We start from the raw sequence: 288,358 nt of genomic DNA, 5'->3' as shown, positions 1-288,358 counted from the left end.
ACTCACCATAATATAGCATGTACATTTTTAATTGCAAGAATTTGGCCATGTTCACATACATTTCATGAGATCAAGCCAGGAGAAGTCCTTATTTATGCTAGCGCCAACTTTGATTTTTTTAATGGGAATTACAACGAGGCTGTGAGGGATAGACTTACAGTCTCTTCAGTAGTCTGTACTGCAGTTTAAAGTGTTTTTGGATCATTCCAAGGACAAAACATTGATAAAATATCTGAACAAGAACATTTAGTATACAAAGAACTCCAGACAACATGAGCTGTGGAAAATCAGATGCAATCTAGGAGCTATATATATATATATATAGCTTTATACCGTTCGTGCCATTGAAGAGATGGCCTATCCATCACAGCATTGCTGTCATTCCCACTAAAAATCAAAGATGGCACTAGCATGAATAAGGTCTATAGCACGGCTGGAGGGTCCATGGAGGAACACCCAGCTGAACACAGAGTGGGATAAGCTACCAGCTAAAGTTTCCCCTTGTGATCAAGCCAGACTAATGGTACCACCATTAGAGAGTTATGTGCAAGCAATGTGTATAGAGCAGCGATGCTTGGTTTCTGACATAAACCTCAGACTAACCGTTCTGGAGATTTTTGTGTACACTTATTTATTTTTAGAAAAATCTATATTTCATAAGTGTGCTGTGTAGCTACAGCATCCAATTATCAGCAGATAAGACAGAGGGAAGCCCTGGTGCGCCAGGCCAGATATTTAGACCGAGGGAAGGAGACATGAAGGAACCAAAACCCCAGGGGCACTACAGCATCATCTGCGCTTTTTTTTTTTTACAGGCTTTCTGCTTCCTTCGACTGCCTCCCTCCATCCTTACTTCACCTACAGGGTTCAATTAGCACTGGCAGCAGCTCGCACCATGAGCCTGTAGCAGGGAACCAGGTGAGTCTAAATCACCTCACCATACTAGAGGTCTGTTGCTGCTGAACACACACAAGAACACACTATCATTAGAAACACTCATCTGTTAACAAATGAGCACCATGGCTTGCGCGAATTCTACTTTATACTAGTCGTTTTAAAAAAGTAGTCAACTAGTTGCTGTCAATGTTTACCATATGTAAATGACTCAACAACATACACAGTTTTAGCTGTCTTTGCTGTTTCTGGCAAGAGTGTGTGTGAGTGGAGAGAATGTCTGCGCCGCTGAGATGATGCGAGTGAGAAAGGAAAGCAAGGATTTCTTAAATGACATATTTAGGCTGCTGTTTTGGTGTGGTTTGCAAAAACTTTGTCTTGTGTGTGAACACTTTAAATTAACATCCGATAGATAGGGAACAGATAGGGAACCAGATGTTTGGCATGACTTTCAGAGTTTCAGTGGCAACCAGGGTCAGATTGGAAGACCAAATTCTACTGGGAATTTGACACTGATCATAGATTTCACCAAAATATCTAATATATTCATTATTATTATTACTTATAGTAGAAGTTGTATTTATTATTGATTTATACATGGGTGTTGCACATGAATTGAATAGACCGATCCATGCTATTACCCATGCACTGACTGATGTAAACAAGGTGGATTTGAAGCGTGTCTGGAGGACATGGAAAACCATAGCCGGTGGAATAACATCTGTATCGTAGGAGTCCCGAAGGGAGTAGAGGGACAGGATATGGTGAAATTCCTGGATGGGCTCTTTCCGAATGCCCACAGCAATGTCCTTCATAAAGTCAATGGAGTAAGTCATCTTGTTGTACTCATATTGTACTTACTTTTGAACTCACTTTTACTTCTTTACAATGGGTGGCGTTCCTGTTGTTACATTACTGGGTTTAATTTTAATTAACGTGTAATTTATTGAGAGATTATTGAATGGGACTTTTACGAGAGCGGACGTTCACACAGCTGCGCGCGCTTCTGTCACAGACTGTCACTCAATCACTGCTGCAGCATCAAGCTCTTCGAAGTGAAACACTTTCTTCACTCTGCACAGTGAAAAGAATTATAGTTTCATCATGCAATGCCTTCATTTAACACAAATAATGAGTGAGCAAAAGTAATGAATGAGTAGCTCACTCAGAATTCAGACACTCCAACAAAATGGCAGACACCCGAAATAGTGCACTATATAGTGGATAGGGGGCAGTTTCAGACACAGCAAGTGTTCCACACTACACACTAGGCTGCGTATATAAATTTAGAGAGCATTGGTACTGCTGTACAGAACTAATAATCTAAATACTTATGACACTGAAAACTGTAACTACCTTGAAATAAGAATCAACACAGGAATCTAAAAGCTATGAAATAGCGAAAGAAGGCATTATTAGAGCATGATCTTGCTTTGGTTTATATTTCAGCATTATATATAATGTCCTTGTGGGAAATTTTCACTGTAATAATTACTAGAAATGTTTCCAAACCTCTCTTGTTGACAAATTTATCCAGATCTGACAAGAGCCTTTAAATGGATTGTTCACCTAAAAATTGCAATTCTCATTATTTACTCATCCTCATGCCACCCCAGATGTGTATGACTTTCGTTTATCTACTGAACTCAAACGAAGATTTTTAGAAGAATTTATCTGCTCTGTGGGCCCATACAATGCAAGTGAATGGGTGGCAACATTTTAAAGATAAACAAAATCACATAAGTCAGCATAAAAGTAATCCATAAGACTCCAGTGGTTAAATCAATATCTTCAGAATTGATGTGATAGGTGTGGATGAGAAATAGAGAAACAGATTACATTCTTCTCCTTGTGTTTTTGGTGATTCACATTCTTCTCTGCATATCGCCCCATGCTGTCTAGCAAAAAATGACAAATATTGATCTGTTTCTCACCCACACCTATCATATCACTTCTGAAGACATGGATTAAACCACTGGAGTCTTATGGATTACTTTTATACTGTCTTTATGTGCTTTTTGGAGCATCAACATTTTGGCCAACAGAGCTAAAATATAATTAAAAAAAAAAAAAATCTTAATTTGTGTTCTGCAGAAGAAAGGAAGTCATACACATCTGGTATGGCATGAGGGTGAGTAAATGATGAAAGAATTAAACATTTTTGGTAAACTATATCTTTAAAGTGATAGCTCAGCCATAATTTAATATTCTGTCATAATTTCCCTACCCAAATTTAACACGCCTTGTGTTTGATATAAAACAATATCGGAATGATTAACTTAAACAAAAAGATGGCAAAATGTATACACAATACCTATTGCAGATACGTCCTCTCGTCATTAACTTAAACAAAAGACAAACACACGCACACGACAGACATGTCCCTCTCGTCGCACCACCGTCCGCAATCGGCCTTTATCCCTCTCGGATCCTTAATTAGCCTGATAAGGGACCGGGTGTGTATAATCACAACCCGGCCCCGCCCTCCACCCTGTCACAATCTCCTTATTGTGTTGCATGGAAGAAAGAAAGTCACACAGGTTTGGAACAACATGATGGTGAATGACGACAGAATTTCCATTAATAATAATAATAATTCTGTAGTACATGTTCAATGTGTATTATGTAATGGAATATAGGGGAGTAAATGTATATTACGTCATTTGTGAAAGTAACAAGTTACTCACTACTTGAGTACTCTTTTATTTGGATACTTTCGTACTCTTACTCAAGTAATAATTTATGTCAGTATTTTTAATTCTATAATTTATTTGCATAGTAATTTAATTTTTACTTGAGTATAGCTTTTGTCTACTCTACCCACCTGTGGTTAATATGCTCAGTGACATATTTAAGATTTGAGTGTTGAGATCCTTTGAAAACATTGTTCGACATTTTGGGATTCCCAGGTCTCAATTCTTCAGGTATTTACAGCTGTGGCACCTGCTCTGTACTATTTTTGGGAGTAGCATACAACCCCCTAGAGCGGCAGATACTCTGGGAGGGGTGAGAACTGCATTTGGAAAAGGTCACGAGGCATCAGTGTATTACTCCCTGCTATTCAGTGTCTGGGGGACAGAGCTTCAACTTAACTCAAGAGATTATGTGAGAAAGATCTAAACTTGGTATTGGAGTGTGGGCTAGGATTAAAAAAACGTCAAGTCTACATCGAGAGATGCAAGGGTGTGCCTCATGCAATTAAAGGTATTACATCGATTCTATTGGACTGCTTCTAGATTGTACAGGCTTGGTCTTAAACACACCCATCTGCTTGCGATGCCAATCAGAAGATGGGGACACAACCCCTGTTTTTGGAGGTGTGATGTGTTAAGATCCAATTCTGAGGGTTCATGTGTGACGTATTGGGCACTCAAATTTTATTTTGCCCCAAACTCTGTATTTTAGACAATGGGGTGGTCATTAATATAGGGGATAAATACATAAAAATAAGGGTCCTAGCCAGTGTTATGATCGGCAGACAGGTTATTCTTAGGGGATGGAAGTTGACTGGAGAGCCCTCATTTCAAGAGTAGTAAACAGAAATGGGCAGGGTAGCGGCAATCGAAGGAATGTTATATAGAAGGCTGGGAAACTAGCATTTGTTTAATAGGAAGTGGGGCAGCTATTGGGCCTTTTTGGAAGGCTCTCGGGGAGGGGGAGTGGAGAGAGTGGTGTAGTATTACACCCTATGCTTTGACAAGTGCTGTTTCTGCTATCCTTTAAACAAAGTAAATCTCAAATAGCCACAAAGTCATTTTGCATTATTCAGCAAGCTTCTGCGGTATTAATAAATTATGCAAATGACTATGTACTGATCATAGCTTTACTGTTGCAGATTTGATATATACTGCTGTTATTGTATTGTAACTTGCAGTTATTTGTCATTTTGTGATTGTAACAGGTTTAGGATGAGCAAGGAGGAAGCGGGAACCATTTTAGGAAAGTTATAATGATGTAAAGAGAAAAGAAAATAGATTTTACAGGTGTACTTTTAGTCTAATACTTTATTTTAATTATATATTAATATAATTATACATATTATATACTCTGCACTCATCTACTGAGGTACTTCAACTTGGGAATTAACATTCCTTGCATTTGAACAACATACATTTATGGGCAAATTGGCGTAATTGTTTTAGACATTTCCGTTGAAGCAAAGAATTGTGGGTTATGAGTGCCCACGAAAGATACACCTCATGCATCCTCTGAATTCCCGTGAAAGAATGTCGCATTCGAAGGCTGCATTCAGAGTGTTCTACTTGCTTTTCTGAAAGAGACAGCCTCGATGATGTATGCGGCCGACAAATGCAACACAGCCATGGTGTTATTGTGCGCATGCAGAAATACGCTGCGATGTACAAGTAGTTTCAAAATAAAAAGAGTCTTTTGAATATTCACTCAGTAATTGGGTTCGCACAGCCCTATTAGAGCCCAGGGCGGCCTTCTATATTGCCTGTAGGATGGGCCGGTACTAGCGCAGCAACGGGCTGGCCCAAATTACCCAGCAGCCCACTGGGAAAATGCCTGGTGCTCATGACGGCCAGTCCGCCCCTGTTAAAAACAAATAAAATAACTATTACACTGGGACGCAGTGGACAAGAGCAATTTTCCTCCTTCTGTCACCATAGTACAAGCGAAACTGAGAATCATATGACCCATGACTAGTCAACACAGACCAATTTTGTCAACTAGTGGAAGAACTAATTGACTAATCAAATAATTATCTACCAAATAAACACACAGACGCAAAACAATATTGAACATCAAAGTGTCTAAATATTTTTCTTTTGTCCCTGCCTTGACACCATATCTCTTCTCTTACTTGCTAATTTATACAGCTTTGAACAGTGATTATCATCTGATTATTCCAAACCCAGGGAGATGAATCATAATAGCCCCATTTTATCATTGTTACATTTGGCTACCTGTTAAATTTTTTTATTAAATCTAAAAATGTGTAAACTACATACAACACTTTTAATGGTCTAGCTCCACGTACATAAATGAATAACTACTATGCTAAATTCCATCACATTCATAACGATCCCAAAATTCTTGCCTGTATATAGTTCCTAGAATACCACAAAAGGAAGTAGATAATTTTCCTATTTGGCTCCTAAACTATGGAATAGTCTCCCTAGCATGGCTCTGGATGCAGACACACTCACTCAGTTTAAATCTAGACTAAGGACTCATCTATTTAGCCAGGCATACATCTAATTTATACATCAACTCACGATTAGGCTACTTTAGTTAGGTCTGCCGGAACCAGAAAGTTTTCTCATAATCTATAACTGCAAAAAATTTAATGGCATCTGCACTAATATTATTCTGTTTCCCTGTCTCCAACCTCAGGATGCATATACGGATCCAGCTCCGTTCCTGCTTGGTGTTGAACTCCTCTGCTATATGTCTCTGAGTGATGATGACTAAATGATTCCGGTGCCAGCCAGACAACACTCAGGGGATGAACTGATGCCAACTACAACCATAGGACATGGGATACTTAATATGCCACTGCCTGAACCTTGGACTAAGGATAGACCTCATCGAAATGAACTGCGGGTTGAACTGCAATGCACCTCACTGATGTCTGCCTGCAGCACATTGGTATAATGATGGACTACACTCTTAAAATGGAATACATAGACTATCAATTAATTGTCAAAAAAGGCATTGATCAGTCAAATAATAGTGGACAATGCATCTATATGAACTTCTGCAGTTAATCCAGGATGAACATCAAAGACAATTGTCATTAATCTTCCAGTTCATAAAAAATCTTTGTTTAAACACTGGCCTTTAACACCTAATTAGTTTACTAATTTTAAATCATGACTTGCACTACACACACACACAAAAACTAATATTGGCATTATATTTATGCTGTTTAGTGAGAAATGGCCACCACAGTGAGCCTGGTTTCTCTCAAGGTTATTTTTCTCCATTAAGCAACATTTTATGTTCCTTGCCACAGTCTCCTTCAGCCTGCTCACTGGGGTTCTAAATACAATTATTATTAAATTATTTATTTTTATACACAATTTACAGATATTTATGACTTTATAGATATTATGGTTTCATTTTCTGTTAATGCATGCTTTTCTGAAAAGCTGCTTTGAAACAATGTGTGTTGTGAAAAGCGCTATACAAACAAAAATGACTTGACTTTACTTGAAGAATTGTTGGATTTAGCTGCAGGTCTGGTGCAGGGTGATACAGTCTGTATCACCACAGTAGCTACATACTGTACCACCCCATAAACCCCTCCTTCTCCTCCTCTTCTCTATCATTGGTGCTTGGCCCAGCCAAATGCCCCTGAACTGCCAGAACAATGTAAATTTGTTTCCAAAAGTTTGCTCAATTCCACTTGGCTTAGTAAAATAACATGCCGCCTGCTCTGGACAACCATGCTCACCACACTCCACCAGCCAGAACTGATGCACTTTAACACACACAAACACAAACATGTAATTTTACTTTGACCTGTAAACAGACCAAGCCAACCAAGAAAGTTCCCAATGTTCTGCTCCATAAATGTAATGAATCCAGCTCCAACACACAGGAAGGTCATTTACAGGTCAGCCATAGCTCATGGTAGGCAGATGAATATCGATCTGGAGGGACCAGGGACTGAAGCGTTCCACAGGGTAGTCGGCCCACAGATCAGCCTTGGGCAGAGGAAAAAGGAGACAGAGGTCATGGAGCACTTGTCTGAAAGAGTGGGGCCAGAGAGAGCATACACTGATTCATACACTGAACTTTTAACACCTCAAGAAACTCTACAGGGGTTAACTCTCTGACAAAACCTATACTATAAATTTTAATACATTATGTTTTGCAAAGCACACACCACCCACAATCACAACGTCAAGGTCACAAACAGTACAATAATTAAAAGAATTCAGTCCATAGGAACCCTCACAAAAATAGATTCTGCCAGTTACTGTATTCCTTCTATGTAAAAACAAAATACATTAAAACGAGCCTCCTTCAAACCAAGTGTCCAAGTGTTTCAAGACCTGCTTTTAAAAGTTGACCTTTTTTTCCCTGGCAAAGAGTCTAAAACAACAACAACAAAAAAAAAACAACAACAACTGGACAGGACCAGTGTTAATCTCATCAATGTAATTACTAATGAAAAAGTTAATTGACGAAGAGTTTTTTTATTTCGTCAATGATAATAAATACAAGATGTAAAAAGTCTGTGTGCATCATCAGTGCATGTGTCTCTTTTGGCTGAACTAAAAGAGTATCACAATGCAGTTGTAGTGGGCATGAATCGAATGCATTTGTATTAGCTCGTGGTAAGAAGATTATACTTTAAAGGTAATGCGGTCAAACAAACTCGATCTGATCTGGAACACGGGCCTTTAAGCCAAAAGTATATGCAAATGTATTCATCAATAACACTAAATGCATCAAGGGCAATTTTTTTAACAGTGAGTACTTTTAACACGCAGAATGCGCATGCACCTGGAACTGTTTACATGATTTACTGGGTCCACAAAGTGGCAACACTCACAACTGAGCTGTTGCTTTCACAAACAAGTGCAAGAAGATGTAATCGCCGGAAAACAACAGGAGACAAAGGTAAACGTGCAACAACAGTGGATGTGCACACCAGGTCAGGACTGGGAAGAGAAATTGGCCCAGTATTTTACATAGCAACTGTCCTAAAATTTGTGTTCTCCCGATGGCCAGTCCGCCCCTGATTGGCCCCCAAAGTGCGTCGGCCCACCAGAAAAATGCCCAGAATGCCAGATTACCAGTCCAGCCCTGAGTGCATGTAAAGAGCAAGTGTGAGAAGTTAAGTAGTCTGGTATCTCATAGCAGTCCTAGTGCGCATGTGCCAACTGTCTGTGTATGCGCAAATTAAGTCTACATTGAAAGGCTGAAAGTTTGACTGTACGCAGACACTTAGGTTTCACGTAAAAACTTTGGGCTTTACACAGATGTGCTTTTATGCTTAATGACAGGTTTAAAAGACACTTTTTGTATTGTCTAAATGCTTTCCTTGTCTATTGCCACAATATATATATATATATATATATATATATATATATATATATATATATATATATATTAGGGCTGTCGATTTAACGTGTAATTCAGTGCAATTAATTGTACAAAAAAATAACGCGTTAAAAACATTTACTCAAATAATCGCATACCCACAGACCATAATAAGGAAGATTCCTGAAAAATGCAAGCTTGTAGTACCACCTGTTTACTCCAGAGGGCAGTAAGTGAGATTTCAGCTGTATGAGCAATGCGCAGTTTATACAGTGATGAAAACACTTCAGTAGGCAGAACAACAAACATGCATTACGTTCTTGCATTCAAAACACTTGAAGGAGTGCAAATGCGAACCAAGTTATATTTAAAGATAACTATGTATAATTATATATTGATATAAATATGTATAATCATTATATACTGAGTTATTGTTATATGTGGGGCTTTCTCAGCAAATATTTGTATATGCGATTAATCATGATTAATTAATCGGGACACCATGTAATTACCCCCGCGACCCTGTACACAGGATAAGCGGTTGACGATGGATGGATGGACCATGTAATTACTTTGATTAAAAATGTTAATCGATTGACAGCCCTATTATATATGATGTAAACAGTTGCGGCCTATGACAGAACTTTCCAGGGCAAATACATAAATCAGCATTGAAAGTTCAAATCAATAAAAGATTGCAGTGGGATTAAATATCATGTTTTATGATATGTTTTTTGCTTGTAATTATGCTCCCTTCCACAGATGATCTCCTCATGATAGCTAGGCTACTGTCTGGTTATATATTATAATTCTGCTATATGTCCCATTACTTGTATGTCTATTTATACTCTTAATTGTGACGAAGAGGAGGGTGTGGCCAGGCCGTGATGGTGCATGGCCGACGCTGAATCAGCTGATAAGCGGGAGAGCGAGATAAAGGGGAGCAGGAGGCACCAGTTCAAGGGAGAGAGAGACGCATGTGGACACGTTGCATGTTTGTCAGTTTATGTTTGTTTTAAGTTAAGTTTGACATAAATCTTTGTTTAATGTTGAGCCGGTTCCCACCTCTTCTTTGCCCATCCTTTACCTGTTACACTTGTTTTATATTCTGTGTCTCACTGTAATGTTCTGTGTGCAACTGTTTCTCCTATCACCAAAAAACATTCCTTGTGTACATGAGAACAATTGGCAATAAAGCTCATTCTGATTCTGAAATAATCTTTCCGAACACCAACTCAACACTAGTCGATACAACAAATGAATGGAACAAATGACAGCACCAGTTATAGACTATGATCAATGCAAATATTTATAAACTAATGGATGGCCCCATTCTATAGAGTAGCTAACATCTACTCACCTAATACAGCATGTGTAAATGAACTCCGCCCTCCACAGCTTCATTGAGTAGAATTTATATATAATCCTGTTCAGTCTTTCACATGTTTATAGATCTTCCAATAACTTTTATTCCATCTATATTTTGGCATATTTTAAAATGTTTCTCTTCACCTGTCGCATTAACCACAGGCAGGCTTGATGAAGCATAAACGTGATACTGAAAGCTGATTGGCTTGAACGGTTTCTTTTGATAATGGTTGGTAATGAACATAGGAGGCAAATTTCATTTAGCCTCTTCTTGGCCTTTTTTGGACATTGGCTGAGCTGGAATTTCATACTAATAGCACTCCTACAACTTCTGCCAAATCAGTCTATGGCAGGAATAGTAAGAGTTGTATGTTAGTATGCAATTCCGATCTCAGCCGCTGTTTCAATGGAACCAGATGATGTTTTGATTGGTCAGATAACTAATGACAGGAGGCTTTATGCCGTCAACCTCCTCTGGCATCCATACCAAATCATACAGTCATTTAAACTCACCTGGCTACTGTGCATAAAAGATGGCCGACATGCTAGCCCGGGCTGCTGTGAGCGTGGTCTTGGACTGAAACGCTCCGTCCTCCCCACAGCCTTCTCAGCTCGACGACTGGTACTTCGGCTCAGGGCGCTGCTCCCAGCCACGCCCCCCCCCCGACAGGTGTTGTGTATTGATTTACATCATTTTTAATTTTATCACGTTTGTTACCTTATTTTTACTTAAGTTTTGAGGAGGCTCAGCCTTCTCTGCCACCTATGACGAGCATGAATGTAATACATTTAATTGTTTGAATTATAATACTTACAGTTTATAATTGTAATTATTATATTCTAAATTACCTTTATTTAGGAGCATTTTGCAGTAAGTATTGATGTAATTATCATGTAAATAATTTGATTATAATGTTACATCGTTTGACAGCACTAGTTTTAATTATTAAATAATTATACATTTGTCTGAATATTTCTTGAATATTTCATTAAAGTTCAGTCTGCTATAGTTTGATACATATTTGTCGTCATTTTGTACATTATCATTAACTAAAATGTGTTATTTTCATTGACTAAAATGATATGCCATTTTTGTCAGATGCAAAATATCACTAAAAGGAAACTAATCTCGCACCCATTGTTTTTGACAGGGGTCAAGGTTTGGCTGGTTAGTATGGGCACTTAGCCCTTGCTGGTAGATGCCGTAACAACACTATTTTGTGGGCAAAATTAATTTATGGTTCAAGTGGGTACCTGAGCAATTGTTATTGACAATTAATGAATTGTGACAAAATGATGTGATGTGACAACATTTTTATAAAAATATTAAAACAATGACTAAAGTAAAAAACTGTAAACATTAACACTGGACATGGCACAACGGTCAAAGACATCCATATAGCACATTTTTATACTGAAAAACAATGGAAAAAGAGTGCAGATGGACAATGCTGACAATGATGACATCCTGACAATAAGCCTAATTGGCTTAAGGCACCACAAGAAGTCACGCACACAGTCCCAGGCCCTTCACGAGTAACTGTTCTACCAGTGCATGCACTGTGAAGTCAAAGCCAGCAGACAGGGAAAAATCAATTTCACGCTTTTAAGAGCCCTCCAAAAAAATTTGTCACCGGTAACATGTCTGCTGTAATATAATGAAATCTTTGCGATATACATGCTGTTTGCATGATGTTATTTCATCAGAATACAGAGTTATTTTAAAAATGCCAGTCAACAGATAAACATGCTTATTGCCCACAAAATGGTGTTGTTAAGGCATCTACCAGCAAGGGCTAAGTGCCCATACTAACCAGCCAAACCTTGACCCCTGGCAAAAACTATGGTGCAAGATTTGGTTCCTTTTATTAATATTTTGCTTCTACACATTATTTTGAGGACACAAGATGTATAATATGTAAAATATTCACAGATAACAATCTTTGTGACGAGATGCAAATTTTCCTGGTGGCCTTAATTCTGGTAAACGAGCATTAGAGAAGCTAAGGGAGGTTGGCAGCATGTTGATGCTGAAACCCAGGACACAGTTGGCAGCATGCCTGCGTGCGGCCGTGTATGCAGTCAGGCGGAGTGGAGGCAGGGCATGCCTTGGGGCATTGAAAGGAGGCCAATTCACTGCTTGACTAGCTAGCCCCACAGAGAGACAGCAATTGAGAAATTAAAACTCGAAGAAAACCTCCAAACGTCTAAAAATGCAAGGGAAATGACATAATGTGGAGTGACTGAGTACAGAAAGTAAAGACAAAAACATAATCATTAAAAAAAATCAATCATGTCTGATCTATTCCTCTAGTCGTCCTCTCTTACACTCTCTAGTTGGGTGTGTCATCAAATTACTCAGGATAAATAATTTAAATCAAGTTCCAGGTCCTTGGTGCCTATGGTCCATCACTGAGAAGACTGAGAATGTTCCTTGTTTTTTTCAAGTTCCCTAGATTCCAGGGGAACAAAGTTTCAGTCTGTCCTTCAACTGACAGTTCCTGCATGGTTTCATTCTCCCTTACTCAATCCAAGGAAGTCTATAAGCGTTTTTCCATCATTGGGTTGAACAGTTCTGGGCATGGCGAGTAACCAGTAGCATTTCCTCTTGAACACAGTTCGGTATGGTACGATTACAAACCGTTCCTGGCCCGGATGTCTCAACGCGGTTAGCCAACCGTACTCAGTATAGAGAACCATGCTGGTGGAATGGTGATATTTAGTTATATATGTGGCGACTCATGATTGGCCACTTGCTCAGTCAGTCCATTTTAATCCAGATTTTTTAGTACCACAGTGACAAAAAGACACAATAGCCAAGCCAACGAGCCTGGAATGAGAACTGTTCTGTCGGATGGTGGAAAAGTGTCTAATATTTAATTAGTAATAATTACTGGAGAAAGCCATGTTTTAACTTTTCCATTCATCTCAAGAACAATTGCTCAGGTCCCCACTTGAACCATAAATGCTATATGACTAATTACTCTGGAAATAAATAAACGTTAAATATAGAGCCCTTAAAACATGATCACACAAGTAAAACATCTATCATAATATACTGAAAGATTAATGATATTTGTTGCTTGCAATTACTAATAAATAGACTGGTCATTTTGAATGGAGAAAGCTGATTTTGCCCACATAATGGTGTAGTTATGACATTGAGCTGGACTAAGCTAAATGGACCAGCTAAACCTTCACCCCTTTATTCCATCTTGCTTCATCTCTCTCCCTATCATCAAATCTAGATTGTGGTGGTGACAGTAAAGCTTCTAGTGATCAGTCAGCACCCAAACAAGCAGGGTCTTTGATTCTTACAAAGAAAAAGAAAAAGAGAGCGAGCGAGGAGGAGAGAGAAGTTTCCTTTTGACGAGCATGTTCCATTGTGAGAATCCCCAGCAGCCACTGACATCTGGTTCCAGTTAGCACTATGACGCGCTTCCTGTCTGCCAGGGCCACGGTTCACAAGTCAAACGGCACTCAAGAAAGATTGAAGAGAAAAACACAAACACACAAAACACATGCGACATATCATCTGCATGTGTGTGTGTGGTTAAGAGGTCTGAACCACCTGTGAAGATCGCTCTTGTTTATTCCTAAGACTACTACAAAATGTAATCACAGCAGAAAGGCCTTACCATAAACATTGGACTGCAGAACATCTCACTTTAGAATGGCACATAGAAAATCACTTATAATACTTTAAGAAAAAAAAATAGATTCCCTTACAAGGTATAGTTCACCCAAAAATTAAAATTAGGTCATAATTTACTCACCCTGTTCCAAACCCATTTCACTTTTCTTTTTTTTTTACTTATGTGGAACCATTCACTTTTCACTTCACTTTTTTTCATACACTGAAAGTGAACAGTGACTGAGGCTAACATTCTGACTAACAACCCCTTTTGTGCTCCAAGGGATACATAAAGTCATATGGGTTTGGGACAACATAACTTTATTTACAGCACTTGTTAATATCACATTACATTTTATTTTTAGTACTATAGTATTTTAAAATGTGTTATGGTAGCACTATTTGTATTGTGCTCTCCGTTGGTTCATCACCTCTGCTTGTATTATTCTAACTTGTAAGTCACTTTGGATAAAAGTATCTACAGTACTACCTGAATAAATGTAACAAAAATAAACAAAAAAAATATATTTTTAAAAAGAGGACTTCACTGGTCTGTCTCTTAAGAGTAGTGAATGTAAAAGCCACGTTTAACACCTCTCTTTATTTTTGAGCAAAGAGCATTTGCACTAGGTGGATGTCGCAATCACAGTTGTTGTAATTGAGCAATCGCACTTCTGCGCAAAGAGTTACCCAGGCGATAAGCAGTGGAAAAGTGTGACCCTCGAGAATGTGGAGCGTGCAATGCAAAATGTGCGCTGCATCTACACACACTCTGGAGGGAAACCCTACAGTCTGTGGGTGCGTTTACAGACACACACACACACACACACACGTTATAAACATGTACCATGACTGAGGCTTGTGGGTAACGAAAGTGAGAATGAGGAGGAGAGATGAGCGTAAAAGTGAAAATGTCAGGAGTGTGAATATAGGCCACAGAAGGGCTTGCCTGCGTTGGTGGCAATGTTTAAACACTCCCACGTATGCATTGCACTCTCCTTTGATCGCTTAGGAGCCAGTTTGTCTGCCCCACAGCTTGCTGAAGCGAGGAGTCGTTTTATCATACACACACACAGAGATCTTCATCGGTGCATGGAAAATCAGCTTGCAACCCACACCAACATCAGCACTGCAATAAAAGGACAAAACAAAGAATAAAACACTCACAAATAACACAATGACTACATAGACCATTCTCATACACCTCCACGTGATTTCCACCACAATCAATATTTTAGAGATATTAGTACATAGAAAGCTGACTTAAAGTCTACTTAAAGTCAAATTGAAGGAAGGTTCGTTAGTGTTTTTAAAATTATGTTAACCAAAAATAAAAAGTTCAGACAAGAATGGACTGGCAAGTACAAACCCAATTCTGAAAAAGTTTGGACAGTATGGAAAATACAAAAAAAAACTGAAAAGTGATTGTAAATTCAGTTTACCCTCTGCAATTTGAAAGCACTACAAAACACATTATATGGGGGGCCAAGAACCAAAGATATTTGAACTGATTTTCAGGTTTTTCCTATATTATTTTTCTGCCCTTAAAGTATCTAGGCTGCAAAAAAACGTAAGTCCTAGAGAACTCAAACTTGGCTGGATGGTTCCAAATGCGCACCACTACTCAGGCATACGCACACACCTTAGGTGGGACTATAAAATACTTTGCTAATAACTCATGAACCATATGGGCTAGAATCAAAATTCTATTTTTCACTGATTCCTTGTGTCAAGCCATACAAACACGTATAACTCTGTATACATTTATAGTACACTTTTTCTAACTCCTCCAAGGCCGTTAGTCCAATTTGCTTGCAAATCTGTATACATGATCTACAGACCCTTCTGGCTGCACCTACTCAACAGAACATGTTACAAAATAATTATGATTCGTTTAGTCTTTCTAAAGATAAAAGCGATCACATTTTTGGGTGTGGCCTTTACTTATTAATTGGCCTCTATCTTGTGAGTGAAAACTTCAAACTTAACAAAACTTCAAAGAGAACATTCTGAGGTCACATGCAAAATGTATGTAATTTTTGATGCTAGGGGGACGCTACAACTACATTTTATTTGAATTTTTCCATAAGTGATTGGCCCCCAATAATTGCCGCTTGCGACTTGAGTTTAGTGAGCAGAATTTTCCACATTCATCCATTATGTAGGTATTCAGCTGCGCAATTGTACATTGTTGTATTGTGCGCCACACATTCTCGACTGGAGACAGGTTAGGGGGCCAGGCAGGCAGGCAGGCCAAACTAGCACCTGCACTCAGTTTACACAGCCATGCACTTGTAATCTGGGCAGTATGTGGTTTGGCGTTATCCTGCTGGAAAAAGCAGGGACGTCCCTGGAAAAGATGATGTCTGGATGGCAGTTTATGTTGCTTAAATCTTTATGCATAAATGTTGCTCTCACAGATGGGCACTTACACACCCCCATACAGTATAAAAAAAGTTATACATTTTAAGTGCTGTAACTGTACTTTTACTGAATTATTTTCCCACCGTCTTTGTTCGCTACTTCCCTGTCCTAATCTTATTTTTATCTATCAACATGATTGGCTAGGGAGTTTCGTGACTCCCGTCAAATCAAATCACAAGTAAAAAACTTCTGGCGCCAACTGTGGAGAATGCCTCAAGCACAGTTTACAGCTGAAAATAACCGGCCGCACCTGAAAGGGATTTTCACAGTGAAAAAGGCCAATTGCTTGACTGTGTCAAGGTATATATCAGCATTAATCCTGCTTCTAATTTTAAGAAACATATCAAGGTAAATTTCATATTTCTGCTTACTAGATTCTGTGTAGTAGTATAATGTAGCCTGTAATTTAACCATTTATCACTGAGGTTATTGGGCTGCTGAGAGAGATTAATGCATTGTTATCAATAGGGCTGGGCAATCAAATGATCTAGATGTTTATCTGTAAAAAGAGAGATGTCCTCGATCAAACATTTGAGAATTTTTCTATATTTAGCCTATGTTCTACATCTAGAACAGGGGTGTTCATTACATCAATCGCGATAGCAAGAGCACCACTGGTTGGTTGATCTAGATAAAATATAAAAGATTTAATTTTTATTTGCAGGCCAGGGCTCCTTCCACAAGGCAGCTGTATACCCTGAAGTGGCATGTATTCGCTAAGTGGCGTTCTCCCCAGCGCTAAGACCCCCAGAGTTATGCAGTCGGATCAGTGCTTTCCTTCCTGCAGGAGAGGCTGAGGAGGCGTCTGTCCCCCTCCACCTTGAAGGTGTTTGTAGCAGTTATATCAGCACACCACGATGCAGTAGAGGGTAAGTATTTGGGGAAGCACGACTTAATCATCAGGTTCCTGAGAGGCACGAGAAGGCTGAATCATCCTAGGACACACCTCTTCCCTCATGGGACAACTCCATGGTCCTCTGAGCCTGTGGAGAGCCCCATTCGAGCCCTAGATTCAGTTGAGTTGAAGGCAGCCCTGTGACCGCGCTCACTTCCGTCAAGAGGGTTGGGGACCTACAAGCATTCTCTGTCAGTGAAACGTGCCTGGAATTCAGTCCGGAGGACTCTCAAGTGATCCTGTGACCCTGACCAAGCTATGTGCCCAATGTTCCCACGACCCCTTTAGTGGCCAGGGGGTGAGCCTGTAAGCGAAGCTGTCCCTGGACCCAGCCCTTTCGCACAAGCTTTAGATGCTCTAAGCAGCTCTTTGCCTGCTTTGGCGGACAGCAGAAAGGGAACGCTGTCTCCAAACAGAGGCTTGCCCACAGGGTTATGAACGCCATCGTGCTGGCTTACCAGGCCGTGCCCACCCCTTTGGGAATACGGGCACACTCTATAAGGAGTCTGGCATCCTCGTGGGCACTGGCCAATGGAACCTCTCTAGCAGAAATTTGCAGAGCAGCGGGCTGGGCAACACACAATACTTTCGTGAGATTTTACAATCTTCGGGTTGAGCCGGTTTCGTCCCGTGTTCTATCAGGTACAAACAGGTACGTTTTGTAATACGGGGCAGCTGGCCGGGTGTACCGCTTGCGTATAGTGCCTTTCCCCTCCGGGAGGTGAAGTTGTGTGCTCTTTTCTCCCATGCCAGTTCACAAACCATATTTTCCATGGCATGGTCTCCCTGCCCTCTCTGCCCCGGTCGCGGTGTTTGTTGAGCTCCTCCCCTTCGAGGCAGGACCTACCACTGCGCCCCTTCCATGTGAAGCCCATGTGACGTATTTGCCACATGTCAACCCCCCCTCGGGGCAGAGTGTTGTCTCCGCGGGGTCTTTTCCCCCTGAAAGAATAGGAAAGGCAAAAAACTACAATACTCACAACTCATGAGTGCTTTTAAATGAACTACTCTTTCACTCTTACTTGAGTAGTTTTTTAGGACCGCTACTTTTACTCTACTCGCACTACATTTTTGGGAATTAACAGTACTTCTACTTGAGTATGATTTTTCAAATCTCTTTCCACCCCTGCCCCCATACCGTGACAGACACTGGCTTTTGGAACTGATGCCGACAACAGCTTAGATGGTCCTTTTCCTCTTTTTTTTGCCTGAAGAACAAGCTGGCTTTTCTTTTTTTCCAAAAAACAATTTGAAATGTGGACTACAAAACACAATTCCACTGTTCTACTTTCGATCTCAGATGTGACAAAGCCCAGTAAGGTCGGTGGCACTTCTGGACAGTGTTGATGTAGAGCTTCAGCTTTGCATAGTGAAGCCTTAACTTGTATCTGTGGATGCAGTGGCAAATGGTTTTGACTGAGAAAGGTTTACAAAAATATTCCTGCACCCATGTCATGATATCAGACTAATGAAGACTTGCACTGTAATTGAGACAGCGACGTGACGTGAGGTGACGTGTGGTATCAGAGAACACGTGCATTCAGAAGTGGTTTTCCAGCAGGATAGCACCAAACCACATACTATACTACCTGGATTACAAGTGCATGGCTGTGTTAGCAGAGAGTGCGGATGCTGCCTGCAGTACTGGTCTGTCTGCAATTGAGACTGTTCAGAACATTATGAAATGCACAAAATGCCAATGAAGGCCTGTACAATGCAATTAAACAATTACTTCTATATCTGTTCTCTTCTATTTAGTCAAAAATAGAACTGAAAACAAACTGACTAGGAAAACTAAATCAAACTGGAAACAAAAACTCACTAGGGAGAAAAACTAAACAAGACAAAAGGAACTGAGAATGAACCAACTGGATAACAGGACAGGATAAAAACAACATGACCGGAACTGGAGGCTGAACATAACACAATGATCTAATGGGGAAGAAAAGACAAAAGGAGAGAATATGAAGAGGAAGGGAAGATCGAACATATGAGCTGCCAATAATCACAAGCAGCGTGAATCAGCATTGCCATGACAGTGCTGCTGAGCAGCACTTGTGGGAAACATAAGGGAATGAGGAAAACAAAAGCACATGGACAACCTGAGAGAGCGGTGAAGGAGCCTGTCACAATCCTGCCACATCACAAATTGAAACCATACACCCCCCACCCAAAGGGCAACTCCCAGGTGTCCCATGAACAAGACAAAACTATACAAAAGACCAGACAATGGGAAGGGAGGTGGACGGCACTACAACACACAGAACAGGCATGGAAAAGAAACAAAATTCCAAACAAACAGAAAAATAAGGTAAGGCCCAGGGCAGAAATGACGGGAGAGACCAGGGTAGTGCCGGCAAGACAGATAAAAGAGTGGAACCTAGAGGCCAGAGAAGTGAGTCCAGGTAGGGAGCAGGGTACTACAAACACAGAACAAACAAGAAAGACAAGCAAAAGTCCAAACAATCAGAAAACAAAGGTAAGGACCAGTGAAGAACAGACCAGGATGACACCAGTGGGACAGACCAGGGTGGCACCAGCAGGAGGGACCAAGGAGCGGGATCTAGCAGCCAAGGAGGAGTCCCAAGATCAGGCAGCCACAGGACAGGAACGAGGTCAGCGGCTTCCAGAAGGAGAAGGGCAGGTTAGTCTTTTGTGGCAGCAGGAAGCTGGGCAGACTTGGGAGTGGCCGCTGAGTACTGAACAGATTTGTCGATAGCCACGGGAAACAGGACAGGCAGTTTCAGGACAGGAGCGAGGACAGGGGGCTCCAGGACAGGAGCAAGGACAGGCCTCCTGGCAGTCTGCAGAGGGAACAGCCACCTTCTCCGGCCGGTCGGCACCATGCTTGGGCAGTGGTGGCTCAGTGGTTGTGGCTCAGGGTTACTGACCAGAAGTTTGGGGGTTCAAGCCCCAGCACCACCAAGATGCCACTGTTGGGCCCTTGAGCAAGGCACTTAACTCCAGGTTGCTCTGGGGGGATTGTCCCTGTAATAACTGCACTGTAAGTCGCTTTGGATAAAAGCGTCTGCCAAATGCATAAATGTAAATGTAAATATAAATGCTTCCTCTAGCAACGGTGTTGCCCGAGAGGCACCTGAAGGAGACACCAACAGAGGGGGATTTTTGGTCTTAGTGTTCCACCCTCACAGCAGATGTTCCATCTCTGCCAACTGGTGGTCCACCAAATCCCAAAAGGAAAAACGAAAAATAAAACTCAGCTTCTCTGGATGGATGGGTTTGTCCAGACCTGCCAAAACAAATTTGCTTGAGGATGGTCTCAAGATAAAAAAAAAAAAAAAAACTACAAATAAAACTCTCATGAGGGAGAAATAAAAGATACGAAAAAAAATAAAACTGAAAGCAAACTGACTAGGAAAACTAAATCAAACAGGAAACAAAAACTCTCACTATGGAGAAAAAACAAGACAAAAGGAACTGGGAATGAACTGACTGGATAACAGGACAGGTTACAAACAACACAACCAGAACTGGAGACTGACCATAACACAACAATTTGATAAGGAAGACAAGACAAAGGAGAGAATATAAAGAGGACGGAAATATCGAACACAGGTGCTGCCAATAATCACAAGCAGCGCTAATCAGCATTGCCATAACAATGCTGACTGCACTGCTGAGCAGCAACTGTGGGAAATATGAGGGAAAGAGGAAAACTGTTTATCAAAATCAATTTGATATTTTTTTCTGAGGACAGTAAAACTTTTTTTTTTTTTTTTAATAAATAAATAAAAGTCTCATTAAAAGCTTTAATTCTTTAAAAAAAGAAATGTTGGCATGAGTGGTGAAAAATAATCTTTTATTATTATTTCTTCAGAAAAATAAACATTATTCCTATTTGAAAAACTTTTCTTCACCAAATAAAAGTAATGTGTTGTAACAAAGTTGTATGTATCCATTTTGTTTTCATGTGAAAAAGAAAACAGAGGACCCTTTAGGCCTGTTGTTGAAGTTGTAAAATTATTATCATTAAATATCTTCTTTTTTTTTTTTTTTGTGAAGTTCTTTCTGATTTGTATCACCCCAGACAATCATATTTGTCAATGAACTTTATAATATTAGAATTGTTATCTGTAGATAGCAGCTTTCTAGCTTTTGCTGTTGACAAATTTTCAGGCTTGGCCCGCACACCTGATGAATTTTTCCATTTGGCCCAGTTGTTGAGTTGAATAGCCCTGCTGCATAATATATTTAATTAATAACAATAACTTATATAATTATGCTTAACTAGCATTACTTATTATGTCAAACTAGTGTTGACCGAGTTTTACAATTTAATCTGAACTGCAAAAATAGTTACTGTTTTGAAATATGTGTCCAAGATACTTCGCCCACCTTCCATAGAACAAATCAACCATGTTTAAAAATAATTTATGAAATACAGACAATTTATTTTTTTTGAAATTTCAATAGTTCACAGACCTCCTTCAGTACATACATGGGCCCCTAAGGGTCCGCTGACCTCCAGTTGAAAAACCTTGTCAAAGACAAAGATTTTTAGACACAGACACAAAGTTCCAAAAATGCCTTGCACAAATATGTACCAATTATGGTGGTAAACGTCTCAGAGGAGAAACAAACATCCACAAAAAAAATTCAGTCTGTGTTCATGTTTTTGCCATTATCAGTTACAATTGTGAAAATAAGTCAAGGAACATTATATTTATGCTTTCCATCCTCTCCCAAACAGAGGAAGCATGAAATTTTAAGCTGAGGTTATTGATCGGTGAGGGGAGTCAGGGAAAGGTCAACCCCATCTGAACATCAACAAGCACAACTGTGCAATCTGCTCAACACTACCAATCCTCATCCAACCTGCAGCCCCACGGTGCTCTGTCTGATCCATGGCGGTACCACCTCTCTCTGTCAAGTAGCCTGCTCAAACACATTACCATCGAAAAATCCAAATATAATGTGTCAGGCATCAAGTTAACCGCACAGGCCTTGCCTTCCTCTGCCTGTTTCTCTAGCTCTTTTTCCCTTACCCCAATGCATGTACACACACACTAGAATAGTTCATGGTCATACACCCCCCACCCCCCCCCCATAAAGGGGGGCTTTATTCCCCTTAGGAGATCAGTTCACCTCCTCACTGGGCTGGGACAGCACTGCAACTCCTACCCTATGTGCACACGACCTTCATGAGTTAAATGATCTCTATAGTATATTTAAGCAATATCACACATGCAAGAGAAAATTATGCAATTCATCATGTCCCCGGATCGTAATAAATTTAAGTATTCCTACCATCGGAACAATTCAAGCTTTAACCACATATTTTCAGCAGGGGGCAGTAAGCAAAACTCCAGCTATTTGGCATTTATTTGTTGGTTTTCTCATTCTCAGCTACGCAGGCCACTTCTTGATTTATTGAGTCATATGTTGTGTGTATACTGTAGTGATGATTGAATGCCTTAAAGGATACGTGAGAGAGTGTGTGTGAATTTCACACATGCCCGTGTTTGAGACGATGACTGTGTATACTTATATCTTGGTTTCTTGTGTGTTTGCATTTGGTGGACTATATTATGTCCCTCCAGCAGCTGAGGTATCATGTTGCTGCTGCTGCTTTATGGCTGGTGCTGGAGCAGACTGGCGGTGAGAAACAGCAGCATTATCTCCATGCTGAGGAATGTCTCTGCCCCCACCAAACCCCACTAGCAACCTCAGGTACAGCAGCATTTAAAAACACAGCAAGGTGCAGAATCACCTGGGAAACACACCTTTAGGCCAATCACGACTCATTACTGGTCTGGTTTGTCTTCTGCTAGCAGCACCTCTCATGCCTTATTCCTCACCTCATCAATTTGTTTCAAGCTATAATCATGGTCAAGACAACATGGCTTTACTTATAACAGAAAGTTTTACCAAAAAAAAAAAAAAATCAGACTCCCATGTGTTACAGGTACAAAATACTGCTTGTTGCTTCATTATAAAACTCAATGTATCCTGCATGTAAAGTTCACAAGTTCACACATGTAAACATATTTGGCACACTGTATGCCAACGAGACTCAACGTGACCCCACTGAGCAATTTGAGCAAGTTAACTAATATAATAGAGAGATTAAAAATAAAGGTGGTGCTGGGCTTTAATAGTGTTGTGATCAATTTTGGGAAGCTATTAAAAACTTTAGGCTAGCTAGCTAAGCTACTATGACTACTATGCAACAGAAACGTTAGCTAAATTTACAGCAATCCTTCAGAGACAGTAACTCGTTATATACTACAAGCTACATGAAAAAAAAGCAGCTTGCTATGTTCATGCTGCTTCATATTTATTTATATAAAATGTAAAAATAGTTAGCAGGAGAGAATGTGAGTGGTTAAAAAACAAACCAGATACTAGGTCACATGACATAGCACAAGTTGATCTCAAAATTACAGTGGAAGTTCCGTGGTACAGTGATGGTATACCATAATACTGCATGATTAGCATGATACAGCATACCGTATTAAAAAATGTTATGCATTTGGCAGGAGCTTTTAACCAAAAGCAACTTACAGTGTATTCAAGTTGTACATTTGATCAGTTTCCTTAGAATTGAACCTAGCCGTTGCTAGCGCCATGCTCTACCAGTTGAGCTACAGGAACTACATCTGTCTGAATGGCCCCTTAGGGAAGTCTTAACTATCATAACTCTTTCAAACAATAATCAAATTAATTTGTAAAGGTTTCTGTTCATTAAATGAACAGTAATTAAGTTACAAAAAAAACACGTCCTGTCATATATATTTAAAGGTCAAAAATGGATATTTGATTTAACCAAGAAAAAGAGGACAGCTAAACGGTAGCCTCTGAATATACAGTATGCTCTCTTCTCATTTTAGACCAATTTGGCAAACCCTGCTCTTGTAGTTTGTAGTTCCAGCTAAGTGTGTGGAGAACAGCCTCACCAGGGACCAGTTTGATCTCAGTTTTACTTCAGAGGATTAGCTTCTTATCAAGCTCCTAAAAGCTGCTGTAAGAACTGTTACTAATTACTCTATCTTTAATTAACCAACACTTCAGCCCAGCCACCAAGGAGCGGCAAGCTCCTTTCAGATACAGTGCCTGATTTCAGGAAGAGGCCTTGAGATCACTGGATATATTTGAAAGTGTTTTTTCTGTATTTATTCAAGGTAATGCAGTCAGGTAAGGCAGCAAGACCAGAACTAAGAATATCCCCCACACACGCACACAACCACATCAGGTCTCAGAGGGATCCCTCCCACTACCTCTACACTGTCCACACCTACTGCTTTTCCATGCCCTTACTTACTGCTGATAATCTTCTGCGATGTAAAATGTGTGGGGGCTTGCAGGAAACCCTTCAACTATTTTGATAGGTAATCTAAACCTAAATCACACATACACACAACCTGCTCAAAGCAATTATTCAGTGCTTAAAGGTGAGGTGTGCAATTTGATGTATGACAAAATACATTCTCTATCCTATCCCAGTTATTCTATCACAGTCAAAAGTACAGTAAAGACTGTGGCTCTATGGTTTGCGCGTATACTAACCAACCTGACAATAATATTGGCTCAACCAATGGCTTAAGTTTGTGGTGGGACATTCTTTTTTTCTACCAATGGCAGAAAGGAGACTTTAAAGAATTGCAATAAAAAAATATATATATATATATATATTTGCTGCATTCGAATATGTGTATTTCCCTATGGACTGTATTATGCCAAAACAGTATACCAATTGAGAAGTAAATCTGAATCCTCAGTATTCATAAAGACACTTTACTGGACATTTTACTATCCCATAATGCCTGGAGAGCTGAGGAGACGTCACAATAAAAACGCTGGATTAAGAAATAATAATAAAAAAAAATTAAAAATTAATGGTAGAGTAGTCAGGTGGCTCTTTTCAATGCAAGCGCTGTGTATACCAAGAAAGTTGTTGCTCATCTTATTAAACAAAACCACAGTAAATTAGTTCTGAGGTTTTTATTCAAATATATACTTCAAATAACAAAGGACACTGAATCTACGTGCACTTCCGAAGTCAGTTTGTGATGGACTTAAAAGACACTTAATCATTAAACTTGCAGGTCAATCAATACCCTTTAGATTTTAATAGATTTAATCATTGCCCACCAAAAATCTACTCAGTTTACTCAATTAACCTTGTGCGACCCCGCGACCTCATGCACATACATTGTTTTGGCTTCACTACATGCTATGCATAAATTTATTTGATTTAATTTTCAGAACACTGTGGGCTGTCATTCAAGGGTTAAACTTTTAACGCACCGAGTCATGGAGTAAAATTTTTACAATGAAACCTGTTTGTCAAAAGATAAACATTTCTAGATTCATCAGATATGCCATTTTGTAAATTTCAGTGATATATCGCAAACCAGTACACTGTTTAACACAATGACCTTGTACGAGGACATTTAGCCAGACTTACCATAGAAATATAATATCTACTGTATGTTAACACAATTGAAAAGCTATGGGTGCTTTCAAAATCTGGAAAATGTTGCTTTCAGCTGCTGCCTACTGGATGAAATTAAGATGTCCAGTGCAGTCAGCAGTCAAAAGTGCAGTTTCAGGCTGCAGATTATGTTTGCACCAATCAACATTGTTAGCAGTCATGGGGCAGTGGTAATCAGTACATAGATTCAGAATTTATTAAGCAAAATTTTATTGTAACATGGTTGGCAGTGATTGGACAATGCGAACCATTTATTTGAATTCATTATTTTAAATTATGTTTGGTAAAATGGTACAGCACTGGATATCACTATAAGAGAGAATATTAAGGATGCATATCGCTCTGTCCCAAGTGCAGCTTTGGGACTCTCTGATCACAGTCTGGTTCATCTTCTTCTGACCTACAAGCAGAAATTAAAATCAACAAAGCCAGTAGTAAGGACATGTCAATGAAGCAGAGCTGGAACTAAAAGCCTGCTTTGATTGCACTGATTGGAGTGGTTTTGAAGCTGCAGCTACAGACCTGGACGAGCTCACACATACTGTTACATCATACATCAGTTTCTGTGAGGACATGTGCATCCCTACTAGGACATTTTTATCATTCAGCAATGATAAACCATGTTTTACAGGAAAACTCAGACAGCTTTGTCATGCCAAAGAGGAGGCTTACAGGGGTGGGGATAAAGTTTTGTACAATCAGGCCAGGAACACAATGAATAAGGAAATCAGAGTGGCTAAAAGAAGTTATTCTGAGAAGCTGAAAAACAAGTTTTCAGCTAACGACCCATCATCAGTGTGGAGTGGCCTGAAACAATTTACTAATTACAGGACTCCTACCCCCAACCCTGTGGTGGACCAACGACTGGCTGACGACCTGAATGTGTTCTACTGTAGATTAAAAAGGCCCAATCTCACACCCCCACACGCACGCTGACCTTCACTTCACACAAACATTAACACCTCCTGCAACCCCCTCCTCCCCTCCTGCTACTCAACCTGCACTCAAGATCTGTGAAGACGATGTGTGCCGTGTCTTTCGGAAGCAAAGGTCAAGGAAGGCTTCAGGCCCAGATGGCGTCTCACCAGCGTGCCTTCGTTCCTGTGCTAACCAACTGGCCCCCATCTTCACTCAGATCTTCAATAGATCACTGGAGTAGTGTGAAGTCCCATGCTGCTTCAAAAGCTTAATTATTGTCCCTGTCCCTAAGAAACCAAAAATCATAGGACTTAATGACTACAGACCTGTCGCCCTGGTGTCTGTGGTCATGAAGTCATTTGAGGGACTGGTGTTGGCCCACCTGAAGGACATCACTAGACCCTTTCTAGATCCCCTTCAATTTGCTTATCGAGCAAACAGGTCTGTGGATGATGCAGTCAACATCATTTTTGTGGACTTCAGCTCGGCTTTCAACACTATCATCCCAGCTATTCTCCGGACTAAGTTAAACCAACTCCTTGTTCCCACGTCTATCTGTCAGTGGATCACCAGCTTTCTGACGGACAGGCAGCAGCTTGATGGCAGGGAAAATTCACTACCAGCACCTGTACCATCAGCATTGGTGCCCCCCAGGGATGTGTACTCTCCCCACTAGTCTTCTCCCTCTACACCAATGACTGCACCACCAAGGATCCCTCTGTCAAGCTCCTGAAGTTTGCAGACGACACCACTGTCATCGGCCTCATCCGAGATGATGAGGAGTCTGCATACAGAAAGGAGTTTGAACGGCTGGCTGTCTGGTGCAATCATAACAATCTGGAACTGAACACGCTCAAAACGGTGGAGATGATAGTGGACTTTAGGAGGAACACCCCAACATTGTCCCCCCTCACCATTCTGAACAGCACTGTGGGAGCAGTGGAGTCATTCAGGTTCCTGGGCACTACCATCTCACAGGACCTGAAGTGGGAGACACACATTGACTCCATTGTGAAAAAGGCCCAGCATACGTTGTACTTCCCTCGCCAGCTGAGGAAGTTCAACCTGCCACAGGCCCACAGGTGCTGCTGAAACAGTTCTACTCAGCAGTTATTGAGTCTGTCCTGTGCGCTTCATTAACTGTCTGGTTTGGTGCAGCTACGAAATCAGACATCAGAAGACTACAGAGGACAGTTCGGACTGTTGAGCAGATTATTGGTTGCCCCCTGCCCCCCCTTCAAGAACTATACACTTCCAGAGTGAGGAAAAAGGCTGTAAAAATCACTCTGGACCCCGCTCACCCAGCCCATTACCTTTTTGAACTGTTGCCTTCTGGCCAACACTTCAGAGCTCTGAGCACCAGAACCGTCGGGCACAGGAACAGTTTTTTCCCTCAGGCTATCCATCTCATTAACAGTTAAAGCCGCCCCATTGAGCAATAATTATGTGCAATACACAGTTTAAGTCTATTTATATTATCTAACATATCCACTTCTGCCATTACATACATTGCACTGTACATAATACACATATTTTTGTTCTTTATATAACAGATTTTTATTAGATTTGCACTACGTGTGTGTATGTTGGTATGTATGTAGGTGTGTGTCTTAGTGTATGTACGTATATGTATAATTATTTATTTTTATTATTTATTTATTTTTTTTCATTATCTGTTTCTTGCTGCTGTTTTTGAATTGTTTTTGTATTGTTGTGCACTGGAAGCTCCTGTCACCAAGACAAATTCCTTTTATGTGCAAGCATACTTGGCAATAAAGCTGATTCTGATCAAGCTTTTGTCACCAAAGTAGAGAAAACATTGTAACATAAAAGTCAAATCAAGTCAAGCTATTTTTAATTGAAGTTTTTTTATTTTTCAATATACATTGTTCCAAAGCAGCTTTACAAAAAAATCAGCTGTAATCTCTGTATCATCTGAAAACCATGATCAACCAATACTCCTGGTAACACAAATATTTTTTTCTCCACTTTTTTAAGTTTTGGGTTCCTTGCCACAGTCACCTTTTGCTTGCTCTCTGTGGACCTAAAGACACAATAGTTTTTAAAGGGGTCTTTACACGAGCAATACAATTTTCCTTGATCTTTTAATATATAAGAGGTAATTGTACTATAAAAAAAACTTACTCTTCACTGCAAAAAGTGCATTTGTTGAAACCAGACCGCCAAAACGAAAAGTTCTCTAATTTTTCCACATTGTGATGTCACACTGTGGTAGACGTGGTAGACATTTGCATCTGATCACCTCCACAACATCTAGAGATTGGTGGAGTAGCCAAAAACTGTGCTCAAGTAAAATGCAATTACTTAAAAAAAAATTTACTGAAGTAGAAGTAAAAGTACTAACATAAATAATTACTTGAGTAAGCATAAGAAAGTATCCAATTAAAAGATACTGAAGTAGTGAGTAACTTGTTACTTTCACAAATGACATAATGGACGTTATCTACCCTATATTCCATTACATAATACACATTTAACATGTATTACAGAATTATTATTATTTCTATTAATGGAAATTCTGTCATCATTCACCATCTTGTTGTTCCAAACCCGCATGACTTTCTTACTTCTATGCAACACAATAAGGACATTTTAGACAGAATGTTAGCCTTGGTCACCATTTACTTTCAGTGAAAGTGTTTTTTTCTCTCCATATTTTGAAAGTGAATGATGACCGAGACTGTCAGTCTCTAACATTCTGTCTAACATCTTTTGTGTTCCACAGAAATCAGAAGATAACACAGGTTTGGGAATATGAGGGTTGGGAAATGATGACGGAATATTAAATATGGCCGAGCTATTACTTTAAAGGGATAGTTCACCTAAACACGAAAATGATCTCATCACTTCTGCACTTTTCTTCTGCAGAATACAAATTATGATTTTAGAAGAATATTTCAGCTCTGTAGGTCAGTACAATACAAGTGAATGGGTGGCAACATTTATGTGGACTGAATGCTAGACATTCTTCTCCCTGCCATGCAGGGGGCGATATAGAGAGGAGAATGTGAATCACCAAAAATACAAGAAGAGTGTGAATGTGATCCGTTTCTCATCCACACCTATCACATCGCTTCTGAAGATATTGATTTAACAACTGGAGTCTTATGGATTACTTTTATGCTGATTCATGTGGGGGGGTTTAGCTTTAAAATGTTGGCACCCATTCACTTTCATTATATGGACCAAAAGAGCTGAGAAATTCTTCTAAAAATCTTCATTTCAGTTCAGCAAAAGAAAGTAAGTCATACACATCTGGGATGGCATAAGTAAATAGTGAGAGAATTTTCCTTTTTGGATGAACTGCTCAAATAATACAAGAATGGAATATGAGACACAAAAACACTTCATGGTAATCATGGTATATCTATATTCACATAAAATTCCCATATGTGGACAGTAAATTGTAATTTGTGTACGTAATGCAGCCAGTGGCGATTTCTCAGGGCCAGCAAGCCTTCTCTGCTGGCGTAACATAATAAATAAATATTTTTTACCTTTTTGCCTATGTATTTCAATCACTTTCCACTCCTAATTCATCTACAAATGAATAGCAAAGAACAAAAAGTTCATCCAGTCAGAATATATTCCTCGATGTTTACAAGCATTTGACATCTGTTTCACAAATCGCATGCACCTTAGCTGAAGCAGCACGTGAATCTGAGCTCCACACCGTCAGGCTTTCAGAATTTCCACAGAATCCCTCAACATTGCAAATGAATGGGCATCTTAAGTCAGATTGTCAGATTCATCAGCCAATCAGATTGATTTATTTGTTCTTGGTGGGTGGGTGTAACGGTATTAATGGGAAGGAGGCGAGAACCGGCTTGACAATATAAATAATATTTTTAATAAAGAACTTAAACGAAAAGAAACAAACACATATGACGGACAGCTGCCTGAAAACACTCTCTCTCTGTCGCACCACCTTCCGCAGTCTGCCTTTATCCCTCTCGGAGGCTTGATTAGCCTGATAAGGGGCCGGGTGTGTAGAATCATGAATTGGCCCTGCCCTCCGCCCTGTCACAGTGTGGTCTTTAGGATATGTCCCAGTCCAGGCCTTATAGCTGGCCTTGAGTGATGCAAACACGCTTTAAGTGATGTATGTAATTTGAAAGCAAAGAGTACAAGATCTTGCTGATGAGTCGGCTCTGTTGGTATTGCCATTGAGAAAAATATCCTTATGGATTTAAAAACCTGAGATGTTCTGCATGATCGTGCGATTGATTAATTAAACAGTAAATGAGGACTGATTTTCACTTCAAGCTAATTAGTAAGTACTTTTTGTACTTTTAGTAAGTACTTTTTTGTAAGATTTTTCTTGGTATTAGAACTCCTTGGTTCTGCCTTTCGTGCATTGACGTATTTTTTAAATGTCAGTTGGTATTATTAGTTGACCGCTACATAATGCATTCAATGTCTTATTCATTGTGAAATTATGCTTTCTTAATGGCATGAATCGCACTGAAGGCCTAGACTTAAAATGCATGGGCTGCGGCTGAATGCAGCTATGCATGGCAAGCCATGAGGTACTTACAGTATGTCATAACATGCAAAGCAGACTGGTACCTCTTCACACTCACATAGCACAAATCAATTGAAACACAAAAGTTGTCCTTTTAGGGGGGTGCGAGACCACTTTGGTTGTTGGCATTAGGGGTGTAATGGTTCTTTGTAAAAAACCGAAACGTACGGTTTGCCACCCACAGTTTGGGAAGCATTGTCCCCGTTGGCGGTTCACCTCATGTTTAATGACGCATCTGGAGCACATGTTTTGGTCAAGAAAACATAGCGTCAAACAGACAGTTACAGCACAGTTACAACCCCCGCTAATTCACCTGAATGGATCTGTAAATGGATACGCTCCACCTGTGTTTCACGTGGGTCATCTTGATGACATCACTGTTATGCAAGTGTTGTGTAGTTGAAAATGGCAACTGGAGAAAACAACACTTATAGAGAAGCCCCTTGCATTTCTCCTTTCTGGGAAAATTGTCTTTTTGCAGTCAATTACAACAGTGATGCTCAAAAGATGTTTACAAAACAGGCACTGTTTGCAGACATCGCTCGACACAAGTGCTGTCTACTGGTAATACATGTCAATAATGCGCATGAGGGTTTAAATAAAATGCGCACGAATGTTCTTCCAGTTTCCTTGCATGGCTGTAATCTATCACGAGCATCAATAATGTTCTTTGATTAATGGCATTAAGATGCAGTTATAGTAATATATTGATACATGATTAATTATTTACACCGACCTCACCCAGGGAAATAGATGCAGGTGAGCCGAAACTGCACACATTCTCTTCCATTTTTAAGCAGACACTCAGTTCTAATATGGTCAGACATGAAACAATAACTAAAGTGCTTGGGGTGTTCATGTGGGATTTCCATGTATTATTAAAATACTCAAGCAGCATTATCACAACATCCCTTCTCGTATGAATTCTAATAGCAAGGCATGTCATAACCCCTTTAACACGTGATTTTCAATTAACTTTTTTACTGAAATTGCACAATTAGGACTTTAAAACGCATTATTTTCTGTAAAACTGATTTGAAACGATGTGTATTATGAAAAGCACTATACAAATAAAAATGCGATGATTTGATATATTCGGGTCACGGGGCAATGCCCATGTCCTGCATGAAGAATGTCCATATTGTATTCATACTAGGGCTGAAACAATTAGTCGACATTATCGACAACGTCGACAATAAAAATTTGTCAACATCATTTTCGTTGTCGAATAGTCGTTCGATCTCATTTAACATAACATGAGATCACATTAAACTCATTTAATGCAGCTTGCGTCTGACTGAGAAGAGGAAGAAAATAAAGCTCAGAGTCCAAACTGAGCAGGAGTTGAAGTTCAACTGAAGCAAAACTTGCATGTCAAGAGTGCCTTTAAAGAAAAACACCTGGCATTATATCTTTAATGCATCCTTTATTAAAATTCAGATAATAAAGAAGCAGGTCATGTAAATAGGGACAAACTCTGAAACTGGCATTTCTCTTTGCGGTCAGCACCGCTTCTATGAGTCATGTGAAGAGACCCGATCTAAGGGGGAGAGAGATTAAAACTACATCCCGGCTAAACCACACTCTGGCGTGGGGACGCTCATACCTCATGCGCAATTGCTGCAGCTAGATCATAACATGATAGCTTGAGACATAGTGAATCAGAATACATAAGTGTTGTGGTGGTTACCTTATCGTGAACAAAATTGCCGACACACAGCTCTATTAAGAAGAGAGGTTTTTTTTCGTGAGTTAAACATTGATTGAAGTGAACAAAAAGGTGAGAGAGAGTGTACACCCATTAAACACTGGCAGAAGTATGAACAAGTAAAAAATACACTTAAATAAAAAATATACTCATATTAATAAACTCATAAATTACAGACGTACATTCTCTGAAAGCAAGTCTAAATATCTTATATGTTGCTTCTCAAGTTAATGCATCTTTTTTAGGATTTTTTTATATTTTTATATGGAAAAAAAACTGTTAATTTTGCAGTGAAATATTTACTGAATTATATTTAAGATTTTTTTCCCCCTTTAATTCAATGAATGTCATTTAGAGGTATTTTTAATAGATGTTTTTGTCATCTTTATTGTTAGCAAGCACGCTTAATGAAACCTATTAAGTCAAGGCACATGTTGAATAGTCGGTTAAGAGCTAATGATTAATCATTGCAATAATTGCTGAATAGTCAAATAATCCTTAGATTAGTCGATTATCAATATAATCTTTAGTTGCAGCCCTAATTCATACTACTAAACATTCTTCATCAAATGCAGTATAGGCAGTAAATGCAGTGCATACAATTGCATGCAATTGTAAAAATAAAAAAAAAAAGTATGCAATTTCGGATGCAACTGCTGTTTCCAAACTGGTTTCCCAAACAATGTCCCTGTCTTTCATTGGTTAAACAAACTAATATCAATGGTGGAATCAAAGTTGCTATGTTGGAGTGGTTGGTATGCTCACATAAAGCAATGTTTTGATTGGACACAAAGCCTGAGTGTTACACTTTCCAGATTAATCACCCTACGAATAGCTTACTTTTAGTTGTCTCTGCAAAGGGATAGAAGAAAGTATTTTATCATCTGAATAAATTACTTCACACTTCACCTTTAAACAAAAGACAGATTGCTGATGCAACTGTGTGCACTAAAGAAACAAGAACATTTTGAGCACAAAACACAGCAATTATCTTATTAATAGAAATAAAAGAAGGCAGGTGGCAATGTGGAACGCTGGTGTCTTGGTATGTTCCTGCCAATGAAACGATGGGAGAGAACTGCAGAGCCCTGCGGTCACGCCACTCTGGTTTTCCCTAGCTTGCCGGAGGTTGGCCAGAGCATGCATACATTAATGGCCTTCCACACTAATTGCTTCTCACTTAGACAAATCTCTGCAAATCACAGGGCGAGCCGGCAGCACTGCTGATGCCCCCCGGGAAAGGAGACGGCAGGCAGGCGGGCGGGCGGAAGAGAGAGAGGTGGGGGGCTAGGGAGATGCGCCGCCAGGAGCGTGTGCGGTGTAGGCGCCTCTGAAATGCGAGGGGGGTGCGGTCTTCTCCCTGGAGGGAGTAAGGGATAAAAAGAGAAAATAGATCCATACACAGGCTTGCACACACACACACACACACACACACACACACACACACACACACACACACACACACACACACACACACACACACACACACTTGCTCGGAGAGATTCATCCAGTGCAGGCAAACCTTGCCAGTCTCAGCCCCCGACCCCCCCTTCCCCTTCCCCTTCCTACAGCTCCCTATCACTGCTCTCAAACACCAGCCCAGGGAAAGGAAAGATGAAAAAAAGAAAATCAATAGCACAGATGGATAGCTGGATAACAGGGTCTGGCATGCTCTGGCAGTGAGGCAATCCAGAGGGTGCCCTTACAACTTCCACACAACAAGAAGAACAACACGAGGCCGTTAGAGAGAGAGCCAATCTGCCCTAGGAGCCTAATCACACCCCCACACCTGTGTTTCAGCACTCATTTATCCAGCCTTCCCACACACACACACACACCAAACTAAAACACTGCATCCTCTCTCTATTTGCACCCATCTTCATCAGGCCTTCATCTCCAAAGTGAACTCTAAACTCATGTAAAGCTGAAATTCTGAAGAATTCTGTTCTGTTGGTCTTGTTACTTTCACTTTTTTAGCCATATCACACAAGCAAGAGAGCTGTTGTACTAAACATTAACACAGATGTGATTCAGCCGTTGGCTCGGGGCCTTAGGTAATCACTGCTGTATTGATATTCAGTACAACAGCATGATTGCAAGTATTATATTGCTTTCATACAAAAGAAAAATTTACATTTTATATACACAATGGCCCTATATTTCATATATTTGATATTAATAAATATTTATAACACAGCTTTTTGACTCAGGGCTGAAACTAACTGTAAGAATGAATTCACCATCTCATGATGATGTCACTGGATAATTTAATTACATTAAAGGAAGACATATGGATACTGTTGCATGATAAGCAAATTGGGTTCACAATGTCAAACCCAGTATATCATATTTTTACAGCTTGCCGCAATGACATGGCCAGACAGTGCACCTGTTGGACATTGTGTATCCCAGGAAACACACATCATTAAGACATCACCTTAGAACTGTCAGTTCAAGAGTTGTCTGTTGTGAAATCAGCACTACATGAATCATTTTTTGCATGAAAATTACAATTAATGGAACCACCAATAATAATAATCAGCCAAATAAACAGTAACTGTTCTAATTAGAGAAAGAGAAGCAGCAGCATCATTTAGATACTGATGTGTGTCATTCATAATCACGTTACATTGATGAAACTCATTCTAGATTGGGAGATACTGCATGTCTCTTTAGCACCACCTAGTGATAAAGGTTAAAAAAAAAAGTCAAGTAAAAAAAGTAAAAGAAAAGTTCAACCTGAAACAGACAGGCCATTAGAACAAATCTTCAAATGTTAACATTAAAAAAATAATTTAAAACAATTCCTGTGTAATAGGATACATCAATTTGTATAAAATTCGTTTATTGTGAACAAAAAAGTAGGATTAGATACCATTTTACTTTTTTTTAACTTAAAAAAAAAAAAGAAAACATCCTATCACACTATATGTGCATTTTGACAAATATGTGCTTGTTTTGCAGGATTTTTTTTTTCATCATACAATCACAAAAACATAATTTTCTAAAGGACAGAACATGACATGACAGAAAAGTCTACTTTTGGTTTGGAAAGTAAAGGGGTACGTAATAGGGAGACAGGTCAGAGAGCAGATGAGGACACGTTCAGCAGTTCAGGTTGTGTGAAGTTCTGTCTCTGCTGTGTGGGCAGGAGACGTACACCTCTGACATATTTCCTTTTTCATTCTTTGGATATGCTGCCATCTGGTGGCCTTACTGTGGTATAACAGAAAATCATAACTAAAAGACATTCAGCCGATTGCTAAACTTTTTATTTATATATCTCTTAACTTGTATTTTTGGAAATTTGAGAGACAATAATGGAGATTTATACAGCTTAGAATTCAAGGGATCATATCATTTTTTATTATTATTAAAATGTTTAATGTATTATGAACAAAGTAACTTTCAGAATTAATAAAAATTATTTAAAATTATTAAAATTATTAAAATTGAGCAGCAAATATGGCTCATTCTGAAATTCTTCTGATGTCAGAAACCTGCTCTAAACAAATTTTCCCATGCATTTACACTCTGTGTTCAGAAAGCCAGTCACTGTGAATCAAGCTGAAGTAGAATGGATCCTATTGTGCCTAAACACCAAAGCAACTAGTGCTATGATTAAAATCTGGTTTTGTCAAACCTTGCACTGTTCCTGGCTGTGTGTACTCACTGATAGAAAAGAGTGGTTGAAGTTCATTTCTAACAAGATCCCTGATCATTTCTGTCTGACCATAACCATTTGTGAGGCACGTTAATGTAGACTGATTTGTGACCCTGTCGAAATGTACTGTAATTCAGGCTTGGGAAAAGGCTGCTGATGAAAGTGTACATGGGCCTCAAAGCTCTATTACATTTTCACATCCAAAGATGTCTTCAAGACTTCTAAAATAATAGTCTTTTTAATTCTAAGGGTCAGACAGAGGGTGGAATATTGTCATCAAAAATGAAATTATGATGAGTTTTCAACACAAAACTTACCATTATAAGTTGACCTCATGGGAAAAACACAAGTTACAAGAAATGTATGATATGACTCCTTTAAATGGATAAACTTGTGATCAGAGATTGACACAGTGAAATACACAACCACAATTCAAAGTCTATTATATAGTTATTTAATTATAGTTAACCTTATAAAAAACAAACAACCACAAAATAAGTTTTAGTCAACCTGAATGTTACAAATATGCTACATGCACCTTTAAAAATGCTTACTCTGTATATTAATATGCAAATTAGATCTCCAACTAAGCTTGAAGCACTGTATACAATTCTGGTAAACTGAATTTCATTCACTCCAAATATGGCATACAATTTATGGATTTGTTCACTACTTTTTCTATTTTGTTTTATTTTTTTATAAAAATGTAATGCAATGGTTCAAAATTATGCTTTAAACAAATAGTATGCCTTCAGCCAGAGGCCCAAAATCATAAACATTACCTCTGTTTACAAAAAGAAAGCACATCAGCCAGGACCCTCAAGCATATATCTATACAGCAAAATATAAATGAAACATCCCTGCATGGAGAACATAAAATCATGAAGCCTGTGCCCCTCCACAGGTAGCAAAGGAGAGCATCTGGATGAGTGGCTGTAATAGGCACAGAGACAAATAGGGGTACGTGGTTAGGATTGTGGCACAGCAGGACATGGTTGCTCTCCAGGTTTTGCAGGGAATCGTTCCGTCTAGGGAACATCGAGAGCCCAGGCCTCATTAAATGTGTTGAGGAGACCCATCAAGTGCTGTTTTACAGGGCAAGCCAGTGCCACTTTCTCATTACAAGCCTATCCTCCCTCAAGCACTGTGCTTACACAGCACAAACCCTCCAATTTCAAATCAAATCAGCCAGCCAGGGAAATAACGCAGTAAAAACACACGTCACACATATTCACACGCTCACACTGAAACACACACACACACACACACACACACATGTTGGTGCGGCTATCCTTATGAGGACTCCATAGATATAATGATTTTATACTGTACAAACTATAGATACTGTCACTTTACCCTAACCACAACCCTACCCCTAAACCTAACCCTTACAAAATATTTTTTTAAAAACAGTTTAATATGTTTTTTAAGCGATTTGAATTATGAGGACACTAGAAATGTCCTCATAAAACACATTTATAGTGTAATACCCTTGTAATTACAGTTTGTAACATAACAAAATGTCCTCAAGCCACACACATGCATTGACTATACAGCATTTGAAGTACATCCTCTGTTCTTTTATATTTTATGGCACTAGCCAAGACACTGATAAATAGCCACACATATATTGGTGTTGCACAGAGATGAGAACACAAACAAAATCAAATGAGGTTTTGAGTCAAGTCCAGCTGCGTACATGCGGTGGTTTCAAGCCTAGTTCAAAATGCTCTTAAATTCTAATCAATTGAATTATAACAAAAATGTCAATATCATCATGCTTTTTTAGTTGTTGGATAAACAAATGAACACAGAAAAACCAAACTGGCATGTATTCAGGTAAGGGTCAACTATATCATGAAGGTACATATTTCATGGCAAGTTGGCACATTTTGATTGGGGCAGGTTGTCAAATGTTTTAAATGTCATAAATGTATAAAAAATATTTGTTGGCCATTTGGTGTTTCATGAATTGTTTTGAGCTATATATGATTTTTCTTTTTTTCTTTTTACTTTTAACCTTAACCTTTCCATGACCTTCAGTTTCCATGACATTTCAGTCATTTGTGATTGCGGAATAACGATTACATAACGATAAATTTTTGCGTGGCTCTTTGTATGCCTCACTGCAGATTTTGGGTGAAATGAACACTAGAAGTTGACTTTTATTTCCATTCACGCAAATTCCGAGCCACGATCAAACTCTATTGGATTAGGGTTCAGGGTACAGCTGATGACATATATTAGAACAGAGCAAAAATGTGTATTTACTATAGAAATTTCCATGTAATTAAATGGAGCTAAGTGAAAATATACTGTATTTAGATTGAAATGTAGCTGTTAAGACATCACAGAGCATGTGAAAGTACTCTTCCCTTCAGAAAACAGCACATTCAAAATGGTGCAGCAATGTCTTTTTAACCTCCCACATAGAGATCTGCAGAGCAGAGCCTAGAGAAATGATGACTGACCACAGAGTGCACACGTCTCCTCTCTGTTTGCTCAAGGTCTATTCAACCAAGAAGCCATTATCAGTGTTTACACAAGCAGCTTTTAACAGACTGATTCAGCAACATGAAGAGCTTCATCAAGGCCATTTGTATCCACTTGTCTATTCATAGCTTTAACCATCCATGATCATAAATCATCCATTTTAATAATTTTTACCATCCATTTGCCTGTAAAGGTTTAATGTTTATAAATGTAGCTTGTAAATGCTTGTTGATTGGCATTTGCAGGACTGGGAAGAAAGAATAGTTCACCCAAAAACCGCAAAAAAGGAAACTAATTTACTCACCACCATCTCTTTCGATTGCTATATGATTTTCTACTGTGGAACATGAAAGGAGTTATTTATTGCAGAATGTCTAAGGTGCTCTTTTCCAAATAATTAAAGTGAATGTGTCCACGGCTGTCAAGTCAAATTTTTAAGGCAAGATTTTCAATGAATAACAATTTAAATTTCAGTCTATTCTTAAACAAAGATATCATTTGGCTTCACTTGGAATTTAGTGCATGATTTGTATGGACTACTTTTACGATGCTTTTATGGAAAAAATTTTGACCCTTTTGGAACATGATAATCCCTCGTACCCATTCACTTTTAGTATATGGAACACAGCAGTTTGTGTTCCACGAATGAAAAAAGTAATACAAGTTTGGAAAGACAAGAAAATTAGTAAATTGTGAAGAAATCTTTTTTTTAGGTGTACAATTCCTTTCAATATAAAATGAAAAAGTGTTTTTGTGTAAAAAAAGTTTTAGTACCATTCTGATAAGGAATCATATCCAGTTCCTGTGAGCCTTACTGTCAAATGTACAAGGGAAACCCTAGTTTCTAGCAAATACCTCTGTTTATTGTGAATCTACGGGCTCTCTGTTCTTTAAATATTGACGCACCTGGTTTCAAAGAGTTGGACGGGTGTGCGTGAGGCAGATTACTGCTTGTACAACATAGTTTACACAATAGTGAGATCCACACTGAATCATGAACAGCACATTATAACCCGGGCACTTGCAAAACCATACAATGTTATAGGAAAACAGTATTGTGTGGGTGGTGTGATCTAGTGGTTAAAGCTAAGAGGTGATACTCAGAAACTTGCTGGTTTGACTCCCACCAGGAGTGAAAATTATGAAAATGGTTTTTAAAATATTTCAGCTCTGTAGGTCCATACAATGTTGTAGGTCCTTACAGTGAACGGTGACCATACATTTGAAGGCAAAAAAGGGACATAAATGCAGAATATTAAGTACTTTTTACTGAAAATCTACACTTTCACATTCAGCCACCTACTGTTTGGGGTTGGTCAAAGGTGGAGATTGATTGAAAAAAATGACTTTTTCGACTTTTAACTGATTACAATTTTTGGGTGAACTATCCCTTTAAATGCTAGACGCTCCAAGGGTCTGTTCCTGTTATGTACTTTAAGTCGTTTTTGAAAGAATCTTCTGATAAACTGACTACTTCATTTAAACTATTCTGCAATTATAATCGCTTATTATCATAAAATAGCATTCCAATTATTCAGATTAAGACACTGAAAACTGTTTTCATACAAGATTATCATTGCATCCATTATAATCTATCTGCCATGTGTTTAATTATCCTTTAAAGGGCGCCCATAGTCCAGTTTCCATGCAGTCACGTGAAGTGTCTACCAGAATGATATCATATTTGGCTCGATGTTAAATAATTTGACAGTTACACAGATCACGGTACGGATTTCGTTATATAGGCTATATAGGTATATATATATATATATATATATATATATATATATATATATATATATATATATATATATATACACACACACACACATACACGCAGCATTGGTGTGATTAATAAATTATCCCGAGTGCTGTTACTGTGTTGTGGTGAGCTTCCTGTCAGACTTTGTTAATGTTGTGTGGTATTATGGTATTTTTATTATTTGCTCAGACAAAAGCGCGTGTCAGTTCTCATTGCTCACCGCCGTTAAGTGCATTTAACAGGAAGCATTCCATCTTTCAGCAACACACGATGCAGATCCTCTAGTAGACCACTAGTAGGCGCTGAACTCATCAAAATTTGTGGCTACTGTGGTACAGCTGTAACTTGTTGCAAGACCATTGCAACTACAAGTAAAATCACAGATGAATCTTCATTACCATGGTTTAGTCAGCGTAATTATGATTTAAAACCAACTATATTTTTTTCTAATGGAAAAGCAGTAACCCAACCACATTTAGAAACCTATATACATTATATATTGGAGTGGTGGTGGCGTAGTGGGCTAAAGCACATAACTGGTAATCAGAAGGTTGCTGGTTCGATCCCCACAGTCACCACCATTGTGTCTTTGAGTAAGACACTTAACTCCAGGTTGCTCCGGGGGGATTGTCCCTGTAATAAGTGCTCTGTAAGTCGCTTTGGATAAAAGCGCCTGCCAAATGCATAAATGATATATATATATATATATATATATATATATATATATTATAAATTATAAATATACTTCAATGCTGAAAAGTAGCGACAAATAACAGTTTAATATGATCCAAAACCTACTATTTTACCAAAAATGTGTGTGTGCTGTGTGTATTTATGCTCATTAGATGATCACGTTGTGTCTGTTGCATCACCTGTATTGAAATCAGTTGTGAGTTGAGTCAGAGATTATGATTGAGTGCAGAACTGCAGCCTATGTAGACCGCTCCAAATCTGTCTCTTAAGAGACATCATTTCAGACAGGATTCTGCTATCTACAATATTCTCAGAGAGTCCACTGTATTTCGCTAGGTGGGCGGAATTTCCGGTTGGCTTGCAGAAGTGTGATTGGTTGCTGTTTTCTGTGCAGTCGGTCTCTGCTTGTATGTCATGCGTTTAGATTCTTGCTTTTAAAATGTTGTAAGATGTATTTAAAATTCCCCGGACAATGTGTGCAGTTAATGGTTATCCTAATATTCAAGCAAAACTAAAGCTTTATCTAAAACAGCAATGTTATGATCAGAAACCACTCAAAGCACAGCTTGGAATAATTTGTTTGTGTGCTCTTGTCACTTTATTGGCAAGTGGAAATGATGTCCATGCACTCTGCATATCTTAATACTGTTCAAGCTCTCCCAAATCCCCTGTTTGAAACAGGAAAAATTCACATTGGCATCATTGCCAAAAAAAAAATACAAAAAATCTCGACGTATTCAGAGAGATCATTTGTTATTGTGCAGAAACAAACAAAATGGTCAGTAAATTGATGGATTGCAAAAATTGACCCTTATAGTAGTCTCAGCCTCAGAGCACATGTTCACAGACTGAGACCAAGAGCTGGCTTAAATCGCAACTCCAAACCTTATTGGCTTTGGAGTAGCAAGTAATTAACATTCACAACCTCTGGGAGTCAGTACACGTTTATGTTAGCTCACTGGAATCAAAGTTATGATCAGTTGGATCATTTTCATGGAAACTGTCTCATTTGTGTGCTATGTGTATCCCCATGACATTCAACTGCTATAATTAAAGGAATGCTGAACTTGGTCACATTACTTGATTTAAATTGCTTAGTGTGCAATACAAAAAAACGCAATTAATTGGCATGAATTTAGAAAATCCCAATTGTTATCACTTGATGACCATTCACTACATGGGTGGTTTGGCGTTGCCAAATTACATTTACACTTATAGGGCTCAGCAAGCTTGATGGTTCAACTCTTGTAGCCTTTTCACACTAATTTGGGTTGTGGTCTTTATAAACCCCACTTTTAACCAACATTTTAAGCAACATTTCACACTTGCAATTCTGAAAGGGGTTTAGCACCACTTTTAACCCAGGGTTACTAAACCCTCCGGAGTAGGGTTAAAGAGATAGTTCACCCAAAAATTAAATCACTCATCAATTACTCACCCTCATGCCATCCCAGGTGTGTATGACTTTCTTCTGCAGAACACAAATGAACATTTTTAGAAGAATGGAAAGTGGTTAAATATATGCGTTCAGACATGATATGATCGTTGTGGATGAGAAACAGATCATTTAAGTCATTTTATTGTCGTAAATTCTCCTCCTTGCCCAGTAGGGGGCGATATGCAAAAAGAATGTGAATCAGCAAAAATAGAAATAGGATAAAGTGAAAGTGAAGGAGGACTTAAATATTGACCTGTTCTCACCCATCTGGGTGAGATCTGGGGGTACTTCACAAGGCTTAAATCAGTCAGATTCATGTTTGTGAAGGATGCATGAATCAAGCCAAGTTCAAGGTTATTCTGGAAGAAACCTCGACCACTTTGCTCAACAGCTGGTGTAGTGAGTAAAGTTTGGTTGCTCTAATCTAAAAAAAATGATTGATGTGGTAAACATCTAAAGTCACTTAAATATTTCCTGAAGATGTAAAGGTTTAGGAGTCACGTGGTGCCATGTGAGGTTCGGACGCGTGAACAGCAAGCTCTGTCACTTTGCTAATTTAATACTTTTTGTGTCATAAACAGTGAGATTCGATACAGCCTGTTCCATAACTGTTCTATGAAGACAATATGTAAAAGAATTCAAAATCCTTGGGCTCTAGAGACATTAAAAGAAATTTACGTGCTCAAGATGAAGCAACTGAGCTGCAGGCTGAAAGCCTGAGACTCAATTTGTCCAGTTAGTTGAAAGAGATTAAGAGTCAACAGTTGAAAATGTTGGCAATGCTGATGAAGGTAATTGCTGACTTGAGGATCTTGCAGTAATACGTCGATTGATCACTGCCATGGAGACAAAAGAGTAAGTTACAAGAGTGGCGGATGTTGAGAAACAGAACGATTATCTGGAGACCGCTGAGGGAGAAGGGTGAAATTAAGAGATTCATTTCAGATTATTTTACTCTGGATAGGGACACCCGGCAGGGTTGCCCTCTTTCCCCATTATTGTTCTGTCCTCCCCTGGGACCATTAGCAGCTGCGATAAGAAGGGAAGATGATTTTCCTGGGGTGGTGGCGGGAGGTATGGCGCATAAGCTTTTGCTTTACTTTGATGATATTTGAATTTTTCGTCTCCAAACCTACTAGATCTAAGCCTTGCCTCCACAGAATTATTATCCGAAGCTTTGGCTCTGACAGCATACTCTCTGGTAATGGCTTTTCAGCCAGGTGCCTTCCAGTGGCCCAAACAAGGCATTAAGTATTTGGGCATTTTTATTCCAAGCAATTTGTCTGATTTAGACAAATTATTTCTGAGTTAATTTTGACCCCTTAATAAAAAGGTTTTCGATGTGGGCAGGTGGGCTTCAATACATTTATCTATGATTGGGAAGGTTAATGTAATTCAAATTAATTGTATTCCAAAAAGTAACTATCTGTCCCCCTCTCTTATTTCAAGCAATTTGATAGCATAGTGAAGTCCTTCATTTGGAATGGTAAACATCCCAGATTACATTTCAGTAAGTTGCCTAGGCAAGGCCTACCAAAGATTTAGTTTTATTATTATGCATTCAGTCTCAGACATTTGGCTCATTGTTCGCTTCCACCTGAAAGAGCCCTAGTTTTGTATTGAACAGGATGTTTTTGCCCCTATTTTGCCATTGCAAATCCTTTCTATCAAACTAATCTGAGAAGTCACACCCTGTTATCTTGCATTTGAACAAAAGTGTCCAGTGTTTAATTCGGACATTTATTTAAATGTTGTCTCTGGGGGTGGTGATTACTGTTTTTGGAAAAGGTCATGAGGCATCAGTGTATTACTCCCTGCTAATTCAGAGTCTGGGGGTTGGGGCTTCAACTTCATCTCTTCATAATCAAGAAAGATATAAACTTGGTATTGGTGGAGGGATTGTGGGCTAGGATTCATAAAAATTTCAAGTCTGCTTCTAGAAATGCAAGGCAGTGCCTTATGGGTATATGTTAAGCTTTTCTTTGTTTAATATATGAATCAATAAAAATGTTAATCATAAAAAGGTCAAGGTTTGGCTGGTTAACAGTTCATTTAGCCTATAACTTCTCCATTATGAAGGCAAAAGAGGACTCTTTCTCCATTGATGGCCATTCAAAACTAGTGAAAGTACTGAAGTTCCACATATAAATGGCAACTAATAAAGCAAAACATGTTATAGACAATCCAAAAGATCAACACTGAGTTCATTTTTGGAAAACAAAAAAACAAAAACTTTTAAAATCAAAACTAATCTTACCAAACTGTGCAAAGGTAAATAATGCACAGGGTTTATTTAAGTTTTCAGAATACAAGGTAAGAGGCGAGTGGAGCTATGCATTTACACATCTTCTTTGTGATGTTTCAGTTGGTCGTGGTGCATTTACCCATGGCGTGTGAGTTTATCATCTACCGCCCCATGAGGTGTCTGCTATGCCGGAGTCAGGCATGAAGATGGACTCGCAGAAGATTAATTGCACTGTGGAGGTGTGAAGAAAAACAAAGAACAATCTATCTGTGTCTGGGAAATCGGACAGCTCCACAGAGAGGCGAGTGAGCGCATTGGCACGGCGATCTATCACAGGACGCTCATTAAACACAAGGTCAGGGTGCTCCCTGTTTCAATGGCCCCAGAGAACACCTATTTGCTCCATGTGGTTTCACCTGAAGCCCTCTGGGCAACCACAGGCCAACATTGTAACAGTATGACTTTAACATCGAAGTATACTTTCATCAGTGGCATGATGAACATGTAAAGCTTGTGTATTTATATTCAAGCTGTGTCACTGTGCATCTCAGTATGTTAATCCCACCAAAGAGCAGTTAGACCTCTTGGAGGTAAATAATTACTTTCTTTCTCACACTAAAAATAACTATAGCAATAATTCAAACAGGATTTTAGTAGAATTAATCTTTCATTAAGAACTCACAGCCAAAACTTGAAGTGGAAAAACACTAAAAGTGTCACATTGCTAAGAAAATCTTAGATTGTTTTCCATACAAAAATAAAACAACATTATAACAAATGTACTTGTTATATCATGACTTTTTCCCAGATAGTTTTTTTCTGGTTTTAAGTATAATTCTAACAAAAATGCATAGATGTTTTTTGTTTAAAGGTGCACTCAGTCATTGTTTGACATCTTGGACTTACACTAACACCTAGTGATGTGGATGCAGCATAATTCCTATCCAATAGTTTTCCATTTCTGATGTCATTGTAGAAATTCACTACTCACAGTCAGCAAGTAATAATTTAATCAGAGTGAAAGTGTCCAATAACAGAGTGGTTACTGAGATTAAGTGAGTTGTATTCGTTTGGTCATGTGATTCTTGCATGGCAGCGCCCATCAGGGGACTCTCTCCATGTAGAATAACACAGCTTTTATAAGGTTGCTAGAGTCTAGAGTCTTTATCTAATGTGAGTGCTCATGATTTTATACAGTACATAAGTTTTAAAATTACTAGTCATTTCTTTAAGAGTAAAATTGTTTTAAAAGGGAGTACATCATTAAAATAAAATAAAAAGATATTTGCAAATGGGGCAAGAAAAATACATTTAATTCTCAACACAAATCTTATTTAGCTTCTCAAGTAAATGAATCTTGCTTTAGGCAAGGCGTTTTATTGTCTTGTTTTACACATTATTTTGTGCAGTGCATATTGTTGACTGTGTAGCACCTATAGCTCTGCATATACTTGCATATTAGGAAAGAATGGTTGATTTTTAACAAGTTGATTTAAAATATTAAAATAATAATTTCACTATGATTATAACAGGCGCATTTCAGCACAGATTGTTTTGTGAACCTATGTCAGTGTAACAGGCTATATAAAGAGGCTGTTAAAGGAATATTTTAGGTTCAATACAACTTAAGCTCAGTCGACAGTTTTTAAAAACCTTCTCAACTCGTCCCTACTTTTCTTTACAAAAAGCAAAAATAGAGGTTACAGTGAAGCACTCATAATGGAAGTGAATGTGGCCAATCAATGGAGGTGTTTTTTCAAAAAGCACTTACATTCATTATTCTGTTGCTCAAATTGTCTGTGTCATTTCATCATGGCAATGAAGTTGTAAAAAAGAAAATAACATTACACAAAAAAGGTTAGTATTCAATATCATCATGCGGGAACCACGTTTCCACATATTGTTTATGTTTAGTTGCTACACTTTTAAAATAGTGAGCATTTTTACATTTACAAACTTGCCCCATTCACTTTAATAAAGGAGACAAATCAAAATAATTTTTTGTGGTAATCAACATATGCCACAAATGCTTTTGACTGAGCTTAACTTGTATTGAACCCTGAATATATCTTTAATGAATGATGGGACAGAGCAAAATGTGTGAGCACTTTATTAGGAACACCAATACATCTACTTATTCATGCGATTATTTAATCAGCCAATCATGTGGCAGTAGTGCAATGCATAAAATCATTCAAATACGGGTCAGGAGCTTCAGTTAATGTTCACATCAACCATCAGAATGGGAAAACAAATGTGATTTCAGTGATTTGGACCGTGGCATGTTTGTTGGTGCCAGATGGGCTGGTTTGAGTATTTCTGTAACTGCTGATCTCCTGGGATTTTCACACACAACATTCACTAGTGTATAGAGAAAAAAAAAACATCTAGTGAGTGGCAGATCTGTGGACGGAAACGCCTTGTTGATGACAGAGATTGGCTAGACTGATTCAAGCTGACAGAAAGTCTACGTTAACTCAGATAACCGCTTTGTACAATTGTAGTGAGAAGAATATCATCTCAGAATGCACAGAATGCAACACGATTTCTGCTGAGGTACACAAATTGTAGGGTCAGGACTTTGCACCAACAGCATGAATTCACAGACCCAACCAGTCTTGTGTCAACAGTCCAGGCAGGAAGCGGTGGTTTAATGGTGTGGGGAATGTTTTCTTGGCACACTTTGGGCCAGTTAATACCAATCAATCATCGCTTGAATGCAACATCCTGTTTTAATAATGTTGCTGACTATGTGCATCCCTTCATGGCCACAATTGACCCATCTTCTAATGGCTATTTCCAGCATGATTATGCACCATGTCACAAACTGGATTCATGACCATGACAATGAGCCTTCCCAGTCACCGGATCTGAATCCAATACTGAACCTTTGGGATGCGGTAGAACGGGAGATTTGCAGCATGAATCTGCAGCTGACAAATCTGCAGAAGTTGTTTGATGCAATCTTGTCAACAAGGACCAGAATCTCAAAAGGAATGTTTCCAACATCTTGTGGCATTCATGCCACTAAGAATCGAGGCCGTTTTGAGAGCAAAGAGATGCCCTACCCTGTATTAGTTTAGTGTTCCTAATGAAGTGCTCAGTGAGTTGTAAATTGGACCAGTCAGCAAACCCACAGCATGTATTGGAGCACAGCAAAGTGATATTACTCATTTCACATGTAAAGATGGCATTTACACAGGATTCTTAAAGCTACTGCAGCAAAAAAAAAAAAAAAAACAAAAAAAAAAATATAATATAATATATATATATATATATATATATATATATATATATATATATATATATATATATATATATATATATACACGTGTCCCTTTTAGCCTCCACAGTAGTTCTAATATACTGGTACTGGAATGTATAACACTAAAATTAAAAAGTCGCTTTAAAAGTTATACAGAAGTATCACAAACAATTTAATAATGCAATCAACAATACAAACATTACTCTGATGCTTAACTCCTAATATAACAGATATGAAACGAATCATGAAGCTTTTAGGACACATAAGATCATAACGTTCATAATGTACATCTGGGAGACTGCAGGTGGCCCAAAGAGGCTTAAGTTATTACAGACACCATTACAAAATAAATGTTTCAGAATCTGGACAGCTGCCAGTGAGAATAAGTGTGAAATGGAGATTTCATATATCTCAGAGGATAACAATGTAATCCAGCAAAGAGACAGAGAGAGCATGGACAGAAAAAGAAAATCACAAGAAAAAAGGGAGGGGTTGGAGAGAGAGTGAGAGAGACAGAGAGATGGGTTTGGAATATACAAGGCTGGCCAAATGTGAATTTAGTCCCACAGAGGATATGAGGAATAGAAATCTGCTATGACAGGAATGTGAGAGTGGGATATCATTATGTGGGAAGCGCAGCCCTGCCGTCCGCACAACAACAGCCGCCTAATAATCCTCACTGGCTGCACACTCGCCTCAACGTAGAGGATCAGCCACACGTGTGACACAACCAGAGATAGCAAAGATCATTACTGTATGTTTCCTTCAAGATGGCCTCTTTGGAGAGGAATCATTTCCAAGTTTACACATGCAGTAGAATTGGCTTACACCTAAAGCTATCTGGACAGATACAGAACAAATAGCAATCGCACTGACTGATTTTAATAGTGTGCTCTAAGACCTTTAAGTGCACTGTATCACAGAAAGTTTTTAAGTGTTTATTCACTGCAATATGTGAAAATAAATAGCAAGTGACATGTAATATGCAAACACACGGTGATATACAATAGTTGTGAAACCTTTACTTTTAATCCACTTTCCAAAGCATTGCATCTAACTTTTTACTTTAAAAATTCTTATTTTAAAGAAATGATGAAAATGATTTGTCATGCAACAATTTGTAATGAAATGATTCACTGTTTTGAGATGATTATTTTCAATGAAATAGTTGTCAGGTCGCAAAATTGATTTTATCACAGCGATAGCTAACAACGCATTTGATTGACATGGTTGCTGCAGGTCTTAGGTTAGGAACTCACTGAATTGGTCTGTTGGCGTCATCTGACATTAAAAGAGCTAAGAACCGTAAGTAATATCAGAGCTCAAGTATATGGAGTATTTAACTGATTGAAGTAAGTAGCCTATAGATGACTGCAGCTTAGAGTAAATGTACAGAAGACATGTTCACAACCTCAAACTACATAGTTTTTATCAACACACTGTAGTAGAGCTTGGTTTTAACCAATGTATTTGATTAAAATCCTGAGGCATACCTGAATGACTTTTATTGTTGTATACTGTAAATGAGTCATATATAGGTCATAGCTAATGACTGCATATTGCTTGAGTGCACCTCTAAAAATCAGAATCCACAAAAAAAACAAAACAACTTTTACAATAAATTAACTTTTAATACTAAAGGTACATTCAAAAGTATGTACTTTTACTCATGGAAATTTATAAGGAGTATTTATACGTTTACTGGAGTACTGAACTACAGGATTTGTGTATTTTGTCCACCACTATCTAAGGCATCTTTACATGCACAAAATTCTGTTAAGACGCAAAAGCCAGACTAAATTAAGCTTGCTCTGACCCACCTCAGCCCTAAGGTAGTTCTGATACTGCTTTGGTTCTGTGTAAATGAAATGCAGCATCAAAGCTGCCTTAAACTTGTTGTCATGAGAGTATACTGCATATTAGTTTAGTTTCATATTTAAAAGAACATCATATTCTCATTCATATTTCTATCTTCTTTATAATTTTATATTTTAAAAAATTCATCTTCTAGTATTATTTCTGCATTTGTAACTGCTGTTTTAATGCATTTCAGCCACATCTAAGCAGCATTAAATAGTAAATACAACTATGCCACTTCAGATGCAGCTTCTGTGCCACCTTTGCAGCGTGAAGATGGCTTGTTTGTATAAATAAATATTTTGAAATCTGCACCTGCAAAGTTAACTACCAATCACTTATTGATGTCATGTCATTCTTTAATTTCAGGGTAAGATAAATACGGCAAGCCCTGCATTATGAGCACAATAAATGAATTACAGGCATCACAAATTGGGAGAGAAAACATTTTTAGTGAGTGAAAAACATAGAAAATATTAAATCCAGCCAATTACTGACTTTTGAGTGATTTGCTATGAGAGTTCATCAGTTAAGTAGAATATGAGAATCACCATATTGTTCTGAATAGTTAGATTCCCAAAAATTAAGATTTAGGAATTAAAATTAGGACATTTTTGTGCCATTTATTGTTCCTTGGGGTCCTATTTTGAGAATTCACTCTGAGTACATTTACAAGGATTTATGCTTGTAGGATTATAGACAACAGTATTACTTGAGCGCAATGTACAGTACATGCTAGTATTGATATGGTCGTCGCAATACACTAATTTTATTGTGCACAGATGCACTCTTTTAAATCTGCATTTATAAGGGTAAATCAAGTCAAGACACTTTAGTTCAGGAGAAAACTGAACTAAAGAAAAACACTCAAACTAGTATTTTAGTCAGCATGAACATTTACCATGTCATAACAAAAAGTGATATTAACTAGAAATAAAAGTTTCCATGTGGTGTAACTTAGTTTTATTTTAAGTCCACAAATAAAAAAAAAAATACAAAATACTTAAATGTGGAGAACACAGGACTCACAATTTGCCTTAATTATCTCTACTTTTTGTTTACACTGTGTCATCCCATGATGACTACTAATATATACAATAAGCTTCAGGATACCAGTATATATAAATCTTAGCAGTCAGAATGTACATTCTGCTATTGCCGCTTTGAAACAAGAAGCTAAACCATTGACAACACTCAACATCAAAGGTTTAAGACACAAATGAGGGACATATATGATAAAATGCTGTATACATAGACAAAAATATAGATGACAGTCCAATTTCTATTTTGGGCTTACACTGTTAAAATGTTTAAGGTCCCATGGATTTTCTTGAAGGATGCAGAACGGCTTTTTAAAAACCTGATAAAAAAACAAACATTAAAATACTATTACTGTACTTAAAACTGTCAGACCCAAAAAGCCCAATTTCCAGCAACAGAGAATCTCGCCAGAGGTAAAATGAACGTTAAACGTCTGTAAATTGAAATAAAGAATATTCTGAAATATATGAAAGAATACTGCATGTAACAGTCAATGATTGCTATCAAACAGCCTTCATCATTATGGAAAGAAACTAAAGAGGCTTCATGCATCACAGGTAATGCAGTGTCAGGAATGCAGACAGCTCAACTGGAAAAACATGGTTATCACTAATGTGAACAAATGCACACACAGGTACACAGACTCAAATCCAAACTTGACATCACTCTGCCACCATTTCCCCCAGGTTTCACAGTGAGAATGGTTCCATGAATCTGTACAGTAGATCTGAAAACTGTTAAAGTAGCTCATAGGAAATTGGACACAAAGTAGGTGAGGGGGGGCATTGCTATCTTGTCCAACACCCTTTGACAATGTGTAAAACTAGATGTAAAAACAATTGAGAAATGTGCAACAAGTTCTCATATTGTTCCATTACAAAACAGTACAATCAGTTTTGCAAGTTTCTGTAAGTACTACAACTAAGGATCTAGCCAAGATATTTTTCAACTCTTGCAAAACTGAATGCATTTCACTTTGGTACACAGAAATCAGAACTAACAAATACAGGCTTTCAAAATGCACTTACATACATTTCACTACCATATAAAAAGCCAATTAACAACATAAAAATTTGAGGTTATTCAGTGCAATATTTTGCTTTCTAAATGGTCGGGGCTACATGGCCCAGTATGCACGAGGAACTGCACCTCCCCTTCAAGTGTTTTAAAAATCAATCTTCTGAAGAAAAATATGGTCTTGATGTCATGAAGGTTTGTGATACATACTGTAAATATATGAGAAATCAAACAAACATGACAAATTAAAAATTCTTGATCGGAGCATTGACCTTTAGAGGTGTTTGGATTAAAATTCGTTCCCATTCTCCCAGCAACCCCACTTAATGGACCGAACCATCGGACATGGTTATCTGCTCTAACAGTGCCATCTCCTTCCCCTCTGAAACAAGGGATGACACTTCGGAAATTATTATATCAGAGGCCTAACAACTTGGTTAGGAATCCACACCTAATAATAATAATAATAATAGTAGTAATTATATGCGTGTGTATATATATATATATATATATATATATATATATATATATATATATATATACTATTTACAGACTGAAAAAAGCCATGCTGCAGCTTTTCTTAACATTACGAAAACCTCCTACAATGTATTAAAATAAACATTGAATTTAGATAGCACTTTTCAGATATAATGGCCTGACTGTTCTGTTCCTTTTTCCCCCAATTAGCACAGTGACAAAGTATCTGGTATTCTAGCACCTACAAAAACGTCAGGAAAGCTTCTCAGAGGAGTTCATGCAGGAAAGTCACAATCAGTCTTGAGGACGCTGTCACTACTTGAACGATATACTGTATAACCCCAAAGAAAAGTCAATGTCTTAAAAAAGATAAGTTCATTATAGTTCACAACAGCTGACAACAGAAAAAAAGGTTCCTCAGACTATCCTTGTCAGTTTGTCAAACATAAAATGTTCCAAGGACACGCAAGTTCCTGTGTGTGACTCTTCTGCTATGCTCTCCTGTGTCCTGCTGATCTCTGGGAGCTCCTGGCTTCTCACAGCTGCTTGTCACTCTCTTTCTTCAACCGACTGGAGTAGAATCAGAGAAGAGATACAGTATTATAAACCAGGTACCTCAATGGAAATTCAAAGAGATACATTCTAGAAAAGTTACTTTAAAAGGGTTCCCACCCTGACCAACAAATCTCCATGACATTCCCATGACTTTTCTAAGCATTTGTGATTAATGGATACAAATAAAAAATATAAAAAAAGATTTTTAATTCAGGTCGATTTGATAATGAATTGTTTAGACAGATTGGGAACCATTTCAATGAATTCCATTTAAAAATGACTCAAAAGAAAGATTAACTTTCAAATCAAACACTATGGCTTGCGTGCAAGTTTTATGTACACAATCTCAACAAAAGAACAATATTTTGCCAATTAAATTTTTTAGATCTGAGAAAAACTAGAAAAATGTATATTCACTACAGAAATTTCCTAATTACTAACTAATTTATTCACAAGGTAAAACATCATACAAGTAGTTGTAGTGCTTTCAATATAGCAAATGGTGAATATAATTTACAAATCACTCCTTTTTGTTTTTATAAGTATTTTTCATACTGTCCCAACTTTTCCGGAATTGGGGTTGAATATTTTTTTTTAAGCGTTTAAGCTTCTAGTAACATTTTTAAGCTATTATAATACGGAAAATGTATAAAATTTTACTAAACAATTTAGGCAAATTAGCTTAATAAAATGTGACTTAGGTGAAAGGTGAGTAGTTTGCATCCTGAATATATAGCCAATGAAATATTTTGGAGAAGAGCATAACTACAAAAATGTATATTCATTAAGGGTAACACTTTAAAATAAGGTTCTATTTGTTAACATGAACTAACAATCAACAAAACGTTTAAAGCATTTATTAATCTTGGTAAATGTTTATTTCAACATACACCAACACATTTGTAAAATTAAAAGTTGTATATGTTAATATTAATGCACAATGAACTAACATGAACAATTGTATTTTTATCAACTAACATTTACAAAGATTAATACTGTAAAAAAAGATATTGTTCATTGTTAGTTCATGATACCTAATACTAACAAATACACTCACCTAAAGGATTATTAGGAACACCTGTTCAATTTCTCATTAATGCAATTATCTAATCAACCAATCACATGGCAGTTGCTTCAATGCATTTAGGGGTGTGGTCCTGGTCAAGACAATCTCCTGAACTCCAAACTGAATGTCAGAATGGGAAAGAAAGGTGATTTAAGCAATTTTGAGCGTGGCATGGTTGTTGTGCCAGACGGGCCGGTCTGAGTATTTCACAATCTGCTCAGTTACTGGGATTTTCACGCACAACCATTTCTAGGGTTTACAAAGAATGGTGTGAAAAGGGAAAAACATCCAGTATGCGGCAGTCCTGTGGGCTGAAAATGCCTTGTTGATGCTAGAGGTCAGAGGAGAATGGGCCGACTGATTCAAGCTGATAGAAGAGCAACTTTGCCTGAAATAACCACTCGTTACAACCGAGGTATGCAGCAAAGCATTTGTGAAGCCACAACATGCACAACCTTGAGGCGGATGGGCTACAACAGCACAAGACCCCACCGGGTACCACTCATCTCCACTACAAATAGGAAAAAGAGGCTACAATTTGCAAGAGCTCACCAAAATTGGACAGTTGAAGACTGGAAACATGTTGCCTGGTCTGATGAGTCTCGATTTCTGTTGAGACATTCAGATGGTAGAATCAGAATTTGGTGTAAAAAGAATGAGAACATGGATCCATCATGCCTTGTTACCACTGTGCAGGCTGGTGGTGTAATGGTGTGGGGGATGTTTTCTTGGCACACTTTAGGCCCCTTAGTGCCAATTGGGCATCGTTTAAATGCCACGGCCTACCTGAGCATTGTTTCTGACCATGTCCATCCCTTTATGGCCACTATGTACCCATCCTCTGATGGCTACTTCCAGCAGCACAATGCACCATGTCACAAAGCTCGAATCATTTCAAATTGGTTTCTTGAACATGACAATGAGTTCACTGTACTAAAATGGCCCCCACAGTCACCAGATCTCAAACCAATAGAGCATCTTTGGGATGTGGTGGAACGGGAGCTTCGTGCCCTGGATGTGCATTAGGGTTGTGCCGATGGACGGTGATGGCTGACCAACATCACGATGTAGAGCCACCATCGTGATGCCACGCCCCCTTTTGCGAGTCTTGCTAGTGTGACTCACTAATCCTAGTCTCTTCTATAGTTAACCTAAAAACTTTGCAGGGATTGCTCTGTAAATTAAATTGAGAATATAACTAATGCATATATGCTATTTTAAATACTGTAGTATATGCCAGAGACATGACGTGTTAGTCTGTGAAAATACCGTGTCAGGCAGGCTACACAAATATTGATCTTGACATTGTTAGCTTCTTGTCATTTTTTTTACATGTCACTGTACATTTAGATTAAAATATTTTATGTTGTGGGCTATAAGAAAATAGCCTTTATTAATTAATTATTAGTAGTTGTAGTGTCTCAGAAAATCTTGCTCATTGTCACATAGCTCTTGTATACACTGAAGCGGCAGTTTAAGATAAACCCAGACCAGCGAACGTCAAATAACTTTTGTCTGGTTAATACTTTTAAAGAAAAATTTCCTTGGCCATAAATCCATAATGTCAAATCAAATGAAAGAAACAAGGTGAATATGAATAACACACATTTATTAAAACATAGAAGAACAACAAATAAAACAAGAAAACGGGAACAACACTCAGACCGAAACTCGGCATTAACATTTCACTTATAATTAGCAGCACAATTAACTTCAGCACAGGCTGAACTACACAAATGAACGTTTAAAAAATTATATGCAAAATCGAATAGCTCCGCAACGGATGGCGAAAAATGCGTAAAGAATTCTAATATCTTTCACCATAGACCATGTTTAAATTTCGATGTTTCTGGCCAGAAATACCAACATATTCACTTTATCTGGTTTTAATAAGCTGCGGATTGGAGTAACTACACTACCCGCTGTGCTGAAGACCCGCTCTGATGGAGTACTGGTAGCACATATGCACAGATATTTCCGTGCTAATCTTGCCATGAACGGAAACCTTTTGTCGTTCGTTTTCCACCAAGTCAGCGGGTCCTCTTCCCCATCAATGGCCATTTCCTGCAGGTACATGGTCATTTCTGCCTCGACCTTTTGCTCATCAGTGAGTAAAATAACGAAATTATAGTTTTTAAGTGGAAAATAGTATTTATGTAAAGAGATATATTAAAATAAATAGTGTGCACAACTCTTCTTAAGTGAAAGCTAAAAAAAAAAAATGCTTCACGTGTCGTGCAACCTACTGATAAAGCGCCGACGAGTCATTAGTTGGGTTAGTAAAATAACGAAATTATAATTTTTCATATAATTTTGGAAAATGATATGAAATTATATGTCAACATCATCAACTGCCAATTTAGGGACATCGCCCAACCCTAATGTGCATCCCACAAATCTCCATCAACTGCAAGATGCTATCCTATCAATATGGGCCAACATTTCTAAAGAATGCTTTCAGCACCTTGTTGAATCAATGCCACGTAGAATTAAGGCAGTTCTGAAGGCGAAAGGGGGTCAAACACAGTATTAGTATGGTGTTCCTAATAATCCTTTAGGTGAGCGTATATATCCTTATTAAAAAGTACTACTGATGTTTCCATAATTTTTTCGTGATTTTTAAGATTTGACTAACTTCCATGACTTTTCCAGACCTGGTAAACCCAATTTCCATAGCCGTAGGAGCTCTGGTCAAAGCCATGGTAAACATAGGCAATTACTCAAACTCCTCATCAGACTACTGCAATGTTTTGTGTGCTGACCTGTAATAGTCTTCCTGTCCTGGCAGAGGGCCCCCATGCATGTGATGGTGACCATGTAGCCACTGTTGCTCCATGGCCAATCTCTGTAACTCTGCAGACTGTGCATGCATGGCCTGCAGCTGGTGTGCTGCTGACATGGGTGGTGGAAGCCCCCCTGGCAGATCTCTGGGATATGGAGCACCTACAACACACACAACACAAGAAGATTAATCTGTTAGAGCCTAAACAATTGTAATATATATTAATATCTGTTCATGTAAATGTTGAAAGCTTACCGAATACAGGGTGCCGGAGCATCTCGTGTTCATGTGGGGGCTGTCCGAGCAGGGGATTGGGGATGGCTCCAGGTGGGTAGGGGAACCGGGCTAGGTGTGGTCCACCAGCCAATGGGTCTACAAGCGGATGTGCCCCAGAACCTGGGGGACACACAAGACATTCACCACCACCTTCTCCGTGTCAGTAGGTTTTTGTAATGGTACACAGTCAATATTAAAAAGAAACCCACATAATTACTGATAGCATTGACATTCAAAATTAACATCAAGCTTAAAGACAAATATTTATATTTTTACATAAATATACATTATTTGTTACAGAACACAGTTTTTATATTCGGAGGAAAAAAATACACAAGAAAATAAAATACACAAGAAAAAAAGACACAATTCTCTTAATTTACTAAATTTCATGTGGTTTCAACCTGTATGACTGACTGACTTTCATTGCAACTTTTTTCCATACAATAAAAGTGAATGGTTTTGGGTGCACTATCACTATAACATTACATTACTTGTCTCCTTAGATCAACAAGACTACTAATATAAGGTTCCAGTACACAACACTAGAATGAGGGTTCTCTCACCTTGGTGCAGCGGGTCCTGCTGGTGCAGGTGGAGGTGTGAATGGATGTGTGAGTGCTGATGGTGGTGAGGCGTCACGTTGAACATCTGCAGCCGTGCTATCTGGTCATTAGCCACTGAGGCCATTCTCTCGGCATGTAGCCTCTCCGCCAGTCTCTCAGGGTAAGTCATCTCAGGCCGTAGCTGCGGGCCGGCCAATGCCAGCCGCTCCCGCTCCAATGGGTTCAGACCCGGGTGGAAGGAGGCAAACGGATGAGGGCCAGCCATGTGCTGGAGACCAATGGGCCCATGTCTGGCAAAGTGCTCCATGGGGTTGGCGGAAGGATGCATACTGTCCAATTCTGGAGGTTTGACCTCAAAGCCTGGCTTCATCCTCTCCATTCTCAGCTCCCTCTCACGGATCTCCCTCTCCCGGATCTCTCGCTCCCGCAGCTCACGCGCATGCCGTCTGCGTTGTACAGCCCGGGCATGTGGTAGGCCAGAAGAGGGTCTGCGGGGTTGAGCGAGACAAAGAAAGGATGGTTGCGGTTGGTGGGAGACATGACGTGGGGCCGGGCGTAATGGCTGAGCGTGCGCAGGGCAGGTGTGTCAGGGCCAATGTATGGGGGCACAGTGGCGATGGTGGTGGGAGGTGGGTCGAAGGATGCTCGCATGTGAGCAGATCCAGCCATTTGATGTTCAACCATGCGACCTTCATGAGAAGAACTGGATGCTTTCTGTAGAGACAAAGTGGATATTTAGGAGCAAAAAAAAAGATGCCAAACAGAAAACTACACAAAAGCTAACGTCAGGTTTCCCACAACTTTTGACCAATTAATTTCCATGACTTTATAAAAACCATTATTTTACAGTTTGATGGGGCAGATCCATTTTTAAGCGATTTCAATACTGTACATAATTTATACTTTAAGCAATTACATTTTTTGTTAAGAAGTTAAAAAAGTCTGCAAATGTCTCCAATACGACAATAAAAGTCCTGAGATTTAAGAATGCATTGTAATGGAAAATCATCCAGCTTTTTCAGCCCCCTCGCTAAGCATAAGAACAAACATTTTGAAATTTCCAAGATTTTTCTGTGGCGTTTATGATTATCAACTTCCATTACTTTTCCAGGCCTGGAAAACACATTTTTAAAATGTCCTGCTAATCCTGGGGTTTCAGTTACTGTGGGGACACCGCAACGTACAAAATACCATTTATACGTACAGCAGATCTCTCTGCCGCCTCCTCTCTCTCCCGTTCCCTCTCTCTTTCCTTCTCTCGTTCCCTCTCCTTCTCTTCTCGTGCTTTCTGCTCTGCCTCTCTCTTGGCTTTCTCCAGCACCTCCTCCCGTTTCTTTGCCAGTTTCGATGAGGCCAGAGGTGTGAAATAGAAGTCTGTTCTGGCACACGTGTTGTAACCTCTGTCCAGATGCTTGTAAAACCTGTAAACAGGACAAGATTACTACAACAAATCTCCACAGCCAGCTTGAGAATAATAGTTTACATTTTTACTGTCGAAGTAATTTTGCTGTGAAAAACCTAGAGCAACATTCTTTATTCTTGTAATGTGACAGACATAATGTGAGAAAATAAAAGAGTTTGGGATGTGCAGAAATCGTCGCAAAAGCAGAATGTGTGGCCATTTGAAAAGCAACGCAATTAGTTTGCAACAAATAAATAACCTCTGTCATGTGCGCACATTTATTCTACAGTAAAGCGCTCAATCAATCTTTTTAATCGCAAGTGCCGTAATGATCTGCTCCCTCTGTGCATTAGTGGGCTTATTGCTATTCACTGCAAGGGAGTGTGAGACAAGGCCACAACAATTCCACAAAGACATCTACATGTTTTGATGGAGGCTTTCACTGTTATGATGCAGTCATTAATCTGTGCCCTGTCCACAATTGATGACTACAAAAGATTTAGAAATGAAGCTAAGGCAGGTTCAGTGGGAACACCGCATCAGGATGCATAATGTTTTTTACACAACTTTTATATTAGTATATTTTGCATGCTAGGCAAAAACTCTGGAGTCTCCTTGGTTTGACATAAAGTTCCAACAGATTAAACGTTAATAGCTAACAGAGATGGGCCATGATATTTGTCCGAAAACTTACTGCTTAATTTGTGTGTTTTTTTTTATCTTGCTTTGTTATTTTTAGTGATAGTGCTTAAATTAGCATGCTGGCAATGTAATTTACTTTAGCTATTAGAGATATATTGAATTTCGAACCATATCGAGGCTTAAAACTCGATATTTCGAAATATGAAACATTGTTTTTGGTCCATGTGATCATAAATGATATGACCCATCAAACATCAGAATTTCTGAATCGCATGATTTGACACCTAATATGCCTTTTTTCTACACTGTTTAAGGAGTTCACACATGTCCTTGAAGTGCTTGAATTTAGCTCTTAGAAATGCAAGTACTGGAATACCTGTATTAAAACAGAACATATCTTCCGTGTAATGTGTGTCCATCAAAGAGGAGATCCCACACTTCATTTTCATGGAATAGTATCTAATAATAAAATCCGTCCTGTTCTTTACAGTCAGATAAAAAAGTAAAAAGAAATATAATTTTTTTTATCACAAACACAGATGCTCTAAAAAGAAAAAAGACATCTCTCTAGTTAATAAATGAAAAACACCCGTGTGCGTCTGTGAGATGCACGTTAAACTCTTAGTGACAGTACCATTATAGCGCTTGCTATACGAATGAAAGTAAACTTAATTTTATTGTAAATTGTACACATAATTTCAAATATTGACAGCTCAAATCATTATTATATGTACAATTTCCAGAAACAATATTAATTGATAGAAGTATAATTTTTTTAAAGAGAATTTTTAAGTTAAAATGTGATTATAATAATCAAGACAAACAAATTATAAAAAAAAAAAAAAACACACTTTCACATACTTTTTCAGGATAGGTTCTGTTCAGTTCTATTGCTTGTTCTGCACCTGATCAGCCTGAATGTAGCCCACTATTTTTGAAGGCTTATTTGTTTGTAATCTTTTATTATAGATAAAGATTGAGACTTGAGGATTGAAAACTATTTATTTAAAAATGTTATATTGTGTATTAAAGATCTTTATTTTGATGAAAAATTGTAAAGATGTAATTGTCATATTTTGTCATTTAAGTGTCCAAATAATAGAATCGTAAACCTCATATAGTATATCGAACCGAATCATGACATCTACTCATCCCTAGTTATCATGGTAAAAAGCCTCTCAGAAATGTTTAACACCAAGCAGTTACACCCCCTACAGCACTGTTTTTAAATGCCCTGCCATGAGTATTTCCTTTTTAGGATGGCATTTCCAAGTTAAAATCAGTCCAACTATTGTTTCAAAATTTCTTGAGACCCCCTCCATTGTGAACCCACTTGCAGTTTTTGAACACACAAACGTAGGACCAATTAGTCAACTAGGCAACCCACTGACTAGTCCATTTTAAAAAATTTGTTGTACTGTACATCCCTTCTACCTAGCAGGCAGCAAGTAGTCAGCAATATGCATTACGTACCGTGCTGACTGGCTGGCGTGACTGGGAGTGTTGACAATTGTGGGTGGAGGTGAAGGACTTCTCTGAGGAGGTGGAGGACTCTCTGGCTCCTCTGCCTCATCCAGAGGCTCTTCTTTAATCTGGACAGGTGGCACAGTGGAGGGTCCCGGGCAAGGCGCGCTGACTGATGCAGGCAAGGGCATGGATATTAAGGATGACGGCTGTTGCTGCAGCGTGGCCATGGAGCCCACCACAGAAGAGGGGACAGTGGAGGGTGACAGGACAGGTGAGCTGCCAGAGACGAAGGGGTGAAGAGGGAAGGGGGGTTGAGAAGGCGTAGAGTGAGAGGCAGAAGATGATGAAGGAAGAGGGGGAGCCGGAGGGGGCGCTTGGCTTCCTGTAGCTGGCAGGTTTTGAGACTGGGTGAGCACTGGAGGTTGCACTGGTGGAGGTTGTAGCTGCTGGCTTTGCGACATGAGTTGCAGTGGAGGCGGATGGGCGGAGGGAGGATGATGTGTGGATAGAGAGCTTAGGGGCTTCAAGGCTGGTGGCGGCGGCAAGTTTGAAGGCATCTGAGGGAATGGGGGGTGGGTAGAATGCTTGTGTGATTGAGGGTTTGGCATTTGTGGGATAGGGGTGGTAGGAGGTGGTTTGATGTGGGGCATCGGCAATGGTGCGGGCTGTAAAGGCTGCTCTCTGTGAGCCTGGCTGCCACTTTGCAAAGAGGACTGAGACTGGGAAGGAGGGGTGTGAGGTCGCTGCTGTTGTTGCAAGAGGGCAGAGGCCTGTGCCTGACCCAAGAGAGGTGAAGGTGGGACCTGAGACTGACCCATTGGGAAAGACTGAGGTGGTAATGTGTGAGGGTGAGGCATGTGTGATGGCCCTGCCTGCAAAGGGAGGCCCATGGGCAGCATGGGGCCATGTAGTGGAGGCTGCAGGCACTGAGGGCCGGTTTGACAGGGTGGTGGGGGCTGAGGCATACCCTGGAGGGGAGAGTGTGGTGAGGGCAGCCTCTGTGCCCCAGACTGGATGAGAGAAAGCGGACCTGCTGAAGGTATTTGCTGAGGTGGCATGGAGGTAGGGGGGACGGAAGGGGATGACTGGGAGGGCAGTGAAGGGGTGCCTGATGTGGGGGTTGTGGAGGCTGAAGCCAAGGTGGGAGGGGCCAGGGGTAGAGCCCCTGCCTGGCACTGGATGACTGGAGGGTGCTGGCCCTGGAGGACCTGCTGCTGTGCGGAGGAATCGGAATCGCTTTCGTTGTCACATGGACTGGGTATGCTGGGAGAGGAGCTGCGGTTGTCCTGGTCAATGTCCTTAGGATCACTGCTGCCCTCGTCATTGACGCTGCGACCATCTGAGCTCTCCCCCTCACCCTCTCCCTCGCACTCCGAGGGTGAGTCCGGCCGACTCAGCTCCTGTGGGAGAAAGGAGGAAGGTAAATACAACTTGGGCACACTGATACTACAAACATACATTTTAATAAAAAATAAAAAAAACCTTTTATATCAACGTCCCTTAGCTGTTAAGTGCACTAATAACATTTAAAACATCTGAGATAATTTAAATGTGTAATAAGAATGCTACTACAGGTAACAGCCAAAATAAATGAAACCTTAACATCAAGTCTTCATTAGACTCTGGAGCTGCCAGAAACACTTAACTTAAGCATATGTTTATTACTGACTTTTGGGAAAAATGGAGAGGTGTTCTTCCAAGAAAATCTGTACTTGATTCCCAAATATTCCAACATTTCCATGTAAACAATAATTTAGCCACATTATCGCAAGATCTTCAGCAATATTAAAATAGAATTTTTTTATTTTTTATGATGCAGCATAAATTGCAAAAACAATACAAATATATATATATATATATATATATATATATATATATATAAAATAATTATAGGGGTAATGCAAATTAAACTATAAAATCTGTCCAAGCTTTCAACATATAAAACGTGTTTTTGATCTACATTATGAACTATGCTTAGTGTATACTAAATACCTGAACATAAGACTCCCTCCTTGCCTATATACAATGCTTTTCAGGTTTAGTAATCTAGAGGGAGAGTATGTAGTTCACAGTACTGAGACACTGACCTGTGTTTTAGACTTCTTTACACTTGTCCTCTCGGACTCCTCTGTGTCAGATGCTCCTTTCTCTCTCTGACGTTTGGCACTCTTCATAGGCGATTGCGCCTCTTCCTTTATCTTCTGTTATGAAAAAATTAAAACATATGTTTCTTTGATGCTCAGTATGAGATATAGAAACAAAGTCGGTGCAGCTGTGTTGTGAGGGCTGTACCTTGCTGGGTTTCTTCATTGAGTCAGTCTTGCTGTCAGTGCTGGAGGTGCTGGCTGCACTTGGTGAGGTCCGCCCACTTGAGCGCAGATCCTCATTGGTTGGTGAGGCTCTGCCATCTGGGCTGGCAGTTTGCTTCTTGCGGCCACTTCGTAGCGTTGACATCTGAACAAAACAACAAAATACTTAATGTATATAAAAAAAAATTTGAGTTCCATGTACATATACATTTAGGCATTTGGCAGATGCTTTTATCTAAAGCGACTTACAGTGCATTCATGCTATACAATTTATCAGTTTGTGTGTTCCCTGGGGATCGAACCCAAGATTGTGGCGTTGCTAGCGCCATGCTCTACCAGTTGAGCTACAGGAACCATGTAAGAACCATGTAAGAAAGTAAGTCATATGGATTGGAACAACACGAGGGTGGGTAAATTTCAGAATTTAAAATTGAGCAAACCATCCCAAGTGTAAGAAAACAGCTTATATACAGTGGACTTACTGAGCCACGGTTTCGTCGAGTCCTCATGCTATGCTTCCCACTGATTCCATCGTCTTCCTCTTTGACAGGTTTAAACATAAACGGTGGTGGGTCCAAAGGCTTCTCAATTGGGGGTAGCTCACCGTACTTCTTAAAATGAATCCTGCAGTCAGTGCACAACAGGATATTCTCACGACCCCCGTGATGCCAGTCCTTGGAGGCTGCAAACACATTTTAAGTTCAGCTGAGCTCTGCTTATTTTTTTTTTCTTTCCAATTTGGAATGCCCAATTCGCTCTTGTGGTGCGTAGTGACTTGCCTCAATCCAGGTGGTGGAGGACAAATCTCAGTTACCTCCGCTTCTGAGACCGTCAACATGTGCATCTAATCATGTGGCTTGTTGAGCACATTACTGCAGAGATGTAGCGCGGGTGGAGGCTTCGTACTATTCCCCGCAGCATCCACACACAACTCACCACATGCCCCACCGAGAGCGAACCACATTATAGCAACCATGAGGAGGTTACCCCATGTGACTCTACCCTCTCTAGCAACCAAGCTAATTTGGTTGCTTAGGAGACCTGGCTGGAGTCAGCTGAGCTCTGCTTATTAAACATTACTGTAACAAAGTGGCTCTAGGACTAGCCTGGGTCCTGATCTCACACCTCATGTAAATTAAAGTCTCTTATTTATCCATGCTGAGGATGTCCTCCTATGAGAAGTGAGAGCAATATGATTTCCAACTGCATCCAACAGGTCAGAGGATTTAATGAGGGAAAGAATGAATGAGTAACTGTCAAATTGGATCAAATTAGAAATGACATGCTCTGATGTCCATCTGCCAGAGGAGGGACAGGGTGAGCAGCAGTGTACTCTCTCAAACAGAGTAATTACAGGCTGCAGAGGGGATTTTTAAAGTCTTCTGAAGGGAGCTAAACTGCAGAGACTTAAACTGTATCATGATATCACTTTAACAGATGAATATCTTGACCAATATCTTGACCAACTGAAGGACTGGAAAACAATTGAATCTTTTTGCTAGTTGTTTATCTCAGTGTTAGAATACATGTGTGTAAAATACGAATATAAATTAAGTCTGCACTCACTTGTAGTAAAACAGTGGCGGCAGGCGTAGCCCTTCAGTTCCTGCTCGCTGTCTTCACTGTCAAAATCATCTTCGCTGGCTGAACTCAAGTCCACTGGATAAGAAAAACACATCGGTTAATGCCGTAGCTCATAATATTTGATAACTACACTGCAGTGCAAAGGCAAAATGAAGTAACACATTTTTTCAATTGAGATGACTGAAGTCGGGTCTGAAGTGACAGACATCTTTGGTTCAACAAGTGTTCAACAACACTGAAACAGAGAAAAATGCATTCAAATGTATTTGGTTTTAGAATGGAATTTATAGTTAATACAATTTAACTATAAAAAACATTCAAATACCAAATAAATTTGAAGACATTTTTCTCTGTTTCAGTGTTGGCATAGTTACTGCATTTTGCCTTTCTAGGGCAGAACAGCATTCTATCTGCAAAACAAAACAGAGGGCTGTGACACTTATTAATACATTATCAGTAGCTCTTTGAGTAGACAAGTACAGTACACCCTCCCTGTTCCGTCCCTTATCGGATATGACATTTCAGCTGTTTACTTTGAAGAAAAACAGAGGGGATGCATGCTTTGAAAAGCCATATTAGTCCTGGGAGTATCAGGGATGTCATGTTTAGCTGTGACAAAGTCTGTTTACTGTCTCAATGGGAAGAGAGGTAGATTGCACTTACAAAACTCGCTGGAAGGTGGGCGGGAGGGAGTGGTGACTGGCGTGGAGGCGGTGCGGGTCTTGATCCGGCGGAAGACGGGTTGTCTGCGGTGCCTGCGGTGGGCTCTGCAACTAGCAGCCTCTGGGGTTTTCTTCCAATAATAGTAAAAGGTGATCAACTCCCCCTGTGAGGCAGGAAACATAAAAACAATCTCATAAGACAAGAGTGATCTGAGCCAGCGGTTTCATCAAACACAGGGAAAATGAGTTTTGACATTATTTGGATAGCAAATTAAAAATAAAAAAGCTTTGCATGTCATCTGACTAAACAAATATTGTTGAACTATTGTACAAAACAGCCATCAACAAATTTTTGTTGACCTGTTGGATGAGCGAATACAGTTTGATATCTGTACAAAGTGAATAAAAAGACCTAAAATCTCAAACTAATAAGGGCAGTTACACAAAAAAGATTTTATGGAGCGGGTTGATGAAATCTGTTTTGTTCTGATGACAAATAGCAAACAAGTGAGGGAGTGGATGACTCAGGCCAGTCATGGACAGAATCCATGACGGGTTTTCCAGCAGGATGGCATGTGCTGTGGCCTTGTGTGTCCCAGGATTAGGCAGTGAATCTCTATGAATGCTGGGATATCAGGATCAGTACCATTGGTGGCTGCCTGGGTGGCAGGCACTTGAATGGAAACAAAGGAACATATCAGGGAGAGCTTTGGCGTTACAAATAGGGAGTGAAATGGCTCCAAGCCCCTGCACTAGAAGAGTCAATTGAACTTTAATTAAACATTCAGAGGGTGCGCTTGCAAGAGAGTAAGGCATGTAAATCCTGTGCACAAAAGCCAGCCAGGAAATCAATACCCTACTGAAACATTAACACATGCAATCATGGATCAGAAGACGCTCTGCTGAGGCAGCCTGTGCAAATGAACTGTCGCTTTCCAGCTACACTTAAAATAATACACATGCCCTGAAACTATTATCTGGTGGAGAAGCAATTATGAACTTATACTGCGGTGGTTCCTCTTGTTTCTCCCTTCTGTTTTTCAGTTTCTCTCTGCCCGATTGAATCATTTACCTGATTTTGGATATTCATTTCAGGCCACTGCATTGGAGTGGGTTGCATGTCAATGGCAGAGCTTTTAACATGCTTTAATGTTTTAATAGCACTGGGATTGAGTGAAGAGGACAGTCATGGGGTTTGACAGGGTCTGTTAAACTCAGGCTGAATGGGACTCGGGTGTCTTTAATGCATATTGATTGCTTTACTCCTTTGCTTTAGCTGTTATTCTTGACACAAATTGGTCATTAAAATTCTGCTTTCCACAACACATTAACTGCATTACGGCAAACACTTCAAACTATTCTTGGCAGGGAGCAGAAAAACATGTATTTTGAATCATATACATAGTCTATTGTATTAGCTGAGTGAATTTTACATTGAAGCAGATGGATCTGGTTTGGATGCATGCATTTAAATTAGGGATGTGCACGAGTAGTCGAATACCCGAGTATTCGTTCTGCAATAATTATTTGAAAAGTAAAAATACTATTTGATTTTCGCAAAGTATTGCTTTGCTGGCCATATATACAGTGAGATGCATGTTAAATCCTGAACACACAAATTAAAACTGGCATTTATATCAGAATGCACTGGGTGGCACTGTTGAGTGTGAACACAAGTTTATCACATTTCATGGGCAAAACGTTCTGTCGGTATGTTAAGATGGACAACAAAAATCGGGTAATTGCGAGAATGTGGCTTACTGCGAGAAAGCTGGATTCCTGTTTAAATGTACTGTATAAGCAGTGTACTCTTTACTCCTGTATATGTGCAGCTCATCAGAAAGCATTGTCCCCATGGCAATGCTTCTGTAAACAACAAACGTTGCATTTGAGAAAGACTATGCTAGCTGAGGTAAGGGACATTCCATTAATTAAACTAGTGGGTATAAATGAGTATAGTTTACTGAGCATGTGGATATGCTTTTTTTGTCAACAAAATCATGACGAGATACAATATAAACATACATTTTATATGCGTTTATATTTTTCCTGTACATAAATTGTGTCAGTCTACTTTATTAGTGGTTTCTTATTCTTTGCGTAAGCTTAAATGCTTTCATTCCATTCTTTTGGTTATTAACAATTTTTATTGATTCCAATCATAAAACATACAAACACAACATAAAATACGGAATCAATTATTCACATTAAACCCCTCCCCCAAAACATTCTCCTTTAAGACCCAACATATACAATCTAGAGGGGGTCCAATAGAATCGATGCAAAATCTTAAACTGCATCAGACGGACACTTGCATTTCTAGATGTAGACTTGATGCTTTTTAGAATCCTAGCCCACACTCCCTCCTCCAAAACCGCTGTAAATATCTAAAGAACTGAGATCTAGCAATCTTAAAATGTTGAACCAAATATTCAAACAATCTCAACACTTCACTCTCGAGTGTAGCAATCCCCCTCACAATCCACTCTGACCAACAGAAAGGGGATTTATTAAAGCGTAATTCTGGTTTCATCCATATAATCGAGGCTACAATTAAATAAATGTCTGAATTAAACACTCTGGACATTTTTGTCAATACCATGCAAATACGAGATAACAGGGTGTGACTTCTCCGGTTAGTTAGACAAGGATTTGCAATGGCGAAATAGAGGCAAGGACTTCCTGTTCAAAACAAACCAGGGAAGGGCTCTCTCAGGTGGAAGCGACCAGTGAGCCAAATGTCTGAGACTGAATGCATAATAAAACAAAATCTTGGGTAGGCCTAGCACACCTTTGTCAATCGGCCCAAGTAAATTGTTGAAAAGTAATCTGGGCTCAATCTAAACTTTTTGTTTTCACGCACTGCTTGTTTATGTTTTCAAAAACAATTATTTAATTTTATTTATTTATTTTTTAAATGGTGATGCAAACTTTGACTAAAAAAATATTTTACAACATCTCTTTCTCATTAATTACCTTTGAGTACTCATTTTTTATTCGCTTAAATATTCAAATACCAAATTATTGATGAATGCCCATCCCTAATTTAAATAAGAGTATATGAAATACATTTACATAAATCACATAGAAAAAGCTGCAGCACCCTGATGGAAAAACTATAAAACCCAGGCTTGTCTGCTAAGCTACCATGTCTGACATGGGGAAACACATACGATAAGTCTCGCACTTATAGCTACTTAAGGGCTTTGACTGCCCCTTTTTCACTAGCAATCAAGGTACAGCATCACTCTCATCAAATGGCACTTTTGAAGTCATATAAATCTGAGGCTTTGGTGCTTTAATATTTAAATCCATTTTAAAGTCTTTAAAATTATGGAGGATCTGAATAGGCTGATTTCGCCAATGGCGAGAAAATAAAAGAATGTGCAAAAACTGACGGATCGCATATAGCTAAAGACCAAAAATCTGGTACTTATGGTCATTGGAGATATAAAGAATTCCTAAATGGTTCCACATGCGTCGGACCAACTCATCACCGGCAGAACAAGCAGAACAGCTCCCTCTTGAGCAGCTGAGTGGATGTACGATCGAGGAATATCAATTACTGCAATTACATAAATTATTTGTGGATGGTATAAACTTTGCCAAATGAGAACCTTAAGGCTGACAAATCATTTAAGCTCAACATAAAGAATGACAGCCACCTCAGTTACTTGGCACACTTTAGAAACAACATAAAACTGTACATCAAAGCTATACTCGTATTTGCAAACAGTGTGCTAATGCCTTGTGATAACTCTTTAGAATAATAAAAAGCTCAGCTCCTGTGGGTTATTTATCTGATATGATGAGGGGAATATGTGATTGGCTAGAGTCTGCGTTGGAAAGCAAGAGGCTTTTGACGGGGGTTGGTCAGGGCGCAGGTGCAGGCCAAAGGATAGCAGGCATCCTGATGTGAAATTTAATTGTAATGTGCAGATCAAAACAGTTCGGCAGGACAGCGGGCTGGCTTTCTTCACAACCTAATGACTGTTCACCATAGCACACCCCCTTCCCTTCCTCATAGTTGCCCCTTGCTTTTTATTTTCCTTACCTCTATTCGATGTGAGCTTTAAAGCATGAAAACTCAACTTAATGCAACAGAAGACACAAAGAAAAAGGTAATTTGAGCTCTCAACCATTTCGCATCTGTTAAATAGTCTCGAGGATGGCAGACGAAAATTTCGCTCAGGTTCAGCAAAATAAAGGATGGTGTGCTGTGAAAAGAATCACTGTGGTCATTCAAAAGTAATTTAGTCCACAGGCTATCAATGTTTGGGGAGAGCTGACATCCACGAAGTGAAGATAACAGCGATGTTTAATGCAATCTGCTGGTGCAATATGTAGAAAATGAGTTGGAAATGGAGGATAAAAAGTGATGAAATGTTTTGAGAGGATCATTTGTGATGATGACAAATTTCCTCGGGCGATAAATGTATGATGGAGAGCCATAGAAAAATCCCCTTTCAAGCTCGGGAGAAGAGATGGAAGTGGAAATATGATTTGATTAGAAGCACGGAGGGGCTGTGCTAAGTAGCAGCTCTGGGTTCTTTTCTCATCCATTCCAACACTGCCCATTCTTTCTGACAAGACATTCCTGGTATGTTCGCAACAGATTGCAAAAAAGATGCAATATTTCTTAAGGTGATGCACAGAAATGTAGGACGATCAAAGAAGCTATTAGTCTTTTATATAGGGAGATGTCCAACTGTGAAGCAAAATAAAAGATGACATCTGGGAGAGGAAATGTCTCCCATGAGTTTCTGTTTGCAGTTGAGCCCTGTGAAGCTCGATGCACATAGTGACTGTCAAGTGCAAAGACTGACAGTCTGAAAAACAAAGCCAGGCCTGTGTGTCAAGGTAGGTTTGTAAAAACCAAAACAGAGATTTATCTCAACTATTTATTTGAGCTCCAAATATCACTCAAAACATCAAAGTATACTAAAGGGTTGAGACTTTATTTCTCAGTTTTTTTCTATGCACTAGTGTGCAAAGACATTATAAGGGCTCGACAATAAGGACAGCCTGATGGCGAGCGGGCACTGTGAGAGATATTTGGACCAGTTGCTAGAACTGTCACTTGCCTGATCGGGCCAGTGCTGCACTTATAACATTAAGTGCAAGCAGACAACAAGCGAGAGAGCACAAAAATTTCACAGGGTAAACGCAGTCTTCTAACAGAGCACCCGGAGACAAGCGAGCACGATTCTATTGAGAGTGCGAACAATAAACTGGACGTGGCGAGGCACAGTTGCGTGAGTGAACAAGAGCACACAGACACCAAGCGTGCTCTCCGAGAACTGCCCTTACTCAGTTCTGAGTTTCTTTGCAGCATCTATTACTAACGTGTTGAAAAATGAACCCCACTTAATGTATTTCGGAGCGGGATTGCACATCTAACGCAACATTTTAATGATCCCTGCGCACATTACATGTTTACAATACCAAAAGTTTTTGGTTTTAACATGTTAAATTATTAACCCACACTCAATTCAATGGAAATCAAGTTTGTTTCTATAGGACATTAAATCTATGTCTCTTCGTGCATTTCTCTCCGTGCAACTTGGGTGCTGTTTAATGTGCAAGGGCTCTCGTGAAGGGGCAGAGCGCTAGTATTGTTTCCAAACAAATAAAAAATAAAAGTGTTTTTCTCTAATTTCTTTGCCTTTAGATGCGAAATGTAGCATGATGATGGTAAAGCAGATATTTTTCATTGTTGTGTTGGGGACAGTGAAAATTTTGGCAGGGCAAGTAAAAATCTGAACCACTGGTCTGACCAGGCTAGTAGAAAAAATCCTTAGCATTGAACCCTGCATTATGCTACCAAAAAAAACAGCAGGAAAGAACTATTAATCATGTTTTAGGTTGTGCAGTGCTTCTAAACGCAAGGGTATACTTCATTTTCTGTGCCGATACTTCTAGTGCTTGTTCAAATGCTCTATCATTTCAAAGTATTCTCTTTTGACCACAAGCTCTAACAGATGCATTCCACGCATGTGCACTTTGTCTACTTGTGATGCTTTTAATACAATTAACGGTAGGCACATGCGCAGATTACATGCACAGATGCGGTCTGTCCAGCGGACTGTACAGATGACAACACTTGCATTATAGGGGCATGCAGAATACCAAAGTATACTTTGGCATTAACATTATATGTATCAGTTGGATTTTTGTATCACACAAAAATACTCAAACTAATACACAGAAATTTTGGATGGACCAAATGGATTGGTTACCCTTGAGCCAGGATATATGCGTAAAGCTACTAGAGTATGTGGAACTTACTCCATTAGTCCTGAATCGCTAAGCAGAAGGGAACAGTGTGTACAAGGGAGCAAGAGACACTGACAACATAAGCTTGGAATTATGAGACATTTCAAAATGCTTCCATCTGCAATATATTTCTGGAGGGTGGATTATCTGACAAGGAAGGGGCTTACCTCCTATCACAGCACAGGGAAATGCTATTCCACCCAGATTTTGCCTTTAGAAACAGACAACGTTAAGCGACGTGGGTGTGTGCACACAAACTCTAATTTTCAAAAGATTATCCTTCTTATTGCAAATAAGATGAAACAGCAGTAGACCATTAGGGAGAAACCAGGTCTTTAGATGAACCTTATGGTTGTACGTAAATCTGTGTGTAGGACGAGTGTAAGGCCTGAACTTCTGTATTTATACAGTCATCCAGACTCAGGCCTGGACTTGAACAGATGGTTTCTGTTTTTCCTGGCAGATTTTTGATGAAGCCACAAAAGGTCCCTGGTTTGACAGTGAGCCAAACGGTTAAGGCTGTAGCTGGCAAATACAGGGGAAGGAGAGCACCAGAGAATGCAAGGGAGGGCAGCGAGGGGGAGAGAACTGGAAACAGAGAGAGAGAGAGAGAGAGAGAGAGAGAGAGAGAGAGAGAAAGAGAGAAAATGGAAGATAGCAACAGACAATGAACGTTGCCTGCAGAAATCCTCAAGAGCATTTGCTTGGTCAAACAATGTTTTTGAAAGAACCACTTTTGGTCACAAGTACAAACTTTCCTGTCCTTGCATGGGACCACCTGTACCCATGTACAAGCAGATTGGGGGGATATATGGATGTAAAAGCACTAAAGCAGAATGAAATTCAAGCCTTGGTAATAGGAAAAGTTGGAAAGAAGTTTGACTACTCTATGGCACCTTACTTTTACACTGACAGAAGAGCTGGATATTCAATCAATTAATTTACATGACTTTTCTAGCAATTTGTGATTACTGGACAAAGATTTTATAGAAGATCACACACAATAGATACGCAACTAACGATTATATTGATAATCGATTAATCTAGCGATTATTCAACTATTTGGCGATTGTTGGAGCGATTAATCATTAGCTCTTAACCAATTATTCTGCTTCTGTCCCGACTTAAAAGGTTGTATTAAACATGCTTACTAACAATAAAGAAAACATTTTCTTTTAAAAAAGTTGAAAAAAAAAGTTTAGCACTCTGAATGACATTCACTGAATTACAGTTTAAAGTTTAATACAGTAAGAAATTTACTGCAAAAAAATCCTTTTGTTATCAAGTGTTTGTCTTGTTTTCCATTTAAAAATGTCTAAAAATCCTTAAAACAATATACATTTAATTGAGAAGCATCATTTAAGATATTTAGACTTGCTTTAAGAGAATGTATCTTAAATATACAACAAGTGTATTTTGTATATAAGTGTATTTTTTACTTTGTTATACTTCCACGAGTGCAGTAAATATGTATATTCGAGATCTATTCTCTAAAAGCAAGTCTAAATATCTTATATGCTGCTTCTCAAATGAATGCATTTTTTTTTTAAAGGATTTTTAGATATTTTGAATTATTTGTATTTTTTATATTATATTAAACATACTCTGATAACAATTTTTTCTTCTGCAGTGTAGTTGCTAAAACTATGTACGTTGTTTTAAAAGTGTTTTACATATTTATATTAGAAAACAAGCCAAACCAAAAAATATTTTATTGCACTGTATAATGGGGCAAAGACTACCCCCTCTCACCTTTCTGTTCATTTCAATCCATCTTTAACTCACACAAAAAAAAAAACAGCACAGTAGCATATATTATGATTCAATAAGTCACAAACCAATACATTATAATCTAGCTGCATTAAGCATGCATGCCTGAGGGATGAGCGTCCCCGCGACGGGTGCAGTTTGAGTCTCTCACCCCTTAGGCAGTGACCACAAAGAGAAATGGCAGTTTTGGAGTTTGTAGTTAATTACATGACCTGCTTCCGTATTATTTAAACTTTAATAAAGCTATAAAGCATTAAATATAACTGCATTAAAGATATAACGCTGGAGTGTTTCCTTCATTATTACAGTTTAATGTGATCCCATTGTCGTTTGATCTCATTTAACGTAAAAAGAAAATGTTGTTGACAATGTATTATTGTCGACTACACGTTTCAGCCCTAACACACAATGAACAATTTCTCACAATGAAAATGTAAGTGTGTAACTAAAAGATAGTATATTCACAATAGAAAGTTTTAAAAATTCATGTAACTTCATTTCCATGACTTAAACAGGCCTAGAAATAACTACAAAAACCTGATATTTTCAGATTTGTCATACTCCTAAGTATTTGCTTACAGTTAGTGCTAAGCTGTGATAAGTTTTGATTTCTTAACTTTGCATTTTTATTTGTCTATAAGACCAATTTTTGTAGCTACTCCACAGAAAACTTAACAGTAAAATTAAATGTGTTTTACTGTCAGCAAAGAGCTCTGAAAATCACAGAGACATCTACTATAACCTTGCCCCGAAGTCAACAAAGCCAAGTACCACACGGCAAAAACTGGGACCATTCAAACACAATTGCACAACCTTGTGGTTAAATCAGGAAAATGAGAGAAAAAAAACATGCTACAATGCCCTTGGCTGATAGAGCACGGTGTAAAAGGATGTTAAATAGACATCACCGCTGCACAGCCGGTTTCTGTTGGAAAAGAAAGAATAAGCCGTGCTCTCACAGGTCAACGAGGCACAAGCAGAGGAATCAGCAGTTATGTTTCCCTGCTGTAAGCACTTTTAACCAATGGAGGCAAAATGTATGCCACAGCGAGACTTTTTGATGGGGGCCGATCTCTTTAATCCAAAAGATCAAGCTGTACAGCCAGAGCTTTGTGCAGAAAGCCACAAAAAAAGACAGATCGCAAAAGAATATGCAGGCTATTCCTCCTCACTGCACACAAAACGGTAATAAATTATGATTTGTTTATCTACATAAACCATCGAGAGGGAGTCCAAAACATAAAAATGGCAAAGGATCAGCAGATATGGCATTTTTAATGTTTTCATTAAACATTAAAAAAAAAGCAGACCATTTTATCAAGCTTGGGCAGCTGCTAGCAAAGTGAGCAGACAGCCAGTTTTAGCCATTTTAATTAGTGCCCAACCCCAAATATCTCTAATCAAACAATCACCTCTCTAGGGCACTGGCTGCAGGGTTAACATCTTTGCAATGAATTCAATTTGACATTTATACAGATTGCACCAGGGCAAACATCTGCTACAAAGTTGTGCCATCTTAGCTTGAAAATTACTGGGCCCAAGGGCCAGGGCTGCCTCCTCACACAATTGGATACTCTGGAAAATGTCCTCTTTACATCTCCCCCTGCAGAACAGGGTCTCTCTTGTACCATTATATGTTCCACTCTGTTTATTTCTTCCTGCAGGTGCAACTTAACAATCAAACTCTGGAGTGAGATCAGTTGGTTCGCACTGGCCTCTGAAACAAGGGTCTACCTGGCATTAAAAGCCAGGTGCAGATTTCCAAGAGGATAAAGCCATATACTTAATCATTCTAATATTAAATTCTAATGTTCCAAGGCTTGACTAATGTGCCCTTTTTATTTTAGGAATTATTAGTTTTATCATTCACCATATCTGTTTAAATCCTTATGTAATAGTTTGTTTCTAATCAGGGCATTTGCAACTCAAACTTGATCACGTCAAACTTTGTTTTATTAGTAAGCAATAACCAAAACATGTCTAAAAGGTTCAGTACAGAAAACTGTAAAACTCCTACTCCCCTTAGTAATCTACAGAGAATCTTTCTAAGGCAGATCTCATCAAGCTGGGTTTGTTTGGGAACATTTCTTGCACCGGTACACAAATTATTCCATGACGTTGTGTTTCAAGCGGAGGAAATGGTGGCAGTGAAAAGAGCAGAGACAGTAAGACGACACACCCTCTTCCCTAGCTTCCTCTTATTTTCCTTTATATAAAGCATTCCAGAGAGCTAGCCAGGCCTGGTGTGTTTGCACAGCAGTGGGTTCTTAGCCTTGGCACTCGCTCTTTTTGAGAAACCAGGCTAATAAGTGCTGAGGGGAAAAATAGGGAGCGGCAGAAAAGCTGCATTATATTACCCTCCATGGCACAGGCCATCAGACAGGACATTTTAAAAGCACCTCAGTGGCTTTACACTCCATATCAATTCCTGGACCAGATAGCATAAAAGAAATGCACAGGAATGTGTCATGACTAGACAGCTTGGTATTTGAGGTTAAGGAAAATGTAGGTTTTCATTTGGAATGATTATATCACAATGTCCTTATTTTTTTGTGCTAAAAATTCAGCATAAGTCACACAAAAAAAAGAGTGAGATGGGAAAAGAACGATGGAAAATGGGTGAGAGGGAGAAGGACTGTTTATAAAATAAATCAAGCTTTCCTTGGGGTATTGACTGGCACTTGCACATAGAGCTGGCTTTCAGCACAAAAGCAACTTCAATCTAAAGCAAAGTGGGGCTTTTAGATGCAAGAAAATGCAGTATATTGAACTAAGCCCCAACCCTACCCTTCAGCAAGAGTGCTGTGACTCCATCACCCCTTTTCTATAATTTTATTTTCTTGTCTGATTAAGTATGAATTGTTTACATATTAAAATTACTGTATTATATAAAGAAACTTAATTTGAGTGGAGATTGATATTAAATCAATATCTATAATTATTTAAAAAAAAACTGGTCAAGGGTAACAAATCTGAACTATACTGCATTTGTTTATATTGAGAGCAAAAAACTACAATTGGACTTAAAGTGGACTGAAAATGTAAGATAATTTTGTGAAATAAGCAAACTTGAGCTTATTTAGTTAATATTAAATGTGTTTACATGCAGTATCTAACCTAAGCACAAACTAATTTATTCCTAAAGCCCTCAGGTCTCATTTCCTTCACATGTCAACAAATACCAATGAGTAACTTTAGCAACATTAAGAATGAAAGCACACCGCTCCACTTGTAAAACAGGTATTTGGGTGTGTTCAAACACTGAGTTAATGATTATCTGCTCTGAATTCATTTTGTGTTTGGTGCACAAGGTCATACCGTCGTTCACTAATAACTGAAATAGGGTCATGTTAAATATGAATTTGATGGCAAGCAGAAAATTTGGTGTTCAGCATGATCAGTCAAACAAAACTATCAAGAACTGTGGTACTGTACTTCATGGGTAGTAGATCTTAAAACAGTGACTTCTGCGAGCAGGGATTTTCTTTACTGACCAATCATTGAGCTTATCATATGTCATGTCGATGTGACATAAAACATGCACTTCATAAGAAACCTATTAGACAGTGCTTTTGTTTCAGTCTATCTGGAATGACACTGAGGCCAGCAAAACTAACAGCTGACCTTTGACAAAGCATTGTTAAAATAACGTCTGGTATGTAAAGCATGTTCTACACTAAGCACGAAAAAAATTCACATTGTAGCTTAATCAACAAAATGAGTTTACATTGTGCAGCAGATTTTTCGTAGGCTATTTGCTCTATTCTGACTGCACTAGACAAAAGATTTATGTGTATTGTTTGTTTCTTTCAATTTTTAAATAATAAAAAGTGCTGCAAAGAAACTAAAACAAACAATTAATAAAACATGAATGTCAATGCACTACAAAAGAATATGTATATACACTTACCACAACACCAACAATAATGAGCTCATAACATTCCACACATATGAGTATACAACAATGCTAAAATAGTGGAAGTGAAGTTCTGAATATGTTGTGAATGTGCTCATGATGCTGTTCAGGAAGCTCCTCATGTCAATTATGTGCTGATTTAAACAGAAAACACACTCTTACAAAATATTAGGTAGACACCTTTTCATTTGATAGAGACATTTCTCATGCTCCAGTTATGCTAATACTTTGCATTAATGAATACAGAAGCTGCAATGCACTGTATTGATGAAGAAATTACGTGATTTACTCTCCTACTTGAGTTTTGGCCATATAAAAAACAAAACACAGATGGAGAGCAAAGTACACTAAAACTGGAATTAATAGTGAAATACAAACTAACAGGCATTTAAAGATTAAATGTGCTCTGTTAACTTGAAAACTAATAAGGTTCCATTTATTAACATGACCTAACAATGAAAAATACTTTTACAGCATTTATTAATCTTTGTTAAATTCAACATATAATAATACATTGTTAAACATTTAAAAAAAGTATTTGTTAACAGTAGTTCACGCACTATGAACTAACATGAATTAACAATGAACAACTGTATTTTTTATAAACTAGCATGAACAAAGTTTAATAAAAGCTATAACAAAAATATACAGTTCATTGCTGGTTCATGATACCTAATGCATAAACAAATGTTAACGAATGGGACCTTATTGAAGTGTTACTAAAACTTCTGAATAAAATGCTAAATTATAAAAAAGTTCACTTGTTTATAATTTCTGCATATTGCACAACACCACTGTGTTAAATAAATAGCAGTTTGAGCTTAAAATGAACTCATTAGTTTAGTATCTTGAACCATTTCATATTTTTATTCTAACACCACAACACCATAAAATCTCTGATAAAACGTGCACTGGTTTTTATTCTCATGCCTAAGCTGTCAGTAATCACCAGAACAGAGAAAATCAAAATAACATTATATAAACAGTAATGGTTCTGTTTTGACTAAACAAATCATGTCTCAGGGCCCCTATTCAAGCACCTAACATGCTTACTGTAATATTTAATATTCATGCATTCAAGTTCATGTGTAGGAATTTCAATCATTTCCAAAACCACTAAGATGTGACTTCAACTTAAAACATTTGGGAAACCACAGTGAAAATGTATTAAGTTGTTTTAGTGTCAAAACAAAAGATGACAAGTGACAAATAAAAAAATTACTTACCGTTTCCTTGCTAGGGAGCAATTCTTTCCGAATCCTGAAAAAGTTCTTCCCGTACTGCCTTAAACCTTTAATGAACCGTTTCTGTTTGGGGGGGAGAGAGAAAGTTAAAATCGGATTATAATTTTTTAGCACACATAACAATTGACACTGGAAACACAAGGCACTACAAATACATTACACTGTAAACCACAACGGGAAGAGAACAATGTTTGATATTAATCTTAAAGTCTGCTTGTGTTGGTTATACTCCGGAGTGCTAGCACAGTTCTGCTACACTGGAAAAATATGAGGGGAAATGACAACAAAAGCAGGAGATTAAACCATAGCTGAGTGCAAACGCGATTGCAGCTTGTTTTAAATTGTGTGGAAGTTAGCATGGCGATATGCATATGAGAGTCAATACAGAAGTTCAAAGCTGTAACTGAACTTCAATAAGTTACGAAGAATCACAACACACTTCTCTCTGATCTCACAATTCGCACGCTCGCACTTCCAACAGCGTCATTCCTGCGCAAAGTATGAGAATTACAAAAACATTTGCTTACATACCATCACAACCAAACATAACACAACTTAAGCTAACAGTATTCAAATGATGTTTATGATTGCAGAAAATGACTGAGTCTTTAATTAACAACAAACACATCCAGAAAAAAACTTCACCTAATAAAAACGTGAGAAAATAACTTATACGGCGCAAACCAAAGAGTTTTCTCTCAAAATAAAATGTGTTTACACAGACTGCTGTAATACAAAAGGAGACTGTGTAGCTTGAATGATTTTCTATTCGTTTAAGAGCCACAGACTGTGAGCCATAAAAAGCGGAGGCAGAAACATTCATAACCAGCGAAGCAGACAAACAGCAGATTTACTTTCTTGTTCCAGCGGCGAGCCCCGCTCCACTGTAATCTCAGTCAACGGTCCTTAACAACAAACTGTTCCGAAACCCAGTGAAAGTCCATTCAGCACACAATCGAAAGCTTTACGTCCATTCGTAAGGCAGTACAATAAATCGAGGTGCAAATCCACAAAGTCTCCAAAAGGTACGTTCTTTTTTTCTTTTTTTTTTTACGAGCAAGAGATAGCTTGTCACTCTCTGCTCCTCCACTACAAAGGGGAAGGCTATACATGTGATCTTTCTGCTAGAGAGACTCTGGTCTGCGGCTGGCTGGAAAACCTGGAGTGGAGCTGCAAGCTTGCATGACGGATTGCGGCAGATCTGCATGCAAGTTCTGAGTGCGTTCAGCCTTTCAGAAAACTCATTTGTGTATGCATTTAAATCTGCCCTTTGAACACCAACCCCTTTCGCTGTGGCTTTTACAAGGGAACTGTACCGTTACATTACCTGTATTAAAAGCACAATAAACTACAAACCTCCACAACACAGGAGGCAGCGAGCAGAGGAAGGCTGGGGCAATCTTTGTGGAGCAAGGTCTTAAGAAATGGTTAAAGGAGACGAGTTGTCTGCAAAACCAGGCATGGATCTACTCTAGCCTTCTCAGCCAACTTCTCACATGCATACTGTATACGCACTAGTTATATACGCGGGAACTGTTTACACATGGCATTTTAAAGTACAATTTGTCGTGAGGGAGGGAGGGAGCATTACTTGTTTCTTTTTACAAGACATCTGCCTCAAAGCACTCCTAAAACTTGTAATAAATCAGATGTTTAATGAAAATCCAAATCCTGCAAATTAAAGCTACATGCATCTCCTCCTTGTTGGGGCCTTAGTGACTGCAGATATGAGAAGATTCAAGAAGCTTTTACTTAACTTAAAGGCATTTTAAAAAACTACCACAGGCGGTAAAGAGGCGAATGATTAACCAGTACGTGATGCAATGTATAAAATTAGTGTGTGAAGATTTTTCATGTACCTATGACTAAAATATTAGTTAGTGGTTAGACACACCAGATTTTCCAAGTACCAAAAATGAATTTACTGAATGGTTGGATGGGCTCAATTAGTTACTTCAAAACAAGCAAAATAACAAAAGATCAAGGGGAATAAAGAGATTAAGAAATTTACGAGACAAATTAGACCTATATAAAAAAATCTTGCAATGAGTACGTTTACATGCACTTTCATTCGGACTAAAGCAATAATTTGTACTTAAATGTCATATAAACATGTTAGACTGAAATCGTACCAGTCTGGTTTTTGCAAAATCTGACAGACCTAGATAATGTGATTGTAGGTCTATGATATAAGAAATATGTTAAGCCTATTGTATTCCACTTTACCACTTACTAAAGGGGCCGAATGGCACATTGGACTGCGACTGCAGGGCAAAAACATCCACTTAACCAGTCGACACAGAACTACACTGACCAAGATTCATCTTAAACAGATGACAATCTAACAGCCCCATGCGTTAACGAGTCCCCAAGCCTAGTGACCACAGGTCTAAGGTTTGTACCTACGTGTTTTGTTTAACATATTAAACTAAAGGGATCAGAGCCTGCCTTCATTATCTTAGGTCTTAGATCCCGACCGGCAGGACAAAAAACAATTACACCTGCCAGAGTGGCACGAGTTAGTGGCCTGATTATATCACCCTAATTATGTTTTCTCCACTGTAATATTTACAGTGCACTGCATGCAGGCAGTTGTCTCGTTCGCACTTGCTTTGCTCGGCATGTCGGCTCCACTTTAAGGCTCCATTTCAGCTGCCTGGGCTTGCTGCTCTCCGAGCGCAACTAATAAATAATCCACCAATCTGCTCCCTGAATTGCTCTGCCTCTGCTATGATTGCTCCGGCCCTCTGTCACTAGGCAACAGAGCCGAAGTGGGGAGGGGGCTGAAGGGGGGAGAGCGAGGGGAGAGTGGAGGAGGGGCGAGAGAGGGAGCCAAATTCTCCCAAGTCACCAGCCGCTTGCTCTGCCCAAACAACAGGCTTCTTTCTGTCAGAAATTATTCCAGCGCGCTGGCTCTGCTTTTAGCCTTACACTCCCTCTTTCTCTAGCTGCTCGACAGTAGTCTATTGTTAAAGAGAACAGGGAGAAGGGAATAAAACTGAAAAGGCTATAGTGATGTGTGTGTACTTCCTGCTTGAATCATAAGAGTTCAAAGCTGTAAACTGGTTATGATCATTCAAGCATGTACAAACAGATGGTGTCAGGCCAGTCTGCATAAAGCACACCGAGTGTGTCCAACGCAAACACACATACTGAACTACCAGTTTTCAAATACCAGGAATGCCTAACATTTAGCTCTATGGCGCACACAGGGGTCTTATGAAATCAGTGTGCTTGGCCTTTCGCTACAGCTGACCTGCTTTGGCTGAAGAGGAGAGAGCGGAGTATACAATTACAGTCACAGATAATATCACACAAATATGATTTGACATGAAGACAATGACATTCTCACACACAAAGCGACCACAAAGTGAGATGAGAGCCAGCCCCACATTCTGTTCAATGGAACCTTACATAACATCAAAACCACAACAGAAAATGAGTCAAGATGGAGATAAAACAAGCTATCAAATGCCCAGAAGTAGCGTTACAGTAATATTAGTGTTCGCACATGGATGGAAATGCTTCTAAATCGAGCTGCTGCCATTTAAAGCCAGCTCTTAAATCTATAAATATGCACTGATTCAGCAAAACCGCAGTTTTTCTTGTTCTCTGTGTAAAACCAAAGGTGACAGGAAATTCTCAAACACACACCCTTCCTGCTTGCTCGACTCATACGGCTGTAAAACAGTATTTACGTCTGAGCACTAGTGATTGCACCTCACAAACAACACTGAAATAGCCTAGCCATTGAAAAAATATATATCTCCAAGTTAACTTCTGGATGGTTGGCTGTCCACAGGAAAGGGTCAAATTCCAACTTCGTACTGGGGGAGGTGTTGCATTTACTTCTCTGATCTAAAGACCCACCTCCACTAATTTTTGTACACTAGGATTAATTTTAAGGAACAGGAGGGGTTTGGTAGTAGAGAATGTGCAGGCTTCTTCATTCACCACTGGGGGGCTGCAGTACTGCCAGGTTGCCTGCTGCCGCACACAAAACTTCAACAATCTGGAGCCTCTTGCTGTCATTCGTCAAATTGTGACAAGCCAGAGATAATACACAGCAGGGCCAAGGTGCAGATAGCAGCCTTCGCTGTGGTCATATATCAGACACTCTGAAACACAACATTCCCTGCTCTCTCTGGCTCTGTTAAAAAACCTAGTGAGCTGACTACCTACTAGGACTGCACAGTTTCCCGTTACTATCAAAATATCGCAATACCACAAAAAATTTAAATGTACGATATCATCTTGTTGCTAATTTTGGAACCATATTTCTGCCATTAACAAAATTATATATGACAGTTTTGAGATTAAATTAATGACAATTTGAAAATAAAATTAAAAACTTTTGGATATTTAATTTATTAAATATTATACAGTCACATGCACTGCACACTACAGAATGAAAAAGAGGTGCCGCTCTGTCATCTGCTTCACATGCGCGCGCACACGCACGCACGCACGCACGCACACACACACACACACACACACACAGGAAGCGTGGCGTGAAATGTCACCCGAGTATCTGAACAAACTGACAGCTAGAATGCAAGGATCTTCAAAGCTGTCATTGCTGCACATGGAGGATATTTTTTATGGGAAATCTTTGAGGTAGTTTAAAATTGTAATAGTAATTTTTCACATTATTAATGTCCTGACTATACATTGTGATCAGTTGAATGCCACTTTGGTGAATACAAGTACCAATTTCTTTCCATAAGATTAAAATCTGTACATTATTCCAAACTTTTGGGCACCAGTGTGTGTATATATGTATACACCCACATCTCAAAGACCGCAAGATCATGTAGAGTTACGCTCTACAATATCAGAAAGATAAGACTCTTCCTCTCTGAACATGCCACACACTTCTAGTTCAGTCACTTGTCATAACTAGACTGGACTACAGTAACGCTTTCATTGCAGGCCTCCCTGCATGTGCAATTAGACCCCTGCAAATGATCCAGAATGCAGCAGCACGTCTGGTCTTTAATGAACCAAAGAGAGTGCATGTTACACCACTCCTTGTCTCTCTTCACTGGCTGCCGGTTGATGCACGTATCAAATTCTGCTAGTCAGCTTGGAATGTCGCCTTGTTGTACCAACACAAAGAGGCACCAAAACACTTTGCCGGACTTTCAGCTTCATCGTACCACGTTGGTGGAATGACCTTACAAACTCCATTCGTGAAGCAAACTCCCTTTCTGTCTTAAAAAAAACCAGCTTAATACACTTGAGCTCTTAACCAGTCACAAAAAAGTTGCACTTTATTCTGTTTTGAATACTACTATTCTGATGCTAGTGAAACTTTGTAATATGACACTTTTTCATACCACTGTCTCCTGAAGATGATTCGCTTATGCGTTCGTCTTTTATAAGTCACTTAGCAGGGCTCTACAGTGCGAGTATTTCACTCGCATTTGCCCCTAAAAATAGACATGTGCGAACTGGAAAAATTATTTACGAGCACAGTGTGCGAATAGAGATTACAAAAGTAACCCCCCCCTTTTTAAGATATTTGTTTAAAAATTACAAAACCCACATTCCACAAGCGGAGTTTTCTGTGATGACAGAAAAGAGAGAAAGGTGAGCAATGGAAAAAAGTAGCGGTATAGGCGACATCGCATTTTATTTTAAGCGAAAAAGAGATGAGGAGAAAGAGGAATTTGGCGAGAGGGATTCGCAAGGTTCAACTAATGAAGTCTCTTCACAAGGTTTACCGGAGACGGTTAACGTTAGGGATGCTGAGAGCAAAGCCGTGACCACAGCTGTCACTTCAACGTCCACTGTAGAATCTATATGTTCTCCCTCCACTGTAGGTGGAGGGAGAACATATAGATTCAATGCAAATTGTCTCAAAATGTTCCCATGGCTAGAGTTCGAAAACAACGTCATGATCTGCAAATATTGTAGAAACAGGTGGGCATCTCGTCCTTCGTGTCAGGAAACCTGCATCTGAAATAGTGATGGGTCATTTGCGATCTATTCGGCTCTTGTAGTTGAACGTTGTTAGCCGGCTCGCATATCAGAATCTATTTATACAAATATAAAAAAAAATTAAGATATGAATAATCAAAAGATATAAAAATAACGAAAAAACTAATAAAATAATATAGGCCTAAATGCTCAAGCGCACACATTAGTTCTGACTGTCCGCTCAGACTAAAAGTCTCACCTGTTGTTCCTGTCAATCAGACACGCAGTGTCAACCAATGAACCAAAGATGCGTGAGGGAGGGCGGAGCCAACTTATGTTGTTCAGATTGTATTTGAATTGTTACATTTATATGCACTTTGTTTATATACATTGAAAACTTTAAATGCACACGTGAAATAACATCCTTCTTTTTTACATTTATTTCAATTTGTGGGATGCTGCAGTTTTGCAAATTATTTATTCTTCTTTGATATGGTGCATTATTCTATTATCAGTAGGCTACTGCCGCTACCTACATGCATACTACACAGTTTGTGTAGGGCATCAACTCCCTAGGGGGGCACCATCTTACCCTAGGCTGCAGGGTAACCTAGGGTTTTGGGGGCCCAAAACAAAAATGGTTTATGGGGCCCTACAGTTTTCTAGAAAATTCTAGTTAATTTAGCAAAAATATACGAAATGAAACATCCTACGTTTCATTGATACGGTTGTGTGTTTTGTTAAAGTAACTGACTGGCAAAAAATAAAATAAATGGGGGTGGTGGGTGGGGCCCCGAACCAATCACGGGGCCCTAAACAAATGTTTAGTTTGTTTATTGGGTCGGGCCGGCCCTGCTAGGATGGCACCAGAAAGTCCACCGGCTGCCCTTCCTTGTTCGATATACGTTATTCAAGGACCCGAAAGCAGTTGCGGAACACAGACAATCGCATCACGCTCGTATCACGCGTAGGGCATCAATTTGGCCAGCGGTGGCCCTGTCTATTATGCAGTTCAGACTGTATTCGTTTTGAATGGTTAGATTTATATGCACTTTGTTTATATACAATAAGTTATACTTTAAATGCAAATGTTTAATGGCATTATTTTTCTTAACAAATCAATGCATTTTTAAATAAACTGTGGTTAAGGTTAAGGTGTGTAATTACATTTAATAATTTAATTTGAATTGTTTTAACACCAATTATGAAAAGAGCCAGAATGCCCATTGCCAATCAGAAAAGCGATAGTGTAGCGAAACATCTCACGGCGGAGAAACCATCAGGCTCTGTGTAAGCAGCCTTGAGGAGGCAAGTGCTGCAGTCTGAGGAGGAGACGAGGAAGCAGCATAGGCGGAAACTGCGGTGGGGGTCAGGACCCCCCCTATCTGAGGGTTGTCCCCCCCTAAAATATCATTAAAATATGTGTATTGTAAATAATATAATGATATATTCTTAAAATAATTGTTTAAGAAATAAAATACAAATGCAAACGGGGCAACGACAAAAAAACCCTTGGTGTCCCCTTCAAAAATTGCTCTTGAGAATTGTTATGTTTATTGTCCCCCCCAACATTATGATGAAATTTTCGCCCCTGGGAAGCAGCTGAAAATAAAGATAAACATTGCATACTTCATTGTGAAAGAAGAAGAACCTTTCGTCAAATTTGGGCTGCTTATCAGACTCTACCACAAAAACTGAGTTTACATGAATCCCACATACGACAACGTGCGGAGATGATCGGTCAAATTGCTGACATACTGAGAGACCGCTGGCTGACCTCTAAGTATGCCAGACAGGTCAACGTACAAAAGCAGCTAGACAACTGATATCCTTTGATTTTAGTAGGCATGGGTTCAATGTGTGATTTGGGTGGTATGTGCTGTTCCACAGATGTGTGTCCCTTAGTACATGCACACACACACTCATACACGCAGTATAAATATGTAATAAATTGTTTGTTAATAAACTCTGTATTTAATTTTCACTGTGCTCCTAAATTTCTTTGTCTGCGCCTACATTTTTTCATTTAGGAGCGCATGTACTCCTTGGGAAAAAAGTTAGCGTAGAGCCCTGCTTAGGATAAAAGCCTCTGCAAAATGAATAAATGTAAAGTAAATATATATATAATATTTTTATTTGATTAAAGCCTTATGTATCAATTTGATTAAACACTATTTCATCATAACATTTAATTAAAACATTAACATGGAATTAAAATGGAAAACATATGTATCTTTGAGACTTTATGCAGTTCTTTTAATCGTAATTTTCTGTGTAATTTCAGGCTTTTATTTGTTGGCAGAACACAGCCATTTTATTTTATTTTAAATGAGGCTTTTATTTGTTGATTATAATATCGATTTAGAATTGATACCGATGTACCATGGCTGGTACTGTACCGAAGCAAAATTTTGGTATCGATGCAACCCTACTACCTACACAGCATTTATGGGTACCACAAGCACGTCAATTCAAATACAGCCTTTATTATCCCAAGTAATTACTTTGAGGAGAATTTCAATAACATTTGATGGGTAAATAACTACATAAAACAATATAAATATCACTTTGATAGTGTTTAAAAGAATTAGTGTCAGAGGGGCAAAACTAGGTATGGACATTTTGGTCATATGCGTCAGACGGGCATTATCGTCTTGTCCATTTTTAGCATACCAAGTACAAAATAGCTGAACTTAGCTAAAAAACTTGTCTTGAAACCCCTGCATTCTGTTCCATTGGGTTAAACTACAACTCACCAAACAGATGGGTTGAGTGGTGTTACTGTCCGGGAGTGAAAGTCAATATATACAGTATTGATGCAAATTGACAAAAAAAGGTACCCACAAAATACTTAACCAGTCAAAATGAAAAATTATACTACTTTTTAGGGGTGTTCACAAGTAATCTAGTACTCGTTCTGCACCAGCTATTAAAGACACTACTCGAATATCGATCAATATCCTATATTTTTCCTCAGTCTCTCACCAAATTTTGCAGTTACGATTGAATCCACTGGAGAGCGCTGCGAATGTGACATTAAGTCAAGTCGTGTTTTTTATTGTCGTTAAACCATATACAGTTAGTACAGTACACAGTGAAATGAGACAACGTTCCTCCAGGACCATGGTGCTACATAAATCAACATAGGACAAATACAGAACCACGAGACTACAGATTAAATATTTCTACAAAAAGTGCACGTGCAAACATGAGCAAAAAGTACGGGACAGTACAATAAAAATTACTAAAAGGAAGAGGACAATAGGCAAAGAGAGAGAGAGATAGTGCAGTGCCGACCAGTACACATTTGTAATCGAGCATATCAAGGTATAGCTTGAGAGATGGAACAATGACGCTAATCCTTTTTACTTTGATTAGAAAAAGCCAACTTTCACGACTTTGCTGAATAATAAGTGAAATTATAAAAATGTGGTAGCCTTTATATAAACTCAGAGTATATATACAGTGCATCCAGAAAGTATTCACAGCGCTTCACTTATTTTTTCACATTTTATGTTACAGCCTTATTCCAAAATTGATTAAATTCACTATTTTCCTCAAAGTTCTACAAACAATACCCTATAATGACAACGTAAAAGAAGTTTGTTTGAAACCTTTGCAAATGTATAAAAAAAACAAAAAAAAAAAAACACACGAATTAAAAACCACAATTATACCAATTACAGATGTAAAAGTTGTTTTTTTGTGTATGATTCTACAAGCTTGGCACACCTATTTTTGGGCAGTTTTTCCCCATTCTTCTTTGAAGGACCTCTCAAGCTCCATCAGGTTGCATGGGGAGTGTCGGTGCACAGTCATTTTCAGATCACTCCAGAGATGTTCAATCGGGTTCAAGTCTGGGCTCTGGCTGGGCCACTCAAGGACATTCACAGAGTTGTCCCGTAGCCACTACTTTGTTATCTTAGGGTCATTGTCCTGTTGGAAGATGATCCTTCACCCCAGTCTGAGGTCCAGAGCGCTTTGGAGCTGGTTTTCAACAAGGATGTCTCTGTACATTGCGGCATTCATCTTTCCCTCGATCCTGACTACTCACCCAGTTCCTGCTGCTGAAAAACATCCCCACAGGATGGTATTGTCCAGGTGATGAGCGGTGCCTGGTTTCCTCCAGACATGATGCTTGCCATTCAGGCCAAAGAGTTCAATCTTTGTTACATCAGACCAGAGAATTTTGTTTCTCATGGTATGAGAGTCCTTCAGGTGCCTTTCGGCAAACTCCAGACAGGCTGTCATGTGCCTTTTACTGAGGATTGGCATCCGTCTGGCCACTCTACATACAGGCCTGATTGGTGGAGTGCAGCAGAGATGGTTGTTCTTCTGGAAGGTTCTCCACTCTCCACAGAGAAACGCTGGAGCTCTGTCAGAGTGACCATCGGGTTCTTGGTCACCTCTCTATGGCCCTTCCCCCCTGATCGCTCAGTTTGGCCAGGCGGCCAACTTTAGGAAGAGTCCTGGTGGTTCCAAACTTCTTCCATTTACGTATGGAGGCCACTGTGCTCATTGGGACCTTCAATGCTGCAGAAATGTTTCTGTACCCTTCCCCAGATCTGTGCCTCGATACAATCCTGTCTCAGAGGTCTACAGACAATTCCATGGACTTCATGGCTTGGTTTGTGCTCTGACATGCACTGTTAACTGTGGGACTTTATATAGACAGGTGTGTGCCTTTCCAAATCATGTCCAATAAACTGAATTTACCATAGGTGGACTCCAATCAAGTTGTAGAAACATCAAGGATGATCAGTGGAAACAGGATGCACCTGAGCTCAATTTTGAGTGTCATGGCAAAGCCTGTGAATACTTATGTACATGGTGATATTTTTAGTTTTTTATTTTTAATACAATTGCAAAGATTTCAAACAAACTTCTTTCACGTTGTCATTATGGGTTATTGTTTGTAGAATTGAGGAAAATAATGAATTTAATCAATTTTGGAATAAGGCTGTAACATAACAAAATGTGGAAAAAGTGAAGCGCTGTGAATACTTTCCGGATACAGAGAGTGAGTGAGTGTGTGTGTGTGTGTGTGTGTGTGTGTGTGTGTGTGTGTGTGTGTGTGTGTGTGTGTGTATGTATGTATGTATGTATGTATATATATGAGCATTACCATAGTGCTGCCAGTATTTGTTTCTATGCAAGCAATGTAATTGCAAATGTTTTTTACTGTTATTTTAACCCCCCTCCCCTTTTTATTAATGCATATTAATCCCCCCCACATAGTTTGTAAAAGTATTGTTTTTAGTATCAGTGAATTAAAAACAGAATATCAATTTCACGTACATGTCATCGTTAGTATTAATAATTTTTTGTGTGTTAGCGTACTCAATTAAAAAATTACTACAAAATTTCTAATACCTACCCTTTTTAGCAAGTTTGCATTTAGATCAGGTCAAATTGTTAATTTATGTTGATAAGCTGAAGTTGCGCAATTATCAGGGAACATAAAAAAATAAAAAAACCCTCGCAGGAGAATAATATTTCTTGCACAGCATTACAATAATGGCTTACAAGATTAAAGGGTGTTTACATATGACATGCCATTTACAGCAGGATCTAAAATAATTCAACAGCTAAACTGTGGCATGGGATAAAGACAAAAATTGGCACATCCTCCCTTTCAATAGCTGGAACCGCTGCAGGCTAGTTGAGGGAAAGAGAGGCACTGAGGGGTATGTTGAGCTGCAGCGGGAGAGGGGTGACAAGTGACCCTGAACAGGGGATGATTCGGTCATTTCTGAGACAGTCACTGTCACTTTTATTCACATTTCAAAAAGGAGCGATGGAAAAAAAAGAGCAGGAATAATGAGGCCATGGACCTGCAGGCTGAGCGGGCAGAGGGAGAGAGAAAGCGATGGATGATAAATAAATGAAGAGCAGCAGGGCTGGTGCAAGCATCCAAGGTCAGGGGTACATTTACACCTGTCCCTCAAGGCTGCAGGGCTGCAAAAGTACAACTTGAAACCAGATCAGGGGGAGTGGCGTCCTTGACTGGGCAGCAGTGGCCTGGGTGGATTACAGACTTGGAGGGGGGGAGGGGCTGTACACACATGCCACAGAGAAAAATACCAACAGTGGTGTAATCAAGGCCTGCTCTCATACAGTATTTATTCCGCATCTGTATTATTCATCTCAGACAGAATGTTATTCAGTTCACTTCACACACGCTTTTCCCTGTATACGTTAAAAAACAACTGCACACTCAATTTAACATGCCGTTTTTAATCAATACACAGAATAATTGATCTTTTTTAATGGGCTCCTTGGCTCCATTAACAACCTATTCATTCACATTTTAGAATTGTAACCTTTAGAAAATGAATACATAACACATACATATACATACATATACACACACATATTATATATATATATATGAATATATATATATATATATATATATATATATATATATATATACACACACACACACACACACACACACACACACACACACACACACACACGTATATATTAGGGATGCACCGAAATTTCGGCCGGCGAAATATTTCGGCTGAAAATGGCACTTTCGGTTTTTGGCCGAAAGGGAAAAAAGGCCGAAAATGTGAGCCTCCTCGCCCCGCCCCGCCCCTCAGTGCTCAGATTTCACTCTGGATCGATCTAGCCCTTATCACAGCGCTACCCAACAAAGGCCGATCATGTCAGCGGTGTGGAAATTCTTCAAAGTTTCTGATAAGGACATCAAATTTGCGATCTGCAGTGTTTGTTCAGCAGAGGGGGTACAGTGATGAAGAACTTTTCCACGACAGGTTTGATACACCACCTAAAAACACGACATCCAATTCAATACACAGATAGTGTAATTCAAATAGTACAGCAAGAGATTCTTCAGGAAAGTGCCCCGATCCACAGCAGTGCCACAACTAGCGCAGCTACACCACAACTTGAGACGTATCTAGCTGAACTACCCGTTGCCAGAAGCGACAATCCACTTGACCACTGGCGCATAAACAAAGACCGCTTTCCTTTGCTTGCGCTGATTGCGCACAGGTATTTGCCCAAGCACCAGCACAGAGAGTGAGAGACTGTTCAGTGCAGCATCTCATGTTCTTGATGAGCTTTCTGACAGGAGAGACTGTCAGAACGTTTAGCAACTTTTGTTCTTGAAGAGAAACCTGTCACTTGTACTTAAATAGAAAGCGGTCCAATTTGATGTGTATAGCAATTACATTCCACTTGTTCTTCACTTGAGGATACATCTGTCGTTTACAGTTGAGGTTGGATTTAGTTCAATTACTGCTGTTTTGAACAATAATTTTCACTTAAAGTGTACATACGTTTACATAAACAGAATAGAGCACTGATCTATATATATAATTATATATTATAGTTATATATAGATCAGTGGAATAGAGGTCCTCTGCCATTCTGTGTTCTGCCTTTTGTTTTAATTAAAATTACTGTTGCATATTTAAACTTTTTGAAAGATGCTAGCTAAGTTCATTACTTGACTGTTGTTTTGCATATAATAGTTTTCTAAAACTTTACATTATTTGGATAATTGTTAATAAAATCTTTAAAATGAGATTTTTACAGAACTGAATGAAGAATAATATTTAATATTGTTTTAATATATTTTTATCCAATTTTGGTGTTACTTTCAATAAAAGTGTTATTTATTTTATTGGTTTGTAGTTTTTCCATTCAGAGTCATTAAATTCATGAAATTAATGAAAAAGTATAATATTCATACAATTATACACAACATTCTTTTCAAATAAGTAAAAAAAAAATGAATAAAAATTCGGTTTTCGGCCAAGTGCATCCTGGATTTTCGGTTTCGGCCCAGAATTTTAATTTCGGTGCATCCCTAATATACATATACACATATATACACACGCACGCGCACGCACGCACGCACGCACGCACGCAAGAACTGATCTACTGGGAGAAAAAATCACAAAAAGTTGATGCATACTAAAGGCTCTTGGGATGACATCTTTTCTAATATTCATGAGATGAAGCTCTGTTTTGCAAAGTGCTTTTAGAAGTAGTATAATTGAGGTAGAGAGAAATGGGAGTTCATACAAGGACTTCTTTATGAATGGAGCAAGTCATCCGCACAGCGCGTGGACCATGAAATCCATGCAATAAGATCTTTTATATAAGTCAAGGTTTGCCCTGGGCTGTTATGCTGGATGCCAAGGACTCATGTCTATCCCTTTAGAAGCAGCTTGAAGGTAAATGTATAAATCGCTTTTCAGGCAGTAATCTACACCACAGATCTCTTTCAATCTCAGTTTTCCTTGTAATAAAACAGCTGAAGCTCAGAATGTAGAGCTTGTAAATACAGCGCTTTCAGCAACTTGGATGAAACTTAAGTTTCAACTCCAGCACAAGCTGACCAAGACTGTTTCTACCCCTCCTTTGCTTGTTCCTTTTCTTTTCCTAAAAGGGAAGATTTATTCCACAGGCAATAAACAGGATGCAGCTGCCCTGCTCTGCTGGAAGAGTTGAAATCCTGAGTGCTTTTCGGTGGACGACAAAAAAAGTCATCAATACAGCGAATTCCAGCCTTCTCTCTTCACATGAGAAAAAGTTAACTTTCACTCACCACTTCATCCTCAGACCAGCACTTTTCAATCAGCTTGGGCACTGGTTTCTTCACCAGCCGCTGCAAGGCTTTCCCGGCATCATAGCTACTCTCATGAAGCTGTAGGAAAGAGATAAAGAACAAATTAATCCTTACTACAAGTGATAACCAAATTTGAACGTTATCACCTTTTTTCACTGTAACATTTTGTCCTAACCATTCGTGACTTGATAAATTGACAAGCTAACTTTTTTACCATAAAAATGTGCGTTTTTGTCCTTAACAGAATTTGCATTAACTAAAAATTCTCCATCATTTACCATATTTTAAAAGCATTGGTAAAACATTCAAAACAATGTCCATCCTTTTGATAAGAAACAAAAGAGAGAGAGAGAGAAACATTTAAATCTAGTGGATCATTTTATATGTGGTATGCATGCAAAAAGGAATGACATTCATCTACAGTCTTGTGCAAATGTTTGGGCACCCCAGGCCAAATGACATGTTTTGTTGATTTTCCAAGTAAAAAAAGATGACAATATTTTCAGTGACCACACTTAAACACGTTTATGCAAATGTTTGAGCACATTATTTATTTGCTTAATTTAACAGATGAAATCTTTCTAAATCTATTGGTAGATCTAAAACATGCAGTGCATGGGAGAAACTTTAAAAATATTGCTGAAATAGAAGCATTCTGTAAGGAAGAGTGGAAAACAAATCCTCATGGAAGAATAAACGGCTACAAGAAACATTAGAAGTTGTGATTTCTGCCAAAGGTGGTTACTAAATACTGAATGAAAGGGCGTCCAAACCTTTGTACTGAAAATACTGCATTGTCTTTTTTTAACTTGGAAAATCAACAAAACATAAAACTTGGCTTGGGGTGGCCAAACTTTTGCATACGACTGTATATACTTAGTTAATATTTTTAAAGAATAAGCTAAAAGCAACCACTTAAGCTATTTTAATGATTCAAGTATGGCAAATAATCTGCACAATTGTGCAGAATTAGCTGCAAAAATAAAGGATAGTTTGGTGTGGCTTGGTTGTTGAAAATTGTTTCATTAATGGATAAGATTCGTGACCACTTCTGGAGATGACACTACACGTCGACAAGTGAGTGACTTATGTGCTATGAGCAAGTCACTGAATCATTTTGAGATGTTCAAAAGACTTTGTAGCATTTAAGCATTACAAGCACAAAGCAGATCTATAGTTTTCCTTCAGTTTGTGAACTGCTGAGCATCACTTTTCATCCAAAAAGTCAACAACAATAGTCTAATAATATTAATGAGTATCAATAATGCCCTTACCTTCTCTATTAAAAGGTTCATGTCAAATCTACTGACTTCAGTACAATATTTAAGCATCATAAGAACAAAGCAGATCTACTGTATAATTTTCCAACAAAATATGAACTGCTGTGCATGAGTTTTTCAACGTTCTTTCGCCATTGTAAAGCACATTTCACATGGGTTGATTCAAGGTGTCAATGCTCCGTTGACAAGCATTGCAGAAAGCGTCACGGAGGGGCGAATTTATGATCTTTTTTTGAGAAAAAAAAACGTGTGTGAAAAACACTTTGGTGTGAAGTTGGAGCAAGGTTGCACTGACGCGTCACTTCATAGACTTCAGTGTATTCGGCAGCGCTGACGCGAGTCATGTTAATGCCCATCAACATGTATAAACATCATTTACTTTTACACATTAATAGCTATTTCTCTCCGTGATGAACAAGGCAGACTCGCATACCAATGCTGAAGTAAACGAACAACATGCCCCTCTCATTCAGACGGTCGTATATGTAACAGGTTATTCAGTTAGTTTTTGAATGAGAAGTTTCAAGAGTGCTGCTTCTCACTGTGCACGCACTGCTGTAGCCAAGCATGCGATTGGCTGTAGCTATAACCAATCAAGCAATTTGCCTCAGTTGGACCGTATTGACAATAACACGACTGACCGCTGTTGTAATAAATCAAGAGGGTTTAAGCGCCCTGTTGCAGCAGACGGTAGTAACAATGCTACAAATTTGTGTATTTGAGTATTGTGTTTTATTATACAAAAATATAAAATTATTATAAATATTTTATTATACATAATCAATTTCTAGGCCATCTATGTATTTTTCTAATTTTCCATTACTTTTCCATGACTGGAAAACTACATTGCAAAATTCCAGGTTTTCCAGGATGCATGGGAACCCTGATCCTGCACCTCATAACTGTACATTAAACACTGAATATTTTTTGATTGGCTGATGTTGTGTCATGTCACGCATCAGTTTCATGTTCATTGTGGACATACACATAGCTAGATGCTGGAAATTTGTTGCACCTGGTTAGGACATTGTAACAGTGACTGCCTCCCTATAAACATGTCAGATGAGGTGAGTTTGGACAACTGGACTGGAAATCTGAAAGCCATTAAGTATTGAGCAGGCAGAAGAATGTGAACTGAAATAACCTAAAATAATATACTGTCATAAAAACAGCCACACAAGCCTTTAAAGGCTTACTTTAAAGATCAGGCTTGTTAATAAAAATATTTAAGTACAGTATTCGTTCACATGTACAACATCTGGTTAAAATGAGGTGTTAAATCCCTTTTCCTGCAACTATGAGTCTTTACTGGTGAAATTTCAGGAAGGGCTTCTCAGTGACTGGTAAACTATGAAATTCGACATCAATGATGGGTACAACAAAAGCAGCTTGTCAAAGGCAAGCAGATACCTGACTAAAGATCAAGCAGGTCATTCTGAAAACACATTGTAATTGCAGATGAGTGGAAAAAGGTCAAGAAATGGTGAACCACAGCTCACATTAATTCTCATCTTGGGGGCCTGGGTAACTCAGCAAGTGTTGACGCCGACTACGACATGCTGAGTGACTCCTAAACTACCCTCCCTAGCAAGCGGCCAAATTTGGTTGAGTCACATGGGATAACCTCCTCGTGGTCCCGATTAGTGGTTCTCGCTCTCAGTGGGGCACGTGGTAAGTTGTGCGTGGATCGCGGAGAGTAGCATGAGCCTCCACATGCTGGGAGTCTCCACAGTGTCATGCACAAAGAGCCACATGATAAGATGCGTTTATTGACTGTCTCAGAAGTGGAGGCAACTGAGACTTGTCCTCCTCCACCCGGATTGAGTCACCAAGCCACCACAAGGACCTACTAAGTAGTCGGAATTGGGCATTCCAAATCGTGAGAAAATATATATATTTTTTTTTAATTCACAGCTCATCCCCTCAGTCAAAATGGAAATGTCATTATTGCATTTCAAGTTCATTTCTAGTTCCTTTGTCGAATGCTTTTCCTGTTTTTCTTCTCTATTTTTAAGCTGGCGAAGACAAAGGGAAAAATCTGTTTGATAATGGCTCACGAGTTGTCCGACTCACGAAGGCTTGCTGTTCTTCAAACCTGGGGTTGCTTATGTTGGGATGAATTTATCTTTGCAAAAAGCTCAGCTGTCAGAGTCCACTACATATTAATGACGCCATGAATTACACCCCTCTTGTTTAGACTTCTTACATCTTAGACATCACTGAGGAGGTTTCAATACCAATTTACAAGTGTTTTGATGGCCCCTGGTGAGTGCGTCTTTCCCGAGGCATATCAATTGTTCAGAGAGCAGCACCCTGTGGTGCACCACTGAGAAGGTAAACATATGTATGCGAAAACGCAGAGGGATTTCTCCATCTCTGACAATAAGGCATGAAGCCTGCTAGGGACATCTTCACTATGTAAAACTATACCATACCTGGTAAAACTAGTTTCTCATGAGCTCACTCCCCAATGATTAGTTATATAGAAAATGGCTCTTCCTGAAGCCTGTGGTCTCTGTTAAACCTCTGCCTGCATTCAGCCTGGACATTTTATGGTTTTCTGAACTGTGACTAATATGACTGGCCTAATTCCTCTTTGCGTTTTTACTGAACAGCTTTACAGTGAGATGACAATAAATATGGGTAATTGCATAACAAAAATGCCCTAGGGCTGAATCACCAAAGCTTATAAACCTACTGATCTGAAGTGCCTTCGAAAAGCATTTCATTGGTGTTTTATTGTGAAGATTAGAGCAAGTCAACTGATAATGATGAGCTTTATTCTCTAATTAATCTTATTTCAGTTTCCTAAAAAGTGAATGGATGACATTATCAAAGACATAGTTTTACTATGCACCAAATAAAGTACTGTATCTTTCTTTTACCAGATTGTTCAAAAGTTCAAATATCTGTGCAAAGCGATATGGAATAAGCGACATCTGAGTCAGATCTTGAGACAGCACAAGGAAATTCACCCACAATTATTTACAAAAAAAAACATTTTCAGACTGCAAGACTTTAAGACATTTCACTGAAAAATGTATTCAATAGTTTTTTTCATATCTCTATATATCATTTCAATATGTGCCGCACAATGAAAATATTGAAAACATTTATGGCTGATTTTAGTTCTAACACCCACTGCCAATAATATCAATAAGCAAATGTAATTATGACAGCAATATCTGAAATGGTCCTTGTATGGCTGTCTAGTTTCTTTCATTATTTAATTGCTTCCAATCTGCTAAAAGCAATTACCGATCAATCCAACAATCCAACATAGGGGTGGTGGAGATGCTTTTTAAATATAATTCAAACATATAGCTAGTAAAACAAAGTTTTACATTTATACACACTTTGGCATGGAATCTAATCACCCCTCTAATAAAACATAAACTGTCTGATTAACCCTTTAGAGGAATCAATTCTCTTCGTGTTCCTACTAATTTTAGAACTCAAAAACAGAGAAATACAGCACCTCTAATTTTATTTCTCGAGTAAAGGTCAGTCATGATCTTACGAGATGAAATGTGAACAGGGTGTGTGTTTGTGTAAACTTACAGTGTTTAATGCATTAAGTGTAGTGTCGTCTCGTGAGGCGGCGAGGCAGCCGTCCTCTGTTGACCCCCCATCGCACATCCCTGCAAAAGCTGCCATGCTCCTGGCAACCAGAGAAAGGGAATATTGATAAAGCTGCCAAAGACAACTACACATTGTAAAATATGGTTGAAAGGTAGGAGCATGGGGCTTACCTGGCTGCCCGCAGGTACATGAGCAGGTCACAGTCGTTGACCCCAGGCATCCAGACCAGCTCCTCATTTTCAGTCACCATCGGACCTCCAGGAGAGGGAAAGGGCTGGAGCTCTGGTAGCTTGGCCTAATTTGGCAAAGAGCAGAGGTCACAGACAGCTGCTGTCACACAAATAGCACAAGTGATGAGTGTTAAATATCAACTTTCATGCATCAGGGAGACAGAGGGGTGTGAACAACCACTGAGGATTAGTATTGCAAAAAACTCACTTGAATAAATGACAACTACACATTCCACGTTTTTTTTAAATAAGTTTTAAAATATGCTTCTATTACTTTTCTTTCCAGTATGCACCTCGCCCCCACGATGCTAGGGTGTTGTCAGGATGCTGGTTTGTGGTTACTATGCTGTTGCTAGTTTGTTGTGGGTGGTTGCTAGGGTGTTGCTTGCTGGCCCAAGTCAAAAGAGTGCACCTCTCTGTCTTTTAGACTCTAATTTCTGTCCCTCCCTCAATAACAGTTAATGGGATCTAGTCACGGTTTTATTATACACAAAGCAAAGATTCTTAATCTGATCACTTAGAAAAGTAATAGCAAACCTTTCCTCAGCGAGTAACATGATTGGAAGTGTAATGCGTGTCCTTAACACAAATAGGGCGGGACGAGTTACATGCACAAGTTTAATACTTGGGGTTAAAAGTTTACATTAAACCCATAACTCCAATTATGAACAAGCACCATTACCATTGGCTTAGAATGGCATTAGGAAACAGGTATGTATGATCCTCACCCATGTGAACATTGCGTCCTCTTATCTAAATCCTTAGATAAAATGCTGCCAAAGCAAAATCATGTTCTCAAATCAATTCTATGAGAAATGAAAGAGCAAACCTCTGTCCTTCATTTCCTTACATCTATCTAACATTCAGTTCTCGCAGTAAGTTTCTTGGGTTGGATCAATATCCATGGTGTGCTAGCCTGTACTGGCCAGATCTGTAGAGCTTTATTACCACAAACTTCATGTAAAGTCATTTGAAGAAACCCTGGGCAAAGGACCTGCCGCTGGTTTCACTCCACATGATAATTCTTACAGATCTATCTGACAATAATTGCTGGTGTTGCTCTGTCTTTTTCATCGTGTGCCATCTTCTTTAGCAATCTTCCCTTTGGGTTTTCAATTTCAGACTGCTGTGACCATTCCTTATTCCCATAAAACACTGCTGAATGCATCTAATAAATCCCAAACTCTCAGAGTAGCCAATTTCCAAACGGCCTTCTCCATTCGGGCATGAAAAACCCATTAGCAATCTTCTTGAATGTACTACGAGGAAACATTGAAGTAAAGCATCTAGGTGACTGAAGATCAGAAGTAATATCTACGCTGTCCTTGCCCTTGTCAATCAAGCCATTGCCTAATATAAGCTTTGGTAATGTAACAAAGTTTTTGTAGACAGTGAAAGAGAAGAGATACCTGGTGACTAGGACCAACACGAATCTCCCCTTGTGTACTGTTTAATCGCCTGAAAGAGAAGCAGAGAGAGAGAGAGAGAGAGAGAGTGTATATACAGTTAGTGATGTATCTGTTTTCCTAGAATATAAGTGACAATCTATTATACACTACCATTTTATAGTACACCAAATGCAGACAGTGCCCCTGGTGGAACCAGCGACTTCAAAATCTGCATTAGTATTGAAATCTCGGAATGTTAACCTTCAGGTAGGGCTGGGTGATAAAACGATATTGATATATATCACGATAAAGAAAATCCATGATGAGCTTTTGAGAAATTTTCGATATTTACTGCGTGTTGCCAAAACATAAGCAGTTCGGCTTTATCAGGCTGCGTTTCCACTGGTGCGGACGTAATCCGCTCAAAGGCGCTAGGAGAGAGCTTGCTCAGCACCACTGCCAATCCTACGATCCACCTTGCGAGCATGATGCTCGGCTTTCATAGAAATGAATTGAAACGCTCTCAGCTTCGCTCACAATACGGCAGTGGTAACGTAGGGTAAGACTGGATGAACTTCCAAATGCTAGCTGCCTTGCTAACAATTAGGTTACGTCGGACACCGGATTGATTCCATCCGCACTGCAAGACTTCATGACAACGGTTGCGCCCTCTCATCGTCTCTAGTGAAGAGCGCGACAGAACAACAGTGATGTGGACAACAGCTCTGATTTTTCTGTGCTGTAATCTTGAATATTGGCACACGTTGCCTCTTTTCCCTGCATGTGTGTATACTTGAAGTGTCGCATGAGTTAACGTGGTTTCAAAGCACCTTTTAGACCATAACATTTTCCCTTCTAAATGTATCTGTATTAATCAGAATATTACAAGCCTTTAATAATAATCAAATAAATTGATTTCTGTTCCAATTTTGTGAAAATTAATTAGATGTCTGGAATGGATAAGGAAAGGCTAAACTTACTAGTTGGTAGTAGACTAGTCTATCACTTTAATGAAAATATACAAATGTTTTTTAAATTTCTTTTAAAAAAACGTTTTAAAATTTTTCTCTTGGGACACACCTGAACCCACATTCAGCATCATTTCACAGTCATAAGGGCTTCTATGCCCCATACTTGGGTATCTGAATCTAAAGAAATATAAAAATATTTCATTTTAAATGTAAAAATATTCCAACAAATACAGGACTGCTGTCAATATGCTTCAGAAAAAACAGATGATCTTTTAACATTCATTTTCAATTGATAAACGGTAAAAGACGGTAAAATTGGTAAAAGATCCCGCAGACCGCGGGAACTTTTTGACTGTTTAGAATGTATTTTTTCTTCTTTTCTTCCATCAACTTTGAAATAAAAAAAAGACAGTGCAATGTGTAAATGTATATTGTGAAGAATATTGATATCAAACAATAAGAAAAAGATTATCGTGATAACAATTTTGGCCATATCGCCCAGCCCTACCTTCAGGCTACGAGAAATGGTTTAACAGCTTTATTTAGAGGTTCTATGATTCTAAAAAACATTTAGAAAGCTCAAACAGTGCTTTTGGGACATTACACAGCTCTACTAACAGAATGAAATGTTCACATTAATGCAGAATAAGAAATTAAAAAAAGCACCAAAGAGGAAATGCTGTGGATTTAATCCAATAGATCCAACAAAAGCACAAAAGGTGGAAAACTGGAAAGTTGATGTTTCTCATTGTTTCTCTGGCAGTACACTACAAAAGCCCCCAAAAGGCCAGATGATAACCAGGGGAGAGGAGCCCTGAAATGGCTGCTGTTACAAACCCCCAGTAACCATGGCAACTACATTTTAATAATAGTGTTTCAATCTCCAGCTGCAGTGGATTAAAGAAAATGACAAGATGTTCCTTTTGAAAAGCCTTCCCTGCTCGGTTGCCAAGGCAACAGTGCCGATTTTCATATAGCTAGGCACAGAGCAGGGCCCAGAAACTGTCACTATGATTTGCATCCAGAGCCAGTCTCACTCCACTGCTGGGCTGGCTGCCCAAACCTGGCTGCAAAGTGAGAGGTTAGGGCCTCAAATCACATCCCCTTCTTCTGGGTACATTTCATAAACAACCATTTTCCCCTCCAGCACGATCCACTAAATTCTGACCAAAAAAAACACAAGCTCTGTCAATGCAGGAAATTCCACAATGAAACAAATATGGCAGGCAGACGAATAAAGTAGACAGGCTTACATTAAAAGCCTATTTCAACATTAGCCAAAGCATGAGGCGTTCAAAGATATAAAGGTCAAGCTAATTTTAATTCTTGGGACTTTTATAATAAAAGACAAATCCACATGAAATAAACTGCCATGCAAGCAATATTGCGCTCTTGTCTGAAACTGAATCTACCGTGAGATGACGTGATGGAGGAGAAGAGAAATCTCTCGGCTGGACTCCTAGACATTCTGCAGGCTCTGCATTTTTTGAGGGTCTGAATTAAGCAGCAAAGCACACAAGTGCTGTAGAGAGTGATCTGAGTGCTGCAACGCCAGAGTCAAAATGAATACGGCATGTGTTAAAAAGAGCAATCTCTCTGACATGCGTCAAGAAAATATGTGAACAATTTGGCCAGGAGGAAAATTATGAATACAAATTCCCTTCACAAATTATATAATTAGATGCAAATCATTACACACACACACACACACACACACACACACACACACACACACACACACATATATATATATACATATATATATATTCCAAAAAATTAGCCTTAAAATGTTTTATATATATTCTGCTTAGTGTATCAGTTGGAAATATCAACTTTAGATACATATACAACATTCCCTTTGCAAAAAGATTGAAATGGAAGAAAAAAGCCCTACAACAGATGGTATGGCCCCCACAGAGCCTGGATCTCAACATCATGGAGTCAGTCTGGGATTACATGGAGACAGAAGCGATTGAGAAATCCTAAACAGATAGAATAACTGTGACAAGTTCTCCAAGAATCTTGAAACATCCTATCTGCCAACAACAACAAAAACTATGTCCAAGTGCCTAGGATAATTGGTGCTGTTTTGAAGACAAAGTTTACCAAACCAAATATTGATTTAGCTTTTTTTTTGTTCACTGGACTTAGTATGACATTTATTGATAAATAAACACAATTTATGCCATTATTTTAGCAAAGACATCCTCACTATGCAACATTTTTCACAAGGGCCTAAAACATTTGCACAGTACTATCTATCAATACATCCATCCATCCTGATCTCATGGGATTTTCACACACAACAGTCTCTAGAATTTACTCCGAATGGTGTCAAAAACAAAAAAACACATTATTAGGCAGATGGTTTTAATGTTGTGGCTGATCGATGCGCGCACACACACACACACACACACACACATGCATCTCTCTGGAAAAAATGTAGATCACTGCAAAATTATCAATTTCACTGAATTTACTATTTATAGGTATGTGTTTGAGTAAAATGAACACTTTTGTTTTATTCTATAAAGTACGGACAACATTTCTCCCAAATTCCAAATAAAAATATTGACATTTAGAGCATTTTTAAACAGCAGAATACTAATGTTTTAATGTTTAGAAATCAATATTTGGTGGAAAAACCCTGATTTTCTATCACAGCTTTCATGCGTCTTGTCATGCACTCTACCCGTCTTTCACATTGCTGTTGGGTGACTTTATGCCACTCCTGGCAAAAAGATTCAAGCAGCTCGGCTTTGTTTGATGGCTTGTGGTCATCCATCTTCCTCTTGATCACATTCCAGAGGGGTTCAGGTCTGAAGATTGGGCTGGCCATGACAGAGTCTTGATCTGATGTTCCTCTTTCCACACATTGATTGACCTGGCTGTATTTTATGGAGAATTGTCCTGCTGGAAAAAACAATCCTCAGAGTTGGGGAACATTGTCAGAGCAGAAGGAAGCAAGTTTTCTTCCAGATAACCTTGTAAGTGGCTTGATTCATCGATCCTCCACCTGGTAATCTAATGGTTACACGGAGGCCTTCAAGCCACAGTGTCTCGCACCCAGAGTGAAATTTGGCGGATCTGTGACGATCTGGGGGTGCTTCAGCAAGGCTGGAATCGGCCAGATTCGTCGTTGTGAAGGATGTATGAATCAAGCCACGTACAAGATTATCCTGGATGAAAACTTGCTTCCTTCTACTCTGACAATGTTCCCCAACTCTGAGGATTGGTTTTTCCAGCAGGACAATGCTCCATGCCACACAGCCAGGTCAATCAAGGTGTGGATGGAGGACCACCGGATCAAGACCCTGTCATGGCCAGCCTAGAGAGCATGCCAAGATGCATGAAAGCTGTGACTGAAAATCAGTGTTATTCCACCAAATATTGATTTCTGAACTCTTCCCAAGTTAAAGAATTAGTATCGTGTTATTTAAAATTTTATATGAACTTGTTTTCTTGGCATTATTCAAGGTCTGAAAACACCATCTTTTTTTATGTAATTTTGACCAGTTGTCATTTTCTGCTCTAAATGCCACTATTTTTATTTGGAATTTGAGAGAAATGCTGTCAGTACTGTATAGAATAAAATAAAAAATGTCATTATACTCATACCTTAAATTCTTAACACATACTGTTAAATAGTAAATACAGAGAAACTAAAATAATTTTGCTGTGGTCTCTTAATATTACACACAAAGAAACGGACACACGTTGAATTAAAATTCCAGAATATTCCTCATTACATTATTATTAAAAAAGCATTTTTTAAATAAAAATGATGACACATATATCCTTTAAATACAGAATAATAACTTTTACACACCCAATGTGTCATCTATCACTGAAAAACTTCTATTTCAAAAAGTTGGCAGAAGTTTCCAATAATAAATCTGACCTTTCAAGGATGATCTTGTATACATCATGTAACAAACACAGTTCTGTTCATTATTTTTTCACTTTTTGGATGGACATTCGACTACCATATATAATCTTTGGCTGGATGATGAAGTTAGGAATTAATTTGCAGTGACAAACAAAAGCACCACCATTTATCACAGTATGAGTCTGGCTCAAAAAAAAAAAAAACTAAAAACATTAAACCAGCAACATGTGTGAACATTCATCATGAAACCAAGGTTGCTGGCGTGACATCCTTCGAATCAAAAGGTCATAAAATTGCACTGGCTAGGCAAATGAAAAACAGCATGATCCTGTGTTATGAGATGTGCATTACAATGTGTAAAATGAAACAGGTGTTCTGATGTGTTAGCTGCATGCTTACTAAATTTTCAAATAAATAAAAATCTTAAATGCAAACCTTTTGTAGTATCATAAGCATAACAAATCTAATCAAACAAAACAAATAAGACTGGATTTGCATGTCTGCTTGTTTAAAAAAAAAAAAAAATCAAGATTGACAATATTTTGAACATGGATACAATAAAAAGTTTTCTAAAGTTTGGTTAATAAATTGCAAATCAAGTCTGATGTTACATGTATTTTGCTTAATTTTATAAATATCTAAAGAACATGATGTGCTGTCAACACAAGCGCAACCATCCTGCATATTTTGACACGACCACGCGTGCAGCAATCAAGCATGGCCACGCCCCCTCTATCAGTATCCTCCAATCACAGAGCGGCAATGAGACGGTCATAACACTGTACAACTAACGTCCCAAATTTATTTACACATCTAATAAAACCGACAAAACAACAAAGGCTTTGCACTGAATATCTGAAAGCCTGGACAAAGCAACCCACTTCTCCCAGTGCCATGTCATAACGACAGTAAAAAGAATATAGCGTATTACAATGTCCTGACATGCTCTCTTAAACATTTAACTATCTTCAACATGGATTGAAGTTTAAATTGCGCCGGAATGCAAACCGCCGTTTAATTTCTTCTGTGTAAAGCATGAATCTGAGAGCGCTAACCTGCATTAGCACAAACGGCTAATACTAGTGACAGCAACAGATACACACATCCAACAGCAATATCAGCACAGACAGCTCTTTCATAAAGATAAACACGCACATCACATTGCAGCGCGAGACGAGTCAGTAACTATGAAGTGCGCGGATGCAAACGTACCTGCGCGGACTGAACAGGTCGTCCATGTCGGAGCCACAGCTGCGGTTTTATTTTGACAGTGTGGAGGAAAAAAAGTCTCCTTTCGCACCTTTTTGTGTAAGTACTCAAAATGGAGGTGCACGCTTTCAATCGGACAGCTTTTACACTGAGCTTGTGCCGTGACCTGATCTTTCCCGTACCGATAGACAACACTGAGCATGTGCCGCGACCTTACTCGCACAGACACACACGCAGAGGAATCACAGCCCATCTCCCCTGCGCGCGCGCACACACACATGCTGCTGCATACCAAATAAGCAGGAGAAGGGAGTCGAGAGGGCGATAGACTGTGATTGAGCGGGGGACCCGTGAAGGGGACTCTCAACCAGCAACACTAAGCCATTCCTGTCTGTGTCTCAGACACAGCATCTTACCACCATCTTACCTCCTCCTCTTCTCCGTGGGTCCCTAACGCACCTCATTATTGTAACATCACATGACTAGGGTAATAGGTCCTACTGTAGTCCTGTTTTTCCCCCTGACACAAGCAATCTGGCTTTGAATCTACTACACAAAGGAATGGGGGTTCTCCCTATTCATGCCCATTTTGCATGGATATTTAACAGAGATATCACATCAGGGGTCTGGCACTGACATTACTCAGATATTGAATCATCTTAATGAATTTATTTTAATTCATTATTATATTAGTCCATTAATTATATTATATTAATAATTCATTATTATTAATTAATATAAAATATTATGGCTGTCCCGATACCATTTAAAAAAATGAGTACGAGTACTGTAACATCCTGTTCAGTACTCACCGACACCTGTTTTTTTTTTAGTTCAATTTATTATCAAAATGGTGTCTAAATAAATGAATTCATTAATACTTTAATCATATTAAAATAGAACCATTCATTTTCAACCATATCGTTTTATTTGGATCAAATTAATTGCTTTTATACAGAACCTCACAGATAATGTGCTGCATAATTGCTTAAATATAATACAATTATTACCGATTTATTGTTATTATTATTATTACTACAAGTAGTAGTATTACAGTGGAATTTGATAGTTTATGGCCATTAAAACAGGTAAAACTCAATGTGGGAATCCAGAGAACATTATTTATGGAATAAAACCACAGGTCTGTATGCTGTCAGTCAAAGCTCAACGTGAGTCTGCTGTTAATGCCACATCTGTGCTTCTTGCACACAGTATGAAACTTTGGCTTACATGAGGGAGAAATGGCTAGTCTTTGCATGTGAAAGTATTAACAGTGTTTACTCAATCAGGAACTGAATGTCCAGATGCTTAAGGACATTTTACATGTTACGTGACAGACGACAAGCTTTTGCGATCTGCAGTACGTAGCACATGCGCAATGACTGCAACTCAGCTCAAGAGTGAAAAAAAGAGCCATTTTTCCATGGCCCTATTCCCATATTTGAGTTTGGAACTAAAATGGGAAGATCATGTTGAACTAGGTCAAGAAATAAAAAAATAAATAAAAACAATTTGTTCCTTTTCCAGGCACACCTGGAGAAGCCAATCTCTGTCAGTTTGAATTATATAAATGTTTTATACAGGGTATATGCAGGAATCTTGAAGTTAATTTTAATACCTTTTCAAGACTTTTTCAAGAACTTCTCAATATTTTTTAATACCTCACCGCCACTTCAAGCTGTAACCATTTACATCAGTGATACTTTTAACTTAACAGTTTTAGTTTGTGATAAAGACTATAGACCACTCTGATACAAAAAAAAATCAAATAGGCTGGGATAGTAAATCAACGCAAAGTTTATTAAAAAACAAAACAAAACTTTGCTCCACCCTCAACAACAATCATGCTGACATGTGCCTCAGTTCTTCTGATTTTGTTCCTAGCAGCTTCTCAGTTTGGACCAATTCGTTCCGTTTTTCTTTACTACGTCTTCTGAGGATGTTGGACTTCATGATCAGTTGTGCCATTAATGTCCCAGATTTCCCCTCTGCCGTTTGAGTTCATTGAATGGTTTTTCTCCGCTGTGTGGAGACACCACAACACCTCAGCACGCAGTGTTGCTGTGCCGCCCAGAGCCACTCTGATGTCGGCTGCAGAAGATGAGGAAGCAGAGACAGCCCGGGTCGTAGCTGTAGCTTCAGGTGCGACTGCCGGTGGTGTAACGATGTTGGCACTAGGTTGTGGTGGTGCAACGCGATTACCACAGAAGCTAGCGATGGAGAGCTGCCGCTCTCGGCGGCTAGCAGCGGCTTTGTGGCTAGCACAACACATGTGGGACTTTAACGAGTTAATGCCCATTGACACAATACTTATTTTTTTCTTGCATAATGTACAATATGCCTCCCTGACATTCTCCTCGACTGGCTGCAGCCAATCTTTGAAGCCCGGCATTTCCATCCAGGACGCTGCAAATTTGCACTTCCCCATTCTGTTCATGAGTTCACCAACCTTCTCTTAAAACATTTCGGTGCGTTGTAATACGCACTGGGAACGCCAGAGCATACATTGTGCTTTTGAACTTCCGCCCGCCTGCCCACTCTGGTGCTCTCAGAGGCAATTTACGAACACACCCACAATAGCCTAGTTTTTTATGTACCTGTTCGTTTTTTTTTTATAAAAATGACTAAATTCACACACTTTTACGATGTTTTTGGGACTCAAACTGTTGGACAGCTAATTCAGAAAAAACACTTTCAAAATTTAAGACTTTATAAAGTCATGATAAGACTTTTTAATACTTTTTAAGGGTCTTAATTTTCCCAAAATTGATTTAATCACCTTTTAATACTTTTCAAGACCCCGCGGATACCCTGTTATATTATAGATCTGCTTTGGGTGTGTCTGTTGGCTTTAGAAATTATTTGCACAATTGTTTTGTTGTTGTTATTCAATCTTTAAATTAATGCATTTTAGGAGAGGCAAGTTTATTAATATAGCACATTTAAAAAAGTGCTTTACATATAAATTATACAGTGCAACATACAATTACAATGTGGCTACTGTTGAAGCACATCTGACATCTGGAAGCTGCTTCCAGCTGCGGGTGGCATAATAGCTAATTGCTGTCTCGCCTTGCAGTCTCAATTTTAGCCAAACGTGATTTTACTGTGTGTTACTAGAATTTTAAACTTGACTAGAAGTATTGCAATATACTACCAAGTCCATTTCATTTTTGGAGTGGTGATGGCATAGTGGCTAAAGCACAGGGCTGTTAATCAGAAGGTCACAGGTTCTAACCCCACGGCCACCACCATTGTGTCCTTGAGCAAGGCACTTAACTCCAGGTTGTTCCGGGGGGATTGTCCCTGTAATAATTGCACTGTAAGTCGCTTTGGATAAAAGCATCTGCCAAATGCATAAATGTAAATGTAAATTTCATGCCCGCTCAGTGAACTAATGCTGATTATACGTTATATGTTGAAATTACTGTACAAGATTGCAACTCTAAGGCACTACTCTGAGCTTTTATTAGTTTCTATGACAACATTCACAATGGCAAAAAGACTTAGTTGTTGTTAAATAAATGTTTATCACTACAGTATATTAATTCACCTCTACATGTTGTTGCAAAACTATTAAAAACAAAGAAAATGCTCCAGCTAACAAAAGCATAATAAATGCATATCAAACAGAAATACGCGTTCAATAGGGCCGGAATGTCGCACAATTTGCGTGGACTGTTTGCACTGTTTACATTCATCCCCAATGACGGCGGCTCCAGGGCATGCGGAAATGAGACCATCCCAAAAAGCTTGAACCAGATTGTCAAAAGTGTGGGGAATTTTTTAAACAGAGACCTGATAAAATGGTCCTCTGCATGCTTTGTAAAAGTGAAATGGCTGACCACAGCAGCACAAATGCTATGCACGAGCATCTCAAAAGAATGCCAACATACAAAACATCCTGCAGCTCTCCAACCTCAAAACGACGAGACAGCAGCACAAGTATTTGGACTATTAGAGTGAGTTTTGTCGGATTGTTAGCGCATTTGCAAGTTGTAAGCTGATTGTTTATGTGCATACATACATATGAATCTAAACAATGTAGATTTACATAAACGTTACGCTCCAAGTCGGTATAAGCAACATTTTGTAAATAAATACAATTGCATTTCAGATCACAATTAGCACTAGCCATTGAAGTAAATCATACTCAACACTATTCACGGTAACTAATGGCAGAATATAGTAAACAACATCTTTCCTAATTGGGCCTACACAGCATAAATCTTATCTTTTGTGATGAATAGTATCATTAGGTAAAAGTTAATTCATAGGATTCATATTAAAATATGCCACTGATTTTATTTTGTGTATCTTTGACTAAAACGTTGAAAGATTAATGGCAGAAGTTACGGTTATTATTTATTAGTAAGTTAACCAAAGATTTAATCGACTAATGAGAAAATGATCATTAGATTTTAAAAAAAATTAATAAATAAAAAATCGTTAGATTGACTAATTGCAAAAAATAATCGATTGAAAAATAATAAGCGTTAGTTGTAGCCTTAGTGTTCACGAACTTCAACTGTTGAGGCTGCAGCCATATTTACATGACGTCATGACTGTCAAGGCGGAGCTTTAGAATTGCAAAATTATAAGTTCTTCGGATATTTGAATTCTTTTTACAACTCGGAATCTCGTCATTACGGAAATTCCGACGTGACATGAATGCACCATAAAATTTCAGTTTTCTCATTTAAAAAAAACAAAACAAATTTAGATTCTATTCAGAATGGAAATTAAAAATCAAAAGCATACCAAAGATATTTATCTGGAGATAGAAATTTAAACTCCACAAGCTTTTTGTCAAAGTGCAGACTACAAAACGATTATTATTATTATAGCACTGATTGAATTAGTTTTAAAAACGTCCTTATGCCCGACTGGACAATTTAGAAAAACAAAAAAAACTAGAATTCACTGATATGGATATCATAACATCTATGTTTGTAAAATATTGCACCATGCAAATATTTTAAGACAGTACATGCCTGAGGAAATAAGATTATTGAAGTTAGCAAAGGCTTACCTCGTTTCTGGGTTATATCCTAAGATGTAGAAGAAAGAGTCGATTCGTGCTTTGAACTCCCTGGCAGCAAATATGTCAGAGAAGTGTAAAATGTTGCATTTCCCCCTGCAAAGAAATTGAGCAAACAAATCTCATTTCAAGGTGCAAATACATTTTCAAATTTACTTTCAAGTAGGGGTGTAATGGTATGACATTTTCATGGTATGATAATAAAAGTCACAAAACTTTCCAGGGTATTATGGTATCGAGTTGCACTGATAATATTATTAGCAGTTTAATATTTGGTTATGAAATATGTCTGAAACACAGAGAAATATTTTAGTTATAACAAATTCTTGAACTTTAATTTTGATTTTTTTCCATTTGAATCATTTAACTTTTGATCTTGAACATCAGGACACTCTCTTAATCTGACAAGATTAAAAAAAATAAAATAATCAAACAGGTAAAACGTCTCGGTTACCTACGTAACCTCGGTTCTCTCTAGATGAGGGAACGAGTATTGCGTAAGCTAGCTTACGCTACGGGAAAGATTCATCTTTTCTGAGATATTGAAGCCAAAAAATTCTCCTTAATTTTGTATCATTTGTCAACGCAGTGCAGCAACTGCAGACCTTGAGCGGGCTAGCTAGCGAGCTCATTGGTTGCTCTGCGGCAACTGCTGCAGCCTATAGACGAACTTGCGTGAACTTCGCTCCAATGAGAGGCGCCAGCATCACTGTCCCAAAGCCCGCCAGAATGGGCGTGGCTAGGGTGCATATAAGCGCAGTTCAGTAGGCTGGAACCCTGGTTTTCATTGAATGAAGCGAAAATCGGTCGTGGCGCTGAAGCACGGCCAGCTACGCTAATACTCGTTCCCTCATCTAGAGAGAACCGAGGTTACGTAGGTAACCGAGACGTTCTCTTACGAGAGGTTCTCTCGTATTGCGTAAGCTAGCTTACGCTACGGGAACCCACTGTCAACGGCGTGCGCGCCAAGCATCCACTGCATGAGCCCCAGGGGGGTGGGGGGACCCGGTGGAGCCCTTGTGAGTGGGGAAATAATATTTGGTCGGCAAGAGTGCGGGTCAGTGTGTGTGTGTGATACATAAGCACATAGTGGGAAGGGAAAAACAGAGCGGCGGTGCCGGTGCAGCGCCCAGCGCTCTGGGTGGGGATGCCAGATCGTGCCGCGAGCTTGAGAGGAGATCTGCTCTCACTGGGACGGGCCACGGGGCTGTCAGTGACAGCTGCGTAAGCTCCGGGAACCATGTCTGATTCTCCCAGCGCGGGGCTATGAGGAGCACCGAGTGACGCGTTTCCCTGATCCTCTGCATTACCTGTGGCAATAGCGAAACGGGAGGGAAGGCGTAAAGCGGGCGGTTGGGCCAGTCCTGGCCAGCGCGTCCTCGCTTTTCAAGAAAAATACTGGGCAGTGAGAGTTCTCTTCTGACGCGAAGAGGTCTATCTCTGCTCTGCCGAATATTTGCCATAATTTCTGGACTGTTTGAGCGTGCAGGGACCATTCCCCTGGGGAACATTGTCTCTGGACAGTCTGTCTGGGCCGTCGTTCAGGTGGCCTGGCACGTCGCGTCGCCCTCAGCGAGCGCAGGTGGCCCTGGGACCAACTTAGTATGCGTTTTGTCAGATGGAAGAGGTTCCTGGATCTGACACCGCCCTGACGGTTTAGATAGGATACCACAGATCTGTTGTCCGAACGGACCAGGACGTGGTGACCCTGAATGACCGGGAGGAAGACGCAGCGGCGTACTCGACCGCTATCATTTCCAGACAATTTATGTGAAGGAGCTTTTCCTGAACTGACCATAGGCCGAAAACCGGCGAGCCCTCGCAGACCGCGCCCCAACCCGTGTTGGACGTGTCTGTCGAGATGACTTTTCGGCGAGATACAGCTCCCATCGTTACTCCCCGCTGATACCATTCGGCCACCGTCCAAGGCTGCAGAGCTGATATACAGGTCTGAGTCACTCTGATCGGCTGGCGGCCTGTGGCCCACATCCGGCGAGACGCGTGGGTGTTTAGCCAATGCTGAAGCGGGCGCATGCACAGTAACCCCAGCTGAAGTACTGCTGCGGCTGTGGCGCGCCGTGTAGATAAGCGAGCCGTCATTGCCACAGAGTCTAGTTCTATTCCAAGGAAGGAAATTGCCTGACTGGGCTGTAGTGAACTCTTGGTCCAATTGACTGCAAGACCCAGACTGTTCAGATGACTGAGGAGAACTGTCCTGTGAGACAGAAGCTCCGTATGTGACTGTGCCAAAATCAGCCAATCGTCCAAATAGTTCAGAATTCGCAAGCCCTGACTCCGCAGGGGTGCGAGCGCCGCATCCATGCACTTCGTGAAAGTATGGGGTGCTAAGGACAGGCCGAACGGAAGGACGGTGTATTGATAAACCTGACCGTCGAGGCTGAATCTCAAGAATGGCCTGTGACGGGATTTATCTGAATCTGAAAACAGGCATCTTTCAGATCGAGAGAAATAAACCAGTCCCCTGGCGCACATGCGCGAGGAGTTTCCTGATTGTAAGCATTTTGAACGGTCTTTTTGCAAGCACCTTGTTCAAAACCCTGAGATCTAATATTGGTCTGAGGCCGCCGTCTTTCTTGGGGACAAGAAAATAACGGCTGTAAAACCCGACTCAGCTCAGTGAAGGCGGCACTCTCTCTATGGCCCTTCTGCACAGAAGGTTTGCTATTTCTGAACGAAGCATGCAGGCTGCTTCCGTGTTCACAGTAGTTTCGAGCACGCCCTGAAGCGGGGAGGCGGCGATCAAACTGTAGCAAATAGCCCTGTTTTATTGTGCTTAACACCCATTTGCATATCCCTGGGATAGCTTCCCACGCTTTGAAGCGTAACGCTAGAGGGTGAATGGCCGAGTCGCCCTGATTGCCGTACACAGCGGGCTGAACAGAATGTGTGGCGCTTATTGTGCTTATGCATGACTGCTCGCAGACAGCAGGGACATGCTGTTCTGTGAGCGACTTCCCGATTGAGATGAATGGGGAAAGAGTCACATCTGTTAAGTGATGCGCGAGCATAGTCACGGGCACGGGGCTTACACATAGAGAGGTGTTTGCTGGCCGTGTGACAGAGCGGGCAGAGAGGGGACGTGCGCACGGGCTCGTGGGCGCGTTTATTGACTAACACTCGAGCGGGCTGTGCCCGCTTTATGTGAGTGTGCTCTGATAGGAACACGGGAAGTGTAATGCTTGTGTGTAGGGGTGAACACTGGATTGTGGGCACGTTTCTACACATAAGACATGTTTGCTCTCTGATAGGGACACGGGAAGTGTAATGCTTGTGTGTAGGGGTGAACACTGGATTGTGGGCACATTTTCCACACATAAGACATGTTTGCTCTTTACAAGATCTTTTTGTATCGCCGTGAAAACGGCGTTTGAGTGCAGGCAAGCGGGTAGTAACACCGGCTTGTTGGCTGCTGAATTCACCACTGTAGTAGCCTGAGAGAAGGGGACTGACAGGGGGCGAAGCTTTGACGGTGGTCCGGCCGCGCGGACTGAGCCGTCGTTTTTTTCAACAAAGCTAGGAGGACTTCGGTTGTTCAGGTTTCAGCGAAATCTTAGGCCAAGGCCCGCGGGGGGGGCGGCGGTCTGCGGCGGCTGTCTGAGCGCGATCTGGGGCGGCCGCCCTGTCGACGCTGGGAAGTGTGGCTTTGTTGAGCTGGGCGCTGTGAAGATGCTCGTGCAGGAGGCTGGTTACGTGGGCGGCCTGCAGAGGAGCTAGCGCGGCGAGGCAGGGAGAGATTCATGGCTTGGGTGGCTTTCTGGACTTCCGAAAAACGGTCAACAATGCCACTTACCGCGGAACCGAAGAGACCGGACGGAGACAGCGGCGCGTTGAGGAACGTGGAGCACTCAGCTTCTCCCATGTCGGCTAGCTTTAGCCACAGGTGTCTCTCGGTTACAGTCAGCGAGGCCATGCACTTCCCTAGGGCTTGAGCTGCAGCTTTGGTGGCGTGAAGGGCGAGGTCCGTCGTGCTCCTTAGATCTGTAACAGCCGGAAGGGAGTTCCGGCAGGAAGGGAGCGGCCCGGGCGGCGCGTGACGGCTTTGAAGAAAGCAGCCGTCGAGTCTGTTAGGAGCCTGCTCAGGGGGCGGTGAACACTTGAGCCCGAGGCGGTCGACGGCCTGTGTGAGGAGGCGTATCAGTTCCCCTTCGACTCCGGCGCGGGTCCTGCTGGATTCCTGGGCCGATGAGGAGGCTTGTGACCACTCCTCGCTGTCCGAAGCCATGATGGAACAGCAGCCCTTGTCCTCCGCCTCGCTCTCGAGGTGGCAGCAGTCTTGGCGGGAACTGCGGCGTCCGGGCGGGGAGGGTGAACGCGATGCTCGAGGGAGAGGCTCGGCGAGACAGTCGCTTCTAAATCCGGTTCCGGCAGCCTTTGGGAGCGGCGCTTCTTCGGCGGCGAAACAGAAGGCGTGGCGGCTTCGGTCCTGAGCGCTCGAGTCGAGCCCGCAGGGTTGACATCGGAAGCTCCTCGCAGAGGTTGCATCCGCCCGTCAGCGGCGAGCTCTGCATGCCCCAGTCCCAGGCAGAGAGCGCCAGATGATGTGGCGGTCTCCGGTGCTGAGAGGGGTGCGGCATGAACCGCAGGTGCGAGGCATCTTTAAAAGACGCTCGTGCTCTTTTGTGAAGTTCACTGAGGAACTAGTTTGCTTTAAAAGGATACGTCGCCGGATGGCGTAGCTCGCAGGATGGCTGAAGGTGGCGGCGGCCGGCTTCTTCGGCGCTGTCCAAGCTTGCTTGATGCCCCTCGAACGGTGACGCGGCTTCTTGCAGTTTCAGAGATGTGAAGAGCTTCGCTGAAGAGATGAAAATCAGGGTTCCAGCCTACTGAACTGCGCTTATATGCACCCTAGCCACGCCCATTCTGGCGGGCTTTGGGACAGTGAGCGCTGGCGCCTCTCATTGGGCGCGAGTTCACGCAAGTTCATCTATAGGCTGCAGCAGTTGCCGCAGAGCAACCAATGAGCTCGCTAGCTAGCCCGCTCAAGGTCTGCAGTTGCTGCACTGCGTTGACAAATGATACAAAATTAAGGATAATTTTTTGGCTTCAATATCTCAGAAAAGATTAATCTTTCCCGTAAGCGTAAGCTAGCTTATACTGAATAACCTCTGAAGAGAACACTCTACGCTTTTGCAATATGTACAGTAGTCAGATGATTATAACTAAAAAAAACATTTGGTTATTGATGTTTTATGATTTATAAAATGGAATTATTATTGCCCTAATATGCATTTGTATGCATTCACTAATTTTTTGCATTTATGATTTAGTTGGTAACACTTTACAATAAGGTTCCATTTGTTAACATTATAAATTAATTCGGTATCACGAACAAAGAATTAACAATATATTTGTTACTGATAGATAATATATAAAAAAAAAAAAAAAGTTGTTCATTGTTAGTTCATAGTGCATTAACTAATGTTAACAAATACTACCTTTGATTTTAAATATGTGTTAGTAAATGTTGAAAGTAACATTAACTAAGATTAATAATGTTAGTTCATGTTTACTAATGTTGTTAACTAATGTTAATAACTGGAACCTTTTTTTAAAGTGTTACCATTTAGTTAAATTCTAAACAATACCTGCTGAAAATACATTATTCAATTGCAGTTTATTTATTGGCATTTTGCCCAATAATGTGTATTTTCTACCACAGTTTCACTGTCAACTGTCACCTGCACACCAAAAGCCAAGCACATTGTAAACCCTATTTAGTACTACAGTATTTTTTACAAATAAAACATTATTAGACGTATCAAACACATTGTTGGCCTCCATAGTGCACTGCACTGAATGATCAAACAGTTGGCACATTGTAATGTTGAATGAGTGTTTTAAATCCGTTTGCTGCATTTGTGAGGTGACAAAACATAAACATAACTAGTAATTACAAATCATGTAAAATTACATTGAATCTGGTGTTATGAAACAGGGGCTATAATTTATTATCTGTTTAATGTATTTCCACTTACATTGATCTCCGCAAATTCCGTGGGATGGTCGACACTTTTTTGTGAAAACTTTACAGACTGAGTAACAATCAACATTGGTGGTGCATCGTGGGTCTTTAACATACCCAAAATAACAGTGGACTGCAACCACTTTGGTGGCAGAAATAAAGGTTTAGGCTCGGACATATCTGTATGATGCACTTCTGAAGTGCTTGTGATGTGCAGCGCTCACGACAAATGCATGTCACCGAGTGACAGTCGAATGTAACACGAGAAAGGCTGATTCTGTCTTAATTAGACTGATTTGGATTTTAAAAAAGTTCTAAATAAAATCTCTTTATATTTATGCAATACCGTCAATGACAAGATTTCAACGTCCTTTTTAAAAACAAGGTATATTGTGAAACCTTTACATCCCTACAAGCATCTAACAGACACATCTGGGACATTGATGTCAGGTTTGTTCCATTTATTTAGTTACAAGATCAGTGTATTCCTGTTAAGCTCCCCCAGATTTTGACGCCCCTTCCTTTCATGCCAAACAAAAGGTGGCATTCACAAGAGGGGCCATGGCACAACTCAAGCCTATGCATTTTCCAACATAAATGTAGAGCGAGCAAACAAATCTTGACATTCCATTCACAATCCCTCCCTCTTCTGCACTTTACATTTTCAACGTCAGGGCCAATCAAAATAATAGACATCAGCATTTTTTGCATGTTCCATGGTGGTGCAATACCTTCCTCATAAGATGAAAGGAATTCAAGGTTTGGTGCACGCATTACAAAATGCTAACGGAATTCACTGTGTTTATCTAAAGCCCTATAATAAGTCAAATCAAAGGGCTCTCTACGCAGCAGAAGTTGCAGCTAATTTGAACTGAAATCAGTGGTTCAGGACTGTGGCTTAGTGCACCATTACCAGATGGTTTCAGTTAAGAGGGAGGGAAAGAAAGGGGGGAGGAAGAGAGAGGGGAAAAAAATGCATCACATGGTTAAAGACAGACAGAGGAGAGATCTGGTTTCGAGAGTAAGCATGCCTGTCCTCTTTTTCCTGAGCCTCATCACAAAAATCATAATTTCTTTCAGTATTGCATTGCATGCAGAATTGCTGTGAAATGGTAGGCTGTGTTGAAGTAGGGGTGTAACGATTCATCGCTCCAATAACCAACGATCCAATGTTATTGATACAATGCGTAAATATCGATATAGACATTTTATTAAGATTAAGGCTACCTTTTTTTAGTACTCTCATGTCAGCCACATCCGTATGCATTTCCGTCAGGCAGTGAGGCAACCTTATTACATTAATTCCACTTGGAGCGCTAAATATGCTTTTCATGCGCAAATGGTAATGGTAAATGGTCTGCACTTATATAGCGCCTTTTTACACTGTGACACATTCACCCATTCACACACACATTCATACACAGAACTGCCGTGCAAGGCGCTAGCCTGCCATTGGGAGCAACTTGGGGTTCAGTGTCTTGCCCAATGACACTCCGGCATGTGGAGTCGTGTGGGCCGGTATTCAAACCACCAATCCTGCGATTAGTGGCCAACCCGCTCTACCAACTGAGCCACAGCCGCCACATGATGATCACTTGTGTGTAACATTATTTTTTATATTATTATCTGTATAATTGTTTTTCAACATCTTTAATGCCTTATTTTGTGTGGATGTCCCAATATCACACTTTTCAGAGAGCTCAAAATATTAATTATATTTTGGTTGCATTTGAGGGCAAAACAAATTTAATTGTGTAAAATAGGCACATAATATCAGAATATCGATCACAGGGCCTTGAATCGAATCAAAATGGTATTGCAAGCCAAGATCGTATTGCAATGAAACATCCGATTTACACCCCATGTTGAGGCAGCCACTCGTGTATTGAACTGAGGATCAAAATGTCTTTTTACAACTTTAAAAGATATCAGTCGGTTATATCCCATATCTACCTGTCTGTAGATTTTCATAATTAATATAAAGCATAGGGGGCCTCCGTTATTAAGTATGTAAAACACTTACTGAAGTAGGTTAATTCATAAATTCTTGACTGAAGTTCGATCATATTGTGTGTTTTACCTGAGGGCAGCAGCATGATAGGTGTCCACATAGTCTGAGATGAAAAGCTCTCTGGTCTTAACCACGGGATCAGTAATAACCAGCTCCCGACCAGAGTCTAGACAGACAGAAAGCAGAGACAGGGTGTGAGAGGCATCCAGACTAATAAAAACATGCACACACAATAAATGCAGGACAACAGCTCTTGAAATAAAGCATTTGTTGTCCATTGTCCAGTGAAAAACTAATAAATGCAATGTGATAAGTCAGCATGAAATGACACCAGCAAACTATATACAGTAACTGTTACCACTTTTATTCAAAAGAACAATGTTATATGTATCAAATGATCAATGTCTCAATTACCACTATTAGTCTCTAAAAAGACAAACAAACATGTGTATGTAAACAGGCCTGCTACTCAGTCAAACTTAAAACTGTGTCCACATTAATGTTTTGGCCTTCTGTCCACACTGAGACAGTGTTTTTGACCAGCTCTCCTAAGTGTATACATTATCAAGCGCCCTATTTCCATTGTAGTGTAAACTTGGGAAACAGAGATTTTCAAAAACAATGACTTATTTGTTTTCATGTGACGCAGACATGCAATCTATTCAACCCAAAACAATCAAGATGGTGGCTCATGCTGAAGCAAGTTTGTTGTGCCTGCTATCCAATTTAATAGCATTGTTAAAGATAAATGGTCCAACCTTCCCATTGCATTCCTTCAAAAGTGATGGGAAGTTTACTCCGATTTGCTGTCTGGCGGTGGAACACAAGGACAAGAGCATGCTTCTAATGTTTCATTCCACCGCATGCTCAGTAAGGGGATTTAAGCTTTTTTTAACGCTTCGGTGTGGATGGGCAACTTCCACAAAAATGTTTGAAAATGGCAGTTTGGACTAAGCATTTTGAAATCAAAATAGATTTTTTGTGATTTCCAGATTAATGTGGCCATAATCTTAATCAGCATCGATTTAGTTAAATGTATTGTATCAAAAAAATCATGTGGTTAAGACTACAATAGATTTAAGTTTTATTTTGCATTTGATGTTTTTATGATTTATTTTCAAGTATTCAATTAACTTGAATGTTTAACTGAATACTTGACACTATTGTTAGATCCCTATAAAACTTCAAGCACTGTTTACATTATTCTTTTCATTATTGTTTTATTTGTTTCTTCGTACTTTCTTTTATGGCTGACAGTTCACCTGTCTTGAATAATTACTTGGAAAAACGTCACATTTCAAGATTTTCCACACTTTCAATTTTTTATCTTTTTTTTTGGTCCAATAAGTGACTAAAATCACAGCAGATCTGTAGTTTTTCCATTAAAAACGAATTCTAAGTCCTAAAAAGTCCCACCACAGTATAGTATTGTGCTTAATAATAGAGAAAAACGCATGAAGCTGTGTGTGCGTGCGCATCATTGTTTGTTTTGCAGTTTATGTTATGTTTGAGTTCAGTTTGTTATTAAAGTTTTACGTTGACTGTTCAGCCACCTCCTCCTTGCCCATCTTAAGAACCTTGTTACAGCTAATTTTAAAGTTACCATTTTAAATATCCTAAACACACACAATTAAAAAATATTCACACTTTTTGCATAATTTAGGAACTTTTGTTATGATTTATTATTATTATTACTTTATTCATAAGTGATTTACCTTGAATTTTCTTTGATTTTTTAAACATTGTTTATCTCAAGCATGCTGGCACTGTTGTTGATCAGTAAACTAGTACAGTAACCTTTGAAAGGAATATATAAGGGGCAAAATTGGTATGGTGGAATTGATGCAACAACTGGTTGTCAGAAATAATATTTTCACACAATTTCACAAGGCTAAAACAAATCTAATCTAGATCCACATTGGAATGTCGTCAGGTGGCATTAGTACCAGCAACAATGACCACCACGTGAGCCAAGTCAGAGATGCAGCAGGTGGTGGCTGCTCCTCTCCAACTGGCTGGCAGAAACGAAAGGCCTTCCTAATGCTTTATTAGAGTGCGGCATGAATCAAAGTGCCAAAGCACTAGCCCAGCAGAGCTCACAGCCTGTTATTACTGCCTGATGTGTGTATCAAGCTCAGATTTGCTGCTGATAGCGGGGAGAATGAGAGCTCTGAGGGCACATTACACTGAAGTTATTTGCACTTCACGGTCCCGCTGTCGCTCTTGAGGGAGCGTTACCAGGGAAACAAGGGCAGGAGATGCTGTTCTCTATTAAACTTTACAAACCAATAACCAAGGGTGGTTTTGTAAATAATAGGGATGAGCGGGACCTTTCAATCCAGTTGTGCATCACACACACACACTTACCATTCTCATTGTTGCGGTCCTGCACCAGGTGTTGGTAGACAGAGTCAGGTACCTCAGACTGGCGGTAGTACCATTTCACATTCATTAACAGATGGTCACGTTTACTCTGGGGAAAAAAGAAAAAAATATATAATATTTTAAATTAAATATTAAATAAAATAAATTAAAAAGGGACTGAAAGCATTTCGTTTGTTAATAGAGTAAACAGCTTGATGACCATGTGTGGGAGAGGGAGGTGAGTAAACATGGAGGGTGAAAATTTAAGAAACAGAAAAGCTCTTGCCACAGAGAATGCACTCATTGTTCTAAAAGTATGATAAATACATGTCTAAACACAATGAGGCCAGCTTTGACTCGAGCCAAACACATCAGCTGCACTTTGATCTGCCACCCGCTGTCTGTTCGGGGGACTGCATGCAGTGCCACTCGCTACACTACACTAAAATTACCAGCAAGTGGCAGCACTGAGTCACACAGACGTCCCAGAGGCACTTCCAAGAGGGGCCAGGGAGAGGGAAGAAAAGGGCAAAACACTGTTTTTATTCCCAGACATGAAATATTTATTATCCCCTCACACAAACCTGACTGACCATTCAAACGGTTTAAAAGGACATTAAAAGGAACCACATTGGCGACAAGGCCCCAGGAGCAGCAGCCAGAAATCACAGTCATCTTTAACATGACTACAGATGACCAAATTCCCCACAAAGGCAGAGTATGCCACCGTGCCAGTCCAGTGAAAAAGAAAAAAAACATCCTGGGTAGATCAGAGAGCCAAGGGTATTTTTTTTATTTAAAGCCCAATTCACTTCATGCAGCTATGGCTGCTAAAAAGGGGGGCAGATGGGGGTGAGCTAACTGTTGAGAAATTCCAAGACTTCTACTACCTTTACTGAGGTCAGTGGAAACTACTTAGAGAGCACAAATAAGTTCTTTCTTTTAGTGCACAAATCCATACAAGAAAAACAAATTTTCAAACAAAGTAATCTTTTGTCAAAACCAAGTTGAAGGCAAGAATCCTTGGCTTTAATGAAGAAGAATGAAAGGAATCTAAAAACAAAAACGTGTGCCACTTTCAAATTATATTAAAATACAGCTCTCAGTTGGGCAGCCTCAAACTGGGCCACTTCTATGTGTCATCAGAGGTGTTGTCAGTGCTTATTACACTGCAGATGGGGAGACAACCTGTGCTCCTCCGGGGTATTTCAGAGCCTCTGACTGCCTCAGTTCAGTTGAGTTCACAGATATCTATGAGGAAGTAGGCTGATGGAGACCAGAACCAGTGAAATTCTCTCCTTAATTTACAACATCAGAAATTAACATTTACCCCAAAAAATACTGAAACAAAGAAAATGAAATGAATTAAATGGCATGAATGAGTTTGAGGAGGTTAGAGATATAGTTCAGAGAAAAAAAAATTCAGTTCAACCCAAAATGAGATTTTAGGCAGAATGTCAGCTTCAGGCACCATTCACTTTCATTGTAAGGAAAAAATATCCATGTGGATGGTGACTGAGGCTGACATTAGGGTTGGGCGATGTCCCCTAAATTGGCAGTTGACGATGTTGACAGTAAAACATCGCGATGGACGATGATATCGTCGGTGGGGGTGGGTATATAATTTCATATCATTTTCAAAAATTATATGAAAAATTATAATTTCGTTATTTTACTAACCCAACTAATGACTCGTCGGCGCTTTATCAGTAGGTTGCACGACACGTGAAGCATTTTTTTTTTTTTTTTAGCTTTCACTTAAGAAGAGTTGTGCACTATTTATTTTAATATATCTCTTTACATAAATACTATTTTCCACTTAAAAACTATAATTTCATTATTTTACTTACTGATGAGCAAAAGGTCGAGGCAGAAATGACCAAGTACCTGCAGGAAATGGCCATTGATGGGGAAGAGGACCCGCTGACTTGGTGGAAAAGCGAGCGACAAAAGGTTTCCGTTCATGGCAAGATTAGCACGGAAATATCTGTAATATGTATGCTACCAGTACTCCATCAGAGCGGGTCTTCAGCACAGCGGGTAGTGTAGTTACTCCAATCCGCAGCTTATTAAAACCAGATAAAGTGAATATGTTGGTATTTCTGGCCAGAAACATCGAAATTTAAACATGGTCTATGGTGAAAGATATTAGACTTCTTTACGCATTTTTTCAGCCATCCGTTCTGGAGCTATTCGATTTTGCATATTATTTTTTAAACATTCATTTGTGTAGTTCATATGACCACTTTACAATATTTCAATAACATAATTTATTTTGTAGCCTGTGCTGAAGTTAATTGTGCTGCTAATTATAAGTGAAATGTTAATGCCGAGTTTCGGTCTGAGTGTTGTTCCCGTTTTCTTGTTCTTTATTTGTTGTTCTTCTGTTTTAATAAATGTGTGTTATTCATATTCACCTTGTTTCTTTCATTTGATTTGACATTATGGATTTATGGCCAAGGAAATTTTTCTTTAAAAGTATTAACCAGACAAAAGTTATTTGACGTTCGCTGGTCTGGGTTTATCTTAAACTGCCGCTTCAGTGTATACAAGAGCTATGTGACAATGAGCAAGATTTTCTGAGACACTACAACTACTAATAAAGTATTTTCTTGTAGCCCACAACATAAAATATTTTAATCTAAATGTACAGTGTAAGACATGTAAAAAAAAGACAAGCAGCTAACAATGTCAAAATCAATATTTGTGTAGCCTGCCTGACACGGTATTTTCACAGACTTACACGTCACGTCTCTGGCATATACTACAGTATTTAAAATAGCATATATGCATTAGTTATATTCTCGATTTAATTTACAGAGCAATCCCTGCAAAGTTTTTAGGTTAACTATAGAAGAGACTAGGATTAGTGAGTCATACTAGCAAGACTCGCAAAAGGGGGCGTGGCATCACGATGGTGGCTCTACATCGTGATGTTGGTCAGCCATCACGATGGACGATGATATCGTCCATCGGCACAACCCTAGCTGACATTCTGCCTAACATCTCCTTTCGGTTTGGAACAACATGGGGAGTCAATGTTGACAGAACTTGCATTCTGGGTGAACTACCCATTTAATACTAACCCAATTAAACATTGATTCCAAGAAATAGAAAATAACTAAGCTATTTAAATACGCAACTTCCAAACAGATCCCTGATTGCTGAAAAAACAAAACTAAATAACTGTATGTGGCTGAATCGTGCAACCCTTTCCTTTTGCTGCTCTCAAGTTGGATATGACCGTTTTATTATCAGCCCCTAATTATGTTTGCATGTTATACTGAGCAGATCACTGCGCAGAATCAAATGATCAAGATAAGCACTCTGAAGCAGGGGCAGCAGCAAGGAGCCCATTACAATTACAATGCTGAATTGATTAGTGATATTCCACACAGCGTTCTCTCGCCTACCAGTCTCTTGCCTCAATTGGCTGATCCCAGAACAGCTCAAACTCACATGCTATTTACACCTCAGTGCAAATTGTGGAAGATATTATTTACACCCCAACCCTGGTGCAAATAATGGTAGATACTAGGGCTGCCCCCGATAGTCGACCAAAGGTTAGTCGATGAGAGGAGTTTTGGTCAAGTTTTGATTGTTTGGTTGGTCACAGAAAAAAAAAAAAAAAAAACTCAGCAGGAAAATGACGGTTGGATGCTAGGTGGTACTATGGGGTAATTTTCGTTAAGCAGGGTTAGGGTTAAGCCTACACAATAAAGCAAGACACCTTGATTTCAAACTTTGAACTTTATTATTATAATTTTTTTAACTAAATATTCAAATGAAACCGGAAAGTGCATTTAAAATGGGTATTGTTCAACTACTTGAAAGATGGTTTTACAACAGTGTTACTTATAACATTCTTTCTCAGCCCTGGAACGCAAACCATTTTCTGATGCCCCCCAAAATATATATAAGTAATTAAATTCATATCATAAACCTGCGAAAACTAGTCGACTAGGAAAATCTTTGGTCGGGGGCAGCCCTAGTAGATACTAATTGCAACCTGGTGCAAATAGTGTCAGATACTATTTGCAGCAATATTTAAATACTAACATACAGTATATGGGTATCACTGCTGTGTGTTTATTGTGTATATTTAGAGTCCCACAGACACACTACATTAAAAGTGATTTCTGCCCAAAACATGGTTACTACAATTTTAGTAATACAGTAATGCAATCTACACACAATTGATGCCAAGCCAAGGGAATGAGTGCAATCAAAAGAGCCCACCTCCAGATCAAACTCTTCTCTGTACTCCCCGACATTCACCATGACCAAATCACTGTTATGAAATCAACATTTATATTCATTTTTATCTATTATTTTTAGTATTAAACAAAATATTAAGAGTGGAAACAAGAAATCGGATGGGGAAAAAGATGTGGACAAAAGGAGGGTTTGAACCGCAGTCACTAAGACAGCAGTGCACATTCACACACAGTCTTTACACCCCATGCCACTGCAGCGACATTTACCATTTAGTTTGTTGTATATTTCTGTGGTACCACCAGAATATTGGGGTGTAAAGGTATGATATTTTCATGGTATGATAACCATCACAAAAATTACCATGGTATTACTGTATAACGGTATTCAGTTGCATTGATCATATTATTAGCAGTTTAATATTTGGTTATGAAAAATGTTTCAGTTATTACCAATTCTTGAAATATGTCTTGGATATTTTTTCAACTTTAATCCTTTAACTTTTGATCTTGAACACCAGGGCACTCTCTTAAACCGACGAAGTAAAAAAATATAAAAATACAAAAATCACAAACAGATAAAACAATAATAAAAAACAAAAATTGCTATATGTACAGTAGTCTGATGATTATAACTAAAAACATATTTTGTTATTGTTTTATGATTTTTTTTTTTTTTTAATTGAATGATTATTGGCCAGGCATTGCCCAGATATGCATTCAGTAATTTGTTGCATTTAGTTAAATTCTAAACAATACCTGCTGAAAATACATTATTCAATTGCAGTTTATTTATTGGCATTTTGCCCAATAATGTGTATTTTCTACCACAGTTTCACTGTCAACTGTCACCTGCACACCAAAAGCCAAGCACATTGTAAACCCTATTTAGTACTACAGTATTTTTTTACAAATAAAACATTATTAGACGTATCAAACACATTGTTGGCCTCCTATTGCACTGCACTGAATGATCAAACAGTTGGCACATTGTAATGTTGAATGAGTGTTTTAAATCTGTTTGCTGCATTTGTGAAGGTGACAAAACATAAACATAACTAGTAATTACAAATCATGTAAAATTACATTGAATCTGGTGTTTTTATTTATAATTTATTATCCTGTATACTGTATTTCCACTTACATTCATCTCCGCAAATTCCGTGGGATGGTGCTCATGACGACTCATTGAGTAACAATCAACATTGATGGTGCATCGTGGGTCTTTAGCATACCCAAAGTAACAGTGGACTGCAACTGCTTTGGTGGCAGAAATAAAGGTTTAGGCTCGGACATATCTGTATGGTGCACTTCTGAAGTGCTTGTGATGTGCAGCGCTCACGACAAATGCATGTCACTGAGTGACAGTCGAATGTAACACGAGAAAGGCTGATTCTGTTTTAATTAGACTGATTTGGATTTTAAAAAAGTTCTAAATAAAATCTCTTTATATTTATGCAATACACAATGAGAAGATTTCAACGGAATGATAATTGTATATTATCATATATTGTGAAACCTTGAAACCGTTATGGCAGCATCATTATTTATTTAAACAAAGAAAGGTAGGTCTTCAATTGGCTTCAGCACCCCTTGTTGCATTATATGCCAATGGTGTGAATAAAATAAATAAATAAACCTTGTTGTTTTTCTAAAGTTGGAGTGCCTATAAGTATTAATGATATCTTAATATCGGTAAAGACACTGGCTACTGCCCTTGGAGTTCTCTAGTGCGAATCCCAGGGCATGCGGAGTGACTCCAGCCAGGTCTCCTAAGCAACCAAATTAGCCCGGTTGCTAGGGAGGATAGATTCACATGGGGTAACCTCCTCGTTGTCGCTATAATGTGGTTCGCTCTCGGTGGGGCGCATGGTGAGTTGCGCGTGGATGCTGCGGTTCATGGCATGAAGCCTCCACATGCACTATGTCTCCGTGGCAACATGCTCCAGCCACGTGATAAGATGCGTGGGTTGACTATCTCAGACACTGAGGCAGCTGGAATTCGTGACCACAAGGACTTAAAAGCACATTGGGAATTAGGCATTCAAAAGCTTGTGTGTGTATTTATCTTTTTACCATAAAATAAATTGTCCAAATAATTTTTTTAGCCTGGGACCTCTGGTTGAGTTGACACCGAATGACTCAAGCACCAACATTCTTCAGCTGCTGCAATGAGGCACCATTTTTGATAACTAGAAGTGACTTGAACATTGTGAGAGCTGGATCCCCCAGTTTAAGTCTCTTTCAGAAATGTTTGGTCTCTCTTGGCATAGTTGACAATAGTTCACAATACCCAAACCATGTCTCACACACATGCTATGTCAGAGGATACAAGCATGGCCTGAAGAGGGCAGAAGAGAGAAGAAAAGGGGAAGGATGGGGGAGGTGGTATGGTAAGAAGTAGACTGAGCAGGCAACAGTAATTACAGCACAGCCAGTGTTAGAGTCCAAGGGGAGTGCTATAAGAGGCTGAAGCTGGACTTTGAGTCTGTTGGGAGCAGGGTGGAGTCCCCTCCAAAGGTGTATGGCTAACTCCACAAACACTCCAACAACTGTCTCCTACAGGGAGCAAGTGGGCTAATAATAACAACCTCATGTGTGGCACACATGAGAGAAAAGTGTGAGTAGTATTTCATTAGTGATGGGAGAATTAAAGAGGCGCACACAGAAGGCGGCTTTCGAGCATTGCTTGGAACCAAGGTTGTAATAAGAAGGAAATTAAATGAAGTGAATGCACACAGCATTTCAGTTAGTCACGGTTTATTACACGCTATTGCTGAAGGTACTAATATTGAGATGGCTGTCCTCTGGTGTGTAGAACCTCCCATCTCTGTGACCCGATGCTCCATGCAGCTAGCTGACATTTTACCAAGCTAGCGCCTGTTTAGTGTAATCATTAAACATGGCTGCAGTGGTAATAGAGCATAACACTTTGTCAGTCATCTTGGTTCCAGAAGTATATTCTCCATATACATTTTTTCCTATAGGGATTTCATTAAAACCAAAACCAACCAACTCCGAGGTGAATTACAACATTACAAACTTCAGTTTAAATAAAAAAAAAATTAAAAAATAAAAAAAAAAATGTACAAAACTGTACACTTAATGTCTCTAATGGGGGCATGAACTACAATCCCATGAAGCATTGTAAATGATAATCAATTTGAAAAATGTAAAAAAATATATCAATATCAATCAATTTATATCAATTTGAAAAAAATATATATTTTAAGTTGTTAATTATAAGTATAGAAACAATATATTTAAAATATATTGCAAAATATTAATATATATATATACACACATCATATAATATAATCACACACACACATTTATACATACACACACACACACACACATATATATATATATACACACACACACACACACACACTAGTAGTTTGACAGTGTAGGGAGACTCGATTGCATCATTTACAGTGCTTTGCAGAGCTCTTTTGGCACAATTTGTTGGCTGTGATTCTCTGATTGTCGAAGTGTTTCTCTTAGGGATGGGTGTTGATTCAGATTTCCCAATTAAATTCGCTTCACAAGCTCTCGATTCGATTCAATATCGATTCATATGGATTTATTTCGGTTATAATGTCCCTTTTGCTTGCATATAAAATAAATTATTTCACAGCTAATGCTGTTAATTATACAGTGGACCTTTTAACTAGGTTTATTAGGAAAATATAACATTTTACTCTACATTTTTTTATAATTTGTCACATTTTGGCTTTTTAAAAATTAACAAATACATATATCCAAATCAATAAATAAGATATTAGATTTTATATAAAATTTGTCACATATTTATTGTTAAATTGCATAATTTGTACTATTTACAAGTATTTGAACATGCTAAAACCGGTAATGTCTTTTCAACAAAAAAATGCCATTTCTATTAACACCTTTAAATGAGCGCATGTTAACTTGAGGACTTTGATGGCTTTACCACATCAGTGGTTAGAATAAAAAAAAATTGGTTGCAAATGTGAGCGATTTCCTCTCACTGTAGTGGAGGGTTGCGCGCACTGAGTGAAAGATTGATCTTGGGATATAAGAATAGATATCGATATAGTTCAAATGAAGATCGTGATGCATCAGGAAAAAAAAATTTTTTACCCACCCCTAGTTTCTCTTCAGCAACATGGGTACTGTAATTTTTCACAAGGAATTTCGCAATTAAAATGCAATTTAAAAAACTAAAATTAAGTTGAAATAACGCAGGAGGAGGGCTTTAACATAAGCATATACCATTGATTTACAACCTCAGAGCACAAAATACAGTTCAAGTCAGAAGTTTACATACACTTAAGGTTGAAGTCATTAAAACTCTTTAACCACTCCACATTTCATATTAGGAAACTATAGTGTTGGCAAGTCATTTAGGACATCTACTTTATGCATGACATTAGTCATTTTTCAAACAATTGTTTACAGACAGATTGTTTCACTTTTAATTTGACTATCACAATTCCAGTGGGTCAGAATTTACATACACTTAGTTAACTGTGCTTTTAAGCAGCTTGGAAAATTCCAGAAACGGATGTCAAGCCTTTAGGCAATTAGCCATATAGCTCTTGATTGGCTAATTGAATAATTGGAGTCAAGTGGAGGTGTACCTGTGGATGTATTTTAAGACCCAACTTCAAATTCAGTGCCTCTTTGCTTGACATCATGGGAAAATCAAAAGAAATCAGCAAAGACCTCCAAAAGCAAAAACCGACATCCAAAAGTCTGGTTTATCCTTTTAAGCAATTTCCAAATGCCTGAAGGTACCATGTTCATCTGAGCAAACAATAATAGCCATCATAACTCTCAAGGAGGAGACACATTCTGTCTCAAGAAATTAATGTAGTTTGGTGCGAAAAGTGCAAATCAATCCAGAACAGCAGCAAAGGACCTTGCGCAGATGCTGGAGGAAACAGCTAGACAAGTATCTATATCCACAGTAAAATGTGTCCTATACAGTTTGCAAGTGCACATAGAGACAAAGATCTTACCTTTTGGAGAAATGTCCTCTGGTCTGATGAAACAAAAATGTAAATGTTTGGCCATAATGACCATCATTATGTTTGGAGGAAAAAGGGTGAGGCTTGCAAGCTGAAAAACACCATCCCAACCATAAAGCATAGGGGCGGCTGCATCATGTTGTGGGGTGCTTTGCTGCAGGAGGGACTGGTGCACTTCAAAAAATAGATGGCATCATGAGGAAGGAAATGTATTTTGATATATTTAAGCAACATCTCAAGACATCAGCCAGGAAATTAAAGCTTGGTCACAAATAAGTTTTCCAAATGGACAATGACCCCAAGCATACCTTCAAATTTGTGGCAAAATTGCTTAATGACAACCAAGTCAAAGAATTGGAGTGGCCATCACAAAGCCCTGACCTCAATGTGATAGAAAATTTGTGGGCAGAACTGAAAACGTGTGAAAAGGAGGCCTACAAATCTGACTCCGATACACCAGTTCTGTCTGGAACAATTTTTGTGAGAACGATGTGGAACGCTACCCAAAACATTTGACCCAAGTTAAACAATTTAAAGGCAATGATACCAAATACTAACAAAATGTATGTAAACTTCTGAACCACTGGGAATGTGATGAAAGAGATAAGAAATAAAAATTCTCTACTATTATTCTGAAATTTCACGTTCTTAAAATAGTGATCCTCACTGACCTAAGACAGGGAATATTTTCCACGATAAAATGTCAGGAATTGTGAAAAACTGAGTTTAAATGTATTTGGCTAAGCTATATACTGTATATAAAGTTCTGACTTCAATTTTATTCAAATTATCTTTTAAAATCAATTCACCTATGGAGAAAATAAATGGGATTTTTACTTCAGAACTGTTGACTGAAGTAAAAAACTACAGTGCTGGGAGGTCTTATCTGTAAACAAAGGCAGTTTGGCGTGGTCACATGGCTTCCACATTAACAGGAGATGGTAAAAACAACAGCCCAGGCCCTCACTCTCTCTTCATATAACTAACCCACTGCTAAGCAAAGCCAGACCCTACAACTCTCCACCTAGTGCAGTTTAGCAGGAAATGTGTGTTTACTTTCTAACTTTTATGGTGTGCGCTTTTCTGTTTCTGTTCAGAACCATGCCAAAGCAGAGGAGCTGAAGAAAGGCAGGACTTCTCACATCCTGGAGAAGATGGCAGCGGAAAATATTTTCTTAAACTTGCCAACGGATCTGAGTGAAAGCTTTGGCTCTGATCGTGTTGCAGAGAAGGCATGTGAAGAATCCAAACAGCCCGGCGCTCAGATTCAGAGCCTAGAGTACTGAGCATAACAGGAGAGAACAATGAAGCTTGTTACGCCTGGTGCACATTAAGTGCAGAATATGTTGTGTTGGTGGCATCAGAGGGGACATATCTATGAGCTAATCTTCTCTTCAAACATGACATGATTAGTGAGGAGCAAGAAGGCAGGAAGGGCCAACTATCTCTCACATGATGGATGTGCCCAAGACAGTTTCCACCCAGTGCAAGCTCGCTCGATCTCTTTTTAATTGCCTTTCAGACACAGACCAGACACAGCCCTCTCCATACTGTATACACACACAAGCACTTCCATCTGGACCTCGGCTCACAGCTGTATGTGCGTGTATGACAAAGAGAGGAAAAACATAAGCCCTAAATGAAGCCTGAGAATGAAAACATGTAGCCTTCACCACAAAGTAGGGCTGAAGCGATTAGTCGACATTAGACAAAGAAATTTAAGTCGAATAGTCATATGATCTCATCACAAGTTAATATGAGATCACACTTAACCAGGGGTTCTCAACCTTTTGCAAGCTGGGCCCCCCCAAAGCTGGTTCATTGCAGTTGGGGCCCCAGTGCCCCCTGCCCCGCCCCATGCTTTATTGTTGTTATTATTATTATTATTATTATTATTATAATTTGCAGTATCACCAGACTTCTAATGTGAGCTTGCAGGCATTATTATTATTATTATTATTATTATTATTATTATTATGAGTAGTAGTAGGCCTATCATCATTACTAGGCTATTGGTATATAATTATATGAGGTTACATGCTTTATTGTTATTATTATTATTCATTATTATTATCATCATCATCATCATCATCAGTAGGCCTGTTATCATTACTAGGCTATTGCTATAATTGGCACCAGACCTCTGATATTAATTTATGCTTTATTATTGTTATTATTACTAGGCCTAATAGTAGGCATCATCTGCATTTTTTACAGAAGCTTGCTGGTAGGTGATGTTAATGTGAGACCTGAGCCTGCTTTGCCTTGCAAAGATCCTCAATTCTTGGTTCAATGTTTGATAAACATAGCCTCAAATCATCCTCGATTTGTGCAGATTGCGGTATTTCGTTTTGAGTGCAGTCATTTTTGAGAATCCTGCCTCACACAAATATGTCGACACGAAAGGAAGGAGAATCTTCAAGGCGACGTCACAGAGTTCAGGGTATTCCTGCATCAATGCTGCCCAGAATGACGAAAGAGGGCAGGAGCTAAAGAGTTCTTTCAGTCTACTGTCACTCTTCAGCTCAATAAGCTGTTCCTGCATATCAATTGATAGCTCGTTTGCTGTGCACACAAACGGATCTCGAACCCACGCAAAAGAGCGATAATCCTCTTTAAAGTACGTCGCAAATTGTTTTCTCATTGCTGACAGGTGCTCAGACGCTGATGGAAATAGGGAGGAGAAATCGTGTGACGTGCCTGCATCAGTGATAAAGTCTGCAAGGCTGAGGAACATGTCGCAGTTCCCTCGACTGATGCGGCCATGCCAGAGGTCTAGTTTTTGTGTGAAGGCGTGCACTGTCTGCAAGGAGCAAAATATGAGTTTCGCGGCCTTACAAAGACAGGTTGAAATCAAACAAATGAGCGCCGTTTTCTCAAGTCTATGAGCGCAGCACACACAAATAAACTAAATTGACATACTGCAGTTAAATTTCAAAATGTGGTGTTTTTATATTTATAACATTTGAATACAGTTCAGCAACATACATCACACGACCTGACGACCAAGAGAGCTGACAATTGACCATCACTTAATTTACCATCACCTCACGATTGAAAATGTGACACTGATTTCATATGACAGTTCAACAAACAAGTTAATAATATTAAGTCACTTACATTTTAGACGAAATAATGACTGTTTTGGTCTATTTTAGCAGCGAAAATAGATCCGATGGATCCAAACAAAGATCACAGCATAGCCATAGCGCATCTCACAGCAATACTCAATCGTGTTTTGAATGATTCAGTGTTGTGAACGAATCGGTTGAGTCAAAGATTCAATGACCCATTCACAAACATCTGTCTCATTCTTGATGAATCGGCCGTTTGAACGAATCGTTTGAATGAACGACTCAATGACTCGCTTAATGAAACCGCTTATCACCTGCATTTGCGCTCACTATCGACAAACCAATCAAATTTGTTCAAAATTGTTTTTTTTAAATCAGTCCAAACACATTTTCATTTTTATTCAGGAGTTATGTATATACAAAACTATAACTTATTATGACAGTAGTTTAGTGATAAAAAAAATGTGCCCAAAATTTTTTTTCCAGTTTTTTTCCCCTTCCATCGTAGCCTACTCGCGCCCCCCCGGGAGAGTGCCCCACCGGTTGAGAACCACTGCACTAAACTAACGATGGTGTGTGAGAGCAGCACTGCTGAGGAGAGGAAGCATTTATTTATTAATTGGGCAAGAAGCCATATACTGTTATAAGCGGAAAAATGTACAGCACAGTAGAGCCCGACCGATATGGGATTTGAGACAATACAGATTTTAGGAGGAGGAAAATTCACCGATTACTGATATGGTGGCAGATATAGTTAATTTTTGAGCTAGAATGAAAATAGACCTTTTATATGTGGATTTTGCACCGATATGACTATAAAAAGGTACTCAGAAGGCTGCTTTCTTAAACAAATGTTTTTATCAAAGTATATTTGACATTATTATTATTAGGGATGCACCAAAAGTTTGGCCACTGAAAATTTCAGCCGAAAATGAAATTTTTTGTTTTGGCTGAAAGAGAATAAAGGCAGAAAATATGAGCCGAAAATATATGCCTCCCCGCCCCTCAGTGCTTGTGTTTCACTCTCAATCGATCTAATCATAATCACGGCGCTGCCAAGCAAAGGCTGATATCAGCAGTGTGGAAATACTTCAAAGCAGTACCGCCGCTCCCTATACGCATACTACGCAGTCTGCGTAGGGCACCAATGCACCAACTCCCTAGGGGGGGCACCAGAAAGTCCACCGGCTGCCCTTACTCGCACATTATATGTTATCCAAGGACCCGAAAGCAGTTGCGGAACACAGACGATTGCTTCACGCTCATATCACGCAAACGCGTCAATCCTCTTGACTACTGATACATGAACAAAGTTCGCTTTCCATTGCTTGCACGGATTGCATGCAGGTATTTATCTGCCAAGAACCATCACACAGAGAGAGAGAGACTATTCAGTGCAGCATCTCATGTTCTTGATGAGAAGAGGAACCGTCACTCCTGCCAGAAAGCTGAGCAACTTTTGTTCTTGAAGAGCAACCTGCCACTTTTCTTAAATGGAAAGCAGTTCAATTTGCTATCAGAATATCAGTAAACATATACGCCGATACTGATATCTCGGTGAATGGCTAAAATCAGCTGACCGATAAATCGGTCGGGTACTACAGTACAGTCATTACCACAAAATACCCCCCCACAGGGTACATAAGTTTAAAAAAGAGGCGCATAGCAGAGGCTCATGTAACAATCATCCAGTTCAATCCTCCCTTTGGATCAAGCGAGTTCAACCTTCAGACTGAAACTAATAATGGTAAACAAGTGCCTATGACATGTTTTTCCCCTGCAAAAGCCTGTATACAGATTACTCCTCCGCCTGTCTTCAAGAACAAATGGAGTCAGGGAGAGAGGAAGAGGGAGTCACAGCTGTGATGCCGGCACAGTCAGGACCTTTATGCTGCTAAACACCGGGTGCCTCTCTCTCCCTCTGCTGTTTAGATATTAAATCTTGACTCACTTTGAACAAAGTCTGCCCATCTGCCTGTCACACACTATATTGGATTGATGAGCATTAGGCAGTTCAAAGAGGGAATTTTTTATTGTAAGAAAACCAGAATAAAACTGCACCACCCACCTTGTGACAAATCATACACGAGCGGTGTTCAAAAACCTAGTGAGCTGCCTACCTAGAACGCATTTAAAAGGCATCAGAGATGCGTTCCCGATGTGAATGCTCTTCTGAAATGAAGGCGGTAACACTATGCTAAGGGGCAATTAAGTCCAAATGCACTCTTGCACTGAAAAAAGCTAGACACAGTGCAATGCATATAAAAGGACGCAGGTGTCTTGAGATGTGCTTTTAAAAGCTGTTTTTTTTTTTTTAACCTGACATGGTGTTTTGTGTGAGATGCTGAAAAAAAAAAATAATAATAATTAAAAAAAGAAACGGCCAAATTGTCATGCACATGTTTTCAGAGAAAACAATGGGAAAAAAAGCACACACAAAAATGTGTTTGGCGTGAACGCCACTTAAGATGCCTTGTTTTTGTCAAATTCTGAAGCAGCATTTTATGCATTGTTTGCATAGAAGGAAATCACAGAATCCATTGCTTGGACATTACTCATGAGTGGATTTTCTTTTTCCCCCAAGATGGTTGATGAAGTGAAAAGAAATGTTGACTATAAATTCAGTAATTACAAAAGTCCAAAAAAATAAATAAAAAATGTTTGCCAAGTATTGTGCTCTGATCTACTTGTGCATATTAGAAGCATACCAATGGCAAACTGTATTAGAATAAAGTGTGAATCGCATCTCACATGGTTCTCATGAGTAATGCTATTGAGTTGATGAGCATTCCAAAGTTGTAAGTTATGCCCTACAAGATAGATCTGCCTAGGAGGACAGTAAAGAGCAAGGCCGCTCACTAGGTTTTGGGACAGAGCTCATATGTTCCTTGAGCCACCTTACTCATTTTAAACACAAACACGTGTTGGAAGTTTGATTTCAGTTCACGCTTTCCTGTCTTTTTGGAGATGACTCACACTATGTCCGGTGCACAAATAATGATAATTAAGATCTCCCTGCTAAGGCTACATTTATTAAACCTGCTGCTCTGATCACACAACAAATGCAGCAACACTTAAAACACTCGACTCTCTGTAATTCACATAATCTCCCTCTCCCTTCACACACCCCAATTCTTGATCTTTCAGGCTATTTCCTGTAGCTGGACGTTAGGGGATATCACGTCAGGTGGGTTTGATATGAAGAGGTAGTGGCTATGATGTGTATCACAGCATGTGTTGGGTTGCTACACACAGCAGGTGTGACTGGCTCACCCCCCCCCCTTTTCCATTTTTTTTCCCCCTCTCCACCCCCACCTAGAACTCAAACACTTCAGTAACTGACTGAAATGATGGGGGCTGGACATGAAAGGCGTGCTTCCTAAGACATGATTGACAGCAGTCTCCAGGCAAAACAATGGGTGAAAAGACAGCATTAATATTTAAAATGGTTGTTATTGTATTGCAATAGAAAAACACTTTTTTTCCTTCATGATGACACTTACGGCTATTGTTCGCATAATGTTTTAGACACATTAAAAGTGCCTAACCAACCTGCAGACATTCTTTTGCTTCCATTAAAACAACAATGTACCGTAAAAAAAAAAAAAAAAAAAAATAGATTCTTTATCGATAAGAAACTATCTCTAAAACATGTGAGCAGACTTTTCCTTCTGTTGTGGTTGTTTTAAAGGAATACAGACAAAAGCAGGAAATTAACAGCTCTGAAAATGACTATCGATATAACACGCTGAAACAGAAAGCTTTACAGAACACACAAACAAAAGCTTTTAATGCAAGTTAGTGTTTCCTGCTCTAATGTTGAATCTAAAGCAGCAGAGCAAATTAAATTATATTTTACCCAGAGTTTGTATTCTGAATTGAATACAAGATGATAAAAACTGGGTATAGCAAAATAAAACAATAAACAGACATCAAGTCTTTCTAATGTGCTGTTCACTGGCTACAAGCAACAATAAATTTGTAGTCTCTGAACGACTATGAGCCAGTTCTATAAATTGGTAAAATAAAAATATATATATTATCGGTTTGAATCAAACAAAGAAATTGCTGAATCCATTAGAGTTGTTCCTAATTTTGTAGGACACACAATGTGCATTAACGTTCACAACCTCACATCGATTATGCTTCATAAGTCGACAACATGTGTGGCCATGAAAATGACTTTCCTTTATAGTAGTAATGTCATAAACGGTTTAAGCCTATAATTATTTATGCCCAATACTCTATTCATGCAAACACCTTTACTGGCAATCTTACCAGGTTATCCAATGTGCGCAAGTGTTGTGACATCAAATGCAGAGTGTAAACAGAAGATTTCAAGTCTCATGTAAACACTGCTTTCTTGCATTGACATTTTTTTTTTTTTTTTTGAGTTAGCTGATTTTTATCGTTTTCAACGTATTGGTGTGCATGCGTATACACTCACTGATGCAAATAATCATTTAGCAGCTAATTCAAAGAATATCTGCTTCATCTAGACAGTTACGGTTGTCAAACCCATTTCAATCTCTACAAAAGTTTTTGATTTTACATTCTCGTTCATCATAGATAACAGGTTATCTGAAAGCAGACTGTGCCAGCCCTAAATGGCTGCTGACAGTATAGATTTATGGACTGAAGCACTGCGACTTAGAGGAAAATGCCTGTGAGCTCAGGGGACGCAGGATCTCTGTGTGCGTGACCTTGCCCGTCACCGTCGTGGTATAGAGTTCCTCCATAATTCTACAGCTCCCTGACACAACCTTGTCACACAGCTGGTGATATAATGTACTACAAGAGCACAAGTCCTGGTGAACAGCTTCCCAGAAATGTGAAACATTTCCAAACATTTGAGCACAAAGGCAAAACACATGAGCCTGTGAGCTTATCCAGTCCTGAATATGTAGTGCGCGCGACAACGGATCAGTCGCACAAGCACCATGCTCGGTTTAGCCTTGAATCCCTGCTCATGTCTCCGCACTTCCTGAATGAAAGCAGAGAGAGACAATGTGCTGCCTTGTTAGTGTGGTCTAATGACTGGGTCGTTTTACTTGCCGAGGAGGGGAGCAGTCATGCATTCATAGATAAACACAGACAGGATCATGGCGGGGTGAAAAGGGGTAAACCAAAGGCAATGGCAGCAGCATGGTGACAGGCATTAATACAGACCTAATGAAGAAATAGTGTGATTGCGAGAAGAGACAGAATTCGGAGAGACTGAAACCGGTTGTGTGTGTTTAAAAGTGAACCATGCATGGTTGACTGGTTAATCCCAGCATTGAGGCTTCAGCATGAGCCGCTGAGCAGTGCCGGGTGTGATGGAGCACGGTAATGGAGGGCAGGAAATGACAAGTCTTGGTTAAGCCATGGCTAATCGATCAGTGTGTTTGGGCTGGAGTGAGCCGGGCTGGAGTGAGCAGAGCTGCAGCGAGAAAGCAGCTCATAGTAACAGACGCTGTGCAAAACCTTCCTCTATTTCTCTGCAGCTCTGTATTCTGACACAATGGGCTTTGTTCCTAGGGCTTTGTTTTTTTCTGCTCTGGCTCTAACCGTGATTATTTGATTGGGCTGATTAGTGTGTTGACCTTTCTTTGGCTTATGTGCATGTAGCTTGGTGAACTGAGTACAGTACCATTTATTTGTTTTATTTTTTTTACACAAGTGAAGCTGTTTGGGTTTAGGTTTAGGTGAGACAGAGACCGATTTAACAATGCCAATGCCGTTTTCGTCGCTGACTCTGTTAAGTGCAGCTGATGAGAATATTTATGAAGTCTCCAGAGCTCTTCCTTGTGATCTTGTAAGCATTTTAAGGCATTAGAGGCACATTCCTGACTCTTAGGGCTATTCCAATAGCTAAGTAGGTAAATTATGTTGTCTTTTAAAATACCACATTTTGTGCTAATTTTAAGGCAGCATAACAACATCCTTTGCAGAGAAGGCAATCCCAGAAAGCATATCAATGAGATCAGTAAACAAAATCCTACAAGAAGCAGAACAGATTATAAATGTGTTTAGATTAACATCATGATTTTCTAAAAACAATTCAATCTAATTAAAATGATGCATCTTACCTACTGATTCCTTTAGAGGACAGAGAGGGAAGTTTTGCATTCCCCAACAATCATTTTTATATTCCCTCAATTTCTTTAATAAAATGTTTCGGTAAATAAAAATGAACCATAGTTATACTATGAACTATGGTATTTACATTAAAACCATAGTAACCCACAACATTTACCATGGTTTTAATACATTAGTTTAGCTATTGAAGTAACACCATTGTTATTTTGTGGTTTTTTAAAACCATGGTTTCCACCAAAACACATGACCTTAGAATATGCCCTTACAATATTAAACCATGGTGTTACTATGGTGAAACTGTAGGAGCTATGTTTTTTTTATGACTTTATTAATAAAGCATCATGTTGTTAGCTTAGAAACATGCTAACATCAACTCTATTGGAATCAATTGTGTGCTGAGTGCTACTTGTGTGGCACGCATATCACTGTCTATTTAGAGCGATCCAAATCAGTCATTAGTGAGGTTCCATTTTAGTTAGGATGCTACCTAAGAAAGCAACTGCCTAAATAGGCAGTGCATAGCAAGGCAGTTTACTAGGCTGGCTTGAAACTAGGGCTGCAACTAACGATTATTTTGATAATTAATCTAACGATTATTAGAATGATTATTTGTGTATTCCGCGATTACTACAACAATTAATCATTAGCTCTTAACCACCTTGTGCTTAACTCTTTCCCCGCCAAACACGGAATTTTCCGTGTTTTATGAAAAAACACTTCCCCGCCAAACACGGAATTTTCCGGGTTTCCGTGTTTTAGGTGTTATAAGGTAAGGAAGACCCCTCCGCATGTTTTGAAAGAGTACGCAACTCTTTGATCAAAGAAACAGACTGCGATCGTCTCAAACATGAAGAAGTGGAGTATTGAGAAGCTCAAAATATCAGACATAAACGTGCCTTTTTATCAGCTTTTTGTCTGAAATGTTGTTTTTGACAAAACCGACCTCTGTTCAAGTCGCAATAAAAAAGAACAAATAAAGATAAAATAAAATCGCTTTTTTTTGCCTAAAAGCAGAGGCTCAGATCTTTATTGTGATATATAGCATCTTCATATATTCATGGAAGAAAATATTCTGCGGGCCAATAAAATTTAGCGAAAATCGTCAAAAACCCTGGCGGTGGCTGGCAACTTTTTTTTTAAAACGCTGGCGGGGAAAGAGTTAAAAGGTATTAAACGTGTTTACTAACAATAAAGAGGACAAAATAATCTTTTAAAAATACCTCTAAATGACATTCACCGAATTAAAGGGAAAAAACACTTTTTATTAAGTTTAATTCAGTTAAGAAATTCACTGCAAAAATCATCTTATCCATAAAAATCTATTATCATCAAGTGTCTTGTCTTGTTTACCCAATTAAAATTGTCTAAAAATCATTAAAACAAGACACATTTACTTGAGAAGCAACATAAGATATTCCAACATGCTTTAAGAGAATGTATCTTAAATATACAATAAGTGTATTTTGTATATGTGTATTCTTTCACTTGGTTATACTTCTGCAAGTGCAGTAAAGACAGAATATTGTATTCAAGATCTATTCTCTAAAAGCAAGTCTAAATATCTTATATGCTGCTTCTCAGGTGAATGCATCTTTTTTTTATATATATATTATATTCAACATTCTCAGATAACAAATATTTATTCTGCAGTATAGCTGCTAAAGAAAATGTACATTGCTTTAAAGAAGTTTTAGATATTTATTTAGCAAAACAAGCCAAAACAAAATAAAAAATGTATTTTGTTGCAGTGTATTATGCAGCGAAGACTACCTCTCTCACCTTTGTTCACTTCAATCCATAACAAACTCTCTCTTATTAATAAAGCTGCGTATTGCCAATTTTCTTCACGATAAGAAATGCACAGTGACATTTATTATGATTCAATAAATCATGAGCTATCACGTTATAATCTAGCTGCAGCAAGTGCGTGCTTGAGGGATTAACATCTCCACAACAGTGTGCCTCAGTCGGGTGCAGTTTAAATCTCTCCCCCTTAGATCGGGACATTTGCACTGGCACTGACCACACAGAGAAATGGCAGTTTTGGAGTTTGTAGTGATTTACAAGATCTGCTTCTGTATTATTTGAACTTTAATAAAGCTATAATGCATTAAATATAACTGAATTTCAGATGTAACACCGGGGTGTTTCCTTTAAAGACGTTTAACAAGCAAGTTTTGCTTCAGCAGAGTGGCAGCTCCAGCTCCACTTATTCCACAATGAGAGTGCTTCTGTATTTATTTAGTATTTTTACATTATAATTCTTTGCGATCTAAATCACCTGAGTGATTTAGATCTCTCCTCAGTGCTACTCTCTCATGCACCATCATTACAGTCTAATGTAATCTCATGTTAAATGAGATCAAACGACTAGTCGACAACAGAAAATTGTCACCAATTTTTTTTTATTGTCGACGTCGATACACTGACTAATCGTTTCAGCCCTACTTGAAACCGAGGTATTGTGTGTTACTCTCATTTTCACTTAAGATTTATCAAACTCATTTTACTCAGCATCCTCTCTAAATGTGTTTTCCCATTTTTCCCTCTAACCTTTAACCTCTCGAAACATGTATTTTATAATATCTTGTGCATAAATGAGCCAAAGCATTAAAATGCTGGCAACAAGAGCAGTCTAAATGCTGATCCAGAATATATGACCTAAGACGTGGGTAAACATTCAACATTCTAGAAGATGCAGCAGTGTGAGGTCCTTATGATGAGTCAGAGCGCTTGCATGTGTATGGACAGACAGTAAACCGACCGGTCTGTGGCATGCCAGCTGGAGCTCTGCCCTCTGGCTCCATGGGCACTATGGTACCCGGGGCAGATTGAGATAATCACTGATGAATATTCATAGAAAGACATACACAAAAGATGATGCAGATGCAAGCAGTATATAGGAGTTCACTAAAGAATGGCTGTATGATTCCTTATGTAGACGATGACAGAGGAAACAATGCAAATATGCTTGTCGACGTGCATAGTTTTCAGAGTCCAAGATCGGGATTTACTAGCTTCAGCTCTGTGTCAAGGAGAAGGGGAGATGAGTATCTCTGCGGAGGAGAAGAGGAGACAGGCAGCTTGAGTTCAGGGGTCACGGATGACTCTCTGCTTGTGGCTTCACTCCCAGCATGCCATCTTTCAGCTGTATTTCAATCCTTAGACACACACACGCACAAAAACTCTTCTTCACCAGTAGCCACCACCTTAGTTCTTTATTATAGAGTGCCTACACAATCCTGCCAGAAAAGAGCTGAGGTCAATCTAATTAGATGTAATGGGCTCCCCCCCCCCCCCACACACACACACACACACAGATAGATGCATGTGTACAAGAACACACAATTTCCCTTGCTTAATTCTGCATTAAAATTTGACCATATGGTTGGGGGAGGGCCACAGAGACATCAGCCATTTGACATTTTCATCAAGTACCGTAGTACATTCAGAGTAAACTGATATCTCAATTGGCAGAGGGAAGCATTGGCCTCCACCCCTAAGCTAATGTCACATCAGGCAGGCACAGCAATGCACCAGGCTCCCCATATCATACTAGATTAGAATGAAAACAAGAAAAGAAACGTCTGCACACGTCTGCAAAGATGAAGGACGATGCAAACAGAAGGTGACAGCTCAATGTGGTCCTTAGCCTATGAGAGAGGAAATGAACATGTATGAGTGTGTGTGTGAGGGGGGTGTGGTTGTTGATGGCACCCGGCTCAGTAATGCTCAGCATCATTAGTGCAGCAGTTGGTAAATTATCCCTCTGTCCTTTAACATGCGAGTCCACCCACTCACATTGTGCAAGCCAATCAGCTCCCAGCTGGCTGACTAACAGCTCTGCACAGGCAGGGAGTGGTGGCGAGGTGATAAACTGCTATCAGAGCAATCCGCGTATGATAACTGAAAAGCACTGTTTGTTTGCAAGACCGTTCGTTTGCTGAGATTTACAACCACTTGCACAGCCCCTCCCTGAATTTGTTTTTCTTTCTTTGCATAATTTTTTTTTGTCCTTTCTCTATTTACAGCTGTAGTGCTGCATGCACGGAGGACATTTTCCAGCCCACAGTGATGATATTGATTGCAGAGCCTCCTGTGATTGCAGCCCTGAAGTATTGACCAGCCTGCTCTCAGAGAAGCAAACAAACACACCTAGCACTAATACGAAGTGTGTGTGTGAGTGATTACTCAGTCAAACCCCACATCGAAATGTTCCACAAAGACAGTGTAAAAGCCCAAACCTGCTCTTTTGCACACCGAGGTCCATGCTTTTCTTATAACATCCTTTTCTCTGAAATTTCTTTATATATATATATATATATATATAAAATAAAATATATAAAAAAATCAATTTGGGCCATCAAGAAAAGGAGACTGGAATTCTCATTCTGATCACTGTAATCTGCTCTCTTGTCTCTGCACAATGAGTATGATCTAATGGCTCACATTCTATCCTAATGCAACAGAAACTGCCATTACCCACATTTTCACTATAGAGCTCTACTGCGCTCTAATTATACCAGAGGTTTTGTGCAATTTCTACATTTGAGCATATATCTCACACTAGTCTCATACATACAGGTGGTTGACTTTTTTTTTTTTTTTTTGGAAAGAAAAAAAGAAATGCTAGTTTTTTAAGGCTTTATTTTAAATGGCAGTTAAATTTATTCTCTTCATTAATTCTCATTACCACAATCCAAAACAGGTAGTCATTCTGATAAAACACGCGTGCGCTCGCACACACGCTCAATTACAATTATTTACACATAATAGTACTCCCTTGATACTGCCTTTTTGATGATTAAAAAATGAACTTTGTACAACAGCATCTTTTTTTACTGTACTACAATAAAAAATACTTTTACAGAAATGAAAATCATGACTGAAAAACATGGGAATAGTACACTTTTGGGTGATTCATTTGGGTGAATTACGGATAAACAAATTGGGGGGTAAAATGTGCTTGTGTCCTAAAATAATGTCTTATGATACAAAAATAAATCTTAATGGTCCTAAACATAGACTAAATTATCTTTATGCAAAGTATAAAGCTTTTTGTATAAGATGAGATTCTCACCATTTTTGTGAGAATCAGCCATGGGGCCACTCTAAGACAGACATGGTGTAACACAATTTTGTATATTCATGTACTATAAAAGTATAATCAAGTATTAAAAATAATTATTTGGATGCCTACTGATAAAACTACTTCCTCAACCAGAAAGAGATATCAGAATGTCAAGAGTTGTATTTCGGCACAAATTGCCCTAACTAGCTTACATGAAAATAATGATTTAACATTAAATATGGTGATACACATTAGGCTATTTGTATGCCATAGTGTATAAATATGTCACACCATAGTTAGTATATAATAGTAGATAATTGCAATTGTATTATACAATTCTTATTTCTTGCCTGGTCATTTTTTTTAAAGTTCATGCTTTAATGTTAACCTCCCACATGCATTATGAGCTGCTGTTCTCTAATGGATGCCGGTGAGAGCAGTTTGACAGCTTTGGCTTATGATTGTTACAATGTGTCAATGCCCCTCCCTCTCCCAAATCACAAGAGACTGTTGAGCTCAAACCACTTCCACTCTCTCCTCTCCATATTCCTCTTCTCCTCAGCAAACCTGTATACACTATCCAGGCGTGGTGGAGAGAAGCGAGAGAAAAGTAAAAAGAAAAAAGGCAAGGTTGGAACCTTAAACCCCTGATACTATGCCTGCTCAGGCTACCACTTGGCATTTAAATGCCATTTGTGCCAGCAAACAGTTCACACTTAATTACAGCATGCAGGCAGCTGTAGCGACCAGCCTTTCTACACTGAAGCAAGCTGGGCCACCAGCACCAGCCCATTCAACTTTGCTAAAAGAGCTCATCTTTTAAATACTAAATTGGCCCACTGCTCAGAACATCTCAGTGAGGGTTTCCCGGCTTCTGAGATGCTGGCCAGTTCCTTGGTTCTTCAAACACTCCACCACCAGCCTGTCCTACTGCCCCAGCAGTGCCTATAATCAATTGGCCTTTATACAGCACCATGAGCTCTGCCTTTGCTTGAGTGTGACACACACACACACACACACACACACACAAACACAGATAGAGGCATCCCCTGTGCTCTGAACCTGCTTGGATGATGTGCTGCACAGAAACATTACAAAGGCTTCTCTGCTACCATCACTCTGAACTGACCTTGGAAGGCAAAAAGAAGGGAGACACAGCAAGATTTAAACAATTTTTTTTTAAAAGAGCTGTGCTATCAAAATGACAGCAGTTTAACCACTGTGGGTGACTCACTGTGATGCCATTCAATTAACTATATCTGCCTCAGACACACACTACTTCCTTCTGATTCAATCTTTTAATGCATTTCCTTGATTTTACGTTTGCACAGCCTTTTCTCACCTCAACAGTGACATGCACAGACCTTAGCAGGGGCTGGAGCGAAAGGACATGGACACCTCCACTTAAATCTCTTTGCTCTTCAAGGCACCTCCGTGTTCGTAAATGCACCTCCACTTAAAAGGGCACCTTTACATTTGTGAACGAAAGGGGCAGGTACTTGCTCTCCTGTAGCCCCCGTTCTGTGCACGCCAGTGCACCTTAACCTGTCCAACTATTACTATAAACAAAAACAACACTATATTTAAATATATTATTCTTAAAGCACAGTGTGTTTGTACTGTGTCTCTTTAAGTGCATGTTATGATGAAGCAGCAGCCAGTAAACACACTCATTTCAGTTTCAGTTGGATATTTAATCCATAAATGAAAATTATCATTAATTACTCACCCTCATGGCATCCCAGATGTGTATGGGATGCCATGTATCTTCTGAACACAAAGATTTTTAGAAGAATATTTCAGCTCTGTAGATCCATACAATGCAAGTGACTTGTGAACCTACAGAGCTGACATTTTCTTTGTGTTCTGCAGAAGAAAGTCATACAAATGATAAACAGAGCTGAAAGTATTACACTCAAGTACACTCAAATTCTGTCTGGGTCTGCTTATTATGGCCTATTAAATAATACAGACTACAAGTTCACAGCTAGGCAAAAAGCTGCCACTAAACATTGGTGCAGCAGACACAGGTGGGACTCAGACTATCCAACTTCAAACTGTGAGAGAAAAATCAATGAAATCTAAGTGTTTTAACATTTAATTTATGAAATAAACAAGGCAATGTACCCATAAGAAGAGATTCCCGCATCTGGAATGTGGAGCTGAGGAAGTGCTGGCAACCCAATCAATGCAGTATTCTTAAGTCTTCTTCAGCATCACACAAGCACTGCTGCCCTGATTTTCCTCCATATTAGCAGATAATCTGGGTCTTATATTGTGCTTGGCATTTCCTAATGTTCAAGCAAGCCCATTCCACTGACACTTACAACATCAGGCCAGAGACTCTGACAGTTTAAGAGCAAAGCAGGTAAAATCCTTCAACTGTGAGTGCCAAACTGAGGACGGATATTATGTTGGAGTATCACACGGCTGTGCAGCTTGTGTATTTCTGAGTAGCACTGGAGACGCCTGCGAGCATACATGTCACACCAGGGAAATGCTCACACACACAGACTAAGGTCTTAATCTGTCAGCTACTCAAACAAACAAACAAACACACACACACACACACTTTCCAGGCAGGTCTGCACATGAATTCAGTCCATTTTATCTTTCCGGAAGAAAAGAGTGGCGTGGATCTCCTCAGCAGCACAGAACAACTTTGGGCATGTGTGTCCAGTGCAAAACGGTCATTATAAATGGAGAGCATCACCTCTTCTTCGAGTATGCCCACAGGCACACATTTATCAATACCACCAGGCAGAGGCAGAGGCTGTTCAAAGAAAGAAATTGAGAGAGGAAAAAGAAAACAAACTTTCTCGCCATGTAAGTGTGTAGAAAATGATCTGGTGTTCTTTCTCCCTTTCATTGTTTTTCTTAAAGCAATAAAGTCCTATTCTGCTACAAATGGCTGAGGCATAACAGCAATCTATAAATGGGATGTTAAGTTCAATAGCCCAAGGTTAGAGTCTGAGAGAGCCCGAGCACTTCATTGCCCTCTGCATTGTTCTTTCCAGAGCGCAGATGAGTCTAGTCGTGGCACACGGCCACAGTATCAAGCGCTGTTTATGAATTCCCTGCTGACTGGAAGGAGACGGCATACAGAAAGAGAGAAGAAAATGAATAAAACATTCTATTCTTGATAAGAAACAGTCTCTTGCTCCTCCACTGACTTGTGCCAGAACCCACTGCAATTGATTTGTAAATTAATTTCTACAAGTAACCAGATTTGCATAAAAACAGCCAACGATGCTTGAAAACATTTTATATTAAAAAAAAATTGATTATAAAATTTGATATTATAAATCAAATGCTTGACTTAAAAGGACATTTATGTGTTTTATGGGGATTCCGCCAAACCTTGTGTAATGGTTGCAAAAATAGGAATAAAGATAACGTTCTAGCAAGCTATACTGCGGCTGAAGAATTAGGTCTGAAAAATCCTAAATTTTGTGCAGCTGCATTACAAAATGTGTCATAAATGCGCAATTAATAATAAAGCGCAAGTAAGTGTTACCACAAGGGGCACTATAGCGGACATTCGTCTGAACTGTCTGCTTCTACAGCGCGTTTTCTCTTTCAAGCCAACTACTCTCATGGCTACAGTTTGAAGAAAATATTGCTTAGCAAGTAAGATCAAGTCAAATTACAGCAAAATATCTGAACACCACATACCAGGGCTCAACAGTGAGAGTATTTCACTCGCATTTGAACAAGTGTAAAATTTAAGCAAAAACACAAATCCATTTAAATCAAGCTTTTATTTTGCTGTTTCTGATTGTTTTTGAAGGTAGTTTCTCACCTCCAGATAAGCGGTTGGTCCTAGGGATGGGCACGAGTACTCAAGGACTCAGGTACTCGGACGTGGCAGCAATGATCGATCATGAAAACGATGATCGATAGTGATCACGCATGTGACTTTTCACTTAACACAAACATGCCAAAGAGGGAGCTTATTTTAAATTTTGAGATTACATTGTGACTTTGAGGGGTACATTGATTATCAGAGACTTCTCATGGCAAACAAATTGATACGACGCTGCAATGCTATCGTTACAATAATCAAAACAAAGAATGTAATTAACAGTGTTTTGAAAACCTGTCTCTTTAAAACGTTTGCTAAACAGGCTTTATTAAGTTGGCTTGTGAGAGCCAACTTACTGAAATCCTACTTAAACTTATTATTAGTGGTGCTTGCAAAGCATCACTATTGTAATCTCACATACTTATTAGTGGTGCTTGCAAAGCATCACTATTGTAATCTCACATACTTATTATTTTTATTAGTGGTGCTTGCAAAGCATCACTATTGTAATCTCACATACTTATTTTGTATTTTTATTTTTCTTTTATTAGTGGTGCTTGCAAAGCATCACTATTGTAATCTCACATACTTATTATTTTTATTTTTCTTTTTATTTTTTATTATTATTCTATCTCTTAACAAAACTTCGGCACCTAACTCGTCCCGCACCGTTTGGCGTAGACCCACGAATGAGGTGTCAAATCGAACGGCCTATTGAGGACACGTGTGCTATGACTTTTATAAGCGATCGGGGTACGGTATTTGCCCCAGGGGCAAAAAAGCGGCCGAAAAATCCCATAGACTTAACATTGCGACAAACTTTGACGCGTCACAGCTCCGAGCGAGGATTTCGCAGAAACGTGTGATTTGCCACATTTGAAGAGGCTGGCAGGCTCTGTAAGAGCATACCTCAATATGGGGTAAAAGTTGCACCCCTGGGGGCAGGAGCTGCCCAAAAATGCCCCAATTGACTTACAATGGTGTAGGACGGCCCATGAAATGAAAAGGCATTGGGATTTGTATTGAACATAGCTCTGGATCACAGTGTCATAGAGACAAGGGGCGGGCTCATTTTACTCAGACGACCAATCAGTCTCTCAGGATCATTGTGAAGCTATCAAGCCACGCCCTAGCAACCATTTAGAGCACCTTAGCAACAAGTCCCATAGACTTCTAATGAAAGAGATCAAAGGGATATCTCCGGATAGAAGTGTCATAGAAACACAAGGGTGGTCTCGTTTGACTCGGGACAGCAAACAGCCAATCATGAATCACCTCAACACTTCCTAGCCCCTCCCTAGCAACCATTGTCGAGCACCTTAGCAACCAAAATCCATAGAGGGATATCTTCCATTCTGAATGTCACAGAGGCATGGGAGTTGGTTTATATCATTCATACTGACAAGCAGCCTTTGGAGATTCATGATTGGCAGCTGCCAAGCCACTCCCTAGCAACTAAACAGAGTACCCTAGCAACCGTTTAGCAGTAACTATATCTCTGCACCAGAAAATCAGAGAGACTTCTGGGTTGATTTATTTCAATCAGGATGGCAAGGAGACTTGATTAGTATCACTATGGTAACTGCCTAGCAACCAGATGGGGTTACCCTAGCAACCGAGTAACAAATCACATATCTCTGCATCAGAAAAACGTAGAGACTTCCGGGTTGACTTATTTCAATCAGGATGGCAAGGACACTTGATTACTATCACTATGGTAACTGCCTAGCAACCAGATGGGGTTACCCTAGCAACCGAGTAACAAATCACATATCTCTGCACCAGAAAATAGTACTGACTTCCGGGTTGATTTATTTCACTCAGGATGGCAAGGACACTTGATTACTATCACTATGGTAACTGCCTAGCAACCAGATGGGGTTACCCTAGCAACCGAGAAACAAATCACATATCTCGGCACCAGAAAAGAGTACAGACTTCCAGGTTGATTTATTTCAACCAGGATGGCAAGGACACTTCATTAGTATCAATATGGTAACTGCCTAGCAACCACATGGGGTTACCCTAGCAACCGAGTAACAAATCACATATCTCTGCATCAGAAAAACGTAGATACTTCTGGGTTGACTTATTTCAATCAGGATGGCAAGGACACTTGATTACTATCACTATGGTAACTGCCTAGCAACCAGATGGGGTTACCCTAGCAACCGAGTAACAAATCACATATCTCTGCACCAGAAAATAGTACTGACTTCCGGGTTGATTTATTTCACTCAGGATCGCAAGGACACTTGATTACTATCACTATGGTAACTGCCTAGCAACCAGATGGGGTTACCCTAGCAACCGAGAAACAAATCACATATCTCGGCACCAGAAAAGAGTACAGACTTCCGGGTTGATTTATTTCAACCAGGATGGCAAGGACACTTCATTAGTATCAATATGGTAACTGCCTAGCAACCAGATGGGGTTACCCTAGCAACCAAGTAACAAATCACATATCTCTGCACCAGAAAACAGTACTGACTTCCGGGTTGACTTATTTCACTCAGGATGGCAAGGAGACTTGATTAGTATCACTATGGTAACTGACTAGCAACCATATGGGGTTACCCTAGCAACCGAGTAACAAATCACATATCTCTGCATCAGAAAAACGTAGAGACTTCCGGGTTGACTTATTTCAATCAGGATGGCAAGGAGACTTGATTAGTATCACTATGGTAACTGCCTAGCAACCAGATGGGGTTACCCTAGCAACCGAGTAACAAATCACATATCTCTTACATCACAATAACGTAGAGACTTCCGGGTTGACTTATTTCAATCAGGATGGCAAGGAGACTTCATTAGTATCACTATGGTAACTGCCTAGCAACCAGATGGGGTTACCCTAGCAACCGAGTAACAAATCACATATCTCTGCATCGGAAAAACGTAGAGACTTCCGGGTTGACTTATTTCACTCAGGATGGAAAGGAGCCATGTATTGTATTACCTTGGTAACTGCATAGCAACCACATGGGCTTACCCTAGCAACCGAGTAACAAATCACATATTTCTGCACCAGAAAATCATACAGACTTCTGGGTTGATTTATTCATGACCATAATTTTTGTTCTTTTCAAGTTATAACATGCTGTTTGACGAGTTTTGCCACGGCAAGCACCACTCACATTTTCTTCAGGAAATGTACCTATCTAGTTAGTGGTGCTTGCAAAGCATCACTATTGTAATCTCACATACTTATTTTTATTTTTCTTCTTTTTATTATTATTCTATCTCCGTACAAAACTTCGGCACCTAACTCGTCCCGCACCGTTTGGCGTAGACCCACAAATGAGGTGTCAAATCGAACGGCCTATTGAGGACACGTGTGCTATGACTTTTATAAGCGATCGGGGTACGGTATTTGCCCCAGGGGCAAAAAAGCGGCCGAAAAATCCCATAGACTTAACATTGTGACAAACTTTGAGGCGTCACAGCTCCGAGCGAGGATTTCACAGAAACGTGTGATTTGCCACATTTGAAGAGGCTGGCAGGCTCTGTAAGAGCATACCTCAATATGGGGTAAAAGTTGCACCCCTGGGGGCAGGAGCTGCCCAAAAATGCCCCAATTGACTTATAATGGTGTAGGACGGCCCATGAAATGAAAAGGCATAGGGATTTGTATTGAACATAGCTCTGGATCACAGTGTCATAGAGACCAGGGGTGGGCTCATTTTACTCAGACGACCAATCAGTCTCTCAGGATCATTGTGAAGCTATCAAGCCACGCCCTAGCAACCATTAAGAGCACCTTAGCAACAAGTCCCATAGACTTCTATTGAAACAGATCAAAGGGATATCTCCGGATAGAAGTGTCATAGAAACACAAGGGTGGTCTCGTTTGACTCGGGACAGCAAACAGCCAATCATGCATCAAATCAACACTTCCTAGCCCCTCCCTAGCAACCATTGTCGAGCACCTTAACAACCAAAATCCATAGAGGGATATCTTCCATTCTGAATGTCACAGAGGCATGGGAGTTGGTTTATATCATTCATACTGACAAGCAGCCTTTGGAGATTCATGATTGGCAGCTGCCAAGCCACTCCCTAGCAACTAAACAGAGTACCCTAGCAACCGTTTAGCAGTAACTATATCTCTGCACCACAAAATCAGAGAGACTTCTGGGTTGATTTATTTCAATCAGGATGGCAAGGAGACTTGATTAGTATCACTATGGTAACTGCCTAGCAACCAGATGGGGTTACCCTAGCAACCGAGTAACAAATCACATATCTCTGCATCAGAAAAACGTAGAGACTTCCTGGTTGACTTATTTCAATCAGGATGGAAAGGACACTTCATTAGTATCACTATGGTAACTGCCTAGCAACCAGATGGGCTTACCCTAGCAACCGAGTAACAAATCACATATCTCTGCATCACAAAAACATAGAGACTTCCGGGTTGACTTATTTCAATCAGGATGGCAAGGACACTTCATTAGTATCACTATGGTAACTGCCTAGCAACCAGATGAGCTTACCCTAGCAACCGAGTAACAAATCACATATCTCTGCATCAGAAAAACGTAGAGACTTCCGGGTTGACTTATTTCAATCAGGATGGCAAGGACACTTGATTAGTATCACTATGGTATCTGCCTAGCAACCAGATGGGCTTACCCTAGCAACCGAGTAACAAATCACATATCTCTGCATCACAAAAACATAGAGACTTCCGGGTTGACTTATTTCAATCAGGATGGCAAGGAGACTTGATAAGTATCACTATGTTAACTGCCTAGCAACCAGATGGGGTTACCCTAGCAACCGAGAAACAAATCACATATCTCGGCACCAGAAAAGAGTACAGACTTCCGGGTTGATTTATTTCAATCAGGATGGCAAGGACACTTGATTACTATCACTATGGTAACTGCCTAGCAACCAGATGGGGTTACCCTAGCAACCGAGAGTAACAAATCACATATCTCTGCACTCAGAAAAACAGTACGAGACTTCCGGGTTGACTTATTTCAATCAGGATGGCAAGGACACTTGATTAGTATCACTATGGTAACTGCCTAGCAACCAGATGGGGTTACCCTAGCAACCGAGTAACAAATCACATATCTCTGCATCAGAAAAACGTAGAGACTTCCGGGTTGACTTATTTCAATCAGGATGGCAAGGACACTTGATTAGTATCACTATGGTAACTGCCTAGCAACCAGATGGGGTTACCCTAGCAACCGAGTAACAAATCACATATCTCTGCATCAGAAAACGTAGAGACTTCCGGGTTGACTTATTTCAATCAGGATGGCAAGGACACTTGATTAGTATCACTATGGTAACTGCCTAGCAACCAGATGGGCTTACCCTAGCAACCGAGTAACAAATCACATATCTCTGCATCAGAAAAACGTAGAGACTTCTGGGTTGGTTTATTTCACTCAGGATGGCAAGGACACTTCATAAGTATCACTATGGTAACTGCCTAGCAACAAGGAGGGGTTACCCTAGCAACCAAATAACAAATCACATATCTCTGGATCACAACATCGTAGAGACTTCCTGGTTGACTGATTTTACTCTGGATAGCAAGGACACTTGATAAGTATCACTATGGTAACTGCCTAGCAACCACATGGGGTTACCCTAGCAACCCAGTAACAAATCACATATCTCTGCACCAGAAAACAGTACAGATTTCTGGGTTGAATTATTTCACTCAGGATGGAAAGGAGCCATGTATTGTATTACCTTGCTAACTGCATAGCAACCACATGGGCTTACCCTAGCAACCTAGTAACAAATCACATATTTCTGCACCAGAAAATTATACAGACTTCTGGGTTGATTTATTTATGACCACAATTTCTGTTCTTTTCAAGCAGGCTATTTGACGAGTTTTGCCACGGCAAGCACCACTCACATTTTCTTCAGGAAATGTACCTATCTAGTTAGTGGTGCTTGCAAAGCATCACTATTGTAATCTCACATACTTATTTTTATTTTTCTTCTTTTTATTATTATTCTATCTCCGTACAAAACTTCGGCACCTAACTCGTCCCGCACCGTTTGGCGTAGACCCACAAATGAGGTGTCAAATCGAACGGCCTATTGAGGACACGTGTGCTATGACTTTTATAAGCGATCGGGGTACGGTATTTGCCCCAGGGGCAAAAAAGCGGCCGAAAAATCCCATAGACTTAACATTGTGACAAACTTTGAGGCGTCACAGCTCCGAGCGAGGATTTCACAGAAACGTGTGATTTGCCACATTTGAAGAGGCTGGCAGGCTCTGTAAGAGCATACCTCAATATGGGGTAAAAGTTGCACCCCTGGGGGCAGGAGCTGCCCAAAAATGCCCCAATTGACTTATAATGGTGTAGGACGGCCCATGAAATGAAAAGGCATAGGGATTTGTATTGAACATAGCTCTGGATCACAGTGTCATAGAGACCAGGGGTGGGCTCATTTTACTCAGACGACCAATCAGTCTCTCAGGATCATTGTGAAGCTATCAAGCCACGCCCTAGCAACCATTAAGAGCACCTTAGCAACAAGTCCCATAGACTTCTATTGAAACAGATCAAAGGGATATCTCCGGATAGAAGTGTCATAGAAACACAAGGGTGGTCTCGTTTGACTCGGGACAGCAAACAGCCAATCATGCATCAAATCAACACTTCCTAGCCCCTCCCTAGCAACCATTGTCGAGCACCTTAACAACCAAAATCCATAGAGGGATATCTTCCATTCTGAATGTCACAGAGGCATGGGAGTTGGTTTATATCATTCATACTGACAAGCAGCCTTTGGAGATTCATGATTGGCAGCTGCCAAGCCACTCCCTAGCAACTAAACAGAGTACCCTAGCAACCGTTTAGCAGTAACTATATCTCTGCACCACAAAATCAGAGAGACTTCTGGGTTGATTTATTTCAATCAGGATGGCAAGGAGACTTGATTAGTATCACTATGGTAACTGCCTAGCAACCAGATGGGGTTACCCTAGCAACCGAGTAACAAATCACATATCTCTGCATCAGAAAAACGTAGAGACTTCCGGGTTGACTTATTTCAATCAGGATGGAAAGGACACTTCATTAGTATCACTATGGTAACTGCCTAGCAACCAGATGGGCTTACCCTAGCAACCGAGTAACAAATCACATATCTCTGCATCACAAAAACATAGAGACTTCCGGGTTGACTTATTTCAATCAGGATGGCAAGGACACTTCATTAGTATCACTATGGTAACTGCCTAGCAACCAGATGAGCTTACCCTAGCAACCGAGTAACAAATCACATATCTCTGCATCAGAAAAACGTAGAGACTTCCGGGTTGACTTATTTCAATCAGGATGGCAAGGACACTTGATTAGTATCACTATGGTATCTGCCTAGCAACCAGATGGGCTTACCCTAGCAACCGAGTAACAAATCACATATCTCTGCATCACAAAAACATAGAGACTTCCGGGTTGACTTATTTCAATCAGGATGGCAAGGAGACTTGATAAGTATCACTATGTTAACTGCCTAGCAACCAGATGGGGTTACCCTAGCAACCGAGAAACAAATCACATATCTCGGCACCAGAAAAGAGTACAGACTTCCGGGTTGATTTATTTCAATCAGGATGGCAAGGACACTTGATTACTATCACTATGGTAACTGCCTAGCAACCAGATGGGGTTACCCTAGCAACCGAGAAACAAATCACATATCTCGGCACCAGAAAAGAGTACAGACTTCCGGGTTGATTTATTTCAATCAGGATGGCAAGGAGACTTGATTAGTATCACTATGGTAACTGCCTAGCAACCAGATGGGGTTACCCTAGCAACCGAGTAACAAATCACATATCTCTGCATCAGAAAAACGTAGAGACTTCCGGGTTGACTTATTTCAATCAGGATGGCAAGGAGACTTGATTAGTATCACTATGGTAACTGCCTAGCAACCAGATGGGGTTACCCTAGCAACCGAGTAACAAATCACATATCTCTGCATCAGAAAAACGTAGAGACTTCCGGGTTGACTTATTTCAATCAGGATGGCAAGGAGACTTGATTAGTATCACTATGGTAACTGCCTAGCAACCAGATGGGGTTACCCTAGCAACCGAGTAACAAATCACATATCTCTGCATCAGAAAAACATAGAGACTTCCGGGTTGACTTATTTCAATCAGGATGGCAAGGACACTTGATTAGTATCACTGTGGTAACTGCCTAGCAACCAGATGGGGTTACCCTAGCAACCGAGTAACAAATCACATATCTCTGCATCAGAAAAACGTAGAGACTTCCGGGTTGACTTATTTCAATCAGGATGGCAAGGACACTTGATTAGTATCACTATGGTAACTGCCTAGCAACCAGATGGGCTTACCCTAGCAACCGAGTAACAAATCACATATCTCTGCATCAGAAAAACGTAGAGACTTCTGGGTTGGTTTATTTCACTCAGGATGGCAAGGAGACTTGATAAGTATCACTATGGTAACTGCCTAGCAACAAGGAGGGGTTACCCTAGCAACCAAATAACAAATCACATATCTCTGGATCACAACATCGTAGAGACTTCCTGGTTGACTGATTTTACTCTGGATAGCAAGGAGACTTGATAAGTATCACTATGGTAACTGCCTAGCAACCACATGGGGTTACCCTAGCAACCGAGTAACAAATCACATATCTCTGCACCAGAAAACAGTACAGATTTTTGGGTTGAATTATTTCACTCAGGATGGAAAGGAGCCATGTATTGTATTACCTTGCTAACTGCATAGCAACCACATGGGCTTACCCTAGCAACCTAGTAACAAATCACATATTTCTGCACCAGAAAATTATACAGACTTCTGGGTTGATTTATTTATGACCACAATTTCTGTTCTTTTCAAGCAGGCTATTTGACGAGTTTTGCCACGGCAAGCACCACTCACATTTTCTTCAGGAAATGTACCTATCTAGTTAGTGGTGCTTGCAAAGCATCACTATTGTAATCTCACATACTTATTTTTATTTTTCTTTTTTATTATTATTCTATCTCCGTACAAAACTTCGGCACCTAACTCGTCCCGCACCGTTTGGCGTAGACCCACGAATGAGGTGTCAAATCGAACGGCCTATTGAGGACACGTGTGCTATGACTTTTATAAGCGATCGGGGTACGGTAATTGCCCCAGGGGCAAAAAAGCGGCCGAAAAATCCCATAGACTTAACATTGCGACAAACTTTGACGCGTCACAGCTCCGAGCGAGGATTTCGCAGAAACGTGTGATTTGCCATATTTGAAGAGGCTGGCAGGCTCTGTAAGAGCATACCTCAAAATGGGGTAAAAGTTGCACCCCTGGGGGCAGGAGCTGCCCAAAAATGCCCCAATTGACTTACAATGGTGTAGGACGGCCCATGAAATGAAATGGCATTGGGATTTGTATTCAACATAGCTCTGGATCACAGTGTCATAGAGACAATGGGGCGGGCTCATTTTACTCAGACGACCAATCAGTATCTCAGGATCATTTTGAATCTATCAAGCCACGCCCTAGCAACAATTTAGAGCACCTTAGCAACAAGTCCCATAGACTTCTAATGAAAGACATCAAAGGGATATCTCCGGATAGAAGTGTCATAGAAACACAAGGGTGGTCTCGTTTCACTCGGGGCAGCAAACAGCCAATCATGAATCACCTCAACACTTCCTAGCCCCTCCCTAGCAACCATTGTCGAGCACCTTAGCAACCAAAATCCATAGAGGATATCTTCCATTCTGAATGTCACAGAGGCATGGGAGTTGGTTTATATCATTCATACTGACAAGCAGCCTTTGGAGATTAATGATTGGCAGCTGCCAAGCCACTCCCTAGCAACTAAACAGAGTACCCTAGCAACCATTTAGCAGTAACTATATCTCTGCACCAGAAAATCAGAGAAACTTCTGGGTTGATTTATTTCAATCAGGATGGCAAGGAGACTTCATTAGTATCACTAAGGTAACTGCCTAGCAACCAGATGGGGTTACCCTAGCAACCGAGTAACAAATCACATATCTCTGCATCAGAAAAACGTAGAGACTTCCGGGTTGACTTATTTCAATCAGGATGGCAAGGACACTTGATTACTATCACTATGATTACTGCCTAGCAACCAGATGGGGTTACCCTAGCAACCGAGTAACAAATCACATATCTCTGCACCAGAAAATAGTACTGACTTCCGGGTTGATTTATTTCACTCAGGATGGCAAGGACACTTGATTACTATCACTATGGTAACTGCCTAGCAACCAGATGGGGTTACCCTAGCAACCGAGAAACAAATCACATATCTCGGCACCAGAAAAGAGTACAGACTTCCAGGTTGATTTATTTCAACCAGGATGGCAAGGACACTTCATTAGTATCAATATGGTAACTGCCTAGCAACCACATGGGGTTACCCTAGCAACCGAGTAACAAATCACATATCTCTGCATCAGAAAAACGTAGATACTTCTGGGTTGACTTATTTCAATCAGGATGGCAAGGACACTTGATTACTATCACTATGGTAACTGCCTAGCAACCAGATGGGGTTACCCTAGCAACCGAGTAACAAATCACATATCTCTGCACCAGAAAATAGTACTGACTTCCGGGTTGATTTATTTCACTCAGGATCGCAAGGACACTTGATTACTATCACTATGGTAACTGCCTAGCAACCAGATGGGGTTACCCTAGCAACCGAGAAACAAATCACATATCTCGGCACCAGAAAAGAGTACAGACTTCCGGGTTGATTTATTTCAACCAGGATGGCAAGGACACTTCATTAGTATCAATATGGTAACTGCCTAGCAACCAGATGGGGTTACCCTAGCAACCGAGTAACAAATCACATATCTCTGCACCAGAAAACAGTAGTGACTTCCGGGTTGACTTATTTCACTCAGGATGGCAAGGAGACTTCATTAGTATCACTATGGTAACTGCCTAGCAACCATATGGGGTTACCCTAGCAACCGAGTAACAAATCACATATCTCTGCATCACAAAAACGTAGAGACTTCCGGGTTGACTTATTTCAATCAGGATGGCAAGGAGACTTCATTAGTATCACTATGGTAACTGCCTAGCAACCAGATGGGGTTACCCTAGCAACCGACTAGCAAATCACATATCTCTGAATCACAATAACGTAGAGAGTTCCGGGTTGACTTATTTCAATCAGGATGGCAAGGAGACTTCATAAGTATCACTATGGTAACTGCCTAGCAACCAGATGGGGTTACCCTAGCAACCGACTAACAAATAACATATCTCTGCATCACAAAAACGTAGAGACTTCCGGGTTGACTTATTTCACTCAGGATGGAAAGGAGCCATGTATTGTATTACCTTGGTAACTGCATAGCAACCACATGGGCTTACCCTAGCAACCGAGTAACAAATCACATATTTCTGCACCAGAAAATCATACAGACTTCTGGGTTGATTTATTCATGACCATAATTTTTGCTCTTTTCAAGTTATAACATGCTGTTTCACGAGTTTTGCCACGGCAAGCACCACTCACATTTTCTTCAGGAAATGTACCTATCTAGTTATCTTTTATTATTTTTATTTTTTTTTTTTTTTATATCTCTTAACAAAACTTCGGCACCTAACTCGTCCCGCACCGTTTGGCGTAGACCCACGAATGAGGTGTCAAATCGAACGGCCTATTGAGGACACGTGTGCTATGACTTTTATAAGCGATCGGGGTACGGTATTTGCCCCAGGGGCAAAAAAGCGGCCGAAAAATCCCATAGACTTAACATTGAGACAAACTTTGACGCGTCACAGCTCCAAGCGAGGATTTCGTAGAAACGTGTGATTTGCCACATTTGAAGAGGCTGGCAGGCTCTGTAAGAGCATACCTCAATATGGGGTAAAAGTTGCACCCCTGGGGGCAGGAGCTGCCCAAAAATGCCCCAATTGACTTATAATGGTGTAGGACGGCCCATGAAATGAAAAGGCATAGGGATTTGTATTGAACATAGCTCTGGATCACAGTGTCATAGAGACGAGGGGGTGGGCTCATTTTACTCAGACGACCAATCAGTCTCTCAGGATCATTGTGAAGCTATCAAGCCACGCCCTAGCAACCATTAAGAGCACCTTAGCAACAAGTCCCATAGACTTCTATTGAAACAGATCAAAGGGATATCTCCGGATAGAAGTGTCATAGAAACACAAGGGTGGTCTCGTTTGACTCGGGACAGCAAACAGCCAATCATGCATCAAATCAACACTTCCTAGCCCCTCCCTAGCAACCATTGTCGAGCACCTTAACAACCAAAATCCATAGAGGGATATCTTCCATTCTGAATGTCACAGAGGCATGGGAGTTGGTTTATATCATTCATACTGACAAGCAGCCTTTGGAGATTCATGATTGGCAGCTGCCAAGCCACTCCCTAGCAACTAAACAGAGTACCCTAGCAACCGTTTAGCAGTAACTATATCTCTGCACCAGAAAATCAGAGAGACTTCTGGGTTGATTTATTTCAATCAGGATGGCAAGGAGACTTGATTAGTATCACTATGGTAACTGCCTAGCAACCAGATGGGGTTACCCTAGCAACCGAGTAACAAATCACATATCTCTGCATCAGAAAAACGTAGAGACTTCCGGGTTGACTTATTTCAATCAGGATGGCAAGGACACTTGATTAGTATCACTATGGTAACTGCCTAGCAACCAGATGGGCTTACCCTAGCAACCGAGTAACAAATCACATATCTCTGCATCACAAAAACATAGAGACTTCCGGGTTGACTTATTTCAATCAGGATGGCAAGGACACTTGATTAGTATCACTATGGTAACTGCCTAGCAACCAGATGGGGTTACCCTAGCAACCGAGTAACAAATCACATATCTCTGCATCAGAAAAACGTAGAGACTTCCGGGTTGACTTATTTCAATCAGGATGGCAAGGACACTTGATTAGTATCACTATGGTAACTGCCTAGCAACCAGATGGGGTTACCCTAGCAACCGAGTAACAAATCACATATCTCTGCATCAGAAAAACGTAGAGACTTCCGGGTTGACTTATTTCAATCAGGATGGCAAGGACACTTGATTAGTATCACTATGGTAACTGCCTAGCAACCAGATGGGGTTACCCTAGCAACCGAGTAACAAATCACATATCTCTGCACCAGAAAAGAGTACAGACTTCCGGGTTGATTTATTTCAATCAGGATGGCAAGGACACTTGATTAGTATCACTATGGTAACTGCCTAGCAACCAGATGGGGTTACCCTAGCAACCGAGTAACAAATCACATATCTCTGCATCAGAAAAACGTAGAGACTTCCGGGTTGACTTATTTCAATCAGGATGGCAAGGACACTTGATTAGTATCACTATGGTAACTGCCTAGCAACCAGATGGGGTTACCCTAGCAACCGAGTAACAAATCACATATCTCTGCATCAGAAAAACGTAGAGACTTCCGGGTTGACTTATTTCAATCAGGATGGCAAGGACACTTGATTAGTATCACTATGGTAACTGCCTAGCAACCAGATGGGGTTACCCTAGCAACCGAGTAACAAATCACATATCTCTGCATCACAAAAACAGTAGAGACTTCCGGGTTGACTTATTTCAATCAGGATGGCAAGGACACTTGATTAGTATCACTATGGTAACTGCCTAGCAACCAGATGGGGTTACCCTAGCAACCGAGTAACAAATCACATATCTCTGCACCAGAAAACACTACAGACTTCCGGGTTGACTTATTTCACTCAGGATGGAAAGGAGCCATGTATTGTATTACCTTGGTAACTGCATAGCAACCACATGGGCTTACCCTAGCAACCGAGTAACAAATCACATATTTCTGCACCAGAAAATCGTACAGACTTCTGGGTTGATTTATTTATGACCATAATTTTTGTTCTTTTCAAGTTACAACATGCTGTTTGACGAGTTTTGCCACGGCAAGCACCACTCACATTTTCTTCAGGAAATGTACCTATCTAGTTATTTTTATTTCTTATTTTTATATCTCTTAACAAAACTTCGGCACCTAACTCGTCCCGCACCGTTTGGCGTAGACCCACGAATGAGGTGTCAAATCGAACGGCCTATTGAGGACACGTGTGCTATGACTTTTATAAGCGATCGGGGTACGGTATTTGCCCCAGGGGCAAAAAAGCGGCCGAAAAATCCCATAGACTTAACATTGAGACAAACTTTGACGCGTCACAGCTCCGAGCGAGGATTTCGCAGAAACGTGTGATTTGCCACATTTGAAGAGGCTGGCAGGCTCTGTAAGAGCATACCTCAATATGGGGTAAAAGTTGCACCCCTGGGGGCAGGAGCTGCCCAAAGATGCCCCAATTGACTTATAATGGTGTAGGACGGCCCATGAAATGAAAAGGCATAGGGATTTGTATTAAACATAGCTCTGGATCACAGTGTCATAGAGACAAGGGGCCTGGGCTCATTTTACTCAGACGACCAATCAGTCTCTCAGGATCATTGTGAAGCTATCAAGCCACGCCCTAGCAACCATTTAGAGCACCTTAGCAACAAGTCCCATAGACTTCTAATGAAAGAGATCAAAGGGATATCTCCGGATAGAAGTGTCATAGCAACACAAGGGTGGTCTCGTTTGACTCGGGACAGCAAACAGCCAATCATGCATCACCTCAACACTTCCTAGCCCCTCCCTAGCAACCATTGTCGAGCACCTTAGCAACCAAAATCCATAGAGGGATATCTTCCATTCTGAATGTCACAGAGGCATGGGAGTTGATTTATATCATTCATACTGACAAGCAGCCTTTGGAGATTTCATGATTGGCAGCTGCCAAGCCACTCCTAGCAACTACACAGAGTACCCTAGCAACCGAGTAACAAATCACTATATCTCTGCACCAGAAAATCAGTAGAGACTTCTGGGTTGATTTATTTCAATCAGGATGGCAAGGAGACTTGATTAGTATCACTATGGTAACTGCCTAGCAACCAGATGGGGTTACCCTAGCAACCGAGTAACAAATCACATATCTCTGCACCAGAAAATAGTACAGACTTCCGGGTTGACTTATTTCAATCAGGATGGCAAGGACACTTCATTACTATCACTATGGTAACTGCCTAGCAACCAGATGGGTTTACCCTAGCAACCGAGTAACAAATCACATATCTCTGCATCAGAAAATCGTACGAGACTTCTGGGTTGATTTATTTATGACCATAATTTCTGTTCTTTTCAAGCATGCTATTTGACGAGTTTTGCCACGGCAAGCACCACTCACATTTTCTTCAGGAAATGTACCTATCTAGTTTTTATTTTTATTTTTTATTTTTATTATTATTATATCTCTGTAACAAAACTTCGGCACCTAACTCGTCCCGCACCGTTTGGCGTAGACCCACAAATGAGGTGTCAAATCGAACGGCCTATTGAGGACACGTGTGCTATGACTTTTATAAGCGTATCGAGGTACGGTATTTGCCCCAGGGGCAAAAAAGCGGCCGAAAAATCCCATAGACTTAACATTGAGACAAACTTTGACGCGTCACAGCTCCAAGCGAGGATTTCACAGAAACGTGTGATTTGCCACATTTGAAGAGGCTGGCAGGCTCTGTAAGAGCATACCTCAATATGGGGTAAAAGTTGCACCCCTGGGGGCAGGAGCTGCCCAAAAATGCCCCAATTGACTTATAATGGTGTAGGACGGCCCATGAAATGAAAAGGCATAGGGATTTGTATTGAACATAGCTCTGGATCACAGTGTCATAGAGACGAGGGGTGGGCTCATTTTACTCAGACGACCAATCAGTCTCTCAGGATCATTGTGAAGCTATCAAGCCACGCCCTAGCAACCATTAAGAGCACCTTAGCAACAAGTCCCATAGACTTCTATTGAAACAGATCAAAGGGATATCTCCGGATAGAAGTGTCATAGAAACACAAGGGTGGTCTCGTTTGACTCGGGACAGCAAACAGCCAATCATGCATCAAATCAACACTTCCTAGCCCCTCCCTAGCAACCATTGTCGAGCACCTTAACAACCAAAATCCATAGAGGGATATCTTCCATTCTGAATGTCACAGAGGCATGGGAGTTGGTTTATATCATTCATACTGACAAGCAGCCTTTGGAGATTCATGATTGGCAGCTGCCAAGCCACTCCCTAGCAACTAAACAGAGTACCCTAGCAACCGTTTAGCAGTAACTATATCTCTGCACCAGAAAATCAGAGAGACTTCTGGGTTGATTTATTTCAATCAGGATGGCAAGGAGACTTGATTAGTATCACTATGGTAACTGCCTAGCAACCAGATGGGGTTACCCTAGCAACCGAGTAACAAATCACATATCTCTGCATCACAAAAACGTAGAGACTTCCGGGTTGACTTATTTCAATCAGGATGGAAAGGACACTTCATTAGTATCACTATGGTAACTGCCTAGCAACCAGATGGGCTTACCCTAGCAACCGAGTAACAAATCACATATCTCTGCATCACAAAAACATAGAGACTTCCGGGTTGACTTATTTCAATCAGGATGGCAAGGACACTTGATTAGTATCACTATGGTAACTGCCTAGCAACCAGATGGGGTTACCCTAGCAACCGAGTAACAAATCACATATCTCTGCACCACAAAATAGTACAGACCTCTGGGTTGATTTATTTCATTCAGGATGGCAAGGACACTTGATTAGTATCACTATGGTAACTGCCTAGCAACCACATGGGGTTACCCTAGCAACCGAGTAACAAATCACATATCTCTGCATCAGAAAAACGTAGAGAGTTCCGGGTTGACTTATTTCAATCAGGATGGAAAGGAGACTTCATTAGTATCACTATGGTAACTGCCTAGCAACCAGATGGGCTTAACCTAGCAACCGAGTAACAAATCACATATCTCTGCATCACAAAAACATACAGACTTCCGGGTTTGACTTATTTCAATCAGGATGGCAAGGAGCACTTGATTAGTATCACTATGGTAACTGCCTAGCAACCACATGGGGCTTACCCTAGCAACCTACGTAACAAATCACATATTTCTGCACCAGAACATTATACAGACTTCTGGGTTGATTTATTTATGACCACAATTTCTGTTCTTTTCAAGCAGGCTATTTGACGAGTTTTGCCACGGCAAGCACCACTCACATTTTCTTCAGGAAATGTACCTATCTAGTTATTTTTATTTTTATTTTTATTTTTATATCTCCGTACAAAATTTCGGCACCTAACTCGTCCCGCACCGTTTGGCGTAGACCCACGAATGAGGTGTCAAATCGAACGGCCTATTGAGGACACGTGTGCTATGACTTTTATAAGCGATCGGGGGTACGGTGTTTGCCCCAGGGGCAAAAAAGCGGCCGAAAAATCCCATAGACTTAACATTGCGACAAACTTTGACGCGTCACAGCTCCGAGCGAGGATTTCGCAGAAACGTGTGATTTGCCACATTTGAAGAGGCTGGCAGGCTCTGTAAGAGCATACCTCAATATGGGGTAAAAGTTGCACCCCTGGGGGGCAACATCTGCCCAAAATTGCCCCCATTGACTTACAATGGTGTAGGACGGCCCATGAAATGAAATTGCATAGGGATTTTGGACTGAACATAGCTCTAGATCACAGTGTCATAGAGACAAGAGGGCGGGCTCATTTTACTCAGATGACCAATCAGTCTCTCGGGATCATTGTGAAGCTATCAAGCCACGCCCTAGCAACAATTTAAAGCACCTTAGCAACAAGTCCCATAGACTTCTAACGAAAGACATCAAAGGGATATCTCCGGATAGAAGTGTCATAGAAACACAAGGGTGGTCTCGTTTGACTCGGAGCAGCAAACAGCCAGTCATGAATCACCTCAACACTTCCTAGCCCCTCCCTAGCAACCATTGTCGAGCACCTTAGCAACCAAAATCCATAGAGGGATATCTTCCATTCTGAATGTCACAGAGGCATGGGAGTTGGTTTATGTCATTCATACTGACAAGCAGCCTTTGGAGATTCATGATTGGCAGCTGCCAAGCCACTCCCTAGCAACTAAACAGAGTACCCTAGCAACCGAGTAACAAATCACATATTTCTGCACCAGAAAATCGTACAGACTACTGGGTTGATTTATTTCAACCAGGATGGCAAGGACACTTCATTAGTATCACTATGGTAACTGCCTAGCAACCAGGTGGGGTTACCCTAGCAACCGAGCAACAAATCACATATCTCTGCACCAGAACACACTACAGACTTCCGGGTTGACTTATTTCACTCAGGATGGAAAGAAGCCATGTATTGTATTACCTTGGTAACTGCATAGCAACCGCATGGGCTTACCCTAGCAACCGAGTAACAAATCACATATTTCTGCACCAGAAAATCGTACAGACTTCTGGGTTGATTTATTTATGAACATAATTTTTGTTCTTTTCCAGTTACAACATGCTGTTTGACGAGTTTTGCCACGGCAAGCACCACTCACATTTTCTTCAGGAAATGTACCTATCTAGTTATACCGATTCTTCTTCTTATTCTTCTTAGCGGTGAAATTTCGGTATCTAACTCCTCCTAGAGCTTTTAAGCTACAGGCACCAAACTCGGCACAGACCTTCAGACTAATCCCGAATAGTGTGCTGTATCTTTTCTAACTGATCGGACTTACGGTTTTCCTAAAAATGACGATCAAACTCGGAAAAAACTCCCATTGACTTAACATTGCGGAATGTTCAGAAATTTAAATCCCAACTGACATTTTCACACATACAGACAAAAAGGGCCTGTCAGCCCTGCATCTCTCCCTCTCCCTCAGAGGATTTATCTATCTATCTATCTATCTATCTATCTATCTATCTATCTATCTATCTATCTAGCAACTAAGTTAAACTTTTTTAACACTACACTGTAGAACTGGCTCATTAGAGTCATTAATTTGGGAATCAGACTACACTGGTCACACTGTATGTTTCACATTGTAGATTCAAAAGAACCGGCTCATTAGAGTCATTAATTTGGGAATCATACTACACTGGTCACACTGTATGTTTCACACTGTAGAGTCAAAAGAACTGGCTCATTAGAGTCATTAATATTGTAATCAGATTACGCTGGTCACACTGTATGTTTCACATTGTAGATTCAAAAGAACCGGCTCATTAGAGTCATTAATTTGGGAATCAGACTACACTGGTCACAATGTATGTTTCACATTTTAGATTCAAAAGAACTGGCTCATTAGAGTCATTAATTTGGGAATCAGATTACACTGGTCACACTGTATGTTTCACACTGTAGATTCAAAAGAACTGGCTCATTAGAGTCATTTGTTTGGGAATCAGTCTACACTGGTCACACTGTATGTTTCACACTGTGGATTCAAAAGAACCGGCTCATTAGAGTCATTAATGTTGTAATCAGACTACACTGGTCACACTGTATGTTTCATACTGTAGATTCAAAAGAACCGGCTCATTAGAGTCATTAATGTTGTAATCAGACTACACTGGTCACACTGTATGTTTCATACTGTAGATTCAAAAGAACCGGCTCATTAGAGTCATTCATTTGGGAATCAGACTACACTGGTCACACTGTATGTTTCACATTGTAGATTCAAAAGAACCGGCTCATTAGAGTCATTAATTTGGGAATCAGACTACACTGGTCACACTGTATGTTTCACATTGTAGATTCAAAAGAACCGGCTCATTAGAGTCATTAATTTGGGAATCAGACTACACTGGTCACACTGTATGTTTCACATTGTAGATTCAAAAGAACTGGCTCAATAGAGTCATTAATTTGGGAATCAGACTACACTGGTCACACTGTATGTTTCACACTGTAGATTCAAAAGAACTGGCTCATTAGAGTCATTCATTTGGGAATCAGACTACACTGGTCACACTGTATGTTTCACATTGTAGATTCAAAAGAACTGGCTCATAAGAGTCATTCATTTGGGAATCAGACTAAACTGGTCACACTGTATGTTTCACACTGTGGATTCAAAAGAACTGGCTCATTAGAGTCATTAATGTTGTAATCAGACTACACTGGTCACACTGTATGTTTCATACTGTAGATTCAAAAGAACCGGCTCATTAGAGTCATTTGTTTGGGAATCAGTCTACACTGGTAACACATGCTAGCATCGCCTAGCGAAGTGTTAAAACATGCTAAAAAAGTGCTAGCATCATGCTAACACATGCTAGCATCGCCTAGCAAAGTGCTAAAACATGCTAAAAACGTGCTAGCATCATGCTAACACATGCTAGCATCGCCTAGCGAAGTGCTAAAACATGCTAAAAACGTGCTAGCATCATGCTAACACATGCTAGAATCGCCTAGCGAAGTGCTAAAAACGTGCTAGCATCATGTTAACACATGCTAGCATTGCCTAGCGAAGTGCTAAAACATGCTAAAAACATGCTAGCATCATGCTAACATGCTAGCATCGCCTAGCGAAGTGCTAAAACATGCTAAAAACGTGCTAGCATCATGCTAACACATGCTAGCATCGCCTAGCCAGTGCTAAAACATGCTAAAACGTCTAGCATCATGCTAACACATGCTAGCATCGCCTAGCGAAGTGCTAAAACATGCTAAAAACGTGCTAGCATCATGCTAACACATGCTAGCATCGTCTAGCGGAGTGCTAAAACATGCTAAAACGTGCTAGATCATGCTAACGCATGTTAGCATCGCCTAGCGAAGTGTTAAAACATGCTAAAAACGTGCTAGCATCATGCTAACACATGCTAGCATCGCCAAGCGAAGTGCTAAAAGATGCTAAAAACGTGCTAACATCATGCTAACACATGCTAGCATCACCTAGCGAAGTACTAAAAAATGCTAAAAACGTGCTAGCATCTATCTGTCTGTCTGTCTATCTATCTGAGGGTCAATATCTATCTATCTATTTGAGGGTCAATATCTATTTATCTATATCTATCTATCTGAGGGTCAATATCTATCTATCTATCTATCTCTCTATCTATCTATCTGAGTGTCTATCTATCTATCTATCTAGCAACTAAGTTAAACTTTTAACTACTTTAAACTACAAACTAATTTAAACTTCAAACTACTTTAAAATTCAAACTAATTTAAACTTTAGACTAATTTAAACTTTAGACTAATTTAAACTTTAAAATTCAAACTAATTTAAACTTTAGACTACTTTAAACTTTAAACTACTTTAAACTTTAAACTACTTTAAACTTTAAACTACTTTAAACTTTAAACTACTTCAAACTTTAAACTACTTCAAACTTCAAACTACTTCAAACTTCAAACTACTTTAAACTTCAAACTTTCTGGTCCAAACTTTCACAAGCCAACTTAAAGTTTGTCTCGACAAACTTTTTCTAGTCATCCTTTAATGTAAGAACTTTGACTCGTTAATTATTTCATAAAAGTGAATGATTGTCACTGACTAAACCTCCCTGCCCTGCGTGATGTCGATAACATAAGATCTCTGCATCTCAGACATGTATAATGATATGATAGATGTATATATAGTATGCATATAGATGTTATGTCAGACATATTATAATATATATATATATATATATATATATATATAATATATATTATAATATGTCTGACAAACATCTATGGCTGCTGCGTTGCATCTTCATTCATTTCGTCGAGATGCAGGTTTATGTTACGTCATATATATATATATATATATATATATATATATATATATATATATATATATATATATACACAGTTATGAACATGTAATAGCCCCTTGGGTACTGCAGTATTCGAGTAATTAGTCAGAGTACTGAGTAGACAAAATGACCAAAATGCCCATCCCTAATTGACAACAATAAGAGTTTAATAATATTAATTAGTATCAATAATGCCCTTACAAAAAAAATCTTTAGTAGAATGTTTAAGAATCATAAGAACAAAGCAGATAAACTATATCGTTTTCCAACAACATTTTAACTGCTGAGCATGACTTTTATCAGAAAAGTCAAAAATAATACCCATAATAATAATTTTTAGTTTCAATAATGGCCTTTCGTCATTGTAAAGCGCATTTCACATGAGTTGAGTAGATACGTCAATGCTCCGTTCAACGGCAGCGTCAAGCAGCGCTTTGCCCTTCCACATGACAAGAGTTGCAGAAAGCGCCACGAAGGGGTGAATTTGTGAGCTTGAAGAGAAAAAAATAATAATGCCTGTTGCTTTAATTGCGGAAAGTAAACAGAGGACTCTTATGTTTAGGTCTTAAGAGTTGGTGAATGTAATTACTGTAGTTCAATAACTGGGGTCCCTGGATACTTGGAAACAATAAGGTAATAATTAAGATAAATTATGATACATTCAATATCCCTTCATAAATGTAGACAATTTTAAAACATTTCTTGTAGTTTTGTACTGTCAAATATACCATTTGTGAGGCAAAAACATGTGAAAAACACTGAAGTTGGAGCCGAGGTTGCACTGATGTGCTGCTTCATGACTTCAATGTATTTGGCAGCATTGATGCAAGTCATGTGAAAGCCCCTCAACATAAACAATAAAAATCAGTTACTTTTACAAATGAAAAGCTCTTCTGTCCTTTTCCCTCAGTGATGAACAAGGCAGACTTGCATACTGATGCTGAAGTAAACGAACAACATGCCCCTCTCATTCAGTTTCACGAGTGCCAATTCTCACTGTGCAGGCGCTGCAGTAGACAAGCACGCGATTGGTTATAGCTATAACCAATCAAGCGATCTGCCTCAGTTGGACCGTGATTGCCAATTACACGATTGTCTGCTGCTGTAACGCAAGGGAACCCTGCTTATCGAACTCTTGAGTACTGAGGTTAGTTCAACCGAGCTGCACATTGACAAAGTATTTAATTCTGCACATGCGTACATGCGAAAAGTATGTTTCTGACTTTATCTTTACCTAAAACACAGAATCTATTCGCCCTTGTGGGTTTAAATGGCACATTTTACAGGAATGGATTATATACGGACTTCTCATTGCCCAACCATTAATAACAAAGCATTATTGGATGGGTGCAATCTTTGGGAAATTTGCTGATAGCTGGAAGGGCTAGGCAAGTGGACTACCCTACACCCACCAAGTACTGCAATCCATTCGGTCTGACAGGGTTCTCATTCACAGCAGGCCTGCTGCATTAAAAGCAAGCTAATCTGTAATGTGTCTGGGACATGTGACCATTTGCCTACAGGTAAAACAGCACCATTAAAAGATACTTAAAGGGATAATTCACACAAAAAAAATGAAAATTCTGGTCATCATTTGCTCACCAATTGGGCTTTTTTTTTCCATGGAGCACAAAAGGAGATGTTAGGCAGAGTGTTAGCCTCGGTCACCATTTACTTTCAATGTATGGAAAAAAGATGAAGCAATGAAAGAGAATGGTGACTGAGGCTGTCGTTCCCTTACATTCTGCCTAACATCTTGTGTTCCACAGAAGTAATTAAGTCATGCAAACAACATGAGGGTGAGTGAATGACTAAATTTTCATTTTGGGTAAACTATCCCTTTAAAATCACATTTCAGGTTGAGTGCAAGCACAGCGTGGCCAATAATAATCAGAAAACGTACATCTCTGCAAAAAATGCGATGATGAAACCAGGCTTGAATCAATACAAAAGAAAACCTGAGAGCCGTGAAGATGGAAGACTGTGAAATTTTAGCGCCTGTACCTCTTTGAACTGCCTCATATTTCCCGTCCTCCCCAGACCGGAGCACCCTCCCACTCCCTCTAGTTTTTTTTCTGAGAGAGCTAATTTACAACATGTGTTCTTTAATGGAGAGAGCCACCCGATGGAAGCATCTGAACTCGATACCACTGTAAATCTCCACTTTCACAGCTTTTTTTTTTTTATTGGCATGTCACACTTTGACAAGCTGGAAATTACACTCTGTGAACTGAGAAGCAGCGCTGAGACACTCTAGAAAGGCAGGGAGAAAAGGAGAGGAAAAGAGACATGAGAAATGGTGTAAGGTGCTGCAAGAGAGAGAGAGTACTGCTAGTCTGTGTTGAGGAAGGGAGGATCCAATTATACGGCCACTGGGCAAAGCACATGTGATTGGAGAACAGGATTGTTGCAATAATAAAGTTATATTCGGCTGGTTATGTGAGAGCTCATTAATGTGCGCCCAGCACCATGTGTAGAATAAAGCAGCTTTTCTCTACATCTTAAGCAATTTGCAAACAAAAAGTACACCTTTAAGAAAAATTCTTAAAATAGTTTGAATCAACCAAAACAAAATTCAATTTAAAAAACATCATGCCCAGTTTTCAATTAGAATTCAAAAGCTGAGGATTGCGTCAGTACAATAGCAGGTTTTATGTGACTGTGAAAATGTAAACATTCCCTTCGTGTTGGTATCTTTCTGTAATCTTTCTCTCTTTGACATCAAAGCGGACAATGATAGAGAAGTCTGCCTTTCCTTTTTAAGATGAAACAGTTGGGTTGAATGCCAGGGCTCAGTGTTCCCAGCCTCAGATGCTAGTGAAGACATCATAAGAGGGAATTTGCCTGTGATGTGCCAAAAACCGCATTGTGTCTCTGCGGCACATTTCTGCAATCCAAGATGATGAGAGTGAAATTAACATAGCTGTTCCTGTGAGACCCAAATGATTTCTAATGCATAAAAAGACAAATACCCAGCCCACCACCTGCAAAGCAGCGGCAGTAGTCCGGGAAGGGAAAGCCGCGATAATGAAACGTGACAAGAAAGTCCCTGTTTAATAATTTAGTCTCACCGTCAACGAGCTGCTATTGACTGTACTTTCAGGTGTCTTATGAAAATGCTATCTCCAGTCTCGCATCTGGCAATGTACTCACCACCCAAAGCACCCATATACCCCACTGTTGACCCCTACACACCTCCATTTTGATTTTACCCCCTTGTTCTGTTCTTCCCCCTCCCTCTATCCCTCTTTACCCCTGGCAACAAAGCTGGTTTTCATAGTAGTGTTTACTGACAGCACAAAGAGAGACATAGATAATGAAAGCAAATGTGTGATCTAGATATATATAAAAAAATAAAAAAAAAAAAAAAGGGCTAGTTCACCCAAATTTAATTCTCATAATTTACTCTCCCTCATAATTGACTCACTCTCATGGAGCACAAAAGAGATGTTAGTCTCTATGGAGGCCCAAACCTGCATAAACAATACATAAATAAATGTAATAATAAAATAAAAGGAATAAATGTCTTGATAAAACAAACAATTTTTAATTAAATTTATTCCTGAATTTATTATTTTCTATATTTATTTTTTTAATTTATTTCTATTCTTTTTAACTTTTAATTATTTATTTATTTTATGTGTTAATTTATTTTTTATATTTATTTATTCCCACATATATTTATTTATTTATACATGTATTTATTTTCACTTTTCTGTGCGCAACATGGAAATGAGGGAGGCAGTCCTTGCGGAGCGCCAGTGCATCATTGGTTAAGACTCAATAGTACTTATCGGAAGCAGATGGACGTCCCACTTTAGCACCCTATGACTCGCACAGATTTTGAATATGCAGGGAAACGTTTTGCAGAGTGTTGAACAATCCAGTATGTGCTTCGACATTCATACCGGCATACAGCTCTCCTAAAACATCAATAAGCACCTCTACTCTAAATGAGAAACAGTCATTTGATGCGTGGTTATCGACTTCAATCACAAGTTTCGCAACTCTCTAGATATATGTGAAGCATCAGCTCTAGTTTTTTTTTTTTTTTTTTTTTATATATATATATATTGCAGAACTTATATATACATACATACATACATAAATGTTCAGGGAAATGAAGCATGGTTGTATCTTTTACAATGAACAATCATAACAAAACACAATATTATGGATTTGCAGACATCAAAATATGAAGTTATATACACAGAATAAAAAAAGAAAAGCATAAGGTTAAATCATATAATTTATGAAACTTGCTCATTTTGTGGATTTGTTGAAGAAACAGCTCCCCATTTATTTTGTGATTGTAGTATAACCAATAAATCTTGGATTGACTCAATTCAATTTGTATTTTACAAAAATACATAAATGTGGGAATATTTAAATATAAAAATAAATGAATGCATAAATAAATTAAAAAAAAAACAGAACAAATATATATATATATATATATATATATATATATATATACACATACATACAATGAAAGTGAATGGTGACTATGACCAGGTGTTCTACGGAAGTCAGTCAGTCATTCAGGTTTGAAACAAAACAGAATTTTCAGTTTTGGTTGAAGTATCCTTTTAGATGAATGTCTTTAAAAATGTCAAAGACAAACTGATACAAATAAAGTTGCAATTGTTTTTGGGGAGATGCCCATTTGGAAGTAGCGGCAGGCAGGGCTGTATATTTTGCACAGTGCTAAGTACCTAATGTCATTACCACCAGCAGCATTAATGCTTCCTTTAGTGGAATTTCAAGTGTACTGGAGGGAGGGAGAGAAAATGAGCCACACTTCATTCAAGAACATTAATCAAAACGGCCATTAAGTTAAAATACGGCAATTAATAATTTAAGGGAGGAGGGCTTCACAACATCAAAACAATGAGAAGCCAATTCACAGAAAATATAATTTGCTCCAAAAATATGGTGGGAATAAAAATACTATTTGCCTACCATTCCTGCCCCCCCCCCCCAATTAATTCAAAAGGCTATCAAGGAAAAGCACAAGATAGCATGATTAGCTTTGATACTGCTGCTGCAGGATTTACCATTGTGTGATGTCATCCTGTTTGCTTGACAAAAGCGCCCCCTCCTAGATGGCTCCCTGAACGCCGAACGCTCACTGCTAAACCTGTAGCCACTTTGGATACCTGCCCTTATCTAAATACGCTACCCCGCAGACAAAGTACAAGCAGGAATATGTCAATCACGTGCTCCCGAGCAGACGTGCGAAGCTGGCTCACTAGCTGCCGGCGGAGCACGCTTCCAGAGGCACTTTTTCAGCGGGCTGAAGAGTCACACACAATAACCACACAACAAAAACCTGGGGGCCACTTGTAAGCAATGCACCTTTACATATTTATACATGCAAATGCACTGGCTCATTTTCAGCAGCTGAGCGGGCAAAGGAGTGATGGGAGGGGGATGTGCTGGTCGGGGAAAATATAGAAAACGCAAAGCTAACCCTGTCCACACAGCCCCTCTTAATGACTGCAGGCACACCGATGTAAAGATGGCAGCGGCTGCTGTGCTGCTCAATAAATATTAACAAGAACTATGACGGATGGTGCTGCTCACTGATACATAATTGCATTTCAAAATGCTGGAGCTGTGTGAGGGAAAGGAGAAGAGGGAGAGTAGGAGATGCTGTTAGGGGGGAGTATGTGTGCAAGACAGTACCTTTGGACTCATAAGGCAACCTACGTGCCACCCACCCTAGGCCGGATGAGGACTTAATCAAAGCCGCTGTGAGCATTTAATAGAGACACTGGCCATCATTAGACCTCTAATGTTATACAGGCAGTTTCATTCTTTCTGTTTGCGTGGATGGAGGGATTATGGATGAAGGTGTCTGTATTTGCATGAAAGAGCATTTATACATAGTTTCATTTTTTTTTTTTTTTTTTTTAAGCGTGTCTGCATCAGTTCAATTTGAAGAAATATGCATGGGGGTATTGCAAATGCATCTCTTCATAAACCTACTTTTATGATCTTTCATGTGTGTATGCAAATATATTTGCATCTTTATGAAAGCATTTTAATTAAGGCTTTGAATCATTAGCTTTTAAGGGCTCATAGATATGCACACAAGCCATCAAGAGTGAATAACACTGGGAATGTATTTGCATCCCATAAAAACAGGATCCAGTGCCTTTTATTCTGCTTTGGGAGGGCTGGCACTGGGCTTATCAAATGCTTAAAGCAACCCACCCTAATCAACAATATCCGCATTAGAAATAATCAATAGTCTGTGTTAATTGCTAGAGTGCTGATGTCTGGGTCAATGCAGAGCCAGTTCAGATTGCAGGGTCCTTGCGATCCACTAGGCTATTGTTTCAAGTGAATGGTTAAGGGTCTATGTATAGCTTTGCTCAATGGGCAAACAGTGTAGAGAATAATACGGCATTAGTCATGTTGTTCTCAATCAAGTCTTCCATGAACAATATAATATCTCATTATATATTGAATTATTTTTATATGAGGGGCTTTCTCAGCAGATATTTGTAAATGCGATTAATCGCGATTAATTTATCGGGACAGCATGTAATTAATTAATTACACATTTTTATCGATTGACAGCCGTAATAAATAAATAAATATATATATTTATTTATTTATTAGGGCTGTCAATCGATAAAAATTTGTAATTACTTAATGATATATATATATTAGAGGTCGACCGATTAATCGGCCGATTTTTTGCATTTTTTACATAATCGGCATCGGCCAATATCCACGCATATCAAGCCGATTATTAGGTAGGCGCATCTGTGGGCAGCCTAGTGTTGTTGTGGAACACGTGTTCGACGCACGCTGCCCCTTGAGTCATTTTCCAGCAGAGTGAGCAGACCTCATCCAGTGCCTAAGGAAGGAGCTAAGTTCCTTGGAGAAAACAGTAAGGATTAAATTTGTATAACTTCTTTAGATTTAATTAAAAACTTTTGACGTTACTGCCAACTTCAAGAAAAAAACGTGACAAACGCGATAGTTGACATGACGTTCGGCTACTTTGGATATTGATAGCGTAGTTGAATTTGCATTATCACAGCAGAAGGGTTGCTATCATGTCACAATAAGTAAGCAAGAATTTTGCAATTACAGACAGTGAATCTGAGACTTTTATTTGTTCTGTTTGTGTGTCTTATATTTGAGAGGGTTGTCACTCAATGCAGAGAAATAAGTAATAAAATACCAACGCAGTAGGCTATAGGCTAGCGAAGGACTGGCTTTGGTAAGCTCGGACGTTATCGGTTCTGCTGTCGGTACTGGAGAAATTAAGAAAATACATTCTTTATTGCTACAAAGAGAAAGTTATTTTATCTCGCCAGCCATTTCTATGTATAATAATATGAAACCATTTGTCTGTGATGCAATTTAGCTATTCGCAGTCAGAGAGAGAGAGAGAGAGAGAACTCACTCACGCGGTGCCACAGCGAGCACAACACGAGCCCAGCTAAATGAGTGACAGAACTAAACATTCAAACATAGCCTGGTTTAGATCTGTGATTATTAGTCTGATTTTATTTTAGATTTCGCCTTCCAAAGATTATAAAAAGAATATTTATACATAAGCCGCATTCTGTCTAGCACAACTTCCTTCCCTTCACAGCGGTGCACTGACATTTCTCCCTAAAACTCAAACTTAACGTCAGAATCAGCACGATCGGTGATTGTTGTAAAATGCAGTCTAGCTACTGTTGCTAAATTGCGGGACGCGTTTAATAATAAAGAGTGCAAGAGAGAGATACCGTTCCCAAGGCGGCGCGTGCTCCGAAAAACACCGCAAAGAGACAAGTATAGACTACTTTGGGTTTTATGTGCGCGTCTAAACGATCAACTATACACAAAATATGTCAAAACGACAGGCTTGGAGATTCACTTAAACACAGTTTATGTCTTAAATGGACGTAGTTATGGAAATAGTTGGGGAGAAAATATGCTGCATCAGGAGCCTATTAGAGCTGCACTTGGTCTTAAAGGGGAAGCAGTCTAATAAACATGCTGATGATTGAGCCATTACTGCGAATCAAACAACAAAAGGCAAAGGGAAAATCACTTACAGCTCTTGAATGAATAACTTATGCATTAATAAGCATTAATCTATCTATGATAAACTATGCAGTGTTATTTTGCAATTGATTACTTTATTAGATTTCTTTTTAGACCACACCTGAACAGTAATGTTAGTAGACCTTCCTGAAATAAAATTATATATATATAACAAAAAGAACCGTTAAGAATACCGTTAAAGTACCGGATCAATAAGCAGTATCAGTAAGATAGTAATACCATTAAAACCTTAACGATACCCATCCCTAGTTATGCCTGTGCTTCTCTTGGATGCTCTGAATATTGGATTACGTTTCTGGATTGCCCCTTAATTAAAGCTGCATTTGGATCTCAACCTTCGTGTCTCGGAGCAGTTCGTAACACCTGCTTTGTTTATTTAATATATTTGTTATTCATTATTTATACAATATGTTTTTACATTATACATTTTTAATTTTAAGTGTACAAGTGCAGATTGGTCAAGTGTTCAATAAATGTATTTGCTGAGAAATGTTGTCTATCTTAAGTAATTATTTGTGTTACATTTTATCTTTCAAATAAAAGGTTCAAATAAGAGGTTAAAAACAAGCACATATCGGCCAAAATAAATCGGCAGCATTAATCGGCCATCGGCCGACCCGGATATCAAAAGATCGGCATCGGCCTGAAAAAACCAATATCGGTTAGACCTCTAATATATATATATATATATATATATATATATATATATATATATATATATATATATATATAAAATAAAACAAATATTCAGATAAAATGCATTACATTCTTGTGGCAGAAGAGTTAATCATTGATGAGGCAATACAAAAAGCAGCTTTAGAATACAATGTATTGTTTACTACCAAATTATTGAACATAAGCAAATCATTGGCATACAGTTCACAAATATCCATTTCACAAATGAATTTGTCAATCAGTTGGAGATTTATAATGAGGGCTTGTTTAAGAACCCGTCAATGAACACCAGCATCAGACATGCTTGTGTAGCGTCTCGGGTGTGTTGCATCATAAACATAAAATGTTTAGGTCACTGTGTCAAGTTAAATATAGTTTAATACTTAGAACACATCTTGAGATCCCTTAGTTTGAATTTGAGCTCCAAGTTTTTTGAATGCAAGAATGTAACATGTTTGTGTTGTTCTGTCTGCTGATGGGTTGATTTCTTCACTGTATAAATGGTGTTGCTGATACAGCAACAATTTCACTTACTGCCTTCTTGAGTAAACAGGTGGTACTAAAAGCTTGCATTTCTCAGGAAGGAATCTTCCTTATTACTGTCCGGTGGCGATTCATTGCGTTAATTTGTTTAACGTGTTATTTTTTATCAAATGAATCGCACTAAATTAACGCGTTAAATCGACAGCCCTAATATTTATTTATTTACACACACACACACACACACACACACACACACACACACACACACACACATATACACACATACATATACAGTAGATAAGCAGGCAAACCTTAATTCCAAGTACAAAAAATTTAATAACTTCAAATTTAAGCAAATACAGAAATCATGATTTTTATTACAAAAAACATTTCTTCAGAATATAAACATCTACCTGGCTGATGAAGAATGAGGGGAAAATCCCATACACATCCACTGAAAAAGATCCCACACATTTCTAGGGAGCAGGATGGCACAGAGATTTGGGGATAAAGCTGGGTGATATGGCCAAAAATATTATCACAATATTTTTTTCTTTCTTAATATTTTTCAATATCGATATTTATTACAATTTACATTTCATACCATTAATGAGGAGGAAATGCATTTCACAAGTTTGTTAGACCTAAGGAGTGAATGTAAACATAACTTCTTGTTTACAAGCAAACTCTAGCATACTAGAGGGTAAGCTACATTTACAGGGTTGCTGCAGATTTTTTTTTTATTAATTTTATCAAATTTAAGACTATAATTTTATTTGTTCAGATCTTGAAAACGTTTTTAAACCATAACCCCATACCAAAACAAAACAACACAATCTCAAAATAAATCATGTAACACTTAAACATGCAGGAGTACATGTTCAAACTGGCCTTAACATTGTTTATCAGTAAAACAGGGCAGGATATATGCAAGTTTAAAACACTCAAGACATGTTTTCCACACAAATATCACATTAAAATTGGTTTAAGTACCATTATATAAATAAATACAAATCTGAAGTCGACCGATATTGGATTGTGCTGATTCGATGTGTTGAAAGCCAGTTAATCTGCCAAAAGTTTTTATTAATAGTGTGGAACTTTTATCTTTAAAGGCACTTTAACTTTGAAATACACTGGGGAATCTCAATTATTTACTTTCCAGCTGTTCATTTAAATAAGGGATATCAAATGTGCACACTTACAATAATCTACAACATTTTACAATATAAACAATTAAAAGTAAACATTGTCATATTTCATCAACACTATATCCTCATCATCAAAAGTTGATCTTTCTTGATAGCTTGTCATAAATTTCCGATATGGTTTAATGATTGTGAACTGCTCTGCAACTAAAAATGTTCTACTTTTGTTCTATTATTTAAGACATAAGACTTTTTATTACCTTAAATTTTTCAAATGGAATTTAAGGTATTTTAAGACTTCAAGGATCTGTGGGAACACTGATTTAAAGTACACTCAGTTTAGGATTGAATCCTACATAAGGTGTGACCACTTTTCAATGAAATTTTGCCAATTTTATCATCTTTTCTTCACCAATTTCATCATCTTAAGCAAACGTTTGACTCCATTGAAAGACTATCTTGTGACGTTCAACACTCCAGCTCAGTAGGTGGCGGTAACGCCCCATAAGCTGGATTCCCAACTACCAATAGACATTACAAGAAGAAACAAAACTCTTGCCTCTTACCGTGATATGCATCATGAATAAACATTGAACTAAACAGTACATATATAGCAATGATTTTGATGTCAGAGTTGATGCTGTTGCATTCAGCCATCCATAGCTGTATTGCATTGTCAGTGCCGTCTAGTTTGATACATAATATCATATTAGCTGAACTGAATAATGAATTTTCTTTTTTTCCCCCAATATCGAAATAATTTTAAATCGCCCATTTCTACTTCGACTTGGATCAGTAAGCAACCATCTAGCAAAACCCTAGTAATGTCCTAGTAACCACCAAAACCCCCCTGGCATTGCATAAATATAATTATATATATATATATATATATATATATATATATATATATATATATATATATATATATATATATTTTTTTTATGCAATGCCAGGGATTTTGGTCATTTTTAAATCATCGTTTAGTAATAGTTGTGGAAAATCCCAAAGGCATTTTGAACAAATACAAAATTACAATTTTGTTTCTGTTTTTAACTCTCGAACAGGTAAAGAATTACTCGAATATCACAGTAGAGTAAAAGAAAAAGCCTGTTTGTGAGTTCATGTGCTAACAATAAAAATCTTCCATCCTGTCGCTGTGCTTCATTGGAAATCGTGAGTTCTTTCTGATAATTGTTTTGAACATCACACCTAATTAAATGTCCATAAGCACCAATACAGCGAGAAGAGCTGGGCATTTCTGCCAGCGGCCAAGCCCCCAGAGGCAAGCAGCAATCACTCCATTAGAGGCAACGCTGTGCTGCAGCTGAGCTGGCCAAAATCAGCAAATTAGTTTAAGCCACGGGGATGGGGGAAGGGTGCCACGGCAACACACCGACAACAACAGTGTCAGTCATCAGGCATATGCAGTCAGCCCTAAATTAACAGGAGGATCGAGTGAAGGGACTCCGGCAGAGACAAAGAGGGAAAATATGGAGACTGTGATTGACTTGAGGAGAAAGGGTTGTGCCGTTTATGACCGATTCGGTGGTGAATTGTCTTTTGTGTCTGAGCAACCGCTTAGAGGTCCTTCTATCTTTCTCTGTCTCCTCTATGCTTTCTCAAAGCTGACAATATCTCATGGCTGTGTTTGCAGCCGAGCAAGTGTCAACAGGACGTTCTCATTTCACCCTTGGAATCCAATCGCTTTTTAACTGAGAATCTGCTTATCCATTATTAAGCAGCAGATACTTGACTAAATATGTCACTCTCCTCACATTAATACAGTGTACATCGTGGGCTTGGCACTAATGGGTTGATGCTGCAATATAAATACACAGATGATGTAAATGTCCTAAAATCAGTATGCATCATTGGCTTTTAGAGACTTAAGAGAATTGACGATTGACGATCCAGCTTCACATCAAACATGATCATAAATTTCCTATATATATACATTTTATTTATTTTTTATTTTTATTTCCCCCACTTCAGTGTGACTCATTTATGTGAATATAAATCGTGTCCCGCCTGCTGCCAAATGGAAGAGAGCTGGGAGCTTTTTATTCTCCCTTAGTTTTATTTGCAGAAAAGCAAAAAGTGATAGATAACAATGACATCATTTGAAACATTAAATAATGATTAAATTGTGTTATTGTATTATTACTGTTGTTTAATTATCAACAATAATGTGATAGTATAGTAAGAAATAAAAAAGAAATCAATCCTCAACTGTTTATTTTTCTAAAGAATATGGTGCTTTACTCATGTTTAAACTCATGCTCATAAACTCTAGGGGGAAATTATAATAATTTATGGAAAAAAAAATCACTAGGCATCTGTTTGAGTTTTGTGGTGTTCTCCGTGATGTTTAATCCTGCGGATGGCCAAAATCTCAGCTGAGCAACAGATTGTCTCCCTAACTTCATTTTATGGTGTTTGTTTGTGCTGGCTTTAATTTGAATAATTTATATTGTTGTATTTCTCAATTGTAAATTGCGTACAATCGCTGGATATAAATGTAATTGAAACACTTTGCACACAGAGGCCTGACAAAAAAGGACAGCAGTGCCTGGTCGTTCTTATTGGAACGCACACAGAATTTTTTTTTACTTCTACTAAATAATATCATATTTGTTGATATGGTGGGGTGGGGGTCTGCGAAGAATTTGGGGTTATGAAAGGAGTCCTTGGTTCAAAAAAGTTTGAGAAACCCTGTCTTATACGATGACCTGTCCTGTGACATACAGGTTTGGCTATGTTCATATTCAGAGAAAATGGAAAATTGCAGTAAATACAAAACTGTTAAAGTTACACATTTTCAATGGTTGTTAATCAAATGTTGATCATATTTGGTTTTCGACAATTGAAAATGTGTTATTTAATAAATTACACATGGAGTCACACAGAGCCCAATATCTCTGGGATTTAACCATATAGGGCCTTAAATCTAAATAAACCAACAGGATTTTTTCCCCGAACCAGAATCTAAAATGATATTAAGATCCTTGAGATAATACTTCTGTAGTTATAGGCACTCCAACTTTGTAAATACAACACAATTTCAGGACCATTGGCATTTAATGTAACAAGGGGTGTTGAAGTCAACTGATTTTTGGAATAGACCTACATACCTGTGTGTAAAAATAAGATAATGATGCTGCACTTTTCTAAGGTTATTTAATGTTTTACCTTTAGTGTTGCTCTAAAATCATAGATGTACATTGTCATATTGATGCTGTCGACGAAATAATGGATTACTCAGTAAATATTTATCTATGACACTTAATATTTTGGCTTTCGTCATTTACGCATTTCTTCCACCTGTAAAAAAAAAAAAATGACCAAAAACAAAATTGAGCCAGAAACCTCTGTTTAAGCTGACAGAATGTAATGAGTAACTTAAGCTATTTTCTTTACCATAAGTGTTGGCATAGTTACTGCATTTGGCCTTTGTAGTGCAGTTTATCAAAGCCATAAAAAAAAAACTGTTTGATTTAGGGCTAAATCTATACCTTCCTCTAGCTATTCTCTCAAGTATTTGTGTGTTCTTATGCAAACTTGAGAGTTGGTGATATGGACAGAAGAGATAAATGTAGCAAAAATTAAATACCCCCCCATTTTCCTTGGTAGTCTCTACTATAGTCTTTACTGCACACATTTTTACACAAGCAGAGAGCAGTTCAGCCATCAGTGCCTTAATCACAGTTTGTGTGTTTGTGTGACTGTGTGTGCTCACAAACAAGGGTGGAGGCACCTGTCTTTGTACATTTTCGAGCCCATTTAAGCAGTGAGAATCTCATTCAGAATATGGTAGAAAAAGCAAAGGAAAAGTGAAAATCAAGTTGATTAATGTTCTGATTTTGACTGAGTGAAGGGCAGAAACATCTCTGTGACAGTGTGAAGATCTGTGGGTTTGTGTGTGGGGGATCAATGAACACACACACCACAAAAAAAGATCACATTGATCATTGATTGCCGCATGCAGGTACACGGGGTGACATTGTTCAACCCTTAAGACTGGATGAGAACAATATTAATAAGGTTGTCACCTCATGGCAGAAGATGGTCGCTCAGATTCAAGATTCATGTCTTGCATTAAATGGAAGCTCTCGAATGCAAGCTAACGAAAAAATATGGCTGAAACAGGGTGTGACGAGTGTTTAAGACCGCAGAAGAAACTTGTCCTCCAGAGAGCCATGTTCATGATGCATGTAATGAATTCACTTTATTATGTAGAACCACTCTGTAAATCTGCTAATGCTGGAACCTGCTGATATCCTCATTTAGCATTATGGCCTCTCCCGTTTTCAAAGATCTCCAAGACTCTATGCAAGTGAATGAATTAAACCCTGCCATAAAAGCTGAGAATGCATGAGAACAAGCGTCAATACAGGGAGCGAGAGGTGGTCAGTACAATCGAACTGAAAGCTTTTTTACCATTTCAGTGGACAGATGCTGAAGTCCCAATCAAGATGAGAGGGGTGACATCCGGCATTCAGAGGTGACATGGCGGGGCTGTAGTGCACGTTTATTACACTTGTTTCAGCTCAGCTGAACATTGCTTAGAGCAGAGTCACCAGCATTCCAGATGATTTTTGGAAAGGTGAAAAAGCAAGCAGTGTACTTGCAGTGAAATCTGAGACCCAATCCATTTGACGGCCAACAACACAGATGAGAATTGATTAATTAGATGGATAACGGAGGTGAGGAGAAAGAAGGAAGGAGTGGCATTGAATCCACGTCTTTTGCCTTGACATTAACTGCCATCAGACAAAGACCTCTAGATCTGCACCTAATCAAGGTGAAGATAATCATGAAACATACTATGTTATTCTTGGCAAGATCAGGTTTCTGCTACCCTCAGCACTCTTCCGAGCAATCCGATTACAGGCTGCTTGGATGCCCGGGCTCTGGCACGCACTCCCTACCTCCTCCTCACTCAGCCAGCCAACCATCTAAACCCCCCTTTGGCTTCTGTGGCTGTCGTAAGCCGGCCTGCCCTTTGTCCATCCCCCTCCCATCACCACCTTAGCTGTTCAGTACCATTAACAAAGCCTCCTGGGGCACCCTTGACACACTCTACAGGGGGGCCAGGCAAGCTGAGAGACCTCTCGGCTAATTGCCTCCTGCTGTGGGGACGTAGCCGTCAGAAAAGCCATAATGTGCTTATTTGCTTGTAACACAATGTTATCTCAGCATAGCAATCATCAAATCTGGCACAGAGGTTTTGCCCGCTCTCACTGATGAATCCGAGAAGCAGCCAGATCCAGCTGCGGTGGCTGGTGGAAATAAATCAGGAATTTCATTGGCCTAATAGACTAGATTGAATCTGAGGTGGTTTTGCTTTCTGATCAACATGTCCTTTGAAGACTCATAATCTACATAAAGTGTCGGCGAAGAGCGTATCAAGCTGGGAGTACTGCAATATGCAACAAGATGTTCTTTTCCTTTTTATTGCTTTTTTTATATTGATCAATTAACAGCATGTAAAACAAAGCTGGCGCTACAACATAAACGTGTGAGCTAGACGAGGCTTTGTAAAAAGTATCTGGTGCTGTGCTTAACACAAGCAAATTAAACTTGTAAATCTCAGTGAGTTGGAAGCTGATTTTGTTTTCTATAGAGCAAAAAACAATGAAACAAGAACATTTCCCAAAAAAAAAAAAAAAGCATTGAAGGGAAAAAAAACTTGGTGAAACAAGTATGAGCTAAGAAGAATAAGCAGCAAAGGCAAATCAAATAAAATTGTTAGCCATCAAACTTGAACCAGCATTGCTTCTGAAAATAATGTGCAACCCACAAACTTACTAAAAACCAATACAGAAATGAATGCTGCCAATTACATTAAACCCGGTTAGATCTTGATTTTGACATTAAAAAAAATGACAAACTAAAATACAATGGCAAGACAGTGAGATAAGGGCAGGTGAAGAGGGAGCCTTGATCAGGACAATAGAGGAAGGAAAGGCTGACTTAACTCACCAGCTTAAAGTCCTGAACGCTACAGATGAAGTAGGGCGTGTTCGGCCGTCGGCTTTCTATGTACACACAATCTGTGAACAAAAATGTAAAAAGAAAACAGTGTTAACTACATCAATCTACACAATCAGACGAGATGCAAAAGGATACATTTTCCTAAAGTCAAACCTGCATATTTTTTTACCCTTTGTATAATACAACTGGAATGTGATTAATAGGATTAGAGGGTCTTTGGTCGCAGGACAGTCCACCCTTTCCAGAGCAAACATCAAGGGGAGTCTGAGAAAGAAGGCCAGCATTGTTCCAACACAATTAAATGATGGTGGGGGGAGGGTTGTGGAGTAGAGCAGAGCTGCTCAGAGACAACAACACAACGAACAAACACAAAAGACAATGTTTAGTTGATACAACGCAAAAGGCGTCTGGGAGCCTTCTAGTATCCAAACGGCGCTAAATTACATAACATTTCCTGCCCAATGCCGAGCCCTGCTGAAGTGTTGCTATGAATAGAAGCTAAGAGGAGGGCTTCAGTGTTTAAATTGAATGTGACAGGTGGTATGGCCAGGTCATGAACCTTCATATCCAAAACAAAAACATTTACACTGCACAGCCCCAACAAGGGAAAGCAGCTTTAGCTAAGGAGAGACACACATACATGCCGCACACACACATCCTTCCTCTGTGGTCAATCTGCCAAACATTTGTAGAGTGTGGGGGATGAAAAGATCACTCCTGTTTCCACCAGCTTCTCTGAGGAGAGACAATCTGAGCTGCTTTTGAAATGGAAAATACTTCCGTGCTACGCTCTAGCGACATCAAAATTATTGTTAGTTAAGAAAAAATGGTGTCTGTTTGAAAGAAAGGGAGTTTTCAGAGCTGTTTGTTAGATAAGAATCTTATTTACACAGAGGAATGAGCCTGCAGTTTGAACACAAGCATGCTTTGATAGTTCAAATGTGGTGAGAACACAAAGAGGGCTGTGCTTGGCTGCTTGGATCAGACTTCGAGGTGCCAGCCACCACTGCATTCAAAACACTCATTACATTACACTGCTATTTCACACAACAAATTCATTTCACACCAGCACCCTAGTTGGTATTTGTGATACCTAGCTCTGAGCTGTTCTGCTTGAGTTGAGGGTGTTGTTGCTGTGGTATCAAGTCAACATGAAATCCAAAGTGACCCTAGGTACTTATCAAAAACACATTCTTTGTGGTCTAAAAGTGTTTGTCTTCATAATCTTTTATCAAAATGTAATAACTTCATCCAACACTGAAATTATTTTCCTTTGGCATCACCTAGGCTTTGGAATAATGTTAACGAATTGCCAAATAGCTATTTAAGCAATTGCTTTATCAAACTTGCAGGTCTAGCTGAGATCTGCTGTCGAATGACCACTTTTCACAAATCAAAATCACCATTGGATAAAATAAAGTCCAGCCCAACATTTTTTTGTTTCAGCCAGAACTAAATCTCATAACGGAAGTAAAAACCGGTTGTAAATGCCATTTGAAGTTGTCTGTAATGGTTCTATAAGAGCATTTGGTCTGGTTTTAAGCAGTAATAGGACATAACAAGCGCAACTGGGTGGGTTAAATAGTGTTTCGACCACCTGGAGTAAAAGTTTGAAGTAGTGGGGCCCCTTTTTCAGAACAAAATCAAGCTCAAAGGCCCTAAAGCATGCTTTAATGCACTTATATATTGATAAAATATAGGCCAAATATTTGTTTTACACCTATCATCAATAAGTGCTGTGCTAAAGTGAAACGGTACAATAAATTTCCATGCTTATCAGACCGCAGGATTCAAGAGTCATAACAGATTGAGATATCTCCATGCACTCATGCTGAACAATTCTTTCACACTTCCTGGCTCATAAACAAAGACCATTCTGTGCGTTAAAAGATGAGCTGTACAATAACAAGCATGAGCCAGTCAACCAACTTGTTTCAAGCTCACTAAATCTGTAACAAACACTTGTGCATGTCGATGGAGTCTAATCTTACAGTTACCCCAGCAAAGGGGTAGTTCATCCAAAATTTTAAATTCTCTCATTTTTTACTCAGTAGATATCCCAGTAGTGTATCACTTTGTCTTCACCAGAACACATTTGAAGAATAATATCTTAGCTAAGTAGGTCTTAAAATGCAAGTGAATGGCAATTTCTCTTTTGAAGGTCCAAAAATCACAGACAGTTAGCATAAATGTCATCGATACGACTCCAGCTGTTAAGTTATTGACTTCTAAAGTGATACAATTGCTTCGGAGGCAAAATGATAAATATTTAAGTACTTTTTAACTATAATCCAACGCTTCAGGAGAGGGTGAAGTCCAAACAGGCTCTCGTTTGACGTATTCATGTTGCCATGGATACAGATGTAATCTCACATTCTCCACTCTGTTGAGACATCCAGGATAAGCACACAAAAATACAACATTTGTGAGTAAAGAAACAGATAATAACATATCTAAACCAAAATCAACCAAGCTAGCGTATAATGTTCCTCCATATTTGCAAACAGTGCTGCCCTTCCAGCTGTGACGTGCGTTTCATATGCCAATGCGATTACGTCACACGGGAGTAGCGCTGCCGACCAGAAGCATGATTCAGTACTTAAAAAGTACTTAAATATATCTTTCACACCAAAAGCGATCACGTCACTTTCTAAGATATTAATTTAACAGCTGGTGTCGTATTGATGAAGTATGTTGACTGTCTGTGATTTTTGGACCTTAAAAAGAAAAATCTCCTTTCACTTGCATTTTAATGACCTACTGAGCTAAGAATTTTTTCAATTTTTCCTCAAATGTGTTCTGGTGAAGACAAAGTCATACACACCTAGGATATCATGAGGATGATCTATAATAATGAGAGAAATTTAATTTTGAGGTAAACAATCCCTTTAAATCAGTGTGGCAAAAACACTGTTTGCATTTGTGCATTTCATCCCTATAAGTACAGATCTGGAGATGCCTTTGTGCCTGTGTAGTGCAAAAACTGCATGGAGATAAATGCTCATTTCAGTATTCCAGAGATACATTTATGTAGCTTGGGCTGAGAAGGCTGAAAAGCTACTACTAACAAAAGCCAAGCAATTCAGTTCCAGCCCTCTTAGTGTACTTCATCTTTTATTTATTTGTTTGCTTGGTGCCATTAATGATCTTGTTGCATTTATCTGTTCAATGCAGCAGGCAGAATAAAGATATTTAATAGGCAGAGCACAATGTAAACCATTTGTTGGGGAAGGGTGGGGGTGAAGAATCCAGAGGGGCCATTTTGAGTAGGTTACACGTGTGACTGGGAATGCTTGTTATCAGAACCGGTCTGAACAAGGTTTTCTAGGGCTTTATAGTTTGTCAGCTGGGTGGGCTGAGATTTGCTTGTCTGTTTCTACCTAGGCCTCATCCTCTCATTTGAGATAACAAAAGTGAATATATCCATCAGCGCAGTGACTGACCTGTGGGGGCTACGCCGCATTCATCACAAGGGGGAAGGGGGGAAGCAGAGAACAAAAGAGACAAATCTGAATGAAATGAGATGACATGTTTTATAATGTCCCTAGTTGTGTTGAGAGGGATTTACCTTGGAGAATTGCAGCTTATATTCGCTTAAACCAGCCGGTAGATTCATTTAGACGGAATGGATTCCCTAAGTATGGAGGAGCCAAAAGATATCTGTGCTGTGAGCTGCAGAGAAAATACTAAAAACATGGTTTTAAAATGCTTCCTGGGGTAAACGCAGTTTTTATGTAATAGTCTACCAAATCAAGAACTGCAAAATGGGAAGACCCACCAATAATAATAAAAAAAACATTATAGAAAAAAAGATACAAGAATATTCCCATGTGTTTTTAAACATTCAATCCAAAAGGTACTTTTCCCACTCATCTGTGAAACTCTTTCAAACAATAAGGTCCTCATGAAATAAATTGCATTTCATTTTTTCAATAATGACAGTCCTCGCTAGCCGTGGAGAGTTGTGGGGCTGTAATTTGCGATTTACTCTTTGAGAGCGGACCTTTAAGACTCCAATCTGTACAGCTGCGTTCCATCCATTTTGTGCTTTCAGAGAAGCCTCTCTCCATCAGAGAGTGAGCAGGCAGAGAAAAAAGGGAGAGACAAGAGTGTCTGGGGGAGGGGTGTATGGGATTCAAGGGGCTGAAGTATGGGGATGTGTGCTGTATTAGGGGCTTTGTGGACTCCCTAAAGCCTCCCACAGGCCACAGCTCTTTCACTCAAATCTCTTTACCTGTCTCTCTCTCTCTCTCTCTCTTTTTATTGGCCTGAGGAGAACAGAAGGGTGGGGGCTTTGCAAACAGCACAGATCCATTATCGACCACATCGTTGGAGCAGCCTGGCTTAGATTGAGATTTATTGAGCTGAAGAAATATTGAGCTGAAGAAATAGTTAATCACACACCGAGACACACATGCACCCATGCTTTAGGAAAATGACAAAACACTGAGCAGACATTAGAAGTTGATCTGTTTGCAGCTATTATTTCTTAATGTATTGTCACCAGTCACTTAGCAACATGAATATTCATAAGGAAATGGGGTAGCACTCATCCAATCCTCCTCCTCCGCCGAGCCTTATTGTTCACGCCATTCTTCTCAACCTGTGAAGTGTGCCTAATTTAAAACACACCTTTACCAATGAAAGAGACCTGCCCTACATTCTGTGTCAATCCAGTTGCTGATATAATCCACTCCGCCTCAAAAGGAGGAGGGGTGAGACAATAAAAGGCTTAAGCAAAACATTAATATTTCAGCTTTTTCCATCACGAAAACCCTGACACCCTGGCTAGGTGACGTTCTGGCTCAAATCAGCAGATACTTTCATTTAAGGAGGGTGTGCGGCTTCTCATACACTGTTAAATGTAAGTGGACCCAGAGAGCTCAGTAGACCGTTGTGGCCATCCTTCAATGTGCTTATCTAGAAATTAAAAAGCAGAAGAAATACAATAATGAAACAGCAGGGTGTCCAGGCCAGGCATGTCACTCCACTTGTCAAATTCATACCCCTTTCTTGCTACATGACCGACAAGCGCTAAACCGGTGACCTGAGCCACTTATGTCACACCGTGCTGGGAAGTGCTTCAGTGCAGGTGCTTTCGCTGGCAGGAGGAACAGGCCAGTCCTAAACCCGTTCATCCAATTTGCACTGCAGCTCATTTCCCTTGCCTAGAATCCTACAAAACACACTCATTCACACTACACACACTCTTTTGCTCATCTATCATCTCCACCCTGTCTAGCTTGCAAATTTTTGCTCCTTCTCGTAGCAGGAGTTTTATACCTCTGGCCCGAATTTATATCAAACCTTGCATGCTGTGCCCCCATAGCAACAAACATCAAGTAGCAAGCGCTCCCTCTGGGCCAGGAACAGAAGCCCTTTTACAAGTGCATCTAATTTTTAAATTCACGTGGTCTCCAACGTCCACAAGGATGCAACGAATCAATATAAACCACTCAGCACAGTTATAGCGACAGTTATCAAATGTGTGTAATATGATAGTCAAAACATTTAGCCTGTATATATTCTCTAAAGTAAAAACAAGAAAGAAACTCTTCAAATGATAGTTCTATGCCAACTTAGTGTTGCGCAGTATCTTGGTTTTTGTGTTGCACACATCTGATATTCGATTTCTCATTTTAGCATTCAAATCTGCATTTTTTATTATTATCTTAAATTCAACTAATATTCACATTTATAATATCAATTTGACAGCCCTGGTACAAGCATTCATTTTGGGTGGCATTTGAGGGGCACATCATGCTAAAGGGCAGGGGCTTGAGCCCCATGAGTCACCCTCTCTGCATGTACTTGCTCAACTTTAATTCTTTAATGAACTTGTTTTTTGTGCTACAGTAATTTAATAAATACTTTTTGAAATCACATTGCATTTGCCTCCATTCATGAAATGTATCATTTAAAAAAAAACTATTATAGCATTTTCTCTCAATATACCAATACTAACACTTAGCTGTGTACTCACACCAAACTAGAACTTAAATGCAAACCACCACGTTGGCCACTACACAATGCCCACAGAGTTCGACGCAGAAGTATTTATAGGGCTTCAGAGTCATTAACTTGGTGGAAAACTAAATTATGACCATATTTGGTGCAAGAAACCTTACCGTAACATAATAAGTCGACATCTGGAAAAATAAAATGTGACAGTGTAAATCATGGCTTAACCCGTTCATAATATTTTGATATTACGTTTATTGAATATTGAAGTTTAAGACAGCAGAGCTTCTATTCAAGATATACAGATCTAAGGGTCTCCTCGACTCCTGATCTTCCAATACCAGCTTTTCTTCCTCCATCTTTCTTTCTGTCTGTCTGTCTGTCTGTCTGTCTGTCCAAATCTCGAGACATCTGGAAACAGCGTGGAAATCATGCATGGAAAAGTTGTCTCCCTACATGCAGTGATACTGTTGCTGTCTCCTTAGAGGAGCAACAGGAAGATGAAGACTGCTGCTTGATGACTCACTCAGGTGGTCAAATGCTGTCAGTCTTACTTTGCTGAATAATACATGACTCTAAGCCAAAAAGAGAGTGCCTGGTTTCGCCACAGACAACAAACGGAGGAGCAGAATTTGAGCACTGGCCGGAACTCTCTTTGCGAAGGTGGTGCATGTCCATTTTCACCCTGTGAAGTCTATTGTGTTCATTCTTAACAGCGTTCCAGGGAATGATCTGAAGCTTTGTTCATCTGAGCGGACTAGAGATAGTGTTTCTATAACCCCTCTCAACTATATCCACTGACAAGCATGAAATGCACACCGAGCTGCTAATCAGGCAAAATTGTGCGTAGACAAAGAGCCTGTCTTGAAATTACATTAGCAAGTTGACGAGAAACTGCATAGCTCTGTGTGGAGGTGAGGATAACATGTTCAAGCTCAAGGTGGCGATTTCCATCTTACTGAAAGGACTGCAGATTTTGGGTGGCTCTGTAATTAGGTGACAGCTGTCGACACCCACAGGCAGCCGGGAGAGAGAGAGAGAAATAGAGGCCATCTTCGGGGACATACTCAACTGAGGATTCTAAGTTCACGATTCATGGCTCTGGCAAATTCTATGTCTAGACCTCCACCTCATTCATAAACCCAAACATGAGCTCTGTTCCAAAGTGAGCTACCTTGCCAACTGTAATCTACAAAGGCAGCCGCTTTCTAAATGCTGACGTATAGTTTTGTTTTCTGCATGACAATACGTTTCGCATAGTGCAAGTGATGCAAATCAAGCAGACTGTGAGCCTGGTTTTGCTAAACTGTGTCGTTGGTGCATGTGCCTGACGCTGACTGTGCTAATATAAAAAAGCAGTCATAGAAGCATCCATATGAGCTTACGTTTAAAATAGTATACTTTGGAAGTATAAGTGTTCAATCATGCATGAGGCAGAACAGCATGCGGAAAAATCAAGTACCCTAGTCTTAAATGAATATTCCATGTTCAATAAAAGTTGAGCTCAATCAACAGCATTTGTGGCATAATGTTGATTACCACAAAACAAGTTGGACTCAATCTTTAAAAACAATTAAAATAAAAGAAAGAGCAAAAATCGAGGCACTTACAATGGAAGTGAATGGGGATAATTTTGGAGGGTTTGAAGGCAGAAATATGAACCTTATATTTTTATAAAAGCACTTACATTGATTTTGTATTATTTGAGCTTTAAAGTTGTTTAAATGGTAATTTTTTATGTTGTATTAGGGTTAAATGTATTCACATCGTAATGGCAGTGAAGTAGTAAAGATTAGAACGCGATTGCATTTAGTTAAAGTCTTGATGCTATACTTTAAAACTGTGAGCATTTTAACTTTTAGGAGTTGGCCCATTTCACTTCCACTGTAAGTGCCTCACTGTAACCCTTATTTTCCATTTTTAAAAAGGTAGAAAAGAGCAATTTATTATACATTTTGAATAATTTTTATTTCGCCATTCTGGACGTTTGCAAGGATACAAATGATGCTACCTTATAATTTGTCCAAAAGAATGTATCTTTAAAAGGCAGCATTATGCCTTCTTATGCCAGCTGCCTTGCACTTGGTTTGATGCCTTAAAATGCTGTCAATTCACTAGGTTTTTGGAACAAAGCTATAGTGAGCTTGATAAAGCCCATCCCACCCCTCAGTAGAGCCCATTGTGGACATTCACCTCTCTTTACTGTCAGCATTCTCATCACACTGGTGGGAGTGGTATACTCATTCAGCCAATCCAGCTTGATGAGCACTCCAGTTTAAAAGCCAAATGGCAGCCTGGGAGACAAATTGCCATCATAGTACAAGGACATCAGTGCAGCACTGGGTTGTAAAGACAGACTACAGACAGAAACAGCCAGCTCGCCAAGGCTCGAGTATTGATCTTGTGTGTATAATCTCCCGGCTGGATCCATAAGCTGCTTCTATGTAGCGAATATCCGCAAAGCTACAGGGAGCCTGGAAACGAGAACGCCACTCAAAGGCCTGATTGATTCAGCTGCTAAACTCTTCTCTTCATCCAACCTGCCCTGCATGCAATACAAATGTCTCTCTCCTTCTATATCACACTGCTCACTCTTCTCCTTCTTCCTTCCTTCCTTCCTTCCTTCCTCAAGCATACTCAATCTCTCAAACAAGAATTCAGTGTATCCTTCACTACATGCATTTTTTTGTTTGTTGCCCAGGCATCCTAATCAATTCACACTAAGCCTGCTATATAAATGTTGATGGACAAGCGTGAGAGGGGGAATAGAGGAGCTACGAGTTAGCTTTCAATATTATTTCCCCTTATCCAGCGACAAACGTGTGTGGCTGACTCTCTCTAGACACAAAAGCAATTATTGTCTCTTTTCAGTTCTCCCTCTCTTTCCTTTTCTCCATTGATCATTCTCTCTCTCTCTCTCTGCAGTTTTTAATATCCACTCCAAGGGTGGGCAGTTTTACATATTGTGTGTCACTAGAGAAAAATAAAAGGATTCAACATTTAGCAGAGCTTAATCCAGCACAGGCATTGTCTATTTAAGCCACCCGAATCAAATCTAATTGCAATAAGTCTGCAGCGACTGACCGCAAACAACGCAGTACTATATGCCACACATGCATATATGAACAACATGCATCTACATGTGGGCATACACACACACACAAATAACAAAAGATCAATACATTAACAATGCTGGTTACAGGAAATTACAGGAGCCTATTATCCTGCATAGGATATTGAAAGGTTGGTCATATAGAGAATGTAATGCAAATTCGTAAACCTTGGAAACATAAAAAAACAAACAGTATCTACCGATGTATAATTACAATCTAGTGGTGTTCAGCTGCCTCCATGAAAATAACAAAAAGGAGCTTTACAAACAGAATGACATCACATCTTTTCTTTTTTCCTCACTAATGCTGACAACATCGAGCAACATGCCTCAGACATGTCTGATTCAATTCAGTCTTTTCTAAAGGAGAGCAGCAGTACTCTCCACAACAGAGCAGGGGAGGGTCTGCAGGGTTATTACAGAAAAAGAGCTTCGGTTGGAGCAACTGTGTTTTCAAGGACCTTCAGCAGATAATGCCTCAACCCAATTCCACTGGGGCAACGGCTGGAGTAGGAAGGGAGAACCATCACCGCATTCTCCACCTTCCCCCTCTAAGCAAACAGATCTCCACTGAGCAGAGGTGTAGGGTTGGGGGGAGGAGAATGGAAATTACACATTGGCTGTAATTTTCAACATCTTCACATTAAATAACTAAACATCAGTGGTGCACAACTGCTTGACCTTTATGTTGCTGCTAAATAAATGAAAGACATGGCATGGATGATTTAGGACTATGGTGCTCGCTCACATATGCAAGAAAAAAACAGCAGCTGCACTACGCAGCCATGCCTTGCCCTCCGCTGGAGTGTTGACATTTCCCCCCAGTCTCATGTACAACCAATTTCTAAACAGCAGGTGAAAGAGAGGCCATGTTTACAGCACAGGAAAAGGTTATTGCTCTGGTCGAGGCTCAATCTTAGCACCTATAATAAAGACCTAATGTGGATCGTTTTACTTTTTCTGACACTCAAAGTAAAAGAAAAATGAAGCAACAAAAATTGGAGATTACAGTCTCATGTGTGCTTTGGAAAGTGTGAAAAAGAACTTTCATATCTCATCAAATCTATTTCTTTTGCATTTTCATCAAGGAGCTGTTAATTCATTTAATCAAGCCTGGCAGCAAATAAAAATGCATTTCTACTTAATAAGGGCTGAGGTGGCCTGTTTGTACTACACTTCATTTTCAGAAATGAAAACAAAATATTGCCAAATGCATACCAAGTATCTATTGACATAGTAGCATGCTTATTTTATGATGACAACTATTTAATAAAACTGACATCACTTTTCAAGTTTCAAGTTCATTTTTAGGTCAAGCTACAACCTCCAGCTAAAACAAAGACTATTTTTATTGTGACATACTTGGTTAAGGATGCTCAACAGCAATGCCAAAAGAAATGGACCAAAAATGTAGCTTTTAAACATAGCTTTTAGGAATGTTGCAGGTTCAATTCAAGTTGAGGTCAACTGACAGCATTTGTGGCATTAAGTTGATCACAAAATTTTTTTTAACCCTTCATTTAGTTAAAATCATGGTTACAGGCACTTACAATGGAAGTGAACGCAGCCATCCATAAACATTAAAATACAGACCTTTTCAAACGTTTATTCACAAGATGTAAACATTGTGTAAAAATAATTTTTAATGTCATAGAATTGGTTTAAGTAGGGCTGCAACTAATAATAATTTTTTATATATTTTGAATCGACTAATGATTATTAGAACAATTATTCAACTATTTGTGCAATTATTGCAGCAATTAATCATTAGCTCTTAACTGACTATTCAGCTCGTGTACTGAGTTAAAAGGTTGTATTAAACGTAAGTTGTATTGAACAACAGAGGATAAAATCATCCTTTAAAAATACATCTAAATTACATTCACTTAAAAGTTTAATTCAGTAAAAAAAAAAAAAAAGAAACATACATAATAAAGGTAATTCACACAAAACAATTACTTGAATACACCTCTTTTATGATGAACATGATATCAATGACTGATTTCAAAGTCATTTCTATATTTTTTTCAGGGGCTTAAAGTAAAAAACGTCATGTTGTGCAACCTTCTGGAGGCTTAAAAAAAAATGAAGTCTCAAAAGATGTAATTCTTAATAAAAATTATGTTGTCATGAGTTGTGCTAAATTATCTTTTATTATTATTTCTTTAAAAATGCAGTGAAATGCATATGATTAATATTTTAAAAACTTTTGTCCACCAAATAAAAGTCATGTGGTGTAACCAACATGTAAATAGAAATGTTGTTATTTGAGAAAAATCATAAAACAGAGAAAAACTCTTTAAACCCACAAGCCACTGTAGATTTAAAAACAAATCATTTTCCCATATCATTAAATATAAATGTTTTGAAATTTGTATAAAAACGCTCATGTTGTTCAGGTCATTTGTAACCATGAAAAAATGTCTTGATATTCTTGACTTAAAAATTCATGATACTGTAAAAATTATTAGAATTTTTATTTTTATTTTTTATTAATGATTAACTTGTGTACACCTTCATGTATTCAAAGTGCAAGGAAATTATTTAATCCTTTTACTTGATGGTTACACCACATTATATTTTCAAAGTCATTAAATAAACAAACTCAAAGATTAGATGTCTACAAACATGACACATGTTTAAACCAGATTTTTAAAATTGTTCACATTTTTATCACCTCGGACAACCTTATTTGCCAGTGACCTAAGTGTTTTTGTCTTGTATAATGGGGCGAAGACTACCCTCTACCTTTTTGTTAACTTCGATCCATCTTTATCTAACAAAAAAAACTTTATTTTTAATAAAGCTGTTTAATACCAATTTTCTTTACAATAACAAACACACAGTGTCACATATATTACCATTTGATATGTCCGAGCCATCACGTTACAATCTAGCTGCAGCTAGTGAGCCCGTGGGGATGCTCCAGAATGTGCCAGGACACATCAGCCAGGACACAGTTTCAGTCTCTCCCACTTAGATCAGGTCAATTCTCATAGAAGCGGTGGTGACCGCACAGAGAAATGTCACAACAAGAGTTTTTTGTATAATTCCCTCATAATTTGCAAAGGTATTTGGAAATTTTGGAGTGCTTATGGACTATGAGCTGTGTTTTCTCCCTCTCCACAATCAGGCACGAGGTATCATTATTTTTATATGATTACGTTACGTAAAATGAGATCAAACAACTATTTGGCAACAAAAATGTATTGTCAATGTTTTAATGACTAAACATTTCAGCTCTAGTCTATAGATATCCTCAATATTATAACTTTGTTGTCATGACGTCATAACTCTCGAAATACCTGTAATTTATGACACTAATATCATGTTGATATGTATAATGTTGTGGTTATACTTTTGAAACAATGCATATTTTAATGTTCATGAAATGGCCCCATTCAATTTCATTGTAATTGCCTTGATTTTCTTTTTTAAACGAGGGAACAGTTGAAAACCTTTTGTGGTAATCAATGTTATGCCACATATGTGGTTGATTGAGCTTAACTTCCTTTATAAAAGAAGGTTAACTGAAACTTACCGCCAGGTCTGTAAACAATTTCATCCTCCGTAATAAAAGAAGTGATCTCGCCGGTATCTGTTCGCTCATAGCGCGACTTCTTCTTGGGCAACTTTTTTTTGCTTTTCTTTGTGGCCTCCTCAGCGGTGCCGGCCCCAGGCGTCTCGTTGTCGTCATCCTCACTGTGTTCACTCTCTGCATAGTTCTTACCCCCGCCCTCCAGCGTGCAACTTCGCCGGGGCCGTGAGCTTTCACTCTCGCGCGTTTTGTCCCTCTTCTCTCGGTCTCTGTCCCGATCCCGGTCACGCTCTCTCTCTTTATCCTTCTCTTTGTCGGCAGTCATGATACGCCACGTGCCTTCTTCTGTCCTCTCACGGCTGGGCCTCCGTGAAAGGTAGACTGTGAGCCTGGGCTTCAGTCTTCTGAATTTACCAATCAAATCCAGGGAAAATTTGGCCACACCAACAACCCCAGTGTTTCAGAAGAGCTGATGGGAGAGAAAGGAAACAAAGAAATGTTTAGAGATGTTATCACAATAAGTTCTAAAACGTCATGTCATCGTAGAAAGATGCTCTTGATGTCCTGCGCAAGTTTAGAAATTTATAGCAAAATATAGATTTGGCAAGTCGTATAGGCCATCTATTTTTTGCATGACACAAGTAAATTTCCCAACTGTTGTTTACAGACAGATTGTTTAACTTTTAATTAACTATATTACAATTGCAGTGCATCAGAACATACAGTTAACTGTGCTTTTAAACAGCTTGGAAAAGTCCAGAAAATGACGTGAAGTCTTTAGGCAATTAGCTTCTGATAAGATTGTTGAAGTCAATTGGAGGTATACCTGTGGATGTATTCTAAGGCCTAACTTCAAATTCAGTGCCTCTTTGCTTGACATCATGGGAAAATAAAAAGAAATCAGCCAAGACCTTAGAAAGCAATTTCCAAATGACTGAAGGTACCATGTTCATCTAAACCAGAGATGCCCAAACTAGGGCCCGCGGGCCAAAGTTGGCCCATGGTAACCTTTGATTTGGCCCACCATACCGTCCGGGGAGAGGGGGGGAGATGGGGGGAGAGGGGTGATACCTTCGACACAGATCGTCATTTCTAATTTGACATAACATTTTTGTTTGTTTTATTGTTGAACTACAACAGAGTAAACTGAAATTAAATGTTTAAATTAAATGTAAATGAATTAGATTTTTTTCCTGTAAATGCGCAATTCAAGGTGCAGCACCGCGTGCTTTGCGACACTTGATGTCAATTAACGTCAACAAATTAAACACAATAATGGAGAAATCAAGGCAGTGGCACACAGACAAGAGAAATTTTAAAAAAGTTTGGCAAGATGAGTTTTTATTCACGGAGGTCAAATCAAAGGCAGTATGTCTAGTTTGCAAACAGTCTGTTGCTGTTTTAAAAGAGTACAATATCCGTCGTCATTATGAAACAAAACATTCTGCAGCTTTCTCAAAGTACAGCGGCGAGGTGCGAAAACAGAAGGCTAACGAGCTGCTTGATGAACTTCGATATGAACAGAGCACGCTGCTACGTCCCTCATCAGCACAAGAAAGCAGCACACGGGCCAGCTATCAGATTTCCGCTCTAATTGCTAAAAGTGGAAGAGCCTTCGCTACTGGAGAGTTCATCAAGGAATGTCTTGCTGTGGCTGCAGAAGCAGTTTGTCCTTCTCAGGTACGAATGTTCTTACAAATTAGCCTGTCAAGAAATACTGTTACCCGACGCATAGAGGACATGGCTCAAGACATCGGCGAGCAAATCAAGACAAAGGCAAGTGCATTCTCTGCCTATTCAATAGCCTGCGACAAGAGCACCGACATATCCGATTCCGCACAGCTGTTGGTATTTTTGCGTGGAGTAAATGAAACTTTTGATGTGACACAAGAGCTGGCTGGCATTGAGACCCTTTCTGGTACTACTAAAGGAGAAGATCTCTTTTTTGCTGTTGAGAGAGTGTTGGAAAAAAATGAATTAAAGTGGGAGAAGATGGCCGGCATTACAACTGACGGAGCGCCGGCAATGGTAGGGAGGAAATCTGGCCTTGCTACATTTGTGTCTCAGAAAGTCAGGGAATGTGGAGGAAAAGTTGTTAGGTACCACTGCATTTTACATCAAGAACAACTATGTGCTAAATCTGTCGGGCTTGTGGATGTGATGCGTGACGTCGTCAAAATTGTCAACAATATACGCTCCAAGGCGCTTTCTCACCGACAGTTCAAGACACTGATGGATGAGATGGATGCGCAATATGGTGATGTGTTGTACCATCAGGAGGTCAGATGGCTCAGCCGTGGAAAAGTTCTCAGGAGATTTTTTGATCTGCGTGATGAGATCAGAGTTTTTCAGGAAAGCAAGGATGGTAATATTCAAGTGCCCACTGATAAGAAATGGCTCTCTGACCTGGCTTTCCTTGTGGATGTAACTGAGATGCTCAATATTTTGAATGTTCAGCTCCAGGGAAAGGACCAGATTATCACCCAGCTTTTTGATCACGTCAGAGCCTTCAAATAAAAACTGCTGCTGCTCAGAAGACATCTCTCAGCAGGTAACAGTAACATTTACAGTTATAATATTCAGGATATTTTGTGCAATTTTAATTATATTATTTTTAATTATATTTAGAATTATATGCGGAGTTTACATTTATATTCAGTCATGTCAGCATTTGTATTTTTGTTGTACATCAAGCTGATAAAATTTGCTAGTTTCTTAAATTGTCATGAAATAATAATTTCCTTCTTTTTTCAGTTATTTATTCTATTTTTTCTCCCTCTGTTTTACATGCCTGTCCCAGTATCACACTGTTCTTTCTGTTTCTCATCCCACATGCAGGAAATTTAGCCCATTTTCCCTGTCTTGGAGAGGTAGGCATGGTGAACGAAAAGGTCCACGAGTATGATGCTGTTCTCAGCAACCTTATCCACGAGTTTGACAGTCGCTTTGAGGACTTCAGACACAACACTGCTGACTTTGAGTTGTTTGCTCAACCCTTCACCATCAGTGTGGATGCAGTCAGAGATGATCTTCAGATGGAACTAATTGAGCTTCAGTGTGATTCAGAACTGAAACACAAGTTCACATCCCTTCCCATGACAGACTTCTACAAATGTGTCCCAGCAAACAGGTACCCAAAGATGTGTAAGCAGGCACAAGTGATGCTGTCTCTGTTTGGCAGTACCTACCTCTGCGAGCAGACTTTCAGTCTGATGAACTTGAACAAGAGTAAACTCAGAAGCAAAATAACTGACTCCCACCTACATAATATCTTGTCTTTGTCTGCAAGTCAGCTACAGCCCAATCTTGAAAAACATCTGAAAAATAAGGACCAGCTTCATATCTCTCATTAGGTCACTGACATTGCAACCACATGGTTTTTATTATTGCTTGTGTATTTGGCATTGAACTGTATTGTACATTGAACACTTGGGGATTGTTGGTTTTATTGTAATAAGTTCATTAAAATGCAAAACTTTACAAATAAAACTGCATTAGTTAATCAGATTAAAGTTGTTTTATATTTATTTTAAATATTATGAAATAAATAAACCCATAGCAACTTTACTGTTATACAGTTTGATTTATGATGCAAAATTTACTTTTGGCCCACGGCCCTCAATCAAGTTTGATTTTTGGCCCTTCATAGAAAAAAGTTTGGGCACCCCTGATCTAAACAAATAATAGTAGGCAAGTATAAACACCATGGGACCACATAGCCATCACACCACTCAGGACGGAGACACATTCGGTCTCCTAGAGATGAATGTAATTTGGTGAAATAATTGCAAATCAATCCTAGAACAACAGCAAAGGACCTTAAGAAGTATCTATATCCACAGTACAATGAGTCCTATATAAACATAACCTGAAAGACTGCTAAGCAAGGAAGAAGCCACTGCTCCAAAACCACCATAAAAAAGCCAGACTACAGTCTGCATGTACATATGGGGACAAAGATTTTATTTTTTGGTGAAATATCCTCTGGTCTGTTGAGACAAAAATTTTACTGTTTGGCCATACTGACCATCGTTATGTTTGGAGGAAAAAGGGGGGTTTGCAAGCCAAAGAACACCATCCCAACAGTGAAGCTTGGGGGTGGCAGCATCATGTTTTGGGGGTGTATTACTGCAGGAAGGACTGGTGCACTTCACAAAAAAGAGAGGACATCATGAAGAAGGAAAATTATGTGGATATATTGAAGCAACATCTCAAGACATCAGACAAGTTAAAGCTTGGTCGCAAATGGGTCTTCCAAATGGAAAATGACCAAGCATACCTCCCAAATTTGTGACAAAATGACCTAAGGACAACAAAGTCAAGGTATTGGAGTGACTGTCACAAAGCCCTGACCTCAATTCGATAGAAACTTTGTGGGCAGAACTGAAAAATTGTGTGCGAGCCAGGAGGCCTACAAACCTGACTTGGTTACACCAGTTCTGTCAGGAGAAATGGGCCAAAATTCCAGCAACTTATTGTGAGAAGCTTGTGGAAGGTTACCCAAAACATTTTACTCAAGTTAAACTATTTAAAAAGGCAACCAAATACTAACAAAGTGAATGTAAACTTCTGACCCACTTGGAATGTTGAAAGAAATAAAAGCGGAAATAAATCACTCTCTCTACTATTATTCTGGCATTTCACATTCTTAAAATAGTGATACTAACTGACCCAAGACAGGGAATGATTTCTACGATTAATTGTCAGGAATTGTGAATTTCTTTTTACATATATTTAGCTAAGGTGTATGTACATTTCTGACTTCAACTGTACATGTAATCGGTTTAATCAATCACAGTCGGTAAGCAGCACTGTGACACCACGCACCAAAAGGAACATCAATGTTTGTGAGAGCAGGGTGGCTGATACAATGCTGATATATCACAATTAAATATCGTAAATAAACACTGAATCGCTAAAACAAATAATAATAAACTCTTATTTAACACTATATTTACTCAATTTCACACAAAACTAAAAAATATTGTATTTTAAAATGGTAGACATCGGTTTCTTCGGATTTCTGTTTGGTCATAAAAAAACATTTATTTGCACACAGTAGTCCAGCAACCATGGATGGCATGTCCACATTAGCAATTGCATTTACTAAAAAAAATAAAAATCAAACCAATTGTACATACAGTTATAGTGAATAAGACTTATATTACACGTGAAGCGCTTTTACCTTGATTAAGTGTGAATAAGAGGAACTTTTGATCCTGAAATTTTTATTCTGGCTGATAGAATACACGCTTCAGAGGAAGATATTAGATGAGCGCTCAATGGGAAGAAAACGCTGGGTTTTCGTGAGGTTCGTCAATGACATCTTTTTAAAAGAGAAATCTGCATATTTGCCGATGGTATATAATAGAAGTTATATTGATAGTTGCCTTTTATCATTAGAAAAGTTACACGGAACGGTTAAGAGGCTAATAGAATACGTGCTTTAGAGGCAAATAAATGAGAGTTGTGTCAGGTTGGGTTATTACATCGGTTTAAACAAAATATGCTCATACTTGCGGACTGTATACAATATTAGTTTTATTGATATTTGTCTTTCTTATTAGACAAGACAGTTAAAAGTTCCAGGGAACTGTTGAGGAGAGAGGGAGAATGAAACAGACGAGCACTTTAACATTATGAGCTCAAATGCGCCTGATATGTGCTCTGATATGCGGACCATTTAAATGAGACTGTGTTGCACACCGGCCTATTACTGAAGTAACATGGCATGTAACAACAAAACGAACCTTGACTGGTTGTTTACAAGTCTAAGACACTTCACGTGCAAGCAGGCAATTTTCGGTGACTTCAAGAAAAAAAAAGAAGAAAAAAGACCATACGGGAAAGTTTATCGGCCGATGCCGATAATGAAAAAAAGTCATCCAGTTTATCAGCCTCGACGATATATCTGTCGACCACTACTCAGGAGAGCTCTGAGCACAGATATATAAAAAAGTGCAAACTTCAAGCTGCATGCTTCATTACCCTGCTCATTTCTGCCTGGCGATGAAAAGCGCCACTATGCGTCTCCACACAGAGACCTAAAGAGGATTCCCCACTGCATTATCAAATAGGCTCAGCTGCACTTTCACAGGGTAGTAAGCTTATATAGACCCTCACGCAACTATCAAGGATTTCTTTGCCTCTCCTGAACAATACAAGGCTGCACCTGTAAAGAACACGTAATGAATTAGAATGGAATAAGACCAGGTGCTCCCTTCAGGGCACAGTGTTTGTCGGTTGTGTATGTGTGTCAGGCTAACTACTGCCTAGCCAAAGGCAGCCCTACCTCAGCTATCATCCGTGGAAATCAGTACAGACAGGGATGGAGAAGAAAACCTGGCAACAAACTCAGACAGAAAACAGCTTTGGATCAAATAGTGTTTTCACAACGCTCTCAAATGCTGACTGCTACTTCCCTCTTTTAGGTCAACATTCATGAAAAGAAAAATCAATCTTCTGTTGGCCAAAAACTGAACAGCAAAAAAAAAAAAAAAAAGACTCTAATATGAGAGCATGAAATGACTGTGTAATGACGAAAGGCTCTGCACTTGACAGGTTTTGCTCTGCATCGCACTCTTCAGATAAACTGGAAAGCAAAGATTACAGCCTCTGGTGAAGCTAACGCTGACAATTGGTGAAAAAGCTACGGTGAGTGAATTTGGAAATGTGGGGAGCCTGCGGGAAGAGAGAACAGCAGGACAGAATTGGGCTGTTTGTCAGTGTGAGAGGTGTTTTTAGAGCAGGTATAAAAATGAAGAGAAATGGCTTATGACAGGCACACTGGTGGAGTTGACAAGCAGCCCCGTCAATGGCAGCCTGTCATCTTGTGAGTAGACGCCAACTGACAGGGCAGCTGTGTGTGTGTGCCAGCCTGAACACACACACACACACACATTTATACAACCAAAGATATGAGCAGTATCCTGTTGCCACAGTAGTATCGCAATATACTGGTTCCCCTTTAAATTCGGTATTGTGGCACTGCCAATGTTGTCTCTTGCGTGATAAATTGCTTGCGTTTTTCAACATGCTTGAGTCACTCCGGCTAAAAGCATCTTCTAAATAATTACATGCTAATGTCAAAGCAGACTATACTCAAGCCTTCAAAATAATTTTTCAAACTGGGATATTTCAAATATGGTAGCACCGAAACAACCGCTGTATGAAAACAACCATGTATGATAACTAATATTACTTCTGGCAAACATTGACTAATGCAAGAAATAAATGAAAACCATAGCCTATAAGTACTTCATTTTTTTTTTGTGTGGTTCTTCTGTGCATACAATCAAACAAGTTTGAAGTATAACAAATTAGCCCTCATAGTTGACCTTAATTAAACTTAACGTAATACCACATGTTGTATGACACTGAGTGCAAAAGTCTGTTTTCATAAGTACATTTTTTTTTATAAGTTATTTAAAAAATTCTCAAAATGATTTAAATGGAAAATGTTAACCCAAAAATGAAAATTCTCTCTCATCTTTTACTCAACCTCATGCCATCCCAGATGTGTCAGGCTTTTTTTTTTATTATTTTTTTTATCTCAGCTCGAGGTGTAGGTCCATATAATGCAAGTGAATGGTGATTAGAACTTTGAAGTTCCAAAAAGCAAAAAGGCAGCATAAAAGTAATCCATACAACTCCAGTGGATAAATCTTCAGAAGAGATATGATAGGTGTAGGTGAGAAACAGATACATTTTTAAAGGCCTTTTTTACTATAAATATCCACTTTCACTTCCACATTGTTGTTCTTTTTTGTTTTTGTGGCAATTCACATTCTTTGTGCATTTTGCAACCTACTGGTAAAAGGTGGAGATTTAAAGGAAAAAAGGACTTAAATATTGATCTGTTCATCAACCAAACCTATTATATCATTTCTGAAGACACAAATTTAACCACTTGAGTCATATGGATTACTTTTATGCAGCCATTTTTATACTTTTTGGAGCTTCAAAGTTCTGGTCACCATGCTCTTGCAATGTATGAACCTAAAGAGCAGAGATACTCTTAAAACAATATTTGTGTTCTTTAGAATAAAGACAGACATACACATCTGGGATGGCTTGAGTTTTATTAAATGATGAGAGAATTTTCAATTTTGGGTGAACTATTCCTTTAACGATAACTTAGAAAATTGAAAGACAGACCTACCATGAGCTCAAATGTTATTAAATCAGTGGTATTTGTTCCTGTTAGAAGCCATCAGTCTGCATTTATATTTCAACTTCACTTTTGACAAATCGTGTTTCATAGTGCAATTCCTAAGGAATAACTATACTACCCATGATCACTAAAGAGAAATATCAACCAATAAGAGGATTCCACCAAAGCATGCAGAAAACAGCTCAGCAACGACCACCAACTTCCATGATGCGAATGATAAAATGAAGTGTGTCTTCACACTCAAATGTACTTTTACATTAGTATATAGACTGAATGTTTTGCTATAAACTGTATTGCTATACTTCTATACTATTTGCAATGCTTCATGAAATTGTAGTTCATTCCTTCATTTAAGACATTAAGTACACAGTCCTGTAACCTGTGTCTGATTTTCAAATACTTTTTTGCTTTAAGTAAATGTTTTCCCCTTGGAGCTGGTTGGTTTGATTCATGGCTTTGAATTCTTTAATAAAGAATTTTATGAAATTCATATAGAAATAATGTATTGGAAAAAAAATCTAACAGGACCAAGACGTTTAAAAAATAAATAAATAAAATGGCAGGCACTGTTGCGCTCTATTGTAAATTGATTAAGGTCTCATAGCAACCCTAATGCATATTAGCAAGACAAGGGTCCCACTGCCGTATGCCAAGGGATAAGATCAGCGTTCCACACCTTCTCAAGTCACCTGTAAAGAGTCTTCTCTTTCTTATTTATACAAACAGGAGCCTAACCAGCCATTGATAAGCAGCAAGCAAACAGCTTCACGTCTGTGACTGAAGGGAGGTTCATAGTCCTGGCTAGCAACAATGCAGCAGTTCATGTGGCATCTGAATGGTGACCAGGACCAATTAAGCAGTGGCGAGTACTCCCCTCAACAGTACCCACAGATTAATAATGCGCTGTGGGGCAGGTGAGGCTTGAAGCCATTACACATCTATCACCAGAGCAGGACCTTTTGAAAGATACCAGCCGTCTTAATGGGGAAAAAAAAAACAAACAAAAAAAAAAACAAATCAGCCATGTGTGAAAGCCGGTGGAAAAGAAAAAAAAAAAAAAAAAAAACAGAAAAAGCTTTAGGTGTCTCAGCCAACAGCACCTATTTTACCATTTCCATTACTGCAATAAAGTCTAGGGGTGTGAGCCAGGAGGTTTTAAATAAAAATACATTTCTCCTTCTGCACAGCAGATAAATTAGACGTTCTCACCCCTACAACCAAACAGTTGCTCTCCCAGTATTAACACATCACCTCACAATGGGCACGCAGCAGGGCTCTATTACAAAACACACTCCTTTTTCAGCATTACTCTTTCATGCTGCATGTTTTATTCATCCTAAATCACACTCCTATAATGCCAATAGGCTGTCGCATTCATCTCTGTGATTTGAGGCAAAAGCCAATGAAGGGGTATGTTATTTTGCAAGAACGCAAAACTGCCAGGTGCTTCATTTCTGAATAAAGATAGTTTCAAAAGAGAGAGAGAGAGAGAAGTCCATAAAAACATAGGAAAGTGGAACACTGCACCGTAAGTGACATGATGATAGACTTTTTTGGAGATCCCAGATGCAGCAAATTAGTTTTCAATCAGGGCATTACGAAACGGCAGAAATCTGACTGGTGAGCATTACCAACAATTTTGTAAAAGGGACAGGAAAAAAAAGATGTGAAATATGTCTTACGTGATTATATTTTCTGCAAGTGAGATTAGCCTCAGAACATATCAAACAAAACATTATCTTCAATATGAGAAACTCAAATCGATCAGACAAACGTCTCATTCAAATCTTATCCAACATTTGCTCCGAAAACATCTTTGCTGAAATCAATCTATTTTGTCACAGTGCTAAAGCAAAAAGCTCAAATAAATAAACAAACATCTGAAGCAGAGGTCCGACACAACAGAAAAAACACTTAAAGTAATCAAACAGAGATTTCTGCTACTGCTGCTTTGAAATTATGGTGTCGCTAGTGGTCGACCGATATCACAGAGGCTGATGGTATTTTTAAGTTATTGGCAGATACATTTTCCTGTTTGGTCAAATCGTTTCTTAAGCCACAATGGTGCCGAGAATCGCATGCTTGCACATGAAAACAGTGTGCAACACAGTCTCGTTTAAATGCCCGCGTCAGAAACATCTGAACTCATGATGATTAAAGTGCTCAGATGTATTATTCTCTCTTCTCAACAGTTCCCTGTAACTTAACTGTCTTGTCTAATGATAAAAAGGCAAATATCAAAAACTTCTATCATATATCAGTCTGCAACTATAAAGATATCTTGCTTAAACTGATTTCATTCACAAACCTCACGAAACTTGTGCGAATCTGTAACTTCCTGTGAAGCACTCATGTATATTCCTCTTAAGCCCGTTTTATAGTAGCCTGGATCAAAACAGTGTCCCTCTGTCTTATGAATGTTGAAGTAGATTTTACTTCCAAGTAAAAGCATTTCACGTGTGGTGCACTATAGGAAAATATAATTTTCACAGTGCATTATTAGTACAATAAGTTTGATTTGGCCTTTTTGTGAGAAAACGTGATTGCAAATGCACTCACACTGTCTGTGGTTGCTGGACTACTGTTTCCATTGTTGTCATTCTTCCTAATGCAACCCTTTAAAGAAGAATCGTCTTTGGTTAGAAAATGTGTTTCTCCTCGCCAGACTTTTGACGACATGCAAGAGTAATGCAACTGAAAAAGATATTAAGAAAACTGACAAAGGGGTCATGTTCACATACTGTATATATGGTACTCATATATATATGACTTCACGTAATATAGTATGCAATAGTGTACATTTTATTTATATACTGCCTTATAATTTAATCACATTTTAGTTTCACATTCGATCAATTTATATAATGTATTGAAATTAAAATTTTATTCCATTACATTAATCATGCAAGATGTTGTCACAGTTTGAAATTTCATATACATTAACCAAAAATTCACAAGGTTGTAATCTAATAATGAAAATCAGGACTGTTACAAATATGAAATTTGGCTGACGATTAACTGTCAAAAACATTATTGTGATTATGATGATTAATTGTCTGTTTTAGGGCTATGACAATAAATTGTCTGTTTTAGGTCTTTGACGAATATGATTGTCATACAAATTGTAACTGTGTGCTTCATGCACACAATGTAATTCATACCATTTAAGTTTGCGTCACAATAAAATACGTTTGGTATGATTTCATTTTCAGACTTCAAAAACATGAATGACAATCAAATATAAAATAGATATTATATTTTGTGCAATAGTAAAATAATTCTGCTTAAACTTTTTCACTTTCACACATTACTTTAAGGCTCTCCGATTAACTCATGAGCCCTTATTTTCACATGAAAGACTGAGATTCTGTTTCTTGCATTTTATCATTTCCATAAAAAGAAATAACAATATCAACGATGCGTGAATTAACCCACAACTCCAAACATTTGCCATTACAGTTTTCGCGGGAGTTTGTTATGAACCTCTGTAGACTGCACACATATCAGAGTGCTTGAGATGGGGTTCAACTTCATTTGCTCAAGAGAGTTGCTCTGACGTCCGTAGTGCGCTTCCATGAGACACTCGGAGTTCAAATAAATGAGTTTTCCTGCGTACTCACGAGACACAGCATGCAGGGACAGACAAGGCTGAATACAGCTTCTTAAATCGCATGCTTTTTATTCAGTTAAGTATATCCGTACTATAAAACACAACTCAATCACTGGCAAGTGAAAGGCCGGTGGCTAATAACAGACATAGTCACATAGCACAAAATTTAGTGATTTACTCGCAATGTAAAGGGTTGTAATTTTTTTAAAAGTTGTATGCACTACCACCCCTGGAGACGCAAGTTCGAATCCAGGGTGTGCTGAGTGACTCCAGCAAAGTCTCCTAAGCAACCAAATTGGGGTAACCTCCTCGTGGTCGCAAGTAGGGTTGCAGCTGTATACCGGTTTCACGGTATACCACGGTTTGAAAATTGACTGTTATCATACCATGTACATTTGCTTATCCACGGTATTGAGAAAAAAATGCAACTGGATGGAGAACCTCACATGCGCATCTCCTTTCCTCCTTGTCTGCCTGTCAGACTCATCAACTTGCGTCACACACACACACACACACACACACACACACACAGGCAGCGGAGAAAATGTCAGAGAAGTGAGGCAAGGGGGTCTGACATGAGTGTGTGTGAGTTAAAGTAGTGTTTCTCAACTGGTCTATTCGGACTGGGTCGCGGACAGCAGGGAAAGAGCAATGCCATGGTTCTCCCATTGAAGATATTTCGGCGGCCGCCCAAGTGATTGACTATTTAGGACTGCCGAAGCAGATTTAATGATAATCTCGCAAACAGCTAAAAGCAGACATGGGCAATTTACAGCCCGCTGGATCAGGCACTCCACAGGGTTTAATGTGGCCAGCGGCTCATTTATCGCAAAAGCGTTTTTTCCCCCGTTTGGATAATTCAGTTAACTTGCATTGGTATGTCAAGTGCCTCCACAAGCATTTACATGCTTACGGTTGCCAGATAAGAGACACAACACCCCCAGTTTGAGATTTATACTTGCACAAATTGGAAATGTTACACTTATTTTGTGCAATCTGGCAACCATGCACACAAGTGCGCTATTTCTGTTTCTCGCTTTCCCCTTTGAACAAATTTAGCGATCTGTAGTGCAATATTCTGCTCAAGGAAAATTCTTATACGGCTACTCTGTCCATTCTTGAGGCTGCTTCTGATGTTTAGTGCTACTAATTTTGCAGGTAAACCTTCTCAGTGATTAAATAAAATTTGGAAGTAGATATCGGCATCATTGGCAATGAGGAGGGATAATCATTTACGTGCAAGCAAAAGCAAGCCAGAGACGAATATGTATATGTATTTTTTATTTGTGCAATTTAGAAATGTGTAAGTCCATTCGCACCTGTATGTTAATCTAACACTTGCAGTAATCATTTATCATAGTCATGCAGCCAGTGTTATTTAGTTGTGTGATGAAAGTCAAACCATCGAGGAGACCCGCATCATGACCCTTTTAGCATGTAAACTGGTAATGTTTTAGAACTCGCCCGCTATGAAAAAACATTAAAAGTTGTATAAATTAAAAACATATATATATTATTAAAACAGACCCCTGATGTAGAGTGTTAAATTGAATAATAAATGAACAGTGAAGTAGAGATGGTAAAATAGATCTATAAGCTCAGCCTTTATTCAGTTTTTTAATGCCTGATAGAAAAGTATCTACCTTTGTTGAGTAATACAATACTTCAGGCAATTGCAGAATAGTGTAACTAGTCACAGAAAATTGAAAAATCATAAAATTGAGTACACAACTATTCACAAAAACCAAATCAATGCAGAACATTGTATCCTATGCACTACTTAAAGCCCGATGTGACCCCTTTACCAAAATAGTTGCCCACCCCTGAGCAAAAGGCTTCTCATCTGCACTTTCACATGTGTAACTATTATTTAAGACTAGCACACTGACCTAACCATGGTAATAAGGAGCCTTTCCTTCTGTGCCTATAAATATGTAATATTAGTTAACAAACGGGATAATAATGTGCTCATAGAAGTAAATATGCTCTTTAATTTTTAAAAGGGGGAGAGAAATCTTCCTTATGTCAACAACTAAAATAATGTCACTTGATGCATGTCTTGTACTTGAAATCCATGAACAAAACTATGCAACATAAAAGGAAATGCAACCCAGGATACGCCACTTGATTTCCGATGTAAAATCTGTCCAGTTGAGAACCACTGAGTTTAAGGTACAGACAGGAGCAATATATGTTAATAATCATCGGACATTACTTTAAAAGCTCACACAGCTGATGTTATTTTTCATTTAGTAGCTATGCTAACATGTAAACTAACATGCTTTAGTTATGTTATAGTTATATTACATGTTATAGTTACATGCAATTTTTTTATCATGTTTATAATTCGATTTATTATTATAATTCGGTTAGCTTTCTTAATTTTTTCTATTTATTTAATTAAAAAAAGGGACACTTTTTTTTTTTTTAAAAACACACTTCAATAAAATAAATGGTTTCAAGTTTCAATTATAATAGTGTTTGCTCAAAATAAATAAATAAAATAACCCTTCTGTTTTCACTGATAATAGTAATTGTGTAATACCGTATACCGTGAAACCGTGATATTTTATAAGACTGTCATCATACCGTGAAAATCTCATACTGTTGCATCCCTAGTCGCAAGGTAAGCTGTGCATGGATCGCGAAGAGTAGCATGAGCCTCCACATGCTGGGAGTCTCTGCGGTGTCATGCACAATGAGCCACATGAATTGACTGTCTCTGAAGCGGAGGCAACTGAGACTTGTCCTCTACCACCCGGATTGAGGCAAGTAACTGCGCCACCACAAGGACCTACTAATGGGTAATGGGAATTAGGCATTCCGAATTGGGAGGAAAGGGGATAATTATAAAAAAATTTCAACGTTGTATGGACAAAAAAATACAAAAATACAGAAACTGCTATATACGATCTAAAACATGCTAAATCTTATTTTGCTAAATCTTGAGTTTTATTTTTTACAAAGTTAAAGTTTTGTGTGAAAGTTGTTTAATGCTAAAAAAATTTTTTATTATTTTTACACAATTTATGTTTGTCATTTATAATTATATTATATTTTGTAATATTATAAGCATTATAAGCAGCCATTAAAAAAACCCATATCGGTTAACCTCTAGCTTATAATAGTATCACATGATCAAACAGCACAGTACATATAATCCTTGCTGAAAGTACAGTCTCGCACCATCAGCCTGCTGATTTTAGAAGTCTATATTTGACGGAGAACACTTATTTTGAAACGGTTCTGACTGTAAAAGATAATTTTGAATAAAATCCAGCCTATTTAAATGGCCAATACTGACTATCTTCAAAAATAACTCCGTACTCCTTAATATGACTACTTTATTGATATGGTCATGCAGTACGGTGGGGATAGGTTCTAGAGTTTTTATGGAGCTCTAAATTGTGTTGACACACTGATGGATCTATAAACATTACCACCAATGCCCATTCCGTTAGGGAAATAATGTGAGAAAAGGCCTAACTCTCATTATGCACAGCCTAACATCAGTGCCTCTGTTCCATTACTGAAGTTTTGAACAACTACATGAACAAGTCAACTTTTCTTACTTTAACAACCAAATCTGGGTGTTACAGATGGTCATGGCAAAGTTTTAAAGAATTACAAAATTAAGAACTCCTATAAGGACAAAACCACTCTGGTTTCAAGAGAAGAATCTGTCATGGCACCACAAAAGCTGGAAACAAATAAGTTGCATAAAAGATCCAGCAATACTTATTATTCTGTATAGATTAAAATTAGGCCTGTGAATCCATTAAAATCTTTTAAAATAATTAATTACATAGTTTTCTGTTTAATCGTGATTAAATTATGGTACATGATACATAAACATGAACAAATCATAAATATAATGTATTTACTTTCAAATTTGTCTCAAAAAATGCAGTGTTAATTATTTAAATATGTACATGTTAAAAAAGTTAGGCCACATTTTTACATTTTTCAGGTACACATGCCATAAAATAAGTGGACACATTGTAATAACAATTGTTTACTTCTTATTTAAAATTGATTAGGATCACTCAATAGGTGCAAAATCAGAAACGTTATTTTAAATAGTTTGTTTTTTTGCATGCACACCAATGCACTGATGACTACCAAAAACAATAGTCAAAGAAATCTGACAGTACAAGAAACCCAATTTACATGTGGTTTGAAATTCAACTTTAGTCCAAATGTAAACAGGCATGAGCACAAAACTTGTGCATATTGAAAGCTGGTAAGAATGCCTGTAAATTTATTTACAAGCAACAAAAAATTGTGCGCACCAATCGATTCATTCTTAAACTATTTATGACCTTACCCCAAAAAGGAAAATAAATTTACATGATCACATGCATTGTCAGCTCATTAGGCTAAGCATAACTGGTGTAAACATGCTCATTGATGCTTATATACAAGAAACCATAATTGTTTTATAAAACAAGGCATAAAACAAACAAGGCTTTGAAAGCATATGTCACCCAGAAGAGATATGCGGTGGTGATGCAAAGCCCCAGAGACCTTGCATGATAGGAGAGAAATTGTGTTTTCATTTATGCGCTATATACATTTCAGAAGAGAAAGATGTTATTAGAATATCCCTAACTACTTACAAGTTATCTAATCAACGTCTACCACTATGCACTTTAAAACATGAATCATCACATTCAGATCTCAAGAGAGCTTGTTACTGCCAGCAAAATCAATTCAGTGCATCTCTGTAGCCTGGGTAACAATGCAAAGGTTGATGATTTATATACAGAAATCAACGTTTGAGTCAAGGGGCTAATCTCAGCCCGGCAGACTGTATACCAAAGGCTGAAGGCTAGGCTCTGGGCAATCTGAGTATACACTGAGTAAAAGTGGTTGTGTATGTGAGTGTATTCCCTCTGCAAGATTCCCAGAGGAGCTGGCTCCCCATCAGTGCTTATGTCTATTATCAGCATCGTGCCTGAGAGTAACTTCATTTCACACTGTAGGACACAAACACATTGCAAATCACACTCTCAGGCTAGATTGTCTGTGTGGAGGATGGGTGGGAGGGGGTGCCCGCCCGACTAGTCCAGTGCTATGCTTTAAGGGCCGTGTAGCCACAGCAAAATAGCACTTCTAAAGGTAGCATCGTCAATGGAGGAGCTCTGACAGTGAATGTGATAAGAGCAAGGGTAAAAAATGCTCAGCATATGTCTCTACAAGTAAACATGAAATGGTATTAGCAAACCATTTTTCCCCATAATGTGACATGCTTAAGTAAATATCACATAACTTTTTCCATTGGGGGAATTGATTTTAATCGATAACTTATCAACTAGAAATGGGCATTTTGTCTCCCACTTGTCAAGTACTCGGGGGGCAATGACATGTACAGTGCATCCGGAAAGTATTCACATCACTTCACTTTTTCCACATTTTGTTATATTAAAGCCTTATTCAAAAACTGATTAAATTTAGAGATGCACCGATCGCAATTTTCTTGGCCGATTTTTTGCAAGTTTGACCTGCCGATACCGATTTTTTTTCGATTCCGATTTTCTTTTTAAGAACTATTATTGACCACATATACAAACAAACTCTACCTTTCTTCAATGCTAAATTTTATTTTCATAATAAAATAAATTATTAAACATTACAATTTCCTCCAAACTGCACTAAGTTACAGGATCTTCTCTCACTTAAACAACTCTCAAAATAAAGTGCTCTGTGACTAGAAAGAGGTAGAAATAACAATTAACTGCAAATTAGTTGCTTTATATAACAGATGTCATTTTCCACTATTTTTATAAATGGACCTTTTCCTCTTTATTACTCGTCTAACAAAACAATTCCAAAGATCTGAAAAACTGAAGTGTCCAATACGCTCAACTTACGTTAGATGTACAAATATCAGTTGTAAAACTGAGCACTGCTTCGGGAACGGCTTGCATACCGGTCAACACTCCCATTTTTCCAGGGAGTCTCCAGTTTTGTTATTTCTCCCACAAAAGTCCCGTAATTTGTATGGCCCAAACCACGTAATAAGATTAATCACATCAATATATTATTCCAAGGTGGTCCCGTTGCCAGATCTTGAATAAATGTATGTATTTAGCCTGCCTCTGCCATCCAGCACCCCACTTCCCCTCTCCCGGATTTGTGTACCCAAATGTTGACAGATAACAGGCTGCGTGTGTTACATGACACAAGATTAATCAACTCGGGCAACACAACGTCGGAAAGTACCTCATACTCCGTATCGAGGAAATTTATCAGATTTCTGATCCCTCTGTCCTCAACTATGGAGAACATCTGGTCATCCAGGGCCATGAATTCCATAAATTTCCTCATAATTGTTTTGGTATTTTCGCTGCTCATACCAAGGAATGATAGGAGCGGCTGCTGACTTGTGGCTGGCTCTGAGCTCTGGCTAGCTTTAGCCGATTTCAATTTTTAGCTTTTTTAAAATGGGCATTTTCAGCTGGGTGATGGTGTTATAAAATGTCTAATTAGGTTTGTTGATCCGAAAGTTATTGTGGTGGTTCCCCCACGGTTTACTTTGGCCTTACAATTATTACACATTTAGAACTTTATGTATTCTTCACTCACACAGTGAAGATCTCCCACGCCATTACATGTTTACATGCGGCTGTGACGTTATTGCCTGCGCTGCTGGCAACAAAACGGCCCGGCTTGGAATCGGTAAGACGTGAGGCTGACCGGCCGGTTACCGGTCTGGGCATGCGGAAAATCAGCTAATTCCGTCCCTGGCCGGTCGATCACAGGCTGCGTGTGTTACATGACACAAGATTAATCAACTCGGGCAACACAACGTCGGAAAGTACCTCATACTCCGTATCGAGGAAATTTATCAGATTTCTGATCCCTCTGTCCTCAACTATGGAGAACAGCTGGTCATCCAGGGCCATGAATTCCATAATTTTCCTCATAATTGCTTTGGTATTTTCACTGCTCATACCAAGGAATGATAGGAGCGGCTGCTGACTTGTGGCTGGCTCTGAGCTCTAATTCCGGTCCCTGGCTGGTCGATCTGTGCATCTCTAATTAAATTCATTATTTTCCTCAATTCTACAAACAATACCCTATATAATGACAACATGAAAGAAGTTTTTTTGAAAATGTATTACAAAAAAAAATTCACATGTATAGAAGTATTAACAGCCTTTGGATGCACCTGAGCTCAATTTTGAGTGTCATGGCAGTTTCCACTGATCATCCTTTCGGTTTCTTGAAAGGAGTCCACCTGTGGTAAATTCAGTTGATTGGACATGATTTGGAAAGGCACACACCTGTCTATATAAGGTCCCACAGTTAACAGTGCATGTCAGAGCACAAACCAAGCCATAACGTCCAAGGAATTGTCTGTAGACCTCAGAGACAGGATTGTATTAAGGCACAGATCTGGGGAAGGGTACAGAAAAATGTCTGCAGCATTGAAGGTCCCAATGAGCACAGTGGCCTCCATACATAAATGGAAGATTGGAACCACCAGAACACTTCCTAGAGCTGGCCGCCCGGCCAAACTGAGCGATCGGGGGAGAAGGGCCTTAGTCAGAAATGCAAGAACCCGATGGTCACTCTGACAGACCTCCAGTGTTTCTCTGTGGAGAGAGGAGAACCTTCCAGAAGAACAACCATCTCTGCAGCAGGACAATGACCCTAAGCACACAGCCAAGATAAAAAAGGAGTGGCTACGGGACAACTCTGTGAATGTCCTTGAGTGGCGCAGCCAGAGCCCAGATTGAACCCGATTGAACATCTCTGGAGAGATCTGAAAATCGCTGTGCACCGACGCACCCCATCCAACCTGATGGAGGTCTAGCGGTCCTGCAAAGAAGAATGGGAGAAACTGCCCAAAAATAGGTGTGCCAAGCTTATAGCATCATACATAAAAATACTTGAGGCAGTAAATGGTGCCAAAGGTGCTTCAACAAAGTATTGAGCAAAGGTTGTGAATACTTATGTACATGTGATTTTTTTCATTTTATATTTTTAATAAATTTGCAAAGATTTCAAATAAACTTTTCACATTGTCATTATGGGGTATTGTTTGTAGAATTTTTAGGAAAATAATAAATGTAATCAATTTTGGAATAAGGCTGTAACATAACAAAATGTGGAAAAAGTGAAGCGCTGTGAATACTTTCCGGATGCACTATACATAACTATATAATAATAACAACATGTCAGAAAAACAACTTTGGCTGCTGCATTACGTCTTGTTCCAGTGTATTGCCTATTCATTATTATAGGCTGTTGCAAAATAATGTGTCAAAATGTTCAAAAGATTGCATAATCAAAATATAATGCATCATATTTTTTCATTATGTAAAGATTCACTGCCCAACTCAATGAAAGAACGTGCACAATGTGCGTCTGTCTGTTCTTCCTTCAGGTCATCATAGTAATCTTAGTAAGCGCGCACCAGCTTATTTAGTGACTTTTGTGAACTAGGGTTGCATGGTATACCGCTACTAACGAAATATCGCAATAACAAAACATTTTAAAATGGTATGATATCATCTTGATGTTAATTTCGGTACCATATTAATGTATGCTGCCATTAGCAAAATATAATGTAAATGTGAGTTGAGATTAAATCAAAGTTGATTTGAAAATAATAATAATAATAATAATAAACAATCTGCAGTCATCTCCAGACACACACACACACACACACACACACACACACACGCACACACACACGCACACACACACGCACACACACACACACACACGCGCGCGCGCGCACACACACACACACACACAAATGCAACACACACCACGAATGCTTGATTTTCATGCAGTGCGTCCAACAGTATCCACATGTAGAGCTACAGATCAGTGTGCTGAGTGTATAAACGGCTGTGAACTCTATAAAGAACTCCTCTGTTGCAGCTCGGAAATTTCAAGTCACAGGAAGCTTGATATAACAAAACCTTCAAAGCTCTTTCAAAATAAAATTCCCGCTTAAATTGAGTGCTCTGTTCAACTGACTGCACGAAATTGAAGGTATTACGACAGAAAAATATTACTACTGTATAAAATTGTAATATTCAAAGCAGTTGCAATAATATAATATTAACTGGTTATATTATTGGTATCATTATTTGTAAGCAATATCACATAAGCAAGTGTAATGAATATCAGCAGGTTGTGATTCAGCCATGGCAGCCTTTTGCCTCAAGCAATCAGATTGTTTTAATTTTAAGGTGCACTCAGTCATTCTAATCCAATACACTGTAAAATTCTGCAAATATGTTCTCACAGTCTGCTAGCTGTCCATTCAGTGGGAGGGCTGAAAAAAAATCTAGTATTTGTACACAGCCCTGGCTCTGTAAATGGAGAAATAAAATCAAAGTGGATCAGACTAATCTACACAACACTACACAATACAAACAGCATCAGGGGGTGGTTCTTTTGGTCAGCAAACTGTTACTGTCATGTATGAATTTGGGGATGGAGCTTCCAAAGCAGCACTGAAGCGAGGGATGCGTTTGTTTTTGCAGTTGAGTTCGAATATCAACTGTGTTTCTCAGGAATCGCTGATTTCACCTTTAATGTTTTCATTAATACTGTAAAGCTCTGTTGTGCATCTTATTGCTTTTTTTTTTTAAACCAAAAACAAAAATATATAGAGAGAGAGAGATATAGATATATATCAGGGCTCTACAGTGCGAGTATTTTACTCGCATTTGCCCCTAAAAATAGACATGTGCGAACTGGAAAAATTATTTACGAGCACAGTGTGCGAATAAAGATTACAAACGTAACCCCCTCCCCCTTAAGATAATTTTTTTAAAATTACAAGACCCACATTCCACAAGCAGCTTGTGCCAACCACAGTAGCGTTTTCTGGGATGACGCCATCCAGTCAGAGCGAGAAAGGTGAACAATGGAAAAAAGTAGCGGTATAGGCGACATCGCATTTTATTTTAAGCGAAAAATAGACAAGGAGAAGAGGGATTTGGCGAGGGGGTTTCGCAAGGTTCAACTAATTAATTCTCTTCACAAGGTTTACCTGAGACGGCTAACGTTAGGGATGCTGAAAACAATGTTGGCGAAGCTACCGTGACCCCAGCTGTCACTTCAACGTCCACTGTAGCCGGTGGAGGGAGAACATATAGATTCAATGCAAATTGTCTCAAAATGTTCCCATGGCTAGAGTTCGAAAACAACGTCATGTTCTGCAAATATTGTAGAGGGCAGAAACAGGTGGGCACCTCGTCCTTCGTGTCAGGAAACACGCATCTGAAATAGTGATGGGTTGTTTGCGATCGATTCGGCTCTTGTAGATGAACGTTGTTAGATTCTGATGTGCGAGCCGGCTATTTATACAAATATTTAAAAACAAATTAAGATACGAATAATCAAAAGATTTAAAAATAACGAAAAAACTAATTAAATAATATAGGCCTCAATGCTCAAGCGCACACATTAGTTCTGACTGTCCGCTCAGACAAAAAGCCTCACCTGTTGTTCCTGTCAATCAGACACACAGTGTAAACCAATGAACCAAAGATGCGTGAGGGAGGGCGGAGCCAACTTACGTTGTTCAAATTGTATTTGAATTGTTACATTTATATGCACTTTGTTTATATACATTAAAAACGAATCGGTTACCTAACATAACCTCGGTTCTCTCTAGATGAGGGAACGAGTATTGCGTAAGCTAGCTTACGCTACGGGAAAGATTCATCTTTTCTGAGATATTGAAGCCAAAAAATTATCCTTAATTTTGTATGCATTGTCAACGCAGTGCAGCAGCTGCATACCTTGAGCGGGCTAGCTAGCGAGCTCATTGGTTGCTCTGCGGCAACTGCTGCAGCCTATAGATGAACTTGAGTGAACTCGCATCCAATGACAGGCGCCCGCGCGTCACTGTATCAAAGCCCGCCGGAATGGGCGTGGCTAGAGTGCATATAAGCGTAAGTTCATAGGCTGGAACCCTGGTTTTCATTGAATGAAGCTAAAGTCGCTCGTGGCGCTGAAAGCACGGCCGGCTACGCAATACTGCTCCTCTCAGAGAATCGAGGTAACCGATTCGTTCTCTTACGAGAGGTTCTCTCAGTATTGCGTAAGCTAGCTTACGCTACGGGAACCCATTGTCAACGCCGCGCGTGCCAAGCATCCACTGCATGAGCCCCGGGGTGGGGGACCCGGGAGCCCTTGTGAGTGGGGAATAATATTTGGCCGGCACGAGTGCGGGCCAGTGTGTGTGTAATACATAAGCACATAGTGGGAAGGGAAAGACAGAGCGGCGGTGCCGGTCTGTGTGGAATGTGTCCCGTCAGTGCAGCTCACCAGGGGAGCTGTAGCGTATTAAACCGCTAGTAGTTTTGCCTGCAGGGCTGGCACTTACAGATTGTAAAATCTGACAAAGGTGGAGGGGGAAGCCCAGCCCGCTGCCACACATATGTCGTGAATGGAAATCCCGCTGGACCATGCCCACGAGGAGGCCATGCCTCTAGTGGAGTGAGACGGACATGGTAGGTCTTTTGACGCGTACGCGGCAGCAATAGCGTCCACTATCCATCTAGACAGTGTCTGTTTCGAGGCGGCGAAACCTTTGGTGCGCCCCGAACGAAACGAAAAGCTGCTCAGAGCGCCTGAAAGAGGCGGAGCGCGCAGTATACAATCTCAGTGCTCTGACTGGGCAAAGGAGATTGGCGCCGCTTCGCTATCGGATGCTGGCAGCGCGATAGGGAAATGATTTGTGCTCTGAAAGAGTACCGATCACCTTGGGGACATAGCCGTGTCTAGGCTTTAAAATGACCTTGGAGTCACTTGGTCCAAACTCAAGACACGCAGGCTGACAGACAGCGCGTGAAGGTCTCCCACACGCTTAACTGATGACAGGGCAGTTAGAAAAATGGTTTTGAGTGAAAGGTATTTCAAATCCACGGATTGAAGCGGTTCGAAAGGGGGCTTTCATAGCTTCGAGAACTACGGAAAGATCCCAGATAGGAACCGATGGGGCGCGGGGTTCATCCTTCTAGCTCCCTGAGGAAGCCGGATGACCAGCTCGTTTTTCCCAGTGACTGGCCGTGCAGGGTTCAGCTAACACGCGACGGCCGCCACGCATACACTTTGAGCGTAGATGGGGATCTGCCCTTATCCAGCAGCTATTGTAAAAACACGAGCAGCTGACGACACCCCACATGTCCGTGGGTCCAGGTCTCTGTCGGTGCACCATTTTGAAAACACAGACCATTTGGACGCATAGAGTCTTCTCGTGGAAGGGGCTCTAGCGTGTATGATAGTGTTTATTACTCCTTCTGGCAAAGCGACGGGTAGTCGCTGATCACCCACGCTGCAGCACCAGCCTGGGTGGGGATGCCAGATCGTGCCGCGAGCTTGAGAGAGGAGATCTGCTCTCACTGGAATGGGCCACGGGCTGTCAGTGACAGCTGCGTAAGCTCCGGAACCATGTCTGATTCTCCCAGCCGGGCTATGAGGAGCACCGAGTGACGCTGCTTCCTGATCCTCTGCATTACCTGTGGCAATAGCGAGACGGGAGGGAAGGCGTAAGCGGGCGGTTGGGCCAGTCCTGGGCCAGCTGCCCTCGCTGAGAAAAATACTGGGCAGTGAGAGTTCTCTTCTGACGCAAAGAGGTCTATCTCTGCTCTGCCGAATATGCTCCATAACTTCTGGACTGTTTGAGCGTGCAGGACCATTCCCCTGGGGAAATATTGTCTCTGGACAGTCTGTCTGGGCCGCCGCTCAGGTGGCCTGGCACGCGTCGCCCTCAGCGAGCGCAGGTGGCACTGGGACCAACTCAGTATGCGCTTTGTCAGATGGAAGAGGTTCCTGGATCTGACACCGCCCTGACGGTTTAGATAGGATACCACAGATCTGTTGTCCGAACGGACCAGGACGTGGTGACCCTGAATGACCGGGAGGAAGCGACGAGCCGCACTCGACCGCTATCATTTCCAGACAATTTATGTGAAGGAGCTTTTCCTGAACTGACCATAGGCCAAAAACCGAGAGCCTCGCAGACCGCGCCCAACCCGTGCTGGACGCTGCCTGTCGAGATGACTTTTCGGCGAGATACAGCTCCCATCGCCACTCCCCGCTGATACCAGTCGGCCACTGCCCAGGGCTGCAGAGCTGAGATACAGGTCTGAGTCACTCTGATCGGCTGGCGCCCGTGGCCCAAGCCCGCGAGACGCTGGGTGTTTAGCCAATGCTGAAGCGGGCGATGCACAGTAAACCCAGCTGAAGTACTGCTGCGGCTGAGGCCATGTAACCTAGCATTCTCTGAAATTTTTTCAGAGGCGTGAGGCTGTTCATCTGAAAGGACGCGGCTAGTCGCTGAACACGGCGCGCTGTGTAGATAAGCGAGCCGCCATCGCCATGGAGTCTAGTTCTATTCCAAGGAAGGAAATTGCCTGACTGGGCTGTAGTGAGCTCTTGGTCCAATTGACTGCAAGACCCAAACTGTTCAGATGACTGAGGAGAACTGTCCTGTGAGACAGAAGCTCCGTATGTGACTGTGCCAAAATCAGCCAATCGCCCAAATAGTTCAGAATTCGCAAGCCCTGACTCACGAGGGGTGCGAAGCGCCGCATCCATGCACTTCGTGAAAGTACGGGTGCTAAAGACAGGCCGAACGGAAGGACGGTGTATTGATAAACCTGGCCGCCGGCGCTAATCTCAAGAATGGCCTGTGACGGGATTTATCTGAATCTGAAAATAGGCATCTTTCAGATCGAGAGAAATAAACCAGTCCCCTGGCGCACATGCGCGAGGAGTTTCCTGATTGTAAGCATTTTGAACGGTCTTTTTGCGAGCACCTTGTTCAAAACCCTGAGATCTAATATTGGTCTGAGGCCGCCGTCTTTCTTGGGGACAAGAAAATAACGGCTGTAAAACCCCGACTCGCTCAGAGAAGGTGGCACTCTCTATGGCCCTTTTGCACAGAAGGTTTGTTATTTCTGAACGAAGCATGCAGGCTGCTTCCGTGTTCACAGTAGTTTCGAGCCAGCTCTGAAGCGGGAGGGCGGCGATCGAACTGTAGCAAATAGCCCTGTTTTATTGTGCTTAACACCCATTTGGATATCCCTGGGATAGCTTTCCACGCTTTGAAGCGTAACGCTAGAGGGTGAATGGCCAAGTCGCCCTGATTGCCGCACACAGCGAGCTGAACAGAATGTGTGAGCCGCTTACTGTGCTTATGCATGACTGTTCGCAGACAGCAGGGACAGGCTGTTCTGTGAGTGACTTCCGATTGAGGTGAATGGGGAAAGAGTCACATCTGTTAAGTGATGCGCGAGCATAGTCACGGGCATGGGACTTACATACAGAGAGGTGTTTGCTGGCCGTGTGACAGAGCCGGCAGAGAAGGGGCGCCGCACGGATTCGTGGGCGCTTATTGACTCTAACACTCGAGCTGGCTGTGCCCGCTTTATGTGAGTGGGCTCTGATAGGGACACAGGAAGTGTAATGCTTGTGTGTAGGGGTGAACACTGGATTGTGGGCACATTTTCTACACATAAGGCATGTTTGCTTTTACAAGATTTCTTTGGGTCGCCGTGAAAACGGCATTTGAGCGCAGGCAAGCGGGCAGTATCACCGGCTTGTTGGCTGCTGAATCCACCACTGCAGTAGCCTGAGAGAAGGGACTGACAGGGGCTAAGCTTTGACGGTGGTCCGGCCGCGGCGGGACTGAGCCGTCGTTTCCTCAACAAAGCTAGGAGGACTTCGGTTGATCAGGCTTCAGCGCAATCTTAGGCCGAGGCCCGCAGGGGGCGGCGGTCTGAGCGCGTTCTAGGGCGGCCGCCCTGTCGACGCTGAGAAGTCTGGCTTTGCTGAGCTGGGCGCTGTGAGGAGGCTCGTGCAGGAGGCTGGTCACGTGGGTGGCCTGCAGAGGAGCTAGCGTGACGAGGCAGGAAGAGATTCATGGCTTGGGTGGCTTTCTGGACTTCCGAGAAACGGTCAACAATGCCACTCACTGCGGAACCGAAGAGACCGGACGGAGAGAGCGGTGCGTTGAGGAACGTGGAGCGTTCAGCTTCTCCCATGTCGGCTAGCGTTAGCCATAGGTGTCTCTCGGTCACAGTCAGCACGGCCATGCACTTCCCTAGGGCTTGAGCTGCAGCTTTGGTGGCGCTGAAGGGCGAGATCCGTCGCGCTCCTTAGATCTGAAACAGCCTCTGGGTGCCTGCCTTTCTCATCCCACTCTCGAAGAAGGTCCGCTTGGAGGATCTGTAAAATGGCCATGGAATGCAGAGCAGATGCGGCTTGGCGGGCGGCGCATAGGCGCGCCAACACAGACGGAAGTAGTTCTGCAGGCCTTAGACGGGAGCACTGGCTTAGACCGCCATCTCGCGGAGGGCGGGCAAAGGTGTGCTGCTACCGAATCCTCGACCGGGGGGATGGAAGAGTAGCCCCTCTCGGTGGCGCCATCCACCGATGGAGACATGGGATTGGTTCCTGGCCGAGAGAGGCGCGTTCCACGATTTAGAGAGCTCGGCGTGGAGTTCCGGCAGGAAGGGAGCGGCCCGGGCTCTGAAGAAAGCAGCCGTCGAGTCTGTTGGGAGCCTGCTCAGAGGGCGGTGACCACTCGAGCCCGAGGCGGTCGACGGCCTGTGTGAGGAGGCGCGTTAGTTCTTCGACTCCGGCGCGGGTCCTGCTGGATTCCTGGGCCGAGGAGGAGGCTTGGGAGCCTGACCACTCCTCGCTGTCCGAAGCCATGACGGAACAGCAGCCCTTATCCTCCGCCTCGTCATCCGAGATGGCAACAGTGCGGCCGCCGGCGGCAACTGCGCGGCCCGGGGCGGGAGGGTGAAAGCGAGGCTCGAGGGAGAGGCTCCGGCGAGGTAGTCGCTTCTAACACCGGTTCCGGCAGCCTTTGGGAGCGGCGCTTCTTTCTGCGCGGCGAACGAAGGCAGCGCAGCGGCTTCGGTTTTGAGTGCTTCGAGTCGAGCCCGCGAGGGTCGACATCGAAGCTCCTCGCAGAGGTCGCATCCGCCAGTCGAGGGCGCAGCTCTGCATGTTCCAGTCCCAGGCAGAGAGCGCAGATGAGGTGGCGGTCTCCGGCGCTGAGAGGGGCGCGGCATGAGGCACAGGTGGTGCGAGGCATCTTTAAAAAGACGCTCGTTGATCTTTGTGAAGTTCGCTGAGGAACTAGCTTGCTCTAAAAAGGATACGTCGCCGGATGGCGTAGCTCGCAGGATGGCTGAAGGTGGCGAAGACGGCCGGCTTCTTCGAGCGCTGTCCAAGCTTGCTAGATGCCCCTCGAACAGCGACGCGGCTTCTGCAGTTCAGAGATGCGAAGAGCTTCGCTGAATAGATGAAAATCAGGGTTCCAGCCTACGAACTTACGCTTATATGCACTCTAGCCACGCCCATTCTGGCGGGCTTTGATACAGTGACGGCGCAGGCGCCTGTCATTGGACGCGAGTTCACTCAACTTTTCTTTGATATGGTGCATTATTCTATTATCAGTACCGCCGCTACCTACATGCATACTACGCAGTTTGTGTAGGGCATCAATTCCCTAGGGGCGCACCATCTTTCCCTAGGGGCGCACCATCTTACCCTAGGATCCACCGTCCACCCTTACTCGCTCGCATATTTTGTTACCTGAAAACAGTTGCGGAACACATACGATCGCTTCACGCTCGTATCACGCGTAGGGCATCAATTTGGCCAGCGGTGGCCCTGTCTATTATGCAGTTCAGACTGTATTCGTTTTGAATGGTTAGATTTATATGCACTTTGTTTATATACAATAAGTTATACTTTAAATGCAAATGTTTAATAGCATTATTTTTCATATCAAATCAATGCATTTTTAAATACATTGTGGTTAAGGTAGAGTATAATTTCATTTAATAATTTTATTAGAATTGTTTTAACACCAATTACGAAAAGAGCCGGAATGCCCATCGCTAATCTGAAAAGAGATAGTATAGCGAATCATAACATCTCATGGCTGCATATCCAGTGCTCTGGATGAGACAGGAGAAACCATCAAGCTCGGTGTCAGCAGCCTTGAGGCGGCAAGTGCTGCAGTCTGAGGAGGAGAAGTGGACGCAGCTGAAAATAAAGATAAACAGCGCTTTTTTATTGTGAAAGAAGAACCACCTTTCGTCAAATTTAGGCCGCTTATCAGACTCCACAAAAACTAAGTTTACATGAATCCCACATACGACAATGTGCAGAGATGATCGGTCAAATTGCTGACATAATGAGAGACCGCTGGCTGACCTCTAAGTATGCCAGACGGTCAACATACAAAAGCAGCTGGACAACTGATATCCTTTGATTCTAGTAGGCATGGGTTCAATGTGTGATTTGGGTGGTATGTGCTGTTCCACAGATGTGTGTCCCTTAGTACATGCGCACACACGCAGTTTAAATATGTAATATATTGTTTGTTAATAAACTCTGTATTAAATTTTCACTGTGCTCCTAAATTTTTTCATTTAGGAGCACATGTACTCCTTGAGAAAAAACGTTAGCATAGAGCCCTGTATGTGTATGTAGATAGATAGAGATATATCTATGAGATATATAGAGAGATATATACATACACATACCTCTCTCTCTCATATATATATATAAATCTCCAGCAATGTTGCATATATATCCAGCAATTGCCCTTACTTGCACGTTATACGTTATTCAAGGACCCGGAAGCAGTTGCGGAACACAGACGAATGCCTCGTGCTCAAAATGTCACTCGGGCTTACACCGTGCATCACAACGTTTGCCTCACGCTCACACCGCACCTTGCAGTACAAGGATGGTGTTCAAATGGCAGCTGTCTTGCCGCTGAAATTATGTTACAATGTTAGGATCTCTCTCTGTGCTTTGTTCTACTGCTGTGCTACATTGATAAAATGCTTGGCACTGGTCTCAGCATAACGTCTCCCACCGTCTGTTTTCCTGACAGTTATTAGCGGCGTTTGCACAAATTGACTCGCTTATCGTTAACTACGGCTTATTCAAAGGGTCATTATGCGTTAACGGCATTAAAAACAATGCGTGCTATTAAACATATTTTGCTTTAATAACGCATTAACTTCGTCAGCACTAATATACAGTTGAATTTAGAAGTTTACATACACTTAGGTTGAAGTCCTTAAAACAAATTTACCCACTCCACAGATTTAATATTGATAATAATAATTAATAATATTTAATATTAGCAAACTATAGTTTTGCCAAGTCGTTTAGGACATCTACTTTGTGCGTGACAAGTCATTTTTCCAACAATTGTTTACAGATTTTATTAAAACGTATTAAATACTATTAACATGTCAAAGTTCTTACATTAAATGATAATAAAATGTGTTTAGAAAACGTTTTGCAGAGACAGGTGTTCGTAACAATAGCATTTCAGCATTGTATATCTGTTTGTTTGCCATGAGAAGTCTCTGACAATCATTGTACCCCTCAAAACCACAAGGTAATCAATCTCAAAATTGTAAATAAGCTTACTCTTTGAAGTGACAGTCACATTATGCATGATCACCATCGATCATCGTTTTTATGATCGGTCATTGCTGCCACATCCGAGTACCCGTGTACTCAAGCCCATCCCTATTATCAACCTATAAAGACGGTCCTACCGTGAGCTGCAAGGTTGTTAATCAATGGCATATGCTTCTGTTGAGGCCATCAGAACATGTTATTTCAACTTAATTTGTAGAAAAATAAAAAACTGTTTAATAGTGGATTTCCAGGTGAAGAACTACACTACCCCTGATCCTGAAGGCATAAAGCCACAAATCTGTGTCGTGGCAAAAGAGGCCAGCAGCAACAGCCCATTCCCATGATGCAATCAAGTCGGTCTCTCAAACTACTTTTACATTTGTATATATCTGAATATTTTTCAATATACTTTTTACTGATTCCCTTCTTATTGTCAACTACTTTATTTAAAAGTTATATTTTTAGACTGTTTTTAATTCAGTTATTGCAATTTTAATGCTGGGATTGTATAATTGTAATTCATTGGCTGAAGATAGTCATTAAGTACACATCTTGGACCTTTGTTTTTTTGTCAGATTTCAAAAAAAATTTTCAAATTAAATTTGTTGTTCAACTCGGAACTGGTTGGTTTGGTTCATGCTTAGAACTTTTATGAAGGATTTTATGAAATCCCTATGGAAAGAAAATGCTCTTTAAACTGGAAAATAAAAAGGATGCATTCCATATAACAGACCTGTGTTGGAACTTTGCTTAAATTCTTGGCCATGTTCAAGAAACTACATGAATTTTGATATCATGACGCATGTCTTTTTTCTTGTTTGTTAAAAAGGGAACGTAAATCAGTGAGGTTATGCATAATAAACAATCAATATGCATTCGCAGTAAGATATATTTAAGGGGAAAATATAGTATTAATCGTAACTAGAAAAAAAAGTTCGTCGAGACAAACTTTGTTGGCTTGTGAAAGTTTGGACCAGAAAGTTTGAAGTTTAAAGTAGTTTGAAGTTTAAAGTAGTTTGAAGTTTAAAGTAGTTTATAGTTTAAAGTAGTTTATAGTTTAACTTAGTTGCTAGATAGATAGATAGATAGATAGAGAGATAGACACTCAGATAGATACATAGATAGATAGACACGTTTTTAGCATGTTTTAGCACTTTGCTAGGCAAAGCTAGCATGTGTTAGCATGAGGCTAGCACGTTTTTAGCATGTTTTAACACTCCACTAGGCGATGCTAGCATGTGTTATCATGATGCTAGCACATTTTTAGCATGTTTTAGCACTTCGCTAGGCTATGCTAGCATGTGTTAGCATGATGCTAGCACGTTTTTAGCATCTTTTAGCACTGTGCTAGGCGATGCTAGCACGTGTTAGCATGATGCTAACATGTTTTAGCATGTTTTAGCACTTCGCTAGGCGATGCTAGCATGTGTTAGCATTATGCTAGCATGTTTTTAGCATGTTTTAGCACTTCGCTAGGCGATGCTAGCATGTGTTAACATTATACTAGCACGCTTTTAGCATTTTTAACACTTCGCTAGGGATGCTACCATGTGTTAAGCATTATGCTAACGACGCTTTTAGCATGTTTTAGCACTTCGCTAGGCGATGCTAAGCATGTGTTAAGCATGATGCTAGCACATTTTTAGCATGTTTTAACGACTTTGCTAGGCGATGCTAACATGTGTTAGCATGATGTTACGCTTTTTGCATGTTTTAACGACTTCGCTAGGCAATGCGAAGCATGTGTTAACATGATGCTAGCACGTTTTTAGCATGTTTTAGCACTTCGCTAGGCGATGCTAGCATGTGTTAGCATGACGCTAGCACTTTTTTAGCATGTTTTAGCACTTCGCTAGGCGATGCTAGCATGTGTTAGCATGATGCTAGCACGTTTTTCGAATTTTTTAGCACTTCGCTAGGCGATGCTAACACGTTTTTAGCATGTTTTAGCACTTCGCTAGGCGATGCTAGCATGTGTTAGCATGATGCTAGCACAGTGTAGTCTGATTACAACATTAATGACTGTAATGAGCCAGTTCTTTTGAATCCACAGTGTGAAACATACAGTGTGACCAGTGTAGTCTGATTACAACATTAATGACTGTAATGAGCCAGTTCTTTTGAATCTACAGTGTGAAACATACAGTGTGACCAGTGTAGTATGATTCCCAAATTAATGACTCTAATGAGCCAGTTCTTTTGAATCTACAGTGTGAAACATACAGTGTGACCAGTGTAATCTGATTACAACATTAATGACTCTAATGAGGCAGTTCTTTTGAATCTACAGTGTGAAACATACAGTGTGACCAGTGTAATCTGATTACAACATTAATGACTCTAATGAGCCAGTTCTTTTGAATCTACAGTGTGAAACATACAGTGTGACCAGTGTAATCTGATTACAACATTAATGACTAATGAGCCGGATCTTTTGAATCTACAGTGTGAAACATACAGTGTGACCAGTGTAATCTGATTACAACATTAATGACTCTAATGAGCCAGTTCTTTTGAATCTACAGTGTGAAACATACAGTGTGACCAGTGTAGTATGATTCCCAAATTAATGACTCTGAGCCAGTTCTTTTGAATCTAAAATGTGAAACATACAGTGTGACCAGTGTAGTCTGATTCCCAAATTAATGACTGTAATGAGCCAGTTCTTTTGAATCTAAAATCTGAAACATACAGTGTGACCAGTGTAGTCTGATTCCCAAATTAATGACTGTAATGAGCCGGTTCTTTTGAATCTACAATGTGAAACATACAGTGTGACCAGTGTAATCTGATTACAATATTAATGACTCTATTGAGCCAGTTCTTTTGAATCTACAGTGTGAAACATACAGTGTGACCAGTGTAATCTGATTACAATATTAATGACTCTATTGAGCCAGTTCTTTTGAATCTACAGTATGAAACATACAGTGTGACCAGTGTAGTCTGATTCCCAAATTAATGACTCTAATGAGCCAGTTCTTTTGAATCTACAGTGTGAAACCTACAGTGTGACCAGTGTAATCTGATTACAACATTAATGACTAATGAGCCGGATCTTTTGAATCTACAGTGTGAAACATACAGTGTGACCAGTGTAATCTGATTACAACATTAATGACTCTAATGAGCCGGTTCTTTTGAATCTACAGTATGAAACATACAGTGTGACCAGTGTAGTATGATTCCCAAATTAATGACTCTAATGAGCCAGTTCTTTTGAATCTAAAATGTGAAACATACAGTGTGACCAGTGTAGTCTGATTCCCAAATTAATGACTGTAATGAGCCAGTTCTTTTGAATCTAAAATGTGAAACATACAGTGTGACCAGTGTAGTCTGATTCCCAAATTAATGACTGTAATGAGCCGGTTCTTTTGAATCTACAATGTGAAACATACAGTGTGACCAGTGTAATCTGATTACAATATTAATGACTCTATTGAGCCAGTTCTTTTGAATCTACAGTGTGAAACATACAGTGTGACCAGTGTAGTCTGATTCCCAAATGAATGACTCTATTGAGCCAGTTCTTTTGAATCTAAAATGTGAAACATACAGTGTGACCAGTGTAGTCTGATTCCCAAATGAATGACTCTATTGAGCCAGTTCTTTTGAATCTACAATGTGAAACATACAGTGTGACCAGTGTAGTCTGATTCCCAAATTAATGACTCTATTGAGCCAGTTCTTTTGAATCTACAATGTGAAACATACAGTGTGACCAGTGTAGTCTGATTCCCAAATTAATGACTCTAATGAGCCAGTTCTACAGTGTAGTGTTAAAAAAGTTTAACTTAGTTGCTAGATAGATAGATAGATAGATAGATAGATAGATAGATAGAGACCCTCAGATAGATGCTAGCACGTTTTTAGCATGTTTTAGCGTGTGGCTATGAAGATTTTAGGTCATTACTTTTTGGCTGCTTGATAAAAGAAATCCTCTGAGGGAGAGAGGGAGGGAGAGATGCAGGGCTGACAGGCCCTTTTTGTCTGTGTGTGTGAAAATGTCAGTTGGGATTTAAATTTCTGAACATTCCGCAATGTTAAGTCAATGGGAGTTTTTTCCGAGTTTGATCGTCATTTTTAGGAAAACCGTAAGTCCGATCAGTTAGAAAAGATATAGCACACTATTCGGGATTAGTCTGAAGGTCTGTGGCGAGTTTGGTGCCTGTAGCTTAAAAGCTCTAGGAGGAGTTAGATACCGAAATTTCACAGCTAAGAAGAATAAGAAGAAGAATCGGTATAACTAGATAGGTACATTTCCTGAAGAAAATGTGAGTGGTGCTTGCCGTGGCAAAACTCGTCAAACAGCATGATGTAACTTGAAAAGAACAAAAATTATGTTCATAAATAAATCAACCCAGAAGTCTGTACGATTTTCTGGTGCAGAAATATGTGATTTGTTACTCGGTTGCTAGGGTAAGCCCATCTGGTTGCTAGGCAGTTACCATAGGTGATACTAATGCAAGTGTCCTTTCCATCCTGATTGAAATAAGTCAACCCGAAGTCTCTACGTGTTTTCTGATGCAGAGATATGTGATTTGTTACTCGGTTGCTAGGGTAACCCCATCTGGTTGCTAGGCAGTTACCATAGTGATACTAATCAAGTGTCCTTGCCATCCTGATTGAAATAAATCAACCCAGAAGTCTGTCTGATTTTCTGGTGCAGAGATATAGTTACTTGCTAAACGGTTGCTAGGGTACTCTGTTTAGTTGCTAGGAGTGGCTTGGCAGCTGCCAATCATGAATCTCCAAAGGCTGCTTGTCAGTATGAATGATATAAACCAACTCCCATGCCTCTGTGACATTCAGAATGGAAGATATCCCTCTATGGATTTTGGTTGTTAAGGTGCTCGACAATGGTTGCTAGGGAGGGGCTAGGAAGTGTTGAGGTGATGCATGATTGGCTGTTTGCTGTCCCGAAGTCAAACGAGACCACCCTTGTGTTTCTATGACACTTCTATCCGGAGATATCCCTTTGATCTGTTTCAATAGAAGTCTATGGGACTTGTTGCTAAGGTGCTCTTAAATGGTTGCTAGGGCGTGGCTTGATAGCTTCACAATGATCCTGAGAGACTGATTGGTCGTCTGAGTAAAATGAGCCCACCCCTCGTCTCTATGACACTGTGATCCAGAGCTATGTTCAATACAAATCCCTATGCCTTTTCATTTCATGGGCCGCCCTACACCATTATAAGTCAATTGGGGCATTTTTAGGCAGCTCCTGCCCCCAGGGGTGCAACTTTTACCCCATATTGAGGTATGCTCTTACAGAGCCTGCCAGCCTCTTCAAATGTGGCAAATCACACGCTTCTACTAAATCCTCGCTGGAGCTGTGACGCCAAAAGTTTGTCTCAATGTTAAGTCTATGGGATTTTTCGGCCGCTTTTTGCCCCTGGGGCAAATACCGCACTCGATCGCTTATAAAAGTCATAGCACACGTGTCCTCAATAGGTCGCTCGATTTGACACCTCATTCGTGGGTCTACGCCAAACGGTGCAGGACGAAGTTAGGTGCCAAGTTTTGTTAAGGAGATATAAAAAATAAAAACTAGATAGGTACATTTCCTGAAGAAAATGTGAGTGGTGCTTGCCGTGGCAAAACTCGCCAAACAGCATGTTGTAACTTGAAAAGAAAAAAATTATGGTCATAAATAAATCAGCCCAGAAGTCTGTACGATTTTCTGGTGCAGAAATATGTGATTTGTTACTCGGTTGCTAGGGTAAGCCCATGTGGTTGCTATGCAGTTACCAAGGTAATACAATACATGGCTCCTTTCCATCCTGAGTGAAATAAGTCAACCCGAAGTCTGTAGTGTTTTCTGGTGCAGAGATATGTGATTTGTTACTCGGTTGCTAGGGTAACCCCATCTGGTTGCTAGGCAGTTACCATATTGATACTAATGAAGTGTCCTTGCCATCCTGGTTGAAATAAATCAACCCGAAGTCTGTACTCTTTTCTGGTGCCGAGATATGTGATTTGTTTCTCGGTTGCTAGGGTAACCCCATCTGGTTGCTAGGCAGTTACCATAGTGATAGTAATCAAGTGTCCTTGCGATCCTGAGTGAAATAAATCAACCCGAAGTCTGTACTGTTTTCTGGTGCCGAGATATGTGATTTGTTTCTCGGTTGCTAGGGTAACCCCATCTGGTTGCTAGGCAGTTACCATAGTGATAGTAATCAAGTGTCCTTGCGATCCTGAGTGAAATAAATCAACCCGAAGTCAGTACTATTTTCTGGTGCAGAGATATGTGATTTGTTACTCGGTTGCTAGGGTAACCCCATCTGGTTGCTAGGCAGTTACCATAGTGATAGTAATCAAGTGTCCTTGCCATCCTGATTGAAATAAGTCAACCCAGAAGTCTCTACGCTTTTCTGATGCAGAGATATGTGATTTGTTACTCGGTTGCTAGGGTAACCCCATGTGGTTGCTAGGCAGTTACCATAGTGATACTAATGAAGTGTCCTTGCCATCCTGGTTGAAATAAATCAACCCGAAGTCTGTACTCTTTCTGGTGCCGAGATATGTGATTTGTTTCTCGGTTGCTAGGGTAACCCCATCTGGTTGCTAGGCAGTTACCATAGTGATAGTAATGAAGTGTCCTTGCCATCCTGAGTGAAATAAATCAACCCGAAGTCAGTACTATTTTCTGGTGCAGAGATATGTGATTTGTTACTCGGTTGCTAGGGTAACCCCATCTGGTTGCTAGGCAGTAATCATAGTGATACTAATCAAGTGTCCTTGCCATCCTGATTGAAATAAGTCAACCCGAAGTCTCTACGCTTTTCTGATGCAGAGATATGTGATTTGTTACTCGGTTGCTAGGGTAAGCTCATGTGGTTGCTAGGCAGTTACCATAGTGATACTAATGAAGTGTCCTTGCCATCCTGATTGAAATAAGTCAACCCGAAGTCTCTACGCTTTTCTGATGCAGAGATATGTGATTTGTTACTCGGTTGCTAGGGTAACCCCATCTGGTTGCTAGGCAGTTACCATAGTGATACTTATCAAGTGTCCTTGCCATCCTGATTGAAATAAGTCAACCCGAAGTCTCTATGTTTTTGTGATGCAGAGATATGTGATTTGTTACTCGGTTGCTAGGGTAAGCCCATCTGGTTGCTAGGCAGTTACCATAGTGATACTAATGAAGTGTCCTTGCCATCCTGATTGAAATAAGTCAACCCGAAGTCTCTACGCTTTTCTGATGCAGAGATATGTGATTTGTTACTCGGCTGCTAGGGTAACCCCATCTGGTTGCTAGGCAGTTACCATAGTGATACTAATCAAGTCTCCTTGCCATCCTGATTGAAATAAATCAACCCAGAAGTCTCTCTGATTTTCTGGTGCAGAGATATAGTTACTGCTAAACGGTTGCTAGGGTACTCTGTTTAGTTGCTAGGAGTGGCTTGGCAGCTGCCAATCATGAATCTCCAAAGGCTGCTTGTCAGTATGAATGATATAAACCAACTCCCATGCCTCTGTGACATTCAGAATGGAAGATATCCCTCTATGGATTTTGGTTGTTAAGGTGCTCGACAATGGTTGCTAGGAGGGGCTAGGAAGTGTTGATGTGATGCATGATTGGCTGTTTGCTGTCCCGAGTCAAACGAGACCACCCTTGTGTTTCTATGACACTTCTATCCGGAGATATCCCTTTGATCTGTTTCAATAGAAGTCTATGGGACTTGTTGCTAAGGTGCTCTTAATGGTTGCTAGGGCGTGGCTTGATAGCTTCACAATGATCCTGAGAGACTGATTGGTCGTCTGAGTAAAATGAGCCCACCCCTCGCCTCTATGACACTGTGATCCAGAGCTATGTTCAATACAAATCCCTATGCCTTTTCATTTCATGGGCCGCCCTACACCATTATAAGTCAATTGGGGCATTTTTGGGCAGCTCCTGCCCCCAGGGGTGCAACTTTTACCCCATATTGAGGTATGCTCTTACAGAGCCTGCCAGCCTCTTCAAATGTGGCAAATCACACGCTTCTACTGAAATCCTCGCTGGAGCTGTGACGCCCAAAGTTTGTCTCAATGTTAAGTCTATGGGATTTTTCGCCGCTTTTTTGCCCCTGGGGCAAATACCGCACTCGATCGCTTATAAAAGTCATAGCACACGTGTCCTCAATAGGCCGCTCGATTTGACACCTCATTCGTGGGTCTACGCCAAACGGTGCGGACGAAGTTAGGTGCCGAGTTTTGTAGAGATAGAATAATAATAAAAAGAAGATAAAATAAAAATAAGTATGTGAGATTACAATAGTGATGCTTTGCAAGCACCACTAACTAGATAGGTACATTTCCTGAAGAAAATGTGAGTGGTGCTTGCCGTGGCAAAACTCGCCAAACAGCATGTTGTAACTTGAAAAGAAAAAAATTATGGTCATAAATAAATCAGCCCAGAAGTCTGTACGATTTTCTGGTGCAGAAATATGTGATTTTTTACTCGGTTGCTAGGGTAAGCCCATGTGGTTGCTATGCAGTTACCAAGGTAATACAATACATGGGTCCTTTCCATCCTGAGTGAAATAAGTCAACCCGAAGTCTGTAGTGTTTTCTGGTGCAGAGATATGTGATTTGTTACCGGTTGCTAGGGTAACCCCATCTGGTTGCTAGGCAGTTACCATATTGATACTAATGAAGTGTTCTTGCCATCCTGGTTGAAATAAATCAACCCGAAGTCTGTACTCTTTTCTGGTGCCGAGATATGTGATTTGTTTCTCGGTTGCTAGGGTAACCCCATCTGGTTGCTAGGCAGTTACCATAGTGATAGTAATCAAGTGTCCTTGCGATCCTGAGTGAAATAAATCAACCCGAAGTCTGTACTCTTTCTGGTGCCGAGATATGTGATTTGTTTCTCGGTTGCTAGGGTAACCCCATCTGGTTGCTAGGCAGTTACCATAGTGATAGTAATCAAGTGTCCTTGCGATCCTGAGTGAAATAAATCAACCCGAAGTCAGTACTATTTTGTGGTGCAGAGATATGTGATTTGTTACTCGCTGCTAGGGTAACCCCATCTGGTTGCTAGGCAGTTACCATAGTGATAGTAATCAAGTGTCCTTGCCATCCTGATTGAAATAAGTCAACCCAGAAGTATCTACGCTTTTCTGATGCAGAGATATGTGATTTGTTACTCGGTTGCTAGGGTAACCCCATGTGGTTGCTAGGCAGTTACCATATTGATACTAATGAAGTGTCCTTGCCATCCTGGTTGAAATAAATCAACCTGGAAGTCTGTACTCTTTCTGGTGCCGAGATATGTGATTTGTTTCTCGGTTGCTAGGGTAACCCCATCTGGTTGCTAGGCAGTTACCATAGTGATAGTAATGAAGTGTCCTTGCCATCCTGAGTGAAATAAATCAACCCGAAGTCAGTACTATGTTCTGGTGCAGAGATATGTGATTTGTTACTCGGTTGCTAGGGTAACCCCATCTGGTTGCTAGGCAGTAATCATAGTGATACTAATCAAGTGTCCTTGCCATCCTGATTGAAATAAGTCAACCCGAAGTCTGTACGCTTTTCTGATGCAGAGATATGTGATTTGTTACCGGTTGCTAGGGTAAGCTCATGTGGTTGCTAGGCAGTTACCATAGTGATACTAATGAAGTGTCCTTGCCATCCTGATTGAAATAAGTCAACCCGAAGTCTCTACGCTTTTCTGATGCAGAGATATGTGATTTGTTACTCGGTTGCTAGGGTAACCCCATCTGGTTGCTAGGAAGTTAACATAGTGATACTTATCAAGTGTCCTTGCCATCCTGATTGAAATAAGTCAACCCGAAGTCTCTATGTTTTTGTGATGCAGAGATATGTGATTTGTTACTCGGTTGCTAGGGTAAGCCCATCTGGTTGCTAGGCAGTTACCATAGTGATACTAATGAAGTGTCCTTGCCATCCTGATTGAAATAAGTCAACCCGAAGTCTCTACGCTTTTCTGATGCAGAGATATGTGATTTGTTACTCGGTTGCTAGGGTAACCCCATCTGGTTGCTAGGCAGTTAACATAGTGATACTTATCAAGTCTCCTTGCCATCCTGATTGAAATAAATCAACCCAGAAGTCTCTCTGATTTTCTGGTGCAGAGATATAGTTACTGCTAAACGGTTGCTAGGGTACTCTGTGTAGTTGCTAGGAGTGGCTTGGCAGCTGCCAATCATGAATCTCCAAAGGCTGCTTGTCAGTATGAATGATATAAACCAACTCCCATGCCTCTGTGACATTCAGAATGGAAGATATCCTCTATGGATTTTGGTTGTTAAGGTGCTCGACAATGGTTGCTAGGGAGGGGCTAGGAAGTGTTGAAGTGATGCATGATTGGCTGTTTGCTGTCCCGAGTCAAACGAGACCACCCTTGTGTTTCTATGACACTTCTATCCGGAGATATCCCTTTGATCTTTTTCAATAGAAGTCTATGGGACTTGTTGCTAAGGTGCTCTTAATGGTTGCTAGGGCGTGGCTTGATAGCTTCACAATGATCCAGAGAGACTGATTGGTTGTCTGAGTAAAATGAGCCCACCCCTCGCCTCTATGACACTGTGATCCAGAGCTATGTTCAATACAAATCCCTATGCCTTTTCATTTCATGGGCCGCCCTACACCATTATAAGTCAATTGGGGCATTTTTGGGCAGCTCCTGCCCCCAGGGGTGCAACTTTTACCCCATATTGAGGTATGCTCTTACAGAGCCTGCCAGCCTCTTCAAATGTGGCAAATCACACGCTTCTACTAAATCCTCGCTTGGAGCTGTGACGCCACAAAGTTTGTCTCAATGTTAAGTCTATGGGATTTTTCGCCGCTTTTTTGCCCCTGGGGCAAATACCGCACTCGACGCTTATAAAAGTCATAGCACATGTGTCCTCAATAGGTCGCTCGATTTGACACCTCATTCGTGGGTCTACGTCAAACGGTAAGCGGACGAGTTAGGTGTCAAGTTTTGTTAAGAGATATAAAATAAAAATAAAATAAAAATAAAAAGTATAATAATAAGTATGTGAGATTACAATAGTGATGCTTTGCAAGCACCACTAACTAGATAGGTACATTTCCTGAAGAAAATGTGAGTGGTGCTTGCCGTGGCAAAACTCGCCAAACAGCATGTTGTAACTTGAAAAGAAAAAAATTATGGTCATAAATAAATCAGCCCAGAAGTCTGTACGATTTTCTGGTGCAGAAATATGTGATTTTTTACTCGGTTACTAGGGTAAGCCCATGTGGTTGCTATGCAGTTACCAAGGTAATACAATACATGGCTCCTTTCCATCCTGAGTGAAATAAGTCAACCCGAAGTCTGTAGTGTTTTCTGGTGCAGAGATATGTGATTTGTTACTCGGTTGCTAGGGTAACCCCATCTGGTTGCTAGGCAGTTACCATATTGATACTAATGAAGTGTTCTTGCCATCCTGGTTGAAATAAATCAACCCGAAGTCTGTACTCTTTCTGGTGCCGAGATATGTGATTTGTTTCTCGGTTGCTAGGGTAACCCCATCTGGTTGCTAGGCAGTTACCATAGTGATAGTAATCAAGTGTCCTTGCGATCCTGAGTGAAATAAATCAACCCGAAGTCTGTACTCTTTCTGGTGCCGAGATATGTGATTTGTTTCTCGGTTGCTAGGGTAACCCCATCTGGTTGCTAGGCAGTTACCATAGTGATAGTAATCAAGTGTCCTTGCGATCCTGAGTGAAATAAATCAACCCGAAGTCAGTACTATTTTCTGGTGCAGAGATATGTGATTTGTTACTCGGTTGCTAGGGTAACCCCATCTGGTTGCTAGGCAGTTACCATAGTGATAGTAATCAAGTGTCCTTGCCATCCTGATTGAAATAAGTCAACCCAGAAGTATCTACGCTTTCTGATGCAGAGATATGTGATTTGTTACTCGGTTGCTAGGGTAACCCCATGTGGTTGCTAGGCAGTTACCATATTGATACTAATGAAGTGTCCTTGCCATCCTGGTTGAAATAAATCAACCTGGAAGTCTGTACTCTTTTCTGGTGCCGAGATATGTGATTTGTTTCTCGGTTGCTAGGGTAACCCCATCTGGTTGCTAGGCAGTTACCATAGTGATAGTAATGAAGTGTCCTTGCCATCCTGAGTGAAATAAATCAACCCGAAGTCAGTACTATTTTCTGGTGCAGAGATATGTGATTTGTTACTCGGTTGCTAGGGTAACCCCATCTGGTTGCTAGGCAGTAATCATAGTGATACTAATCAAGTGTCCTTGCCATCCTGATTGAAATAAGTCAACCCGAAGTCTCTACGCTTTTCTGATGCAGAGATATGTGATTTGTTACCGGTTGCTAGGGTAAGCTCATGTGGTTGCTAGGCAGTTACCATAGTGATACTAATGAAGTGTCCTTGCCATCCTGATTGAAATAAGTCAACCCGAAGTCTCTACGCTTTTCTGATGCAGAGATATGTGATTTGTTACTCGGTTGCTAGGGTAACCCCATCTGGTTGCTAGGCAGTTAACATAGTGATACTTATCAAGTCTCCTTGCCATCCTGATTGAAATAAGTCAACCCGAAGTCTCTATGTTTTTGTGATGCAGAGATATGTGATTTGTTACTCGGTTGCTAGGGTAAGCCCATCTGGTTGCTAGGCAGATACCATAGTGATACTAATCAAGTGTCCTTGCCATCCTGATTGAAATAAGTCAACCCGAAGTCTCTACGCTTTTCTGATGCAGAGATATGTGATTTGTTACTCGGTTGCTAGGGTAACCCCATCTGGTTGCTAGGCAGTTAAAATAGTGATACTTATCAAGTCTCCTTGCCATCCTGATTGAAATAAATCAACCCAGAAGTCTCTCTGATTTTCTGGTGCAGAGATATAGTTACTGCTAAACGGTTGCTAGGGTACTCTGTTTAGTTGCTAGGAGTGGCTTGGCAGCTGCCAATCATGAATCTCCAAAGGCTGCTTGTCAGTATGAATGATATAAACCAACTCCCATGCCTCTGTGACATTCAGAATAGAAGATATCCCTCTATGGATTTTTGTTGTTAAGGTTCTCAACAATGGTTGCTAGGGAGGGGCTAGGAAGTGTTGAGGTGATGCATGATTGGCTGTTTGCTGTCCCGAGTCAAACGAGACCACCCTTGTGTTTCTATGACACTTCTATCCGGAGATATCCCTTTGATCTGTTTCAATAGAAGTCTATGGGACTTGTTGCTAAGGTGCTCTTAATGGTTGCTAGGGCGTGGCTTGATAGCTTCACAATGATCCTGAGAGACCGATTGGTCGTCTGAGTAAAATGAGCCCACCCCTCGCCTCTATGACACTGTGATCCAGAGCTATGTTCAATACAAATCCCTATGCCTTTTCATTTCATGGGCCGCCCTACACCATTATAAGTCAATTGGGGCATTTTTGGGCAGCTCCTGCCCCCAGGGGTGCAACTTTTACCCCATATTGAGGTATGCTTTACAGAGCCTGCCAGCCTCTTCAAATGTGGCAAATCACACGCTTCTACTAAATCCTCGCTTGGAGCTGTGACGCGCCAAAGTTTGTCTCAATGTTAAGTCTATGGGATTTTTCGCCGCTTTTTGCCCCTGGGGCAAATACCGCACTCGATCGCTTATAAAAGTCATAGCACACGTGTCCTCAATAGGTCGCTCGATTTGACACCTCATTCGTGGGTCTACGCCAAACGGTGCGGGACGAAGTTAGGTGCCAAGTTTTGTTAAGAGATATAATAATAAAATAAAATAACTAGATAGGTACATTTCCTGAAGAAAATGTGAGTGGTGCTTGCCGTGGCAAAACTCGGCCAAACAGCATGTTGTAACTTGAAAAGAACAAAAATTATGGTCATAAATAAATCAGCCCAGAAGTCTGTACGATTTTCTGGTGCAGAAATATGTGATTTGTTACTCGGTTGCTAGGGTAAGCCCATGTGGTTGCTATGCAGTTACCAAGGTAATACAATACATGGCTCCTTTCCATCCTGAGTGAAATAAGTCAACCCGAAGTCTGTAGTGTTTTCTGGTGCAGAGATATGTGATTTGTTACTCGGTTGCTAGGGTAACCCCATCTGGTTGCTAGGCAGTTACCATAGTGATAGTAATCAAGTGTCCTTGCCATCCTGATTGAAATAAATCAACCCGAAGTCTGTACTCTTTTCTGGTGCCGAGATATGTGATTTGTTTCTCGGTTGCTAGGGTAACCCCATCTGGTTGCTAGGCAGTTACCATAGTGATAGTAATCAAGTGTCCTTGCGATCCTGAGTGAAATAAATCAACCCGAAGTCTGTACTATTTTGTGGTGCAGAGATATGTGATTTGTTACTCGGTTGCTAGGGTAACCCCATCTGGTTGCTAGGCAGTTACCATAGTGATACTAATGAAGTGTCCTTTCCATCCTGATTGAAATAAGTCAACCCGGAAGTCTCTACGCTTTTCTGATGCAGAGATATGTGATTTGTTACTGGCTGCTAGGGTAACCCCATCTGGTTGCTAGGCAGTTACCATAGTGATACTAATCAAGTGTCCTTGCCATCCTGATTGAAATAAATCAACCCAGAAGTCTCTCTGATTTTCTGGTGCAGAGATATAGTTACTGCTAAACGGTTGCTAGGGTACTCTGTGTAGTTGCTAGGGAGTGACTTGGCAGCTGCCAATCATGAATCTCCAAAGGCTGCTTGTCAGTATGAATGATATAAACCAACTCCCATGCCTCTGTGACATTCAGAATGGAAGATATCCCTCTATGGATTTTGGTTGTTAAGGTGCTCGACAATGGTTGCTAGGGAGGGGCTAGGAAGTGTTGAAGTGATGCATGATTGGCTGTTTGCTGTCCCGAGTCAAACGAGACCACCCTTGTGTTTCTATGACACTTCTATCCGGAGATATCCCTTTGATCTTTTTCAATAGAAGTCTATGGGACTTGTTGCTAAGGTGCTCTTAATGGTTGCTAGGGCGTGGCTTGATAGCTTCACAATGATCCAGAGAGACTGATTGGTTGTCTGAGTAAAATGAGCCCACCCCCTCGTCTCTATGACACTGTGATCCAGAGCTATGTTCAATACAAATCCCTATGCCTTTTCATTTCATGGGCCGCCCTACACCATTATAAGTCAATTGGGGCATTTTTGGGCAGCTCCTGCCCCCAGGGGTGCAACTTTTACCCCATATTGAGGTATGCTCTTACAGAGCCTGCCAGCCTCTTCAAATGTGGCAAATCACACGCTTCTACTGAAATCCTCGCTTGGAGCTGTGACGCCAAAGTTTGTCTCAATGTTAAGTCTATGGGATTTTTCGGCCGCTTTTTTGCCCCTGGGGCAAATACTGTACCTCGATCGCTTATAAAAGTCATAGCACACGTGTCCTCAATAGGTCGCTCGATTTGACACCTCATTCGTGGGTCTACGCCAAACGGTGCGGGACGAAGTTAGGTGCCAAGTTTTGTTAAGAGATATAAAATAAAATAAAATAAAATAAAAGTATAATAATAAGTATGTGAGATACAATAGTGATGCTTTGCAAGCACCACTAATAATAAGTATGTGAGATTACAATAGTGATGCTTGCAAGCACCACTAACTAGATAGGTACATTTCCTGAAGAAAATGTGAGTGGTGCTTGCCGTGGCAAAACTCGTCAAACAGCATGTTGTAACTTGAAAGAAAAAAATTACGGTCATAAATAAATCAGCCCAGAAGTCTGTACGATTTTCTGGTGCAGAAATATGTGATTTGTTACTCGGTTGCTAGGGTAAGCCCATGTGGTTGCTATGCAGTTACCAAGGTAATACAATACATGGGTCCTTTCCATCCTGAGTGAAATAAGTCAACCCGAAGTCTGTAGTGTTTTCTGGTGCAGAGATATGTGATTTGTTACTCGGTTGCTAGGGTAACCCCATCTGGTTGCTAGGCAGTTACCATAGTGATACTAATGAAGTGTCCTTGCCATCCTGGTTGAAATAAATCAACCCGGAAGTCTGTACTCTTTTCTGGTGCCGAGATATGTGATTTGTTTCTCGGTTGCTAGGGTAACCCCATCTGGTTGCTAGGCAGTTACCATAGTGATAGTAATCAAGTGTCCTTGCGATCCTGAGTGAAATAAATCAACCCGAAGTCTGTACTCTTTTCTGGTGCCGAGATATGTGATTTGTTTCTCGGTTGCTAGGGTAACCCCATCTGGTTGCTAGGCAGTTACCATAGTGATAGTAATCAAGTGTCCTTGCCATCCTGAGTGAAATAAATCAACCCGAAGTCAGTACTATTTTCTGGTGCAGAGATATGTGATTTGTTACTCGGTTGCTAGGGTAACCCCATCTGGTTGCTAGGCAGTTACCATAGTGATAGTAATCAAGTGTCCTTGCCATCCTGATTGAAATAAGTCAACCCAGAAGTATCTACGCTTTTCTGATGCAGAGATATGTGATTTGTTACTCGGTTGCTAGGGTAACCCCATGTGGTTGCTAGGCAGTTACCATATTGATACTAATGAAGTGTCCTTGCCATCCTGGTTGAAATAAATCAACCTGGAAGTCTGTACTCTTTTCTGGTGCCGAGATATGTGATTTGTTTCTCGGTTGCTAGGGTAACCCCATCTGGTTGCTAGGCAGTTACCATAGTGATAGTAATGAAGTGTCCTTGCCATCCTGAGTGAAATAAATCAACCCGAAGTCAGTACTATGTTCTGGTGCAGAGATATGTGATTTGTTACTCGGTTGCTAGGGTAACCCCATCTGGTTGCTAGGCAGTAATCATAGTGATACTAATCAAGTGTCCTTGCCATCCTGATTGAAATAAGTCAACCCGGAAGTCTCTACGCTTTTCTGATGCAGAGATATGTGATTTGTTACTCGGTTGCTAGGGTAAGCTCATCTGGTTGCTAGGCAGTTACCATAGTGATAGTAATGAAGTGTCCTTGCCATCCTGATTGAAATAAGTCAACCCGGAAGTCTCTACGTTTTCTGATGCAGAGATATGTGATTTGTTACTCGGTTGCTAGGGTAACCCCATCTGGTTGCTAGGCAGTTACCATAGTGATACTAATGAAGTGTCCTTGCCATCCTGATTGAAATAAGTCAACCCGAAGTCTCTACGCTTTTCTGATGCAGAGATATGTGATTTGTTACTCGGTTGCTAGGGTAACCCCATCTGGTTGCTAGGCAGTTAACATAGTGATACTTATCAAGTCTCCTTGCCATCCTGATTGAAATAAATCAACCCAGAAGTCTCTCTGATTTTCTGGTGCAGAGATATAGTTACTGCTAAACGGTTGCTAGGGTACTCTGTGTAGTTGCTAGGGAGTGGCTTGGCAGCTGCCAATCATGAATCTCCAAAGGCTGCTTGTCAGTATGAATGATATAAACCAACTCCCATGCCTCTGTGACATTCAGAATGGAAGATATCCCTCTATGGATTTTGGTTGTTAAGGTGCTCGACAATGGTTGCTAGGGAGGGGCTAGGAAGTGTTGAAGTGATGCATGATTGGCTGTTTGCTGTCCCGAGTCAAACGAGACCACCCTTGTGTTTCTATGACACTTCTATCCGGAGATATCCCTTTGATCTTTTTCAATAGAAGTCTATGGGACTTGTTGCTAAGGTGCTCTTAATGGTTGCTAGGGCGTGGCTTGATAGCTTCACAATGATCCAGAGAGACTGATTGGTTGTCTGAGTAAAATGAGCCCACCCCTCGTCTCTATGACACTGTGATCCAGAGCTATGTTCAATACAAATCCCTATGCCTTTTCATTTCATGGGCCGTCCTACACCATTATAAGTCAATTGGGGCATTTTTGGGCAGCTCCTGCCCCCAGGGGTGCAACTTTTACCCCATATTGAGGTATGCTCTTACAGAGCCTGCCAGCCTCTTCAAATGTGGCAAATCACACGCTTCTACTGAAATCCTCGCTTGGAGCTGTGACGCGTCAAAGTTTGTCTCAATGTTAAGTCTATGGGATTTTTCGGCCGCTTTTTTGCCCCTGGGGCAAATACCGCACTCCGATCGCTTATAAAAGTCATAGCACACGTGTCCTCAATAGGCCGTTCGATTTGACACCTCATTTGTGGGTCTACGCCAAACGGTGCGGGACGAAGTTAGGTGCCGAAGTTTTGTTAAGAGATATAAAAATAAAAATAAAAATAAAAAGTATAATAATAAGTATGTGAGATTACAATAGTGATGCTTTGCAAGCACCACTAAAAATAAAAAGTATAATAATAAGTATGTGAGATTACAATAGTGATGCTTTGCAAGCACCACTAATAATAAGTATGTGAGATTACAATAGTGATGCTTTGCAAGCACCACTAATAAAAAGTATAATAAGTATGTGATTACAATAGTGATGCTTGCAAGCACCACTAATAAAAATAAAAGTATAATAAGTATGTGAGATTACAATAGTGATGCTTTGCAAGCACCACTAAAAAATAAAAAGTATAATAAGTATGTGAGATTACAATAGTGATGCTTTGCAAGCACCACTAAATAAAAAGTATAATAAGTATGTGAGATTACAATAGTGATGCTTTGCAAGCACCACTAAAAATAAAAAGTATAATAAGTATGTGAGATTACAATAGTGATGCTTTGCAAGCACCACTAATAAGTATGAGTACAATAGTATGTGAGTATGTATACAATAGTGATGCTTTGCAAGCACCACTAAAAATAAAAAGTATAATAAGTATGTGAGATTACAATAGTGATGCTTTGCAAGCACCACTAAAAATAAAAAAGTATAATAAGTATGTGAGATTACAATAGTGATGCTTTGCAAGCACCACTAAAAATAAAAAGTATAATAAGTATGTGAGATTACAATAGTGATGCTTTGCAAGCACCACTAAAAATAAAAAGTATAATAAGTATGTGAGATTACAATAGTGATGCTTTGCAAGCACCACTAATAAGTATGTGAGATTACAATAGTGATGCTTTGCAAGCACCACTAAAAATAAAAAGTATAATAAGTATGTGAGATTACAATAGTGATGCTTTGCAAGCACCACTAATAAAAATAAAAAGTATAATAAGTATGTGAGATTACAATAGTGATGCTTTGCAAGCACCACTAAAAATAAAAAGTATAATAAGTATGTGAGATTACAATAGTGATGCTTTGCAAGCACCACTAAATAAAAAGTATAATAAGTATGTGAGATTACAATAGTGATGCTTTGCAAGCACCACTAAAAATAAAAAGTATAATAAGTATGTGAGATTACAATAGTGATGCTTTGCAAGCACCACTAAATAAAAAGTATAATAAGTATGTGAGATTACAATAGTGATGCTTTGCAAGCCACTAAAAATAAAAAGTATAATAAGTATGTGAGATTACAATAGTGATGCTTTGCAAGCACCACTAAAAATAAAAAGTATAATAAGTATGTGAGATTACAATAGTGATGCTTTGCAAGCACCACTAATAAGTATGTGAGATTACAATAGTGATGCTTTGCAAGCACCACTAATAATAAGTATGTGAGATTACAATAGTGATGCTTTGCAAGCACCACTAATAATAAGTATGTGAGATTACAATAGTGATGCTTTGCAAGCACCACTAATAATAAGTTTAAGTAGGATTTCAGTAAGTTGGCTCTCACAAGCCAACTTAATTACGTAATGCTCATGGCGTGTCCTCACCGGAACAATCAATCGCAGATAAACACATATATCACTTTCTAAATCCATCTGGGATAGAGAAGGATATAAACATACCACTCTTCTCCCCATACCCTGATCTACTTTGATTCATAATACAATGAACTCAATGTGAATACAAGCATTTACAAAAGCCTATTCACTGTTTTAATAGGTTCAGATTATGTAGCTTGCACCCCCAATCAAAATAATGGACAATGCAGAAAAAGACTTAGCATGGAGACTAATTGGATAAAAAAAAAAAAAAAAAGAGCAAAAATACAATTTTATGGGTAATAGAAGATATCTAAAAGTAGTCAGTTGATGAAAAGCATCGTGGCATCTTAGCCTGAGCCTCATTCACAGTGAGAGCAGGGAGGCCTCAGAGAAGCAATGGTCCAGACAGACACCCACCGAGAGAGAGGGGGGTTGCTCTGCATCACACTCCCCCAGTACTCATCACATGAACCACACAGGGCCTGGAGGAGAGATCTCAACTCAAGCTTATTGTTCAAGACCTAATTTACTCTCTTGCCCTCTCAGTCTTGGTCTCCTTCAACATTAAACCAAACCCATCTTTGAGAACATAAGTTTAAAGATGATAAGGCTGCAGAGGCCATGCCATTAGGTCAATACGTTCAGACTAAATTATTTAGTTATCTGGTGGTGGTGTTTTTCCTCAACCATGGCAATTGGTGGCAGATGGTCCCACGAACAAGCAGGGCATAGAAAAACATGCATAACGGCTCTGCCAAAGCACCTCCACCCCAGATACCACAGGACGGTATTACCTCTAATTAGGAGCGGCTTTTGTTTCTGGATCAGCCACCTCTTCTGCGTGCTCTAAAACCACAGCCTGACTGTCTTTAAGAGGCTCTAGTCTGCTGTGAATAGCACCCTCCTTGTTACTCCACCTCTCCATTTAAGGAAACTCAGCTCAAATATAAATATAAATTTCAGAGTCTGAAAGCACACAAGTCTTATTTCTAATGCAGCCCACACAAAACACAGAAAAAAAAGGAGTCTGGAGAGGGCTGCTGAGCAGTTGAAGCACCTACAGTGTTCTGCAGTGTCACATTTTTGCCCTCCTTGACATCTTTGTTGCTTAAAAATCCCAGTCAGAATGCTCTGCAACGTTTGCGTGGAAGGACATCAAATCACAGTTTAGAATTGCCTTTATACTGCTGAGGCTTTTTTGTGGTGTAGAGTCCAAATGTGCTGCACTGTAAACATGATTTGAGATTGTTTCCGTGCCTTGAAGCAGGAGGGGAAGTGACTGGAGAGTAATGAAAACGCTGCAGAAATGAGCAGGATCAGAGCTTCCCCTCTTCTCTCTAGACAGCTCATAAAACATGCATTGACTAGAACTATTACCATTCTGCTGTTTTAGTGCACAGTGCATGCTCCCAGGAAGAGTGCACATTTATCTAGCCATATACACACCAACCCCTGCTTATTTTAAAGACATATACTGACGTAAAAGTGCAGCTGTTTAAAAAAGAAAAATAAATAATAAAAAAAAAAAAAAAAAAGTCATTTAAACAGGCTGCCGCTGCTCTTCGGGTTCAGGGATGTGTTTAAAGCAGTGTACAGTGGCAACTGAGAGATTAACTCGTAACTCATTCATGTGTGAAATGGAGACTTTTATCCCTAACTGACAGTGTAACAGAAAACAGAAGCCAGATCATTTATTATCATTTCATAAAAACAACTGTAATATATTAGATTACCGCTCGCAGCTTTTGGTGCGTTCGCACTAGTGTTGTCACGGTACCAAAATATCAGTAGTTGGTACCAACACCAGTGAAATTTCACAGTACTCGATACCATTTTCCGTACCAAAGCAAAACACAAAAACAGGTTACTGAACAACACTCTTATAACAAAGTTAATAAATTAACAGCTGAACTAAGAACAAAAAAATATACCATCGAGCAACACTTCAAGTTAAATATATTATTTTTGAATTATAACAAAACTGTACAATGTATGCTTAAAGTATTTTTGAACACTTATATAAGATTTGCTTCAACTTTTACTTCGTTTTTACCAAGTACAAAAAAACAAAAACAAGCATACAATAGAATGAATAAAAAACAATTTCCAAACTAATGCACAAAGTGCTCTCATAAACGTGTCAATAAATCTGCATATTGCCAATTTTCTTCACGGTAAGAAATGCACAGTGACATATATTATGATTAAATAAATCACGAGCCATCGCGTTCTAATCTAGCTGCATTAAGCATCCACGCTCGAGGGATTAGCGTCCCCGAGGCAGAGTCTCTCTCAGCCGGGTGCAGTTTCAATCTCCCCCTTAGATCGGGACATTCGCGCAACTCAGAGACGACACCGACCACACAGAGAAATGCCAGTTTCTGAATTTATAGTTATTAACATGAGCTGCTTCTGTATTATTTGAACTTTAATAAAGCTATAACGCATTAAATATAACTGCATTTAAGATGTAACGCATGTTTCTTTTAAAGAGCATGTATTCCACAATGAGAGTGCTTCTGAATTTATTATATATATATATATATATATATATATTTTTTTTTATATATATATAATTCCGTAATACTTTGGGATCTACATAAGATGAAGCTGTGAAAGTTTAGAGTGCATCTGGACTGTGATCTGTGTAATTCTTCTCCTCTGTCAGGCATGAACTGCAGTGCTGCTATCAAGCTTCATCATTACAGTTTAATGTGATTTCATGTTACGTTAAATGAGATCAAACGACTATTAGACAACGAAAATTTTTCTCGACAATTTTTTATTCTCGACGTTGTAGACTAAATGTTTCAGCCCTAATGCAAATGATAATATGCTTTTAAACTCACCTGCTTTATTTGCTTGAATAAATCTGGGTGTCTGTCTTTCAGGTGCTTCATTAAGTTTGATGTGTTTCCTCCTTTCGTCAGAAAATTGCGAAAGCAGCCTTTACAAATAGGTTTTTGCTGATATATGAGGTTTCACTTTTCATCAGCCTCAAATCCAAAGAATTTCCAAACCTGGCTTTTTCCACTTTTCTTTTCGACAAGATTCAGTTGAGACTCCACAGCAGCAGCTACTTTGCTTGTCATCATCTTTTGCTTGTTGTGAGCGTTCGAAAGTTCCCGACTCTGATTGGGAACCGGGTAGACCTGGTACTCGGTACCGTCAGAAGTTATTTTATCGTAATTTTTTTTTGTTTGAGTACCGACTTGGTACTGGTATTTTTGACAACACTAGTTCGCACAATGCAATGCAACTTTGAAAATCCCAGGTGTTTTACAACAAAGCATCGTGGGAGGTGGGTGAGGGTCTGCTGTTGCCATTCATGCAACGTGACTTAAGTCGTGCAACCATGTTTAAAGTCAAACCATTTCACTGAGGTTATACTGTCGGTAGGGGCACCAATACATGTACTTGCACTCATACTCGTAAAAATGCTCATCGTGTCAATTTTCGAGTGTCATTACGTATACATTCAGAACACAGATTAAAAACACATATCTAGTGAGATTATAAAGACAAAAGCTGTGATTTAATGAGATAAATATATAGTTTGCACGTGCAGCATTTTAAATGTGAGTGCCTGTGAATGGAGCGGTGTTGTGCAGGCATTGAGACAAAAACAGCTCATACCTAGAGATCTTTGGCTCATACACAGAAAACACTAGTATGAGCATCACATTCTCTGTTTGTAGCAGATGACAGGCAGAGCACTAATTCACTTTTTAGCACGAGTCATATACAGACTACTTATTTAAATTGCAGCCTTTTGTGGTTTAATAAATCACCGTGATTCACGTAGCGATCAGCTTTTCTGCATTGGGAATCTGCTGTCATTACGTCAGAGCCCCTTTGTCTAACACAAACACATCAAAATACCACAAGGTTTGACCACAATTTTGATGATAAAATTGGAATAAACTGCTGATATTAAGTTGAATTGAGGCGAGCACCAAGTAACGTACTCGTACTAAAAAAAATGTTATCGGGACATCACTGGTCACTGAAGGAGCTAATGGAAGGCTTAACTAGCCTGTGAAAATACAAGCCACAAATGGTCTTGATTAGAGTCAAATTAAATAATGTTATTACAATGTAATTAGGATTTCTTTTCCCAAATAGGAGAACAGGAATGCACTCAAGTCTCAAAGGAGCCAAATCAGATAACATAAATGCACAGGAAATAGAGGAATTCACACATTTTAACAGAATTTTTAAGCAACACCACATCCACCGGCTTAGTGCTCTTTAGAAAGCTTTACAATTTCTTCCATAGCATGTCTAGAAATTAAACTCCAGGGGCAAGTTTGTGTGCATCCAAGTTAAAATAGCTTGGGTTAGCTCATAAACAGAGCGCGAGCATGTTCAGCACAGAGCTACATTCATCCAAGTGTGCACGCATGTGTCAATCTAAATGAGTAGTCCATTGACTGCTGAGCAACTGTATTTTCTCTGAACTGCACACAGGGCAAAGCTAATAAAAAGCTTGGCTGAAATGAAATGTGGCCTGACCTTTTTGGATCATTCTTTCTGCTGCGCATTTACGTAGATTTCCTTTTCCCCTCATATATCACACAGTTAAATAGGCCCCTTCTCCCCCCGCTCAACCAGTGTCCCCTTAAAAGAGAGCAGGCACTTTTCAGTTGTGCTAATAGTATGACTGAGAACTCTGTGACTACAGGATAAGCATGCTCTTAATCAAAGATGCCAGAGGCTCAGTTGCAACACATAGGCTTTCAATGTCATATGTAACCTTATTTCTGCTGAGAAAAACCAGGGGAAATTTCAGTCAAGCTTCTTCCCCCTCAGCTAATTATTAATGAGTACCCCCAAAGCCTTATGCAAAATTTTGTTTGCATATTTTCCCGTTATCTTTTGAAAACAAAATCTGATGAAGATTTACAGTCAGAGGTATATCTTAATGAGCTATTCAGCAGAGAGATAATATCCCTCGACAGAGTCATCACATGTTCTACATCGCTAACCAGCTGGAGCAACAGCAGATAAAAAATGCAATAATGAATGCAGAATCACTGTAACTAATGTCTAAAAAACATTAACATCGGTAACCTGATTAATTTTATATAGAAATAATCTCTGATCAGCATTACAAAGTCAGACCAAAAACTAATTAGATTGGAGCCAAGAGCCACCATTGATTAGCACTCATCTACACTGTCCATGAAAAGGGGCTGGTAATCCATTCCATCCATTCGGAAGTTCCTGGGAGAGCTGCATCCCCACAATGCAAACACTGTCCACAATGTAATCCATTGTGTCCATTGAGTGAGAAGAGCACAAAGTGTTTCAGAACCTGTTCGATTACACTAAAATGGCCAAATCTTTGTGAGTCTAAATAATGTGGGAGGATCCTTTTTCAACTTGGCTCAAGAATGAGGATAGATCGGTCTTATGTCCCGAGCCAACGACTGTGAATGAGTGCCAATCGAGTTCCAATGACATTTGACTGACCCGTAGAAATAGTGATGCACAACTGTCAAAATACTGCTGTACTCTAGAACATTCAACATGGTCTCAGCACAATTCCACGACTCAGGCAATAACTCCCGTTCTACTAGCGTTATTTCGTACAGCCAAACATTTATGGCTATCCAGTTCATTCAGTTGATCCTGAAAAAAAAAAAAAGAAAGACAAATAAAGCTCTGTAAAATCAGATCCCAACAAACATAATCTTTAGCAATATTAGTCTAGCTAATGAGAGTTTGAAAAGAACAGGAAATACAATCACTAAGATAAAAATGACTGTCCATTTGACAAGTTGCTAAATGAATAGACAAATGTTGGGATCATTAAGCGTTTGTTTCAAGCTTTAGTAGGGCTGCACAATTATTTGGAAAGTAATCGAGATTGCAATTATGGCTGCCACGATTAACTAATCTTTAAAAAAACCTGACAATTACAGCATTACGGTTAAGTCAACAACTGCTGCGTCATTGAATTCTCTTTACAACATGTTTTTGCAGGTGCATTCTAACCAATCCCAGACATGTCTGTTGATCAATAAAATGGCAATGGCAAATGTGGTTAAATTAATCTATATTCCTTTCAGTAATGACAACCAATCCTGCGAGTTTAAAACAGTCTGATGCCAAGGTGCTTGCTTAATGTTTCACCTACGTTCACAGCAGCACTCAAAAATGATTGCTGAAGAAACATCACTTCACAATATAAAAGCATTAGAACAAATGTGAAAAGCATTGTCTGCAATTTAAAATATATATTGGATGCGTTACAGGTCACACAGCTCGGTTGCAATGTTGACGGTAAAAAACTGCAACAAAACAAGAATGGTTATTATCTACAAGGTGTTGATAGTGCATATAACTGATGTATTGTGCAATGTAGATAGCTTCATTGATAAGGTTTTATCAAGTTTCTCGATTTCCGTGTGCAATTTAATCAGAAAATGAGTAAGAGTTTAATTTTGTCATGCTACTAAGTAGGCCAATATGAAGTTGATTTACTGATGTATAAAACAGCAATTTAGTAATTTAGTTCTCATCTTGTTGTGGATGTGTATTGTGTAGCCTCTATTAAGAATACAGCACGTAAAGTCACAAGTTTGAATACAGGGCGTGCTGAGTGACTCAGGTGGCTTCATAAGCAACTAACTTGCCCGGTTGCTAGGGTGGGTAGAGTTACGTTGGGTAACCTCCTCGTGGTCGCTAGAATGTGGTTCTCGCTCTGAGAAGGGTGAGTGGTGAGCTGTGCGTGTATGCTGCAGGGAATAGCATGAAGCCTCCACATGTTAGGTCTCCGCGGTAACGCGCTCAACAAGACACATGATAAGATGTGCACACTGACTGTCTCAGACGCGGAGGCAACTGAGATTCATCCTCCGCCATCCGGATTGAGGAGAGTCATTATGCCACCATGAGTACCTAGAGCGCATTGGGAATTGGGCATGCCAAATTGGGGAGAAAAAACAAAAAAAAAGAGCAGTTTAACAAATATATAAATGTAACTTCTAGGGATGTTAACTATTAATTAAATTTGATCGATTAAGATTATCCATCGTCAATTCATTAAATTCAGTACAAATCCGCAGTAATCATGACACCAGACCTAGGTAAGGCTGTCTATACAGTTCCTGGATTTTAGGAATTGCACTCTGGATTTTACTTAATATCCTAATCACAGAAGAAGCCACAGCCACACAGATTAGAGATGAAGTGGCTCAATGTAAACAATGTTGGAGCTTTTCTCTATAAATGAACATGGTTTTCTGCATACACTGTATAACTCTGTAGACCCGCAAGGAGGAGCTATATGGCAAGCCGTCTTAACACGTAAAACGCTGAAGTCCCTGGATGTATAAATAAGGCATATGTGGTAACATTTGAAAGCTTAGTCTGAATTTTTGCATTCACTTTTACATTTAGTAACATAAAATAACAAAATAATGCCTGAAAACATTTGTGTTGCAAATTGACCCCACCCAAGAGGTTACTTTGCAGACATTTTTTAAATGTATATAAACGTCTTTCACATGAAACCTATCATCCTCTGTAATTTATTTTGTTGCATCTGAATCAGAATTATTTTCAAAAATATCAATGTGAAATTGTATTTTGGTAAGACATAAAAATGTCATTTTTTTGTGCTGATCACTGATCTGTAAGCTTCAAATAGCCACAAACTTTATATCAAATCTTACCTTGGGTTGTTAACTTTAAAATGAGTTAAAGAAATTACTTGTTTACTTGTTTGTTAGATTGCTTGGATGAATAATCCAATGTTGTGTCAAAAAACTATTTGAACAAAATATGAAGTTCGGTAGAAAAAGTATGAGAAACAAATCAGCAGCAAAATAGGTTCCCATCTAAAGATTACATTTTACATCATTGTAAAGCTGGGATTCTCTGCTTTCCAATGACATCTCGATTGGGCTTAGACAACTCAGAAGCAAAGATATTTAACAAAACAGTGTGGAAGCTCTCAGCACTTGAAGAAAAATAATTAGTTTCTAGTAGCGTCTGCAAAATGCATAAATGTAAATAAAACATCACATTGTGGATTTACAAAGAACTCAAATATGTATATAAATCAGGGATGCAGCGAAATTTCGTCCGCCGAAAATTTTCGGCCTAAAATGGCACTTTCGGTTTTTGGCCGAAAGAGAAAAAAGGCCGAAAATATATACCTCCTCGCCCCATCCCTCAGTGCTCAGATTTCACTCTGGATCGATCTAGCCCTTATCACGGCACTACCAAACAAAGGCCGATCATGTCAGCGGTGTGGAAATTCTTCAAAGTTTCTGATAAGGACATCAAATTTGCAATCTGCATATATATATATATATATATATATACACACACACACACACAGACAGAGTACAGCAAGAGATTCTACAGGAAAGTGACCCGAACCACAGCAGTGCCACAACTAGCACAGCTACACCACAACTTGAGAGACATATCTAGCTGAACTACCCGTTGCCAGAAGCGACAATCCCCTTGACTACGGTCGCATAAACAAAGACCGCTTTCCTTTGCTTGCGCTGATTGCACATAGGTATTTATCTGCCCAAGCACCAGCACAGAGAGTGAGAGACTGTTCAGTGCAGCATCTCATGTTCTTGATGAGCTTTCTGACAGGAGAGACTGTCAGAACGTTTAGCAACTTTTGTTCTTGAAGAGAAACCTGTCACTTGTACTTAAATAGAAAGCGGTCCAATTTGATGTGTATAGCAATTACATTCCACTTGTTCTTCACTTGAGGATACATCTGTCGTTTACAGTTGAGGTTGGATTTAGTTCAATTACTGCTGTTTTGAACAATAATTTTCACTTAAAGTGTACATACGTTTACATAAACAGAATAGAGCACTGATCTATATATATAATTATATATTATAGTTATATATAGATCAGTGGAATAGAGGTCCTCTGCCATTCTGTGTTCTGCCTTTTGTTTTAATTAAAATTACTGTTGCATATTTAAACTTTTTGAAAGATGCTAGCTAAGTTCATTACTTGACTGTTGTTTTTCATATAATAGTTTTCTAAAACTATTTTTACAGAACTGAATGAAGAACATTATTTAATATAGTTTTAATATATTTTTTGTCCAATTTTGGTGTTACTTTCAATAAAAGTGTGATTTATTTTATTGGTTTTTAGTTTTTCAATTCAGATTCATTAAATTCATGAAATTAATGAAAAAGTATAATATGAATACAATTATACACAAAAACTTTTTTTTTTTTTAACCTATTTGGTTTCGGCCCAGAATTTTAATTTCGGTGTATCCCTAATATAAATTATAGCTATATCTCAAGATTGAAGTATTTCATTCACAGTAATTAAACAATTCCCAAATTCGAACTAAACATAGCCAAAATGTTTTTAAATTAGGGCCGTCAACGTTAACGCATGCTATTAATATCTGTCCACCTCTGAAAGCACCTACAATGGGTATGTGGTCAGAACTGGACCAAGGAGCAATGGAAGATGGCCTTGTCTAATGAATCACGTTTTCTTTTAGATCATTGTGGACGGCCGGTTGCGTGTGCATCATTTACTTGGGGAAGAGATGGCAGTAGGATGCACTATGGGAAGAAGGCAGGCCAGCGGAGGCAGTGAGATGCTCTGGACAATGTCCTGCTGGGAAACCTTGGGTCCTGGCTTTCATGTGGATGTTACTTTGACACATACCACCTACCTAATGATTGTTGCAGACCACATACACCCCTTCATGGCAATGCTATTCCCTGATAGCATTAGCCTCATTCAGCAGGATAATGCGCCCTGCCACAATGCAAAAACTGTTCAGGAATGGTTTGGAGGTACATGACAAAGTTTTCAAGGTGTAGACTTGGCCTCCAAATTTCCCAGATCTCAATCTGATTGAGTATCCATCTATGGGAGGTGCTGTACCAACAAGTCCGATCCATGGAGGCCCCACCACACAACTTACAGGATCTGCTGCAAAAGTCTTGGTGCCAGATACAACAGTACACCTTCAGAGGTCTTGTGGTGTCCATGCCTCGATGGGTCAGAGCCGTTTTGGCAGCACGAGGAGGACCTACACTATATTAGTCAGGTTGTTTTAATGTTGTGGCTGATCGGTGTATTTAAACAGTAGGCTACATGCACATATTATTTGGAGTGCTCCACATGCATTTTTCGATATAAATGTTAATGATTAATTGATCGGTAATTTCCATGACAATCGATTATGAAAATGTCTGAAAATTGACATCCATAGTAACTTCTTAACATCAACATTAATAATCATATTTCAAATATCAAGGGATTTATTGAGAATTATTTTTGTCAATCGTGCAGCCCTAAAATGTAGGACATTTGCATTAAACCCAAAAGCCAGCACTTAAAAAGTGGCATAAAGCCACCTTCCCTTTGAATACATCTCTCTCAGAAAGACAAACAAGTGCAAAAATCAACAGCACGTCCACTTATAACCTTGGGCTGCCTAACCATTCCATTACTTTATGGAACTGTATAGCATATAAATAGCAGATCCAGTTCTACCCAGTCTGTTAGGGCTCCATTTCAGCTTCTCCATTGTTTAATATTAATCCTTGTGGAGTGGCAGATTGTGCAGAGGTGATAAGCATTTAGGAATTCAAATCTTAACACCCACCCCCCACAACCACACTCCCCTCCCATTTCCCATGTCTATAACCCTCTATTTTTCTCCTTATATGCAACAGAGACATTTATTCAAACAGATTATCTACAAGTGTTCCTTTAATCAGCAAGCCAGGACTGCAGCAGAGCCCACATTCCCAAAGGTAAGCCTTTCTGCTGGTCTTATCAGAAGATAATTTTTTTGTAAATATCAAAGGAATGAAATAACTTAATTTATGAAGACTCCTCCTTCCTTTGTGGAGAAGGTTAAAGGGGGTACACCAGGGGAATAAGTATCGCATTTGGCATCTCTGAGCCCTTTGTATCCCTGGCACAGCAAATCATCACCTTAACCATCCAGGGCTGAAATAAAATAGGAAATTTGTCCTTGCCAAATATGGAAATGATCTTCATAACAAATCAAGCGCCTCTGCTTGTTGCTGCTACTTGTGTGAGTGTTTGGCTCAGGATAAATTTGGCATCTTAAAGCGTATAATGATGAAAAGATTTCATGCCTCAGCCTTGTGGGTGGTTGCTGTTGGTTGTGAATGCAATTCCAGTGAACCCTGTATGCTTCAAAAGATCCTAGAGCCGACCTATGGTACTTCACAGGTATTCTTGGACGGACAACAAAAACACATTTTTTAAAGCTCAATGGAGAGCAGACTGCCAGTAGAAGGGCAGCTCAAAGCGAACAGGCTGAATTCCAAATGGAGCCTCTACAAACAGGCTGGGAGCTCTTCACAAGACAAGAAAAGAGATCTAATACGAATAGCCAGGATCTTCAGTAGCAAGCAGCACTTCCATCAAACACAGAGAACAAAAACAAAGCAGGCCATCACAAACCCATTACCGCGCAATATAGTTCAGAAGAACATAACATCAGTTCTTCTCCAAAAACATTCTTATAAATTACATATATCCATACATACATATGATATAAAATGCTATTGAAACAGCATTGCATAGACGGGCCTATTACATATACACACACACACACACACACACACACACACACACACACACACACACACACACACACACACACACACACACACACACACCCCCTCAGGTCTGCACCCTGTCTTTTAACACATGATTTCCATCTTTGTGGCTAAACGGTTCAAACAACTATCAGGCAAACACTACAGTATTACATTCATATTTTCTGTGTTAAACCAGAGGAATTTGTTGTTTACTGTGGAGCAGTCTAACCAGTGTAATCCAGTTTTCAAATGAATCTAGAGATCACGCAGTGTTTAACTGATGTCACACAAATGACTAACAATGTCCCCACAGTTGTAGCCATGTTACTGCATGATTCTCTGGCGCTGGTGTCAAAGACACACACACATATTATCCCCATATATTAAACAGTATAGTAAAGCTTGCACTATACTCAACGTAGCCGGTCATTCGCGAGGGTTTGCACGCACAAAGTGACGTAATGGCGGCTGTCATCTGGCCACCACAAAGCAAAATTTATCTCAGTCATGCACATGCCAATGTTTGCAACTTTTTGCACAGTTCTCACACAGCACTTCCATCCCATTGGACAAATTTACTTTCGCTGCAAAGTAAACAACTGCTAATAATGTTAAAAAAGACTGAAAAACTGTTGCAGCTTATTAGTAGTTCTTGTTCAGAAAAAACAAGTAAACCTACCAACCTTGTCAACTACATTTTATACACAAACAAAAAGGTCTAAACATTTCACAAAACTTTGGTTGCATTACTATATAACTGAACAGCTCGTTTATTTTATTTTGTGTAATATATACACACACACACACATTTATTAATGTGTTTTAATGCAATTGGATACATTGTTTTAAATTTAGAACTTTCGTTGTCTAGGCTATAAATTATAAAACACCAGTAACTTAACAGTAATTATCAGTGCTTATGCCACAGACAGACAACGTAAATGGTTTTTAAGTGTTTTTGTTTAGCTCACCTCTTGCGTATGACCAGCAAACATGAAGAATTTATTATCATATCTGGCTAGGTAAATGTAAAGTTCAATAAAGCTCTTCGTTGCCGCTGTTGCTGGATTAGCTGATGTTTTCTCTGCACTGCCGTCTGTCATTGAAGAAGAGAATTACCATGGTACATTCCAAGTTTAAATGCCTCAGGTTGATGAGAGCTGCGTGCGCAAGACGAGCTGCGCAGCCATACAAACAAGGCTTTGACCTGTCTGAAGGGTCAGTCCATTAGGGTGAGTAAATTATGAGAATTTTCATTTTTGGGTGAACTATCCCTTTAACGTTTTGTATTTTATAATTAAAAGTCACCTATGGATGAAATTAATAGGATTTTTTCTTCCGGAAGAAGACTGTTGAATTGCGCTCTATTCAGGGTCAGTTCATCTCAAGTGGTCCAATAATTGTTATATACAATAAAGTTGGTTGCTTGAACATTTTTCATTTTCCAAATAACTTTTGAGTGATTACCTCTATGTATTGGCATTGCAAACCACCAGTTTTTTTTTTATTTTACTTGGTTTAACTACAATGGCTATCTTTGGGTCATCAAACACAGCCAATTTTGGTTATACAGCCGTTTACGGAAACCTCATTATCCGGGCTCAGGATGGTCCTAGCTCCTTGGAATAAAAACTGATCTCTAGAGCACATTAAAATGTCCCAGGGTTGCTGCGGAGTTTTAACATAAAATGTAAGACTTTTTAAAAACTTAAATAAAATTAATACCGTATCCTCATACTAAAACAAACCAAGACAATCTCAAAATAAATCATGTATCACTTAAACAGGCAGGAGCACACTGCGTCAATGTGGCCTTAACATTGTTTATTTAAAATACACAAGACCAGAGAGACAGACAGACATACATGCATGCACATGTACATATATATATATATATATATATATATATATATATATATATATATATATATATATATATATATATATATATATATATATATCACATTAAAATTGGTTTATGTACCACTACATAAATGGACACAAATTAGCGGCCGATTTTGGATTTTGCAGATTCAATAAGGTGTTGAAAGAAAGCCAGTTAATCTGCCAATAGATTTTTTTTATTGGTAGCCTATATTAAATGTTCTTAGTCTTTCCTTTCGGTGATAGGGAGGGCCTGACAGAGGCTACAAGAGTCCAAACTTTATTAAATTCCAGATGCACTTTATGGTTGGGGGCAGATTGTTTTAATAGTGTGGAACTTTTATCTTTAAAAGGCACTTTAACTTTGAAATACACTGGGGACACTTATTTTGAAATGTTTGTGGTTCACTGTGTCCAGCTGCTCATTTAAACAGATAAGGCAAATAAAATGTGCACACCTACAATAATCTACAACATATTACAATATAAACAATTGAAAGTAAACATTGCCATATTTCATCAAAATTATATCATCATCATCATCAGTTGATCATTAGTGACCACTTGTCATAAATAGAGGTTGACCTATCAATTGTTTTTTTTAGCATTTTTTAACATAATCGGCATCGGTCAATATCCAAGTACATCAAGCCGATTATTAGGCAGGCGCATCTGTGGGCAGCCTAGTGTTGTTTTGGAACACATGTTCGACGCACGCTGCCCCTTGAGTCATTTTCCAGCAGAGTGAGCAGACCTCATCCAGTGCCTAAGGAAGGAGCTAAGTTCCTTGGAGAAAACGGTAAGGATTAAATTCTAATAACTCCTTTATATTTAATTAAAAACTTTTGACATGTTACTGCCAACTTCAAAACAACTGCCAACTTCGCGACAAATGCGATGAAACGCGACTTTGGATATTGATAGCGTAGTTGAAGTTGCATTATCACAGCAGAAGGGTTGCTATCATGTCACAATAAGTAAGCAAGAATTTTGCAATTACAGACAGTTAATCTGAGACTTTTATTTGTTCTGTTTGTGTGTCTTAAATTTGAGAGGGTTGTCACTCAATGCAGAGAAATAAGTAATAAAAAAAGATATCAACGCAATATAGGCTAGTGAAGGACTGGCTTTGGTAAGCTCGGACGTTACCGGTTCTGCTGTCGGTACTGGAGAAATTAAGAAAATACATTTATTATTGCTATAAAGAGAAAGTTATTTTATCTCGCCAGCCATTCTATGTATAATAATATGAAACCATTTGTCTGTGATGCAATTTAGCTATTCGCAGTCAGAGAGGGGGAGAGAGAGAGAGAGAGATATCTCGCTCACGCAGTGCCACAGCGAGCACAACACGAGCCCTGCTTAATGAGTGACAGAACTAAACATTCTAACGTAGCCTGGTTACACTTTAGATCTCGCCTTCCAAAGATTATAAAAAGAATATTTATACATAAGCCGCATTCTGTCTAGCACAACTTCCTTCCCTTCACAGCGGTGCACTGACATTTCTCCCTAAAACTCAAACTTAACGTCAGAATCAGCACGATCGGTGATTGTTGTAAAATGCAGTCTAGCTACTGTTGCTAAACTGCGGGACGCGTTTAATAATAAAAAGAGCGCAACAGATACCGTTCACAAGGTGGCACGCGCTCCGATACAGACTGCAACGAGACAAGCAAAGTATAGGCTAATTTGGGTTTCATGTGCGCGTCTAAACGATCAACTATACACAAAAATATGTCAAAACGACCGGCTTGGAGATTCACTTAAACACAGTTTATGTCTTAAATGGACGTAGTTATGGAAATTATTTGGAGAAAATATGCTGCATCAGGAGCCTATTAGATCTTCACTCAGTCTTAAAGGGGAAGCAGTCTAATAAACATGCTGATGATTGAGCCATTACTGCGAATCAAACAACAAAAGGCAAAGGGAAAATCACTTACAGCTCTTGAATGAATAACTTCTGCATTAAAAAGCATTAATCTATCTAGGATAAACTATGCAGTGTTATTTTACAACTGATTACTTTAAAGGATTTCTTTGTAGACCACACCTGAACAGTAATGTCAGTAGACCTTCCTGAAATTAAATCGCTGTGCCTATATAATGTTTATCTTTGTTTAATAATATATATATATATATATATATATATATATATATATATATATATATATATATATATATTATACACTCACCTAAAGGATTATTAGGAACACCTGTTCAATTTCTCATTAATGCAATTATCTAATCAACCAATCACATGGCAGTTGCTTCAATGCATTTAGGGGTGTGGTCCTGGTCAAGACAATCTCCTGAACTCCAAACTGAATGTCAGAATGGGAAAGAAAGGTGATTTAAGCAATTTTGAGCGTGGCATGGTTGTTGGTGCCAGACGGGCCGGTCTGAGTATTTCACAATCTGCTCAGTTACTGGTATTTTCACGCACAACCATTTCTAGGGTTTACAAAGAATGGTGTGAAAAGGGAAAAACATCCAGTATGCGGCAGTCCTGTGGGCTGAAAATGCCTTGTTGATGCTAGAGGTCAGAGGAGAATGGGCCGACTGATTCAAGCTGATAGAAGAGCAACTTTGCCTGAAATAACCACTCGCTACAACCGAGGTATGCAGCAAAGCATTTGTGAAGCCACAACACGCACAACCTTGAGGCGGATGGGCTACAACAGCAGAAGACCCCACCGGTACCACTCATCTCCACTACAAACAGGAAAAAAGAGGCTACAATTTGCAAGAGCTCACCAAAATTGGACAGTTGAAGACTGGAAAAATGTTGCCTGGTCTGATGAGTCTCGATTTCTGTTGAGACATTCAGATGGTAGAGTCAGAATTTGGCGTAAACAGAATGAGAACATGGATCCATCATTCCTTGTTACCACTGTGCAGGCTGGTGGTGGTGGTGTAATGGTGTGGGGGATGTTTTCTTGGCACACTTTAGGCCCCTTAGTGCCAATTGGGCATCGTTTAAATGCCACGGCCTACCTGAGCATTGTTTCTGACCATGTCCATCCCTTTATGGCCACCATGTACCCATCCTCTGATGGCTACTTCCAGCAGGATAATGCACCATGTCATTTCAAATTGGTTTCTTGAACATGACAATGAGTTCACTGTACTAAAATGGCCCCCACAGTCACCAGATCTCAACCCAATAGAGCATCTTTGGGATGTGGTGGAACGGGAGCTTTGTGCCCTGGATGTGCATCCCACAAATCTCCATCAACTGCAAGATGCTATCCTATCAATATGGGCCAACATTTCTAAAGAATGCTATCAGCACCTTGTTGAATCAATGCCACGTAGAATTAAGGCAGTTCTGAAGGCGAAAGGGGGTCAAACACAGTATTAGTATGGTGTTCCTAATAATCCTTTAGGTGAGTGTATGTATATATATATATATATATATATATATAAAAACAAAAAGAACCGTTAAGAATACCGTTAAAGTACCGGATCGATAAGAAGTACCCATCCCTAGTTATGCCTGTGCTTCTCTTGGATGTTCTGAATATTGGATTACGTGTCTGGATTGCCCCTTAATTAAAGCTGCATTTGGATCTCAACCTTCGTGTCTCGGAGCAGTTCGTAACACCTGCTTTGTTTATTTAATATATTTGTTATACATTATTTATACAATATGTTTTTACATTATACATTTTTAATTTAAGTGTACAAGTGCAGATTGGTCAAGTGTTCAATAAATGTATTTGCTGAGAAATTGTCTATCTTAAGTAATTATTTGTGTTACATTTTATCCCTTTCAAATAAGAGGTTAAAAACAAGCACATATCGGTCAAAATAAATCGGCAGCATTTATCGGCCATCGGACGACCCGGATTTCAAAAACCCATATCAGTCGACCTCTAGTCATAAATGATTTTGAACTGCTCTGCAACAGCTGAAAACACTCACAAGCCACTGCATGCTTGAAGAAAATACAACAGAGCCACGTTTCACTCTGAAGAACGCAGCACATGCATTTATTTAATTGAATTGTATGTGTGGCAGGGCGGAGGGCGGGGCCGGGTCGTGATCCTACACACCAGGTGTGTAGGATCATGACCCGGCCCCACCCTCCGCCCTGCCACAGTATTCTTTTGAAGTTTGATACTCACATTAGGTAATATCACGATTCTTGTCTTTCAGCCCCAAATTTAAGACCACTAAAAAAAAATTGTTGTATCATTTAAGACTTTTTATGACCTTAAATTTGGGAAAACTGAATTTAAGGCATTTTAAGACTTAAGGATCCACAGGAACCCTGAGTACATGTACATATATAAACATTTTGCACATTCTATAGAACCTTAGTCCTAATGTAATGCTCAAGATTGCTCAAGGTTCCACTTTTAGGGTCAATTTATCATGGGAAGGGTTCTCGGTCTTAATTTTTTAGGGGGTACCTAGGTTAAGTAAAGGGTGCATGCAGAACATTTCAGGTTTGAGGCGTCTCGTTTTTTTTTTTTTTTTTTTATGGGGGTAAGGGAGTGCTATTTTTAAAAACTCCTCCATTTCGGGTTAAATATCTGTGTTAGGTGACCAGATACGAACCTGAAATTCCTCTATAGCAGCATTCTGCTGTAAAATGTTTGAGTTTGAGTTTCCACTGGTTACAGAGCTAGGGCTAGTAGAATTCTGGGGAAAAGCCTACTTTATTCATGCATTTTGAGAAATTAACAGATGTAGTAAGCATAACAAAAATGAACAGCATTTAACAGTATTTGTTTATGATTGACATACAAAAGCTTATGCTTGTCAATGAGGTCTAAAATGGTACTACTGATATTGGCAACAGTGAAGCATGTTCCATCACAGGTTTCTTCAAAAAGTTCAGTTTTAAGTTAATTTAATGAACTATATGTCGAGTTTATAAATCAGCACCCAGATTTAAAGATAGAGAGATACAAATTTTGTAAACTGAGGCCAAAATGGTGTGCTGCAGGAGCATCTGAACAAAGCAGATGGTTAAGTCAGCAAAGCTAAAAGTAGACTACAAGGACCTGCTGGAACTTTTAGTCTGTGACAAACAATTATGACTGCATGCTCAACAAGTGTGACCAGTGTCCAGGTATAAAGGCCTTACTGCAGATGCTAGAAGAGTCAGACAAAGATGACACTTCCTGATAACACCTATAAGCAGTGGGTAATGACTGACAGAGCAGATATGAGCACTGTTGTTCTCCCTAGGGATGAATGTGATAGACACAATTGATTGAGGACATCAGCCGGAAAACTGTGAAAAAAATTCTTCCACCCACCTATATGTATGTACATGTACCTAGAGATCAGTTTTTGTTCCAAGGAAATAGGACCATCCCGAGCAGAGATATTGAGGCTTCCATAATCAGCTATATATCCAAAATTTGCTGTGTGCGATGACACAAAGATGGCCATCGTAGTTAAACCAAGTAAAAGAAAAATAAATAACTGGTGGTTTGCAATACCAATACATAAGAGGTAATAACTAAAATTATTTGAAAATTAAAAATGGTCAAGCAACCAACTTTACAATTATTGGACCACTTGAGATGGACTGACCCTGAAGAGCGCAAAGCAACAGTCTGGTTCTGGAAGGAAAAAAAACTAAATTCATCTATAGGTGACCTGACTTTTAATTATAACGGATAAACCGTTAAAGGGATTGTTCACCCAAAAATGTTAATTCTCTCATCATTTACTCACCCTCATATGTGTATGGCTTTCTTTTGCTGTACACAAATTCAGCCAAACTGCAGTGGTTAAATCTATATCTTCAGAAGTGATATGATGGGTCTGGTCAAGAAAGAGCAATATTTAAGTAATTTTTGTACTATCAATCTCCACCTTTAACCAACCCCAACCAGTAGATGAATGTGAAAGTCATTTCCACACCAGAATGTGGAAGTGAATGTGTAGATTTTCAGTAAAAAAAAGGACAAATATTTATCAGTTTCTCACCAACATATATCATATTGCTTCTGAAGACATTGATTATGGTTATGATCCCTTTATGTCCCTTTTAGACATTCAAAGATTTAGTCACCATTCACTTGCATTGTGAGGATCAACAGAGCTGAAATATTCTTTTAAAAATCTTTGTGTTTTGAAGACAGAAAGTTATGCACATCTGGGATGGCATGAGGATAAGTAAATAATGAGAATTTCATTTTTGGGTGAACGATCTCTTTAAAGCAAGCCCTACCATGAGCTCTGATGTTACTCAATGGCATAGACTGTATGTATATATATATATATATATATATATATATATATATATATATATATATATATATATATATATATATATATATATATATATATAGACAACATGACAGCTCCCCAAAAGTGAAGCCAAAACATCTCGATATAGGTCATAAACCCACCCCCTCCATGTTAGCAGATGGGACATGAACCATACAAAAAAAATTAAATAAATCAAAGTACACATAAAACAAAATTCCCAAAGATGGTTTGTCATTTTAGGTAGTTCTTAGAGGTCAACTAATATATCAGTTTTGCCGATTAATCGGCACCAAAAACAGATTTCTGGAACAATCGGTTATCTGCAAAAATCTACACCGCTAGTTTTTCCCAGTTGCGTCCAGTGCTGGAGCAGCTAGGAAGGGTCCGCTGTCGTTATACAGTATGAGAGGGGCCTCTAGAGGCTAAATAAAAACGTCACTTCATTTCACTGATGCCTTGGGGTGTTAGTTTTGACACCTGAAACTACACGCTACATGGAGCGGAAACACTTCAGATGCGGATTTAAAACAACAACAATGAAAAAGGTATGTATACAGTATACGCTGTCATATTATAAGTAATTAATTTGTTGACTAGATGCTGCCTTTGTAGAGAACAGCAGTACGGTAGGTTTGCCGACAAGGCTGAGAGGACGCTAACATTAAAGCTAACCTCAAGCGGTTAGAACAATGTGACAAAAATACACGCAAGTCCTACCCAAATGTTTAAACGTCATGATTGTTACTATTACCATCTATTTGCATTAGTTTATATCCAGCTGGTCACGTTTATGCATTCGTTAGCCGGCTAAGTTGCATATTTAAAGCTAGTGATGTAAGAGAGAAAATATCTCATGCAGCCGATCTCATTTGATTATATAACAAATGTATCCTCACTGTAATACAATGACTTCAGATCGATCGCATTCTTGTGCTGAAAAAGTCTAGACAGTGCAACAAATAGTTAAACAGAAAGCAAGTCTCCATATGCTTTTAAAGTTCTTTTTAATTAGAAACATCATCTAAAAAAACAGCGCTCCTGCATGAGACACTGAAAAAACTAAAACAAAGGGAAACAAAGACGTTCGTCAAGAGCACGTTTACACAGAAAAACAAAGGGAAACAAAGACGTTCGTCAAACGCACATTTACACAGAAAAACAAATGAATGGTTGAAAAAGCATTCGGTGTGAACAACCCCATACAGTTGGTGGAGGTATTTTGCCATTGCGTCTTGCTCTCTTATAAGCATTTCTAAGATTAAGCAATGAGTTGTTTAAATGCTTTGTCAGGAAAGATGTTCAACTTAAAGATGTGTGTCTCGAGATCCTCAGTTGCCTCCGCTTTATTATGAAGCTTGAGTCTGGAGCAGTAGGAATCAGTCCAAGTGTAACACCATCTCTATTGAAGCATTTTCTCCCCCCATTTTACTTTTGACTTAACATTTGAGAATATGGAACGACTTAAACGTTTGATTTCTTTATTTTATGCATTATAGCTGAAAATGAATGGCTTAAAAGCCAGGATAGAAATGTTCTATGCAATAATATACCGTTGCTGAATGGTTTATGTATTTATTGCACCCTCTTGATGACTAAAATGAGTTGTTCTGCAGTAAACTGTACTAACCGACCTAAGGGATCATTGCAGTTTCTTTCGGTAAAATAAATTTCATCTTTGTAAGCTAATCAGTAAATTACTATTATTAGTTAGCTAGCCAAGACAACAAGCAGTCTAACGTCAGCTATGTGGAAAAAAAGCAGGTGATCGTAGTTACAAATTATTGTTTTATTTTAGAAAATAATATGGTAAAAAAAATCTCAATTATACTCCGTCTAAAGATATCGCGGCTCCATCCCACGACCACTACTGCGCAGACTCTGGCTCCAAATGACATCGTCAGCACAAGATGTCAGCGCCCATTTCCGGGATATTTTGGCTTCATTTTTGTACAGTGGAGATGTGTCGTCCATCTTTATATACAGTCTATGATCAACAGTCTATACTTTCGAAGCCATCAGTCAACTTTATTTAAACTTTTCTTTTTCCTAATGTGAGTGGAATTCCTGCTTAAGCATATTATCCAATATCCAGCAGAGAAACATCCACTAACCACTGCCCACTTCCATGACCAACTACAATTGACATAACTTAGTCAGTCTCCCTACACTCTTAAACTACTTATATATTTGAATACATCTGAATATTTTGCAATACATTTGAAATGCATTTTTCTATACATTTTTTTTATAGTTTATATTTCTTCATTTTAATTTGATTACTTAATTTGCACAGCATGTTCATTCCCGCATGGTACGCAGTCTTGCACCTTTGTCTTTTTGTCCGATTTACAAAATAAGTTTTTGAATCAGATCAAAGTTTGCAATGCTTGTAATCACCTCTGAGTGGAAAAAATAATGCCAGAACCACAACAGTTAAAATAAGTGGGTGTGCATCGTTACGCCAAACAAACAAGACTACATGTTCTTAACACAAACATAGCAGACAAAGATTTGATAAGGAAAAGTTTAAAATGTCTCCAAATGGTTGTGATCACCACACTTGATGTTTTATCACGTGGCGCTACGCTATCAAGTGGGAATGCAAATTTTCAAAAGCTCTGCTATGCTTAATAGTGACTGGAGATGGATTGTTGTGTATTGCCACAATTGAGTATAATTTCCCTACCCGCTCTGATGGAGCCACTTCACTCTGATGAACAGGAGCACTGAACTGATTGTATGGCCACAATTTTCGTTTCCACCCCACTGCTCTCCTCTTTGTCCTCAATGACACACCTACACCCGCATCCCAAACAACAAGCTTGTAATTTCCAAAAGTTACCGTTCGAGTTTCATCAATGTATTGTAATCAAAGATGATGTGAAAGGCTAAGATAAATACACACTTTGCTGGATGAGGGTAAACTAATGCAAAGGTCTCAAGGTACAGGGGAGGTTTTAACCTCGGTTTGAAATCCACGTTCATTAATGCAGCATTAACAGCCGTTTACGGTAGTAGCAAAATCAATTACCCCAGCAAGTATTGATATGTCTTGCAGCCTGTTTACAATTTAATCTCCAACATGTCAGAGCCATTATTTTCCTAATCACAACTCTCGCTCTTCTGCGCCTTTGTCTCTGGCTCATGTTTAAGGGAACAAAAAGGTCATAAGATTGAGCGCTCCCCAGGGCGAAGACTGCCACTGCCGTAATTATTCCGGAGAAAGAGATGACAAACGAAGTGGATCAAATAAAAGGTGTCAGTAGCTCTTATGATGACACTAACCCAGTCACACGGGTTAAAACAGAGGGCAAACTAAAAAGAAAAACTAGTTAATGTCTCCATGCAATAATTATCTGTGAAACCTCTAAGTGACAAACTATTGTGGAGAGGATGATCATAATTCTAGACCCCTCTCTCTAGCTGCCTCACTACAATAACGTGAAGCAAATCCATACGTACATTCTATTGATGGGTCATTCAACCGCAATAAATAAAAACAAGAAACAACCCAGTGACGTGTCCATTCCTCAAATTGCATCCAATCACAATAGTGCCACACAATATCCTCAAGAGAATGAAGAGTGCATCACTGATGCTAAACTAGCTTAAATGCAAAAAATCAACGAGGAGATTGTCAGCAAACTCACCATTTGTATCTTGGCCAGTAATCGTTGAGGAATGGAGCCTGTTGCATTATTTAACTGGCTAATGTATAATTCAGAGCCAACAGCAGATTTAATGCATAAATAAAGCTGTGATACACTTGCTTTAAATGTTTACTCACCAAAATAGTATCTGAAGGCACAAGCACATCAGTGTGATGCATTTGAAAGTTTCAAATCGGTCACTCATATTTTGTTTTTTCTTTTCATCTTAGTGACTCGTGCTAAAAGTGTAAATGGTCTGAGGTGGCGAGACACCTCAAAGAACATTAACAGAGACCAAAATGAAACACTCAGATGTCCAAGAACAAGAACTCAATTGCTTAATTCAAAACAGGCATGAGCTAGCATGTTTCTCCTTGACAAACACAAACACAATTAGGAGACGTGGTGGAACTGCTCAACTACATTTGGCAGTAGTTAGGAAGTTACTCATTTGTTTCTTAACTATTCTAATCATATGATAATATTTTGGATGAAAATAGATGCCATTTTGAAAACAAGCCTGATTGTTTATTGCTCTCATCGCAATAGTTTTCAAAACAGAGCATGTCAAATTGCAGATAAAAGAATTATAAATACAAAACAATGATACATAATTCTTGCAAAAAAAAAAAAAAAAAGGTTATATAGGCTGATTCAGATAACGGAGCATCCCCCAAATTTCCCTACAGGACAAGTTATTGACCCCTGTCCTAAGGTTGGCCTGGTAACAGAAACATCTGTTGTGTGGTGACTCTAGAAGGTTTGTGATATAGACAGTATTCCAGCAGTAATGTGTAAAACTAAAATACCTTGCAGGGGAACCAAGTCAAAAACAAACACAGCTAAAAAAAAAAATACAAAAATACAAAATACCTAATAGTTTTTTCCATCCCCAATTTTGGAATGCCCAATTCCCAATGCTCTCCAAGTCCTCATGATGGCGTAGTGACTCGCCTCAATCCGGGTGGCAGAGGATGCATCTCAGTTGCCTCCGTGTCCGTGACAGTCAATCCATGCATCTTATCACGTGACTAGTTGAGTGTTACCGCGGAGATATAATGGGTGTGGATGATTCTCGCTATTCTCCGCGGCATTCACGCACCACTCACGACCGAGACCGAAAACCACATTATAGTGACCATGAGGAGGTTACCCCATGTGACTCTACCCTCCCTAGCAACCAGGCCAATTTGATTGCTTAGGAGACCTGGCTGGAGTCAATCACTACACCCTGGACTCAAACTTAAGACTCCAAGGGAGGTCAACGTCTTTACTCGCTGAGCTACCCAAGCCCCCAATCTACCTCAATCGTAAATATTTATCTTACTTTGATCTGCCTGTGCTTAAAAAAAAAAAAAGACAGGCAGGTTATCAAATTGACAAATGATTATACTTTCTACAAGGATAAGAAAGAAGGTTCCTACACTGATGGAATATCAGAGCTACATGGTTCAAAATAAAAAACATCCTTCGGCCAAGCATAAACATCAGACATAAATATCAGAGCCTCTGTTTTCTTGTCTTAAAGGCACAGAGCGCAGACATGTGACACTTTCCAACTAGGCACCACTGGGACATCATGGCATGCAAGTGGTCCAACACTCAAGTTCTCACAGGTTCACACCTCGGCCACCCTGTCAGTTGCAATGCGATGTTCCAACCCTGGAACATTCCGAATGTATATGATGTCGAGGGATAGTGCCCAAAACATTGTCAAACTAAATCCTTATCCAGGACACTGAAATGACAACCTTTGGAGGGTTGTATGGCTCTGGTTTCTAAACTTGTGATCTGCATTTTTATAAAACCAGGTCAACAAAAAAGGCTACATAATTGTCATCATATGGCTTATTACTACATACGGTTATCCTCATAATACACATTTATTAAGGTACAGTAATTATTGTAAGTCACAAACACTTCCATTTAAACAACCTGCATTCAAGTACCTGATAATGAAACTATTTACGCACTAGAATATTACTCTTCCTGATAAAGTGCTACTTCTTGCAGCTAAAGCCCAAAGTATATTTTGGTCAGACTTAAATGAAAGGCGTCTCCGTAAAGGACATGTGATGCAAATTTAATCTCAAGCAGAGTACTTTAGCACTGAACACATGCGGCCCATTTTTCTAACCACATGTACTCTAAACACGCAGTTTGCGCATGCACCTGGAATTATTTGCACTAATTAGTGGATCCGCAAGGTGGCAACAATCACATTTGAGTCATTGTGGTCACAAAGAAATGATATGATAATACTTATGACAAATCAGGTGCAGAACAAGCAATAGAACTAAACCGAAACTGTCTTGAAAAAGTATTAAAAAAAATGTTGTATCATTTGTTTGTCTAGATTATTATAAAAAATAAAATCACATTTTATTTTAAATATATAAAAATTCTACATTTTATCAATACAATTTCTTGAAAATGTATATAATGATATGAGCTGTCAATGTTTGAAATAATGTGAACAAATTTACAAGTAATAACATTAAGTTTACATTCATATAACAAGCACTATAATGATATTGTGACTAAAGAGTTTAACGTGCATCTCACAGACTCACACAGGTGTTTTCGTTTATTAACGAGAGAGAAGTCTTTTTTTTTTAGCGCATCCGTGTTATTTGTGACAAGAATGTATTTTTTTTTTTTTTTTTTTAACTTTTAATCTGACTGTAAAGAACAGGACGGATAATAAAGGGCACACCATTCAATGAAAATGGAGTGCCGGATCTCATCTTTAAATGGACACACATTACACATTGTTTTAATCACAAGCAAGCACTTTTCAACAAATCAAGTTGATTTTCTAGGCATGCCAGTACTGAAATTTCTAAAAGCTACATTCATGCATGTTAAGCACTTCAAGGACTCCGTGTTAACTCGGTGTAGAAAAAAAGTGCAGTAGAGGTCAAATCAAGCAATAGAGAGATTACTGTTAGATGGGTCATTTCATTTCTGATCACATATACAGAAAACAATGTCTCAAATTTCGAAATATCCAGTTTTGTCTGAGTTCATAATATATCTAAATTTGATATCGTCCCATCCCCATCAACTGAAGTATATATATATATATACTTTGAATGGCTAGCATTCAACTGTATGTAGATGCCAAGCATTTATGTGAAAACCAAAGTGAACTGTGGGCTTAAGGGTGAAAAACAGGTTATTTGAGCACAAAGAGATTTATCCAGATCCATCAAAGGCATCATTATACAACAACAATAGGCCTAGTTGGCTCAGAATATTATGAATTGTCACAAAAAGACAACTCACCTACTAAAAATAATTAAGTGAAAAAAAAAATAAAATCACTTGCCTGTGAACAGCTTATCTAGCTAAAAGTAGGCTAATCTGTTTTTGCCTCAAAAAGCTGATTGTTCCATTACTAAATTAAACTTACAGTAAATGAACAATTCTTCTGAAGGAAAATCAACACGGAATACAAATCACCTGTTTTGTCTTATTATGTCTCCAGCAATCCACTCTCTAAGGCTTTCAGTTACCAATGCCATTGTAGAAATTTACTATGCACAGTAAACCAGGATTAATTTAATCTATGAATGAACGTGTCCAACAACAGGGCAGTTACTGAGATTAAGCAAGTATTAGTCAGCTGGTCATGTGATGCTAACATAGCTGCCCCTGCTTCAAGTAGAATAAAACAGCTTTTATAAGGTAACTGGTTTGACTGAACTCTTCATCTCACAAGAGTAGTCATGATTTTATACATGTTTCCAAGTTACAATTAATTTCTTAGAAGTAAAATTTTAAAAAATGAGTAATTCTTTTTTTGCACAGTGCACATTTAATGACTGTTTCAACAGTCCCATTCTAATATTGTGTAGTGTGACTGTAATATAGCCATCTTGACAAATGCTTGTCCACCCACCACAATTCATCACTACACTGCAGTCAAAAATGATATACCTACTGTTGAAGTCAGAAGTTTACAGACACTTAGGTTGAAGTCATTAAAAAAAATTAACCACTCCACAGATTTCATATTAGCAAACTATAGTTTAGGCAAGTTGTTTAGGAAATCTACTTTATGCAGGACAAGAGTACTTTTTTCCAACAATCACAATTCCATTGGGTCACAAGTTTACATACATTAAGTTAACTGTGCCTTTACGCAGAATTTTTGGAATATTCCAGAAAATTATGTCAAACCTTCAGGGAATTAGCCAATTTGCTTCTGATAGGGTAATTGGCTAACTGGAGTCAATTGGGGGTTTACCTGTGGATGTATTTTAAGACCTACCTTCAAACTAAGTGCCTCTTTGCTTGACATCAAGGGGAAATTAGCCAAGACCTCAGAAATCAATTTGTCCACAAGTCTGGTTCATCCTTGGGAGTAATTTCCAAATGCCTGAAGGTATCACATTCGTCTGTACAAACAATAGCATGCAAGTATAAACACCATGGGATCATGCAGCCATCATACTGCTCAGGAAGGAGAAACATTCTGTCTCCTAAAGAGGAGCATAGTTTGGTGTGAAAAGTGCAAATCAATCCAAGAACAGCAAAAGGACCTTGCACATATGCTGGAGGAAACAGCTAGACAAGAATCTATATCCACAGTAAAATGAGTCATATATCAAAACAGCCTGAAAGGCTGCTCCCAAGGAATAAGCCAATGCTCCAAAACCGCAATAAAAAAGCCAGACTACAGTTTGCAAGTGCACATGGGGACAAAGATCTGTCATTTTTGAGAAAGGTCATCTGGTCTGATGAAACAGAAATTGAACCGTTTGGCCATATTGACAATCATTATGTTTGGAAGAAAAAGGGTGAGGCTTGCAAGCTGAAGAACACCATCCCAACCATGAAGCATGAGGGTGGCAGCATCATGTTGTGGGGGTGCTTTGCTGCAGGAGGGACTGGTGCACGAAGGAAAGGAAGGAAAATGATGTGGATGTATTGAAGCAACATCTCAAGACATCAGCCAGGAAGTTACAGCTTGGTCACAAATGTGTCTTCCAAATAGACAATGACCCAAGCATACGTCCAAATTTGTGGCAAAATGGCTTAAGGACAACAAATTCAAGGTATTGGAGTGGCCATCACAAAACCCTGACCTCAATCTGATAGAAAATGTGTTTGCAGAACGAAAAAAGCATGTGTGAGCAAGGAGGCCTTCAAAACTGACTCAGTTACACCAGTTCTGTCTGGAGGAATGGGTTAAAATTCCAGAAACTTGTGGAAGGCTAGGTTACTTAAGCTGTCCCTAGAAACTGGGTTGGGATTTGAGGTTCAGGGCATTGGTCATCTCCCCAGAGTGAAGGCATGTAAAGGCCAAAATGAAGCATCGTTTCTATAGTCACACAAATTTGGAACAGTTTCAGAGCAACAATGACTCCAACCCAACACACATTTTCAAGATGAAAACACTTGAGGACTGCGGTTTCATGTTTACGAACACCAAAAGTGTTCCAAGAGTGTTGCTCTACATGAAAAGCTCAATGACAAAGTGAATACTAGTGAGGGTGTGCAGGCTAAAAAGCATAAAGACTCCATCTGACATCCCTAACAGAGCAGGAAAACAGTGGGGACTGTGGGACCCCCAACCTCACTTTATGACCATGTGCTGAATTAACAGGTCCAGATGTCCCCTCTCACTTAACATATGCGAGACATCTCGAGCAAGGGCTCAGCTGCTTTAGGGCTTATTAAAAAAAATATCAGTTTCAATTATACCATTAACTTCTCGCGCTCCTCAGGTTTACATTTATTTGACATCAACAAGCCTCCTTGCCACCAAGAAATATGTTTAATGAAAAACTCTAATTCGACTCTGGAGGTAAGCTATGATTAACAGCAAAGTGTTTATCAGGTTAAAATCATCAGCAACAATCAACCATCTTCTAGCAGGAACAGAAAAAAGAATGAAAAACAATTACAACAAAGAGAATGTTGTTGAAACACCATACAGTGTACCCGTGAAGCCTGAGGAATGAGTCAAACAAAGACGAGCCTATTACTACACCAAAATCAATCTGCTCTTAGTATTTGCTGCTGCTGAAGTATTCAGACGACTCAGCTGCTGGGCTGTTTATAGTTTGACAGTGTCAATTCTCTTTGTCACCAGGGCAATGAGCAGGCGCCTGTGGTTACTGTATCTATTATCAAGGGGAAAGTGCCAACACATTCTTGTAAACAAAGGAGAGTCTACCTACAAGTATGCTGAGACTTGAAAACGCTTAAGGCAACCATTCGTAATGAATGAGAGCAGTTCTCAAATATCTTTTAGAAACAAATTTGTATGAATAAGCTTTTAGTCAATCACACAAACATCGGGTAATGGCATGTCTCGGCGAAAGGTTGCATTGGGTTTGATTGCAATAACCACGACATTCTGCGACAATACAATAATGCAACAGGAAGCTCAAACATGACAATAATTACCTCTGCCCTTTCTCCAATACATTAAACATAACATTACTCTGTCTTGCCCCACAGAACTGACCGCAGCACCATTAAGGCCTCTTCCAGCAGACAGGGGAGAGACGTGCTGCGTAATAACAGCCAGTTCCATCATGCGAGCAGATTAAATAACATCCCTGCCCAAGCCCTGTCTAACATTCAGCAGCCACCACACACACCTACTGATCCGCTCAGTGGCGGATTTAGCAAATTGGGGGCCCAAGGCGAAGGTATGTATGTATGTATGTATGGGCCCCCCCCCAAAAAAAATGTACAGACTGAATGGTGGGATAGGCAGGTAAAGCTAATCTACGGCCCGTAGCAAGCCTACAGTGCTTTGGTCGGTGGCAGCAGGATTAGCACAGCTAGGGCTTAGGCTATTACTACACTGTAAAAAAAAAAAAAAAAAAAAAGTGAAAAAAGATTTTCTCTGGCTGATTATAAAACACATTCGTTATGGCATGAAAATCCGAGAGAAAAATGTGATCAGGTGTTGTTGGCTATTTATTGATGATGACAATCATTATGTAGTGGCATGATTCACTGATCTACAGAGAGGAATGCTTAATACGAATTAATATTTCACGTTTTTGAGTATTAAAGCTCTGTGAACCTACCGCATGCGAGCTAGCAGTGACAAACAGGTAATCTGAAGAACTTTAAAAACACATGGGGTACAATAACAGTTTTGAACTACAGTATGATGTAGACCAACACAGACATCAAGAATCAGCATATGAATCTCAACAACGGTGACAATCAACAAAATAATCAGATAAAACTCTGAACATCACAAAACAAGCTACTAAAAAGTTGCAACAATAACAACAGCAAAAAGCAGATAATAATAATAAAAGAAAATACTAAAGGTGATGATACACAGGGCAACTTTTTGAGCAATGTTGCCGTCAACAGGCAACCAGATGAGACACAGGGCCTACGACCGATCTAAAATATCCAGATAGTAATGTATTGCCCATTTTCAATGGGAAAGTGCCCAAGCAACATTGCTCAAAAAGTTGCCCTGTGTATCATCACCTTTAGGCAATTCAGCATAATTTATTCATGCTGCAATGTATGCTGGGAGATATTGATGAGTTTTGATTGATGGCTCCCATCATGCACCGCACTTATATCATCACAGTTGTTGATAATGATTCATTATGCTGAATCTTTATGTCTGTGTGTGTGTCTGAAAGTTCAAACCTTCATTGTGCACAATGTTTTACAAATTCTTCAGGTTAACGTTATCGCAACATATGATGGATCACATGCTGTAGAATCATAGGGCTACTACAATTACGTTAGGAAAAAAAAAATGTTTTACCGTAAATTTCACAGGTTGACTCACCAATGCCTCCTCATCGCTGTCAAAATGGCCATCACTGGACAACTCTTCCTCAGTGTCAACCTCGATAACACTGTCGGTGACGGCGGGCGGCAACAACGCGATGTCCTCTTCAATTTCTTGGTTGACGTTATCCTCACCTAGCACCACTTCACAGCTAGCTGGTGCTGTAGCGGCATGTTCAACTCGTTGGACGTTTTTATTCCTGTCTGTATCAGTAACGTTAGCCGTAAAAAAGTGTGTCATCTTTGGCAGCGTTGCCAAATACTTATCAGTGTCTTTTCACTTTTTTCTTTTAATTGAGCCGCTTGGGTAACTTCTATTCATTTTCGCGTTTAGACTAGTCTTGTTTCGTCTCTGTTTGTGTACATCCCTGTCCTCCTGTCACTGTGTGTTTATCTTTCGCGGCGCACACCGTTACGGACTAGTCCATTTCATTGTGAAAACGGGGTGTATGTGTAGGGACAGATAACCATGAACTGGACATTTTAACCAGTACTTCAACGTTTCAACGTATTTCTTAAGAATGTTAATAAAATGTACTATGCGTTTGAAGCGTTCATGATGATAAGGGGCCTTTTATTTGATTATTTCTTATTATTTGTTTTAGGTTGGTTGGGGGCCCCCTTACTTCGACCGCTGGTAGGGGGCCCCAAGCAGCCGCCTACCTATGCCTCTATGTTAAGACCGCCACTGGATCCGCTACAACACACTCTATGAAGAAGCCCCTCCGTCAGCCCTGCCACCCTGCCTTTGATGCAGCTATCAGCAGTTTGATGCTTTTAGGGTGGGGGAAATCACACATAGGCAAATTTGTGTGTAGAATGCTTAAGATATGTTCCCTGACATTTTTTTTTTTTGATTGCCAGCATGGATAATTAAATTAAATGCAAAAGACAAACACAGAAGGCGTTTTCTTTTTCTTTTCTTGGTAGCCACTTCTGTGAAAACACACAGACTAAATGTTATTGTGCGCTTAGGCATTACACATTTAGTAGTCATTCTCAGCCGCTCAAGTAAAAAGCCAAGCAGTTGTTAAGGGAGAAGGATGACACCGTTAATCAAACACCCACACACTGCAAATGAAGGCCCGGCACCCAGATGTATCATAAAGAGAACATTAAAACATACAGCGCTCACGTTAGCTAGGTGTCATTTAAAAAGAGAGACTAGAGATGGAGCTCACACAAGGACATTTGGAAACAGCCAACGCTACTTTATTTAGAAACTTATATCCTTATCAAAATAGGCAAAGCTTTATTACTTCATTAAAGGTTTAGGAGTACACACAAATAAAAATGTAGAAGATTGCAATTAAAAGGCAAAGAGTAGACTGTAATCACAAATTAAACCTGCAATCCATGCATTTTTAAGTAATCTAGCTCAAACTACCTTCCCTGAATGTAACAAAAGACAATGAAAAAATGCAGTTCCTCGCTGTAGTATATAGTTCCTCTGCAGGAGACGCTTCACTAAATGTTAGATTTCTTTCACCTCAGGCTACCCTCAAAGCCATGGCATGTGTAACATGGTTTCTAAAAGCTTTTCTTCTCTCTCCATTTTTTAGGAACCAAAAGATTAGGACAGATACTTTGTACAAAATTATGATTACAGAATACTAATGTCAATATTTCCACTGACTGGGCAATTCAAAAAATGTTTGCAGCATTAATCCAAATCCTTGTGATTAAACATTATCTTCGTTCAAGGATTTTCAGATATCAGTTCAAGCAACCTACGAACACTACATGTTTACAGAATGCGATCAACCAATTCAAAGCTTTTGAATCACAAATTACCATCTTGTTTCACTGGATTAAATTATAAACAACTGGAAAAGAGAGGGGGTAAGGGGCTGAACACTTTGGCCACAAAGAGTGAGGCCTTTCTAAAACAAACAGCTGCATCTCTTTCTTGTGCAAAAAGTTACAAAAATCTGTTATGGCTCCCTTGAAAGGTTACAACTTGGGAAATGAGTATATTCAAGAGTCACGTGAAATTAAAGTATGACCAACAAACCAAAGAGGGAATACAAGACGCTTCCTTCACATGCACAGCATGGAGAACAAAATCAGATAAGACAGCATGTGAAACAAAAACTGTTTCAGACAAGTCTTTTCAACCACCACCCATCTACCCCCCACATAACAGCCAAGCTCCTTTGGTCTTTACCACCACTGGCACATGACTAACGACCTGAACAACCGTATGTGTTACCATCATGGGCCATGGATCATGTGCTCCAGTTAAGAAAGGCAAGTTGGGCTGACTTGGTCGTCCCATTGCAGACTTCAACTGGTCAGGCAAGTCTACCAAAACCTCTCCCCTGCTCCCACGGTTTTTGTAAACAAAAGCTTATAACTCATCACTTACAATCTGTGAAGGATATAAACAGAGGGTTAGAGGGGGTATTGTAGATAAACTGCCGAGATTATGTTGTAGATAACTTTTCAATCTTGTAAATAAACAGTGCGCTTAATGTATTGATGATCTTCAGCAGCAATAGTACCTCCAACTCTAAAAGCACCATTTATGCAGTTTTCCAAGCATGAATAATTCACCTAATGCATTTGAGTTCTTCACTCAATAAAAAGAAAATGAAAACACATGGAATAACTTAGAGTTGAAACAGCTGAAAATGCATCAGGAGCAAAAACAACAAAGTATCCAACTTGGAAAGCTACTTACTAGAAGTCATAAAGCATTAGATTACACGCTCCTCGTCTATTTCTTCAGCATTTAAAAGTGCAACATGCGATTCAAAAAAGGCTGCTTTCAGCTTGTTAGCCCATAGCAATTGCCAACATTCCATCTTTATCCCCATTTACCTTCCCACCCACCCAAGCTTTCTAAACTCCCTCAATCTTTTTCTCTTTTCCCCCCACACACAGTCAATGTTGCCAAGGCACTACTTACCCGCCAGTATGATGATCTAAGTTCCAATCGGGCTGCTGCAAACAACTTCAAAACACAATTTCACGTCTGTTCCCTTCAAACTGACCCTGCCGAACTTTTCGGCCTGGGCCAAAATCCAAGAACCCGAGGGCTGAACAATCAAGCGTATACTTTATCCAGAGCGCGCCGATGTCCATGCAGAGGAGAAACGAGGCAAATGCCTCAACAAAAGACGACCTCGCTTTACTAATTTATTCGCATTCACACCGCCCCGGGGACTCTTTTCTGAACGCACGCGGTTCCCCCTCCTTCAGCCGTGTGACAACTCCGAAAGCTTTTTACGCTCTCGGAGTAGTAAAGCTTTATACAGTGCGGTAGTTTGTGTGGAGGGTAGGAAATCAGTGAGTTCGCCGTTTACAGACTCCGCTTCCTTTTTCACACTCGCGCGCGCTCACACTCACGCGCGCGCTCTCTCTCTCTCTCTCTCTCTCTCTCTCTCGCGCTTTCTTTCATATGAACACACACCACGTTCTATTTCAATTCAATTCTTTATCTCTTTCTGTATAACCCCCTCCTCCTCCTCCTCTTCAGCTGTTCAACAGACGCATCCACACGGCTGACCTAGTCTTTCTTTATCCAGACACTAGTGAAGGATAATTACCCCCCCATCACACGCACACGCACACACAAACACACCACTTCAAAAAGCGAACAAAACATGGACTGGATTCTAATGATTGTCGGCAACGAATGAGCGTGCGGGAATCGTGATTGATCGTAAACTGTGGGTATATAGCTGGTCGGTAAAGAAACGGCATCGCAAAGCAAGATGTTGAATCCACATTCACATGGCTGCCGTAAGGAATATTAATGCCTTTACTGACAAATCCACGTCCACCCTTAGAGATAATAACAAATAGCCTACAATAGAAACCCTGAACCTACCGTTTACATAAAAGCAGATTCCCACTATTGATTTTCGGTGTCCAATAATAAACGTCTAGTTTTAATAGCTATGTTTCGCTGTATAAAAAAAAGCCAAATGATTGGGGACTGAGAACAAAACAACCAGTGAAAATTACACATACATTGTGCGTTGGTGCTGTGGGGTTTCGCTCTCATTTGCATATTCACATCATTCATTACGGTTTCCCCCACCGACGTGGCAGAAACATGTATTCACACATGTGCGTTTAAAAATAAAAATTGTTGCTGTTTTAACCCTTTAATGTATACCTCGGTCTTTAGAGACCCTGGACCTCATTCCACTCCCTGTACAAGACAGTATCTGAGCATTTTGTAGATCCATTTGTGATAGATTAGATACCTGCCGGGTTGCTAAAGTCCAGAGTATGCCATAATGTTTGGTGAAACACTCATGCATTTAAGGATTAAATATAAAAATGGACTATGTTTGTGTGCAGAATTGAAAAAAAACACATAACTTTGAGAATCTAACAACATTAAAGCAGTGCAATGATCGACTAATAAAATGAATTCACTCTCTTGATCCTGTCAAAATCTACTATACCAACACTAAAAGATAGTGTAATAATGAAATTCTCCTCGCTGACCAACATCAATATTGTATTTGCAGAGGCATCTAAGATCAATAGGAACTGAGTTTGGTGTACTGCCTTTTATTTCCTGCAAACCATGTAGCCTGTCAGCTTTTCAAAAGGAGGAGGTGTCCCTGGTGATCCCAGTGCTGGCAAACGCTTCTCAGCTCCAGGGGAGCCGGAGACAGCGTGACTTCTGTTACTCCTGACAATCCTTAGCTCTGCCGTGCTCCCATAAATACACACACTCACACCCCAGCAGGCTACCTCCCCTCCTGGAAAGCATTTGAGCTTCACATTCAGGCATATTTATTACATTTACTCAAGTGCATCCATATTTATCTCCTCGAGCCGCCCTGATAGCACTTACAATGTGCCCAACAGGAAACCTGAGTCACTTGCTTATGCAAGATCCTCACTGTGTAAGGGTAAGATATTTTGAGAATGCCGTTTTTAAAGAGATGCCAATCTCTGCTATCAGCCAATGGGAGATTAGTGGCTCGTGAGAAAAATACACAACAATGTATTTGACATGGTGAGGCAGACTGTTAATTACTGCTGAGAATTGAATCAGGGTGGAAGGTGCATGTAGATAGTGTTTGTTCGATGAATATTATGCACAAACAAACATTGCTTCTGGATGACTGACAATCATTATTGAAATGGAAAACCAAACGTACATACATATTCGACTGTTATTTCACAAAATGCAGTGGTAACATACTCAAAGCATCTTGATGTCTCTAATAAATTTGAAACTAAAGCATGCTGTAAAATGCTTAGCATTTGGACAGATTTATCGAGCAGCATGCAAAACAAAAGCTGAGTGTTCAGAGGAAATGTAAGCCATTCAAGTTGCTTTCTGAGACTGAAAGGAAACCAGAATTGTTTCAAGGGTGAATGCTTTGCATTTCATGCACTCAGATGGCTGTTCCACAAGCATTCGCAACAGCAGATGAGATCCCATTATCAGGCAGATGAGAACTCCACCTCCAGGATTTCACAGCTCCTCTGTTTATCACATGGCCCTGTCAAGATGGGCACCATTAACCGATAATGAAAGGAGACAACCGGTGCAGTTACAAGCAAAGCATTCTGCATTCTACAGGCCTAAGCATGTATCTGGGAAGCCAACTGTGTCTATTCAGTTCTGCTCTGCATTCAATATCCCATCACAATGCCTCAGCTACTGTACCCTGACCCCTTCACACTAGTGCATTATGGAGATGGTTTTGCTTGAGATGTAATCCAGTGAACGACTGCTAGAATAAATGAGTTGTAAATGGTTACTGAAATATGCTCGTAGTTACTTAAATCCATTTTTTGACAGTTAAACAATCTAATCATTTCTCAAAAGAATTAAGCTACATCTGATTAAATGCTTACTGGTGCTTGCTTGTCTTGCACAAAATGTATTTAAATTCTACAGAAAGACCATGATTGAAAATGCCCTACTATACTAATAAGTCAGCCAGTAGCTGGAGAAAAAAAAAAAAAAACAGCAGCAAAAAATAAAGAGAAAGAAAAGATGACATGGTTGACTGAGCCAAGCTTCTGAGCGCCTTGGCAAGCCTGGGAGGCCCTGGCCCCTTAAGCACTCATATCTAGTAACTTCATTTAATGCATTCACCAGGGATCAGCAGACAAGTGGAAGGGAGACAGAAAAAAGAAAAACATTCAAAGCAAAATTTCCCTGGTATAAGGTTCAGCGAGTTATCGAGCAGTAAAAACAGCATGAAGAAATTAAACATAATCTTTCACACCATTTCAGGGATAGACAGGATTTATTCCCCTACTCATAAAAACGCATGCTTCTGCATGTCTTTGAGGAAACTCTACTGCCTAAAAGAGTCAATTTCAAAGTGCTACAAAATAACAGTAGTCCGGAGTTCCTGAAAGTGGAAGTTGATCTCAGCAGGCGCCGTTGCCTTGTCTTTTTCTCGCCCACTTTTTTAGCCAGAGGTCATATTCACACTCTGATGCCAGCCATCAGGAACAAACACTTATGCTTTCCTTCAATAGACACCAGCCACTTCCACCTCCATTTACTTTTCCTTCAAACACATGCGCGCACACTTCATCCACTGACAGGCTCTATCCACTAGCTGACGAGAAAAACTTGACTTCAATTTGCAGGGTGCCATTTTAGCATTCTGGCACTTTCAGGATGAGACTATTTTACAAGTTTTGAGACTCAAGGGAGGCACAGACTGGTGGGCTGAAAACATATTTGCTGAAATCTCTCACAAACACACTTATATACTGTATATAGAATACTGTAAACTTTACATTTTTTATAAGGAAAATTCCGGGTTCAATCAAATTTAAGATCAGTCCATAGCATTTGTGGCCCAATGCTGATTACAGCTAAAATTAAAGCTGAAGTATGTTATTTCTGCACCACAAACACCACCAAACTGAATTGCAAAAATAAACTTTGCTTTCAAAACAGCTTTCTGAATACGCCTCCTGTTTGCCGCTGGTCAAACATAGAGATAGTCCTGCCCCTAAATCACACCATTGGTTGAGTAACATTGTTGGTTACTGTTTCAAATTATAGTCACAAGACATAAACACTGTGTGTTAACATTTTAGTGTGATAAAATCACTTGCTAACCTTTTCTATGTATATACAATTTTACAACTTTGTTGCCATGATAATGTAAACCTTATAATCCCAGTAAACACCCATTTAAACAAACGTATAGCTAAAATAATACATGAGTTTTAATGAAAGTGCTTTTATATATTACTTTAATGGCTGGATTTAAATACCTGAAAGTATTTTGCAGGATAAAGACTGTGCTGCTGTCGTCTTTGACAATGAATCACAAAGAAGATGTAATTGGTTTCACTCTCAATGGAGTTACATAGTTAGATTGCGGTCTGGCATATGTAGGCATATAAATATCTTCTTAGACCATCTCATCAAAAGGATTCCACAATTATCTGTTCATTTTGACAAACACATCAGAGAGGCAACATACTAAAACATTATAACCCTCCCCTTTTAAACAGTAGTTAAAGAGAGAACTGCCTTCAAACCCATTATTTAACATCGTAAACGCAACAAAGAAGAAAGCAGAACTCTTCTGAGCCAAGCCAGGAACACTCAATTTCATTTAGAGATTACCCTATGGCAAGCCCAGCATAGTTATATTGTTTAC

The 288,358-nt window shown here is 39.6% G+C and overlaps 1 protein-coding gene across 1 annotated transcript; it reads right to left on the bottom strand.

Moving 5' to 3' along the window:
* Positions 1-52,815: 52,815 nt before the first annotated feature.
* On the bottom strand, positions 52,816-284,060 carry LOC127628837 (arginine-glutamic acid dipeptide repeats protein-like). Its single transcript, XM_052105758.1, is given in 23 exon segments — positions 52,816-53,383; positions 57,197-57,377; positions 57,472-57,612; positions 58,059-58,502; positions 58,505-58,772; positions 59,263-59,479; positions 61,576-62,969; positions 63,657-63,770; positions 63,862-64,023; positions 64,361-64,560; positions 65,445-65,537; positions 66,126-66,288; positions 79,313-79,393; positions 93,843-93,941; positions 98,705-98,804; positions 98,896-99,020; positions 100,365-100,413; positions 111,445-111,549; positions 119,517-119,613; positions 121,815-121,920; positions 187,123-187,193; positions 199,749-200,214; positions 283,654-284,060. Coding segments are annotated over 22 exon segments (4,566 nt in total). The 5' UTR covers positions 200,071-200,214; positions 283,654-284,060; the 3' UTR covers positions 52,816-53,349.
* Between the last annotated feature and the right edge of the window lie 4,298 nt (positions 284,061-288,358).

The sequence above is a fragment of the Xyrauchen texanus genome, chromosome 35 (assembly GCF_025860055.1).
Source record: "Xyrauchen texanus isolate HMW12.3.18 chromosome 35, RBS_HiC_50CHRs, whole genome shotgun sequence".
Lineage (NCBI taxonomy): Eukaryota > Metazoa > Chordata > Actinopteri > Cypriniformes > Catostomidae > Xyrauchen > Xyrauchen texanus.
This window is presented reverse-complemented; position numbering and strand designations above follow the sequence as displayed.